The sequence below is a fragment of the Larus michahellis genome, chromosome 4 (genome assembly GCF_964199755.1).
Source record: "Larus michahellis chromosome 4, bLarMic1.1, whole genome shotgun sequence".
In the NCBI taxonomy this organism is placed as follows: Eukaryota; Metazoa; Chordata; class Aves; order Charadriiformes; family Laridae; genus Larus; species Larus michahellis.
The window spans coordinates 93,519,984-93,801,454 of NC_133899.1; the positions used below are offsets into that span (position 1 = coordinate 93,519,984).

Below are 281,471 nucleotides of genomic sequence, written 5' to 3' on the forward strand. Positions count from 1 at the left end.
GGCCAGGCGTTTGGTTGGAGCTGTGAGGAGACATCAAAGACTTCTGGGTCCCTGACTGCCTCGGGAACGATAGAAGTAAAGCTAAAGCAACCAGCGCCGTGCGTCTTCTCGGTGTTTGGTTGACAACTTCGTATTCGTAGGGATCTGCATCTATTCCCCACAGCAAACAGATCCGCTTTAGCAGCGACCTTCGGGCGTTCACTCGTGCCGGTGAAGCTCTGAGGATGTGAAGGGCATGACGGTTACAGCGCAGCAGCTGCCCGGGAGAGCTGTGTGCACCCCGGCTTCCCCTCTGCCACCAGTTCCCACTGGATCGTGACGGGACAGCACGGGGACGCTTTCCCCGGGGCGGGCGTCTCATCGGAAAGCGTGTGCCGTGTTAGTCTTTTAGGGTTTTTTTTCTTTTCTCCCTAAATGTCAGTGCTGGACTCTCGTTAGGGAAGCTGCCTGCAAAGGTGCTGATGAGTTCCCCTGCTGCGTCTTTTGTCAGTAACGCTCTTGTTTCGGAGAGTCCCCGTGCCCACCCCTCGGGTACCGGGTCTTGTGTTCGTATCCCTTGTTGTGGCTGGAGCCCTCTTTGCTCAGGGATCCCCACTATTTAATATTTTTAAGAATAGATTACAAAGTTTGGACTCATAAAAATAAGTATTTTGGGCAAGACAATTTAGTGGTAGAGAATGAGATTTAGAATATGCCACAGAAAAGATGAAAACATGGGAAGAATCTAAGATTGTGCCGAAATCTGCTGCTGTTCAGTGTCCGACCAGGCGCTATTGTTGTTTTAATTATTGTTGCGTTTGGTTTCTGTATGTAACAGCCTCATTAGAGAGACGTGGCTGATCCAACTACCACATCGCCTGCGCTCAGCAGGTGTCCCGCGGGAGGCAGGGACACGGGCAGGGCTCCGCAGCCGCATGGAGGAACCTCACGGATGCCTGAATTCTGTGGGAAGAAACAGCGCTGGACAGGCAGGAGGCGGCGCTTCTCCTCGTGAGTAACCGAGTGCTGGTGCGACTGCGAGCCCTCGTGCTGCTGGAGGGATGCTCGGGATTCACTGTGTGTTGTGGGAAACCTCTGCAGGAACGTTCGTTTGAGTGCCTTTATCCTACTTTACCCCACTCGGGGCCAGGGTTGTCCCGGGTGGGCTTTCGCTGCGTGTCTCCATTTTTCAGTCTTTCCTCAGCGTGAGGATTGCGGTGGCTCCGGGGCTAATCCCATTTCTGACACCATCCCCAATCTCCGCCGCCAGCCCTGCTGTGGGCAGCCGGGGGCTAATGAACACGGGCCCCGCTTCGGAAGTGCCAACACTGCACCCTGGTTTGAGTCAAAATATTGAAGTGCTTCCTGGCTGCGGCTGTCCCTCGCTGTGATGTTTGTTATCTTTTTCTGAAGGCCCTCAAACCTCCCAGGGTGAGTCAGACATCAGGGATTGAGGCTGTTCTATAAACCAACAAAACTGATGGAACTGGAGTGATGCTTTATCACTTACTGAAAGAAAGCTTCAGTCCTAGAAGAGTGAAGGCGCCTGCTCTCAACAGGACGTGGCTGTCCTCTGCTGTACCCATGATGGAGCCCAGCCAGCCCTGGGGACCGAGTGCGGGCTGTGACACCCCGGCATTGCTTGGCCGGTTCTGCCGCAGCAGGAAGGCTTCACAGGGAGCCCCGGCTGTGCCAGGAGAGGTGATCAGAGCGAGTGGCGCGTGTTGCCGTGGGGCAGAGCCAGCTCCACATGCAAGACACGGTGCTGCTGTCCTGGCGTGTCCGTGAAGGACACTGTCTCTATGGAGTCCCTTTGCTGGTCCGGACTGAGCCCACAGGAGCGTGAACTCGCCAGCACAGCTCTGACTCCCACTGAGGGGCTGCTCCGACCGGTGCTTGGGAGGAGGAGGAGGAGGAGGAGGCGGCTGCTGTCAGGGAGACAAGACGACCTGTGACGGTGGGGACCGGGAGCGGGGTTTGGACTGTGAGTCATTTGCTTAGAACAAGAGAGTAGAGAGAGAGCAGAGAGTACAATGAGGAATGGAACGCTGCCGTGCGGAGGAGAATGCGTGTGAGAAGGAGACGATGTTTAAAACCCCACCTCAGCGCGTGTTTAGGAGCTGAAGAAGCTGAATCCGAGAACTGTGAGCACAGATGGCAGAAAACTCCGGGCACCTGATGTCTCTATTCACACGTGCGTACGTTAGCCAACCCTTGGGACTTGCTCCCATATCCACTAACTGCAATTACAAAAGAAGGTGACCCATTTTTTTTTAAGAAATGCAATGCTTTATATTTTTTTTTTTAGAAAATAAATAAGTCAAAAATAAGTCCATAGACAATTCCAGTACTATGTTAACACCGCGGGGAGGTACAGTCTCTTCTGGGATGTGTGACCAGGTTTGGAACAGCTTCTCTCCCACCTACTCGAGCTGGGCCGTGTCTGGGGTTTGGGTTGGTGTTTTCATTTTTTATAGCAGCACTTCATAATGCGTTTAGCAATGCAGTTTCCAGGTGTAACTGTTCTCGGGTAACAACCGCTGCACGCTGTAGGTTTGCCGAGACTGAGCTCACTTTTCCAGAAAAGACGGAAACCCGAAGACCAAGGTGAGGGGGGACTTTATGAAATCCCACTGCAGAGTGGCATGAAACATTCCGGGGAGAGGCCGTCTCTCCAGTCAGGAAGCCGTCTCTTCTAGTATGGTCTCAAATTAAGGGCAAAAGTTTCGATAACAAGAGGATGGAAGAAGCTCCTTTTTCAGACCGTGGTGTCCCTCATTTCTGGGCCATGGCGGGGTTTAAAGCCACTGTCCCCTCTGCGGCGCTGCAGGGTGGCACCAAGAGGCAGCTGAACGGCCAAATAACTAGAGTGAGGGTTCAGCGGCACAAGGGGCTCCAGGGGGCTGGTGCTCCGCTGCGGGTTGAGGTCTGGGAGGGTCCCATACCCCCCATTTCTCTTCAGCAGTGTTTGGGGTGGGGGTGGTTGTTGTTTCCTTGACCGATTTGGAAGATTTGACCTACAGTAATCTCGTCTCTAGGATAAGTGTTTGTGATAAAATAGTTGCAGTTCCCATTCCCTTTTGTAACCCTAATTATATTTTCTTTCACTTCTTTTAATTAACTCTTACTATTTACAAATGTAGGACTGGGGAGAGCTGACTTGTGGGGTGTGTGTCAGCACTGTCCCCCCCTCCCCCTGCCCGGGACATCTCCTGACCACCAGTGCCGAGTCCCTGGGACCTGGTGCGAGTGAACTGTGGCAGGACAAACTCCAATTCTTGGGCTAACGTTATTTCGGGACGCGGCATGAGGCAGACCAGGGTGTGGCTGCTCTGTACTGAATTATTGCTATTTCCTGCTTTTTTAGGATCCATAAGCAAAGCCTGTCTTAAGTGGTGGTAGGAAAAGAGTTGGACCATATGTTTCCGGTTCCTTCCTTCTGGAGGAGTGAAAACTTGCTGTGTCAAAGCTGTTCAGTGCACAAGGTCATAAAGCAGGGGAGAGAAAGCCTGCATGGAGGCGGGGGGGTGGTGGGGGGACAGTGATGCAAGTTCTGCATTCACAAAATAAGGCTTTGCTGTCCTACGAAGTGCAAGTGTGAAGACAGCTAAGAGGCACCTACCCCTTCTCTCTTGTGAGACGAGACCAGGCTATTGGGACGCTGGCCCTCCGCGTGTTTGGCTGGAAGGTTTTGTGCCTGAGAGGCCAGGCAGCAGTGTCGGGGCTGGGGCTGGAGGAGCCTGAGGGCCACTTGCCCTTCAAAGTCATATGGCCAGGCAGTTTTCATTAGAGCTTGGCCGTGGAATGAGGCTTATCTGTTACGGCACCAAAGCAGGGCGCTGCTCATACTCACAGGTGGACATACTTCATGAAGAAATGGGAAGTGACTGAAGCTATGAGGGCTGAGGTATGCCGTACTCCTGTGATGGGAAAGCAAACAGCAGGAGCAGCGTGTCGTCTTCCCCCAAAGGTCCAAAAGAACAAGGATATTTGAGCAGTTTGGTTTTCCCAGCAGCAAGGAACAGGTTCTGCAGATCACTGCTGAGCCCTCTGTTGTCATTAAGTGGGATGGCAGCTTGTAAAAGCAGCTCTAGAGAACAGCTTTCTGCTACTTGAATAGGTAATTCAATGTGGCTTCTTATGAGCCGTACTCCGCTTTCTGTGTAAGGGAATCTTACGGGCAATATAACTGTCTGGCTCTTTATTTGAGCAACAAAATTATTTTCAAACAGTTTAGAAATGTTGTTAACTGTTGTTATCCTAAACCCGTAATATGGAACTAATGTAGCTTCATGAGAAAAAGTTTCAGTGATGCTCTAAAAATGTCAAATTGCTGTAAATGAGAACTCTACAAGTGTATTTTGGTAGCTGGAACAAATGTTGAGGCTCCTCGACTCCCCATCATGTGCATTATAATTGCCCAAGGAGCCTGCTCAAGACTGGCAGGGTCTTCAGGAGATAGGGATCCAGAGCTGAGAACTTGCCTGAAGGCCTGTGAGAGTCAAAGTTAGAATTAGGACCGAGAATCAGCCCCCGGGAATAAGGGGAGGGTAGGAAGAAGCAAAGCTGCAGCGCTGGTAATGCCCATTCCCACAGAAGTCACCTGTGGATACCAACACACTGAAAACTGTCCTCGTCTGACTGGGTGGAGAATCCATTAAAAAGCCAGCACTGGTTGTGTAAGGAAGTGCCATGCTGACAAAAATGGCGTGAGGTGCTATCGAACTGACCTTTCCTCCTACAGACGGGGGCTGCATCCACATTAGCAGGTGGTGTTGCCAGCAGGAATGCTGCTTTAGAAGAGAACAGTTTCGCTGAGCACCTGCCACCCACACTTAGGTGGGTTCAGGAGGCTTCATTCTGGGCCAGTGCGCAGCTGGTAGGAGCGTATGAGGTGGGCTACTGGAGAGTGTCTCGCTGTTCAATTTTGTTCAGAGAGCTCTAGATCTGAGACCACTCTGATGTGAAGAGATGCATGCGATGAACGATGAGGGAACTTACTCTAAAAACTGAAGTCTGAATCCAGACGGAAATATTCATGTAGATGCTGCCGTGAGTGCCGACAAGTAGCTTGTCTTCAGCCACGGGCCCTTTCACGCTGCTTAAATACCTTAGTGCGAAGGCGGTGGAAAACAGAGAGAGCAAAGCACTCCCTGAAGGGTGATCTCCTCAGATGCCTTCCAATAGCTAGGATAACAGAATCGTAAATTGCTAAAGGATTTCAAGAGTTCCCCAGAGTGGAAAGGGATAGTAGTAGTTTGTCAAGCTGGTCTTTAACTTCTCCATAGACCTCCATAAAGCTTCTTGAAATGGAACAGTAGGTAAGGGAAGCATCTCATAGTATGCTTTCTTCAACCTCGACATCCGTTTCAGCTCCTGGGGGCTCAGGCAGGGCTGTTTCAAGCCTTGACGCCTCTGCCACTGGGGTCTTTTCTTCCAGTTGTTCTGCAGAGCCTTGTTCTCCCTCGGGAACACTCTGAACTGCTTCCTTCTGAGTCTCTGGCTCTCCAGGAAAGCCTGCTTTTGCGTAGTTCTTCACCAGCTCCTGCACCTCCATATTCAGGCTTCTCAATTTCTCCTCGTACTCTGCCAGTGCCTCCTGCTGGAGCTGCAAACAGAGACCTCACATCACTCTCTGACCGCTGAAGCTAAGCAGATGTTGGGCTGAGAATGGTATAAAAACCTGCTCTGAGAGAGACCAATATGATGGGATGTTAGCACTTCATAATTTTGGTCTCAACCCTATATTGAATGACTTATCTCCATCCCCCAGGCGATCTCTGGCTTCCCTGGAGATGAAAGCAGAGAGTATTGCTGATTTACATTATTCTGATTTGCACCACGGTTTGCTGAAGTGAGACTGCATGTTCACTGCACATCAGCCTTGAAAGAGCATGAGTGCGGCTTGTGTGTTTTGAGAGTCTGAGGAGCTCAGGGACGAGACTCATCTCCTCTAAAGACGCATTTCCATCACACTTTGAAGGGGGGGTTTTTGCATGACGAGCTGCACGCTGGTGCTGGCACAGGGAGTGTAGGAGTGCAGCACCTCTGACTTAGATCTGTGGAGGCTCCTGTAGAACCACCTTCTAAGTCATTCATTTTCTCAGCATCCCTCCTGCGGAGTGGGTGTCTGCAGTGTGTGTGGGGAGGATGAGTGTAGCATTAATTACAGACTGCGCCAGGAAGCCCGATGCCCTGGAGTGCTGTGGGTTTACTGTACTGGGACACAGCACTGACCCTGAGCTTCAGCTTTGCCTTTACCTGACTTTCTTTCTCCTTGATTGTTCTCAGATTATCTGCCTGCTTCTCTTCCAGTTTCTGCTGATACCTGGCTGTCTTCTCTGTCACCTATAAAAAGAACAAATTAAAAAAAAGAAAATTCCACTCATATTTAAGTTTTTACAAACAAATGCTTTAGCTTATAACAGCGAGACACAGGGTTATAGAGCGCATGTCACAGTGTCCTTGTCTGCTCAACAAGGGGTTGGATCCCTGAAGGGCCGAGGTGAGATCTTTAGGGTGTCCTCCCCTTCTGCAAAATTTTCCACATTATTAAACAGATGCGGCGTTACAATGCTCATTAGCTGCGCTTAAAAAAAAATAATCCCTTAATTAGAAATGCAAAATCTCCTGGAGAGACAAGGCCCTTATGGACCTGCGTTACTTCAGTAAGGGCAGTAGCTGTCTTCAGCTGCACTTTGGCGCTCTGCATTCCACACTCAGAGTCCTTGACGCAGCAGCCATTTAATGAGAGTTAAATGCCTCGGAGAAGTCGCGGTCTGAGAGACATGCTGATGGTGTACACGAGACACTCCTACTTTGCAGAAGGCAGAGATGCTGTGGCAGATTGTCACAGGAGGACTCACCAGTTTGATTGTTTGCACCACTTCCTGAATGTGAGAGTTATTAATTTCTTTCTTCAACCTTTAAAGAAAAGAAATGTATAAAACCCTATAATCCATCTGTTGTCTTTATATAAAGCTGTTTATCAATACCGCTACGTGCCGTACAGTCAGACAGGACTGCCCGTGCCCACACGCAGAGACAGGTGTGTTACATTCTCAGTGTCCTCCCACAGTGAGAGGTTGCTGTCATTTTAGGAAAGGCAAATAAAACACTAGTCAAATTTGACTGAGACATAAGCCAAATAATTGGCTGCAAAAATCTATTTTTTTCAGCTTAACAGACAGCAAAAGGACCTTGCTATGAGCTGGAAGCAAAGGAGGTAGCGCACCCTCTTCTCTACCCTTGAACACGTGAAGCTGCTACAAGCGATTGCTGCCGCGCGGTACCTGACCGCACAGGCTCAGCACCACAGCGTTAGGTTTCTAACAACGGGAAGGGGAAGGAAGGCTGCAGCCATTATATGCCAAAACACAAACTCTTCACTGAGAGGGCGGCTGAACCTGATTACAAAGAGATTCTAGAGAGGCTGGGGACGGCCTGCCTTCGATGCTACGGGGAGATAAATACCCAGCAAGGCAGGAGGGTAGGCAGGAAGGATTTGGAAGTGCTCTTAGGCTTCAGCAGAAGTGACTGGAAGGTGCGTCATCACGTCAGCAAGAAGCTCACATATCACATAAGAGCCAAAGAGACGGGTGCGTGGGAGGCTTGTCTTCAAGGGACAATTTCTCCATCTGTAATGCCCTCCCCCTGCATTTCCATACAAGCTCCTACTCCCTGCGGCAGGGCAGGGGGCATTTCTAAGGCACTGCTCCACTCGGGCTACTCAGGAGTCCAGTGCGTGGAACCGACCTTGCAGGCTGCCTCACACACACACAAATGAAGCCTACGGAGAAAGCTCCAGAAGCCACTGTCAGCAGAGACCGCAGGAGGAGGTTACCACTGCAGCTAGGGAGCAGGCGTTTGGCTTCACTCTGCATATGTTTGTGTACTGGGGGGCAGTGGAGAAAAAATGCTAAGGCAGGAGTGAGAACAGGCCAACACACCTTCCCTGGCACCTGCGGCTCTGCCACCACCTGCCTGGAGCAGGACAGCTAGCGTTCCGCACAGACAGAGCCCGGTGACATCCACCCCAGTACCTCTCCTGAGCAGCCTTGTCACTTGTGTTCCTCATCATGGTTTGGATTCGGTCCACTCTCTTTGCCTCCAGCTTCTTCTTAATGTCTTTAATATTGCTGTGGAGAGAAGAGTGCTGTGAGGGACAGGACTGGTTACAAACCCCAGGGACGCTTGCTCTCTGGAGCGCTCTACTGTCCAGAAAAGCAAAGTTTGAGTGATTGTGCAGCAGAAAGCCCTAAGTCTTAAGAATATTTTAAGTCCTGTAATGTTTTCTTTTTGAAAAAAAAAAAAAAAAAAAAAAAAAAGTGAGTCATAACAAAAGGACAGGAGAAAATAGATGTACACATGTTGTATTATTTAGTTGTATTGTATACCTACATTGGGTTCCTCTGGAGCAGCAGGAGACTTGCTGAAAGTACTTACACTGCTAAATGTAAAAGAAAAAAAGAAAGAAAGAAAAAAAAGGAACTACATGGCTTTATAGGAGAGCTAAAAAGCAGACCTGAAGCAAACAAAAAGGCACATATTTATGGGATATGACTTGCAAAGCAGAAAGCATAAACACTTACAAGGCATTTGATCAACCACTAGGAAAGATGAAAAGGACAAAACTCGCAAAACCTCAGCTCTGCGCGCCCCTGACTGAGGCGTACGTAGCCGTCAAACGCACCAACTGCAGGCCAGAGAACACGACAAGAGAGACAGAGGAAGGTGGTAGTGGCAGGGCATAAGAGCCTGCTGGCACACCATCAGTACTTCATCCTGGCCATCCAGGTACAAAACAATCACAACAGGGCAGCTGCTGAGGTGGCCATAAGACTGGCCATCGGCTTGTGGCCCATTGGTCTGGTGTCCTGCCTCCAACAGTGGAAGGACCAGATGCTTAAGAGCAGTGTAAGAAAGAACAAGGGTAAGTTTTCCCTGCTCCACCTTCCCAGTTTCCAGTCTATCCTCCAGCTTCTCTGTGTTCATCTCCCATGAATGGAGTTTAGCTCTACTTTTGGACTTCACAGGTCCTTGCCCTGAGAGGAAAAGAACTTAGTTGATCTGCTGTGTGACAGAAGTACTCCCTGGAACGTCTCTGGCTGCCCCACATCTCTCATGACAAACAGTAATCACTTCCCTATTCTTCTTCTCCATACCATTCATGATTTTACACACTTCTGTCACATCCCCCTCAATCATCTGTTCTCCAAGCTGCGTCTGTTTTATTTCTTTTTGTGCAGAAATTACTCCTCACTGCTGCCTACCCTTGCCACCCCCTTCTTGCTCTTTCAAAGCTCTTTGTTGGCGATGCCATACTGAAAAGGTGCCTGCACTATGGAGACAGAGCTAGTGGCATAATTGTGATTTTGAATCTTTTTTTTTTTCCATACAATTCCAAAAATTCTGTTTGCCACGTTAGGCACTGCGGAGCTGTGAACGAGGAGCTGTTTCAGAGAAGTACCGGCAGCAGCTGAAGGTCTCTTTCCTGAGTGACAATGGCTCATCCCTGGGTACAGTTGAGCTATGGGTGTTTTTTTCCATTGACATTATTTTGTATTTATCCATACCGAATTTAACTGCCATTTTACTGCCCGTTGCTCAAGCTTTAAATCTTTCTGGAGCTCCTCACAGCCAGCTGTAGATGTGACTGTACTAAATGGCAGCGTATTGCTAGCAAACCATTACCTGCTGCTCGACCTGTTTTTCTTAGTCTTGTCTGAATATGCCGCATAGCTGAGAGAAACAGAGACTCTGTCTTGGTGGAGGGCACGAAAAGAGGAAGTTTTGCCTGACTTAGCAACTAAAGCCTGAGCGAGGATTTAATGGGAAGGAGGAACGAGTCAGGATTTTAGCTCCAGGACAACGTTATTGCAAGAACAAATGGATCAATGTCTGGCTAGAAATTGGTGAATTGATTCTGCCAGTTTATTTAAGTACTGGAACCAAGATGCTCAATTTGCTTAGACTGAGCTGATCAGTCCCTGCAAGGGATTATGGGATGCACTGACAACAGCAGATAGAGATGACACCCAGTGACCAGCAGTCTTATTTCCTATCTTTCTGAACTAGTCAGTCAAGGCTACTTACTGCGGCTTGGACACTAGTCCCCTGTTTGGTGCCTCATGGCACAAACGCTGTTCTGGAGATCACAAGAGCTGTCTTCCCACCGCGGCCACTGTGTAACTGTGAGACCCTGTGTCACAGCGCACCAAAGTAAATGAAACGCTTCTCTTCCCCTGTATTCACTCACTGTCTGTACTACGGTGCTTTGAGATCCAGCAGAAAAGGCTACCCCAGAGAAGAGCTATGCATTAGTACTTCGTTATTCAAATACGAAGTTTACCTTTCCGATGAGTCCTTCAGTGCCTTCAGCTCAGCTGCCTGCTTCTCTCTGGCTAGCTCTGTTATCTTCATAACTTGCTGTTCAAGGGATGAAAAACAGGATCAAAACCAAGCAAACCAAGATGAGACGCAGCACACCATCTGTATCTAATAACCACCAGATCGAGCTTTATACCTCCCTGCACTGAATTCCAGGGGCCAGCTAATCCACGAGGCTTTGTGCAAACCTGTGCACCACAACAGCGAGCTCAGATGCGCACACAGATTGCACCATGCTCATGGACCAACTCCTCCAAGGCTCCAAAGGCCACTCTGTGAGCCACCACCCACCTCTACGTTATCGTTATGGACAGTTTCCTCTCTCTGTGCAGGAGGCAGCACCAGATTCCCTGTACTTGTGGGTAGGTGGGAAGCAGCAGTAGAGCTTACCTTTGAAACGACAGAGGCCAGCGAGAGGATGGGCCTTCTGTCTTGTGGAGACACTTCTGCTCTGTGGAAACTGCTGGCAGAGTATCGGCGCAGTGAGCCCTGCCTGCACCGCTGCCTGCTGAGGCACAGCCTGGAAGGAGAAACCCTGCCTGCTGGGCTATGTGCTCTGCAGGAAGAACTCAAGGTTTTTCTATCCTTTTTGTAGCCTTGCCCAGTAAATCTCACCGTCTTTGACAGAGTTGTGAGACAAGGATGTTTTATTGCTTTGGCTTCTGTCTCTGGTGCTCAGCGTGATTTCCAGGTAAGCTAGTTCTCAGAAGGCAGGGTTTTTTCCCCTAGGGTTGGCACAGGCCAGACCAGCTGGTCTTGTAGACAGCTTGCAAGGTGCTTGTCTAGTTCCAGTGCAGCAGTGAACCTAAGATTTAAGATCTGACGCAAACTCCTTTGGAAAATAATGACAGAAAAAGGCCTCCAAATCCTGGAATCCTCCCCCTTTCATTGGAACAGGTGGCATACGCCATATTTATCATCACCATCTTGTGGACTGCCCTTTGTCTCCAGGCGTTACTGTGTCTCTTGCTGGTGTTTGCTTAAGGTGGGGGGGTCTGAGGTGTGGGAGACACGGATGCACTGTCAGGACTCACAGGCGACACCCTACGCGGACACTTACTCTGACTTCTAAGTCAAACAGCAAAACACTTCCCGGGTTTCAAGAGGAGTGAGATCCAGCCCTGCTGTCGGTGCTGGGGGGTAGCCCTAGGACCTAGATCCCTTGCAAAGCTGTCCTTTTATTAGCCTGGATGCACTAATGGCTGCTCTGTTCCCACACATCATCTGTCCCGGCTGAATGACAGCGGCGAGTGTGGTTGGCCCTACAGCATGTCTTTAATGATGGCTGCCACTGGTGACCCTGCAGGGCTTCCACAAACCTGTGTGGCACCCTAGCTCTGACGGGAGGCATCAAGCAGGGAGTCGTGAGAAGCGTGGTACAGCCTCACGTCCCCACGCTCCTACAGAGCTGGCACCAGGCAGCACATGGAGCCAATAAATGCCACGTTAACCCCAAACTAAGTTATCGGAAGAGTTTAAGCAGATGGAGCCTGCTGTGCTCCAAAACAGTGCTTCTCCATTTTTTTCAAATTGTGACCTTTAAAAAAGTTTCTGCTGGATTTTTGTAGCTTCTAACAAATAAGCATCACTGTCCACATTCTCAATTCTCTTGCACGGACCTGACAATTGCTCTGAGGGGTGTTTTCTGCCTCGTGGCCACATTTCCAATGTCACAGTTTAGTGAAAAACTTGTTTTTTCAGGCTGTGCTTGCAGGGGCTCTCCTAGGCTCTATTTTCTGTTGCCACTTGCAGTCCTTACCTCTGTGGCGTGCTGCTCTTTCTTTCTTCGAATCCCATCGTGGTGTTCCTCCCCAAGTTGGATGAGGTCCATCTCCAGCCTCTCCCTCAGTTCCAAAACTCGGCTATCAATGCTTTCTGCCATTTCTACAGGATTTGCACGTGTACCAACGTCACCTGGTGTCAAACTCCTGCAGAACAGACACAGCAGCTGTGCTGCTTCGAGAGATGTCGCCACCATCCTGACCTTCCTACCCCCCGCAGTGGGAACACGCGACACCGTATGAGCCCGGGGAGATGTGGATGCCCACACCACCCTGCACCTCCTCCGGAGAAGGGGAGCCCGTGTTTCTCTTGGGGATCCCTCCGCTTTGGGTTGGGGAGGGGACCCGCAGGCCAGATCCTGCTGGAGACCCTGTGCTGTATTTACCTCTTCTTCTGGGTTTTCCTAGCATTCCTTTTCTTGCCTCCATAGCAGACAGACTCCGAAAAGAGTACCGAATATTTCTGCAGCAGCTCCTCCCTGCGTTTACTTCCTCTCCGCTCCAGCTCCCTCAGTTCCTTCTCCTGCCTCTTCAGCAGCTTCAGAAAGACCTTAATCTGCTGCAGTTCTGCGAGGCTGGCTGTCTGAGGCTCTAAAATAGAAAATAAAGAGAGGCTGTTTTCTCTCACCCAGCATTTCTCAACCTGCTGCGATGCCTTTTGGGGTCAGACAGGTTTTTTTCAGCACTGCCTTCATTCAGCTTTTCCTCCCTCTTCTCAGCATCACAGGCAGCTCAATTCACCACCTGGTGGATGCCTGGCACGGGCATGGCCAGAAGAATTGCTGCCTTGTGGTCCTTTGGCCAGAGGAACACACTGGTGGTGATGTGCCAGTCTGTCTGTCTTGTGCCTTGCACCCTTTTCCACAGTTTTAAGTATCCCAAAGATAGCACAATTGTTAAGCCAGTTGGTAGCAATAATTATAAGGGAAAAGGTTTGTTATTTCATTACCGATTTTGTTTTTCAAAACTGAGTTACAAGGACAGGTGCTTTCATCCCTTCCAGTTTTAATGCCTGGCATTTCTTCAATTGTGAGGAAGAAATGAAAGGTCTTTTGAGGCAAATGAAAATGAGAGGGGAAGGATGCTGTGAACTGCTGGGAGAACTTGTTATCTGGCAGCACAAGTCAGTCAGATGTGGTTATCTGTGGCAGAAAGGCCACAGGGGGTTATCTTCGCAGGGGAAGTCACTTTTTTTTTTTGGCTTGGAATGTGTAAAAATTAACAGATCGTGTGGGTGTGTCTGAAACACAGTGCTGTGCTGTGCAGGGCCAACTCCTTCTAAAAGGCTCCTACTGAGGAAACGTGAGGGTACAGCTTAAATGCAAGTCTAGACTCTCAAACCAGAGCCCACTGTGCTTCCATGGGATGAGATGCCTTTTATCAGAGCACGTATTTACAGTCATCACAGCTCTGTCCAGGGGAACATTTTTCTTCAGGAATAACTTTTAAAAACAAAACTTATTTGGCAACATACCCTGAGCGCAACAGGTTTACTCTTGTGCCTTCAGCTCGGTTTTGTGGCACGATTCGGCACATCGGTTATGATTTTTTTGTATTGATTTGTGTCACACTGCATTAAGACAGAGAAGCAGGTGATCAAGACATGATTACAGAGGGTGCCCACGTGCTGAGGTCTCCCTGTGGCCACATCACCTCTGCTTTAGTCAGGGCAAAGGAACCACCGAATCCGGCCAGAGCAGGACTCGTGTGACAGCTCCAGCTCCTACCCTGCCATGGAGTTGACTTGCTGCAGCGTTGCTGCAACCAGTGGCCTCAGAGGGCTAAAGCTGGAGCAGTCCAAAGCTCTTCTGACCTACCCGTGCAGATGACAGTGGCCCAGCTTGTGTAAGGCATGGACCAGGGCAACTTCAAGCTTTTCTCCTCGAGACCCGCTGTGAGCTCGATCCCAGCCTGAGAGCTCGCCACACACCATGGCAGTTGTCAAAATGGGCAAATGGTGCCACAGGCAGGGAGACTGTGTCCTGAGCCTGAAGATTCACATGGTTTGTCTTTAGTGCTGGCTACAACAGGCAGGGTTGGGTCAGGTCTTTTTTAATTTGCAAAACAGGCTTCATCTCTATCCCAGTCAGAAATCGGGCAGAGAGGGAACGTAAGATGACTGACAGGCCTCAGCCCATCTTACCTGCAATCTGCATCACTTCGATCACGTTTTCCTCCTTGGCGAGAGCTGCTGCTCCTGAAATCACAGAAGAGGATCCTGTTTATGTTCCACCCTGGATCTTTGGGTTGAAAACGGACAGCAGAGAGCTCATCAAGAACACAGGCTACATGAAGGGTGTTAGTGTGAATACAAAGGAATTAATTAAGCTGCTGAGATGCCTAAATGCTTGGGAACTTTGTTAACAGGCACAGCAGAAAGGGAACAGGATTCTCTGCCTTGCCAGAGAAAAAGGGCACTGGCTTTATATTAGCTGAATATTGCTAGTGATGATTTGGCACATGTAAACTTGTTTTGAATAGGTGGGAAGGATGTTCTGGTCTGAAATTTGAGAAAACTAATTGTTTTGATACCAACATATTTGAAAGGACACTAATCAGGTTGATACAGTTAATATGGAAGAAACCCTGATTAGCTGTCAATTACTTTACAACACAACAGAAGAGAATGAGGTAATCGAAGCGTGTGGCAGGGGAACATGCTCTTACCTTACCTGAGATCATGCTATCAGTTAGTTTGGATTAGAAGCATGTTCAAGGAATGCTCCTTCTGGCACTTTGACCAATACTACACCTTTAACATTTGTTGGCTATCTTGTTTTGTAAGGCCAAGAAAGTGCCAGTATGAAAGGAACAAACGTACTGTCAGAAAGATCGTTCTCTGCTAAAGCTTCTTTAAACCTAGTAATAAATGCTGACTTTGTCTTTTGATTTCTATCAAAGCAAATCCATTACTTTTTTTCAACTCATGTGAGTGGTCAGAGTTAAGTAGTTTTTGCCCTTGTTATGTTAACGGGTCCTCATTTAATCTAGTGGTCAAAACACAGGACTGTGCTCCATTCCCACTCCTGCAGAATGCCAGAGGTGGGATCTGCTCACTCTGAACTTGTAATGGGTCTTACAAAGAGTCTAGTGTTCATCTGAGCTGATGAATAAAATAACTACTAATCTTTAAAGCTCCCAAGTATTATACAACCAGACACTGGTGCAAGCACAGTTTCGTGAGATGCAGAGTTTTCAGGGGATCTAAACATACTTAAAATGTCAGAAATCAACAGTAATCTACAGAAAGAGGCCCTTGAAAAGGACAACAAAGAGGTGAAGAGCAGTGAGGTATTATGGGATAAAACCAAACGAGATCTTAAAACCTTTGTCTCACAGATATCCAGAATTACCATGTCTTTGCTCAAAATCAATATCCAATCTCCAATTTCACGCTTAAGGTGACAGACTACATCTGCCACAGGCCACTTCTCCCTTGGACAGTGGTTCCCTGTTAACGTAATTATCTCCCAGGGAACTCTGTGCTGAACCTGGAAAACTGAGGTGACCTATGAGAGTCCTCAGTTATGTGCAAGACAGCCCAGGGACCAGCAGCACTCGTTAGCCCTGCCTTGGAGGGGAAGGACGATGTTCACCCCAGTTGGGCCTTCAGCTTGTTTCCAGGTATTCTCAGAAGATACCCGAGATTACCTTTCTGTTGAGGAGTAAAAGAGTATGCACATCACACTCACCCCAGCCTGAGTCAGGGGATAACTACAACTTTTGCCATTAATGAGCAAAAAGCACCAGAATTTAAGCTGGTGACTTGGCCTGAGAGGTTCTGACCCCATTACCAAGGATCTTCAGCCTCCACCACTGTTTCTTTCAGACTTTTGAGTGTACAGGCTTTCTCTTCTACTTTTAGCTCAGCCCACATCCACAGCGTTACCTGCAGGCCCGTTAGAAAGAGGAGCGCTGAATTTCCTGGGGGAGTCTGGTATCCCGTTAGTTTCGGCAGATGGGAAGTTCCTTTGTGTGCCAGGCCTCTAAAACAACGATCAGAGGTAAAGCAAAGCTCTGTTATTTCAGGCTGAATCCATGCAACATGTTTTAGAGACAGTGACAGAACTTGGGAAAACTTACCTCCCCCGAGCCATCTTTCAGCTTAACCGATCTCTTGTCTTGCAGACTGAAGAACTTAATGGGGTTGGAGAGAGCAATAGTCAGATCTAGAAACAAAGAGGAGGTCTTTGCTCGGATTATCAAATAACGCATTGTACTCTGATTTTCCTTGCCTTCTGGTCTCCTTTCTGGCCTAGGTCAGGCAATTGTGGAGAAGGGATATTGTACATTCTCTGCTTCTAACTTCTCCCTGACAGCACCCAGGGAGGGGGCCGTCTGCACCTCAGTCCCTTTCTGAGGTGATGGCTCACAACTGGTGTTTAGCGCAGGTCTATGAAGCTGCAAAGAGCATACTGCTCCCAAAATCCAAAGCCAGGTTAAGACTTTCCTGACCCAGACAGCTCCCCGCTACAGTTCCAGTCCAATGCTGTATAAACTTGGTCTTTTTTACAAATATGTGTTAAAACCATCAATTTCACAGGATTTCCCCCACAAAGAAGGTTCATTTGGATTAACACAGGGGAAGAGACAGTAAACATGAGAAGTATTCACAGCTTCTGTGGCTGATGCTGTCACACGCTGCACGGCTTTGTTCATGATTGTTAAAAAGTTCTGTTTTTAACACCGCCAGTGGGGCTCCTTTCCCGACTCATCTCTCACTGTTTGGCCAACCCCTTTTTAAAGGCCGATCCCTGTATCTCAGTACCAGCAAGAACCTCCCTCTCTTCCAACAGGGAAGAGGAAAGCTCCTGTGCTCCCTAAAGCCCTATTCTCGTCAGCACCTGTTAGTTATCACCTCTTCACTCAAGGAAACCTCTCCCGGCTTATGAATAAAAGCAGTAAAATGACCGACCCATTCCAAACCGGAGACAGCCACATCTGCACTGCACATCTGGCACGTGCGCCTCGGCCCATACAGGGAACCCGTCACAGTTACAGCGCGAGCATCCGCTCCTCTGATGAACGTGAGGGTGACATGTGCTGGCACGTGCTCACGTCCCACCCTGACACGGAATGAAGGGTGCAGCAGGAAAGCACCCCCCCAGGCTGGAAAAATGCTTCTGGCTCACAGTTTGGACAAAGCCAGAGCACCCCCACGCGCATTCTGACACATAACTACCTGCCCAAGCATCGGGAACGTAGTCCTTTACTTCCAGGTACACAAAGAGAGAAGGCATGGTGAGGGGCATGTTGCTTTCACTGCGGAGACAAATGTGGTGGTAGCCTGAAAACAGAAAGCAGAAGAGGTAAGCTGGCAGAACCTCTGTCCCTTCTTCTCTGTGTGTTCCAACAGTAAAACAAAGTCTCTCCTTACAGGAGGGCATGGTGAACATGGTACGGAATTAAGGTAAGGCTGTAACGAGATGAATTTGCAGGCTCCACTGCCTCCAGGAATGGAGAACAAGTAGCAAAATACGCAGATGTTCGTATCTTCTTTACAGCTCCCAATGGGTAGGCCGCAAGAGCACAACAGCTGAAGGAATTTCCACAAAATTTACCTGAGTGCACTGCAATAACAGGAATGACACGATGACCGATGAACTTCCCGCCTTCCTCCCAAGCCACAATTTTGAGAGACGCCAACTCAGGCATCATGATCTAAGGAAAAAACAGAGTAAGGCACCCATGTCCTCACCTCTAACTCCTAACAGCATACTGGCTTCACCAAGTAGAACTTTACTCTCTCCTCCTTCCACCAAAACAATGCCGTCTCTCCAACGAATTCACTGCCAATTTCTGCATCTTGTAATGTAAGGCTACAGTTTATCACAGACATAAATGAATTCACAGAAACACCACAAAACACAGGCTTCTCAGAGGAGAGACTGCATGGGATCACAGGAGAGCACTTCACCTAAAGAAAAAACGGGGCAACAAACCCCCAGACCACAGCTTCCACGAAGCAATTCACCAGAGAAGGGAAGGAACTCGGGAGGATAATTTAGCAAACGTGGTAAATTTGCCATAAGGGCTCTTGCCTCCCTCCTCCGCCGTTTTCTTCTGCCATAAAATGAACTAAAAATTATTCTGCCAGAACTGTAGCCTGAAAAGTGTTTTCTGAAATGAGGATAATATTTATCGACCACATCACAACTGGGCTGAAAATATCTGCTATTTCAGTGTGCTTGACAGAGGTGAATTGTGTAACTTGTATTTTTTTGCTACTGCAGAAAGGCCAAACATTACTATCACCTTTGACTTAACTTCCCCGTACCCCGTAGCTGGATTAGTGACCACTGAATTCTTGTGGACAAACAGGGCAGTTTTCTGTATTCTGGCACACCTGGAAACCTCCCTCTGGTCGCATTACTTCTCCAGTTTGTGTTTCTCATTTACAATCGAACCACAGACATTCAGTTCCTTTCTGCTTCCTGGTGCTTGACATTTTCAAAGCTGATGAGTCAATTCAGTCCGAAGTGCACCACAAATGGGAGACTTGATGCCTGTTATTTCCAGAAACGTCCCCATCGACCCCTTGTCTGTTCAGGGAAATACTGATGGAGGGTTGTTTTGGATATTTTGTTTGGATATTATCTGAGAAAGCGACACCTAACGCCTTGTGTGTTTAAATCCGTGACTGAGATCTCCAGAAGGGAGTCCCTTCTGTTGTGCAGTGCTTGTGGCCAGCAGGATCATTAAGGATTCTCTGTCTAAATTACTATCAAATGTAATTACCTTTTCAAAAACAAAAGCCTCCTCTTTCCATACAGGGTTAATAGAATTGGCAGTGGAGGTCAGTTTGGTTCTGTATTTGCGTTTTGTGTCCCTTGGCAACCCAAACAGCTCTACTTCCACATATGTCTTCACACTGCGGTCTGAGAGGAACTGACCAGAGAGTATCTACAAACAAGGAGAATCGGAATTAGCAACTGCTGAAAAGAATAAAAGAGAAGAACCCATCCATACCTTCACCCCAAAGTCACTCTCCCACCCAAAACATCTCTTCTGCTGCAGCTTCCAATCCACAACAGGCTTTTATTTTACCTCCACCCATGTTCCTTCAGCACTTCCTCCAACCTCCTCCCTCCCCATCATTGCAGCCTTGGCTTCTTCTGTGTGGCAGATGCTAATTTTCCATTTTCATGCGATTATGATTAATTTAAAATAGCGAAAAGACTGGGAGTTGCCATGGTAACACTCTCCCACAGGACTCTCGGGGTTCATTTGCCACTAAGAACCCTACCGGATAATAAAGAGCGGGGACACAGATGCCAGTTATATACGTGGTGCCAGGAACTGGCTGTCAGGGGAGGAACAGCACCGTGGTTTGTACTTGCCGTGACAGACAGGGTACTTGCCACCACCACATCAATGCGGTCCACAGAGAAGGGGTCAAACTGCTTGTCCGGACGCCGCATGAATTCATGCTTGAGTAGGTAGCCACACTGGCCATTGAACTCAAACAGAGCCATGTTCTGCTGCATGGGGACATCTGAGATACAGAGGAACACAGTGAGAAAAATTTCTGTGGGACCTCATCAGGTGCCTGGTGTGCCACGAGTGAGCTGAAAGATGCTGTACTTTTACAGCCCCTGCGAGCCAAAGGCTCACAAAGCCATTTCAAAAACTAATTAAGCCTCTCAGCACCCTACAGGGAAAAATATTAAAGCAGCTGCTGTATGAAAGGTAAGCGGTTTGCTTACGATTGCACCATAACTCATGGGTAGAACTAAATTAAAAATTAGTTTAAGAAGTACCTGCCACTTTTGGGTGTGAAGTAAATAGTTGTCTGAACCCCTCTACTCCTTCCCCCTTTCATTTTGGGTCTCCTCGCAGTCCATCTTCTCCTCTGCCACTTCTCTTGAGAATGCTGCCTTGTGGTTTCTGACCCGTCTTCAGTATGATATCCTCTTCGTAACCCTTCTCTCACTCTCTCCCTTTTTAAGTTGCTTCACGTTTTCTCCTACTGATCCTACAGCTAGTCTCCTACGCTCTCTATACATAAGACATGGAGGAAGGAAGAGGGATAAAGAATAGCTTTCTCTGGAGACTTTTCTTTGTCTCCTTCTCATGCTAGATGTGCATCAAGGCAAGGCCCTTCTTCCCTGTTCAGGTCAAAATACTGGAAATAAACAGCAGAGCAGGCTAGTCCTGTAGCCAGATGGAGCTCTGCCCGCTGCCTCGCAGAAGAGGAAGCAGCTCAGGGGAAGTGGGAGTTTCTGATGCATTTGTGCATATTCTTTAGTCTGACATCACGTTACAGGACAGCCAGAGACAGTACCCAGACACTGGACGACAGCAAGGCCACCTGTGTGTGTACGCACTAGTGTGTAGGACCAGACACTGCGTGCCAGGCTTGTGCCGGGCCTAGAAAGGTGCTTTTGGTCTCTAGGAGATGGAGTCAAAGCCCATCACCACGCTGGGAGAAGCCACACAGAATAAACGCATTCAGGGAAGCGGCAGCGTTAGGAAATAGCAGCGAAAGAAGAGACAGTGAACATGAGCACACAGCCTCACCCACTCAGAAGCTGGAGGACAATGTGACACTCACCCATGGTCTGGAAGTTGAGTGCCACCATCTGACAGCCGACGTTCCAGAACATCTGGGGCAGGTAATTAGAGGAGTCCATCCGGGTGCCTTTGGGGTAAATCCGGCTCATCTGTCGCTTGTTATATCTACGGTTGCTCTATTGGAAACAAGTCTGGGGCACTCCTTGTGTACCCTGGGGCTACCTCATGTATTCAGATTATGAAAATTGTTTAAGCTCTCCTACCAAATGCTCAGAGCCTTCCAGACAAGAAGAAAGAGAGACCCTGGCAACAACAGGCTCCTTTCCCATACCCCTTCCACTTAAGGACAAGCATCTGGCAGCCTTGGCGTTCACTATAGCAGGATGCATCCTGTCAAGAATCTCTGTGAACAGCCTCCAAAGCCACCCTGGAAGATCCCAGGGAAGTGTCCCACCTGCACACTTTATATCTCTGATGAAGAGTTTAGCAGGTCCTGAAACCAGAAGCCAGTTGGATGTGTCTCGGCCTTACCCAAGCATCAGAATTAGCTCTCCTACTCCATACAACCAACTATACTGGACAAAGGCTGCCAAAAGGATACTCTACAAACTGCACGGGGAATTTGGTTAGTAGATCATAAGCCTTCAACTCCGTGAAGGAAGAGATGACATAACTCCGGTTCTTCTCTAGAAACAGAAGATAAGAAAGCATTTAAAAGAAAGGCATGGAATCATAGAACCGCCCAGGTTGGAAGGGACCTTTCAGATCATCGAGTCCAACCATCAGCCTAACTCTGATAAAAACCATCACTAAACCATATCTCTAAGCACCACGTCTACTCGTCTTTTAAATCCCTCCAGGGATGGTGCCACAACCACTGCCCTGGGCAGCCTGTTCCAATGCTTGATAACCCTTTCAGTGTAAAAATTTTTTTCTAATATCCATCCTAAACCTCCCCTGGCACAACTTGAGGCGTGTCCAGCCCCTATTCTGTGTGTGGGGCCTGATGGACCAGGGAAGCACTTGGCCTGTTTACTCCCACCTTCTACCAGGTACAATTTTCTATCAAGGCAATTTACCTTTCTCTGGTCCCTTGAAAAGGGACTGAAGAATAATACTCCACAAAAGGCAATTTATTTTTACCAGGGAGACAATGGTTGTGCACTACAGGACAGGAACTTCATGCAGTACAGACAGGATGGGCTCGCGAAGTTTAAATGGCAATAATTTTGCCCATCTCTTCCTCGATGTCAGTGACATTTAGAGAATAGCTCCCGCTTGGAGTTTTAGTTCCAAGTGAATCCAAATATTCAAAGTCTTGAACAAACATCTTTATTTTGTCAAGTTTACCCGTCTTCACTGCCCTGTTTTTTTCTTTTTCTTTTCTTTCTTTCATCAAACCAGCTCACTCAAAGCTAGGCCCAAATGTGGCAACTGTTTACAAGCACCTATTGCGTATAAAGAAACTGCGTGCATTTTCAGCGTTCGAGATGTGTCTCTGTCCAGTCACCGCAGAAGAGGAAGGCCAGTCACATATATGAAGAAAAGCTGGGCACGTCCCTTCCCTCAGAAGCAGCAAAGCATGCCCACAGAGACGTCACTGCCCTCTAGGCTGTTTCTTTTCCTCCTCACTCATATAACTGGGAGCAGTATCCGACATAGCCCTGTCTTCTCCTTACCAATTCCTTACTACAGGGAGGAGGACAGAAGGGAAGTGTCTGAGACCATGTGCATGTTGTGTGAGAGAGAGAACACAACAGAAAACGGGTGAAAGCAAGTCACAAAGGCAGGTGGAGAACAGCAGCACCCAAAAGTACTGCTCTCCTGGCTGAACAGAAATACTCGGGATTTTGAAAGGCCTGAGTTTGACTTACGGGCAGAGACTTCAAAGGAATCAAATTTGATCGGCTGTATGTAATTAACTAGGCTGGACATTTCCTCGTACGCTGTCACTTCCAAACCAGCAGTGCCCTGAGCAGAAAACAAAATCCAAGAGAAGACAGATGGAGAGACCTTTCCAAGAGATGAAACAAAACACACTTGGGCGTCACGATCAAAGAACTCTGGTGGCTGCCCCAGCCAGAGCACACCAGTTCCTTTGGCTTCCTGGTCGTACAATTACATTGTGGGCAGCGTAGTCAGGGGCACAGAGTTTCTAAGTAGCTTGGAAAAAACCTGAAATGAGGCATATGGAGAGGTATCAATATGTAAGAAGCCCAGGACCTCTTTTACCTCGCAGGGCATGCACCCTGGGGCAAACTGGAGACATTGTTTTCCCTTCTCTCTGAGCAATACTAGGCAGATGGAAATAGGAAATGGATTTTTTTTTTTATTCAAGGGAATGCAGATCTCCTCCTTCCCCCTTCAGCAGAAGCACTTCATGTTTTGCTAACTACTTTTATCAGACTAAGGCTAAGAATCACCAAACAGCTTGAAGGCAAGCAATTATCTCCAAATCATGCAGAATATCAAAGGCAGAGTCAGAAATAATCACTCTTCTGCCATATTCTCTATGCTAGCAACATCATTTCTCTTACTCAGTTTCTCCTGCAAAAATCGTGTTGCATGGGAAAAGGAAAGCCCCCGACTGGCCATAGCGCTGCATTTTGGGTTCATCTCTATTCAATGTGGTCAGGCCCCAGAGAAAACTGGAGGCCAGAAAAACCCCAGAAAAGGAACAGAAACAACAGTGACAGTACCTCATCTGACTGCATCTTTTTAATTTCCTCTTCATCCAGGTTTCCGAGATGTTCATCCTCGTCCTCTGGTTCCTCTTCAACCACATCACCTGCCCAGACTAACACACACAGCCCACATCAGCACTACGGATCAGTAGCACACTGAGACAAGACACTGCGGATTGCTAGCAATGGGGAGCTCTGCAAAACCTCACAATCAAGTCCTGCAGGACCAAGAAGTGGAAGAATCATACAATTTTATTAGCCAAATCCAAACAGGAACCAGCACACTCAAGAGACCAAATCATTCCTCCTGCAGGCTTCCCTCATACCCCAGGAGTGACAACCACAGCGCTGTTTTCCCCACCAAGATCACACACATTCATGGGAATAAATGGCCATTTCTAGGTGCTCTGTAGTGGCGCTCAGCTTGTCTTCAATGACTTTATGTGCTCCTACCATGACAGGGACTGAAAATTCACTGGTTCTACCACAGGCTCCCTGAGCCCAAGAGGTGACAGCCTCGAGACTGGAGGAGGGGAGGAAGGTGGGGCTTAAGGTTCTATAAACCTTCACGAACCTCACAGTGAAGAAATAGGCCATGGTGAATTTGTGGTTATCAGAGAGCTACAAGCAGTAAAAAATTATCCATCATCAAGCCAACAGCCGGTGTGTATCAATGAATTACCAACTCATGCAGCCACGTGACTTCGAGCAGGCTGAAGAGTCGACTGATGGGCAGGGCATACGCTGATTGTCTCTTCTGGTTGGAATGAAGCGTTTAAAAATATTCTGAAGATTTAATTTCTCTTCGAAGCTTATGCTGCTTCTTGAGATAACTGAATTAGTGACTAGTACTGGCTTGCCTCAAGCTAGTATTGGGTGATTTGGAAAGTCTCCAGGGGGCTAAACTTGCTCATCTAGCTATACTAGTCCCATTTCCCCTTCAGACATACCAGTATCTTCAGCATCCATTGGCATTGGCTGCTCAGTGATTTCTGGTTCCACATTCCTCCCTTTCTTCAAAGAGTTCTGCCTCTTCCCAGATACAGATTGTTTCTTTTTGTTCTTAATCAAGATTTTCCCTAAGAGATCCTTAGGACTTGGCAAAGGAACTCCGGGCTTCAGCTGCAACAGATAAACTTCATACTGAATTTTCATCACGAAGACAGAATACAAACACTCATCTCTCCTGTCCCTCCCAGTATCATTCCTCTGGCCATTTACTGGTACACGGACACATCTCTCACCCACTGTATTCTTTAATTTCCCCATCTGCCAGTGTACCCCACTATATCTATGTGATTTTTTCCTAAGTCTTCACCTTCAGTTTCAGGCCAGCATTTTGCACCTCTCAGCCCTCTCACGTTCTGCTGCCTGCACTTGCACGCTGTTCCCAGCCACCCATCCTGCACCTCAGCTAAAAAAACATCTACGTGGCCTGAAGGCATCCACACACCTCTGGCTTTCACATTCCACGTGTTTCTCTCCTTATCCCAGAGCCTCAGTCCTAGAGCAGCACTCGGGCCATATTTAAACACTCTGCCTGCAGCAGATTTGAGAGAAAGATCCCAGAGTAGGTGGCTCAAGACAAGGATGTGTGACTCAGACTGCTTCTCGACCTACACTCCCTGCACAGATAGCCACAGGCCTGTTAATAATTTAGCTAATACCCTGAACTGTTTCTCCTCGCCCCGGCCCTTGTTTCTCCCCATTGCCTGCACAAGGACATGGGTCTGGGCAGTGGGCAACTGCTGGTTTGCTCACTGTTTCCTTTCAGCTCTTCTTTTGATCTTGGTGCTTGAAAATGGGTGCTTGGGCTATGTGTCTCAGCTACCCCCTCCACCACGTAAACCAAGGAACTGCCTCACGCTTTGCAGAACACAGGCACCGCCTGTTATCTGCAAATCAGTGTCCGTTCACGAGGCAACTGAAGTAGCAATGTGCATGGGGATCACCGAAGATGTCATTGTGTCCCCAAAAATACACGCTTGTACAAATAAGCTGTTGACTAGGGACAAGCAGATCGGGAGCTTTACCCAGCTACTCTTGAGCACACAGCTGTGTGTGTCTCTGACCTGCCCACCTATGCCGGGAAGGGAGTGTTTCCAGGTTGGTAACAGGAATTGAGAAGCACTGGTAGGAAGAGCCTGAAATGCTACTAAGCCCTTCTTCCTGTTTTTTTCCAAAGTAAATGCTGGCAGACAGATTTGAAACAGTTCTGTGTACAAAAACACACTGACTCATCTTGGTACACCGGGTCCGACTTGGTTACCTAGGGCTCCGTTTCCAAAGTCACTCAGGTCACAGAAGGTTAAATAAGCGCAGAATCAGGGAAGTTCCCAGGAAAACCTCTGCGACTGGGAGGTCTTCCATCCACTGACTATGCTGCTCACCCCGATGAACCAGGTTTATTTGTCCATGGCATCATCTTCTCTTTCACTGTCCTTGTATCTGTTGTGGCATCTCCTGGCACCAGGAGTGACTGGTTTTTTCCAGAAAGACCTCTCCACTAGCCTCCTTCCCCAGCTTCCACTTACTGGGTATTTTTCCAGTGGCTCTGTCAGCAGCATATCTCCAAATATGGTTCGGCAGTACTCAGCCATCTTCGCCTGCTGCTTGGGCCTGATGAACAAAGAGATCAAGCAGGAGTGAACAGGAAAACAGATACCCAAATCCAGAGCTTAGCATGAACAATCATCTCGAGAGCAGTGTACTCTACCTAGAAAACCACCTCTTGCCTTCACTCAGACAGCTATGCAGATCTTGAATCACAGAATCACAGAATGGTTTGGGTTGGAAGGGACCTTAAAGATCATCTTGTTTCAACCCCCTGCCCTGGGCAGGGACACCTCCCACCAGCCCAGGTTGCTCCAAGCCCCGTCCAACCTGGCCTTGAACCCCTCCAGGGATGGGGCAGCCACAGCTTCTCTGGGCAACCTGGGCCAGGGGCTCACCCCCCTCACAGCAAAGAACTTCTGCCTCAGATCTCACCTAAGTCTCCCCTCTCTCAGTGTAAAACCCTTCCTCTTTGTCCTACTGCTACAAAGAGTCCCTCCCCATCCCTCCTGCAGGCCCCCTTCAGGTACTCGAAGGACTTGAAGTTCCTTCCCAGGCCGACTCCCATGTGTTCATACTCTGCCATCCCGAACTACAAGGCTGCACAAGTGTGGTCACTCTCACTCTGCAGCTTGTGGCTCATCTTTCAACTCTGACCCACCGTCAGTTGCTTCAGAAACCTCAACTGATGTTTCATTTCAGCTCAGGCTCCCACTGACAACCCAGCAGCCCTTGCCCGCACACTTTCTGCTCTGGACAACAGAGAACACAATTCTCCCACATCTGGTCCCCAATCCCCAGATACTCACGAGTCCACATGGTTCTCAAAGGACAGGATGACAGGGTAGAGAGATGTTTTAAAAGCACTTTCTGCAATGGCCTCAATGGCATCCTAAAGGAGAAGCGATGGTCAGAGAAAAGATCAGCACTCGTGAATAAGAGCCATGCAGCTGATCTCCCACTGAATGCGCCCCCAAGTTTCAGATCTCCAAAATGATCACTGTCAGGGGCTTCTCTTTAACGTAACTAATCTCCCAGTAAGAAATTACTTCTTTTCATATCTGCACAGATTGAAACGTGAGAAATGTCTTCTTTTCATATCTGCACAGATTTCTAGCTCCAGAGGATACAAAATGCAGCTAAACTCAATAGCTCGCATAAAAGAACAAAAAAACCCGCTGAAGATGTAAGAATATGAGGTTTTATTTTTCTTACTATTCTTCTATAGTTTAGTGTATATATAAATGAATGTGAAATCATCTAGCCGCCGAGGCAAGGCACTGCCACATGCACTTTGAACTGGCAGAAAAAGGTGTATGCAGCACCAGATTAAACTGCTTCAAACTCTATTTATACTTATCTCTGAGCCTGTCTGATTTTCTATCATTTCACCTGCTTATAAAATCCTTCTGTCTAGCAGCAGAGAAAACTGGAATCTTCAGGAACCAGCAGTGCTGACATTTCAAATGCAAATACCATGGAAACATTCTCAGCATTAATGATGTATGAAAAAATAATCATATTTTCCCCAAGCCCCCTGTTAAACTGCCACAAACTTTCCACTATTTTCTTTTCGGTGCTGCTAATCGACATGGCAAAGATGTGTCATTTGCTCCTTTGCAATGACAGTCCCCTGCTCGCCCCCAAATCCTGGTTCAGCCACGATCTCAGCACGGAGGGAGGCTGCCACAGCTGCTCCTCCACGGACCACTTGGACTTTCTATCGCAGAAACCTGCAAGGCTCAGAGGAGGGGAAGCTACAGAAAAAGCTACTAAAAGGCCACCCGCAATGGTAGAAAAGGGAGGGAGGTGTGGAGGGAAAGATCTACGTATTATGTAAAACTCAAACCTGGGCACAGGCTGCGTTAACACGTTATAATTTCCTTGAGGTGCAGTCACATGCTTTAGCAGAGCTCTGCAATTACAGCAGCTACAGCTGTCATTATTTCCCCCGTCTGTAGTGAGCTGCTGTGCAGAAAGCAGCAGTGGTACTACAGGATTTGGGAAATTACTGACACTGAATATGACAAGATCTCTGATCTTTCTTAAGGACTGGGGTTTTTTTCCCCCACATAAATATTTTAGTAATAGTGAAGCATGGGAACTGGGGAAAAGATATGGAATAAGAATAAATAGCTTTAAAAAGAATCTAAAGTGACTCTGCCTGTTGGCAGCAGCTGTGTAAAGGAGTGCAGAAAAAGTAAGTGTGATGCATTGATTTTGAACCTGCAAGCTGTTTGGAACTTCTGTGGTTAAATGCCCTGTATTTCCAAGGGAGAAGCAGGCTTTGCACTGTGTTTCTGGGAGCTGAATCCTCAGGGAAGCCATCTGCCCAGCATGCGAGAGGGCAGCTGCTCCACTGAACACATTCTACGCACTCATGTAATTAGGAAGTAATTGAAACCTGTTCCTCCAAAGCACCACCATGTGAGGCTGTAAGCCACAGAAACCTGCTGTAGACCACATAGAAGATAAACTCATTTCAATTATTTGTTTTCTAAAAGTCATCTTGTTTGTTTCTCTGATGTGCATCTACCCATAAATCCACCGTTCTCATGCAACCTTCTGTCCATACGTCCATCTTGCTACACAGCCCATCGCTTCTACCCCCGCATTTCCCGCATTCATTCATCTTCATCCGGCTAACAACCTCTCTTCTGGTCCTCCCACTCCAAAAACGTACACAAGCTCCAACCTATTGCATATTTGCTCATCTTTCATTCTATCTACACATTCATTCACTTGTCATCTTGCTGTCAATCTTTCCTCTCAAACATCTTTGCCCTCAGCCCATCCATTTGACAGTTCCCTCCGCCGGCCTCCTCCAACAGAGATCAGTCTAAAACCAAGCAGGGGAAAGCATGTATGGAGAAAACTCTTGCCATACCTTGAAGAGGATCTCAGTTGTCATAGTGAACCCGTGAGTGATGATCGGCTCCTCATCCGGGGGACGGCCCTTCCAGCAATCCAGCTCCACGCAGCGGCAGCCAGCCAGCAGCGTCTGGCGATACATTTCAGGAGACGAGATACCAGAAAACTGCCCAGCTGGAGGAGAGCAGAGGCTCGACATTAGCTATTCACGCGGGACAGTTTCTGCATAAACAGGAGCACCAGAACTCCCTGCCACCCCTGAGCAGGTGTACGTGGCAAACTGACAGGATGTTTTCGGTTACAGGGTGACATTTCTTCTTCTTACACAGCACTTAAGTGGCAAGCCCCTCAGAGTGCACTGCAGCCCCTGGCCCTCCAAACCTCAGGGCAGCTACATCTGCCCGACTGATTGCCAGCCTCACTCATCCCGCCGGTGGTGGCACGTACGTGTTGGCACGGAGGCAGACCCCGGAACTGCCCATACCTGTTAAATACGTGTTGTGTGATGAATTGATGAAGTAGTGTGAGAGCGGCTGGGTCATGTCCTGGTACAGCACCAATTTGTCCAGTGCTATCACGTTGTTCTCAGGGCCACAAAGAAACCAGACCATCCCCTCTGGAGACAACTGCCCTACACGGAAAACAAAGCTGTTAATAGTATCGAACAAACATGGTTCTGGCACCTCCTTGCCGGGGCATTGCAACACAGTGAGAATCAAGCCGATTGCTCCCCTGGGAACGTCAGGGTAGCAGAAGGTGCGAGATCCTCTGCTATTTTCATACTACCTCTATAGCAAGACTTTTGGGCTGAACAAGACTCACCTCTCTGGATGTTAATCCCGCTGGGCTCGTACTTCTCTATCAGGCTCTGCACCTGCTCAGGTTTGGCTGGTGGGAAAAGGATGTCGTTGAGGCGAGAGTCTCGCTGCTTCTTATTGATAAACTTTGCCAAGTGCTCCTTGGTCATGTAGGGCTTTGCTTTTAAATGGCTGAGGTGAGAGAATTACAGAGGAGCAGAGGTAAGGCCTATGTATTACCCAGACAACCTTTTCACAAGAGAGAGACTGGTGCTCCCTCAGGTTTAGCAATGGGTGTCCGCCTGCCTGGGCGCACAAATTTCTGTTTTGTCTACATTTCTTCCCGTAAGCGATGCTTCCCACTGTGGCCTTTCTTCTTCCTAACTAATTCAGTACTGTGGCGAGGTTGTGCCGAGGGGAGCTCAAAGCATATTTTGAGTCTCTGACTTGAACTCTAAAGGGACCTACATTTCAGAGCACACAATTGCTTGCCCTGTGAAATCAGGTCCATTTAAGAAGTCACAGATTTACCTACTTGGAAAAAAGGTCCCCTTCTGCTTGTGCGGATCTATGGTTTTCACACTGTACGTGGCCTTGTCTGAGGCCAGCCACAAGCAGTATCACACTAGCGTGATGTAGTGTTGAGCTGGAATCAGCCCTCCTGATGGTGACAGTTAAGTGTCCCTGCAGCACGGTGAGGCCTCAGCCTTTTTATTCAGGCTGTGAGAGAAAGCGTTAAGTGCACTGGCACCGTTTTGTGTTCTGGGTTCTTGCCCATCTAAGGCCTGAGATCAGACAAACCACACAGTGTAAAATCCCCTTGCCTCTCCTTTTTGCCTGTCTTTCGCCACAAGAGATCGAGTTCTCTGCTGTGGCTCGAGGGAAACTTACTGTGAGGTAAATATCTCATCAATCTCAGGCCGTGGGCACAGATTCATGAGGAAAGTCTTATACACGGTCTCAGGGAAGTCCTCTGGGTTGATGGCATCATTCTGAGAACGCAATGAAGACATGTCAGTATCCCAAACCCAGGACGGCTTTCACCCCTCCATTAGCACCCGCAGCCCAGCACTTGTTTGTGATGATGCAAGACAGCGGCTGGAACACCCGGCAAGGTGCTCAGGGAAGAAGAGATGGAGTGGAGAAGCACCATAATGCCCTATTTCAGAACGGACAGTTATTTAAACCGTCCCTTGGTGCCTCTCGTGTGACGGTATAGGCTAAAGGCTGATGCAGTGGTAGGAGCTGTCAGAGGCCTGGATTGTACTCTCTGGGTTGGGAGAAGCACCAAGATTAACCATCAGATCTGTTGCTTCTAAGAGCAGACAGTGAAACAGGCAGAAGGAAACGTGCTGCTTCTTGTGCCACGGTGCAAGTGATGGAGTCGCAAGCGTTACTGCAATACAAACAGCAAGAACCGATGCTAGCAGGCCTGCAGTTAAGGCATAGCTAGTGGTAAGGAAAAGGTTTCACAGCAACTAAGAGCAACTGGGCTGATGATTTTTTTTCATAGCAAAGAGCATCATAGTCAGGGCAGGCAAAAAGATTATTCTCAAACTAGCGAGACCTTTGGCTACCTAGCGAAACCCTTACCTTGCCCTTTGGAAGATGACAAGCGCTTAATGCTGCTTCCACCCTCTTCCTGTCTGCAGGAAACATCTGAAAAATACTGAGCAGACAGGGAAAAAAGAAATTACTGCAATGTAGCAGAAGTGAAGTCGGAAGGCCTGGGTTTGTGTGGCTGGGAGCTGCAGCCAGAGCGCAAGACACTCAAAAAGCACAGCAAAGGAGCCTGACAAGAAAACTGTAAACATGAACCAGAGAAGAAGGACAGTGTTTCTCCAAGGGAGTAACTGACGTACCGAGTCTTATAAACCTACAGTGGACTTTTTGACTGCTGCCTTAATACAGAAGTTCTGCATTTCTGCTATGGACTCTAAGAGTCCTGTCACTAACTTGCATCAGCTTACTCTTGAAATCCCTCTTCACTGTCCTTCCCCTGCCCCTCTTGCGATAGCAGTCTCGTGCCACGAATTCCCCAGGACGCTTCCCCCCACAAGACACTATCCCATGCGGTAGCTGGCATTAGCAAGGAATAACTTTGCTGTCAAGACAACATTCAAAAAAAGCAAACAAACATTGTGCGCATTTGCTGCTTTGAAAGAATTTTCTGGAACCAAAGGCTTTCCAGGAACTGAAGGAACAAACTCATTACACAGGCAAAGCAGCTGGTGTACTACATGGTGGAAGCACAAAAGCCTGCTGCTGCAGAAACCAAAGCTCCAGTTTAGAAAGCTGGGTACTGGTCTGCAGGGCAGAATTCACTGGGACAAGGCTTCAGCGTAAAGCAATCTCTTTGCTGCACTACGGAACAGTAACAATAACGCAACTCTCCCTACTTCCAGAATACCCCAGTCAGCAGCAGTGAGGTCTCCTCCGTGGATAAATTTAGATGGCAGCTCTATTAAGCTCCTGGCATCACAGGTGCTCACAGCCAAAAAGGGGAACAAAAAGTGCCAAATGTGTTGACAGGTGGAAAACTGTTCAGTGGGAGCTGCAGCGGATTTATGCAAACTCGGTGCATATTGGTTCCCAAGCTGCCCTTTGCAAGGCAAAAATTGCAGCACCCTTGTTATGATTCAAAAGGGATTTAAATGTCTAAAGAGAAAGCAGATGCTCAGTGGAATTTTCAGAAGAATTCAGACGTGGAGTTTTTAAAGCCTTACATATACCTGCACCTGGAGACGCTGAATAATTTTAGAAATCTGGCTCTTAATCTGGACTATTTAATGGTCTAATGCTTTGCACAGTAAAGCATTTTTAGCACTCTGCAAGAAAGGCAGGACAGAGCATTGAAAAGAGGTACAGCCTGTACCAGATATTTTTTCTAGCTTATTTCAGAAGAATAAGCTGTTTTCTCTCTGCAGTAATGCTACCTTGCTTGCATTTTAAAGATCAATTCAAAGTACTCTTCCCTAGTGTGAGTTATTCATTAAAGACCTATACATTTTTAAAAGCCCTTTGATGAATACGCTGGTTTCTGACAGAATGAAATTCTGCTGGTTGCTGGTTTAGAAAACAAACAACAAAAAATGTTTATTGTTGAATAATGATCAACCATCCAGGAGCCCATTTAGCCAGCACAGATTTAATCTAGAATCGTTCTGCAATATAACACGCAGTAGGTAGCGTATTTATTACAGGTGATTAGCGCTTGCCTCTTGCGATGCTGTAACACAGCACAAACCTAGAAGCAGAGTGGTTCAAAACCTCGCAGTGAACACCCACAAATGCACTGTCTGCAGGTCCTTATTCTTAAAACAAATGATGCACCCAAAAGGGAATTCAACAAGGCAGGGCAGCCTTTTGTCGCTCTGTGAGGTGGATGAATCAACACGGAGGAGTCAGAGGATGAGCCATGGAGGGATTTTACTAGGGAAGACACGGAGTGGCACAAAATCAATTCTAGACTCATGCCAAGCAGTGCAGGGGAGAAGTAACAGGCTGGTCTTTGCTTCAGCAAAGCGGCCTTGGCGTATTCTAGTGGCAGTGCTACCCTGATGCGCAAGGCCAACCCTGGGGACAGCGAAGGGCAAATCTCCACTGTTCTGTACTTGAACCAGCATTAACGTTGGCCCAGAGGTCTGCCCTCAAAGGCGTTTCCCTCTTATGCATATCCAGAGCAAAGACTAAGGGCAGCGGAATTACACCAGCGGAGAACGGCTGTAGCAGTCACATGTGAAGAAAGAAGCCAAGCGAAAGCAAGGGACCCCTACCTTCAGGCTACCTGGGGAGCCAAGTAAAGAGTTCTCCCAATACAGAACTCCTTATATGAAAGGCAAAAGGAGCCCTACACATCATCCACCTTTCAACTCAGGTTTGCAAAACGATCTGTCATCAGAATTTTACCAAAGTTGCTTAGTTTTGTTGTTTACTTCTCAGCAATAGCCAGGAAGCGAAATCCATGACTGTTTTATGGCAATTTCTTGCTGTAGATGAAGGCCACAAAAGGTCTCCTTTCCAGACCCAAATTATGTCCCAGGCCCTTCCTTGGGGGGAACCTAGGTGCAGCAGGAGTCCTCTCATGGCCTGAATCCAGAGGGAATGATCTCTACCTCTTAGGTGCAGAAAGAGTAGGCAGCTGAAGCCACTGGGCAACCATCCTCTTACCAGCTGCTCTGCCTTTAGTCTGACTGAGCACCCAATAAAACAAACACCCGTACTCACTTCCTGACAGGAATCTTTCCCTCTGCATTAAGCTGCATCTTCAGCTTCACCAGGCTGTGAAAAAAGACAAGATTATGAAAATGCACTTGTACAATCTTAGAGGTCCTACTAAGTAAGGAGAAAGAAAAAATATGCAGTTGGGAGTTAACTAAAATCAGGGCCCTCCAATCCATCATAACCTCAGACAGAACCTGTTCCTGTTTCTTTGTAAGGAGAAGCAGACAAATTATAAGAGCTTAGGTATCAGAAAGATTCCGCTGAAATGTAAGATACAGATAGAAGATAACAATATCTCCTATTATTTAGCGTTCCTCAGCGATCCCAGGCTGCCAACCGAACAATATTACAGAGCAAAGAAAACGAGGCAGCACTTTGTTGGGGTGAGTTCTGTGACTGCAGGGGCTCAGAATTGCAGTTTGTGTAATACCACATGTGTTTGACTCAAGCACTTCTGGGACAGTAGGTTGTCATGCAACATATGGCCTGACTACCAACGCCCTACCTGTGCCCTGGGGCTCCTGAGCTGACACAGGACTTGTTTTGGAGGCTGCTGAAGGCCCTGGAGCTAAGAACCTTTTTCTTTCTAGTATAGACAGAAAGGGCAGCACAGGAACGTTTAAGAGAACAACTTTTGTCAGAAATCACTTACATTTTCTCTAGGAAGGTGTACCGAGAAGCGTTGTATGTGAGGGGATTCCGAACAATGGCCATAATATCCTCAGCCCAGCTCTGTGAACACAAGGCAGAGGCGGCTGGGCATTATGGAACTGCACCAAGAAGTTCACAGCAACAAACATGGAAAGGGCACAGAACCATAGAATGGTTTGGGTTGGAAGGGACCTTAGAGATCATCTTGTTCCAACTCCCCTGCCCTGGGCAGGGACACCTCCCTCCAGCCCAGGTTGCTCCAAGTCCCGTCCAACCTGGCCTTGAACCCCTCCAGGGATGGGGCAGCCACAGCTTCTCTGGGCAACCTGGGCCAGGGGCTCACCACCCCCATAGTAAAAAATTTTCTTCCTTACATCCACTCTAATCTACCCTTTTTCAGTTTAAAAACGTTATCCCTTGTCCTGTCACTACAGGCCTCAGTAAAAAGGCCTGTCCTGATGCTTCTGGGCTCCAAATCCCACAACTGTGCCCTGAGCTTGCCTATATCATCTTCCTGCTGCCTATATACACTAGCAGCTAAAACTCTTCCATTGAGTCTTCTCAGCTGTCTGGTTACCCATACAAAGCACAGGAAGGACAAAAATGACATACCAAATTTTTTCCACTGGTCCTTCTCCATACAGGACAGAAATTTCTAGAGCTATGGAGGGACCACAGCTTACTGGGACACAAACCTGCTTGTTTATAACTGCCAGTAACATTGACAGGGTTCAGTTCCCTGTCTTCCCCTCTCCTTTCCTGCCCCCCTCCAAATTCCCCAATCCTTTGTGTTTCCCAGTGCTTCCTTGCCCTCAGGACTCAGTACCTTGCCAACGTTCTCCTTGTAGGACACAAAGTTATGGAAAGTGAGGTCCACCATGTCAGGGCCAGATACAATAGTCAGAGTCTTAAGCAGGAAGGTGCTGTGAGGGTAATCCAAGTTAAAAACCTCTCGGAGCTTCTGGCACTGCAAAAGAAACAACAGATGGGGATAAAGGGAGAATGAGGCAAACTGCACCTGAAAAAAACCAAACCCAATCCAAACATTGACCCAAATTCACAGCAAGCTTTCAAGGGTTGCAAAATTGTTTAATGTGATCTTCCTTCCCTTGGCTTTCCTTATTTTTCATCTTTATTCTGGAGCCTGCATTACCTGGAAACTCCATGGAACAAAACCTTGTGACTAACATCACTGCACAATCATGCCGGTTTGGTCTGAAAAAGTAAAAGCTGGAGACTGCTCTTCAAGAAATTCCTCCTGAGACTTCAGCCTGAACTCGCAGACAAGCAGGTGAGTATTTGGCCTGCTCATAGCAGAGGTGCATAACCAGGTTATTGCAGCCACCCGCTTGTCAAAACACACGGTAAAAAGGTCTGTTAAATTAGTGCGATACCTTTTGCTGTAACCAGCCTCCACCACAAGAAAGATGTTTGGGCCCCGGGTGGTCTGCCAGCTTCAGACCTGGTTACGGGAGGGATGGGCTCTCTGCCTCCAAATCCCATTTCCCGCTAGCTGTCAGTTGCTAGAAGTGGTTTTTTCCATAGCGATTGCAGTATCCTACAGCAATGGCTCACCAGAGATTTATTTTGTTAAGTATAAGGCTCATCTGATTAGTCATGCTTGGGTTTCATCACCATATGAAAGTATTTATAGAATCTCTTTAAATTATTTAGCATTTTTTACGTTCCTACATAAGGCATCACTAAGCCAAGGTACCCTGGAGTTGTACTGACAGTCGCTATTTATAATGAAAGGATAAAATTCCCACGTCCTGGAATAAAGCACAGCAATTCATTATCTACAGCACCGGCTAAATTCCTATCAAAGCAAACAGGGAGGCTGTCAGAGCACCTGCTCCCTCAGAAACTAAGGACAAAATTCACAGTCTGGGATTTTAGCAGAGCAGCTCAGACTCGGAAGTTTAACTGGAGCTGGAATCTGAGCTCTCGCTGTAGGCACAAACCTGCAGTTTGACACGCGGCAGAGTTACTGCGTTTCAACAAGTTAAAACACCGGTAACACCTTAACACAGTAGACATCACATTAGCTTCAGCAAAAGAGGTTTAAACGAAATTACTTTACCTTTGTTTTTGCTATAAACTTCTAGCACATACGAAGTGGGTGGCTGCAGTTCAGCTCGTGCTTAGCGACCTGTTAAGCTGCTACTAACTGGACAATGTCTGAATCCCTGCAAGCTGAAGAAAGCAAACTCCCCCCTCCTAGTCTTCCATGGACCTCAATTTAGCCCGAACCAACTAAAAAGCCCTACAGGCAACCAGCTGTTCGCATCCCATCGTGATTCCAACGGAAGCAATTCCATTTCCGCCCCAGAATTCTCTCTTTACTTTCGGACTGTAATAGCAGAAACTCCAGAACAGCTCAGCTTCAGGCATTCTTATGTGTCTGCACCACGTCACACGCTGAGCCGCGCATGTATTTTATAAGGAGCTCTGCAGATTTTTTCCCACTGCGTTTCTCCAAATTTCTGGATCATTTGCAATTTTAACACATCTGTAGCAAACAGGCACCTTTAGGAAAAACAGGATGGGCTGGATTATAACTCAAGATATCTGACTGCTGTCTCTTGCTTCATAAAAGCAACTCTCTGCGGGGGTAACTCTGAGACCTGTACAATCCTGGAGCATTTGGAGGGAAAGGAGGGTGAAAGCAATCAGCCACCCAGAAGATTTGCCTATTTTCTAATAGGCAATTTCTAAAATGCCTCATTTTTGCTTTGTGAGCAATTTTCTTTCGCAGAGGTGAGCAGCACCCACGTACCCCCACCTCCTTTCCCCGCTCATAGCAACTTCTGATAGAGTTTAACTTTTCATTACATGTGGCAAAGCGTTAGGATTTTAACTTTAGATTTAACTTCATCTTGCAAACGCACTGGCATTTGTTCAGCTTCCTTACCTCTAGTGTTGTAAATTATATGAAGCTAAGACAATAGAGAACTTGTGGTTTATGCTGAACTCATTTCCTGTATTTGTTACAGACCGGCTCCTCCCAGCCCTTCCTTCTCTACGAACTGGTGTCTCTCGGCTCTCCAGCAGCTGCTTCTCTTCACACTACAGCCCCAGCGGGCTCCATGCTGCATCAGAGCTTCTGCCTCTACCCACTGGGCTCCGCCGGGCAAACCTGGACCACACAGTGGTGGCAATGGCCTGGTATCTGATCGCCTTCTCAGAAGTTGCCGTTCACGGTTAGCCTTACGCTGTGCAGCTTTTTACATGCCATGCCCTTTTATCTGCATTCACTCATGACACCTCCTAACACCTCGGTGAAGTTGACAGCTCATTTTGCAAGAAGCCAACTGCAGCAGGAGAAAAAGGATTTTGTTAGGGATCTAAATTGGGTCATAATTTCCCAGCGACTGGTGTCCTGCCTGGCCGTAAGCAAGTCACTCGCTTACTCTGTGCTACCTACTGTAGAACCATAGAATGGTTTGGGGGGGAAGAGACCTTAAAGATCATCCAGTGCCACCCCCTGCCCTGGGCAGGGACACCTCCCACCAGCCCAGGTTGCTCCAAGCCCCGTCCAACCTGGCCTTGAACCCTTCTAGGGATGGGGCAGCCACAGCTTCTCTGGGCAACCTGGGCCAGGGGCTCACCACCCTCACAGCCAAGAATTTCTCCCTCTGATCTCACCCAAATCTCCCCTCTTGCAGTGGAAAACCCTTCCCCCTCGTCCCATGGCTCCCCTCCCTGATCCAGAGTCCCTCCCCAGCTTTCCTGGAGCCCCTTGAGGGCCTGGAAGGTCTCCCCGGAGCCTTCTCTTCTCCAGGCTGAACCCCCCCAGCTCTCTCAGCCTGTCCTCCCAGCAGAGGGGCTCCAGCCCTCCCAGCATCTCCGTGGGTGTTGGCACTGCACTGAATGAAGATGGTCAGAGAAGCCCAGAGACTGTGTCCAAGGAGCACAGAACCTGATGCCACGGCTCTATTATAACCTGTACTCCTCTGGCACCTTGTGCTGCAGTTTCACTACATAATTACTTAGTGTCACATTCCAGGTGGCCATAGAGAAAAAATAGGAATTACTACATGAAAAGCAGGACAACCAATTTAGCTATGCAAATCAGAGGAAGGGAAACATGCTTAGGAAATCGACTTAAAAAACCCAAACCGAAATCAACCCACTGGCAGAGCGGCTGAAATACAGATTCCACTTGCGTTCTACTTCCCGCCCTCCTGATTTCCCTAAAATCCTCGTCTGTACAAACCAGACTCATAGTCCAGAGCAAACCAAATTCTCATGCAAATATAAACAAAGAGCCAGGCCTAACGCAAGAGACCGAGACAGTCCCTTCTCTACTTGAAACGGGATACAGCTGAGTGATAGCCAGGATTCGCCACAGCTGCATGCACTCAACACTGACAATTTCTGTATCTTCACAAAACACGCTACATGATGCAGTGCTTGGGGTACTAGAAGACAGGACTTGACAATAAGTCTTCTCTTTCCGAGAAGAAAGGTCTTGTTTTGTTGTCAGAGAGGAAAGGGAACACCAAAGACTACTCAGATTGTCTCTGCAGGTAACGTTCGTGTCCTCGTTAGCAGCACCGCTCCAGTGTGGGATTCGGGAAGACCGATGGCTGTGAAGCGGGGCCGTCCTGTCACCGTCTGCACCACAGGGACAGCCTGTCTCTGCTCCCAGCATCTCAGCGAGATGAGGCAGAAAAAAAAAGATGCAGATGAAGCACTCTCAGCTCTCATTGCTGTCTTATCTAAAGGAAGCGGAAAATGCAGCAGCACACAGATTCTCATGGCACAAAATAACCCGCAGCGTTCTGGAATCGAGCAGGAACAGACTGCGAGGGAGAGATGCAGACTGTGCATCCTCAGTAACTTCTGTCCCTGTGGTCTAAGAGCTCACACTGCGGAAAGACGGAAGAGGCAGAAAAAGGGCCCTGCAGGGCAAAAAGCCGTTACTGAGATGTTACTATTTCCTTGCTCGGCCCCGTTGCGCTATTATAAACCCTTTGCAAGCCGTGGGCTTCTACCTGCTTTTCTCTTGCATGCACACGTATCAGTTTGTCTCCACACGGCTTCTTGTGATCACTCTTTTATTTGGAGGCCTGAATATCAGCAGGTTAGTTCCACCCTGTGCTCACACCCATTCCCGAATCCCCAGCACAGCGCCGAGAGGATGCTGAAGCCCCAGAGCTGCCACCTCCTGCCATGGTGCAGCAGCAGGACTGACCACCCACCGTGTGTTTATGGTCCCTGGCTCAGCCCTCTGCTCAGCGCTGAGCGCACTGTGAGCACTCCCTGCATTGGTGGTTCCCCATTCCTACTTTATCATCGCAAAATATGATGTGTGAAATACCTTGGTATAGTTTTCTCCCTTGTACACGTTCAGTTCAGAGTCTGCTTCTCCGGGTTCAATAACAACAAATGAGTATGGAGGATGAAACTGCTTTATAATCATGACAGTGAGAAAATGCAATTTCTGTTTTTACAAAAAATTATGCTTGTTTCAAAGCCAATGCCTGCTGGAATGTCTAAACAAAATGCAAGCTGAAGCCAACAGCCCAGCAGTCTGGCCTAAAACACCGTGTATTTTGGTCCTAATTATTACATCTTCTGTCACTGTTCTGGGGTCTTGGTGCATCAGAAAAAAACAAAATGGAACAGTCATTATCGTTCCTTGTTACTCAAAGGAAGACACAGAATTGCACTGCAAATAACATCCTGATCTGCTTCGGCATGCTGCTGAACTACATTCAATAGCGTTTTATCTTGTCTCGTTTATGTTCAAAGTCCCTGCTAATTCTTATCTTTATTACTCTTGAACATGTGCCAAAGTTCATTCTGCCCTGTCTCACAAAAAAAATTTCCATCAAGAAAAAAACACTGCAGAACACTGAGTAGCTCTCAAAGAAAATAAAGCAAAGAGGGAGAGAAGGGGAAACCTGCACATGCCCGGAGGCAGTCATGGGAGGACTCGGGGGCTGTGTGCGTGCTTACGTGTAATATGCCAGGAGGTGAGGGCTCAAGTGGGGCAGAAGAGAGAGGAGAGTCTTTCTCAACAAGAGCACGGCTGTCCCTCGCCTTCAGCCAGGTTCATTCCAGGAATTGTTTCCTTCTGGGGCAAATAGCACCCTCCTCTTTTGAAGGGGGCTCCTGCTGCTGCCAGCCCTTAGTGACTCGTCCCTTTTTCAAGGCCACGCTTACTGTGCTGGGCACTACAGGATGACTGTCACCTCCCTAAACGTTCCGCAGTGCCAGGAAGGGGATCCCACCAGTCCCTGCCCCCCAGCTTGCAGGGGCAATGCCGTGACCTGTACTGGGGAGGGAGCGCGTATGACAGCAGGTCTTCTCAGAAGTGGTTTTCTGCATGAGCTCTTTGGTGTTATTCTCCTTGGTGTGCACAGAGTGCTTACAAAGAAAAACCCCAAACCTCTTGCTTAGCAACCAAGGGAAAGTGTTACTGAAAGCAGGTAATTCCTGATATCCCCAGTGCAACCGCCCGCTGGCAGAGAGACTCATTTCCCCTACATTGGTCTGAAAAGCTCAGGGCATGTTCCACCCTCAGGCAGCCAGAAGAGCAGAGCACCTTGCAGGGGAAAGCACCGTCCTTGTAAATTCCTCCAGCCACAATTCCGTATGAAAACCAGACACAGGCTTTGCTTCCGAGAGACTGTGGCTGTGCCATGGCATCACTTGCAAGGACAGGGAGGGGGAAAGGATGCTTGATTTGTTATTGGTACTAGCCAAAGCTCTTCCAACACTTGCAATCTTGTTCTCCTCGTCTTACATACCATCCGTTAGCCCCTTCTCCTCCACTTGTAGCCAATGAAACGTAACCAATGTATTAGTTTCAGCAGTTATATCCCACAACCATTCTAAGCCATTATTTTGTAACAGGGGAGACAGGACCCTTTTTCATTCTTCTGCCCTTCACCTCTCGCAGGTCTTTGCTTTGCCACACCAGTTTTTCCATATTTATACCTTTTTGTAATGACGCACCAGACATAGCTGCCCTACGCGGAGGGTGTGGTGATTCACATTACAAAATCGTCACCGCTTTCTGCATTCCCTTGAGCATATTCTGTTCTCAGGAAAGCCAACTGAATACACAACTGAAGGCTTTAAGCAAGCCCTGCAGAAGCGTCGGGGATAGGACAGCCATGTGTAAATAAGAAATTCCCAGGACTGGTCTCTCCCAGCGTTTCAGTTCAATGGCCATTTCAGTGTCCGCACACGACCTCCCACCATACCATAAGAGAAAGGTGGACAAGGAGCCAGCCTAGGGCATTTTACTACACGTTGTCACAGAAATGCCAGAAAATTCCCTGAAATAAGAAGGAGACTTATAATAAATGCGTCTCTGAAATGCAGAATTCAAAAAGCACAGCAGAGGTTGTCATCAAGCGCATCACTTCTGCCTGTTGAGAATACTTAATAAATCACTTGATGCTTGACCTTTATTGGTAAAAAATGAGCCGTAGCCAATTCCTAGGACAGTAAAATACTCTCTGGCCTCTTACAATGGCTAGAATACAACAGCTACACCAGGTCAGAGCACAGATCCATCCAGATGCCTGGGGAAAAGTAGAAGAACAGGGCACACGCCATGATACTTCCCTGACACACTTCTGCAGCTTCCAGCAATTTATGATTCAGCAACTTCCTAAACCAGAGGCTTTATCTTGCACTTAATAACCCTCAAAGGGCATTTCCTTCTTGTCCTGGCTTTCAAAACTCACATACGTTTTCATGACTTGTGGAGGGAGGCATCCCCCAGCACAGCGACACGACACGCAAACCAGCAGCACCTCCTTCTGCTCGTGCAGAACCTGCCATCGGAAAATTCCACTGGGTGAGCAGCGCTCACGCTGGAAGAAACCCTGAGCAACCGCTTCGTGCTCACCTTCTCCATTCAACTCCCGATGTTACAGCACTCCACAATACTCCTCCACATCCCCCTCACCTTCTTTTCGGCCAGAGTACAGTCCCTGCCTACTCAGATGTTCCTCCTACAGCAGCCATTTCATTCTTCTATTAACCTTGCTCTTCTCTACCTTTTCCTTGAGTTCTTTATCTCATCTGAGATGAGGACACTAGAAACACACAGAAATATGGGTGCACTCGGGGTGTACACAGTGGCATGATTTCCTAATTCTTTCCTTATAATTCCTAACATACAACTTTTTTAAGAGCAAATACTACTGATCACCATGTTGATATTTTACCATACCCTCATGATCTTGTTTCTGAGTAGCAAGTCAACTCAGATCCTTTTATTACAGAAAGTTAGGATCTTTTCTTTTTTTTGTGTGCATTGCTATTTTTTATCTGTACTAAATTTTATCACTTATTAGATCATCCAGTCAATCATCAATTCAAGGTCTTTCTACAAACCAGCCCTCGTTTTATTACCCCAAAGAACTTGGTGCCATTGGCAAACTTTGCCTCTTGTGAACACACAGTACGTCATAGGCCCAAGCACTGATCTTTCGGGGAGTCTGCTGCTCCTCTCTTCTCCCAAGACACCTTCTTCTTCTCCTCCAGCAGTAATCTTTCCATGCAAAGTGTCCTCTCTTTTTCTCTTCTTTAAGAGCCTTTCCTTATTACGGGAATCACACGGGCTGCTTTCCAATTTTACTGAAAAGATTTAGAGCTAATTATTGGAACAGAACCACTGCTTCCCTCTCCCCTTTTGCTCTTTGCTATCCTGGTACTGCTCATGACTTTCCTCATTCTTTTCACAAACTTTTTTGCGCTTTCATTAAAAAATCTCTTTTAAAAGGCCATTTTAGTTTTTCTCTAGATACGGAATGTGGTCATCCCAAAAATGTACTGTGAATCACTCTTATTAAAACTGGGGTTGGCCTTTTTTCCAGAGCAATTTCTGGTTTGCGAGCAGGGGCTCATACAGAAAGATGCTGTTTGAGTAGAAATTCCCTCCATCCAGAAGCAACTCTGACACTGCACTTGTGCCAGCATGTTTCTCCCGGTAGTCTCCAATTAGTCTTCCTTAAATAATTACTGAAATCTAGGACATTTTTCTCCTGCCTGCCGCCACTAGAAGGATATCCACCTACAGCCTCAGTACTTACACCATCAATTTATAATCTATATCAAGAAAATAGTATCTCACACCTCTCCTTTAAGTGGGCCTTTTCCTTGGCGCGTTCTGTCTGGAGTGTAGCACCCAGCTCTACCAGCTCCAAATACTTTATTTTCTCAAATGAAAAAAAAACTTCCGAGAGCCTTTTTCAAACACTATTCCCACAAAGAAGTTGCAGACAGAGTTTTAGGCTTGTTGAAAACTCAAATATGTTTTAGTGAATTTCCAAGAAGAAACACAGTTTCTCAGAAGTAATTATGATTTTTAAGAATTGCGTACGATGGGTACTGTCCTTGAGCTCTGCTGTGCCTTTAGCACGCACCTCATTACATTCTTTTGAGAAACATCCGTCTCAGGGAGCTCTCACTAGACACTTCCAGGGCAGTATTAAGAAAACAGCCATACTGCTTATGCGAAGAGGCTGCTCAAGTCTTCTCAGTGTACATTGCAAAATCTTCCCCTTTTGCGTTAGTCTGAGAATCACCTACGTTACCACATGGAGCCATTCTCTTTACTCCTTTGTTTCCTTTTCACATTCTAGCTTTACTTCAATTTTCCACATATGGAAAAGGCAAGAAGAAAAGTTACAAACAAACAAAAAACAGATGCAGAAAAAAAGTCCTACCAAGGACAACTTTGCTGCAGGAAGCTTAAATTGTAACTGAAACCAAGAACAAAGTAGTAATCATGTGCTTCCCTTAGTCTGCCACCCTGCAAGGAGACAATTTAAAACTATTTGGAAAATAGAAAAAAAAGAGACACTAGTTTTTCCAAAAATACTTTTTCTTCCATTTAAAGGGAAAAGCCCCACCACACACTGCACTGGAGCCTCACTGTAACTACAGGTTTGTAGCTGCACAAAGCCGTCAAGCTGTAGCCTGACCCAGCCTGTGCGTCTCCGCACAAGAGAGCGGCTCTGGTGACTCAATACAGAAGCATCACACGTCTCCTGCAGGACTTCCCTTTGTAGCTGGGTGAATGTAGAGGCCAGGCCAAGGCTAAAGCTAGGCAGATGCACGGCAGGGCGGAGAACCCAGCCGCTGCGCACAACAGAGAACAGGCCTTTTGGAGGGCACTTAGATTCCTAGCTTTCTCGCATATTCTTTCCAACAAGCTCAAATACCATAGTCTGGACATGCCTTTTTTTTTTGGGTGCACAGAGGACGCCCGGGGAGCTCAGGGACAAGGGTAAAGTTGGCTGTTCTGTATTTTTGCGTAGTCGTGATGTAAGGAGACAGGGTCCCTCCACCTTCGTGTAAGAGAAAGCCAGGGTAAACTGCTTCAGCTTATGCCAAGCCCTAGGCAGCCTTGCCTTTCCCACATAAACACTGGCAGAAACGAAGCTATGCACTCACCTTGGGGATTTTGGCAAAGCGCCCTACTCGGGTATCTCGGATGCTGGTTATATCCAAAATTTCCATTTCCTACAACAGAATAAGGACAAGGAAGATGAAGGAAAGAAATCCACTGCAGAGCCCCCAGAAGCTGCAAGGCAGGTCTCTGCCAGTGCCCTTCCCTGGGGAAAAGCTCTCTCACCCGGCAGGGAAACACGGGCTGCTGCTCTCCCAAGCCGGCAGGGTGGCTAGTGTGGAGGCGGCAGGGGGCCTGCAGCACTGTCCCCTTGAGGGTGAGGCCAGGGGCTCGGTGTGGATTACCCCAGCAAGCGGCGTATGACATACATCCAGGTTTATATGGTGAAACTCTACCCCAGTTACAGCCCATGTGTTAATAAAACCCACTCGTGTTCTCAGCCTGCCTTTTGCCTCCGCGCGTTCGACGGGGAGCAGCTGCGCGGGAAGGCAGGCACGGCCACCGCACCCCAGGTCGCTCCCAGCAGATTGTCACCTGATCTGTTCTGAAGCAATTCCCATGGAGGACATTCCACAACCTTCCCTAGGCAGCCCATTCCATGTCCTCACTACTGGCTACTTGTCATGTTTATTTTGTTTGTTCTTTTAATATCCAACCTGAATTTCCTTCCTCTGTTACTAATTTGTCTTCTCACCACGGATCTGGAGAACAAATTATACTAGTTGTAGCAGATAATATTATTTTCCAGGACCACAATAAGGAACAATGTGGATACCATGTCTTCTGGCTGTATCCCCATTTATTGTCAAGTGGGATGGAAATTTTACGCCTAATCCCACTCCTTTCTGAATCCCTAGTGTAAAAGCAGTGCAGATTTTCTTCCTTGCTCTTCATGACAAGCATCTTAAGAGGAGCCGGCCAAAGATTAATAAGCCACATGAATTCAACAGACAAACTACTGACCATACCCCCCCACGCTCTGTATCAGCCCATCTCGTCCCCGGTTGCTGTGCATGTGCCAGCCCGCACATGACCTTTACAGGCCTGTCCCAGCTCCCTCTGACAGCCGGCATTTGCCCAACACCCTTCTGGCCAGCTCATACTGTCTGCAGCTTCCCTCCGAGAATAGGAAAGATGCCAGACAAGCACTTCTCCACGGATGTAATACAGGCTGTTGCTCCACTGTGGCTCTCAAATTTGCTTAGTTTATTTCAGGTGCAGATCAATGGCATTTTCTGGGAATATGAGACACCCTCCCAAGTCTGGGTTTCCTCATGTCAGCTCTGCTTCCTTACCCCAGTCCCTTTCCCAGGTAATTAAACCCCTCATGCCACTAACACAGTGAAATATCTCACTTTTGGTGGGTGACAACAGTTCCCCTTGCCCCATTTTGTGCACCTCCTCCAGTGCTACCGCTTCTTCCTGCTATCTGTCTGGAACTCTTACAGCAAAAGTTCTACCACCAGGAGCAGATCTTGAAAGGGGAATGAGAGTGAGGGAGATGGCTGAAAGGAGAGCACGTCTTCTAGAGGCTGACAGTCCCTGGCCTCACAACACTGTGTTCTCAGAGGATATGGCTGTGTGGCCTTTCCCCCATGGCACTGGGGCACAATCTTCTGAGAAGGCAGAGCTCACCAAAACACTACAGGTCTCTCGGCCAGGGCGCTGTGCGGGACTGTCTCTGTCTCTTTATCTCCCATGCCTCTTCAGCATGTAGGTCATGAGGAGGAAGTAGAGCTGAACCACAGCTCTGCTCTGGAAAGCAGAAGTAAAGCCCAGCCTTCCACCTCCAGTCAGCCAGATCTCTCCACCCCTTCTTGCTCATCAGCGAGGAACTGAACTCTCTTTCCTAAACTTGTTGCCCCTCTCTCCCCCACAGCAGCAAGCACCCTGTTGTTTACCTCCAGCAGCGTGCACACACCACCCAGGCCTGAGAGGAGCACAACTCACTCTCCAGACTTCATACAGTCTCTGCATCACTATGGTCACGACTTTTTTTTTTATTATTAAAATCTCTAAAACACCAACAAGTCAGTTAATTACAACAGAGGCTGCACATAAGGTACATGTTAGCTGAAGTTGCATACATTTAATTGCATACATCCAGCCACTTTCTTCCCAGCTGCACCACTGCACTGGTTGGGATGATCTTTTAGCATGCTGGGTAACAGGGGTATCAACGCTGTCGTTCTCTGTGAAGTCCTTTGAAGTACACCTAATGAACTTTGCAGGTATAAGACCGCCAGCATGACAAGCACAAAAAGGCCATGCTGATCTCTCTGGCATGCTTGCAGCTTCATTTCCTGCTCTTTTCTGGAACTCGGAGACAAATCTGCCATCGGATAAGTACAAGACTCCCAGGTCCTTTGTGCGTGGTTTCTTGCCAAGTGGAATGAGCGTGGTAGTGTGCTCCTGAGTGCAGAACTCAAGCACCTATGGTGTTTTAATCTTGCACAAACTCGAACTGGCTATTTGGAAACCAAGCTGTGAAGTCTTAGCATTTACCTTATTCTGATAGGTCCAGTATAAGTAAAAGCCTTTTGGATCCACTCGAAGAATCACAGGAGAGGCACTTGCTGTTTCCTGCCACACACAAAAAAAAAGAAGAAAGAAGGTCAGCACCTTACGTGACTTGGAGAACCCATCACGGGATGTAAGGTTCCCAGTTCAAATATAGACCCAGTGGGGTGAATCATCCTCTGTGATTTATGGAAATGAACCAGATGATTTTAGTTCATCTCCAGAGTAACAGTGTGAGGCTATGGAAGCTGATCTCTGCGGAAGCCTGGGTCTCACACCTAACACTTTGCATTTAGCTAGAACAACTTTCTCGGAGCTTCTATACAATGAATGAAGAGAATAAAGTACCTCTAGATACAACTGTTTGTTTCATTTGAACTGCCTTCCCTTCAAAACACCTACTTTGTTCTATGAGCTCCAGAAGGAGCCCAGACCAAGCAGAGACAGCATTCATCCACGGCAGCTACCATCTAGGTGTCTATACTCACGCTGGTTATCTGGGCTCTCTTCGTAGAGGGTGGGGCCTAGTCAGGAAGAGTTCAAGGAGGGGTCCACCAAATACAGCACAAGAGTCTGCTTTAGGTGGTGATTTTAAACTCTGTGGACTAGCTCTACACAGACTATAAAAAGAAGCAGCTATTTAAACACCCACACTACAGGTACAGTTAGATGAAATAATTTGGGGCTGATCCTGAACTCCACACAACAGGGGGCCCCTCCAGATCAGAACCAAGGCACATATTGCAACAGAGACACAGGCTGCTGTCAGGTTGTGTACTTCACCCCTGAATAGTTACACTGCTTCTGCATTGTCAGTTAAGGACAACTTCACAGAATTTTCACGACAACATCCATTCCCATCCCACATGCAAGCCTGTGCTAAGAGATGAATTAGTGTGAGCTCTTTGGAGTCAGAGATAAAGAACGTTTGGGTGGCTCTGCTTGGGCCCCAGCCCATTTGCTCGTTCAGTCTAGATGACTCCTCACCGCATTTGACCTTGGGTGCCACAGAAGATAGGATCGTAAGGCCTATCAGCCATTTCCAGGAAGGCTTCAAATTCATTCAGGAAGTTGATATACACAGCTACTGAGATGAAACCAGTAATGGAATCTGGAAGTTGTATTTGTCACTTGGCCTTGAGTTCTTCAGTCTGTTATTGAACTCATACTTCACTCCAGAGCGTATCTGTATTTCCAGGGACCTCCATTTCATAGAATCATAGAATTGTTTGGGTTGGAAGGGACCTTAAAGATCACCTAGTTCCAACCCCCCTGCCCTGGGCAGGGACACCTCCCACTAGATCAGGTTGCTCAGAGCCCCGTCCAGCCTGGCCTTAAGAACTTCCAGGGATGGGGCTTCCACCACCTCTCTGGGCAACCTGTGCCAGTGTCTCACCACCCTCATTTCCAGAGGAGGTTACTTCCTTACGGCAAACTGCCCATGCCACAGTGCATTGTATCTTCTCCTTGTACTCACGACTGTCTTTCTCACACTGTACTAGGGACAATGCTGATCTGCGCAGCATCATGCCCGTGTTCCCAGAGCTCTTGGTTAGCTCCCTCAACACAAGCCCCGAAGAGCAAAACAGGCACTGTAGTACTACTACTGAGCATTGTGCCATGTTTCTAGATTAACTTTATCACCTCTGAAGCAGCTTTCTTGAAATCTAGCTCAGCTGCAATAAGGACCGCTGACAGCTGGCCTCCTGATCAGGGACACTTTCCTGAGGGGTGGCTCCTTGCAGCAAATGCGATGGTGAATTCCACAGAAGATGGTCTGGCAGCCAAACTGGCTGCTGCTCACACTGTGGAGTTCAACTCTAGGGCAGAAAGCAAGTGTTGTCTGGTAAAATCCTGTAATACATAATCTTTCAAGGATAGAAAACGTAAGAGTCAGCATCGAGCCAAATCCATAGGCTTCTGCTCAGCTCAAGAGGTCAGCTGCTACATTGTGCCCCACCTGAGGTTTCAGAAGGGTTCCCAAGCCAGTTCTTGAAAGAAACCATCACCCATGCAGTAGGACTTAATCTCCCTAGTCTGTCCAGCAGCCCCAGCTTGTTGGGTGCTAAACAAAGCACAGCAGAATTGCACTTTACCCCAAGATGTGCCAGTGCAGCCTGTCACAGATCCTACCGCACTCCCCTCCAGAGAATACACTACAAATGCTGGACAAGGTGTAGGCACTACAGAAAAAGCATGGGTTTGCTTTACTTAAGAGACTGTTGGGTACAGTGAAGGGTACCATCCAGCCCCAAACCGTACAGTGATGTAAGGAGCCAATCTGATCTACCTTCATTCTTTTGCCTCAGATATTGTGGAAGGAGTTCAAAACTATTACCAACAGCATGGCCAGGTCAATTCAAAGAGCGAGACAAAAAAACCACAGGACCGTGACCTCTGAAGAGCTGCTTTTATCCTGACCCTCTGCTAGTAATGCTGCAGCCTGGAGCTCTTGCCATCATCCTTTGCAGCCTGCTCTAACTGTGGAGTGGGAAAGCACAATGAGATGGAGCAACATGACCAGAACAGCCCATTTGTGGAGAAGGCTTTCATTATTGTTGGAGGTCAAGTCTATAAACTACTTAGTAGTTAGAGGCAAACTTTTAGGAATGTTTACAAATCTGTAAACCTCAGGGACAGGGAAAAATCCACACAGGACTTGAGCTCCCTAACTCCTATGGTTGCAGCAGCAAATAAACACTTGGTGGGTCTGGAAGCCCAACTCGAGTCAGCTTGGATTTCAAGGGAACCTAATGATTCCAGGAATTCCCAGTGAAGTATTTAATAGCTTCCAGTTTTTGGGAAAATGGTCCCCATGCTTTTGCTGCACACAAGTGATCTACCTCCCTGGCACACGCTGCCTTGGGACTTAAAACTCTATTCCAGCTTTACGCCCACAAAAGTAAGCACTGATCCCTCCTGCATTGCTGCTGGAGGCTCCTTCTAACGCGTCTCATTTGCAATACCACATCAAATGCTTCCCCCAGATCTTGATGAATAATCATAACCTGGCCTGCCCCCCGTTTTATCGGCATTCATGCTGAATAGCAGACAATTCATACTCCAGACAAAATGGATGGGCAGCTGCTGTCCTCTTGCTCAGGTATGTGGGTATTAGGGGAAATACTTTTTTGTCATCTAAGGAACTGCGGAGGGGGACTACTGCATTCAAATTACCCTCTCCTCTTCTGCTCTTCCACGCTTTGTTTCCCTCACAATGAAAGACAAACAGAGACTGCAAACCAGGGGTCTTGAAGACACAAGAGGACACTGAGTTGGAGAGAGAAGCAGCTTTTTGCAGCACCCTGTGAGGCTCTGGCACTGTTAACACACCGGCCCCTCAGTGCTCGGCCGCTGCGCAGACCCACAAGCGGGCAGGCGTGGGAGGACATGGCTCACCCTCTGATCCACTCCAGGAACAGGGCCATAAGAGGAAGCAACTTGGAGCCTGATTTTTTCTCTATCTGCAAAGCACGGAGAGTCTGCTCAGCTCTGGAGTAAATCCTACTCATCACACTCCTCTGGACGTGTCCAAATGCAGCATGTGCCTCTCACCCCAAGGAAGCTCCCAGCAGCGACTGCCTTCCTGAGGGCCGGTTCACAGAGAGAAACAGGACCTGGGGTGCTGCACCAGAGCAGCTGTGACACAGACCCAGTGGCACACGCCATTTACTTCCAGCCTCCACAGTAACAAGAGGTGCAGAAGTCACCTCATCAACCCCTAACGATATGCCCTTTGTTTTTAGCCCTCAGTTCACGCTCCCTATCCAGACATCGCTGCTCTCAGGTACGACACACAGTGTCCCTTCCCCCCCACTGAATACGTGCTCCCAGCCTCCCCACAAACCCTGACCAAAACACAGTATCTGCCCTGCCACCACGCATACAATCTAGCAAAGCAAAAACCCCGGTACTCACATCATCCCATTTGATGAAGCGCTCACCCTTGGATAGATACTCCTTCACCTCCGGGGGCTGCAGGACAGGGGTAAGCATTGACATTCTGTCCCACAGATGTGCTCCTCAGCTACCAGAAGCAAGAGCAGCTGCACAGTTTGCTCCTCCTTGGCCCCCTCTCCTCTATCTCTGCCTCTCACATGGCAGGGCGCTCTGCCACTGCCACTGTTGGCATCAGAAAGCAAACAGCCTCTTATATCCCAGCCAATTTTAGGAGGGGCAGGGGCAGGCAGGCGAGGACCGATGAATCTGCATTGTAAATCAACAGCTCTCCAAGCAAGCACGAGCAGCTCAGCCCAAGGTCACCTAGAGGAAAGCTTGCGATGGGCTGAGATGCCCGCGTGGGCAGTCATGCACGCACGCACGCCGCCTCTCCAGGAGGGACCTACTCCTCTGAGTTGTACTTGTGAAGCGCACGGTTCGTAGCACTTCCGCAACTGAACTTCCTTAAATGTTGTCTTTGACAAAGTGCAGGCATTGCCAGCTGACACTCAAACTATTTCAGCAGATGTGGTTGCGGAACAGCTCAGGCTTCGGCTACAAGCAGACTGCCCCCTTCATGCGATGGGCCAAATGTCACAGAAAATAAACTTATTCCTTGCTCTGTACAGACTCCGCTTCTGGGGCCACTTGCTGCACTTTTTTCCTTTCTCTTATCGGTTCTTCTGAACGTCAAACCGAAAAGTGAGACAGGTCAGCAGAGCAGATGGAAACTGCACAGACAGATGAAATAAAACATTCACCAGAGTCCGTAGGAACTGCAATATTCTCCAGATTCACTTGGGTCTACTGCAGACGCTCTGGGAACACAGAATGAGAGATGTGTAAAGTGGGGATTATAATGATGAAGCTGCCAGGAAGTGACAGAAAGCAGAACAGAAGATTAATGGCAAACAGGGCAAAAACGAGTCCCTGCTCCTGACCTTGGAACGAAGAAATTACGTGTGGACAGTGGAGGAGAAAAGGAGCTCTGGTGGCAGATGTGCACTGGTGAACCAGGAGAGTGGCTTGTGAAAAGGACCGACACGGGCAAGGTTAATTTTAGTCAAACAGGCAGAGCCCCACAAATAATTAGAAGTGGAGATAACTGTGCCACTCTTCCCATAATAGGATTCCCAGCCACGTGCTGAGATTTCGTCCTTGTTGTCTCCTATGAAAGTCAAGGTGTGGCACTTGCCATTGCTCAAGAGGGACAAGGCACTGTCAGAAGTAGCACAGATTCTCCAAGAAGGGTGGACAAAGAGACTCCCACTGTGCAAAGGGAGCCAGCTGCATGGTTTTGTTCGTTCTTTCCCACCTCTGACTTACTCAGTTCGATAAGGCCAGCACTTCAAAGTAGACTGGGCAGCTGGGGGAAGGCTGACTGAAGGAATCCTAAGAGCATTCTCAAATGTCAGTGGCACGAGAGATTAAGTGGACCTGTAGCAAGTACTCTATTTGTAAAAAAACAAAGATGGCAGCAATTCTCAGAGAGACGCCTGCTGCAGAAACAGAGAACCCTGAACAAAGCCAACATCCCTTGTACATTTCTCTCAAGGGTTTATCTGCCTGAAAAACTGGGAATAAGAGAGTTTCTACATTTCCAGCTACAATCTGCATTTACTAACTTATTTTGCAAGGCACTGTACTTTACAAGAACTGGCTATCCAAGCTAAGGCTGTTGGCTCTATTTTATTAGGGCAGTGAACTGGGGTGGCTTACCCATAGCTGTGATTACTCAGTATCAGGGCTGAGACTAGGGACATGGGAATCAATCACCTCCAGCCTCATAACCAAGCCACACTCGTGGTATTAAGCTTCCTTTGCATGTGCAAAGTGACATGTTCTTCTCAGGCAGCCAGCTGACAGAGCAGTGGGGTACTCCAGGCCCAGCCAAGACAGCATCACCAGGACCCCCCCACCTCAGAGAATGCTGTTACTCCCAAGCAACAAAGCAGCAGATCCCAAAGGCTGAGCTAGACGCACTCAGGGACTTCAGCAACAGCCTGGCACTTGCCATAAATGCCAGTGAAACTCCAGGCACTGCTGGGTGGATTTTGTTCTGTGCTCTTCTTGTAAGCAGCTTAGGAACAGACCCTCAGGCCCAGGTACGCATAGAGAAAGCCCATGCGAGCACAGGAGGCTGCAGTGAGGAGTGAAAGTTTTCTCTGCTCTCACCTGATCCCTTCTGCAAGGCCAGAGCAGTTTCAGGGATGCTTAACTTTAACTTAGGGAGCAGCTGTGAAGAGGATAGAGCATCAGTCTTGCTCAGAAGTGCTGCAGCCCTCCTGCCCTCTGCAACACAGAAAGCAATAAAGGAAGCCTCCAAGATCCCAGCTGTGAAGCAGTGAAAGGTGGGATGCGTTTTGCCACCTGGTACAGCCAAGAGCATAGGGACTGCAGGAGAGATCAGGCAGTCACAGCTACTGGTTCTAGTGGCCCATCTGGTATTTACCACAGTTGTTACAGCTTCGTGAGCAATGTCTGCTTCTTGCCAGATCCAGGGCCTCACGGAAAGGCTGCATCTGTCCTGCATTCTCTCAGACCTGGATATTCAACAGCTTTCTCTGTCTCATCAACAAACATGAAGTAAGCAAGAATCCTACCACAGTTTTACTTGCTTGTGACTCAAGGTCAGCTTTCCCTAAGGGATAAAAGAATAAATCTAAAAAAAAAACCAAAACAAAAAAACCCCACCCAACAACAAACATGCAGAACAGCAACCAAGCTAGCGGCTGTCCTGTGAGGCTGCACGGTGCTGCACAACATCAGCGGCCAAGATCCCTGCTTGCATAAAGATGGTCACAAAAGCTGAAGCTCACTTCCTTTTGCATAACCCAACCTCCTTATCTTTCATTTCACACTCCTTGCTCTATGTGGGACCTTCTGTCCCTTGCATGAAGAGACGGCTGATGGAACAGCGATAGAATAAAGCAACTGTCCTGCCCTCTGCTGAAAGCTCTGATAGCGGAGCAGGCAGAAGCAGCAGCACTTCAGCAGCATTTATTCCAGCCACTCTTAATTTTCTTTCTCCTGCAGGGCCTGTCACCCAGTGTATACTCATCCTACATCCCCTCTGGTCAGGGCCCCCTGCCTCCTTTGCTTTCTTCCCTTACCTTCACCACCAAGCACCCCACCACCCACTACAAGACTGCTTATATGCAAAAATTTCCCTTTTTTTTCCTGCCCCTTTTTTTTTCCCTGAGGACTCTTCCCTATCTCCCTGTACTATCTATTCAGCAGTCTCTACCTCCCACAAAGTGCACGCAGAAGCAAGGTAGTCAGCATCACCCTTCAGAGATTTTACAAGATAGGGTCTGTAGACAGTGATTTAAGCCACGCTGTCTATTAAACCACCTTGACTGGATGGCTCCTGAGTTCTAGCAAATTACTTCGTAACCTCAACCCCAACCTATTCGTAGCACACACAAAATCTGTAAATCTCTCCCAGCATCGCTCCATTATGATGATACTTTGCAATGTGTAATACTGTCCTCTAGTGAACAGCTATGATATTGCACATGCAGCCTTCAGCATTGCCTTCAGACACCAGTAATAAATTCACGGCTAAGCAAAACTGAGTTCATCCGGCTGCTCCTTTTACTATTCTACCCTCTGAATCCTGGGAATCCTGAAAGGATTAATGGCACCATTAGGACCACAAAGGCCAGTATTTTCTCACCACCCCCGGAGAAGAGAACTGCTGAGTGTGTGTATACCGGGGCACATTTAGCATCCTACTTTGAGCCCAAACCACAAAGGCCAAGGATTCATGACAGCTCTCAGCTGACAGCATGACTCTTCAACTCCATCTGCAGAAGTCAGAGGGCAGTGGACTACAGCACAGAAAGACAACTGGCCACAGATGCCACAATACCATAAAAGCAGTGAGGTTTGGTATAAAAAAAAACAAAACAAAACAATCTGACCAACCACTGAGACATCATTAGGTCCATAATTAAGCGTCCACTGAGCAGGAATATGCATCAGGAGAATGTTGTGCTTACAGCACTTTGCTGGCTCTCTGCATATTTCCAAACCGCACAGCTGAGCGATGCAAGCAGGCTCTCACACTGTTTAAACACCCTATACATTACTGCAGTACAAAAATAACACTGCACAGGGATGACTGAACCATGCAATTCCTAATGGCTAGCAAAAGAATGAAAATTTCCAAGACAGGTCATTAAGAGAAGAGCAAGGAGGATAACAAGCAGCAGCACACCAGATAGAACGTGCCCATCTCCTGTTACCTTGCAGTAACACAACAGCAAGAACAGGAGAGTTCTACCAAATCCAGGGGTGAATCCATCTAATTGCCCCACTTTGTTTACCTGCAGTATAAAATACTGAATCGGAAATCAGGATTCTGGGGGAGGAAGCCCCATTTTGCTCTTGACCTTATCAACTTTTTCCTCCCAGTGTACCAGCCCCATTTATTTCACCTGCAAGCTGCTGCTTTCTGTGGATGTATTTCCTGTCTGCCACAGCAGACTCCCAATCCTGGCTGAGACCTCAGTATTACTGCAATAATTCTGCCATACTTACATCCCTGTTGCTTCTGCTTTTCACAGTCAGTCTATTAGAATAGAGTATTTCAGTTGGAAGGGACCAACACCAATCGTGCAGTCCAACTGCCTGACCAATTCAGGGCTGAACAAAAGTTAAAGCATGTTATTAAGGGCATTGCCTAAATGCCTCTTAAACACTGACAGGCTTCGTGCACCTACTACCTCTCCAGGAAGCCTGTTCCAGCTCTACAACGTGGATTTTACTCACTCAACTTCCCTTGGATAGGCATAATTTTTTCAATTTGTGAGAAGGTCAGATGCTAAGGCACATTTTTCAAGTGCAACCTCCTATGGAGGGTCCAAAGCAGCAAACCCAGCTGCCACAGTATCTGTGTCTGCCCAGTGAGTCAAGTCCAGAAGATCACAGTCCCCTTGAGCAGGTCACAGAGAACAGCAGCTCAGGGGGCTTTGCAGCTCAAGGTCAACTTCTTAAACTGACATACAATGGAGACAGTATCTGGGGCAAGACACAAACCTAACAGCTTTAAGAATGGGAGAAATTACATATTTTTAAGGTCAACATGCTCATTCTCAGTTGAGACAAACTATTATTCCTGAAACATCAGTCTTCACTGTGAAATAGAGAATGAGGAGTGATACACAACAGTTTCTGCTCAAAGCATTCAGGGTGTAGGGAAAACCAAGACCCACTGGGAAGAGGCACGTTTCTTGCCCCATCCAGACAAAAGCCCGACCAAGAACCTGGGTGCAGACTCAGGTACTGAGCACACTTTGACTCTTCCCTTCAGAGAGCTCCGAGGCAGCCAGGGTAAACTAGCAGATTAGTCCAGTCTTCAGGGCAGGATTGAACCCCTGTTTCCCTGAGAGCGGGCACGTTCACTGGTGTGGCTCCAGGAAGGTGAGAGCTCCTTGGCTGAGAAGCAAAGGATATCAGCTTAGTTCCAGCATCAAGCTAAGGCAGGCAATGTGGCCTTCAGCCCACAGATGGCTTTTTATCAGCACAAACACAAAGTTTTCTACATGGATTTAAGACAACTGTGTCCGTATGTGTAAGCCCCAACACACTGACTTCGAAAGGCAAAGCATCCTAATGAATCCCATTCCAGAGACGCTCATCCCAGACTGCCTCCTCATGCAGCACTGTTCAGAATCAGGGATGAAAAAACAATAAAATAATAGAAAAAAAAAGCAGCAGCTATAAACCTTCTTTGCAGTGCCCCTGCCAGCTGATTCCAAGTTAAAGCATTCTCAGGCTGCTACCCAAGAACCACTCTGCCCACTCAGCTAATGGAGCTGAATAGGTTCCAGCCATGGTCTTCCCTGGCCCACCCATAAACTTCTCCACATGCTAGACTAAAAATCTGCTAGTAATATCCAGCCTCAACCTTCCACTAGTGCCCTCCTCAATGCAAAGGCCTGTGCACATTATATTCCAAACTCTTCACCTCCCTGAGGTGAGATGCACTTGTGAAGCAATGACATATTCAAGTTTAGTCCTGCAGGAAAGAATTAATTTTCCATCACAGGCTGCAAAGGAAAAGCCAAGTAGGTTTGCAGGTAGGTCTACAGCCTCCCCTGTTTTAAGTAAATAGTACAAAATCAGAGACTCACAAGCTTTTCAGACTAAGGACCACTTTCAGCCCCCACAGGTTTCTCACTAACCTCCACCTAGATAATTGAAGATGTTGGAAAAAAACCAACCCAGAATCTCAAAAGGCACAATGGCTCCCCAGCCCCTGGAAGCCATCAAACAAAGCTGATTTACACCAGCTGATATACCCGGCAACTGTAAAGATGAAGCTAAAGGTGTCTGAAGCTAAAGCGGCAAGACCTCATCCAGGCAGCATCCTTTGTAATCACCTGTGGATGGGATGAGGGTTTTAGATCAGATCCTGATGAAATGATGAAACCCATTTTCATCCACTTTTGCAGAGAGTTTGCTCTCCTGACCCATCCCTGCTCCCCACGATACCACTGTGCACACAGACAGATCACAGGCTCATCCCAGTGCCATTAACTAATGAGCACATGAATTACACACACATCATGGCCATCGCTTCTTCTTCCATTGCTGCTCTCCAAGAGACTGCCTTATCAGGAACTGCCCTTTTTAACTTATTTACTGTTATTTGTGCTTTTTACATAGCTTTTCTAGCTCTGATGCATGCAATCAGTGCAGTATATTTTAAATCCTCTCCTGTCTTTCTAGAGGTCAAAATTAATCATTGAAAGTGATTTTTTTATTTCATCACATTATCAAACAGGGAACAAACAATGGCACCCACACAAAATGACTACAGATTTCTTGGAAAAGAGCTCTCTAGAAAACATTTAACACTGTGTGCAACTCCAGCCCTGCTTTCTTTGGAACAGTCAGATAAACATGGGAAGAGGAAAAAGCAGCAAATGGAATGGAAATCACTACCAGAGCACAAGGAAGGTCTCTTACTAGGTGATTTCTGTGGCATTCCTGATGTATGAGCGGCCAGAGGCAGCAGCACGTTCATGAACTACACTGACAAATACAAGGCTGGGTGTACTGGTGGGAACAGTGAAGGCTCAAGAAGGTGTATCAGGGGAGGCTTCTGTCTAATGAGACACGTTCACAAAAAGCAGCGCAGCTTCCCAGATACAAACACCAGCTCTGACACGTGCCACCTTGTTAGTACTGGGAGCATACGCAGCTGGGTTAGATGGCAGGTTTGGTTTCATTCTGCAGTTCACAATTCGTGGTCTTTAAGATCCCAGTAAACAAGCTGGAGTTGGTCCCCAGGCTTTCACAACCTCCGTAGTATTTTGCAGCCAACAATGATGCATGCACTGCTCTCCGCAGAAAACTGATGAATAATACTGTCACATAAGCAAAACCATTTGGACACCCCTGCTGGAAACGTATCCATCCAGATGAGCAGATGATTATCAAACCACTGGATCTGGAAGAAATATTTTCCTGAGTAGAATGGCCAGTGGCTTGTAAAACAAGATTTAAAGATTTATCTGAAGACAAGACAGCATTAATATGGAATCCCATTTCAGCTCATTATCAACAAACCTTCCCCCTTTTCACAGGTGTACAACACAGCATGACTGAATTTTCCACTGACATTTTCCATGCTTTCTGCTCCTGGAAGCATGAGAACAGCCTCTCCCCTAGGACTTTACAGCTCCATTCCCAGTCGCAGCCTGAACCAGGACAGCAGTGTGAAAGCAGTAGGATGTAACAAGTAAGAATCAGCTCCAACAGAACTGGGAGAGGTTTCAGGCTGCTATTGTAATTCAGTTAAATAACCCTCCCTTGCACAGGGTTATCAACATGAGTCCAGCACATTTTCCTCATTCAGCTACAAAGCCAAGCACACAGAAATGGGGAAAGTCAAAAAGTAACAGCCGCTTTAGATTTTTTTTCTGCAAGGAAAAACTACTGTGATATCAGGGAGCATTATCACATTCAAAGCTACATTATTTTAACTAGGGTGAAAACCCATGTTGACTTGACTTCATATATAACAGAATCTACCTGGATCTTTAAAGCAGCTAAAATTTCGCATTGCATTAGCGTAACTAGGCAAGGACCCAAGCTAAGTCAAGCTGACTTTCAAGAATGGACACGCTGTTTGGCCTAACCAAGAGCTTGGCTGCATTAAGAGCAGGCCCCAAAGACCATTGAGCAATCATGCACAGTGAATACTGCAAAAGCACCCTTCTCCATCCTGGGTAAAAAACCCCCAAACTATCCCAGATTAAAACAGCGGTAACCCAGGTTAAACCAGGATCACTTTAGCTTCAGGGCTGCATCATGAGATTGTGGGTAAGGCTTTCCAGGAAAATCCTGTTCCAGTGCTTGTAGGGGCAATCACAAGTTGGTGCAACTCTGCATAAAGTGTTGTCATTCTGCAAACATTGTAGGTTGTATTTTCAGACAACCTATGTCAGTGCTCTCCCACACACACGCCAACAAATACTATATATGTGTACCTCTGTGTGCATCAATTCACACATATTAATTCTCCACACATAAAGGTGGGTAAGTTCAGCTTCTTCAGACCATGAAGACCAGAGGCAAAGATGCTCAGATTACACGGCCATTAATCGTCGCTGTCCTATTGCTTGAAAAGTCGTGGTTATTTTCAAAATACAGCGCTCGGAACTGTGTTCAGATGTTAAGCGTGTGTGGGTGTGTGTACATGAACATTTCCTCCTTGCAAAACAAACAACGAAGCACTGACTTTTGACTCCAGATTCCTGCACAGAGACTGCGTTTAGAGTCACAACCAACGCAGACAGCACAGGTTCACACGCAAATAGAAACTTTCTTTTATTTTAAGAAACCCCAACCCTCACCCTCTTGGAGTCCTGTACTTAGTGAAATGAGCACAACTTTCCCCTTTTCAGATGCACTGAACTCTCTCAAGAGCTTCCCCACCAAGGAAACAGTCACTGTCCAAGGCTCTCCTGCAAGTGGGACATGCTCTTTATACTGTGCAGATGATTCACAGGATAACAAAACGGCTCAAAGTGAGCCTCACCAAGGTGATGATAGAAGGTTGAAGCTGCTGATGCACCCCTGCCCTGAGCTTTCTGCCCAAGGCCTCTATCCAGAGCAAAGCCAGACCTCCTGCTGTTATAGCTCACATTCAGCATCACTGCTACCATCTTCCCACCCACCCTGTAACCTCTGCAGATCACTTTCCAAGTCAGCGCAAGACAGTGGGTTGTGTAAACCTCACTTACCACAGCTAAATCAGAAGCTGAAGGAATTAAAAGAACATCCCCAGCCTTCCCCCATCTGTTATTGGATTAACAAGAGAGACAGCACCTTCCCGCAAAAGACAGAGGAGATATTGAAGTGTAAGAAGAAAATGCCAGAGAAGAACAGAATCCGATTCCTTGCAGGCTCCAAACAGGAGACTGGAATAACAGCAGGAACTAAGGTGTATTTCCTTTAGAAAGGCAGACAGCAGAGCATGAAGAGATTGTCCCCTGTCAAGAGCAGAGACCTTCTCTATGACAGAAAGCTTAAGCCTAGCAAAACATCTGATCAAGGACTTCAGCCGAGAGAGAGATGAATTTAAACATACCTATTCCATCCTTTAAACATTAGGCGTCAGGTAGAAAGATCTCATCCATCTCTCCCCTCCCCATCTCACAAACGTGACCAAAGAGACAGTATAAAGTTTAAAAAACAACATGGCCAATAAAAAAAAGTAACAAAACTTTATGAAGTCTATAATCTGCCTGTAGAAGTCACACTGCCAGAGGCAGATACCAAGAACAAAAACTAGGGCCAGAGTTCAGCCACGGGAGTGCATAGCATGATGGTAGTGAATGATGACTTCGGTTACAGAAGCTAAGCTAAGCGGAGTAACCAAACCGCACACCTCACAGAATAAGCCATCATGTGTACGGTGTCACATCAGATGGCCTCCTAATGACAGGGCACAGGAAGGAAAGGCAGAGTAGCTGCCTTAGCCGAATCAAAAGCATGGGGGCAATGGGACTGTGGGAAGCCATCCAGCCCAGCCCTTGTCCCAGGGCAGGATCAGCTGTGACATTTATCAGCTCTGACAGACGTTAGTTCAGAGTGTTTCAGGAAGCCTCCGTTAACAGCAGAGACTCAACCACTTCCCAGGCAGTCCAATCCAATGTTTCACTATTCTCAGAAGCAAGGTCTGTACAGAGGTAATATCTTAGGCCAATAATCTTCCCTTAATTAAGTCTTCTCTGTCCTGAAGCACTAGATACTATCCACTGACTCTGAACATGGGAAATCAATAATACAAGTTTATTTAGCTACATCCTTCAGGGGCCCTTGGAGAGCAAACAAACATCCCATTGCAACAGGTAGCAGCAGAATTCAAGCAATACTGTTCAGTTAGGTAGGTGGAACACCAAATCTTCACCAAGCTATCTCAGCACTTGGGTTTTCAACTAAACACAGGTGTAAGGCAGTAAGTAGCAGGCTCATAAGTAAACAAGTTTCCTAGCGGACCCTCGGGCAAGAGAAATAAATAATTGGAGAAGCTTATAGAACAATGGGATCCTGAAGCGTATGGCATTTGGACTGTCACAGGAGAAAGGCTCGATGTTCAAGGGCTATACAGCTCTCCTTCATTGGCAGGTCCAGTCCCAGGGCACATCACGTGCCCCTGACTGCATTTGTCTCAGGCAAGTGATCTCTTCTGTGTTCTTTAGGCAAAAATCCCAGCAAGAACTAATTTGCAAGCTTTGTCTAACGTCTGACACATTCACTGACTTCACAAGACCTCTGAGCTCTGCACCCCAGAGCTCTATTTCTGCACCACGGGAGCCTGCTCAACGCACAGCTTGGTATTCCTGCTAAAACCCAGAGGACAAAGAAAATACCATTATTGCAGCTCTGGCTTCCTGACTCTCATTTGCCTTTATGGGTGGTTGTTAGCAAGGAACTAGGTTTAGGAACAGAAGGCACACGCCTTCTGGCAGCTGCCTGCACTTGAACAAAAGGACCTGGAGAGCAACTCACACCCATTTATTTGTGCACAGTAAAAATTGGGAAGGCAGGAAAGAGCGTAACTCATGCTGAATTATCATGCCAATTTTCTAGCTGGAACTGCTTTAGTTGCTCCTAGAATCTACATTCAAATGATACGAGGTGCGGTGGTATCTCCACCACACCACACTCGCTACCTCTGCTGGGACCGCATCTACAACTCCACTGCATGTTCTTAGCCAATCCAGTCTGCCAAGACCTCCACTGATGGAAAAGGAGTGCTATTAACTCGGATTCATAAACAGAGATTTGGTGAGCAGAGGGAAAAAGAGCGCAGCAGCGAAAGAGCAGCAATCATTTGCACAGAGATTAAGAAGGATTGGTTTCTTCCCAGAGGGGAAAACTAATTTTGGGGACATCGGACTAAGATATGCAGTTATAACTGCTTTTTACTACACTGATTCCTCCCACCTCACTGTTACCTTTCGTGCATATTTCCTGTATCAACCTGCTGACTCTTTTAAACATCCCTTATCAAACTCAAAATAATATACCTTTGAATACCTAGCAACACCAGGGCTCTGGTTTTTGTCTGCCACCTTCTAGACACTACAACAGAGTTGAGTTAAGCAATAAAGTAGGATGCAGCATCTCCAAGGACAGACTTAAAATGCAGGAAGACAACATAGACTAGACAAGCATCAAGCAAAGACTGTCAGGGTCTCACTCAGCCCCAAAGGAACTGCCTGTACACATCAATCCTCTCCCCCAGAATTCCAGAACTGGAATTAAGAAAGAGCATAGGGTAAGGTCTTGTGACAGGTAGCAATTAATCATCCTTTCACCACAGGAAATGATAAATTGTATCAGTGGCAAGAACAGATATCACAGACAGCATAAGGGTTTGGAATGAACCAATTTCTGCACAGATGATTTAAGGAAGAACTGTGAGTGGACACAGACATGTCTGTGAGGCTCTGCCTCTGCCCGCCTTTGCATCATTCAATAGCGGGAAGACAAAGGCCAGCAAGAAGGTGAGTACAGACCAGCAGCTGCGAGGATAGATTAAAAAACAAGCTGAAAATCTAAGAAATTACGCTAGACACAAAAGGTCTAAACTCAATCTTAAAATACTCTGTATCACAGAAACCAAGAAGTCTCTGACCTCAAAATAAATAGCTCAGTGACACATGTAAAGCAGAGGAAAGGTGTGCTGAAGTCCTCATCAAGTTATAGAATTTTCCTTTTAAATGCAAAGAAAAGATGGAGCAGCAGATAGCTGCTGAATGAAATACATGAAGCAAGGGAAGAGGTGGAGCAAACCCATCATCAAGAGAAAACAGCCTGAAAATTAGTGGAAAATCCATTTTGTAGGAATTGCTATCAATCCAAACATACCACTTAAACATACACAGCCCAAGACAACTGGTGTACAGAATCTATAGGAGAACACCAAAAATGCATTTCTGTGACTCAGGAAAGCTTTGTCAGGAGGATGCCATCAGCTCATATGATTCAGGTGTATGAAATTCGACTTCAACCAGGGGAATGCAGTCAGGTGCAATAAATCAGGGCAGGAGAGATAAGGGGGCCTACAGAAAATCATAATATCCACTTGCAAATGTTTCCTAGACACATACAGGGTTACAGCAACATTTCATGAAAATTAGGTATTTCATGAGGATAGAGTATGTCATTAGCTGTAGAATCACAGAATCACTCGGGTTGGAAGGAAACTTTAAAAATCATCTAGTCCAATCCCCCTGCGATGGGCAATAAGCCCTCTCTACCCTGAGCAAGCAGTGAAATCACTGCTTCCCTTGCCAGTGCTGGCAAGGCAGCCACAGTGGGATCCACTCACTCCTGTATCTACGCTGCATAGCCATGATTTTTATTACTACAGATGAGATGTGTGCTGAGGCCAAAAGGCAGAGGATCTCTTCTGAAGGCAGCTGGCAGCACAATGTTACAGCCTTTACCCCTTCCATGCAGGCAAGAGAAGGATCTGGATACAGAACATCCCATGTCTGCATAGCTGCTACCTCAAAAAAGTTTAGTCTCCAAAATTCCTTTGCCCTTGTAAGAACAACCAGGCAGAGCCCTTAAGCACCTCCCACTGAGGGGCTTCACGGCCCCTTCCAGAGGCTCCCTTTGCTGCTGGACACTGGGAGCTCCCTGCTACAGCCAGCTGAGGGTGAGTGCGTACAGATCACCATGGCAGTGCTACCCTTACACATGCACACAGCAGCCCTGGAGCTTTTAGTCAACACAATCCACCACTTTTCCAAGAATTACAGTTATTTTCAAGTTACTCCATTTTATTCTCTAACATATTTTCTGCTCCAGTAGTCTTCCTCAGAGCCGCAAGCTCCATACTTCTTCCTGCAAAAACTCAGAGGTTCTTCCTTTCTCTCCCAACCCTCCGCATGTTTCCTGCTATTGAGTGTAAAAATAAAATGCTACTGTTAACTGAAAACTCAATCACTCACTTCCTCTGATGCTTTTCTGGGTGACAGTCATTTCTCCAGCTGCTGTTAGCCTCTCTCAGAACTGTGGTTCCTTGTTTACAAGAGGTTTTCTGCTGCAACACACCTGACTGGCCTAAGACTTGAGGGGAAAAAAGGAGTGATTGCAAAAGGAGCAACTAAGTCATCCTCAAAAGTAAACATCTTGCACCGTAAAGAAAAAAAAATAAAATGCTGATCCATATCCTAGAACAGCACTTCAGCTGTCTTCAGACTAAGTCAATATAATGCTTTTGTGAGGGACTAAAGAGAATAAGGTAAATTCAAACCCTAACAGCAATAACAGCTTCAGATAATCTCCATAAATTTGGGATCAGCTCAGTTTGAAGGGAACTAAACCAGCCTCTCCCCAGACACTGCTGCTCAGCCAAGGCACCCCTCAAGCTGCATGAGAGGTGCAGGCAGCACCACATCACAGACTGGCAGGGGTTGGAAGGGACCTCTGGAGATCATCCAGTCCAACCCCCCTGCCAAGGCAGGCTGGACAGGAACACATCCAGGTGGGTTTGGAATATCTCCAGGGCAGGAGACTCCCCCACCTCTCTGGGCAGCCTGTGCCAGGGCTCTGCCACCCTCACAGCAAAGAAGTTCCTCCTCGTGTTGAGATGGAGCTTCCTATGGTCAAGTTTGTGTCCATTACCCCTTTTCCTGTCACCAGGCACCACTGAGAAGAGTCCAGCCCTATCCCCTTGCCACCCACCCTTTACGTATTTGTAAGATCCCCTCTGAGTCTTCTCTTCTCCAGGCTGAAGAGCCCCAGGTCTCTCAGCCTTTCCTCAGCACAGAGATGCTCTAGTCCCCTGATCACCTTTGTAGCTAACCACTGGACTCTCTCCAGCAGTTCCCTGTCCTTCTTGAACTGGGGGGCCCAGAACTGGACCCAGTGCTCCAGATGTGGCTTCCCCAGGGCAGAGCAGAGGGGGAGGATGACCTCCCTCCACCTGCTGGCCACACTCTTTTTAACGCACATACCTGCGGGCAGGGAGGCCCGAGGAGCAGCTCCCACCGCGAAGAGAAAGCAAAGGGAAGGTTCCTGACCCCCTCCTATTGCACTAGGCCTCTGCCGGGAGCCTTCCTCGCGCTCACCCCTCCTCTGCTCACGGGGCCCTGAAGACGAGCCCTAATCTCGGCCCGGCTGGGTGGATGGATGGGGTACCGCCCGCCCTTCAGGCCCCGGGGGGAGGGATGGGGCGGTCCCACAGCAGGGGGCAGAGCCCCAGACCACCACCCTCCACCAGCCCGCTGAGGTAAAGAGGCTAGCACGCTGCCAGACCAGTGGCCGTGGGGCGAGCCGTCCGCCATCGCCCCCTCACAGACCCGCCACCCGCCTCGCTCTCCCTCACAGAGCCAACGGCCGCGCACGCGCAACGGCGCCACCCCACTCCCGATACGGGGAGGGGGAACATCGCCCCTTTAACCGGCGCCCTCCCCACACCCCCCGGGCGGCGTTGCCCCTTTAAGCCCCGCCCCTCGCCCCCGCCCGCGGTTGGCGGAGCGGCCGGAGCGGCGCGGGCGGCGGCACGAGGCGGCGGCATGTCCTGAGGCGGCGGGAGCCGGGCCGGGCCCAGCACGGCGGGGTCGGTGGAGCAGCGGGCCAAGGGCCGGGCCCCCATGAAGGAGAAGGAGGCGGGGGCGGAGCGGGGCAAGCCCGCCACATACACTGGGGACAAGAAGGCGCGCATGGCGGCCAAGACCAACAAGAAGTGGGTGCGCCTGGCCACTGTGCTGGCCTACGTCCTCTCCGTCTCGCTGGCCGCCATCGTCCTCGCCGTCTACTACAGCCTCATCTGGCAGCCGGTGCGCAGCGGCGGCGGCGGCTCCCCCGGGCCCGGCCCCGCCACCGCCACCCCGCCGCCCCACGCCGCCCCGCTGCCGGGCCCTGCGGCCGGACCCGCGCAGGAGCCGCCAACGGGCCCCGGGCCCGGCCTCGCCCGGACCGACCGCCCGGACGCGCCGCCGCCGCCCCCCGGGGCGCGGGGCAGCCCCTGAGGCCGCCGTCAGCTATCGCCCCCCCGCGCCGGAGGGAGGACGGGCCCGGCGGACCGCGGAGGGGAGGCCGGCAGCGGGGGGATGCCGCGGCCGGGCGCGGCGGAGGACCCGGCCGGCGGCGAGGCGGCCCCGGCGCGGCGGAGCCCCGAAGAGCTCGGGCTGCAGACTGACCGGGCCCGGGGGCCGGCGGGGGATGGAGACGTTTGTACTGGGTAGAACTGCGGTATCTTTAACGCCCCCCAACCCCCCACCTCGTGTTTCCTCGAAAAGGGAATTTTGTGGCTTCGTTCTTCTCCTCACCAGGGCTCGCTTCTCCCTTTGAACCTGCATTGAATTCCTGCGCTATTTATGCCCGTCTGTTACTTATAAAAGGATATCGGTGTCCAAAATTCCTCACTATTTACAGGATCAGCTGGGAACAATATGAATTTAGAGGCTGTAATCCATTGTTTAGGTAAAAACAGTTTTGTTTAACAATGAGCATAAACTTATTTAAAAACATGTGAAAGGTAAATTGACTTGTTTACTATATTAAAATATTTTCCCAATATGAAAGTCTCGGTAACGCAGTATGTTCTCTTTGGTGGTGGGAGGAGGACTTGAGGAGGAACTGGAAGGGTTCTCTGGGTAGCCAGAATGGTTTGCCCGCTGTCATGGGCAACTGTGGCATAATAACGTTGTTGATTCATTTGTCGTTGGTCTCCTTAGGTGAGGCTGGTGAAACCTCCGTGATTAACTCCCGTTAATCACGGCAGCTAAGCGCTGGCGATGGAAGAAGGTTTGATCTTCAGGGGGTAGGTCTGTGCCAGCCAGCTGGAGATGTGCCCTGGCCCTAGGCAGGCTCTCTTCCGTGCTCCATGTTTTCCTGCCCTGTAGGCTTCAGAAATGTTCTGCTCGGCTGTATCGCAGTCTCTAACGACTGTAGGATGTGAGCTGTCAAGTAGGAGACTGTAAGACCTCTGTCATTCTGAGCGGCTGCTTTTCAGATTGATGGTTTCGGTTGAACGCCTTAATTGTGAGGCTGCCGGGCTATTCCGCGTCCTCTGAAAGGATCCCAGGAGTTCAGATTTCCTCTGCTCTAATGTGGTGTACGTATTTCGGTTGTGCAAATCATGAAGATACTGTAAAATACAGCACTTGACTTTTTTAAAGTTGGGGGGGAAATTAGCTGTTTCATACCTAAATCAGTATGATTGCTTTGGAGAAATGCTTTGGTGTTGCGCTAAGGCTGTGTCAGCTGGGCATTCCTTTACAGCATCTGTTACAGGTAGAAATCAGGAGCAGCGGGTTTCCAGAGAGAAATTGGGCAAAAGGGGGGAGCGGTTTGGATGTGATTGTCCACCCTCCTTTTCCATTTTCTGGGGAGCCTGCGGGAAAGTCTGGATGTTGTTAATGCGCTAAAAAAGAAGGGTAGCTGGTGGGAAGGAAAAAAGATGATGCTTAGTCATTTTAGCCAAAAGCCTGAATGTGGCAGGTGGCAAAAGACCAATGCCACCTTTCTGCAGGGCAGGTAGAGGAGCTGCTGAAGGAGCTGAAAGCCCGGAGCTGCTGGAGCGGGCGGCTGCGCTGCCACCCTGTCACCTTCTGCTGCTTCTAAACTCTTGCTGTTTCTCCTCTGCAGTGGCAGGGCCGAGGGTGTCCTGGCAGCAGCGCCAGCTCGCAGCTCTGCCCAGGGGTTTGGCTGGGTTTAGCCCCGTGTGTGTCTGTTCTGTAGCGTTGGGTGATGGGGTTCCCGTGCCAGTTCTGGCTGCAGCATGCCGATACCTGCTCGTGGGGCTGCTGCACGCAGGCAGTAGCTCTGGGTCCTGGTGAGAAGGATGCTGTTTGCTCTCCTTGCAGCCTCTGGTTTTACGGGGAAAGGCTTTCTGCAGCTCTCTAAGGGAGGAACGAGTAAAAGAAAAACAGAACAGGCTCATTGTTTGGTGCCAGTTGAGTTTAGTCTGTGTCTTGGCTCCGGTGCTAAATGCAGAACCAGTTGGGAAGCATCTCTGGGAGGGAGCTTGTGTTTAACTTTTAAAACCTTTGAATATAAATAAAAGCTGGGTGGAATTACACAGACACTGGGATTTCTCTGATCCTGGCCTGCAGCTCAGAGCTGGTGACTGTAGTGGCTTTGAACAGTACGTCCGATGTATGCTGGATGTACACAGACTCCTGGCATTTTTCACTTTAAATACAATTGCTCTCAGAAGACTAATAGAGCGCGGCTGCGTGGAGCAGATGGAAGAGGAAGGGAATTGAATTAAATGGGCTGCATGGCCCTCTTCCAGCCTGCCATGTAACTGCGGAGAGATGCCTCGTATTCAGGAGCAGGAACAACTTAAAGCTCTTCACCTGGTTTGTGGTTTTGGTGGTAAAGGATCTTTGGGGCAGTGGCAGCGTTCAGATCCGCTTCATCAGAGGGAACAGACCCATCGCTGATGGTTGCCTCTCTTTCTGGTGCTAAAAATAGCTGATGAGCCAGTAGTGCGATGGTTGTGGCTGCCTTCATTCCTGTATGAAAGCGCAGGCTTGATGAGTTCCCAGACTCTGTTTTTGCATCTTCTCCTCTGCTGACAGATTGAGATATGAGTGAAACGCTTCTATTTCTGTACCTCTTACAACTGGCTTTGGAGCGTCCTGTCACCTCACCACTGTTGTACTGGGCCCACGGGGTGGGGAGAGCTCCGGCTTGTAAAGATGCAGATGGATCCCGGGCTGCTGCCCTAGGGACCAGGGAGCTTTTGTGATTTGAGCGGCCTTGTTTTCCAAAGCCCTTTTGGACCTGGATTCTTCAGATAAAATCTCTTCTACATCCTTTCCCTAGCCAGGAATCGCAGTCCTCTGGAGGAAAATATGTTCCCCATGAGATACTGCTGCTGCCAGCCTGCAGTGAGCCAGGCTCTGGGCTTGCTCCTCTCTTTGTGGCAGACTGTCCAAGAAATCAGTGACTACGTGCACTTCGCAAATATTTCTAGTAACAAAAATGTCTCGTCCTGCCTGGTTTCTAGGTGTAAGGTAACTTTTTAAAATTTAGGGTATTAGGGCTTTCTTGGAAAGTAGGTTGGCTGCTACAGATAACAGCTGGATAGTCACCTTGGACTGTGAGTTTTTGCATTATGTTGCCATCGTTGCACTGAGACAGTCATCTGCATCTGAAACATAATTTTTTTAGTGCCCTAAATTGGTGCGGTCACCACTCTTGGGTAAACCTGAGGCTTAAAAGGCAGAATATCTTGTTATCTGTGGTATTACTTCAGCACCAATTCAGTCTTTCCCTTCATTGCTCCTCCAAGAAAAACACAAATCAGTTCACTTAGTGTAATTGTATCAGGCGCGATAAGGCACAGGCTTTTGTGTTGCTTCCTAGATAGAAATCGCTGTAACCTCGTGATTTGTAATGTTAGTTCCTTGGACTCGCTGGTAAGGGCTATTCCCTTTGCGCAGATGCTGTCCTGCCTGTTGCAAACAGAACTGTGCCGTATTTCCAGCGTGTGCAGCTCTGTGTGAAAGGGAGTTGGCTGGAATTCGGTTTGGATGAAGGAGATAGTCGGACATGAGTGAAATGTTGGGTCTTAGGCCCTTTGCTTTAATCATACAAGGAAGTTAACGGGGGTCTCAAAACTTGGAAGTGTGGGATGCTCCTGTGCAGCGTGTTGGCTGTAAGAACATGGCTGGAACATGGACACCTGTGCTTCCATTTTTTTACTTCTGTTTTTTGATTAAACATGCTTGTAATTCCGTAATGCCAACTTTCCTTCAAGCTTTGAGTCTCTGTATCATTTAGGGCCTGAGTTCCAGATTTTTGTCAAGAGCCTTCAAAAAATTGTGTCATAGAGAACAGAAGTTGCCGTACATTTGTGCTTCAGGTGCAGCTTAGTTCTGAAACGCGGTGACAGAACGCGTCGTGGTCAAGAGGCAAGGGAGGTAAATACCACAGTAGCCTTGATTTTCCAGTTCCTAATCACAGTAATCACTTCAGAGGATGGAGAAAAGACCAGGTTGTGTTCTGCTCTTCCTTTCTGACTGAGAAGAGCCTCGTGAGGGAGGAATTGGACTTTGTGTGAGACAATTTCTGCTAATCCTGCCTTGTCCAGCTCTCAGCGGACCGTGGTGATCCTCCAGCACTGTGTAACGCTGCCTCAGGGAGATCCTTAGAGAAGGATTTGAACTGCAAGCTCTGTCAAATGGAAGCGCTCCCTAAAAGGAGGAGAAATAAGTGCAGAATTTTTAATGATGCCCAGTCAAAGGTGCATCTAGATCAGAGGGTGGCTTTTGAACCTTCTTCGTTCGTTCCTTGTGTGTAGGTGCCTCTGGGCTCACACCTATTTATGGCCATATAATACTTGCCCTCTGCTTGTACGCGCTGGTCTTGTCCCATTGAGCTCCCTTTGCTCAAGGAGAGTGTGTTCGGTGTAACTCGCGTGCTGAGGGACCAGAAGGAAGGGAAATAGCTGGAAAAAAAGTTACTGGAGCGTGTAATGTGCTCCAGCAGCTGCTCACATTTTCATCTTCTAAAAGCTACCTCTTCCCCACGCATGTTCTCTCGTGATTTCAGCTGAGGTAACGCATACATCTTCATCCCCGTATTTCTGACACGGAAGATGGTGTTATTTTTACTCCAGATCTTGGCTTAATTCATGAGTGCCGCTGAAAAGCAGTCTGGCGGTGTAGTTTTGGTAACAAAAATCAGCGGCTGCTTCTGGGCATCGGGGCTCTCCTTCAGAGGTCAAAACTGATCTCAGTGGCTGCTCTGGAAAGGGTTGTGCACAGGGGGGGTGTTACCGATGGCTGGCTGCGAATCCTGGGGGTGCTGGAGTGTGTGGAGAGGGGAACGGGGTAAGAAACAGTTGTACCTGAGCTGGAGCACAACGCGAAGGAGGTGAAGCTCGACTTCTGGTTATTCCACATGTGTTTGGAGGCAGTTTTGGGAGAGCATCCTATCTGGTCAGCTGTTGTGTGGCTGTGCTGCGCTGGTGTCATTGGGAAAAGGCTGGGGACTTGCCGATGCGTCAGCTTTGGCTGCCGGTACCCGCGGGGTCTGAGCCGGCCACGCTGCTAAAGGACAACCTTTCCCCGGGAAGGCAGCAGGCAGCGTGTGGAACCTCACAGCAGCACCCTGCTCCTGCTCGGGGCCTCTAATTGACTTAAAAAGCTTTCCACGTAACTTAGAAAGCACCAACTACTGTATTATGCTCTTTAAATACACAAATTTCTGACTAAATGCCAGTTTAGCTTCTGGCTCCTATGCCACTTGGAACCAATTTATCTGGAGGGGAACTGGTGTGGAAAATGGGTGACTTTCTGTTATTTCTAGTTCTAGATTCTCTGTAGGGGCTGTACTTGTGAGTAATCGCTGCGGGATGCTGCTGCTGTAGGTGTTCGGCTTGGTGAGACAGGAACAGAGAGCTGGAGCTTCTGTCAGGATTTTATGTTACTGCCTCCTGCAGTACCTGGCTTGGTAAAGCTTTGGAAACTGAAGTGTCTCCAGATTTATCCAGCTGTACTTTTTGTCCTTGGCTTGAGGTTTTTGAAAGCGATCTCTCTATACAAGAGCTGATTCACCAGTCTGAAATCAATTTCGATAGGAATTTTAGCTACAGAGTTGCCGTGTTGAAATTGATGGTAAATTTTGCCAACTAGACGAGCGTCCAGCGGCAAGCTGTTTGGTTTAAAGAAAAAGGTGTTCTGCCCGAGAGCGGCTGCTGCTTTCCCCTTGTCCGGAGGAGCCAGGGTAACTCCCACAACGTCCCTGCTGGGAGGAAACAGGTACCTGTGCAGGCAGGTGACTTTGCAAGCTGCCGTCACGTCTGCTTGCAAGAAAAGTGCTGTGGCAATGAGGCGGCTCTGATGCCCGTGAAAAAGTGAGCCTCGCGTTACGCTGCTGGCTGTCATCTTCTTGGAGCTAGCTGAGCTGGCCCTAAGCGCTTTCCTAAGGGCGAAACGATCTGAATTGGAGTTGCTGCTCTAAAAAGCAGAGATCACAGATTCAATTCAGAAAACTCTACATGTGGGGCTGAGAAACACTAAGAAACTGGAGCTTTTTCCTCATTACAACTTTTATTTCACATAAATAATCCCTCTGCATCAGATGTTTTAACTTTTCAGTCTTTTCTCTCGCTGTAAAGAAACAGCTAGCCACAGTTTTCTGAAAAATTGCAATCCAGGCACCAACCAAAGTGCATTCGAGGAAAGTGTTAATGAGCAGGAAAACAATTACACTTAGAACAGGCACTATCCGTACAGCCCCATCCCTGGAGCTCGGTACGGACTCAGTCCTTCCTAGGCAGCATTAAATGCAAAGTTACTTGGATTTACAGGAGAAAAAGGAGGGAACGGGGAGGGGGGGAAAGTGACTGTTTTCCTTTCAAAAAGAAGCCTGGAGTGGTAAGATATGGAAACAATTGCAGCTGGTTTTTTCACCTCTACAAGTGCGTGCTGGAGCGGGGCAGTGTAGAGGTTGGTGCCTGCCTGGCTGTGAGCCCGACGGCGCTGAGCTCCACTGGCGCGGGGTCCCCGACTGCGCCTCGCGTGGCAAGCCAGCGCCTGGGGTGTGCTGCTAATGACTCAGGCTGACGGGACCAAGATTGAGGTAAGTGACTTAGATGTAGAAAATAGAATAAATTTAAAAAATTAAACAATTGCAAGCAGGTTTTTGAGCCAGTCAGATAAGGAAAATCAGCCTTTAACAGTGATGGAGAATCTCCAGGACCTGGAGCAGTTTTACAATCTGGCTTTTATCTATCTGTTCTTTCATCTGTTGGATAAATCCAAATAAACCCGTCCTGGGCTTTGGTGGGGTGAAGAAGTTGCTACTGGTAAAACATGAAAGCGGCACACTCTGTTTCTTGACAATACCTCGTCTGAAGCCAGTAAACTCTCCTGAATGTGGCATGTAGAGGAAATTCCCAGGCTCATCCTTCATGAGATAGGTGCTATGGATCTAAGTTACATGGAAAACCAAAATGTTTATCTGTGCAAGTATTAGTTTATTAAAACAGCATACAGTATTTCAGTCCACACATGCCAGCCTTACCACCAAGGCAGTCTGCTGTTTTGGTTAGCAAATTCATCCTGCAACGAAATCCAATAAATCTCCACGCATCCGTGTCTGCATGTACGTTTACTCCTGCATCAAGTTTCAGAGCAGCGCTTCAAAGTGAGGGCGATACCCTCTCTGCTCTGTCATTCAGAATCAGAAATTACGTTGTGTTATTCCTCGTGCCTGCTTTCTGCCTTCTCCTTAATCGGGAGCCACATTTCAGCTCAGTCCTAGCTTGCTGTGAATCTCGTAGCTGCTTGGAAATCCACGCAGCTGGGATTCTTGCGCATTTATGCTTCTAAATGCTCATCCAGATCCTCGATTTGAAAGGTGTCTTTTAAGGCCAGGTCAGAATGTCTGCATGGCAGCCTCCAGGGGAACTGCTGCCCTTAGTCAAGCACAAGGCTATGAAAGGCACAACCAGGGAGGTGACAGCATTTGATAGGAAGCCTTAGACCTTCAGCTCCAATTTGGCTGGGTCCTGCTGCCAACTCCTTTGCGCAGCATGGGGGAGAAGGAAGATTATTGCGTTTGTGCTGTCCTCCTCCTTGCCCTGCTTGGCACACAGAGCTGCAAGTATCTCCAGTTACCGTAGCCTTGCGCAGCGGGCAGGGTGTTTTGTGGAGCTGCACAGACCTGCTCAACCCAGCAGCCACCTGCCTTAGCAAAAAGCAGTCTCCTGATGTGCTGATTCAGCCTCTGCTGCCTGTGCCCTTCTGCATCTACCAGGAGGAGGAAAGCAAGCTTTTAAAGGATGAAATACTGTGGTTGGTGTGTGCTTGTCAAAAGCACCCGCGCCCCACGGTGCAATTCAAAAATGCTCCACCCTCTTTGTGCCCCGCGACCCATGCAACTGCTGAACGTCTCTGCCAACGCATCAACCGCATACAAACCTCTAGCACAGGAGCTGCTCTGAACGCTGCTTTCCCATCCACCTACTGAACTACAACGTTAACACCTCTCGCCCTGTCTCCTAATGCTCCGCTTGCCCAACAGCGAGGGAGAGCTGCCGCAGCCCCTGCCAGCCTCTGGGGGAGGAAACGGGGGTGCCCGGAAACCAAAATCTTAACTTTAAACAGAATTAGTTATTAAATAAAATAAAGTGCATCCAGTAGACATTCAATTGGCTTGCCACACAGCTGCAATATAGGCAAAACAAATACAAAAGATAAGTGAGAGGAGTGTGTGTAGCCTTCCCTGTCCTTTGGCGTAGGGCTAGGGAAGGGTGATGCTGAACCTGGGAGGGGGGCGGGGATGGGGACCCCACGTGTTGTGAATGGGTGCTGAGAGCTGGTTTCATAGAAGGTCAAAGAGTGAGGTGAAGCTTGTGCTCCTCTTCTCTTCTCATCCACCACCTCCAGCACGTTATCCTGTGAAACAAGAGCAGAGACAGCAGCGGGGTTATCAGTCTTTAGGGACGTGCTGAGCAGTAAATTAAAAATGTCTGCTGAGTTTCAACCTGACCTTCCTGCACGGCTGGGGCTGCCTGGGGAGTCCCACCGAAGCGTAACCCAGATACCTGCCTGCCAGACCCCACGGGAGCAGCGGGGGTGCTCTGCAGCCCAGGGAACGAGCTGAATGTGAGTCTGGATGGAACACGCTCCCAGTCCTCCTCTGGGTTCGGTAAGGCTACTTCACTCTCTCCTTTTCCCTCAAGAACCATAAGCTCTGCGGGCTTTGGGGTGTGCTGGTACAGCACCTGGAGCAACAAGAGGAGGGGCTGGTTTGGGGCAGGGCTTTGTGTCCCTCTTGTGAAACCTGCCCTGGGGGTGCAGCACTTGTGTCCCCCAAGGGCACAAGGGTCTGTCAGCTTCCCTCCAGTCAAACACTGACCCCTGAGTGGAGCCTGCTACCCTGTACCTGCCCCACACCTACACACGTTGATTTGAATTGGGAAAGGCAGACTTTTTTTTTTTCCTGCGTTTGCCAGATGCTTGGATGCTGCTCAGAATTGCTGAGCTGGTGTTTTCCTGCATCCATGTTTAAATCCACAGATCTGCCTTTTGCTGATGGAGATTTCAGCACCGAAAGCTCACAAGACAGGGCGGGGGGGGGATATGAAAAGAAAACCAGATGAAATACCACGAAGGCGGGAGAGGCGAGAGTAAGCTAGGCTCGCGTGAAGAGGAAACCTCTAAAGGAATCAGTTAAGGACACAGCCACGGATATCTCATAAGGAACTGCACTGAAATCGTACCCGAGGTACTGAAATAATCGATGCTGTGTACAGCTGAGAGGAGATTCTAAGACTTGCTGGAGACATTTTCCATTGTCCCGCGTGTGCAGCGGGCGGGGGTGGCCGCATCCTGCTGCCACGGGGTGCTCAGTGCTGCAGCAGCACAATTCCGGGGTTCAGCGCTACCGTGAAGGCCGGGAAGCAGATTTTCAGCGTTGTGCGTGGTGGTCCAAATACTGTAAAATCTGGTTTGTGAGTCTGAACTGACTCGAGAGCTAGCTCTGTTTATTGTTAATCTATTTTATTATTAATGGTTTCAAAAGTCTCTTTGACAGCCCTGTGCTATTAGCGCTGGTAGACAATTCTCTTTCCTGTTTTCCAATATTATCCTTTCAATACAGACACCTCCTTTCTGTGCATGAGTGAGCCTTTACAGCCAAGGCACTGAGGGGCTTTAAAGTCGTTACTTCTCTCAGTAATTAGACACAGTGATTAGCATTTCTCTCATTTCACACTGGATCCTCTTTTCCGTTCATAACTCGAGGGGCGGTCGGAGGCGTACAAGGGCTGGGCTGGCTGTTGGGAGCCGGGGCACAGGGGCGAAGCGGCTGGGTGCTGGCTCTGCCCTGCGCAGCAGGGGCTGCAGTGCCACTCTGCCCTCCCTGTGTCACTGTCACTGCTGCAGGAGCTGCCCGTGAAACCTCGTGCCGTGGGGGTGGATGTGTGTGCAGTCCCTGGAGACTGCAGCTGAGTGTGCCTGATGAAGCCCGGCAGTCCGTCCCTTGCTCCTCCAGCCGAGGTTAGCGCCATCCATCCTCTGCTCGGGTTGGAAGATGCAATTTTGCTGGGTCTCTCCCGGGGCAGGTCCAGAGTTCCCTGAGACAATTTTGTTCTTAGCGGACCACTCGGGCAGTTTCATGAAACACCACGAGGCAAACTGGGACGTGAGGTGTAAGGACCAGCTGTTAGACATCATTACACCAGATTTTCTCACTTAGCTTTTTTAAAATGGACGTATATCTGCTGTTCCAACATACACTGTAAGGCCAGAAAAAAGACCAGCAAGATCATGAGACATCTTCTCCTGCCTAGCACAGGCCATTGGACACCCTTGAGTTAATTCCCATTTGAACTAGAACTTATCGATTTAAGGCCGGGGGGGGGAATCCTGTCTACATTTGCCACTGGTAGAAAAATTATCACTGCAACTCTTGATGAAAGGGTTAAAGACAGTCTTTGGTGGAGATTCTTGTTGGAGTGGTTAAGGTCTTGTCATTCTCTACAATCTCCCTCTTCCTTCTGAACAGCAGAGCTGGCAGAAGGGAAGAGGCCTGTGGGCCTGGCAGGACAGACCACAACGGGGTGTATTTATCTCTAACTCCTTTTCATCTGGGGTTTACGTTAAGAGGGTAACACAGGCGGCTGCGTTACGCTTCGGTAAGCAGCCCTAAGGAAGTATAGGTGCTTTGGTCTGTGACTCTCAGTGCATTAACAGCTTCAAATAGTTCCTTCTCTGCACAAGTCACCACCACAGACCAAAAAAGAGACAGAAGCTCCTGCAAAGTGCCAGAGAAATGCAGGAGTAAAGAGCCTGCATTTCCAGATGGGCTGTGTACGCTAGTTCTGCTGGGTGGCGGTGAAAGCATCTGTGCTGACAGTGGTCACCAACTTCCACAGAAGCATACACAGCTTCGTCATCAGACTCATCCTGCTGCTGCCACAAGCACCACGTCACCTAATCCCTGCCAGAGGCGTGCTGGTCAGGCCAGGCTCCAAGGGGACAAGTGTCCCTGCTTCAACCACGGCACGCTTCCAAGTCATCTCTCCTCTGACAGGTACTGACCTTTTTCCGGTTTTCCCATATTTATTCACGGGCCGCTTCGATACGTTGATTCTCGCACCAGCATTGTTTTCTGGACTGAATGTCTCTTCTCCTTCCCTGGTGTTTACTACTCCACTGTATTTATAGAGATTGCAACTCCATCGCCTTCTGCCTTCAGTTTCCTAGACTAAACAACCGTTCCCTGAACATCCCTGGAGTCCTTCCCTGGGGTTCTTCAGTCCGAGTACGTTTCTCTTCAACCATTCTCACATAATCCCTGTGTTTTCCCATGTTAACAGTATTTTCCCATGTCGTGCCATGGAAGAGGCTTCCCATAGCTACAGAGGCATGAAGGTAACTCTGTCGAGTGCTGTATTAAGCCCTACGATTCCCTAATTCTGCATGAGGACTAAACTCTCCGCTTCGGTGGTACGTGCTGCTGAGATGTGCTCTGGGAATCCGAAGTGCCCGTAGCACGCTGGTGGGCTCCAGAGGTGGTGTGGGCTGCAGGCAGGACCGGGCAGGCCAGTGCTATTAAAGTCAGGTCCTTGAGACCTCAGCCTGCCAATCCCTGGCCGTGTCCAAGACATCACAGAGGGGATCTTCTTGTCTCTTGAACCTTGGGGAAACCGGTATGTGCTTCGTAGCTCCGTAACTGCATTGAGAAGTGTTGGTTTCTGCTTGCACTGCTTCCCGCACCAACCTTTAGCACTGGTTTGCATCAGAAAGCCGACCTCTTCTGACCTCCTCCGTCCTGCGGCACACAGGCCCTGCCTGCCCCACTCCTGTTTACGTCAGCCAGAGCTGCAAGGTCAGATCCCTGGAGCTGCTCTGGAAATCTACCCCCAGCTGCATTTGCTCTAAAGATGTTAAGATTAATTTTCTCAGGAGAATTCAGGGAAAAGCTTCTGTGGTTTTTGTGTATCGTTTACTTCTCTGGGACTTGTTGGATGTTCTCCAGGGATTCCAGTCCTGCGCTTCGGGTAAATATTTATTCCTTGTTATTTGAAGCAAAGGATGAAAGCCCCACCACACTCCCTGCACAGCATCTCCAACTAGTTTGAAGGTGCTGGAGATTTTTAGTGCCATAAATAGACATTAGCGGTGGAAGCTGTGAAACCCGCATGGTGGCTGCTTGCTGCAAGGAGCTGCTGTTCTGCAGAAATGGACGGGCAGCATCTGCGGTGGGGAGTGGAGTCTGCACGTTAATGTGTGGGGGACATGGGCCCCCCAAAGCCCAGGAGCAGGGCAGGTGGAGAACACGTTGTTATCACTGATTACTGACGTTCACTGCCACTACAGGTATCTGCCATGCTTTGGGACCTGCGAGATCCATGGTCAGAGGGCAGGTCCCTGGCATCAGGTGATGTGACCTGGTACAGGATTTTCTGCTTGATGGAAATTCCACGATATAAACTTTTTAATGGAATGATATTTTTACATTCCTTCCGGGGTTGATAGGTTGTCTTTTGCAAAATCATACCATCTGTTTCAACGCTGATTTTCCAAAAATTGCACCGTATCAAAACTGAATCACCAGTATTTAAAAACATAACATTAAAATTTTCTGTTTTGAAAAGGTTTAACGAGGGCTCCAGTTTGGGTTTTATGAAATACGAAATGTGGAGGCAGACACATTTCTGGTACATGCATAGCATTTGTCAAATCTGTATTTTTTAAAAAAAACCACCACCCCTCATCTCACTGGGAAGTTACCTGCTGCCTCCCGGCAGGAAATTATTAACCAGTCTTGATAACCCACGACAGTGCACCCCTCCAGATGCTTCTCCTTACGGATGGTCATATCTCGTGTTGGGCCCGGTTACAATAATCATCTTCCTTTTTTGCCATGAACTCTCTGTCCCCCAAACCCGTAGTCATTCAGACTCTGTATAATTTGGTTTCTCGGCACAGACTTGGCTCATGTTTTCTGCCAGGTGCTTCAGGGCATTCCCCAGTATAATGGCCACTGGTTACATGGACACAGGGCACTGTAAAGGTTTCCTGCTGGCCTGGATTTACCAGACCAGAGCTGCTCAGTACCTCCTGGAGGCTTGTGTAACAACAACCCGGTCACCTTGCCACGTGAAGTCCTTCTGCAGAGAACTTGTGTTACCCTTGTGCACAGGCCACAGGGTGAGACACCCCCTCCTTCCTCCGCTGCAATGGGATAATCGTGGAACTGCGTCCGCCTGACCTCAGATCAATACAGTTAAGCACGGACGTCTGCAATGCAGCGTGAGCATCAGCTGTTACAAACTGTACGTGAGCCACCAGCCCGCGGCCTCAGCCTGGCTTACGGACCATTCACTCACTCTTCTTAAGGAGTCCACTCCAGCCGTGAGAGGAAGCAAAGAATTAAGGTGGTTTGGGCACCTGAATTGACGGTACTAGACACAGAAAGAATAAATAAACTTTTAATTTTGCATTCTAACAAGAAAGCGCAGCTCTTTGTTTAATGCTTGATCTTATTGCTCTTTCAGCTTTCTGAATGATGCTCTTTTCCTGGTTCTTGCTAAACCTAGCTCTGCCCGGTAATATCCGACTTCTATTAGATAGGCTGAAAAAGGCAGACTCATTCGCCTGCCACACGTGGTGACAGTCAGGAAGGGGCTCCAGCCGGCGCGGGGATGCTGCCCTCCAGGATGGCCACACCTACTACGTCCCTCTGTGGGCCACAGTCAATGCCTTTGCTGAACGCAGGGGTCCTGTGGGTTGCGTTTTGGGCAGTCCTTGCCCTGAAGCATCGTCTGGAGTCAGCCGCAGGCATCAGGCTCAGTAAGCCAAAAAAATGAATAGAAAACCCCACCACGGGTCCAAACACACCTCAAACGGGGGCAATCCTGAGGGATCTGGTTCTAAAGAATTGCTGTGAAATAACACTTTAGGGAGAATTACGTGAAAATAAAGTTGAGCTAAAACTAATCCATAGAGCACTAGGAAGCAGAAGCCAAGGGAGAAGGGAAGTGACTGTTAGCAGCCGGTGGTTATTTATGACTGCCATCTGTGTCATTATGCAGCCTGTCATGTTGATTTGGGAACTTCAAAGCAACAGCAGGAATAGACATGAGACCTTTTCGCTCCGAACGCACTGACAGCTTAACCGACATGAGCCAAATGAGCTTTTGCTTTTTCGGTTGTGGTTGTTGTTGTCGTTGGTATTTTGTTGCTCCTAGGAGCCCTGCTGTCAGGCCACGCAGCTGAACTGCTCTGGTTGTGCTGAGCTAGAGTAGAGACATCCAGGTCTTCTGGGTTTTTTTTGTCTGCCAGGGGATGTTCCTGACACGTTGGACACAGGGAGCAGGCAGTTAAAGACAGGTCCCTCTGTCTTCCTCTTGGCTCTTCTCCCCACTACAAATAAATCATGGCAGGATTTACTCTGTCTGCAAGTGATGTTGTTTGGGAAAGCCAGCCCCGACCGTGGCCTGTCACTGGTGCAAAGGGAGAGGTCAAATTGCTTTGTGGTGACTTCAGCAGACAGGAGGTGACAATGATGCCCTAGAACATCGTTAAAGACTAACAGCCAAGCAGCCCTCGTGCGCTCATTCCTGAAATGCTCCTGCAGTCAACAGAATGAAAAAAAAAGCTGGAGAAACCCATTGCTGAGACGGGGGACACAGAAACTGCGGCGCCGGCCCAGGGTGCGCTGTCAGCGAGAGTCAGAGGCTTCAGGGGAAAGCGCAAGAAACCTTCAGATGAAACAATCACAGACCAGGGTGCTCAGAGAGGATACGTCGCTGTGTCTTTGCTGTGAATTAGTGATTGGTGATTGTTCAAGGACTGAAAAGAATGAAAATGCTTTCTCTTGGCGTAAGGTTTGACGTAGCTGTGCCTATTCCTGTGATCCTAACACAGGTCAGCCCCACCACGTCTGGTTAAAGGCCGACCCTCCCCAGGTGACCTGCCACCCCAACCCTGCACGGGGCTCCCCTGGAATCTGGACCATCTCCTACATTACAGGAAGTATCAGAAAAGGAAACCATCTTGCTTTAATTTGTCTGCATCAAGAGGTGGTATCTGATGCTGAGTGTGTAGTTCAGGCACACCTGGAAATTCATCTTAAACTGTTTGGGAGAGGACAGTGGGGCAGGACCATGCTCTCTTGGCGGGGCATGATCAGGCCAAGGAAAATGGGCATTGCAGGTAGGAAGCAGACAGATGGGAAGGCAGGCAGGATGAAAAGGTAGGGGGTAACTGGGGCACCAGTTAACCCTTCATTTTTCCCCAGTATCACTACACTTGGTGTTTCCCAAGCAATAAACACCTTCATAGAGCAATAACAGTCTCAAGTTCCAGCTTAGCCAAGCAGATATGTGAGTGCTTAAGTGCAAACACCAGGTTAAGTCACCTCCTCTTCTCCAAGACATAAGACTATGGTTATAATTAAGCGTGCCTTAATGAATTCAGTGAGGAGCGATGGAGTGAAGAGCCACGCTGAAGTGGACTCAGCAAAAACCCATTGGAGTCTCCATTGCTGAGATGAAAATGGACTACTGTAATTTATTGTTTCCTCTTAGCAGGTGTCTAATTAATGACTACTTTTCTCACTCAGGATAACTTTAATTTCTTCATCCTCTACTTTGCAGGGGATTTTTGGTAGAATGGAGAGGCACGGCCTGGACAGTAAACTCCCGCTATGTGCATCCAGGTGTCTCTTAACATTTTCCTAAATGCTGTTGGAATTAATTTCCCGCACTTGAAGGAATTTTAGTTCAAACACAGAACCGGCTCCTGCTGGTTCTTGGTGTTTTGTCTTTTTTCAATAGCTGTAACGCTTGCGCTTCTCCATGCCTTTTGTATAGTATTGGATTATAGTGAAAGTCTTTCTGTTAGCAGCTTAACCACTTCATCCCTAAGCTCATTTGTGCCTCTGGGATGAATACTAAGCAGCGCTGCTGGGTCGGGGTCTGCAGAAAAGCCTGCTGGAATTGGGAAAGGCGCTTGGTGGGGCGCTCTGCCTGCCTAGCTTTGAGCAGCTAGCTGCCTGAAGCGCCTATTTATGGAGTATAGCTGCTGCCTCTCTACTTAAAGTATGGAGCCAGGAGTATCCTGAGGGCAATTCAGGTGTTAGGCAAGCAGGATTGCGTTCTGGAAGTCTCATCTCTCTCCTTTGAAGAGGAACAAAGCCCAGATCTTAAGTTAGGTGCTTCTGTCCTGGCCTGAGTTAGGTGGAGGGAACTGCAGCCTTACTGCCTAACCTGGTGGTAGGATCCCATCCTGACTTACTGGTCTGCTCTAGCGCCTGTGGGTGTGGTATCCTGATCTGGCTGTGACATTGCCTAGAAAATACATGTCTTGCAAAGGTAACTGCCAAAGAGCCCCTACGCTCTCTCTTTGCCCTTTCCTCCTAACTTCTACTTTATTTTTCTGCCTAGCACACTTTGTTCTATCTCCTGGCTTTTCTTGTTCTGCATTTGCCTTTCTGGAAGAGATTTCTTTGCTTGAGTAAAACCTGGAGCATTGCTACATACACAGACCTGTTCGTCCTCCTTTCTGTTTGGTTCATAGGCCTTTTCAACAGGAGCCACCTCACCCTTTGTATTTACACACTGCCTTGCACAGTAGTGTTACCACATGTATAATTCAAAGTGCAGCGTTCACAGACCTTGTACTGGGAAGAGAATCCTTCTTCAAACTATTGTCCACAAGGTGGGCCTCCATAGCTCTGCAAGTGTTTTGGGAAAGGGACTACACAGACCTCAAGTTATTCTAGTTGTGGTCACCCCAAAGACAGAAACAAATTCATTCTGCTATTCTTGCTGAGGTTATCCCTTCCCAGCAATAGTTTCAGTTTGTGTCCTAATTAATGCATGTCACCAACCAGACTCAGCAGTCCAGTTTTCTGTCCAAATTTTCCTGTCTGATTTTCCATTGTTTCCCCATGCACTCCAGGGCAGGTCATTGTGATGCACAGACTACCTGAGGGATCCATATCACTGTCAGTGAACACTTCTGGACAGTTATCTGGCACGATGCTGTTATGTACTATGGCTGAGAGCATTAACGGGGTAACAAAGACACCATGGGGAGGGGGGTCAGGAACTCACCTTCTGTCTCAGGCAAGCCCGTGCAATCTTTGCTAGTTGAGAGTGTCCCCACTGTCCTTGTTCTTGCAATCCTCAGGCTGGTCCCCTTCCCTGGACTGTGATTTTGCTGTGTCCTGCTCAGACACAACAGTCTCGTCAGAGTTGGCTTTCCCTGGGGGCAAAGGCTCTCCTCTGTGTTCGGTGCCTTCAGCATCTTCACCTCCTTTCAGCGCAAGTGTTTGCCCCTGAAGGGCAGTGTCTTGAGTCGCTTCCTCCCCTCCTTTTCTCACCAGCTGTCCTTGACCTGCATCCAGTCTGTCTCCCACTGCTGTGTCAAGCTTTCCGCCGTGGCCGTTTGAAGGCTCCTCAGTGGATTTCTGTTCTGAAGCTGTGTTTTTCTCTAAGCCATCTCCATCTAAATTCGCTCCCATGGGCAACGACAAGGTCTCCTCACTGCCACGCCTCGTGGCTTGCACGGTTCTTGGAAGGCTGCCCTGTGAAGCAGTGCTGTTAGTGCTCTCCTTCTCCTGGGACATGTCAGCAGAGCCAGGCTTCCCATTGGTATCTTCCCCATTGCCTTCCTTGCTTGGCTTGTGCCCTGGCTCTGAGTCACCTGTGTTGGCCACAGACGCCTCCGTGCTGAAGCCCTTCACTCCTCTCCGCTCCTCCTTCTGGCCATTGTGGGCAGACTGGACCTTTCCACTTTGTAGCCTTTGTGATGAGGAGGCCCCATGATCTTGGAGACTTGGCTGTTTCACCTTCTCCTCCAGCTCATCTGTGCAGTTCTCTTCCACCCCCTCCTCACCTCTGCTCTTCCGCTTGTCCTTACCAAGGCTCCTCTAAGAAAAGAAGGAGATATTTAGTTCAGCTTATTAAAATATTAGTATACGGTATTCCTTGACTATGATGGTTCCCAAAACTGGGGGGAAAATTATGGAATTCATTAAAGGAAGTAAAAGGGTGTAGGTGGAGACGAGACGTGTTCAGGGACCAGATTAAGTGGGGTTGTGCTGACAGAGGGTCAATGCAAGAAGTGAAGTTGCTGTCACATCATGCCATCTGGAGGGTGCTAAGGTGGGTACGCTTACCCCAACGTAGAGGTATTCCAGCTCTGCACTGGCTGAAAGCCTCCAACCGTCCTGATGGTGCGTGTTCAACTTGAACTCATGAACTCACCTGGCCATCAACGTCATCCTTCAGAAAAGACATGTCCTCGCCTTCTTTTGCATCCCATCTGTCAAGAAAAATATTTTCAGAATTTAGGCCTTCAAGTTCTCATATGGCAAAGTGACTCTCCCTGCCTGACGCCGGGGTAGGAATTTCTACTAGGGCCACACATTCCTTGTCTGAGCCCCTGGACCAGGCAACAAGAGATAAAGGCGACAGACATAACTGGTCCAGTTCCTTTTGGCACCTGCAAAGCACTCAGCCCATCCAGAGACACTCATCTGAGACCACTAAATCTTAATGAACCGGTTGTTATAATTCTAAATGTAATGAAAACATAAAATCCAATTGCCAGAACAGACATTTGTCATTAGACTAATAAGATATACAGTTTGCTTATGCTGATGTCTGCCCCAGTCTTGTCCTGCTTGCCCAAGTGTCCACAATGGCAGACATAGAGGCAGACAGTGAAGGATAAAATTGCTTTGAAGTGGTTTGGGAGACTGGAGACCTTGACATGTGCAAGCAGGCTGCAAGAATGGCCATAAGGATCAGCCTGAAGGTCCAGCTAGCCCAGGCTCTCTTCCCCTCTCAGCGTCACTAGCAGATGCTTAGGGTAGAGTTTGAAAAGAGGACAAATACGTTTAACACCTCCCCGGTACCCTCCCCCGTTTCCAGAAACGTGCAGCTCGGATTTCCTGAGCCTGAGATGGTATCTCTGTGTTGAGTCATGCTTAGTAGACAGTCTCTTCCAAGGATTTGTGTAAGTGCATTTTGACCCCATAATAAATTTGCAGCAGCTACAACATCCTGTGCCAGAGGGCCACAGACGAATTAAAGGCTGCATCACGAACTGCTTTCTCTTGCTTGTTTGAATTTCCTAGGGTGAATATAAATCTGAATTTGCCCGTGTAGTGCTACTGGGCAGGGAGGGGTCTTAGTAACCCTTACCTTCTCATATGTGTGCCTGGTGAATCATATCGCACGCTCCCCACCCCCCCCCAAACATTTTATACACACACACACACTTCTCCCTGCCCCATACTCTTAAAACACAACATATGCAAACGTGTGTGAGATGTAATTCTTCTCTCAGACTCTGCTGGGCTTACTGACCTCTTCGTTTGGTAAGTTTGTGTCAAAAAATAAAAAGGCACATTGACGTGACTGCAGAGTCAGGTGTTTCCAGAGGCAGATGCGTTAGAGTGATCCCACGTGCCCTTGTGAAAAACATGTGGGAATTGCCATCAGAGGCTGCTGATGATACAATCACACTAAGCTGCCTCACACTGTCTTTATCTAGCAAAGTCCTTAGAGCAGAAGTGAATTGCATTTCAAGCACCTCAAGGCGCTCTCAGAGTGTAGAGCTGGGTATGGTGCCCTTAATAAGGCAGAGGGTGAAGCAGCTTGGAGCAGTCCTGTAGGGCTTAGCGACAGACCCAGCACCCAAACCACAGCCAGCGAGGTCTCGTCCTGAACACAAGGTAGGTCCCTGCCACCGGCTGTGACAGCTCAAACCGCACAAGGGCCCATTTTCTTGGGAGCAGCCCCCGCCACTGGGGTTGTATTTTCAGGGGAGCCCTGCAAGAGCTCAGAAAGTCAGGCTGCATAGAAGGGTAGAGCTCATCATGCACAGTCAACCGTGTTAAATTTCAGCATGGGCTGCCCTCAAGATCGACTCCCCTCTGCGCTCCGCATTGATGCTCGTGGGACCAACGACTGTTCTTCCCAGACCGATATCTAAGCTGAGGAATGACTTGCTGACTGCAGGTTTCTGCCTCTCCCTGCTCTGTCTACTCTACCACTGCACGGCTCCTGCAGAGCCAGCCTACAACAGACCATCCCCCCAGGTCTAAAGATAGCCAAAAATAGCTAGGCAGCAATTCTGAAATATTCAGCATCTCCACCTGACATATTCCTCCTCCCCATCATTACCCCTAACGCCCCAGAGTGTGTTATTAATCACTAAGATGCAATGAAAATACACAGCTCATTCCCTAGCACGGCTAGTGCTATCCATCACAGATGTTCATCTGGGAACTTGGCTACAAATTCTTGGGTAAGCTGCTGCTGGAAGTCACTGCCAGATGCGCCAAGCAGGTCTTACCACTGTTGTTGAGTCGCTTGGACTTAAATGGGAGAGGAGTCTCTAAGTGATAAAGGGCAGATACAAGCGAAGGTAAGAAATACAAGAGGTAATGGGCACAAACTTGAGCATAGGAAGCTCCACCTGAACACGAGGAGGAACTTCTTTGCTGTGAGGGTGGCAGAGCCCTGGCACAGGCTGCCCAGAGAGGTGGGGGAGTCTCCGTCTCTGGAGACATCCCAAACCCGCCTGGACGCGATCCTGTGCCACCTGCTCTGGGTGACCCTGCTCTGGCAGGGGGGTTGCACTAGATGATCTCCAGAGGTTCCTTCCAACCCTATGATTCTGTGATTCCGTGAAATATTCAGCACCCCAAAGGCTCCCTGAGCTCAGGTTTGAAATGAGAGGAAAAGCTTCAGGAATGATTCTTCCCAAAGAGAAGCAGTGGGGCAAGGGATGCTCTTCCAGCTTCAGAGAAAAGATTACGTGACCAGAGAGTCACAGGATCCCTTCTAGATCAACAGAGGACACAGAAGATGCAATGAAGAGGAGATAAGAAAAATAAAAGTCCCTGAGGTGAGATGGATGGGCAGCAGGAGAGCTATTCTAAAGTGATTCTGGCAGGACGGAGCAATCGCATAGTGCTGAGGAAGGTGTCCACACTGCAGCAGACAAGTGTTTGGCTTCCTCATTTCTCCTGCTATTCCCAGGTCCACAGGTGAAGGTGAGGACTTCATGGCATGACTCCATATTCCAGCTACTCACAGCTAAACACACTAATGTTTAAGATACTACTTTGTAGTTTTAAATGAACCAGGATTTTCCATTCTAGTAGCTGATAAATATGAAGTACTGAAGCAAAGCAAACAAGAATGAAAAAAAAAAAAATCAGGACGCTTTCTAGCCCCATTTCTAATGGAGGATGTTCAGGGAGGAGTATGATATATTGTTTTGCTGTGAGATAAAATGAGAAAAAAATAAAAAGAACAAGAATAAAGAATGTCTCTGTGGAGACAATATTATATAAAATTTTATAGTTTCATCAGCAAGAGAATTTAGGCATCTAAATAGGTTTCTAGCACCAGCCATTTTGGAGCCTTAAGGCCTTTAAACGGGTATGAATAACATCCTGATGGTACCCGGCAGCCCTGGAGGAGTTAGATGCACTAGAAAGCCTCCAAGCCTCTGCGCTGCAGACACAAACATGTATTGGAAAACATACCTTCTCAGTTTGTTGCCAGGACAGGAAGAGGCTGTGGAAATCTATGACAAGCCAGGCATCCTCTCTGCAACGCATCCTCCCTGCAACGCATCCTCTACGCCTCCCAACAGAAGGTGCTAAACCTTGCTGTGTAATCTGGCTAGCTGACCTTGCCCTCTCCCCAGATAAAGAACGGATCCAGAAACCACTGTCACTTTGAACTGGTTGACATTGCCAGTGTGCTTCGACTCTGATATGGTTCAATCAGGCACGTCCGAGGCACAAGGGATCTTAAGTCTGCTGGATCCACTGCATAAATGTCCTGCTAATGGGGTGAGGTGAGAAAAGCAAGGGAATAATACTATGTTATTACAGCAGGTAAAAGTGCTGATACTCAGGTATAACCCTACTTGGTTTGAAACGATGCTAACTGTCCCAGCTGCTGGCAGAGAGGAGGCTGCCATCTGTGGCCTCTCCAAGCTCTGGAGCAGAAGAGGCACAGACCACTGCAGGCAGAGACTCCGAGGGCTGCTAATGAGGCGCAGCTCAATGAGATGTCGTCAAACAGCGCTCCAAGCTGGCCAGTCAGAAGCTCTGAGGCAGTCTGTACAAAACATTAAATCCCAGCCCAACATTATTTCTTTGAATTTCTGCCATAAGACAGCTAGCCAAGGCATTCCTTCTGGGCATGGCTCTGAGAGCTCGGCATAGAAGGAAAAAGAAACGTCTCAAGATCCTGTTATGATTTCTGGAAAGTAGTCAGCATCTGCCCGTCACAGTCACGCTTTGGGGCATAAGTCAAGCTTTGCCAAGGAGGAGGAGAGGAGATGGGCGTAGGGGGGTGGGCAGGCTCTCACCCCTTCCCCTGGGTCTGACCAGGGCAGAGACGGAGCCTGAGGCAGGACCTGAGCACTGGGGTTTGACCCATGGGCCGTGGTGAGGAGAGAGCAGACCATAGCGGGATCCATCCGTCCGCACTGCCTATAAAAGGGAAGCAACAAACTCTTTGTCCATTCCAAGAAGCCGCTCAAAATCAACACCGCTCTTGCATTTACAGTCTATTCCCAGCACACACTTAAGCAGCCATTTGCATCTAAATTAGCCAGCTAAGGTGTCCACAGAGAAGAAAAAATGACTGCATTGGGATTAAACTTTAGGATTAAACTTTAAGATTAAACTCTGGAAGCATGAGGGTTATCATGTCATCAGGTCCTTCTAACATCATCGTTATTTCCTGAAGTCTTTCCTTATGTTTTGCAGAGCCACACTTGCTCCTGAGCATAGTCGTTGAGGTCTGGGAGTTTGGTTTGCCCTGATGGGTTGGCATCTTCAGGCGGGGCAGAACAGTGTAATCACTGCATCTTTCATAGTTCTAAGCAGCAACATTCAGCCTGAAGCCTTCTAAGGTATTCATAGAAAGCAACAATATAAAGGAAATCTCTTGGCACACCCATCCCGCATATCCTCTGGGAACTGCTGTAATTCCCCGGTGCTGCAGTCAGCGGCTGGGGGGGACCGAACACGAGCACAGCTCATCAGCTTTTCTTTCCCAAGTACCTTTTATAGGGGATGGAGCTGAAGAATGGGAAGGGGTGGAATGTAACTTGCGAACAAAGCTAACTTGATTATTTGCATGCTGTTGAGCCCATTCTTCATCAATTTATCAGATTTAAATTTAATTTTAAATGTATGATTAACTAACGGGGCTCAGGAAGACAGAAGATAACCCATCTTTATGCTGTAAGTAGGTTCCCAGTCCACAGCTTAACTAGCTGAGAGTTACAGCTGCTCAGGTGCATTTCCTCAAAGCACAGCCACTGGAAACAAGAGCAACATTAAGAACTCTCCAGGCTTAATACAGTGCCAGGCCCTGCATATTAGACCTACTACTGTCCTGACAGCAGAATCCTGCACACGCAGCCCCTGCCCAACACTCTTCAGTTCAGCCAAGTAACAGCAAGCAGCAGCTGGCCTCCACCTACCTCATTTCTTCTGGGGAGTGCTGTGGGTACCCCTGTGAAGCACCTATCTGTTGATGCATCTCTTTAACTGTGTGGTCATAACTGACCTGTACGGTTGAAGAATGATAACATTAAAAGCTACTGGAATGGTTTTGTGTTCTGGGTAAATGAAGAGGCTTGGGGTATGTAATCAACTCTTCATCCTTTTGTTGCCCGCTAAAGGGCATGGCAGTGCTGTGAAGATGATTAGCGTTATTAAACTGTCAGTGTGGCTCCAGGAAACTGGAGACTGCACTGAAATTTAATTATGGAGAGCAGCAGGGGAGGGGGACCCCTGGGAGGATGTGGGCGAACCTGTAAAATGCACTTGGTTTTGCTGATATTCTGAAATTACTTCTGTGCAAATGACTATATTGCTGTGTGCTGCCCACAGCTGGCAGGAGCAGGCCAGTTCCCTCCTCACCTCTTTAAGAACAGTCGTTTAAGAAGAAAAGACATCTGTATCACAGTATCAATCCTAATTGCTATTTGTTCAGTTGGAACTACCTTTGGAGCCTGCTCCTCCATATCAGCAGTGCCTGGAAGTCAGGTAAGATGTGTTCAAAAGCTTGCTGGGGCATGTGCCAGTGCTACCCAAACCTGGTGAGACAGTAGCCCCGAGCCCCTGGGCTGTTCTGCAGAGAGCTGAGGCAGTGGCTCAGTACAGCGATGCTGCACCCCACAAGTACCACAAACCCCACTAAACGAAGTCCTGCCAGACACGGGCCCAGCCAATGTGAACCGCTCTGAAAACGTGCTGTTGGGGAACAATACTTCTTTTTGTCTGTCCCTTTTCACAATTGGGCAAGGAATGAGACCTGGACAGGTATATCACAGCCACTACTTCGCTGCCAGCCTCCTTACCTTCTGGCTCTTCCCGTCAGTCTGTCCTTCCCTTTGGCTCGGCTGCTCACAGCAGGTACTGCTTTCACACCAGGATCGCTCACATTCACTCCATGCTGTCCTCCACCTAGAAGACAGATTGGAAATGCCATGCAAGAGCAGGCAGAACCAGGTGACGGACCACTGAAGGGCCCAACATCCTTGTATCACTGCAAAGTACCTCTGGAGGAGGAAGCCTCTGAAGCTGTAATGCATACTGTACGTGTATTTTCTAAAGTAAAATACAAATTGAGAATTTAGGGGTGTTCCTTCTGCATTCTTTATTCCAAATTCCAATTGTAACTTTCAAACTTATTCCTTGGATACAATCTCCTTTGTGCTGTTCTTGGAAGACTTGTTCTTGTTCTCCCTTGCCGCACAGCACAGACTGTACCACACAGCTATGAGAGCGGCCATGTGGTATGTCCCCAAAAGGCACTCCAAATCTGCCAGAGTGCCTGGAGAGAACTCTCTCCATGAGGCCATATCAGAGGTGCTGATGTTTAGTGGGGGGATACAACCAAGTCACATGGTTTACTCACCTCTCCCGTCGGGAGGAAAGGACCTGTGCTGGAATTTCCTTGCGTTTCTTCCCCCTGAAAGGACAAAGCAAAGCATGCACAGAAGTAAGTGAGGTTCTGTAACGGACACGCAGCAGAAAGCCTGACGTTCAAATAGGGCATCACAAGGGAAAGCTTTGTTCTGCCAGTCCATCTCCTGAGAAACAGGAGTCGTGATGGACTTATGCTAGTAAAGAAGCCAGCATGTGCCACAGGGATCAGAGATGATGTGCTCTGGAATAGGATTGCCTCTCAAACCAGTGTTTGGGAAAGGAGGCAGTGCTGAGCCTCCGTATTGTGTCGTACAAGGTTACAGAAGCCACTGCTCTCCCTGGGAAGACCAAAAGCACTAGCACCCAGATGCTGAAATCCCATCCCCTGAGCACTCCGCAAAGCAGAGAGGGCTGAGACCCCAACACTGCGCTCAGAGGCGTTTGCCCAGGAAAGCACAGTTTCACAACTGACAGCCACGACAGCTGCTGTGGCACTGGGATTCGCACGATCAGCATTCACTAGCGTCAGGACAAAGTCTAGGTGTCCCTTGCCAACCTTTCTTATTGCTGGGATTATCCAAGGCTGGCTCCCCATCCTTAACAAAGTCCTCTTCAAACCTGCAGGTTAAAAACAGGCATTGTCAGACCTGATGATTCTCTCCAGTGTGCAAAAGCGTGGACGGGAGACCTCGAGACGACGCAGGCTCCAGCCTTCGGCCCTTCTGCACCTGCCCACTGGCAAATATGCGCAGGTTTATCAGCAGGCGCTGAAACTGCATGCACTAACCAGGAGAAATGAGGCTGTGAGGCAATTCTACCCCAAAGGAGAACCTCCAAAACCTTTACATCAGTACCCATATGTATATATATAATTCTATGAACATCCACAAAGCCTATAGATGCCTGTAGTGTAGGTGTACCATGCTCAGATGGAGCTTTCCAAGCTTCTAAACACAATCTGAAGCAGCTTCAGGACTTGTGATCTCAGATTAGACCCGTGGATCAGACTCGTTTGGTTGGTTTCTAATCCTGCTTGGTTTGTATTATGGCTTTTCTCTTAAAAATTGATATACAGGAGAACAGTAGGGCTCAGAGCTGTCTTGCCAGCAACACTCAGCACCCACTTAAGTCAATTCACCTCCAATTACTGGGGTCTCAGTGACTGAAAATCTATGTATTTGGTCCCACTCCTCAGCCAAAAGATTGTCCCATCTATCTGTCCTGTACAAATTCTTTTACCAGCAAACCTATGGAACATCCCCTAACACCACACCCTATCAAACCCTTATCCTGCTGCAGGTGCTACGTCATCCTCCAAGGCTTTCTAACTGGTGTGGCCCAGCTGAACAAGCACAGTCAGAGGGACAGTGTTTAAAGCAGGGAAGTGCCAGACCCCACTAAGAGCTCTCCCACATTGCTGTCCCTAGCATTTCCCCCATAGGTGGCCCTTTGAAGTGACCCCCTCACACCATAGTGCCTGAACAGGCTGAGTTTGAGGTGTGGAGGATTTAGGCATGTTGGCCTGTCCTGTGATGGAGAAGGAGAAACAAGCAGGGCAATGAGAAAACCCATGAACTAGCAACGCGAGTTTCTCCATCCGTGTTTCTAGAAGGGCAGCTGCACCCTCCTGCCATTGGATTTGTCCATGTGGAGATGGAGAGGACCCTCCAGATGTAGACTCAGAAGTGATTCACAATCCCCTCCCTCCCACAGTCCATGTCCTGGTGGGGCCGAAAGCAGGGAATCTTTGTCAGCACACAGTATCTCCTATCTCAGTAGGAGCCCTCATGTCAGAAAGGAAATATGAGAATCACTCCGATATCTGGTCCCACTGACAGACATGGTCAGGAGGAGAAAGAGACAGCAATGTGGATTTGGTCAGGGAGAGGCACATGACAGCGTGGGATCTGATCAGCAACAAACATCTGCACAAGACCTCATCACTGGCTTCAGACGGCCTGCTGCAGACAAACCACCCCAGGACTGTGCAGGACCTACATGTGCTCCGACTTCTCCACATCCCAAGCCCGTCGCCACTCGCCCTTCGCGTTCTTGTGACGTGCCAGTCGTTCCAGGTCAATCTGATCTCGCTCCCTCTTCCAGCGTATGTACTCCGAGCGTTCCCGTCCAGTCATGGGGAAACTCAGGTCCCCCGGGCCCTTCTGGACTGACTTCCCACCATCCTAGTGGAGGCAAAAGAGCTTCTTGTTAATAAAAATGTCTGAAACAGCTGCATTCGGTGTGCTTTGTACTGTCCAGAAATGCTCAGTAATAGTTGAAAACAACTTGGAGCAAGCTTAGCTTCTCTCTCTAAAGTGACGTGCACACAGAAGGGCTCTGCTTTACCCGTAGCCTAAATACACTGGTCCCAGGGTTGGGTGACTTTACAGAGAGGGAAACCGAGGCAGGAAGATGTTACACGGCTTGCTTGGAGCCACACCGTGAATCCATAGCCAAATCAGAACGAGCAACCATCCCCTCCCAGGGATATTCAGCAATGATCATGATTGATAATTTGTGGCAATGTGTTTCTGAAAAGTTGTTCCACTTCACCCAGACAACATGAAGAGGATTACATTTCAAAGGATTAAAATTGCTTCCACCTATATCCCTGGATTTTGCCATCTGGATATGTCCCTCTTGCCTTAATGAGATGGGGCTTCACTGCTGTTTCCCTAACCTAAACTGCAATGTTTCTTTGGTTCTTGGAGTGATATCTAACCTCCTGAGCCATGAAGCAGCTGCCATAAGATGTAGTTTTTCATTCTAGATATTCAGTACCCGATTACAAACTTTTGTAATGCCCCTGCAATGCTGTGTGCAAATGGCCACAGGATTGATTTGCCCAAGTTTACTTGCAGTCACTTTAACTGCAGGCAGAAATTAGACAGTGGCTTTCACCTGCTGTGTTCCTGCTCACCTGAAGGTTTTAAAACCAAACGTTGTCAATTTTTCCTGGAAGAGGCACTTTGCTAAGGTTTACCTGTGGCATATAGTTAGTTCCTGGAATGCTTGCAACATCTCCCAACAGAGTTTGAAAGGTAAAACTCTCACAGAAGATGCACCAGGCTGATGACTCCCCCCACCTGAGGACTTTGGGACACTTAAATCAAAGTTACGCCTATGAGATCCTTCACACTGACAGGCTCAAGAAGGAAGACAGCATTCTGTGACCACCAGACAGCCAGGGGAGCCCACAGTCACAGGGCAAGTGTCAGGTGCAGCATCCCTGTAGAGAAGGGGCTCTTCACCCTCATTGCTTTCAGCCTCTTGGTATATCACTCCTCCTCATGATAGGCTGATTAAGGGCTGCCACTGTTCAAAAATTCAAAGCTTAATGAAAAGATAGTTCAGAGCTGATGGAGCACGTGAAGAGAGAGAGGTGGGTAACCCAGCTGTCAGGTTAATGGACATGGTGGAAACAGGAGCCAACTGGCCATGGTGTGTTGTCAAGCAACACTGCGTAGCAAACAGCTTAGCGCAGCGCTGCGTCCTGGGGTGCTAATTACCAGCGGATAATTCATCACTTCATACACGTGCCCTTCCATGCCAGCAACCCTCACCCCTTCCCCAAACGGGAATTAACTCCTCAGCATTGCACTGCTGTTAAAAGCAGAGCAGCGGGGAAGGAGTGACTGAAAGCCCTGTTACCAAGGAGACCCACCTGCGTGGGCTGGAGATGGGGTGGCAGTAATTGCTCCTCCATTCCTTAGCTGGCAGGAGCTGGGGAACCTGAGACTGCATCCCCAAGCAGGGAGAGATGAGGTCCACAGAAAGGCAAGGCGCACCAGTGGAAAGCGAGGGCAAGCACTGGACCCTGGGTTGGGGCACAGGCCTGGAGATGCTCCCCACAGCTTCCAGCCCCATGGCAGGGCAAGGCAGAGAGGGTCCTGCCACGATGGATCCTGATGTGCCCATAGAGGAGAAGCTCGCAGGAGCTGAGCAGCGCACAGCTAGCGAGAGCAGGGCCCAGCCTCCAGAGCTGGAGGGGAAGGGAAGGGAAGCGCCCTGCACCACTACCTTGGCCCTTAGCAAAGGGGAAGCCAAAAGGGAGGGAAAGAGCGAGGCTAGTGCCCGTGCTCTCTCGTCGGTAGATGCAGAGGTGGCTGTGGGGCCCACAGAGCAGGGGGGAGGCTGGTCCCTCACCAGGGGCTCACCTCAGTTGCCGTATAGCTGTGGTTAGCTGGACCACGAGGCTATCGTGCTCCCCTTTTCTGCTCTGGGGGGCTCAGCTGGAATTAATGTTTAAGAGACCATCTGTGTCCTCCTAATGAATCATGTTGAGGTGGGGCTATTCAATTTGTGCTCCACTAATTAACAGCATCTGCAGGCTCAGGGGAGCCAGCGTGTCCTCCAGGGTTTGCATTAAACAGTCAGTGGGAAGGCCTGTGCTTTAATTTACCTCCATCCTACTCGGCTCCTGCTGAAGTGAGGAACTGTAGCTAATATGGCCTGAGCCTTTCAACCCACAAGTGTTTTTGGGAGAGAAAGCAGCTAGGGCTGTGCTGCAGCATGGGATGAGCACATGTCACCCTTCGTAACACCCCTGCTGCTGTGCCAGGGACTTCAGCGGCCACGACAAGGTGTGAAGGGCAGGTCTCCTGTCACCCCTTTCCTGCTGTACTTGAGGTGTGTTAGCTGCACAGCAAAGCTTTGGATGACGAGAGGGATGAACAGTGGGGACCACATCAGAGCACATTGCTGCTTCCTTCAGGACTGTGCAACTCTTACCGGTGGGGAGGCACATCCTACTGGTTTCCTCTTCCAAGACAAGAGTCCCCCACAAAGGGACATGGCGCCAAACTCACCTTCCGGTTGTGCTCGTTTTCTGGGCCCCTGTCACTGTCTGATCTCCTCTTCTCTGCTGTTCTCCTCTCCTCTGCCTGCAAGAGCACAGACACAGGAATTATTTCTAGGATTAAGCAAGGACTCCTGGCAGGGGAGTCAGTGCTTGACCCTGTCCCCATGAGGACGTGCAAGAACTGCCCTGAAAAGGTCAGCAAAAGAGGAAAGATTGGTTTGTGGGGCCTTGAATCAAACTGATGTGAAAAAAAAAAAAAGTCATAAAGTAAGGGATGTATGAGAAAAGCAAGAAAAAGGGATGTGTTCCCGCAGATGTCCTGTGTCCTCCTCCCAAGCTGGAGGCAGAGAGGTGTCCTGTATGGTCCCTTTTCTTCCCAAGGCAAAGTTTCAGGTACCTTTTCAGATTTGGGCCAAAGACTCAGCTCACGATTCACCTGTAGGAGAGCTGGGAGCCCATCTAAGACGCAACTAAAAGCCAGCATGGTAAAGTTGGGAGTGATTTTTGTCCATCAAACACAGTGCCCTTCTACTGGGGTCCATCCCTGCTTCCACGGGGTTTAGCCATGCTGCCACCAGATTGGCAAGCTCTGCTCTAGTGCTGGTATCCCCCTGCCCGGCAGGAAGTGAAAATTAACCCCTCTGACTTAATGAGCTACAGACACTAAACATGAGGCATGCCACGGCCAGGCATTTCTCTGCCCCTGCGTGGGACTGATGATACAGAAGCAGCCATGTCTGAGGCCAGGGCGGGATGACAGTGGGTCTTAGCAAAATAGTCTGCAGAGCATAAATATCTTTTAAGAAAGGCTTTCTGCCCTGGTTAGATAGCATTATTGCGGTGCTATCAGGAGAGCTGTGTGCCGTTGCATGTGCCGGGCAGATGTGGGCAGGGTACCAGCCTGCCCCCCACGCTTCCGAGCCCCTCAGGGCAGGGGTTGGTGCTTGCTCGGGGCTTGGACACTTGTCCCACTCCCACCCATAGCACATGGTTTGCAGCAGGGCAGCTGCCAAGTGGCACAGCATTTATCACAGCTGCCTCCCCCCTGTTTTCAAACCCTACATGGCAGCCCTGGGGCTGCCTCGCACAAACGCTGTCACGAGCGGTGAGGCCCTGGCGTGCTGCAGCCCAGCCGAGGCATCCCCAGACTCCCCTCCCTGCTGAACCGCTACAGCGCCAGGGAGAGTGTGGGGCTGAGATTATCACACTGCTGTTTTGCACCGCCAAGCAAAACTGAAATACAAAGAGGAAAGTCGCAGCACAAACTGCCAGGTCAGCCGTTCGAGAAAGTGTCAGTGCGGTGAGGTCCAACCCAGGCTGGGAACAGGGCTTTCATTCCAGGCATTTGCCAGCCCCAGGTTTAGCCCAGCATTACAAGGCTGGACGTGTGAAACTCGGGATGCCAGTCGATACCTGCCGGCTCTGCCTGGCCTCCTGAGGCAACCCACCCCGCTCCAGCCTGCTCCTGTGTACCCGGTGGGATGGCACAGGGAGCGAGCTGGGCTAAATCCGCACGTGCTAAATCTGAGGCAGGCGGGAAGTGTGACCATACAGGCAGTGCTCATGGACATTGCACTCAGAGCACAACAGCTTCACTGGCCTGACTGGTGTGATGCTGGTGTAGCTCCAGTACAGGTGGAAGCTCGTGTAAACAGATCCTTGGAAATAATGAGGAAGGAGGTAGCTATATTGTCCTACAATTTCTCAGCCAAGATTTGGGAAAAAATGCAGAGGGGCCTATGCTCAGAGGAGCCACCCCCCACCATATCCTGGCCTGTTGCAAAACTGGCCAGGATATGGTGAAAGACGATAGTGGGTATTTATTTCCAAAGGATGCTGTGAAAACTTATGTAACGAAAAATGCTCCCTCCAGGCTCAAAGTCAACTGTTCGTGTAGCCCCATTTGACGAATCTGGGTCCCTGCACCCCCAAATTGAGACCTTGCATCTATAGAGAGATTAAATCAGCAGAAACCTGGGAACTTTGCTTATTTGAGGAGGCTGGCTGGGGAGCAAGGTGCAGACGGATGTTAGCCTTTAAAGCAGCTGTAAAAGAAACACCATTTTAGAAAGAGTACAGCCGCTGCAGAAGAGCTGGAGCCCCTTCGTCCCAGGGGAAACCTTATGTGGGAAGAGAGATGGGAGAGAAGGAGCACTGATTGCCTCAGAAATGCCAGACAGCTCATAACTGATGGGGAAACTGAGGCAGGGAGCTGCACGGGTGTGCTTATTGTTTCATCTGCGTCTGCATATTTCTCCTGCAAGCTCATGCAAAGAATGATTCAGTCTGGACCCTTTACAATGCCTGATTGTGTCCCTGAAGACAGGAACCGGAAAGCCAGAGCATCCGCTCAGCCGGAGCACTGAGCCAGGGTGTGCGTAAGCTGCGGGGGGAGCAGTGTGCCTCTGCCTGCCCAGCACAGCTTGACTTCAGCCCTGCCTCTGCCACGCGAAGAGCGAGCCTGTACCCAGGGGATGTGCTGGGATGGCCCGGCTGAGGGACAGTGCTGCGGCCTGCGAGACGTGGGAAAAGACGCAGCTCCTGCGTGGCTGGAGACCTGCGATCCAGAGCCTGTCCTGTGTTGGGCACCAGCTCTTTGGGGCACACCACAAATCGCTCTGTCACAGGGACATTGTACAACTCTCCATCCTTTTACACGCCTCTCTCAAAGCCAGGCTGCCTTTTTCCTTAGTCTGCTTCTATTTTTGCTTCTCAAAGGGCACTGTGGAAAACAGAGAGGACCAAAAAAATCTGGTTCTCTCCTACCGGGAAATCAGGTCTGAACCGTGCAGTTAAGAAAACACAGAATCATAGAATCATCTAGGTTGGAAGCTTTGCTTTTGCACTGGCTCAGGCGCAGATTTTCGCAGCCGCTCCGTGCTGCCCCAGAGCTGCTGTCAGCCTGTTATGACACACCCAGGCCATGGGGAAGAGCAAAACATGTTTTTCTCCTCCTTCCTCCTCTCCGCCCCCAAAATTATGAAATATGACAATGACATTATCATCTCATAGTTTAACTGTTCCTGCACAGCAGGGGAAGAGATGTGAGGAGGGAGCAAAAACCTAAAGTAGACCGAGAAGATTAAGTTTCTTTATCCTGAGATTTATGCAAGGATTTCTCTACTTCTCTGGGGCCGGTGCAGGGGAGGGCAGAGCCTGCTCCTAACCAGGATACGGCCCTGGGATCCCAAATGCTTTCTGCTCTGGGTTTGTCTGACCTCCTGAGACACATATACTCAGCTAATGTTAATGTGCAATGGTGACGATGCTGATGCCGTTGTGCAGCCATGTTAAGCATTGTTTTATACTAACAGTTCTTCAAACAAAAAGCTTTGACGTCTCTGAACTACTTCATTGTCTTCTTGTTTTAAAAATAAGTACCAACAGATGTGTTAAATTAACCTTTTGGTACCCACTCCTCCAGTCACATGTTGGCACCAGAACCAGCATTTCTTCTGCAGGAGGAGATTTTTCTGAGAGCTTAGGGCTGGTTTTCCAGCGCTCAGATCCCCCACTGGGCAGGATTTTTGAAACTAGTACATGAGAGGATATTTTTTTCAAACCCTTTTGAAGAATCTGCCTACTAATTGTGCTGCCTGAAGGGAGCTAAAGATTTTTCACCCTTTCTGCGTATCTTCCCCTCCCATCTGCAATGTAAAAGCAAGTGTTTCTCCTGCCACAGGTTTGGATCCTCTCCCATGCAAGCACCGGAGTCAGACTCCTCTCCGTACGTCCCTGAACGCAGCTTTTGTTTCTCTTGATTACAAACAGTCATTTCTGATATACCATCCTGGGAAACTCTGTTAATAAAAGGACAATTTAAAAGCCCTGAAGCCCTATCAACTGTCCATTTAAAAGATGATTTGTAACCTGCTAATTAACCATTGTACTCTGCTGGTCCGGGGCTGCCAGCTTGCAGCTCTAATGCATTAATGATCCTGAAACATTGCCAGAGCATGGAGTGGCTTTTTAGGAAAACTGGTGCTAAACATTAGGCGTTACCCCCAGCCCTGCTTGCAGATTTAGGGGCAGCCAGGCAGGGATGGGAAGAAAGGTCCCAGACGTGGCACCTCCAAGCCAGCAGCGGCACCGAAGGCAGGAGGTTGCATCAGCAGAGCGACGTGCCCAGGCTAATTCATTCTGCAAGGAGACAGGATAATTTGGTCTCCCCAGCCTGGTCTGGTGCTAACAGAGAGTGACAGAGTCTTTCACCGGGTAGAAAAAAACAGGTTTCAAGATGGCAGGGTAATATAAGGCACTGGGGCTGTTTTGGAAAAGAAGATCACGAGAACAGCTTTTTTTTCCTTCCACTTCCTCTTTGGCAGCCTCTGCCACAGCTGCGATATGGTCTGGGACTGACAATGTGGTGCTAGCTGGAAGCACCAAGGGCAGCAAGAATGGAAGTCTCTTTTTTTTTTTTTATTGAATTTCATCATGAATAAAAATAGAGAAAAATGTGGGATGATGAGGATGCCCATTGAATGTTTTAATAGGATAAATCTGGCAAGCGCAGAGAGGAGGAGGCAAATTTGACAGTGGCCAGGCTACGGGATGTTACCGAAGGGGAGTGATGGATGCGATCCTCTCTCCTAGGCACCACGGGCCTCTGTGGGGAGAGAACACCAATAGCCCAGCACGAGCTGGGAACCAGCTGGGGCATGAGGCGAAAAACCCCAAAGGATGGACTGTGCAGGGGTAATAAGGGAGGCTGAAAGCTAATGCTCCAACTGGGGTCTCAGCTCAGGTCCTAACATGCAGCTACTCATATGATAACACTGATACCCCATCAGGCTCTCCTTTTAGTTATCAATTTGGGGATGAAAATGAAGTTTCTCTTTTGGATTATCAACTAATTAAAGGATAGAAAACAAAAAGTGGCAAGAAAATGCCAGTTTCCATGGCAGAAGATTAGCAGGGGTGCGCCACTGGAACATGCGCTGCTCAACATGCTCATAAATGGTCTGGAAAGGGAGCTGAATAGAGAGATGACAGTTCGCTGATGATACTAAATCATCCAGGGCAAAGAATGTAATTTGCCAGGAAAGGGCTGCAAAAGATCTCTTCACATTGAATGCCTGCATCATAAAATTACAGATGAAATTCAATATCAATAATACAAAATAACTCACATGGAGAAAAATGCCCCTTCTTATATACACACACAGTAATGAAGCCTGAACTACGATTAACACTCAGGAATGAAATTTTGGTGTTATTGTGACTAGTTCTCTGAAAATGTTAGCTCAATTATTTATAAAAAAAGCAAAGAAAATGCAAAGTTGTTAGGAGAAGAATAGAGAACAAGCCAGAAACATTGTTATGTCACTGAGTACATCCAGAAGAGCCCGCAGCTTGAATACCATGTACAGTTCTGGTCTTCTTGTATGAAAAGACTATAGTAAAAATAACAAAGGCACAAACAAGGGCAATGACAGTAATCAAAAATATAGAACTACTTCACCAGACGTGTCTCAATAGGGTCAGTCTCTTAAGCCTGCAGAAGAGATGCTGAAGGGGGATGTGAAACGGGTCAATAAAATCGTTTGTGCTTTGGGAAAGTGAGCAGGGGATGATCTGTGCATTGCTTCCTCTGACGCAGAAACATCAAGTGGAGTTATCAGGTAACAAGTCTGAAGAAAAAAAAGGAACGCGTGTTTCAAAACATGCATTGCAGCTCCTGGCTGGAGATGTTGTGGGGGATAAAGTTTAGATGGACTTAAAAAAAAAAAACCTATTAGAATTCAGGCAAGAAAAAGCCTGTCAAGGAGAAAGATGCTGTTCTTGGTGGAGGAGGCCCCTAACCTGGGGGTGGTGAGTGCAGGAGGGGAGGGGTGACTGCAGGCTCCCCTGGTCTTCTGCTCCTTCCCTGACGCTGTGCTGCTGGCTGCTGCTGCTGCAAACACTTGGTTAGTGCAAACACTGCTGCACAAACACTCCTGCCTGTGCCTGGCCCTCACTGGGCAGGTCCCAGCTCGTCTGCGGTGCTGGGGTGGCTTGGGGATGCAGAGCCCACCAGGGCAGGTTTCCCTGTTTACCAGCTGGTTCCCTGTTTACCGGCTTTGCTGAAGTGACGCAGTGCCGAGCCACTCGGCATTGCTCCCATGCTTGTGGCACCACGGCTAGGATGGCAGAGGCGTGCTATAACCCTGTTTATGTGGGGAGAACTGAAGCCCAGGGCTGCCAGGGTCTGTGGATGCTGTCATTCCAACAGTGCTGGTGGGATTCAGCCTCCATTTCCAAAATGAGTTGCTGTATTCAACACCCCTGCGACACACACTGAGTTCTGCAGGCTAAAATTGTTTACTACGGCATTTTATACATTTTGGTATTACTAACTCTGATCTTCTCTCTGCACTGCAGTCTTCCAGTGCCTCTTGGAGAATCGCTCCGAGGCACAGCACGTGAGACGGACTTGCCTGGTTTCAATTTTTCAAGCACTATCTCTACCAGTAAAAAGAAGCACTTGTTTAAAACACTAATCTTAATGCAGCTTAGGAACAGCTGAAACGACAGGGTGGGCCAGACCAAATCTCCCTTGACTCAACCAGCCCGAGCTGGCATGTTGTGTGAGATGCCAACGTGACCTGTCACTTCAGGCCCCATCTGCTTCTGTCACTGAGCCTGGGAAAAGGCTGACCAAATGTGAATGGAAGAAAGTAGCTTGCAGAGGTGACCGATAAATCCAACCATTTAACCCTCTTACAGCCCCATCCTTTGAGTCATGTTGTAAGATGCCTGCGTACTGAAAGCTGGATTTTGTCCTGGCTGTTGTAGCTGTTGCCCGAAGTTACACAATTAAAAGAGTAATATGAAGATATCACCATTAACTAGAGATGAACAGGACCTAATCAGTCTAGGGAAATCAGCAGGAACAAGGAAATCTCCTGAGCTCAGCTGGACTCTGAAACATATCCAGCTAGTAACAGGTATTGGAAACTAGAGTCTCAAACACTTTTTTATCTTTTTCAAAATTATAAGAGGAATCCAAAGAACAACAACAAATACTCCCATGAAAGCCCTTTTTTAAAATAAGCTCATTAACATGCTCTTCCGGCCCCTCCATTTCCCAGCCGTGGGAGGTGTGCTCCGTGGCAACCCCTGTGCAGGCTGGGCAAGCACGTGGTCCCGAAAGCACCCTGCCTTCCAGGGAGCAGCAAGCTCCCATTCTGCTCGCTCTGAGCTTCCAAGAGGCCAGGGGAGGTGTGCCTCAAAGCTCAGGACAGAAAACGGGGCAATTTTTCTGTGCCAGCAAGAAGCGTGATGCTATCACTAAATGGTCTTGCCAGCGATGTTAGTCCAGGACTGCTGTTGAGCCAGGCTACCTGTCCAGCCAGAAGACCAGGTGATCAAGCAAAACTAATCTTTCTTTCCAGTCTTAAGTAATGCTGAGGGCACATACTGCTCCTCGGTGGTGTTACTTGATAGCTAGAGTTATATGAAGCCTCTGTGGCTTTCCTCTCCTGACAGAGATCCTCCTCTTGTTCAGCCAAGGCATGAAGGCACCAAATGGCTCCGCACAATCCTTCTCCCTGTGGACGTCAGCACCAGCAGACTCTTGCCCAGCACCTAGCAGGCCTCCCTCGCAGCCTGCTGCTGCTAGAAGGCTGCCTGAGCTTCAGTCCGACCCTCTGCCAACCGAGCGACTGGGTTTGGATTAAGGAAAAAAAAACCCAAAACTGGAAGAGTAAATGAACTTTGGTATCTGAGGAGGAGCAGCACAGAGTTGTCCGCATTCCTGGGGATTATCAGGATTACCTTCTAGCCCAAGCTGTGTGAAGGAGACCGCTGTGGCTATGTACAACTGAGGAAAGGAGGGCTGACAGAGTTATGTGAGCTCCTTGCGCTGCTATGTGGAGGTAACTGCATTCACTGGCAATGAATTTAAATGAATGAGCTTAAATGAATGGCAGCACAGCGGGAGCTGAAAGTAGCAGGACCAAGACCCAAGACACCAACCTCCGCTGAGTCACCAAAATCCAATCTGCCAGGCATTAGGGACCTCACACCCTCTTTGCCAGCCTATGATTCAAAGCATCAGATCTTCAGTGCTTCATGTGAAAAGGCGTAGGCAGATACGACCTTAAGCTAGCACAGCTGTAGGCCTGCTCTCATACACACTCGGAATCTAACTGCTTTGGGGCCAATATGAGCAAGGCATCACCAAAACCACGTATGAGGACCCTCAGCCTCAGATTTCGTGTTCCATAATAAAAGCATACGAGGTATTACCTTTTCCAGGGCTGTCCATACACTTTTAAAACAGGGCTCAGGTTCTGAAGCCAAATTCTAGGCACTCCTCCTGCTGCTATCTCCTAGCGCAGTCCCAGCCTTGATGACCTCAGAGATAAGTATTTAAACAAGCCCAGCAAGAGCAGAAGCGGAGAGACTTGCCCTGCACATGACAGAATTATACTGACAGCCTCAAGGACAGCTACTGCACAGGCGTGGTCAGGTCAGTCTCATCCCACTGTATATCTAGGTGTGTTTTCATGACACCTAGACTGAAATGGGCAACATCTGCCACATGAACATTTGGCAAATGGATAGTTACTCAATCAGGCAGCCTATATGAGGTTTATGGCATTCAAAAAACTGCTTGGTAGCCATTCAAAAGCAGTGCATGGGCTTTCAGAGCCTAGGTGAACTCTGGGGAGGAGGAGAAGCTGAAGATGAACGTGGGCAGTTAGCAGCTGGTTGGCTCCTGTCCCAGAGAGGGTTCTTCACAGGTCTCCCAGCCTTCCTGGGTGTGTTTGGCAGATACACTAAGTGTTGTTTTCCTTCATAGTCTTTGGTGACCCTGTTTGCTGCAGGCATTCTTACTTATCTGTGCAAACTCTTAAATAGGAAAATATCACATGCCTCCGTGTGTGTAAAGAGGAAGGTATTTGCAAAGAAGTATTTGAAATATGTTTCAAAGATTAACAAAGTTCAGCCAGCTCACCCAGTAGGTTATGGCCAGGCACAGCAGGACTTGGGTTTAGAAGCAGATATTGCCCAGCTCTGTTAAGTCATGCAGTGTGTCAAGAGGACGCCACTCCTGACTCAAATCTGCTGTATGGCGCCAAAAAGAAGTTGGTAAAAGACAGGAGGTGGGATTCATGCCCTATATCTGGCAGTGCTTTCATTGATCCTTCCAAAACAGCATCTTATGGACCCAGTATGTTTAAGAGCCTGCTAGCTCTAGCTAGGATCACAGACAAGGGAAAGGACTGTAGCCTTTCCTCTTTCACAGTGATGGAAGCCCGAGTTTTACGGTGATCAGCTCCACACTATTAATATATAGTCTCTCCCAATGTCCTGTTGCTGGGCTAACTCCTAATCTGTCCCCATGGCCCTTCTCATGCCAGCAGAACTAGTGAATCCCACTGATACGTTGCATCCAGTCATTCACAATGCACTTACTTTTTCCTTGTTATCCATGGTGATGGCAATCTGCATCCTTCTACCCCGGCGGAAAGCCACCAAATGGTCTGTCTCTTCTTCAATCAGGTCTGGCACCCTGCTGGGGCCAGGGAAGCACTCGGTGCGTTTCTCACTGACGATCCGCTTGCCCTGCAAAGGACAGGATGAGTTAACGACACCTCCATTAGGCCTGTGCAGTGCCCTTCCTAGGACAGTGGCCACCTCCAAATTGCACAGGATTTTGGTCTGGCAGAACAGAAACACAAGCCAGATCGTCAGTTGTCTTGGTTTATAAAGCTGCCACCCTAGATGCTTTAAGGGATATGTAACATTACATAGGCATGTTTAACTGAGCACAACTTAGGTAGGGCGGGATTTACCCTGTTCAGATGCTTTGCAGCATGAGCACTGATTTACGTGCTAATTTAGACAGGCGAGCCATCTTGTATTCCAAACAACATGTCCCAATAAAATGTGAGGCTACACTGGAGCAGAAGTCTAGAGGGTGAAAGAGAAGGGAAACAGTGGTGTCCTCTCCAGCCTTGCCCACAAAGCAGTTACTACCCTGAAGTGTATTAACACTTGATAATTTATCATCTTCATCGTCATTGTACGTTCATCTTTCTGGAATGATTTATTCAGCAGTGGAATAGTTTAGAAAACTGATATATAAACTCCTTGAACAAGGGCAGTTTACCCCTCTCAGATATTATTTCCAGCTGTCTGTATCAGTTCATGACTTTACTGCGTGGATTTACATCTGGTTCTTATTCTGTTAATTATCTTTATTGCTGGCTGAGCTCCTGCCAGTGCCCTCAGCCATCACTTCCACAAAATGAGCACATCTTTTGTACAAAAATACGTACTTTTTCTCATTTAAAAGTATCATCTTTCAGTTCCATCATGTGCCTTTTTATTTTTGCCTTACAAGGATACGAGAGACATAATAAGTCATCTCCATCTTTATCTCTGATCTTTTTGTTTTCTCTTCATCTGTATGATTCCTCTGCTCTGCTTTACCAGGGATGAACAAACCTCAGACGCTTCCCTCTCTACAGGATGGTATATTTTCCTCTGTTTTTCTCCTTGGACTTCCACACGTACCGGAGTCTTGATTTCCAAGGAGCTCAAAATCTCCAAGTAAACTTCAGCGAAACTTGGGAACTCTTTGTTGCTATGAACTTGGTTTCAAAAACAAACAGCACACACTGACCTCTGATCTGTATGGACGTCTTGCAGGCATCGGTGAATTTGCCATGACATATGATATCAAGATGTCTTGCATTAGCTTCATCTTCACTTGGCTCTGCCAGAAGCGCAGATGTTAGCGTGGAGGGAGCCTTGCTGCAGACAGCCTCCGTCAGCAAGACCTTTTTTATCGCTTGTCCAGTCATCGAGCTTCCTAACACATGATAAATGTTTTAGGAGGCACTGGAGTATTTCCAGCATCAGACCTTCAGTCTCTTGTTTATTCTTCTTTCACATCTGTGTAATTTTGCTGTCTCAGCAGAGACAGTTCTTGAGTTAGTCTGATGGATGCGAGAGTGAGTCCCTGCACTGCCCTCGGTTCTGTCTGCCAGAGCTGTGGGACATGGTGGGAACCTCTCTCTACATTCCCTTGAGTATATACAGCTCTGGGCTTAGGTTTCAGCTGTAGCTCCTAACAAGTTTTCCTGCCCTTAGCAGGACCCTTGCTATTTCTGCTTTTCTTGAAATAAGTGAAGCCACATGTTGCGTTCAAAGCAAGGATCTGCTGCCAATCTGTTCAGTGCCATTCTAGTTCTTTCCCTGTTGTTCTCTATGCTTGTGTCAATGCAGCCTCCAACTTTGCTGCCGAGGACCAACATCTGTGAGCCATCCCCAGAGATGTCAAGATTTTTTTCCTGAGAGAGTAAAATCTGATAGTCAAGAGAACAGGCAATCATTTAAATATGGAGTACAACTGTCTTGGCATCTCCCATAGCCAGACTTTTAGGTGTACTTTTACCTGCCGCCAGGACATATGTCCTGGAAAAGCCTCCATACCTATAAACAGTAAGCTGCTTTAAAGGCTTCAGTCTATTTACCTGTCTTAAGAAGGATATGATTTTATCAGAGACCAGGCAGAGCCAGAAAGTTCAAAGCAGAATCTAAACTGCTCTGAAATCCTGCTTTTACTCCCCCTCCAGGAACAGGGCGTGCTACACTGTCCTTAATTACACACCCCACTGCAGTCACAATGTTACAAGCAATTGCATTACTGCAGATGAGTAAGCGACTGCCCTATTCCTAAAATAAAGTCAGAACTGGTTGAAGATGTGAAAGTCACTGGCAGCTTTGGTAGCAGTGACCAGAAGACAGTGGATTTCAGGGGTCTGAGAGCAGTAGGGAAGGCAAGCAGCAGACTAGAGACCGTGGGCTTCAGGAGAGCAGATGTTGACTCCTTCAGGGAACTGGGAGGCAGGATCCTGCATGAGGCTGTCATGAAGGGGAAGGGAGCCCAGGAGACCTGACTGATTTTCATGGAGAAGGCACAAGAACACAAGGACTTCCTGTTGTACAAGAAAATGAGCAGGTGTGGAAAGGGCCCAGGTTGCTGAGCAGGGAGCTCCTGGTTGAACCTAAATGCAAAAAGGGAGTGTGTGGGAGGTGGAAAGGGAGAGGCTCTCAAGTAAGATTACAGGAGCAGGACCTGGGCGTGCAGGGATGGAGTTAGGAAAGCCAAAGCTCACCTGGAGTTGAAACAAGTGAGAGATGTGAAGGTCAGTAAGAAGGATTTCTGTCCTTCTTAGCGGCAAAGAGAGCTGAAGAAAGCTGTTGGCCTGCTGCTGAATGGGGTGGGCAACTTAGCGACACAGGGCACGGAAAAGACTGGTTACCCTATGCCTTCTTTGCCTTGGTCTTTTACTGGCAGGGTCTGCTCTCTAGCTCCCAAATCCCTAACCTAGCGGCAGAGTCAGAGAAATGCTTCACTCCCTCAGCGTCCTGGAAGATTCAGTTATGGACCATTTAAATGAAGAAGGTGGGACTAGGTGGGCTGCATCCAAAGGTGCTGAGGGTGTAGGCTGATATCACTGTCAGGCTGCTTTCTACTGCTTAGCATCTTCTTCAGTGGTCTGGATAATGCGACAGACTGCACATTCATCAACTTCATGGGTGACACCAAGCTGATGTGCTGGAGGATGGTACTGTCATTCAGAGGGACCTTGACAAGGTGGAGGAGGGTCAACAAAAACAAATGACAAGTCCTGGGACAAAAGAATCCCTAAAACTCCCTGTATCACTGCAGGCAGGGGCTCAGCTGGCTGGGAGCAGCTCTGCAGAAGTATTTTGGGAGCCTGGTGGGCAGCAACTTGGCCATAAGTAAACGGTGGGGAAGGCTCGTTGCTCACGTGGTTCCATTAGCATGAGGAGGGACGTCAGGTTGAGGGACGTGATTATTTCCCTCTGTTTGGGACATCTTTGCAGTATTGTGTCCAGTTTCCCTTCGCTGTAAGGTGAGAGAGGTATAGACAAATTGGAAAGAGTCTAGTGGAGGGTAACCAAGCCTAGGACACACTTGTGCCCACGTCTGTAGCCTGCTTCAACTGTGAAGTAAAACTTATTTAGGTTTTACATCCGTGTATGTGCGTATATGCACACATGCATGGGTGCAGATGTAGGCAAGTAATGGATTTAATATGCAAGTATGAATTTAGTAATTTTGCGTAATTTCTGCAGCTCTGGCTTTTATACAACTAGAACTAGGTAGTACAGACCAGAATTCGGGATCAATCAGCCACAAAGCTCACAAGCATTTAGCTCATGGCTTTGAAGCAGTACCTGCTCCGGAGGGACTGAATCACATCGTGTCCAAAGGTAACATATTTCCATTGCCAGAACTATTAGCTAATACAAACACAGGATGTTTTAAAATGAAAAAAATATTCCAAATCCTGTTTATGTTCTATGATTAATATATTTTAGTCCAAAATTTCACTGAAACTGGAGACTGGAATTAGAATGGTCAGCATAGGATTCCTGCTTGCAGTCGAAGAAACCAATGTGGTTTTCCTTTATGTCAGTGCAAATCACTATTAACGGACATGAAGAAAAATGAACCTTGTGAATAGACTGTCTTGGTCTTGTATTGCAGACCACAGAGCTGGGCTGGATAATTTGAAGCTGTAAATCTCTCCTGCCATGCCCTCTGGGTTCATGGGGCAATGTCTGCGGCCACAAGAGTATCCTCTAGTCTCATTCCTGTTGGCAGTTATGCTGAGATGATTTAGTGGCTCAGAAATGCAGTATTAACGCGGTCATTTTAGGAAGTTACTGTGTATCGGCACTAACAGGCCATGCCAGTGCTCTTACCTTGTGATAAACACAGGAAAATACAGTTTTATTTAACTCTTCCATTAAAGACTATGTAAATAGACACCTTTTATACAGTAGCTTGCAAAGTTATGCTAACAGAATCATGTGTCTTCCAGATATATGAACAAACACTTCCTGTTGTGATGACAAGGTAGTGCAAACCAACATCTTGTCAGCCGCTCTGAAAACCTGAGCCTTCCTATTTAAACTTTCTCCCACAGCTAGAAAGGATGAAGTGATAAGCATCATTGTGTGTGCTTCACAGTTCCCCTTTATAAGGAAAACTAAACTCTTTCTTACGGCTGGAAGCACGGAAGAAAAGTGCTTAGCAGTTTTTTGAGGCGCCTTACACATCATGGGACTGTGACTTAACCGCAGAAATGTCAGCAGAGTCACAAGAGGGACAAATACAGCCTCCCTGTTTTGGAATTGGTGTACACAAGGCTGCACCTCTCCTTTCTCCCCCCACAGTAGCCTCTCCTCTTCTAAAATCCCATTCCTCACTTATACCTTTTGGGGAGGAGGGCTCTGTAAAGCCACATGGGCAATTGCCCAAAGCAATCTGTAAAGGAATTTTCTATGAAAGAATCTCTTTCTTTTCCCCAGCATCTACCTCCCTGGCAGCAACCCGCCAGCCGAGGAGGCTGCCCGCTGCCATCAAGGAACTCTGCAGCCCAAGCAAGGCACTGCTGTTTCCTCAACACGCAAACGGTCCCCACAAAGGACAGTGTTCTCCCACCATAAGAGCAAAGCTCTTGGGAATCATGGGAATGAGTCAAGTTAGACTCTCCTGTACAGGGTCCAGCCCTGCATGACTGTAGTATATTTGGGGAAGAACTGCGATCTGCTGACATCCTCTGAAGGCAGCTGGACACATTATACCATGCAGAATAGGCTCTTAACTGTCCTGTCTCCCTGCTCTATTTGTAGCATGATTCAGAGGCTGAAAATATGGTCTGGCTTTGCCTTGGAACCACCGAGTCGCTCAAGCCTGGTAGATACTTTGGTGCTGAAGCTGTACATTGCTTTGTTCTTCAATTATTATTATTCTGGATATTATTCCCAGGAAATACCTTTGCTCCGGGGATAATCCTGAGTTTCCTGGGACATTCAAGGTGCTAAATCTTCCCTCCTTTAAGCCCTGAGCAGGCATGTTCAGTAATCCTAGGTGGTACTGCTGAGGTTAGTTCATGAACTGGAGAGCTGGGCTTGCTCTGCCCTAAACAGAGCACCGATACAAGGTGTTTAGCATTCTAGTTAATTTTTTTTTTAATTAAGAAAGTAAGCCCAGTGATGGCTTAGCAAGGTAATAGCGAGTTATTAATCCATAACTTGTACTTCAAACAGTAATTCTAGTTTAAGTCAACAGCTGTTCCCTAGGGCTCTTCAGTGTTTAGGTGGCGATGGCCTGTCCTTTAGATAAGTAAAATGGTCACAAATAACTCTTGACAGGGAGGCCGAGCAGCGGGGGGTATGTTTGGAAGATGGCTTCAGCGCTTACTGTCTGAGAAGGTCCTTCGTGAGGACGGACATGGGCCCTAAGTGCAAGCGATAGCAAAGTCGCTACCTGGATACCTGAAAACCAATGCAAAGGACCTTGTCCCCAAATCTGTGAGCAGGACAGAAACCTCAAAGCGCACTACTAGATTTACAGGGAGGCAGCACCTTCCTTGAGCCATTAGATGTTAAAAGTCACAGCAGGAAGGCTGGCACGGTGGCAAAGCCATTAAACCCTGCAGTTTATTGAGCAGATGGCACGGCAGACTCAGAGGCTGATACAGGAAATAAGTATTTCGCAGAGCTGCGATAGCTAGACATGTACAGGCTGGGGGACCACCAGCTTTCCTAGGTAATACCTCTCTCCCTCCTTCCCTCCCTCCCTCGCTCCCCATATTGCTTCTGGCTAAGATGCGATGCCTGAAGGCACATTCTGCTTAATGTGCTGTCCTGGTTTGAGATAGAACAGAGTCAATTTTCTTATCAGCAATTTTGCTTTTCAGTTAAGTCTCTTCTAACTAACTGCCCTCTCTAAAATTAATGGCATATTTTTCCATGACACGTGCCGACTTGTGTCTTCTTTTGCTTGTTTCTTATTTTAAGAATATCAGTGATTTCCTAGATTTCTTGTCCCACATTGGAAAATCCTGGCCCTTGGTGGGCTAGTTCCCAAAGCAAGGGATGTCAGATGAGGAAAGCACCCATGCAGAGCCAACGGGAACAGAGAGCGGGGCCCAAACAGCTGGCAGTGCCTGGCAGAGCCACCTCTTCCCTGCCACAGGGCCTGTCCTGGCTCACTCTCTGCCTGCAGGAGATTGGAGACCGGCATTAGCTATTTAGCTGCAGTCAGACAAAACCGCGCTGCTTCCCTTGTAGTATTTCACTGAAAAACTGTAAACTGAGAAGTGCCCATCTTCTGCCTGAGGCATGCCCCAGATTGCAAAGGTAGCATTAAAAATGCCTGTCTGAGGAGTGTCGGGAAAAAGAACAGGGGGAACAAAGGAAAACCCTAGACTTCTGTCCAGTTTATGCAATTTGACAGTTGCCTTTCCTTTGGGGCTTCTCCCATTGCAGTGGTTTGTGGTATTTAGGACTGAATGTAAATGGTTTTCTGCACAGCCCAGCTACTCTGTTGCTTGAACCTTGCAACGGTCATAGGAAGGACGGTGATGGTCATTTAGTCATCCCAGTATCACGGAGCAAGTCTCTCCAGGGACACTTGGTGAATCCTTGCTCACTGGGAAGCTGAAGCAAATGATCTACCTTCTCTTTTAATCTTCAGTAGCACAGAGGATGCCTTAACAGGGCAGCAGCAACAAATAAGCTTGCACTTCATGTGATATCAAATACAATTTTGTCCAAAATCCTAATAATTTTTCCCTCTCACCCAGTACAGTCCCATGCTCTTCCTACTTATCCATTTTAAGAACTACATTTTAAGTAACTAAAGGAAGGTTCTGGATTGATGCCACTGAAACATTCACCAATAAATCCGTTTTCCTCTGTCATCAAGTCAGGCTGCTGGGTTCTGCTTTACACCAACACTTGGGAGACACTGGGGGTCTGCTAAGGCCTGTGAAAGGCGCTTAATGCAAGCAAAATCATATATATCATACAACAGGGGACTTATGGGGAGTTTCCACAGAGGTATGTGTTTCCAGCAGAAAAATCTCAGAGTTCTATTAATTGGCCATGCTGAAAAACCCTGGCACGGAGTTTAAGGCTGCAATGTGATGTAACTGCCAGTGCTTTGCGCTAATACAAATCCCCATCTAGAACTTGAATTCTGAGCTATAGATTATGGAAACGGCTCCAGGGGACACAGCCTGCCTGCGAGAGCCACTCACTCTGCAAACGTAATTGCTTCAAATATAAGCCCCGCGTGCAGAGCTATGTAGCCATGAGAAACGTTGGAGGAGACTCTCAAATGTCTCGTTGGTAAAGTTCAGTCCGTAATGAGCATGGTTAGATTTCTGTGTACCCTCTCCTCTAAGAAAAAACAGAATTTTTCCCCTTACATCAGGAGGTAGTTTGGTTGTGCTGGAATGAGATTTCATTGGAAGGGGATGTTCATGCTACTGGTAATCTGTCTGGAACAAAGGAAATGAGAAGCCTCAGTCCCCTTCTCCTGAAAAATCATTGTGAAAGGTGCATTATTTCCTAAATGATTCAGTTCCTTCAACATAACATATAATGACTTTATAACGGCACAGTGATTGTGGTCTCCTTCTTCGTGGAAAGAAAGGGTAACTAGGTCACAGAAAAACAGAAATGAAAAGGCATTCGAGGCACAAAATCAGAAAAATATTTCCAAGCTGCCTCAGAGGGAGAAACGTCTCTCTGCCTTTTGTTTACAGCCAAGGTTTTCAGCACTCCTACCCCAAAGCACCAGGGTAGCACGAAGGATGGGGTTTCGCTTCATTACCCTGGGGAATGTCTTTGCTTGGACCTCAGCTCAAAAAAGCCCACTCATTTTGTGGGCCAAGCACGTTGCTGTGCCTAAAAGGGGACCTGGGGGAGCACCATTTGCTGCCACCGTTTCCTTTTCCCAGTGCTGCTGCGATGGCGGCAGGGGCTGACCTCGTCCACCCCAGCGTCTCAGCGAGGCACAAGGGCCAGCTCAGGCTTTCTGTCTCCTTCCCATCAGCACGGTCAGCACAAAGGGGCTGTGCTCACCTGGGTGTTGTGTCTCCCACTGTCTCACTGCTGTCTCCTTAGTCTTAATCAATAAATAGGTAAGATTGCCACTTGTATTCTTTTGGAACACATTCAACAGCAAGAAATATCACCTGCAGCAATAATCTGCCTCCAGAGACTCGCTAACTGGAGAGATTCCCCGAGTTCCCATAGAGGTGCATCAGCGCATGCAGATACTACCTTTTTCCAAAGAAGGTGGCACTTCTGATCCTTGTTCCTATTTATCTCAGCGGTCAAACTCACAGACTCCAATGAGAACAAGATCAGTCCCCTGAGATATACTCCAAGGGAAGAAAAGAGGAGCGTGAAGCACGTACAGGCACGTACTTCCTTGGACATGCTGCCAATACTAACTGCCAAAGTTTTATCAAACCCTTCTTGGCAAATATCTCCTGACATGCTAAAGCTGCCATTAGGATCCTTTGATCATTTTATCTAGATGCACAGACTCCACAAGGCATGAGGTAGCACCCAGGAGGGGATGCTTTGGGATTTAAAAAATGAAGTAGCATTTCCAATTACTTTTGACATTTTGCACAATTTTTAATTAAGTCTGCAAATACTGTGTCACACTTTTGCTCATCACATTGGCAACTGCAACAGATACATGTCACACTGTTTTTTATTCTGTGCTTAGGACTTTCTGGAATACAGCAACAGGGAGAAATGATGCTGCTTTTACCACCAAACACTGCTGCCTCCCTGGGAATAGCTGGGGAGTAACGCAGCTAAATTTGTCCAAGCTTCCACTTATTTCCATCCCCTTTCCAGGCACAGCAACACAATTTAACAAACCCACTAGTGGCCCAGGAGGGCAATGAGGTGGCTGATCTCTCAGAAAGGGAACTGGCTATGCGTGGCTGGATGGAGCCGCTGGGAGGTTTAGCAAACCTGGGGGCTGGCTCCTGTGAATCAGACATGGGGAGGAAAGTGAGTGGCAACTCGAGATGAAGACCGACGCTGTGCTGAAGGATTGAAAGGCGGGAAGGGAACTATTCCCTTCGGAGATGAGACATCGGGGGACATGCTGAGCAGAAAGCGCAAGTGAGAGGCAGAACAGAAGCTCCTTTGTAAGTCAAGAGGCTGAAGTGTAAGAGGAAACCTCTTCCCTGCTCACCTTGGCTTTGTTGTCCATGGTGACAGCCAGCTGCATCCTCTTCCCCATCCTGAATGTGAACATATGATCTGCTTCCTCCTCCTCCTCCTCTTCCTCACTGCCAATGCCAAACCCAGGGCTCGTAGGACAGGGACTCACCCACTTCTCACTCACAATCCTTTTGTCCTGGAAAATGAATTACTTCCATTAGCAAATCCAAGCCCCTCGGCTCACCAATGCTGTTCCCTTCCCCAAACACACCTGCACGCGAGCAGGGAGGCCAGCTACAGAAAAGGCAGGCCTTGCCCCGAGGAAGCTTTTCTGTGCCCGGCGTGGTGCCGTGACATTCCTAGGGAACAAGGGGCTCGTTGTCTGCTCAGCAGCAAAACCCACAATTACAGCGGGTCTGGAAAATCCTTTGCACTTACAAATCTGACATTTCAGACTAAAATGCCAGAGTTATAGGAAACAAATGTCATCCTCATCTCTTTCTGCAGCACTCTGAGTTAGATCAGGAAAGCCTAAGTCCTGATGGAGATGGCCTTGGAAGCCAAGTGGATGGCTCCTGAGGGTGGTGCTCACCATCGAGAGGGCTGGGCTATCTTGTCCATAGTGTTCAGTCTGGGTAATTGCATCTTTCAGGTCCTGTATGAGAGAAAAACGTGTGCAACAGCGCACCTCTGGAGAAAAGCAAGGGCCGGGACATGGTGAGATGTGAACAATGCACTAGCCTGGATCTAACAACCCAGGAGTGCTGACTGCATGGAAGGAGGGTGGGCTGGCTCAGCAAGCTGCGCGCTTGCTCTGACAGAGGACTTCACCCAGGGAAGCAGGACCGGCTGGGTGGTTTACCAAGCCGCACACTGCCAGGAGGGGTGGGCAGGGCTTGTCAGACAGATTCGGTCCACTTAGGAGGGAAGCCTGGGACTTGCAGCATTTGCCCCAGTTGTGGGAAGCCTCAAAGCAAGCAAGGGCTACTCACAAAGCCTAAGGAGACCGTGATTTTGCTACAGGCATCCTCAGAGGCATTCCTGATGCCTCCAGTGACACACATGCACCAATAGGTTTTGCCTACCTGTTTGTTGCAATGTTCACACCTGCGACCCATCCAGGGCCAAGTGTGCCTGTTCACGCACTCATTTATTTGTCTGTTAATTCTGCATGTTTGGGTACAGGTGCCTGGGCATGGCTGGAAATTTATAAGTTAAAATCACCTTGAGCACACATCTCTGCAGTTTTTAAATCCTTTTTTGAGGGCTTAGGAGCAATGTCCCACACCTGAAAAAGCTTTGCTGTGGAGGCTATTCCTTTCAGAAATGTCACTTTGCTGAGGTAGGACTGGAGTGAGAGCTGACTGGGGTGAAGGAGAGGCAGCACTTACATTGTGAGCCTTGGTGATAGTAATAGTGAGTCCGTCTTGCTTGGGTCTCCTGGAGGTGACAGCCATTCCCTCCTGCTCAGCTCGCTTTTTGTCCTCTTCTATCTCCTGAAACACATACATATCATTATCATCAGCCGGTACCTGGATGCCTACAGATGTTGTCCATTTTCCTGTTTAGGATTTCTCCTAGATGGACCCACCTCTAACCCATGTGTTTCCACAGAAACATATTTCTAAGAGGGAGCAGACCAACTTGTGTTCCATCCACGTGCCCTGGAAGGGGTCACGGGCAGCTGTGACCTGCATTACCTGTCCCTGTGCCACCAGCACCTTAGTAAATGTCTTGTTGATTCAGAGTGTCCGCTGTGGTCCCAGCACATGCAATAGGAAGCAAGCACAGAGTACAGGGGTCCCTTTCTGACAGGCAGGGAAGATGATCAGTTTGACATTCATGAAAAATTGGGTACAGGACATGTGGAGAGGCTGGAAGACACACCAAGCCTGCAGAAAGGGAGGGCCGTGCACAGGAGCCATAGTCCCTGTGCCAGTCTGGCGCCAAGGCAGCATCTGTGGCCAAGAGAAGGTGGCTGAGGTCTGGCGATCTACTAGGCAGTTTATTCTAGAAGCCAAGTGGTGGTGGCAGGTGGGTAGCTTTTCATACAGGGATGAGAGTTCCTCTTCTCCAGCTGCTTGTGGCATTCAACCTTTCCCATAGCTTTCCACTATGTACCATTTTTTGCTGCCACCAGAAAAGGTCCAAAATGGCTTGTATGGTATCAAAGGAAATGTCTTCTATGCAAGACCCAGCCCAGAGCACCACTGAGTCTCTCAGTTCTGGATCCAAGACACAAAGTGCCCTCTGGATTTTCGTGTTTTCAGCATGGCTCTTTGTCAAACTCAAGACTGCCTATCCAGCTGGCAAATGTTAAAGAGCCCCTAAAGCCAAGTGGCCTTTGGCACAGGCAGGAGAATATCCCAGACAAGCTAAGGGGGACCCTTCTGCCAGGATTACCCTCAGGCTGTCCTAATCTGTGCTGCCGTATGCAGACATTCATGGAGAAGGGTAAACAAATCCACAGCGAGAGCTCCGGGTTACCATAATGTCACCCAAACCAGCTCATACAAGCCAGGCTGGCTACCTCCTGCAGGCCACGAGGGACACTTTCTTGGCCAAGGCAGGATCAAAAAAATGGGGTGTAGCTGGAGTACTTCCTCCCAATTCAGAGGGTAAGGCTGCAGTAATCAACAGGCTGCTAAAGACTTGATTTGTCTCCACAGAGGCAAAGGTGTGCTCCCCAGAAACACTGGGACTGGCCAGGGAGGAGCTTCAACCCACACCACTGCCCTGGCAGGGAAGATAAACCTATCAAATGTCTTGAGGATGCAACCTCCTATGCACCCAGGAGGATAAGCACAAGGCACTGGGAAGGACAGACGGGGAAATGAGGTGAAGGGGTGGGAAAAGTGTGATGCAGACAGAGGAAGACGGTAGGGCAAGAGGAGATGCTGCAGCAGCAAGGCAAGCATCAGTGAGCCTGCTTTCCAAGCAATTCAGGAGCCGCAGCTAGAGGCAGAGCTCTGCCCACTGTTCCAAATGCTTTCCGATGTTAATATGTTACCTGTATAACAAAGTCACACCGACACTGCTGGCCGTTTTCTTCACAGTGCGACTGAGGACTCCAAAACGGAGCTGGAGAAGGTCAGAACCTGCAGACTCACCTGGTATCTTCGTATAAGTGCTTCATTCTTTTTCCGCAAAGCCAAGATTTTCTTATCGAGTTCAACATCTTTCTGCTCCTTCTTCCTTAACACTGCATCATCCACAGCAGCATCCTGAAAACAGAAGGAGCAAAGATCTTCTCAGTCATCACATCAACAGGAGGAAACCTGCTTCTGTTTGGATGGGGTGGGAAGTGGAAGAGTTTTTCCCCACCATTTCTCCCCTTGGTCCTCCATTAAAAAGAATACTGTATCTTGTAAATTGACTTTTTCCTGACAGAACTGACCTTTTATTTTCTCACAATTTTTGTTCAGCAATGAGGTAGGTAGAGCAAAAAGCTGTTGTCCCACTTTGATGGCTGTTGGTAGGCTTCAGAGTTAACACACTGCTTAGCTGCATGCAGTAAGTGACACCTCTCTACTGTTAGTTCAGGTGTTCTCAGGCACATCATTTCCCCTCCATTTACATTCAGAGAGCACCTTGGTTACCACAGGGGATACCAAATTGGATTTTTAAAATTCTAGTGACAGCAGCGTCTAGGAAAAATTAATGCTGAGGATTATCAACTCACTGCAGCAACCTGATCCATATTGTCTAGACTCTGCCTGGTGTTTGCATGAAGAGCAAGGTGGCAAGGCTGAGATCTCCAAGGCACTATAGGTTTATTTTTAAACAGTGTTATTGTGCACTCCTTATCAGCATGGCATCTGCATGCTGCAGAGGTCTCATATTCCCTCTCCTCCACTCACACCGAGAGCTGGACAAGGCAAAGTGAGACCGGGGAGGGGAGGAAAGGAACCTCAAATCTCTGAGCAGGCATTGCACTCCTGGATATCTGTTTTGCCAGGATTACAACTCTAACCACCTGCAGGCTACTCCCAGCCTGACACCTTTGCCGTTTGGCCCTGTGCAGTAAATCTGCTGCAGGAGCACTGCAGCAAATCCAGCTGCCGTGCATGATGCACGTTGCCCGCAGCACCGGCAAAGTCTGGAGGAATCAAGAAGCAAATGGAATAAAACTGTTACCCATCTCGCTACAACTGGGTGTTGCTCCTGTGGGTGACCCTCAGGGTTGTGTCCCTGTGAAGTGGAAACAGCCAGCGCGTGGTCAAAGGCACATTGAGGGTCCCCAAGGGCTGGTGAAGAGGTCTGTGTGTGCCAACGTCCTCTGCGGACGCTGTGCTGCACGTGCCAATCCTGGCCTTGTCCTCGCCTTGGACCTGGCGAGGTCTCTGGGGCTGGTATCAGACCCTGCTCCAGGGCACCTCAGCCCCAGTCCCGGGGGCAGGAGAGGGACCTGTCCAGGGGAAGCTGCGCCCACCTCCAGCCCCAGCCCTGGAAGCCCTCCCAGTCCCTGCCTGGTGCTGACCTGACAGCCGCTACAAGCCTGGTCCTACAACCACCCCAGTTGCATGGATATACTGGGCATAACTGGTGAGATGTCGGCAGCGGGGAGGCGGCCCGGGGTGCCCTGTGAGGGCGGAGGCCATGGACCGCCCCCAGCCGGTCACAGCCAGTTCCAACCAGCTCCTACAGGGGCCTCCCGCCAAAATTCAGCCAATCAGGGGAGCCCGTGGGGCCTCTCAGCCAATCAGGGGGAGCCGTGGCACCCCAGAGCTCCCAGAGGGGCACAGGGCCTCGGCACCCTGCAGGGAGCAATGGCGTCTCTGTGGAAACCCAGTTCAGAGGAAAGGGGGAAAGGGGCCAGCGCAGGAGGAGGTCGAGAGGAGAAAGGCCCTGCTGGGAGGAAGAAGAGGAGAGAATCACAGAATGGTTTGGGTGGGAAGGGACCTTAAAGGTCATCTCATTCCACGCCCTGCCCTGGGGAGGGACACCTCCCACCAGCCCAGGTTGCTCCAAGCCCCGTCCAACCTGGCCTTGAACCCCTCCAGGGATGGGGCAGCCACAGCTTCTCTGGGCACCCTGGGCCAGGGGCTCACCACCCTCAGAGTGAAAAATTTCTTCCTCTTATCTCATCTAAACCGTCCCTCTTTCAGTGGAAAACCCTTCCCCCTCGTCCCATGGCTCCCCTCCCTGATCCAGAGTCCCTCCCCAGCTTTCCTGGAGCCCCTTGAGGGACTGGAAGGGGCTGGAAGGTCTCCCCGGAGCCTTCACTTCTCCAGGCTGAACCCCCCCAGCTCTCTCAGCCTGTCCCCACAGCAGAGGGGCTCCAGCCCTCCCAGCATCTCCGGGGCCTCCTCTGGCCCCGCTCCAACAGAGGTCCACCTGAGTGGGGACCCTTGAGGGGCTGCTGGCAGTCGGGGAGCCACCAGGGGTGAATCCCCCCACCGGCGCCCCGTGCTGAGGGGAACAGAGAACCAAAAAAACAGGGAGGGAGTGGTACCAGGAGGGAAGAAGAGTTGTTTTTCCTAAGGGTATGTTTGGGATTAGTTTTCTTTAAGATCAGAATCAGTCGTTAATAGATGGTTAATTGGGAAATAAAATTGCTTAAAATACTCTGAAGCAGTAAAGTGTTTTTGCTCACAATGCATGGGCAAAGCATGTTTTTTTCCCATCCCTGTTGGCTTCCTCTCAAATTCCTCATAAAATTCCTCATAAAGACACTAAGACCAACAGTTGGTTTCCCCATTTTCATGGGAGCGAACTGTCACCACACCCCTGTGAGCGAGCATTTCTGCTGCTGCCCTTCCCCATCTCCAGGGCAAAATCCCCAGAAGCATCCTCCATGGCATGCTCCGGAGCGTTCAAGATGGGAAGAGCTTCTGCACAGGCAGGAGGGTTTTTTCCTTCATTAATCATGACATAGCAGGTGTGACCTCCTTCAGGGAAGGCTACGTCAGGGGCCACAGCAGCTGGGGACACGGGATCTGGGTCTGACGCCCGTCGTGCCCTGGGTGCCGTCCTGCCGGCGCTGAGCCAGGCAGCTGGGCTCCCCAGGGCCCAGCCACCAGCGGTAGCCAAGGGGCTTGCAAAGCCCTTTCTCCTGGGAAGGGAGGATTTCTCCTGGAGACCTCGGCTGCCTTTTGCCTGGTCCTAAGGAGGTCACCAGAGGAAAAACTGGAGCAGTGGAGGGCCGGAGGAGGGGATGGACGAGTGCCATAGAACACAGCCCTTCTTAAACTGTGCAAACATGCAGTGAGAAGCCCAAGGCCTGAAGGCAAAGAGTAAAACCACAGATGCTATAGCCCAGGGGAGGGAAAGCCTTTGACTCTGCAACATGTTCCCAGCTACCTTTGTGAACTCTATCCAGCGACGTAGAGGGGCTCTGGCCTCCTGAAGATGTGCCAGTGCATCGCATGAGGCAGAATTAAGGCGCTGTGAACCTGACCCTTGATCTTTGTGGGTCACGTAGCATCTCACCAGGATGGGAATATCCTGCCCATTTGAAAGCAGAGGATTTTAGATGAGCTGTAGGAATTACCTCCTTAACATGGGAAGGTTTTCAGCTACCTGGGAGATGGGCACAAAGTAAGAATGTGGGCATGTTTGATCAGCTGGCCCTTCGGAAAATAATTCTAAGTAGCGCATGGGAATTCAGCCAGGGGTGAGCATCACGGCTCTCCCAAGAGTGTCACAGGCTTCCCGGGAACCAGGGCTGCAAATATCCCCTGTGTGCATGGCCAGTGCTCACCTTCAAGGGAAGGGATCCAGCTGCTGAATCACCGCACATCCCTGCAACGCTAGCTCTTCCTTTCAAGGGCTTTACGTGAAAAAACACCCCAAAGCTAACTACATTTCAGCTCTGATCAAGCAGATCTGTGCTTGATCTGCAAATAATAGGGACAGGGAGGGGGGCGAAGTCTGTGTATGATATGTTCTTTGGAGAAAAGGGACTAAAGGTTGAAAATGTGCTACCATCACAGAGGAGGTGTGCTGGATGTCAGAAACCAGAGAGGGGAAAGGCAGGAGAACCAGTTTGCGAAAGCAGACCTCAGATCCTGCACAAGCGCATCGCCACTCGTACCCCCGAGGAGGGGTATTTTATCAGTGCTGATTTAACAGCCCTCACCGAGGGCCGCTCTGCCAGGACACGGGCACCCATTTGTGTTCAGGTGCAACAACAGGGACATTCAAACCGCCTCCACGCATTCTCCTGCTGGACAATGGGATTTTGTCAAGGTCTGCGGGAGAATGAAACACGATTTTCCATTGCCATCAATCAACCGGGTACGCGACAGGTGAGTATATTGTATATGTGGGTGGATACACTTTCATGGCCATTTTGCAAGGCTGATTAAAGCTGAATTCAGTGTTTACCTGAACAGAAGCTATTCTGTGAGCACTAAATTGGCAGGTTCGCCGTTTGCTGAGTGCTGGGGTGTTGGCTGCTTGAGGGTGGGATCAAAGTGGTGCATGCCCTCAAACACACCCCTTTCATCTTCGCATTCCTTTGAAGGAGGACCGACAGAGCTGCCGGCTCAGAAGAATTTTAAAATTCCGGCAGAGACTGCATTTGTGCTCTTCTCTTTTCAGAGGCAAAAGATGGAAGAGACCTGTCAGACCGTTCTCCCTCTCCGCATGAGACTGCACATTTGTCAGCATTTTGTCTACATTGCAACACAGCTAGTGCTGGGGGGAGGGGGGTCCCTCCATTTCCAGCTGGAAACAAGTCACTAGAAGGAAAGTTTTGCTGGTATTCAGCACTTCTCCTCCCCGTTATTAATGAAGCCATTAATGTATTTCTCTCTGCGTGACCTGTTTCGGCAAGCGCTGGGGGTCTGCGGTTGATGGGTGCTCTCTTGCCCGCACAGCCGCGAGCCGCAGAGCCGCCCCGGTGCGCGCAGAAGCGCCCAGCGGCATTTCGAGTCCCCACACGAGCTTGCAGGGGCTCCCCCATTGTACGGTTAAGCCAAGTCAGCGTTTGGTCGTCAGCCCAGCCGATAACAGGGGGACGTGCCCTGTCCTCCGCTTCTGGAACGAATCCGCCGCCCCAGCCCATGCTGAAGCTGATGCTCAGGGTGAAAAGTGGCTGCACCGTGCCCTCCCCAGAGTCAAGCTCTTCCGGGGAGCCAAGGTGCCCGTATGTCACAGCGACGGGAGAGTTATAAATGGCTTTGGCAGAACAAACGTGTGATGGCTTTGAATCAGAAAGCAGCTGAGCCCGATGCCTCCTAGATAAGCACAGCAGAGCGACGAACCCGCAGAACAAGAGGACTCTTTCTATCAATCGCAAATAAAAATGTCACAATAGGAGAAATGGAAAGCAAGCGGCTTCGTGCTTCAATTAAATGACGACATCTCGTTCTGTCATACCCCCCACTCCTAAGTGGCACACACACTCGCTACGCAGCTCATCGGGGGCTGGAGGGACGCCTCGCTCCACACTGTCTCTGCACGCAGGGTTTTCCCGCATACTTCTCCGATTGCCTGCTTCTACAGCGAGAGACCTCGGAGGCAGCAGGGTTGGAAAAGCGAGAAAGACAGAAGCGGGGGGGAAGGGAAGAGGAGAGAGGAGCGGGGCCCTTAGCTAACACTCTTCTGCGTAAGCAAATGCATCCGCTCTTTTTAAGAAATATCCACTGGCTTGACAGCTGCGGCTGAAACCCTTGGGACAGGCAACATCAGCACTGCCTGGGTTTCTGTTTGTTACCTACCCCGGCCTCCCGCCCTCCCGGGAGGCACATTGTCCCGAGCCAGTCACTGCAACCTGCCCCGGCCATGGACATGCAAACCCCAGCACCCAAAATCCACCCCCCCCAGCACCCCCCACAATGCGGTACGGCTTGTTTGCTCCCAGTGCCTGCTGGCAGCCAGGCAAGAAAAAAAAACAACAAAGCGACAACCACGGAAAGGCCACCCTGAAGGAAGCGAGTGCACGTCCTTTCTTGGCCTTTTTGGGTGAGGGACCCCTCCACCCCGCGCCCCCCCCAGGCCCCACAAAGGCAGCACTCACAGCTCGGTGCATGTTGGACATCGGCGGCGAAGCCCGGCGGATTCCAGAGCAGAGCTAAAAGAGGAGAGCCATCAGACGGCCTTTCTCAGCACTGGTTGCACAGCATACAAGATCATGTTTTGATTACAAAAGCCTCGTCTGGGCTCCCAGCCAAGAGCACTGGCTGCCTAATATACCCAGCACAGACAGGGTTTTGAGTGCCTGTGTCCTCCTCTCCAATCTCACTCTCTTTTTAAAAGAAACACTCCCCCTTTTCCCCCCTCCTGACTCCTTTTAACTTCCTGATGCCACAAGCCCTCGTTCAAAGTGGGAAAAGCCGGGCGAACAATGAAAAATGGATCGGGCAAACAGCTTGACTTCACTTCACAGCCATTCATGGGGTCGTGTTATTTGTTATGCATGGCTAGTTGCACGCCTGGCGGGGGACCGGGAAAATATCTGGGGTCCTGAATGTCTTGTGAGTGCGAGTATGTGTATGAGTCTCCACAGGAAAACAAGTGCTGGATTTGCCTTTTTCTGTTTAATTTCAATATTCTCCAGAAATTATTTCCCCGCTTTTAAAATGTGCCTTTCTTTCAGGGAGGGAGCAGAAGTGACGCTGCGGGGTCGGCATTACCAGCCAGCACCATGACTAGCAGAGTCCATAGTCAAAGGAGAGGGCCCCCTGGTAAGTCCAAAAGCTGCCAAAATGACCCCCAGAAGAGTCAGAAATAGCCGGGGTTTGAGAAAACAGGCAGCATTCCTCTGCTGCACTCTCAGGTGGCCACACTTGAACCCTTATCTCAGCACCGTGTCCCGGCTGTGTGCTACGTCCTCCCTCAATGCAGACTGGCTGCTCCTCCAGCACCCTCTGAGGGACCCAGATCAGGCAAGAGGTGAACCAGTGATGGAAGCACATGGAGGAATATTTTGTTGCCCAAGGACTGATGCACACCCCGACCTTAATGAGGGTCCAGCTATGTTTGTATGTTAGAAAAACCAAGCAGGCCTGCTGCTGGTTCCCATCCCTTCTAAGACCTTTGAGCATCAACAACTCACAAAATCCAATAAATTCAAGCCCAAATCCAGCATGGTTCAAGGGAAACCTTCAAAAGACTCTGAAGAATTCTGAATTTGGCCCCTCCTCTGCATATAACTCTAACTATTGGCGATCAGGGCTAAGGCACTAAAGGAGCTGGAAGCATGGCTTAGTAAAAGCGCTTAGAAGGAAAGAATGATCCATATTAATTAGTGGCTACTCAAATGATGAAAGGAAATTGAAACCGTTTCCCAGGCAGCGCCTCTGGATTCAGGCTGAGGAAGGAAATGAAGACTCTGCTGTGGATGGGAAATTGGGAAAAAAACATACGAGCTTTGCTAGAGCCCAGGTGCTCGTCAAGGGGTTTTTGATGGACAAGCCTTTGCAGGAGGTGAGGAGTGGAGCCATGTGGAGCTTTTCCTTGCCCTGGAAACACAGGGGAGCTGGGAGGATGGTGCTGCCTTTGGTTTCCAAACTGACACAGTCCCTTGTGAGGGTGGAGTAATGGCCCATTTTTGGTTGGGCTGGTGGCCCCAAGGACAAGGTCAGCCCTAGGAGATGCTGCTGGGCTGAGTCAAGGAGTCAGTGTTCATGGAAACACTTTTTCCAGCAACAGTGTATTATCCTGTTTGTATGGTGTCCGTGTTCTTGGGCTCAAGGAGTCTGCAAACACCTGGGTCCAGGTTAAGACAGAGGCCCACACCATTATCCCAAATACCAGGCAGGTTCTCTGCACAATGCAGGGCAAACACCCCATGCAGCGGGGTCCATTGTGCTACCCATGGGCACAGCAGCTGAGTGATCATGTCCGTGTTGTCAAAGCATAAGCTAAGTGCTTGCAAGGAGTTTCTACTGACTTCATAGCTGTGGCATCCTAGGTCCTTGCTGTTATCAATGGTGTGGCCAAGCTCTTCCAGCAATGACAAGCTCTTCCAGCAACAAGCAGTGCCATGAGCAGGCATGAAGAGCCTCAAAATACCTTTGCCTTTGCTAGTGTCTCTGGAGAGCTGCAGTTCCTCCAGGGCAGCGTCGGCTACTCCACTGCCCTCAACACAAAGAGCTGACATTTTTCATCTTTCCTTTACTCTGTCTGAGTGGCATAAATGACAAGCATCTACTTCTGCATCATCATCTGAAACTGATGCTCAGTTAATGCTGCAGAAACCCAGGGGCAAAAGGACCTAGTCAAGGGAGCAGCATCTGCAGCTTCAGCAGGGGGGCAGAACAGGTTGGGCTGGGGACCTGTTTGTGCTCTTGGGACTCTCACAGGATGTAGGAAGCAGAATCTTATAAATATGCTGAGATTTATGGGGTTATATACGCGCACATATGTTCTCTTATACCTGCTGTCACGGCCAGAAAGGGTTGCAATAACACCAAGGCTGTCCTCAGCTTGAGGGCTTGCTCTGAACTGCCAAAACTCTGATTTCTCTTAAATCCTGAGATTAGCACTGCCTTCCCATGGGGTCAGTGCCTACCTCGGGGTAAGGGCAGTCCTCCAGGACCATCGTTGTGGCACCAGGGAGCACCGATACCCAGAGGTCTACCACTTGGGAAGGAGAGGAGCCAAAGATGGTCCCCAGTCTCCTGCTCCAGTGAGAAGGGCATGTTGGCTGCAAGACATTTTGAGGGTTCTGCAGGACCTCAGGACACACTGAATCCTTTTCACACGAGCACCCCCACCTCGGTGTCTGAAGCACATCAATATTGCTCTCTCAGGCAGTTGGTGGCATTTATTTCCCAGCATGCAGCAACTTGACCCAGTACTTCAGGGAGCGAGTGTATATTACATCCATGTGCCACAGGAAGGATGTTTGGAGAAACCAGCTTAATTACTCACCCAGGAATTTGTCCATCACCCCTAGAGTTAATCCCTTTATTCTTCTAAAATCACCAAAAGACCTTTAATAAGCAGGATGGCCTGATTCTGGGCTCTTTGTTGTGCTCTGGCTGCTGTGGACTGGCTTGTGCCACCTCTGAAGCCTACTCAGTGCAGAAGCCGTGGGGCGTACCCAGGGCAGACACCTCAGTTTGGCTCTGTGGCTTCTGGTTTATGGAAAGAGGATCTCTGAGCTCTTGCTAACTATTGGCAGCCCCCAAAGGAGCAGTCCCTGGAGTGGGCAGCAGCTTTTCTTCAGGAAAGCCTGAAAGCTGGAGGAATCAAGAGGACATAAGGGGATTTTTGCTGCATTTCCCTGCTGGGGCTGAGCTGCACCGAGGCTCGTCTGACCTCCCTTGAGCACAGCCTCCAGCTGCCTACTTGGAGCCCCTGCTCTCAGCTCAGGGCAAAGTTTGCTGGAGATTTTTCTGTGGCAAAGGAAGGAAATCAGGGCACTGGCCTGTCCCTTTTGTGCTCGTGACAGTGAAATAACCCCTTTCTCTAGCTGTGCCCTGCAAAGCCTCTCCCTGACCAGTTTCCACAGAGAATCATCTCTGACAGGAGTTCACAATCTCTCCGTTCCAGAGCAGCATTCAGCAGCTTGCAGAAAGTATTGCCCCACGTTTTAACAGCAAGAGCATGTGTTTCTTTTCTGTCCCTGCCTTACACAAAGGCAGAAGGAAAGAATCTGATCCCTCAATAAACCCAAACCTGACTGCCCTGAGAAGCATTCCTGGCATCCCTTCATCAGCCTTTCCACCAGCAGGAACCGCCTTGGCTTGAAACGCTCCTTCCTTTTCCTTTTGCACTCCGTGAAACTCCTCCAAAGCCACTCAGTCCCATGCTGCCACTTTTCCCAAGTGCACTTCACCCATCTTCATCTTGGCTCCTCTCCCTTTTTTGCATGGCCGCTATTTAGTCAACAGATGGCACTCGGTAACTGCTGGGAGAAGCTGGGAGCCAGCTGCCAAGAAGCCCACTGTAGAAGGAGCTTGAAGTCTGGCTGTTTGGGGAGGCTGCTTTCATATCGTGTATCAGGCCGGCCGGTAAGCCGCACGCCCGAGTTTCAGAGGTGCAATGACCTCACAGATCAGGCTGCCCGAGGCTCCTGAGCAGAACCAGCAACCCCTCTCCAGGCCTGTGGGATGGAGGGGAGGGATGGGAACACGCAGTGTACCAAAGAAGAGTTTCCCGGTGGCCTGGAGGCGTCTTTCGTATCAACCACAGAGCAAACTTCCCTGCAATAAGCAAACTCCTCCTTTGCCTCCCTTGCTTACCCCCAGCTCTGATCCTTCAGCCAGCTGCAATTGCAGGATAAAAAGGCATTTGAGGCGTTTCCCCCAGCCAGCCAGGAGAAAGGTCAGCATATTCCCTAGACTGGGAGGAGGGACCAGCCGGAAACTTTAAATAGGCTTTAGCTGGAGAGACTCATATGGATCAAAGGACTGCTGAGACATTAATTCTTAAATGTATCAATACACAATTAAAAGGAAAACCACCAAAGCTAGTTAAAGGATATAATGGCAGCTTGGTCCTGCATAAAACCAGTGAAGATCATAGCTGGCTGTCGGTACTAAGGGGCTGCCTTCCCATAGCGACACCAATCACAGCACCAGCACAGAAACCTCTCGGGATGTGCAGAGCAGCCCTGTTCCTGTTGGAGGACAAGTTTCTCCCCTCTTTTCCCCCTCCCTGCACATCATCCCAGCTTGCAGGTTCTTGCCCCAAGTCCCGTGGGTGAGATCTGTGCCGACCCGCGTTTCATGTCACCTTGAATAACTCATGATCTCATCACCTCACCTGACATTTTCCGCTCCTGAAAAACTTGTAATTCTAGCGTAGGGCCTCTGAAGCTGAGTGAACGATAAGAGGATCTGTCCTCTTAGTTCTTCCCGCTTCCAGACATGCACAGCAGGGCCAAGTGCGGGTTTGCTGACCCCATTTGCTACCCCAGCCTTCAGATGTAGGACACATGACCCAGCCTTGGAAAGGGTGCCAGGCTGTGGAAAGTGGCCGGGTCAGCCAGTCAGGCAGGTTCTTTTCATCTGTTATGGAAATGCAGTCCTTGGGGAAAGCACAGAGAGCTGCAGACAGCAACTGGTTCGCCCTGGGTGAAAGCTGTCATCAGCAGGGGACAAGGGAGGTTCCCCATTCCATGCCTTCAGCCCAGATCCAGGAGGACGTGGGCAGCCCAGTGGCCTGTAACTTGTAGTTCACAAGCTGCAAATGAGCACACCAAGAGCCAGCTGGCTCTTGACATGGTCATGTGCCCCTTGTGAACTACAAAAAGTCAAAATTATTCGACACAGGGCTGCTTTGGGGCTACACCAGTGGCAACGTGACCCACTTTCAGTCTGATGCAGGAAGAAAGAATTGGCGAACTCAGCGGCTGTTCTCCAGACCCAGGAGTGCCTCCCATCCCAACCAAGCTCAATTAAAACCTGACAAACCATTTCACTTGCCTTTGCCAGCAGAACTCAAAAGCAAACTCCAGAGACCAACCTTGGCTCCAGGGTCTAAGACGGACTGAAGACTCTTCATGGACTCCAACGGTGTCATGTCGCACCGATGCTGCATGGGTTCTGTGCGGGCTCAGCTCGCAGCTAGACAGGCTTTTCTCGTGCAGAGGGTTAAGGTGTGGAGCTGATTTGGAGGACAAGCCCAGGAAAAGTGCAAGGGCCAGCCTGCAAGAGGCACAGAGACGCCTGAGAAGGGAGGAGATGAAAAGGAGAGTCAAGGTGGCAATTAAATATTAAAGGACCAGTTCAACAATAATTAATACTTGAGCGGAGAGAAAGGTTGGAGGTGCATGAAGCGCTTGCAGACACTTGCTGCACTGTGCCTGGCTGGCTGAGTACCTCACTCAAGTGGCAGAAAACTCTTGAAATTGCAAATAATCCATGCTCCAGCAGGGTGGAAATCGTGATTCAAGAGGGTGAATTAAAACCCAGCTGGAGACACCGGTCCTTCTCCCAGCTATGGTCAGAATTTGAGCCACGTTGGCCTTATTTCAACCCTCGAACAAGCTGAGGAGGCTCAGCTTGTGATAAATTTATATCACATTTACCAAGGTCCAAAAGGAGACCACACATTTACTCCTGGGAGGTTTCCTAACTGGATACATCACATCATGCTCAGAAAATCCCCTGCAAAACACTTGGGGAACCATCATATGCACTTGCCCTGTTCTTCCTTTTCTCTGGGCATCCATTTCAGTTCTCTGCGCGCTCCCGGGCGAGGTGGCCCTCCCCTGGGACTGTGGACATTTTGTTGGTCCTTCTGACTTGGTCCCTGCAGCGTGGGTGAGCACATTGCTCAGGGCTGGGGGCACTGTGCAGCCCAAACACACAGGACTAGGGTAGGCTAAAATATAAGGGTTAGAATTGGGTTTGTGAAAAGGAAAAATTCCATTTCCTTTCTCCCTGGAATACTGCGTTTCCTTTAGTACCTTCAGATGGACCTGGTTAAACAACTCTTCTTTTGACCTGTTATTATTTAAACCTTTTGTTGAAAAAGGGTTGGAAAAAACATTTAAAGATGCCTTTTTCTGCAAGCATCAGCTGAAATATTCTGAGCATTTCTGGAGCTCAGTTTCTAACCAAAAAAAGCAGAAACATTTAAACAATTTGAGAGACGGAACCTTCTCCCCCCGCTCTCCTACTTGCTTTTATGCCAAAACAACTTCTTTTCATCCCCCCATGGCTCTGATCCTCCTGCAATGGGCCATTTTGGCCAATTTCCTCTCCAAAATGTCCACTGGATCATCCCTGGATGCCGCTGACTCATTGGCACTGATGCCGTCAGGACAGAAGGGCTCGGTTCTTGCGGAAGCCTGCAAGTCCTGTGGGGTTAAGATGGGACTGGCATGGGCAGGGAGCAGCACTTTGCAGCCAGCTCTGCTCGCTCGAGTTTTCCTCCCCTTGCAGGGGACCCTGCAAGAGCCAGACCAGCTGTAATCTTGCGGGATCTGGCTGTAAAGCTAGTATTTGTGGTATGAGTAGGGTTGGGGTTGTTATTATGAAGTAAAAAGGGCAAATTCACAGCTGAATACAGGCTGGGGGATTGGTTCATGGTTAATTCTGTGGTTGTGGTGGCCCTGGGCATGCGATGGGTTGGGTCTGGGCTGGTATCAGCTGCCGCCCGTGTTATACCAATGAAGGCTAAGGCAGCATGAAGTAGCTTACGGGAGGAAAGTTAACGGAAGCTCAGCTCTGATCAGCAATTAAAACAATGATCAGGAACGGGGCTGGCAGCTCAGCCCCGCAAGGATGGGATGCCTCGATCTGCCAGCCCTGCGCAGGCAGGAGGAGTTTCTCTGGCAGAGCCGAAGACCTTTTAGTGCCACCTTCAACAGCCAGGATTAAGGTTGTATTTCAGAGCAGTTCTTCTGTCCTTCATTATAGCCTTTCCTCTTCCCCACTGCAGCTTTGATCATCACCTTCACAACAGTCCAGAAACCTGCCAGAACGACCAACCTGATTTTCGGGAAACCATCCCTGCTAGCATTAGCTTTTATGGTTGGAATTTAAACTCGTCCTTGGCAAGACTGTAATATTCCTGTTTTGAAGCTGTTGTGGCAAAGCTTAGATTCATGAAGAAAAGAATGACACAATAAGCTTGTAAAAGAAAAAGCTCTTCCAATGTTAGAACTTCCTAGCTGGGACCCCTGCTATGCAGACCATTCGTCTGATTTTCTTTTCCTCGGCATGGACAGACTCAGACAGGCTGAGACTTTCTCTTGTCCTTAAATCTGCTGTCACTGCCCTACACACCCAAAAGAGGAAGCGGGGAGCACCAAGCCCTTGCCCTGACAGAAAGAGCAACACAGTCCTGTCCTCCCAGGGCTGGAGCAGGAACTCCCTGGAGCTCTCAGGCAAACTTCCTGACTGAAAAATTCGATTAGGAAGGCTGAGCGTCTCCTGGTAACCGATACCTCGGCCGTGTTTGCCGAGCGGTGATAACGCAGGTCGCGTCAGCCTGCAAAGCTACCGGACAAAACCACGGGAGCAGGCAGCACTGGTAACCCCCTGCGAGCAACGCCGCTAACGAAGCAAGAGAGGAGGGACGTGCAGGTGGGGAGGGAGAGCCAGAGCTGTGAGCGCCACGGAGCATCGCACGGCTCCTGTGGAGGACCCTCCGCCAAAACACGTTGCATGCAAACACTGTTGTCTGCTGACACCGAAGGGCTGTACGCAAAACAAGGGACATAAGGCTCCAAGGGGGTATCTACCTCCATCTAACAATACTTCAGGTAATTGGAGGGGGTTTTATAATATATTTTTTTCCCCATTGGGATAACGTCAGTTCAGAAAAAGATATTTTTTTCACATGAAAAGCCCTGTGTCAGCAAATCTCCTGTTTAAAAAAAAAGAAAAAAAAAAAAAGAGTATTCTGAAATCTCGGAGCTGTGGCCCTTTTTGTGTTTCCAAACAAAGCGCCCAGACCCACAGACAGCAGAAATGAGCTCATCTCTCACCTGTGTGTTCTCCGGCATTGATCAAAATCCCTCTTTTGTGCAAAGCTGCTCCACCGTACAGCTTAGAGGCCCAAGGTATCGCCAGCTAATGGTGCCCCCCGCTGTACTCCTTGTCACGTTCATTAACGACCTGTCCTTCTGCAATGAAAACTTGATGCCTGAGGCTCCCTGACCTGCAACGTGCAATATTCAGCAACAACCTGCCTGCATGGAGCCAGGAGCAGACACAATCTGAGAGAAGCAGGGTGTGCAGAGACGCAGTACCATGGCTTCCCTGATGGCTCAACCCCTTCCAGACAACCGGTCCCACACTTTTATTTATTCTTATTTTAAAAAGAGGGTGTTTTCCCCATTCAGCGCATTATCACGGCCAGACCTCCTTTCTCCAGAGCCACGGTATTTCAATGCTAGGCTTTAGTGCGCTGTGAGACACTTGGGTACAGTGTATTTTGCAGAATCAGGCTTGAAATGTGGGTCTCGTGAACTGCAGGAGCCTAGGAGAGGGGATGGCTGGTTTTGAAGTGTTTGACCTCATACGAGTATTTGGCCAAGTCCTGGCAGGACCACACCACACAGGCTGTTTGCAAAATCCTCAGTTCCACTAAAAGTCAGCCAGAAAGTGCTTTTCAAACCTTTTTGAAGCTAAAGAAGGTATTGTAACAGACACAGTTAGTCAAGGTATGTTGATATCTCCCAACGTCTCCTCTGGCCTTCCCCAGGCTGAGAACTTATGTCCCAATCCTCATAAGAAGAACACTTACTTGCAAAGGATCAGTCAGTCTGGGATATCTCAGGATGCTCAGAGGGAACTGGCTCACTCTCAGTCACGCTGGGAAATGGTGCGAACATATGGGCTGCTTCGGAGCAAATGTGGCTGTGCTCCCAGCACAAGGCACCGCAGAAAATGGCACAATATATCTACAGTCAGATTTTCCCTGCCAAGATGATGATGAATTGGGTCTCCATGGGCCTCCTGCCCCTTCAAACACACAGCAAACTCATCACATCTCTTATTTGCTTCAGTTTGCAATGTACTGGTGCCCAGAAACATAATTGCCGTATGCCTGGTACCTTCTCAGCCCACGGTATTGTGTCAACAGCCACTCAAAGGTCTCCAGCTCTGCAGGAACCTGGCAGTCACTCCGAGAAGCAGAGAGGGGCCCTGCAGGGACCTCTCCTCCCTGTGCTGCACGTGGGCCACGCTCCAGCACGCTCCCTGGGCGCTTGCGATGGACAGAAATAATAACTGGTCATTAAAATTGCCCTGTGAGCCTGATTCCCCAGTCCCTTTGAAATCTCGTATCTTCTATGTTGTGGAGGATGCTTCCCATCAGCACAGACAGTTTCGCGTAAATTTTGGAAGGCGGCAGCTCCTCCAAGCCCAGCCCAGGCCAGAGTGGTCACAAATGACTTTGAATAAATAGGCACTAAATATTATTTTGTCCGTAGTTATATTTCTCAGGTACATTTCTCAGAATTCACAGCATCTATGCATCGACAAGCCAGAAAAAAGCAATCATGGGCCAGTTCAGCTGACTCACGTAAACGGAGTTGCGAGGAGGAAGAAGACGGGCTCTGTTGAGTGCAAATGTCTGCGGGCTCTGTTGAGTGCAAATGTCTGCGGAGACATATGTCCTGCTGTGCGCAACGGCATTGCTCGTGCCGTGCTGCCGGCGCAGCAGAGCAGCAGCAGATCGGAGCGGCTCTATGAGGAGACCCGCCATGCACCCAGGCCTTTCTCTTCAGGCACCCAGCACCGACGTTTTTGGCGTAAGCCTCAGCCTAGATGTAAGTGGCTGTTCGGATAAACAGGTCTGACTCAGGTCTTGGCATTCAAACCGTGACTAAAGCACATTTCTATCTCTAAATTCAACCCTCCTGATGTTGCAGAAGGTGGGTAGCTACATTCACCTGTGAAATAAGCCCCGTGCAGTGAAGGTGAGTGGGCTCGATGTGCTAACGCAGCCCCAGCCCCGCCGTGGGCCTGTACTCTGGCTAAGGAAGCAATTTCACGGGCTGAGACAACAGGAGGTTTATGAAGCAGAAGAGGCCAGGACTGCTGCTGCTGTACCCATGGAAATCTTCCAGCACGGGAGGTGCCTGGCACGCTGTCGCTGGCTTTGAGGAATGAAAATACTCCTGCTATTTTATTGCTCCAGTGAGCAGTGACAGGCCAGGGTTGGAGCGTAGCTGGCTGCAGATCTGCGAGACGTTGCACATTGCTTGGAAACAGGCAGCCTGCTGCAAACCGAAGCAGCTGCACAGACATCTCCAGCTTTGCCTTCACCACGGTGTCCAAGGGCTTGGCTGTCCAGGCAACTCAGAACACGAGTGATTTTGCACTCGTTTTGCACTGTTCAAAACACCGTGGTGGTGTCACCATTGCAAGCAGTGAGCTTTGAGCGTGGTTTTCCTGAGACTCAGGGTAGCATTGTCTACAGCGGGAGAGGCAGGGATGCATCCCCTTCCAAAGAGACCGATCCAGAGCGCTCTGCCTCCATCCTGCTGACTCACCCGTCGTGCTTTGCCAGGCACTGGGAAGAAAATATTCCTCTGGTTGAAGGATGGTTTCAGCTTGAAGGAATTGTCTTGTGGGCATCATTTATGCTCCTAAAACAGTTTGGGAGCCCCATTTGCTCATCCTTCCTGCTCATTTTTGTTTTTTTTTTCTGTAAGGGGATGAAATCTTGGGACCAGCACGTTCTTCCCCTAGAATGGCACTGAGATTTCCTCCACCGGACTCAAACTGGCCAAGCACAGAGGCCACAGAGTGGCAATATTCTAAATGGCAACAGGCACTGGGGATGGATGGCACCAGCTTCTGGCCGACGGTGTGTGCTGATGGGCACAGGCAGCTCCTCCGCCGCTGCAGGGCAGGGGCAAGAGCCAAGCGGATTTTGAAGAAAGGGACTCCCGGCTTCCAGCAGTTCGGCCACCACACACCTCCCAGCACTGACTGCAGGGGGAGCGAGCCCACACAGCAGGTCCAGGCAAAGGCCTAGGAGGAGCTCCTGCTCCCTGCCAGCCCCCTCCTTGGATGCAGCCTGTTCGTATCAGTTGGCAGGAGGTCTGCAGGACTGGCTGTTTCGTTCTCTATGCTGGCACTGGCTGCTCGCAACGGCAGACACACACGGCAGAGCAGGGAAGCAGCAGAATGCGGGTGTCTGGCCAGAAAGGCAGGGGCTTCTTTTGGAGCATTTCCGTGCAACATGGCTGCGCCGGCTGGTGGAAATGCCGCAGCTGGGGGATAACCATGTGGTGTGTACGCTCTCGTGCTGCTTGTTGTGAATCGCTTCAATCGGGGAAGCAAAACCCTGAGGATTCGCCCTAACTGGAAGAAGCACCAGAGTGTAGGTAATATTTCCATCTCATTTGCCTGCCCCGGGTGCTTGGGGTGTCCACCAAACCACCAAAATGGCTATTTTAAAGCCCCAGGGCCCTAAGAGAACTGGTGCCAGGAGAGCACCGCTCGCCTGCCTTGCAGCTCATGTGACTGTCGGGTGATGGGAGCTCTGCTCGCGGCTGGGCAGCACCCTCGTGTGCGTCTCCAGTGCAGCAGCCCCCGGGTGACCGGCACGGTGACTGGCAGAAATATGATGGTCTGTGTTGTAGAGGAGCGAGATGACCGTCACAGCTCTCTCTAGTTTTAAAGTCCAGCCGTGAGGTTGTGCACAGCTCGGTGCTGTTTTCGTTAACAGGAGCCTCTTTGCATACGGGACCTGCCTTGGCACGGAGCGTTCGGAGTTCATCACAGACACACACGGGGGCTGAGCAAGAGGCATCTTCAGCTGCAATAAAAGCAGCTTCAGTTTTTATTCCCTTTGCCCTATTCTTATTTTTCTTCATTGGTCACTCCCATATTGAGCAACCCATTACGGCCCAGGTAAGGGGTCCTTTGGCTGTTACCAAGATGCTCTCAGGTTTTGCTCATGATTTGGCTTTCTTCTGCAGGCTGCTGCTGACGCTGGATCTCTCTTTCTGTCCTACTCCGAGGGAGCCAAATGTCAGAAAGGGACTAAGAATGACTGGCAGCCACGGGAAGAAGAGCACATGTAGCTCCAGGGGCAGGGATCATCTTTGCTCACGGTGCCATCCCAGCCATGCCAGACAGCGTAGTCTCTTTAACAAGCAGTTATATAGTTCAGAACCACAAAATAGCATGGCCTGTGCTTGCAAAGGGGCCAAACCCCGGAACATCTCCTGGGGCAGCAAGAGGGAGAACCAGATGCCAAAACCAGTGCCCAAGACTCAACAGCAGGTCGTAGGTCCACCTTGCTAAAAAGAGGTCAAGGCCTTATATTAATGAATCTATTTGCAGTGTACAGGAGGGATTCTGGAGGCTCAGGGGCCCGCAACGTCAGTCCTAGAGATACAGTTATCCCAGAGGGCGATGCTAGCACTGCATAAATAGCAAAAGCGGGCTATCAGGAGCTGATATCCCCTGATCCGCTGGGATGTGTCACTGCCTGTTCATGACGATCCAAAGAGGAATAGGAGCAAAAGCAGAAAGGGCAGAGCACAGGGGGGATTGTCTTGTGACAGTGTCAGTGGAGATGAACCAAAGTGATCCGAGCCAAGACAGCCGATGGCAAATGTTAGCAATCAGCCAAGAGACTGCCAAACGCTGCGAGCCGGGGACTGCCACGCTCCAGCAGCCGGCCCTGCCCAGGTGCTGCGTGGGCTGCGCCGAGCCACCGTGACTGGTGTGCGAAATGCTGAGCTCTGCTAACGGGAGCCAGGACATCGTGAATCGAGGTAAATTCTGCTTGGGGAAATGTTGATTTGCGGTGAAGGAAAACAAATTGTGCTGAAAGTAGCCGTGCTAAAATAGGGCACCGTGAAATGAGCCACGCTGAACTGTGACTGTTCGAAGTCTGTGCAAAGCAAATCCATTGGGAAATGCTCTTGGTCACGTCTGCCAGCCCACCAGATAAAAGCCTTATTCTGCCTTTGTGTACTTCTCTTATGACATGCCTGGCTTGTACTCCTAAAGCCTGGCTTGTACTCCTAAAGATAAAGGGAGCCTTGTTACTGACTTTGGTGGGAGAGGGAGGAACCTCCAAAGTGGGGGACTGTGCACACACAGCACGTGAAGTGTAGCGTTTGCTTCTGACCCCGACTTCTCTCGAGACAGAGAAGAGCTGCGGAAACAATGTCTTGTTTTTTGTTTGTGAAAGAAATGCAAGTGGATGGAGAGCAGGAGGGCTAGGAGAAGCAAGAAGCTATACAACATGAAGAAAAGAGGTGCTTCAAGTAAAAAACATATCAAAGCTCAAATGTAAAGGTTTTTTTCTCTTACCCCTTTCCCACGTCAAGCAGGAGAGGTAAGAAATCGGTCTTCAATTGCTAGAAATACCAATTAGTGTCAAAAATACCCAACTCTGCTCCCCGGGGTACTGTTAGGCAGTCCCCTTGGCAGCCTGCCGACCTCACCCTGCCTCCTGGGGAGACAACGGGTACGAGGTGGAGAGGAGATGCTTGCCCTGGCTCTCAGGAGCGGTGCAGAGGGGATGGGTGCCCTGGCTCTCGCAGGAGCAGTGCTTTCTGACCTTTTTCCATGTGTCAGTACCTAAGCCTTTTACTATAGCAGAGGTTTTGAGCCCCACTTGGGGAGCTCAAGCCCCAAGCCAGCAGGCTTTCTGCTCCTGGATACTTTTCATGAAAGGGGTAGTTGATGGATCCCCTAAGTTTCTCAGGGTCACCAGCAGAAAATTGCTCTCTCAGATGACAGAGGGGTTTTTTGCAGCAGAGCAGCTTCATAAACCTGCCTCCTCCCTCAGCCCCCCCTCACATCACCCCCAGTGCATCTTTGTCCCATTCACCTGCTCGCATATTTTCCCTCTCCTTTCCTTCTCTCCCCCTTTCTCTGCTCACCAGCTTTTTTCTCTTTTCCACACATATCCATTACTGTCTGTCAGCTTTTTTAGTATTCCTGACCCTTTTTTGCTATTTTTCTCTTTGCTTACACTTTTTTTTGGGTCATCTCTCTCTGTCCCTCTTGCTCACCCTCCTCCAGCTTCCTTCATGTCAGAGGGACACCGGGGACCAGCTGGGCCTGTCTGATGCTGGCAGGTCTCTGCTGGGGGTTGCCATGGCAAAGAGCCAGCTCCCGCACTGCCGAAGAGCGGAAAAAGCCAACATAAGGTGACGTTCCGACCAACCGCTCCAGCCCTGGCCAGTAACAGCAGCCCCACAGGGACGCGGCAGCCTCAGTGCCTGCCTCGCCCAGTGCTTTGCAGCTAGCTGGGAGCAGGAGCCCTGCTGTGGACCCTGGGTAAGGGCAATTAAAAAAAATTAATCCATGTGTCAAATACCTTGCAGGCCACAGAGGAAACCTGTCAAGTTGTGGAAGTGAGGAAGTGTGATCCCCCCACTTCACAGACAAGGAGTTCACACATCGGGCTGAGCCAAACTAAAAGCTGTAAGATGCGACTGTCTGTCAGAAGCAGTGGGATGTTTGCAATTCAGCCTATTCCCACCATCCTTTCAGCTCCCATGGCTTTATTATTATCATTACTGTTGCAAGTATTATTATTTAGCATCAGGAAGAAAGAAAAGGAAATAGCACCCATGTCCTTGTCATCACATTAATGCCAGCCAATCTTTTCAGCAGATACCAGGTTTCACTCTTTCCTCCTGGGCCACATAATACAAGCGATTCTGTAGCTGCTCCTCGCAGTGTATCTGATCCTACCAGGCAAGCAACATTTCTGCGGCTAAGGCTCAGAAAAGAGGGCTGGTCCCCAGGGTTGCGGGCAGCACCCTGTGACACAGCCCAGCAGGGATCATCGCACTGGGACACTGGCGCTGGCTGCAGCCTGTCCTCAGAAACTCCCTCTTGATGGATTGGGAGAGGCGTCAACCTATGATTGGAGAGAATCACCCATCCTGGCATTAGGAAAAGCTTTTTATTCTTTAAACTGTCTTGGGCATTTAAGACATTAAGGCAGGAAGGGCTTATTCTAAGCAGCTAGAGGATTAGTGGGAGTTATAGGATACTCTCTGGTCTAATACTCTCCCTTTTTCCTTCAGCTTTTCTGTAGCACGTGAAGCAAAACGGATGCCACTCTCATGAGAAAGAAGGTCACTGCCACAATGAGGAGTGAGTGCTACAGGCATGGCTAAAAGGAGGTCATAGCCATCACCATGGCCACACACGGGATGAGGAGAAGGGAGAAGGTCACTGCCACTCCCATGACCATACACAAGGTCATAAGAAAGGCCCAGGCCCTTCCTAGCACAAGTAGTGTCATGGTCATTGGCGTGGAAGGGGCTGCAGAAGGAGCAGCCGCCATGAGTCTTCCACAAGCTCTGTGGGAAGCTCTCCCTTGGCACATGGGGACATGAATGGCTACCACACAGCTCAGGACAACTTCATGGTATCAATAGCCAACGTTAGCAGGATCCTGCAGGGAGGGGAACGTGTCAGACCTCCTTGTGTTCTCCGTCCTTTCAACTCAGTTGTTTCAAAACTACCATCTATTTCAAAAAATTGCTTACGTATTTAATGCTGCTAAAATCCAGAGGGTGAACCCACACACTTCAAAATGCTGCCCTGCCCTGCCAGGTGGGTCTGCGAGCGCTCCCGGGAGCTTTCCCATCACGGGCCAAAGCAGGAGCACAACTGCTGAGATGAGGGCACTGCCACCCAAACAAGACCAGGGCTTTGAGCAACCTGCTGTAGTGGGAGGTGGCCCTGCCCATAGCAAGGGGCTGACACTAGATGGTCTTTAAGGTCCCTTCCAACTCAAATCATTCTATGATTCTGTGACTCTATGATTTGTGCACTGCCTCTGCCTGAGCCTACAGTCCCCCTCGCTGCATCCTCACCAAGCATCTTCCCTCAGGAACGGAGCACTGCTCGGGGAGAGGACGGGAAGGGGATTTTGGGGCCGGGGGAGGCGGTTTGCTCCCTCTCCAGGCTTGCCGAAGCCCCTGCTTCCTCCCCGCCATGCACCCCGGAGCTCCTGCCCCGCACGCCCTGCACCCTGCCCGGAGCGGGGCTGGCCCCGGGGGCGGAGGGAGGCGCCGGGCAGCCCGATGTCGGTGTTCCCCCCTCCCCCCCGCCGCGCTCCCGGGCGCAGCGGCAGCGCCGGGCCCGCGCTCGCCCCGCGGCTATTGGCCGCCCGCGCCGGGTCCGCCTCCGCCTCCGCGCCCGCGCAAGCGCCGCGCGGAGCCGCGCCGGGGCGCTGCCGCCGCCGCCGCCGCGCCCGGAGCGTTCAGCACCGCGGGCTGCGGACAGCGCCCCGCCGCCGCCGCCGGCCATGGAGGCCGCGCCGGGCTCGCCGCGCCGGGAGCAGCGGCCCGAGGGGACCCGCCGCGGCCGCCGCACCGCCTCGCCCAGGTACGACCGCGGGGGCCGCGACGGCGGGGCCGGGGGCGCGGGGGCTCCCCTCCCCTCGAGGGCTGTGCCCGGTGCGGCGGGGACGAGCCGGCGTCCCGGCGGGTGAGAGCTGCCGCACCGCCACCACCCCCGGCTGTGTGGGTGTGGAGGTGGCCGGTGCCACCAGGGCGTCGCCGGAGCTGGGCACAGCCCCCCGGCCCCACCGAGGTGTGTCCCGTCCTCCCAGCGGGAGAGCGGGCAGAGCCCCTGGCTGCCTGCCGAGCTGCCCACCCCTCGGTTGGGGCTGGGCGATGTGGATGCTGCCTGGGCTGGTCCAGGCACACCATGCAGAGCCCACTCTGTTGGGGACGATGGCCTGGCTCAGCCTCCCTGGCAGGTTTTTATCCTGCAACACGGTGAGCTCTCCCTTCTGCAGAGACGGGTGAGCTATTGTTGGTGAAGCTCAGCATGTTTTAGTCTTCTTTGCGCTAGGCTCGGGGCAAGCACGGTTTTCACTCCAAAGATCTCTTCCATAAACCCCTGCAGCCCTCAGCTGCTCCCCGCTGCGCCATATGCTCCCTTACCTGCTGTCTTAAGCCAGGTTGGCAGCTACAAGCATTGTCATTTTGTGGAAACGTCAACAAGCCCATAATCATGGGCAAGGAGCCATCCCCAAATTTGCAAGCACATTGCCATTTGTTAAGACTGGAGGCAGCAGATCTTCTGAGCTCTTCAGATTCTGTTTGGCCAGAGTGCACCCCGAGGTCAGCAGCACTCAAATTCCTTCTGAAAGCCAGAGAGTTTCGCTTCGGTGTGATACAGGATTTCCATGCTGAGACATCCCCACCTGCCTGGGGGAACCAACGGTGCAGTCTCTTTTCTTCAGACAGCTCTGAAGATCTCAGCCAGAGGCCAGTGTGCTTGTGGTGCTCAGTGCTCGCTGAGTGACTGCTACACGATCCGGCAGGGGTTTAAATCTCGGGCATTCAGTGGGGTCAGAGCTACGGCTGAAGCCCTGTTAGCTCTGCTTGCCTGAGTAATCCTTGCGCATTCAAACAGGGCTTTTGAAAGGAATGCTGTGGCCTGTAAGAGTTAAGTTACAGAGATGACTTAAGCCATCTGAAACAGGTGTATTTTGAATTTCACTCAGGCTGCTCACTCAGAAATTAAAATGTATGCAATAAAGTACAAGAAGATAGCTCTCTCACCCCTGAGCATGCGTAAACATAAATGCTTCTTTATGCAAGGCCCCTCATAGAGCCGCTAAAGGCTTAGCTCTCTAGTCCCCATCCTCTGGCCCCAGCTGATGCTCTTTATCATCAGTGCTCAATTCATCATCAGAAAAATACAGGTGTTTGAGAACACTGCCTGCCCTCTGGCCTTTTTCAGACTGGGATAGCAAGGTGTTGTTTTCCTTCCTCTTTTTGTTTCATTTGTTTATTTTTCTTCAAAACAAGGCTTAGCAAACATGATTTTGCCAGCGCATTTCACACGGCCGGTGTAGACAGAACAAAGTGCATCCAGTCCTGCTCTGGCACTGGAGACTGGGAGCGGATCTTCAGCCCTTTGGGGCTGGCGGGATCCCACCACACACACCTGCACCTCAGAGCAGTAGCTGCTGGGGGTAAAGGCAAGGCTCTTCAGACGAGTCAATGGGGAGGATTATAAAACTAAACTTTCCTTGGCAGACTACGTGGGAAGCAGTGTTTTGCAGTCTCATTAATTTTTCATGATGATTTAACCTACTCAGGAGTCTCATTAACAAAAAGATTGTAGGTCTTCTCAAGGATATGCACTATCCTGCTGCTAGACTGAAAAAGCAAAACAAATCACAGCTAGCCAGGAATCTTTCGGTGCAGGAGGGCTTCACCCAGCCTAAGGAGGAGATGAATTGCTCAGGAGGTGCCCGTTTCTCCCTGTCAGCCAGACAGGGGAGCGAGATAACGAGGCGAGAGCGAAACGCATTGAACCCTTCCCTAATCCGTGGGCAATGGCACTCTCGGCTCCTTAGGAAACACAAGCAAAGGAGCTCTTTATTCTCGAGAGCTCCACTGCTGTTTTGCTGGTGGTACGTTCAAAGAGAAAACCTCTATTTAAATTCCATTATAAAACCCCATTCTTAAAAAGTCATTTGCAGCTCTCAAAGAAAAAGCCATTAATCTAGATGGAAGCTGACCTGTAGCACATGGGTTTAATTCAGAAAGATTTTTTTTTTCATTTGGGAAAAGTTATACAGCTGATATGCAAGCAAAACCTTTCTAGAGTAAGAAAAAAAGGGCAAGAAAATAAAACCACTTTCTTTCTTTTTTATGAATGAAATTTTGCAGTGCGTAATCTCTAATTGAGCAAAGGTTCCTGGGGAAAAAGGGCTCTGGTTGTAGTCAAGACACAGACTCCTGCCCTTTCTCCTGCTTGTTTTTGTTTCCCCTTGAGATTCTTCTGTCAACAGGAGAAGTTGTGGTTTGACTCAGGCATCAGACAGCTCCATTCACTTGGTAGGTGTTTCCCATCTTTCATATGCAAAGTGCTGCTCTCCTGATCCTCTCCTTAGTATGCAGAGGGTGAGATATGCTTTCTATTAAAAAAAAGGAAGTGCTTATAGAAATACTCTTGGGATGAGGGTGGCATTAGGCAGACAATGAAGAAGCCATTCCTTCAAAACGCGGAATATTTTTGGTCCATTTCTGCTCTCTCAGAGACGCATGCGCTCTGCTGCTGTGTGGCTCCGAGGGAAGCAAGACCTGAGACATGCTACAGAGATGGAGTGGCTGAGGAGAGGGATGGTGACCACATGCTCTCATTTCCCTGCCCCGCAAACCTTCCTCCGCCCGAGCGCAGCTCCGTGTGCTGGCAGCGATGCCGTCCCCAGGGGGAAGGAGCTGGGGGCAGGCAGCCGACACGGCGTGGTTCCAGCAAACCCTCTGGCTGGGGCCGCGGTGCTGAGCTGATGGGGAGGTGGGCAGCTAAAGCCGTGTCCTGCTGACACCTTCTGCGGGGCAGAGTCTGAGCTTCACAGCGGGAGGCTGGTCTCTGGGGGGAGGGAGATAGCCCATGCATTGGGGGGGACTCACAGCGTTCAGCCCTTGGCTCCTGCCAGACTCTGCAGTGCCTGCCACTGCCCCGCGGCCCAGCAGAGGCGGAATGGCAGAAAGCTGTCACCTTAGAAATCTTGCCTGGTTTCTGGTGAGAAGAAGCTTCAGTCCTTTTGGTGGTTCCCCCACGTGGAGGACTGCCTGTGCCCTGGTACTTGTCTCAGAAACACACTGCTGCGCTCCAAGTGGCTCGAGTAGTTCCATAAATTGGATTATTATACTGTCTAGACATCTCAAAGGAAGAGATGGGGAAGCAAATAGCGTGAGAAATGCATCTCCTTGTCATGGGTAACAGGAGCAGTTAACTCCAGTCTACCCCTTGCCCTACAGCTCCTCTTTTCCCAGCATCTCTTTGGTTGCATCCAGCTGAGCTTGAAGAAGAAAATGGAGGCTGTCAGGCTGCCCCTGTTGGCTTTTCTGTGGCTGGGACACTTCTGTCCACTCAGTCCCAAAAATGTCAAGCATCTGACATGGTTCCAGACTGGGAAGGAACATTTAAAAAAAATGTTTTGCTTCCCCTGATGTTAATCTTTGCTAGTGTCAGCGTGGCAAGCGGAGCCCAGTGCGGTGCTCTGCCCACCTCTTCTGCCTGACAGTAAACAGGTGTCACAAACTCCCCCACAACCATTTTTCTAGCATAGTTCAGGGTCCTGCAGGCCCAGAAAAGTAACAGTGATGTGGCTGCAGGCAAACAAGGACCAGCCTCCATCTCTGGTGCAGACCTCAGCAGATCAAACGTTAAGCCTGCTAGCACTATGGCTAATTGGGAGTGTAGCAGTGAAGACTCGAATTCTGCAGAGCTGCCAGCAGTGATTATCCAAACCCATCATTATTTGTGAGCTCCAGGTTTCCCTGGAGATTTTGGATAACCAAGGTCACATCGTCGTGGAGTTGGAGAGAGGCGAGCACAAGGCAACTCATACCCGGAGGGCGACTGACAGAACTGTAATTGTCCAGTCTGAAAAGGAGATAATGAAGAAGAGTCACGAGTGAATGATTTGAACGAGCCCAAGTTATTCTAAAATATGAAGTCACTGAGCAGGCAGGGGTTTGAGTTAAGAGACAACGTGCGGGGGAAGGATGGAACTTGACAGTATTTCACAGCAAAGATGGTAAACAAGAAGAATGGGCTTTCAAGTGAAATATTAACATCAAATACATCAGCGTATGTGCTTAAAAACTGGAGGCAATCTGCGCTAGCCAAGAGTTTGTCATCTGCTTTCCCCACCAGGAGGTTTTGTAGCTGAGGGGTTTAATGGAGAAGGAATTCTTCACTGCCTGCTTCCTGCATCTCCCTGCCCATCGTCAAAGTGTGTTTTGTGAAAGTCTTTTTGTCCTGGCCGGTGTTAAATATTCACCATCAGCTGAGGCAGACGTGGCAGTAAAACCATCAGACTAATTTAGTTACAAAAAGCCTCTGGTCCCAATCCCCTATGCATATCCAGGCGTTTAAATGAAAAATAGTTTTGGTTTTGCTTTTTAAAAAAAAAAATATTGTACAGATGTGGGAATACCAAAAGCCCAAGCTGTCAGAGCAGCAGTGTCTCTGTGAATTATTATGCATTGTAGGAAACCATCACCTATTTAAGTGTTAGAAAACCACTTAAATTAGGAAATTTAGGAATTAGAAAAAACGAGGATCAAGGTAGAGGGAAAACAGTAACTTAGAGGTATCAAAAAGGGAGTGAGAAAAGGTCTAGACCTTGCCAAAGCATAACCCTACCACAATCCCGGCTCTGATGAAAATTCCCTGATAGTGCACAGCTACGAACCCCACAGAAGACGTCCCTGCACTTCAGTGACTGGACACGTGGGAAGAGTGAGAAGAATTACACGTTCAGCCTGAGAGAGGGGACAGAGGGACTCTGCAGGTCAGCACTCCCAACCAAACCCTGTGTGTTTGGGATGTGGTGAGTAGCACCCTCCAGTCAGGTTGGTTCTATAATTAGTACAGATGGGCAGTGACTAATTAAAGATGTCATTTTATATGTTGACTACCACAGACAGCAATCTTTCTTTCACCTGTCTGCAGCGCAGCTGCCCTGTGCTGCGCCAGCAGAGCTGAATCCCTCCCAGGGCAGGGGTGGCTCTGATGAGGCTGTAACCACTCCAGAGAAGACTTGAGATGACATCTCCTAAACAGCTTTGCTGGCATCTGATTCATAATCTCATGTATTGCATTCATAAACACCAGTGACAAATTTGTAGTCTTCTGTTGTAAACTATCTTTATATAGAGCTGTAACACAAATCACGTGCTTGAAAGGCTGGGTAATCCTGCCCCTAATCCATCTGTGCCAGGACAGCGAGGACTTCAGGCAGTGTGGTTGATATTATTCGTTTGATAAATTCTGTGGGTGAGTGGGATATCATCGTCACAATCTGTTCAGGAGCTCCTGCTCTGGCCAACAGCCCTCCCTCTTGCTACATTGGTCTAGGTCAAGTCTCACTGGTATTTTGGGTTGCAGAGCAGAGGCAACCCAGCACTGGAACTGCTGGGGACAACCTCTTCTCAGTGGGGTGTGCACACATCTGGCTGCTGGTTTTCTGGCACGTGCTTCATTGCAAACTTTGACTTATTTCCAGCCACTTTGAATATCTGTTGTCATAGGGAACGTTAACGGTTGTGCAGATTCTGTCCGACATTGCTCTCTTTGGGTGTACGGCCTCTTCCAAGGACGCAAAGAAGCTCACTTACACAGATATACATCAATTTGCCATTTCTTCTCTCCTTCCTTGGCCACTACCAAAAAATATTCAGCAAAGGAATTTGATGACCCAAAATAAAATCTCCCATGTAGTTCCCCCCTCCTGCACAGCCCGAGCGTCAGAAAATCTGCATTTGAACGTCAGTTATTGCTTCTGAAGTCAGTGTCATTGTAATGAGGACCCATGAAGGTGCCACCCGGGTCTGTAATGGTGCTGCAGCTGTCTTCTGGCTCAAAAGCTAAAATTAGCATTGATGGTGGCTAAGCAGTCAAGATTTCTTTGTTCCTAGTCCCTGGAATGGTACGCTGTGCAAGTAGAGCTGAGTGCGATGTCTGTGACGTGAGTCTCCACTGGTATAACCGCCACCACAAACATCACTCTGCTGTGATGATTTTAATGAAATAAGCCCATTTTGTACAATCACGAAATATAGTTTCTCAGTGTTGATAAACTCAATTGCTGTTGGAAAGTACACAGCACAAGCTGCCAAGGCCAATATGGCCCTCTTTCTGGAAAGAATACCAATTTTCAAGCATTACTGAGATAATAGCATTCTTCAATTCCCTTTTGTCATTGATATTATTATGCCATTTAACTTTGGGTGCAATTCCAGAGACTTGTGATTGCTAAAATTCCATCTTTTTCCGTGGCTATCTGAAAAAGAAATGAGAGGCACTCCGCAAATTTTCAAAAATATTCCCGTCTCAAACATTTTGCTTTCATTTTTTCCCACGTCGCATCAGGTGCCTCAGGCTAAAATTCATCTCACTGTAGTCTTGCTCCAGCACTCATAACTCTTTGATGACTTGAGACACTTTGTGATTCTAGCTGGCCTGAATCATTCATCATACTTAATCCTCAACTGCAGACGCTAGAGGAAGACATATAAGTCAGCTGTAGACACCATGGCACATGCCCTGAACAAGGACCAGAGACTACTGGTGTTTCCATACTGTGCTTTGTTTTCGAGCTCCAGATGGCGGGGTGCTGCTGAAACTCCCTGACGCCTTGGCCAGCTGCATCTCCTGAGACAGCAATTCCTAAGGCATTTTGGGGGTCAGTGTGACCTTGGTCTACTGTGTGTGAAGGTGGTTTTGGTGTCACGCAGACTAACCAGACTTCAAAGTATTATTCAAACTTGCCCCAAGCTAGCAAAACCTCTCAGGTTCCATAAATCAAGAACTGTAGGAACAGAATAATTTTTTTAATTCCTTGGAGAGAAGAGAGTGTATCCTGCAGAGACCTCATTGCTTGGGAATGGAAATCTGCAAATGTTTTGTCTCAGTAAATTGAGCAGTCAGAGGAAAGTCAAGCTTCAAAAGATCTTGAGAGATCCTAGCCCATCCCCTTCCTACACACCAAGACCAGTAACATCTGTTGCTGAGACCCTTGGGAGTTGTATGTCTAAAACGATCCTGAAGAGCCCAGTGGAATCTGCCGGACCTGGGAGCTGTCAGGGCATGTGCCAGGCTGGAGGCTGAAGCCCCTTTTACACCGCCACAGCCATCAGTTGTGTTCACGGAACAGTTCACTGTTCCGTTTTTTCAGTGCCGGGGATGATTCACTCTCCTACTTATCCCAAGGTGGAGCAGAGCCAGTCCTTCTGCAGCGCAATCAAAGTCATCTTCCCAAGAAGCGCAGATAATTGAGCGTCTTCTTCACATGCAGTCTCCTTTGGTGTCTGTTTCCCCAGATCTCTGTGTTTGCTCTGTGGTCCTGAGTCAGGACCCTGCCGTTATCACCAGCCAGCGTGTTCTGCTCCCTCCACAGTGAAATATCTTGGAGAATTGTTTGAGAGAATGTTACCCAATTTTTCAAACTTTTGGAGCTACACACCATCAGTTGGAGTGACTGAGTCATGGATGTCTTTATAAAAACCATAATCCAGCTCAGCCCTGAGAATGGCTCTTGGTACAGCAAATAGTGGGCAAAGTTTTACATCTTGTGTTATGTGGGAGGCCTCTGAGCGTCTCCAGTTTGCAGGATGCAATTTCCCTGCATGGCCTTTCTACTGCTTTGTTGTTTTACCATACCTTTATTTTCTTTCACAGAGAAAAACAAAATGCAGGACCTTGCCAGACCTGTCTCGCCATGCCAGAGATTGGGAACACCGAGCCCAGCTACAGTGGCACTTCCTGGGAAAGAATTTGCCCAGTCCATCACTGCCCCATTCCTGCATCCCCCAGGCTGGGGGGAGACCACCTGCCCTCCTCCAGCCACACGCTCGGGCCAGTCTCCACCCAGTCCAATGGCCAGGTGCCATCGAGCTCCCAGGACTCGCAGCAGCATCACCTGTATTACCCCTGCAACCAGCAGGAGCCCCGAGGCAGCTATGGCCTCCCCCCGCTCCCTGGGCACGGTGAGAGGCCCATGTTGTGTTCCCACCTTTCCAGCGGTGATCCCACGCCAGCTTCCCACCACGAGGCCTCAGAAACCCCCTGGAAACAGTGGTCCCCCGGGCAGCGACGGCCGGTGCAGCATCACGTTGTAACAGTCAGGTAAGAGGCAGGCGGAGAGCGGCTCAGGGGCTTTCAAAAAGCATCTCGTGAACTTTTGGGTGGGAAGCAGGAGGGGATGAGGAGGCTCTGAGTGAGGATGCACAAAACATGGTTTTCCTCTTCAGTTTGGGATGGCAGCTGCCCCACAATGCACGCAGGGATCCAGTCTGCTCTTGCCGGCCCTGTGGAGGGTGTACGGAGAGCTGCCATTCCCACCCCAGGAGAGGCAGGATTTGCTTCTCAAAGTGACTCGTTGGATAAAGCCAAGGTTGCTCCTAGATCATGCAGCTGTGATAATGCCCATCTTCTGTGATCTTTGTATTTTCTCCTTTTGCACTCCAAGACATCCAGCTGGCTAATCCTTTATCTTGGCAGAGTTTATTAGTGATAAGATCAGAGGTAATTTCTTTTTCTTCCCCCACTGAAGCTGCTGCCTGTGCTGTTAGGGAGAGGCAGCAGAGGGTAAGCACTGGCTACAGCTGAACAGTGAGAAATACAAAAGTGGGGACAATTATTTGGTTTTCCAGGTTGCGCAGCAACAAGGGTGTAAATTTTGTATTGTCCGTGACAGAATCGGGTAAACTCCACTTGCGTGGAGAGCTTGGGTGGTGGATGTTTCTCGGGCAGCGCTGTAAGGATGCGTAGGGATGGGCATCCCCAGCAGCCTGAGCTACAGCCTCTGCCCCTTCCAGCACCATCCGTCCTTGCTGCCTGTGCCTTTTGGAGCCCACTGTGGGCACCAAAGACCACGATCCCTTTGCTACTACAGCAGTAGCCACCAAAGTCCGACAAAAGGTGGCACAGGATTCCTTCCTTGCCTTTGCCCAGCGGTGCAGGGTTAGGTGCAAAAGCCCTTTATGGTCTCATTTTCTAGCCATTAACAGAGGATTTAATTTGCTTGTGTTTGCAGTGTGGAGCAATTGCAGCCAGAGGAATGGAGCCTGGATCCCTTTTAGCTCATATGCTATCAACAAAATTGTCAACTACAATCTCCGTAACAGGTTATTTAAGTAGGAAACGCAGCTGGATTGCAAATCCCTGGCAGAATGTGCAGCACTGGCAGACAGAAAAGTGATAACATAATAATGCTAGAATGGGGTTTTTAATCCAAGCAAATCTGCTTGAGAAGCTATTGTGAGAGAATTAGCACAGGATGGGCACTGTGCTGCCAGAGAGACCTCTCTTTAATAATCTGGTGAGGATTTTTCTTTGCTCCTCTCTCTCCCAAATCTACAGAGCATCAGCGTGATGAGGAAAACATGATAGAATTTGTTACGCATGCCGCTGAGAGTGACTCTTCCATGGGAAACTCTCCTCCGTTGCTTTTTCATTTGTTCCATTTATAACAACCTGCCAGGAAGGATACGCTGCCACAAGGTCACCAGTTGCCTGCCCGGGACAGAGCAGGGCCATCTGCCCCACGCAGATGTCCGAGGGCAGCAGCACCTTCTCCCAGTTTAAGCCAAGAGCAAAGGGAGGAGGCAGCACTTGCTGAGCTGAGCTTGGCATGGCTCTGGAGGGAGGAGGAAGCCAGGGCTGGGAGCAGTTTGCTGGAAGCTGCGTTGCATCCCAAGACCGTGGGGACATTTCAGTGGAAACAGAGAGCAGAATGAAAGGTGCCTCAGATATGGTGAGCCACTGAGGTGCAGCTTTTCTGTTGTCAGAGGAAAGCTTGCTCTTAGGGATTCATTAACAAACGTAACCTTGGATCCCTCTGGGGAAGTTCGTTCCTCAGAGCCCTACAGTTAGGAATGACAAATGCTCCTCTGTGAAGGAAACCCTGGTGAAATGTTTTCAGCAGCTCCACTGGGCTTCTGCTCCTCTAGACTGGACGAACACTGTCTTTGGAAGGGCCCGGGAAACAAATGAGAGCCACCTGTTTGGAAAATCCTTGCTGAGCTGAACAGGAAATAAAAACTATCTACAGGCATTGCTAGTCCAGCAGATGAAATTTAATAAAGAGGTATGCTCTTGTCAAGACACAATTTAAAAATTCAGTAGAAAAGTGCTTAAAACGGACAGATTTTCTTGGATAGAGCTGTGGTGTGATTTCTATGGGATTACATTGCTAATGTCCATTACCTTCCACGGGGTTTTCTTAGAGGGGCAAAACCGAGGAGTGACTACGTGTCTTCCCATCCTGTTTGGTTAAAATGCCAACGGGAGAGGGAAAGACTCTGTTACTCATTAGACTAACCCACACAGTGCCAGTACTCCTGCAGCAATGGCTCAGCTTGGTGCTCTACAGCCCCTGACAGGGTGACCTCGCTCATGAACAGCACTGTGTCTCGTAGGAAAATAATAAATGATCACACCTTTTTCTTTTTTCTGTCTGCAGACATGACAAAGCTTTCAGGATGCCAAAAAGGTATGTTTAATATCAAAAGCTTCCAGTCCTTCTACCCTATTATCATTGCTCTCCCACCCAGCTGTTACGAAAGGCAAGGTATTATTGCTGGTGATGTCCCTGGCCGGCACAGCTTCAGAGGCAAGGGCAGCGCTCCCCGCTCAGGGCTTCCCATCCGGGCGGAAAAATCTGCTTGCTTGTGAGATCAATTTAACCTGCATTAATGAATAGCAACACTGTCTTCAGAGCTGTTCTTGGGGCAGGTGCCTGGCTCTAGTCCATACAATAGCTTTTGAGATATATATAACAATTCTATATGCATGTGTGTATATCTATATCTATATCGATATAGGATTAATCCAGCTTGGCCCACCAGATGAACAATCAGAACGACAGCCCACCCATGACATAAGTTCACCTTTTAAAAAGACAGAGGATTTTTAATACATTTCTCAAAATTAAAATAATTTGATTGCTTTCAACTTCTGTTTAAAAGCTGATTTTTGTAAACTATTTTTTCTGGAAGGTTGGGGTATCTTCCATCATCAGACACTGCAGCTGATTATTTTTTCTTTTTTTTTTTGTTTTTCCCCTGGTAATTCGACGTGGAATCACCCAAAACAGCCTCCAGAAATTATGTACTCTAATGCGTGAAGGGCAATTTTTGTTCATTTTCATAGCAAAGACTTCATCTATGAAAACAAACTTGATAAAGCAGTCTTAAATTGAAAAAAAATACCAGGCCTGACCAAAAGTCATGTGGAAAGCTATTTGAAGGGCTTGTGATGATTTCTAATTACGAGGAATAGCTGCGTTATTTGACTGGGTGAAGCTGGAGGCAAGAGAAGCAAAAGAGCAGGCAAGCAGGAACATTACACCTTGAGGCTGATACGCACTGGCGCAGCCGCTCTAAAGCTCATAACTATTGCACTTCCCCATGAAGCTCAAATATTTGTCAACTATTTTTGAACAAAGAATTTCTTATATTTCAGAAATACATCAGAATACAGAAGAACTACCTAGAACCTGACAAAGCAGAGCAGGAACCCATTCCGGTATCTTATATCTCAACAGATATTTTTGAGGAAGACAAAAATCTTGAGGCAGTAAAACCTGCACTGGTAAAAAATCATGGGATAGTAACTCCGATAGATCATCCTATAGGAGACACAGTTTGTCCCAAAAGAAAACTAGACCTTGGATGGAAAATTTTAGGCCAGATCTTAAGAACAAAAGTAACTGGCAAGAGTTTTGGCCAGAGTAAGCTGGTTCTCTGGAAGGGTTTTGTTTGCATAGAAATGTCATTAAAAATAGGTGTGCCACCATTCCACACTGATACGTGTTCCAGGCACAGCCCTGGCCTCTGGGCTTGTATGTGTTCTCCAAACCCCGAAGGAAAACTGGTCTGCTGCATTCACAATGCTCGTGTTGTAGGTTCAGCATTTGGTTTTGAGGCTGATAGCAGGGTGAGATTCCCTCATCCTGTGGATGCTGAAGCCACCTGTCCACTCCCTGAATGCTGCTGTCAATCCTAACACCGGTCACACATCCGATCGGTGGTTTCCATTGTTTTTTACTGTGCAGATGTCCATTCATTTCCCAACAGTAAGGCAGACCCCTATATAATGAGTGAATTTAGACTAATGCCAACGGACTTGCTTTAGTTAGTGATCTTCAGAGGACCCTTCAGAATAGCCCAAGGACTCTCCAGGGTCCATAGGTCGAAAATCTACAGGCCAAACTGTTAGGCAGCCATTAGCTTACATTGCACGATGGGTAAAAAAAGGAAGAAGGTCTTTTTAAATGCAATCTTTTAAGTTAAATATTTAAAGCTTCATTTTGCCCTAGGATGCAAGAGTCTGGTTTTTATTATTTCTGATTGAAAAAGCAGGAAAATGTTCGGAGGCAAAATGTAATTACCCAAGTTAATTAGAATTGCCTGCAAGCATCCAGTTGGAGGTATAATATGTTCATTAATAGCTGTACTAGAGCCTCTAAGCTTTTCAATAAAGAAATGCTCAAACCAGAAAGCCCTAATTCTTTTACTTCCTTTTACCAACACTACAGTGGTTCAACAGCAGGTTTTGTGCTAACAGCAGAAGCGCCTTCACAGCTGCATTCTTCTCTCCTGTTGATTCCAGTTATTCTCAAATGATCGCGGAGTGGCCCATAGCCGTCCTGGTGCTGTGTTCAGTGACAGCTGTGGTTTGCACTTTAGCTGGCCTGCTTGTTGGAAATTTGCCCGACTTTTCAGAACCCTTAATGGTAAGTCCCTTCAGACAATACGTCAACATGAACGTAAGGAAAATCCACGGGCCAACCAGTGATATATTCTTTCTGCCATATGAAATGAGCCTATGCTGCCTTCCTTCTCTGCAGATAGAGGTGGCGAGGCAGGACAGTAAATCAAGAAGGACATTAAAGCCGCTAGCAAAAATGACCATGTTTATCAGTGATCTGCTGTCCTTAACCCACATCTTCACAACGTGCAACCAAAGCAGGATTCCTTCAGGATGAACACAATGTGCCAGAGTAATGCACAGCATTCGCTGTTTCTGTGACACCACAGGAAGAGCACAGCCTGTGCCAGCGGCAGCCACCTCTCAGCAGTGCTGTGGACTCGCACTACTGCCCTCACCCTGTATGGAGACACTGCCAGCACAAACTGGGATTGCTCCTTTTGCTCCCCTTCCACTGCTGGAAGGCTGGCGCTGCCCAAAAGCACCAGCTAGGCTGGGCGGAGGTTGGATGGAGGATCTGGCTTTGGCTCCTACAGCCTGTGTGGGAGGCTCTTGAAATGGAGAGGCTGCCCTGTTCCAAGCGTTGCTGCACAGGGTCCTGTTTTCCATGCAGAATCCCACATTTTCTAAAGTCATCCCTGTCTCTCGTTAATGGAAAAATCCTGAGAAAGAAAGAATAGACTAGAGTTTGTCCAGGAAGAGGAAAATTACTCCCATTTCTGTAAGTGACTATTTTACCTGAGGAGGAGGAGAAGAGCCTTATGAGATCAGGGAGAGAGAATTGTAGCCATCCTTGCCCAAAAAGGAAAGGAAAGGAGAAATATTTCTTTCTGTCAGCTCTGGGATGCAATATTTCCAGGGAAAATTCAATTTGTGTATCTCTCCAAGATGGAGTAATAATCTCATACAGTTTCTGTGTCAAGGAGAAGGATTAAGGAGAGCTAAGCTAAGCTAAAATGCAAGCTGATGACAAAACCCTTTTCTTTGGCTGCAGGGTTTCGAGCCACGAGATACTGACATTGGCAGAAAGCTCGTTGTGTGGAGGAACGTAGAGAGCCACACAGGCTACAAGAAGACCTTTTCCCTTTCTCCCTATGCTGAGAAGAAAAGGTATTTAAGTTTGGTTATGGGGGTGTGAGGAGGATGTTGGCTGTAAAGTTACAGATTCGATGTTCCAAGATACCTATGTGAATTACAACATATATGCTACGCTTAAAAGTGATCAAGGCACTGGAGAGTTTAAAGGCTGTTTGCCTGCAGCAGACTTGGGCTCCCTATTCTTGAAACCGGGAATTAGGCTCTAAACTCTTCATGCATTCATGTCACTGTTTACCTTTAAGAAACCGCAGAGGCGACTCAGCATGTCTACACAAGCGGATGCCGTTTCTCACTTAGTTTCATGCAGTCAACCCAATATTGAAAGCTGCCATCCAAGCAGTGCTCTCTCAAGACTATGACACCTTTTATTGCTGCAGCAGTGTTATGTGTGGCACCAGAGCCCTGTCAGTGAACATAACTCATAGCCAGATGATCTCTAGTCACACAAATAATCTGATCTCTTGCTAGCTATGATGACATTGGCATTAGCAGAGGACAGAAGGCTGCCCAGGGAGAACAAGAAGCGAGGACACGGAGAATGGTGGAACAAATCTACGGAGCGGATGGTTTCTTTTGTGGTCCCCCAGGTGAGTGAAATCTTGATGGGGTCATAAGTATTGCACACCCAGAACTCAACAGCTCACAGAATTGTCAAAGTGGTTTAGGACACAGGGAAATGTTCTAAAAGTGCTCTAAGAAAGCAGCGCATACAATACCACCCTGTGAAACCTGTGCCGCCTTTTGGAAAGTGATCTTCCAGCACTTCATAACTGAGTGATTAGAAGAAGCTTGTTCTGAAATTCTGGAGAAGAGTAGAGTTCTTTTTCCTTAACTTTCTGCCATGCTTCTTTTTCCCCTTTAGAAATATGCCTTAAAAGCACCAGTAAAAGGACTAATGTTTGCACAATTTACCCATATCAAAAGTGAATACTCTGAAAAAGTGACATACACCCCACTCCCTCTCTGTTCCCACTCCCTCTCTCTTTCCACTCCTTCCCTGTTCCTTCTTTTCTTCTTGAAAATGGAAGTGGCAGTAAAAGCTGGAGAGAAAAAAAGAGGAAAACTCCAAGACACCCAAAATTTGTCTCAGAATGGACTCTACTCAGTAGAATGCGATATTTCTACTCCCTTCCCTGCCTCTACTTCACCTCTGAAACTAGTCAAACACCAAACCCTCAGGTCCTTGGGAGTTTCTGGCTGAACTCGAGCCCCTCTCTTTGTACGAGGGGTGCAGAACCAGACGCCAACACTCACCAAAAGCCTGCTGACCGCAGAGAGAGTATTTTGAAAATGTCCCAACACTGCTCTCCTGCTGCTGACAGATGAGCGAGGAGCAGAGGTCAGATCACACACGGCAGACCGTACCACTCAGGACAAACTACTGTCTTTGTGCCCTGCGTCCCTTCAGGGAGTCCTCCATAGCAGTCGTATAGACAGCAACATATATGGGTTTTTTCCATGCACAGAGAGTCTACTCCAAACAGCCTGCCTGATTCATCTTCATTACCTAATCCTTTTTAAATTTTTTTTTCTTCCTCTTTATTTCAGAAAAGAGCTATTCCCAGCTGGTATTTATGTCCACGACTGCTGGGAGTTTATGGAACTTGCAAGCTATTCAGTCCATGTGTCAAATTGAACAAGACAAGGTTAGTAATGTCAGGAAGAACGTATATAGATGCTGACTCTTTTCTGGCTGCCGTAATCTTTAACCACTAGCTGAAACAAAGCCAGACAAAAAATAACGTAAGCTACAGAACAGGTTTCAGCCTAGAGGACTCCAAAGCATTTTACCTACTTAGCAATACACAGGTGATTCCACCTGTCACTAAAGTCCAGCTGCAAAGTTGCAGCTGCCATTAAACAAGAATAAACGAACACTGGAAAAGAGCTTGGTCCAGAAGCCAAAGGGGTCCATTAGAAGCTGCTGACAATTTTGGGCAGCAGAACCTAATTACCGAAATGGAGCTGTCATCTTGGAGACTGTGACAGCAAGTTTTGCAAGTGGCAAATTTAATTGGATTAGCTGTGCTTGCCATAGGATCCAAATTTTCAAATTGGAGGTTATAAAATATAAATAATGGGCAGGGTTTAATTTTTGCAAAAGGCTAGCATGTTTCAGTAACTGTAGCACTTGCAGTTCGTCACTGGGAGGATGGCAAGCCATGGCTTGTACACCCGGAGGGGAGGATTACTGCACAGAGCAAGGAGCACTATGGGGCTGCAAGATGAAGCGTGCAGAGAGGGTCTGACATGATGCTCCCTCCTCTGTTTTTCAGATACGCTCACATGTCCACTTTAGAGACCTCTGCCAACGTACTGAAGCCAACGAATGCTGCCCAAGCTGGTCTCTGGGGAACTACATTGCTGTCCTGTACAACAGGTCATCTTGTTTGGACATAACCCAAGGAGACATCTCCCATACCCTGGCCCTCCTTCGTGCCTGTGCTCCAGACTACCACAAAGGCATCCTCACTCCGTCTTGCATAGGCCCTGAGTCTGCGAGACAGAAACACTCTCAGTGTGCCAAAGTCCCAGAGAAATGTACCCGCTTCAATGCCATTTACCAGCTTCTTCACTTCTTGGTCGACAGAGACTTTCTTAGTCCCCAGACGATGGAGTACCAAGTGCCATCTCTCAAATACAGCCTGCTCTTTTTGCCTACAAGGAAAGGTGCATCTATGATGGGGATCTACTTAGACAATCTTGAATCCTGGGATCTGTTTGATAACTATACATCTATCACTGGAATGGACCTGGGCCTTAAACAGAAACTATTCCAGCACTATCTTTTACTGGATACTAAGTATCCAGTCCTGGCAATAATAGCTATTTTTCTAAGCATTTCTTTTTATTTACGCTCAGTCTTTATTACCTTGATGGTCCTGCTCGCTGTTGTCAGCTCTTTAATGATCTCCTACTTCTTGTACAAGGTGGCCTTCAGATTCACCTATTTCCCTTTTGTAAACCTGACAGCAGTCGTCATTCTCAGCAGCATTTGTGCCAACCACACCTTTGTCTTCTTCGACCTCTGGAACCTCAGCAAGAGCCAGAACCCTTCCGCTGGGCTTTCCCAGTGGGTGAGTCAAACCATGCACCATTTTGCGTATCTCATGCTGGCATCGTGCTTCACAATGGGTGCTGCCTTCTATGCCAGCTACATTAGCAATATAATAGCCATCCGCTGCTTTGCTATTTACATGGGCACCTCCGTGCTGGTGAATCTGGTATTCATGATGACTTGGCTCCCTTCTTCGGCTGTGCTGTACGAGCGCTACATAGCAACGACCTGCGTTTACAAGCCAGAAGATTACTGGAACAACACCGGCCACAAGAGAGTCGCTCTCTCCCTCCATTATGTTCTCAGGGGTCTCCAGAACACGCTGTCTGAAACCTCCAAGCTGCTATTTGAAAAGCTTCTGCCTTGTGGGGTCATCAAGTTTCGGTACATCTGGATCTGCTGGTTTGCTGCCTTAGCGATAGGAGGTGCTTACATTTCCTGTTCCAACCCAAAACTCAAGCTCCCGACTCTCGAGACATCATCTGTCCAGGTGTTTAGACTGAGCCACCCCTTTGAGAGGTACGATTCTGAGTACTGCCACCAGTTCATGTTTGAGAGGCTGGAGCATGGAGAAGGGCAGCGTATGCCTGTCACGATAGTCTGGGGCATTCTGCCCGTGGATAACGGGGACCATTTCAATCCAAAAAGCAATGGCACCCTGGTGTCAGACATCACCTTCACAATCCAAAACCCTGATGCCCAGAAGTGGCTCCTCGAATTCTGCCAAAAAGTGAAGAACAAAACTTTCTATTACCCCGATGCAGAGCAGAAATCTACTGTGTGCTTCATGGAGGAGTTCCTCAGGTGGATGGACAGTCGCCAGTGCTCCCAGAGAGACCACAGCTTCAACCTTTGCTGTAACCAGTTCTCCTTCCCTTATGGAAGCGAAGTCTTCCTACACTGCATCAAAATGATGCTCCTGGAACAAGGCCGGGAAGGGGCAGAAACGTACGATCTGGGCCTCAGGTTTGACGGGGAGGGAAATCTCGCTGCCTTAGTGCTGCAGTTTCAAACTATTTATCACTATAGCTTCAACTACAGCAAAGCCAAACAATTCTATGAGGAAATCAACCTCTGGGTAACAGAGGAAATGAAAACTGCCCCCGTGGGGCTTCAGAATGGATGGTTTACCAGTAAGCTAGAGCTATACAATCTCCAGCACAGTCTCAGCACAGAAACGATGGTGGTCATGGGGCTCTCCATAGCTATTTCCTTTGTGGTGCTGCTGCTCACTACCTGGAACGTTCTCCTTAGCGTTTTCTCTGTCACTGCCATTGCAGGCACTGTCCTGGTAACCGTTGGCCTTTTAGTCCTCTTGGAATGGCAGCTCAACGCAGTGGAGTCTCTCTTCATTTCAGCTGCAGTAGGTCTCTCCGTTGACTTTACCGTCAACTACTGCATCTCCTATCATCTGTGCCCCCACTCAGACCGCCTGAGCCGAGTGGCCTTTTCCCTCAAGCAGATGAGTTGTGCCACAGCCATGGCAGCTTCTGCTCTCTTCGCTGCAGGGGTCATTATGTTGCCTGCGACGGTCCTGGCATATAGGAAGTTGGGGATATTCATCATGATGATCAAGTGTATCAGCTGTGGGTTTGCCAGCTTCTTCTTCCAGTCACTGTGCTGCTTCTTCGGCCCAGAGAAGAACTGCGGGCAGATCCTTTGGCCTTGTGCCCACACCATGAAAGACTATTCCGATGACTCCGGGCTGAATGGAAGCTTTGCCTGTGGGGGGAGTGAGAAGCAAAACCGGTTGCGGAAGGTCCAGGAGTCCAACACTGCAAACGAGCAATATGAGCTCCAGCCCTTGTCCAGAAAACTCAGCGACAGTTTTGACAACAGCACTTCCACAAGCAAGCTGTCCAACCGGCCGTCAGTGCTCTCTGAAGACACGCAAGTTGAAGATAACAGATGCCCCAGGATAGGAATGACAGAGAGAGACAAAGAGAGACAGAATCTGCAGGAGACCCTTGGAGACCAGCAGGCTGACCTGTGCCAGTGTCCTGCCTTGCAAACTTCCTCTCCGTACAAGCACAGCAGCTCAGGAGCAGAAATTCACAGGGACAGACTCTGCCGAGATTGTCAATGTCGAAAATACGGCCCGAAAGCTTGGGATGGGGCTGGGCTGGGCCATATCCAGCCGGCTGGCATGCAAGAAGAAGGGCAGCTCAATAAATCACAGTGCTCTAGTGACACTGCCCAGCAGCAGTCGGATTATACCTCAGACAACAGCCATCTCCCTGCTGCTGACATCTACAAAATTCACAGATGCCTTTGTTCTCTTGGCAGCTCCTTCGACATGCTCAACATCTCCAGTGAGACGTCGATTAGTGATTTTGAGCAAGGCCTAAAGCTTGCTGAATCAGCCAGTTCTTGTCCTGATGTCTTAGAGCTGTCTGATTCGTACAGTCAAACAGAGAGAGGTTACTTGAACGGCAAGAGAGATACCCTGCGGCTGGACCTGAGGGAGACTGTCTTTGATATCTCTCCAGCTGCATCGCAGCAGAACAGCTCTTCATGGAAAAACCGATACGGATTAGGGAGCGAAGGTCCGGTTGTGTTACCGAACAGCCAACCAGACATGCCCGATGTTTGGATCAAACGATCTAGCGCACAAAGTTCTGGTTACAACAGCTGAAACTCTGCAGAAAACAAACTGTCCCGCTATGGAAAGGGGAAGTCGAAATCTCCCTGGAACTGTAAATATCCGTCTTTTCCTCCCACCTCTCCTAGAGCTGAGACTACTTCTTAGTATGTCAGCTGTGCAAATACCTGTGTTTTCACAGAACCAGCAAATCTGATACTAGTGAGAGGATGTGAGATCAATCTTGATGGAGTACAAACCCTTTGACTTTCCAGTGTCTGGTGCCACATTCACAGCTGTACTGCAAAACTTATTGAGTAAACCTGTTTTCTCATTTCCTACAACGTGATTAGATTTTGTTTTCTTGTCATGGTCACATAGGAGGGAAATAATGGGGATATTTAACAGATATTTAACAACAGAGAAAGAGAGCTCATGTAAAAAATAAAAATAAAAAATCTCAAACCCACAACTATTGAAAGTCTAGATATCAAGTGAAGAGTGTATTGTTAATAATAAAAGAAAGTAATTTTCTACTCAATCAGAAACTGCTTTATGTGAAGTCCAGGTTCATGGATCTCATAAAAATAGTTCAAATAAATACAAAAAAATCTTATCGAGACTTCTGAGTTGATACAGTCTCATACTGATCACGGAGGAGGCTGCAGAATCCAGCCCAAATCTATTTTCAGTAACAATTTCAGTCGGTTTTATCAGAAGAAATTCTAGTACTGCCAAAGATTTTCAGTGCGAGATTTCTCCTCTGAGAAAAGTGTCCCCGTCCCCTCAGTGACTCGAGTGCTTTTGTGTGTCGTCTTCATAGCTTGTTTCCACTCAAGGCATTCCCCACAAACATGTAACTTTTTAAAATTTGCGTATCTGGTGCATCTTGAATTTTACATTTTTTCTCTACCAGAAACAAACAGGAAAACAAGCACTTCCTTGCCTTTATCTGTTTAAAAAGAGAAAACGTTCTCTATACAAGTTGACATAAAATAAACACTTATGACAAACTTTCCTACATTTGAGTGATACTTCGTTTTCACCAGGAACACTGTGGTTCATTTTCTTCATCTTTTAAGCGCCTAATATATTTTCCAATATAACCAGCAAGAGGAAAATACACATCTTAAAAAGATTCGCCCCTTCTGACACCCACAAGTGGTTTTCGCAGCTCGCTGGGAGATGGGCCACAACTGCCTGATGTCTTTTAAAGCTAGTAAATGCTTGAATGCTTGAAATATGCAAGGTACTTCAGTTTTGCGTTTTCACAGTGCCGTTTTCATTCTGGGTGCTCAGGCGGGTGTTTCGGCCAACCGGGCCGTCCTCGGGCTGGGAGCCAGCACTGACAGAAATCCTCCCCACGCGGGAGCTGCCTCCACGACTCTTTGGAGGGATTTCTCACCCATTTTAAAAACCGGGTTGGAAAACGCTGCAACAGCATTTAATAAAGTAGGGAAACATTTTATACACGTGCACCCTTTCTCCTTGCAGGCTGGAAAGGCGATTTTAACCGCCTCAGGCGCCAGCGGCAGCACCAGCCCCCTGAGGGAACATCAGGGAGGGCCCGCGGCCCGCAGCGCCCCCCGCACCCAAAGGCCACAGAGGCCTTGAGGGCTCCAGGCCTCGAGTGCCCAAACCGCAGGGCGAGACGGCGGGAGGAAGGGAGGGTGGGACGACCCTCCCGGCCGACTGTCGGCTGCCCTGAGGGCGGCTGCGGGGAAAAAGCAACATCCCCCCAGCCCAGGGAGCGCGTCCGCCACCCCTGAGGGAAGGGGCGGGAAAGAGCGCGCGCTGCCGCCGGGCGCCCTCCGCGCCTGCGCGCCGCCGGGTTCTGCGCATGCGCGGCGCCGCCGGACCGTTTGACGGCGGGTTCGATTCAAACGGCGGCGGCGGGATATGGAGGGGGGAACTTCTCGCATTCCCGTCTACGGCTTGTCCTACCGTGCCGGGCCGCCCGCAGGTGCGTACTCGCCCCGGGACGGGGGGAAGAGGACTCCGCCCCGCCGTGGGGGAGCGGCGCGCTGGGATGCGGGTTAGGCCGGCGCGGAGCTCCAGTGCCGCCTTGGCCTGTGGTGGCCGTTGCAAAGTCTAATTACGGGCTTTATCCAACTATTTTGTCTCTAAGACTTCGACTAACGCTTTTTTGGCTAAGCGTGCACCCCGGGCAGTTGCCCGCTGAGGCACAATCTGGTGCGGGCCCAAGGGCCTGTATCTCCCCTCACTGAAGGTGGTGCCTGCTGAGGGTAAAGATATTTTATTTCAGAGGCTCTTACTTATAAAAGCTTTTTGGCACTACTTACAGCAGTTTGGAAATGTGACACACCCAGGCTTAACATTAAAAACGTGGGAGCTAGTCTATATCAGTGGGAACTCCCGTGTTACTGTAATATCAATGTGCTTATGGGTATGTCGTTTGAAAAATGCTTACCTTGGGGGGGAAAAAAGCCTCCTAAACCCACTGTGTGAACAAAGCTTTATATACTCAAACAGCTGTGCTTTAAAGCCGAACAAACTTTACATAGAAAGCTACTTCTCTATAGTGTTGTTTTATAAGCGTGAATTGAAATACAAAGTTCTCTTAACTGAGAGTTTGAAGGGGGCTGTGCTTGTTTTGCTTCCGGTACTGAACGCTTTGCCTGGAGCCCTGTGCCATGCTGTCTGCTTGATATTGAGACCTCCTTTATTATCCTGCCTGTTACCACTTTCAAACTTCCTCTCATTAGTACCAGCCTGGTAACTGTGTTTTAACACTGTCTGCCAACTGAGCTATCCGTGGCTGTTCTGGACCCTTAATCCTGGGTAAAGTTTGAAGACTGTGCTTAGTTGCTGCTACATTAAAGTCTCCGTTCCAGCCAGATATAATTGTGATTTACCTCAAATTGAAGGCATAAGAGATCCAGTAGTTCAGTGTATTATGGTGATATCTTGTAGACTCTAGTGTTCTCATTGTTGTCTTTTTCTTGCAGAAATGCAAACGGCTTTTCCTTCAAAGAAACAATGCGTCGGCAAAACACCAGATCTAGAGTTCAACAAAGATCCCAATTTTAACTTTAGCTCAAACATTCCAGCAGATGGTGTCTTCAAAGCTACAAACCAAGGGTAAACGAAAGTGAAATATTGATGGATTTGTTACTTGGCAAATGTCCTAAAGATGGCTTAGCACTCTGCAGTTTTTGTCAAACTGACAGACTTGGTAATCACAGAATGGTGGGGGTTGGAAGGGACCGCTGGAGGTAATCTAGTCCAACGCCCTGCCAGAGCAGGGGCACCCAGAGCAGGTTGGACAGAAATGTGTCCAGGTGGGTTTTGAATATCTCCAGAGACAGAGACTCCACCACCTCTCTGGGCAGCCTGTGCCAGTGCTCCTCTACCCTCAAATTAATCTGCAAGAATACAGTGATCTTTTTGTAATTGTATTTTACTTGTCTTTTAAGGTTGCCTAAATCTGCCAAGAAAGTGGAACCGCTTTCAAAAAAGACAGCTGCAAGAGGGTATGTTTCCTCAAATTTCTATTAGTTGCTGTCATGCAGTAATGTTCCCTCTTGGAAGGTTATGATGAGCTCTCACCCATCTACAGCCTTCTTGCCAAGCTTGCTGATTAAAGCTCTTGGTCAGAAACAAGAGCAAATGCTTCAAAAAAGAGCGCGTTTGTGGAAGTGTAAGAGAAGGTGTGTAACACTGATATTTTTGCCCCTGTATCTTTGATGTTTGACTCTACAGACCCCTCAACAGATACAAGCTAGAAGCAGAGCTGAAGACCAAGAATCAGCTGTTAGAAACAGCCAAACAGCAGCTACACTCCAGACTAACGGGAGCACAAGTAAGGAAAGGGGGAGGGAAATAAATAAATCATTGAATAATTCTTACGTTCTGATCCCTACAGGGTCAGATCAAAGGCTTTGTCTTGCTCATTTTCCTGTCTCCATCAGAAGTCAGTAGAGTTTGAGTGGGCTGGGTTTTCTCCTCTGAAACTCGTGTTGTCTGCTAGAACCTGGAAATCAGCAGAACTGCAGATGTATCTGGATGGATAATGCATCCAGATCACTGTTAATTAAGAGCTCTAATTCCATTTTAAACTCATTGTGGGAGAATATTTCAAGTTCACATCTATACACTCGCATGAAATTTTATTAAAACAGCCCAACATTGCCAGATGCTTCCTAGCTACATCAAGAGAAACTGTAAATAATCACTTGCCACTGATGATTTGAGGTTTATTAATTCTTTTTCTTCTGTAGCTCCTAACATATGGTAGATAAGCTATTCAATTTCCTTGTCCCTTTTGCCCAGTCTCTCCTAGCTTTATTAACCCATTGCATAGCGTGGTGTGAAAATGCATACAGTATTGAAGATGTGAGTTCGGGAATGTGTATGGTCTCATTTTAGTAATGAAGAACACTACTGGGATTTTGGTCACTGCTGTGCACTAAGTCGGAGGGGCAGTGACCTCATTCTCTTCTGAATATTTAACGTGGAGCTCAGTTCATATAAGCTAATGTTTCTTCCTGCGCTATTGTGTCATATTGTTGCCTAATCTTTTAGTGTCTTTGTATTCTTCTGCAAGTTTTTTCCCATCTGCTCAGCACTGGTGAGGCCAAATGTGGAGTATTGTGTCCAGTTCTGGGCTCCTGGTACAAGAGAGACGCGGACGTACTGGAGAGAGTCCAGCAAAGGGCCACTAAGATGATTAAGGGACTGGAGGAAAGGCTGAGAGTTGGGACTGTTCAGTGGATTCTGTTTCAAACAGATTTGACTTTGTTGAATCAAGTTTAGATTCAGAATTGGCACCTCATTGTTCACCTCCTCTTACAGATCACTCTAGGACACACTTGGCACAATTTCTGTCATGTGCAAGAGGCCCTACTGGTAACCTTCGGTTGTAAAAGCTCACTTTGTTTCCTAGTTGTCAGCCAGTTACTAATCTGCGAGGTGATTGTTCCTCTTATCTCACAGCTTGATTTCTTTAAGAGCCTTTGAGACCTCCTATGACGTGTTCAAAAAGCTTCTAACGCTATCAGCTGGATCACCCTAATCCACACGCTTATCGATTCTCTTGGAGAATCCCATTGAACTTGTGGGGTTGATCAGCTTACCCAATTGCCTGAACTGTGTAGGGGATAATGCTGCGGCTTAAAGATTCTAAGATGCCCTTTCCTCCCAGGTGTTTATATGCTCCTCAATACAACTTTTGAATTATTTATGTATATGAGAGGGAGCACAAGAAAAGAGATGCTGGGGTTGCCTAAAAGGAATTTATCTCTAGAATCAAATTTTTCTAGTAATTGCTGTGACATGTGGATGTGGTAAATGTATTAATCCTGTCCAGAAGCAAGAGAAAGGCTCTACAGCAGACTCATTTGCTGTGGTGGTAGAGACAGAAGGGCAAGGTCTGATTCCTGGTGCTAGTGGAGACTTGTTAAGCCATTAGCATCACACTTGGTATTACTAACGAGAAGAAAATCTCCTTGGAAACTTGATTCACTTACAACCTGTGTTAATGACAGGGCACTATCAAGGAGTTAAAGGAGGAAAATGAAGGCCTGATACAAGAAGTTGAGAAGCTGAAGAAATTCCAGGAGACTTGCATGGTGATTTTAGAAAGCAGAAACATTGATCCTGGTAAGGACTAAGCACTTCTTATACCATTCCGGTACTTGTTCTTCAGAACGCTCCCTCCCTTTTGTGACTGTTCGTAAGACATTTGGACTCTGCTTCCTCATTAAGGAAATATTGCTGTAACTCCAGGGGATTTTATTTTTTTCTATCTCAAGAGAAAAAACTACTTCCTGTAGTAGGCCCTGTTCTGGATAAACTTTGAAAATAGTTTATTCTTTCTTGCTATAGAAAGTTACTTTGAAAAGCTGTTCTTATAAGCAAAATTGTCTGTATATTAGAGTTTCACTAATGCATGTCATAAATTAGTTACAGGTAGCAACATTTTGGAGGAGGAAGAAAGGACACAAGAATGCCAGAAGCAGACAACGGTAAGAAAATTTTGAAATAGCGAAGGGGGTTAAATGGGCTTGGAGAAGTTTGTGTGCCACTGCCCTGGAAACAGCTGCTGAGACTTGCATTTGTTGGCATTATATTAAAGCGTTTTCCTTTTGGCTCTTCAGCTGTTAACCGAGAAGCTCATAGAAGAATTGAGGCTATTTAATCAAACAGCCACAAAGGAAAACGAAGAGCTTCAGGTAAGACTGTGACTTTGTTTCAGGCTCAATCAGGTAATGAGAACTTGGTGCAGGTAATGAGAACTTGGTGCTGAGTGAGATTCTGAAGGTTATTTTGCTCCTCCTGGCGTTGCTCTAGTCTCCAAACGAACCAGACGGTTTGTCTTTACGTGTGTTAAGGAAACTGTATGTGTTGCTCCTCTTCTAAATAGAGGGCTTAAAGCAAAGTTTATGGTGGGGCAACATTAATTCTCATCTCAGTCATTTCAAGTTGTATTGTGTACAATTGAACTTGAAACAAGGTAGAAGGTGAAAGTGATGTTAATGACTGACAGCTTTCAAGTTTGGCTGTATCAGTTCCAAAGTAAAGGTGGATATTGGTACTGGGAATGGAGCTGTCTCTGCTTAGACCAGCTCCTCTTGAGAGAGAGAGTGTTCCAGACTCTGTTGCAAGTGACCGTAAGCCCCCAGAGCAGAGATCCACAGATCAGCAGAGCACTGATCCACAGTCTGGCTGTCACACTGGAATTCAGGAGATTTCATCCAAATTGGAAAGTTGCAGACCAGCGACCCCGGGTAGTCTCTCTGGGAGCTAAGTATGCAAGCACAAGCAGCTTCAATAATATTGTCTGCGTAATGACCAAAAGAGTCATTAAATTACAGTTCTACAATCCTTGGTAAGAAGCTTAAGAGCTAATTAATGAAATTGCTATTATATAAGACTTCCTAAACTTTGGTCACAGATAAATTGCCATTTTCTTCAAGGAGCCAAGGTAGAAGACATCCCAGTCAGGCGAGACTAATCATAGTTTAGCAGACAAGACTCTACTAAAGAGTTCAAGTATTTTAGTTGGAGCTGCTTTTGGTACTTTGGTGTTGGTAAAATGCTGACTTCTCTACGCAGACAGCGATGGCCAAGTGGAAATCAGCAGAAGAAGGGAGCCAGCAGTCCCTGGAGAAGCATTCCTCCTTTCAAGGGGAAATTAAGGAATGTTCAGCAATACTTGATGAGTTGGAGCTGCTCCTGGCCATGTGAGGCACGAGGACAGACTGCATTGTCTCTCTTTTTGGATGTTTTACCCTTAGTTTGGTAGTCTCTACTTCACCAACCTCCTTCTTACGTTTGGTGGTCTGAAACCCCGAGCGGGTGATGGCTCTGGGGGACAGTGGATGGTGGGGACAGCGGCAGCAAGGGCTGACTGCCCATGTGCCGAACGCTCCCGCTGCTCCTCCCAGGTCTGCCGGGGCTGTGCCTGCCCTGTCTCGCCGCACCCGGCGCCGGTGAGGGCCCGTCTGGCCCGCTCCGTCCCCGCGTTGTGATTATTCCCGTTTTTAACCCATTAAACGTGTCGGAAGGAGGAGACGCGCCGTTACTGCCCTTGCCGCACCGCTGAGCAGCTCCCCGCCCCACCGGAGGGGCGGGTGGCGGGGCGGGCCGTTCCCCCGGGGCCGGGCCGCGCCTGCGCGCCGGTGCCGGCCCGGGGGCAGCCATGGCGGCGGCGGTGATCGGGCGGGCGGCGGCGGGCGCGGGGCTGCGCGGGGCGCGGCGGCGTCAAAGGCTGGGGCTGCTGCGGCGGGGCTGCGCCGGGCTGGCGGTGGATGACACGGTCAACGGGCTGAGCGACGAGCAGCGGCAGGTATGGGACGCCCCGGAGGCGGCCGCCGGGCGAGAGGGCGAAGGGGGAGAACGAGCCTGGGCCCGGACGGCGCGCCTTCGTGGGGGTGTGCCGGGGTGGCGGGCTGTGATTGGCCGCGGCCGGGGGGAGCTGGCCTATCGGCGGGCGCGCAGAGGGGGCGTGGCGCGGCCCCTCGCGGCGAGGGCGCGCCTCGGACACGTGTGCGCCAGGCCCGGGCGGGAGCGATCGCGGCGGGCCCGGCCGCGGGGCTCGGCCTGGCCTTTCATCGTCGGGGGAAGGCGTCTCCTCACCGTAAACACCGCACAGCGGAGCGCTGCGGAGAGGGAAATAAAAATTCTGCTGCGTTCCCGTCGGGCCTGTGTAATCAGAAATGTGGTCACCAATGAAACGAGTTAATTGAGACTCATCAAATCCTCTCAAAAGAAGTGTTGCAGCACTCCCAGCTTGTTCTCTTGCCCAATGGGGGTCTTAAAGATTTAGGATGGGTGAAAAGGACCTGGGGTTGCTGGTCAACAGCCGTCTGAATGTGAACCAGCAGTGTGCCCGGGTGGCCAAGAAGGCCAGCAGCATCCTGGCCTGTGTCAGTAATAGTGTGGCCAGCAGGACTGGGGCAGGGACCGTCCCCCTGTACTGGGCACTGATGGGGCCCCACCTCGAGTGCTGTGTCCAGTTTTGGGCCCCTCACCACAAAAAAAGGCATTGAGGGGCTGGAGTGTGTCCAGAGAAGGGCAACGGAGCCGGTGAGGGGTCTGGAGCAGGAGTCTTGTGAGGAGCGGCTGAGGGAGCTGGGGGTGTTCAGCCTGGAGAAAAGGGGGCTGAGGGGAGACCTTCTCGCTCTCTACAGCTCCCTGAAAGGAGCGGGTAGCCAGAACAGGTTGGTCTCTTCTCCCAAGGAACAGGCGATGGGACATGAGGAAATGGCCTCAAAGTTGCGCCAAGGGAGGTTTAGGATGGATATTAGGAACAATTTTTACACCGAAAGGGTCATTAAGCATTGGAACAGGCTGCCCAGGGAAGGGGTTGAGTCACCATCCCTCAAGGGGTTTAAAAGACGGGTAGATGTGGCACTTAGAGACATGGTTTAGTGGTGGACTCAATGATCTTAAAGTTCTTTTCCAACCTAAATGATTCTGTGGTAATAATTCTTAGCTTTGCTGTTTCCTCCTGTGTTTGACAGCAGCCGAGCGCTACCCATCGTAGCTCTTGTCCCCTGCTGCTCCAGACAGGCTCCTGCCGAGGAAACTCTTCTCCTTGGTGCTTCTCAGGTCAGGAGCTATAGCCATGCTTTCTAGCTAATTATGACAGCGCAGGCATATGGATGTACACAATAAACTTAGTCATTCTTGCTTTTTTCTTACTACAGAATTATACTTTACCAGGTTTGTGTTCATGGTTTATAGACGTATCAGCTTGAATTAACTCAGTATTTCTTTGTGCTTCTACATTCAGTGAAAGGAGGAAAATATTCTTGTAATTCAGATCCGGCTGGTGGAAAAACTAAAAAAGGTATCAGAAATAGATCTTTAGTAATGTTAGTTAAGCTGTGAGTTAAGAGCACTGTAACTCTTACAAACTGTCTTAGAGTACCAGTGATGCCTGTCTGAGTCTATCCCTCAGTCTCTAATTGATTAAAGTTTTTTTATTATTATTTTAAGCTGCTTTTTTCCCCCTTCTTTTAAGCTTTATGCTCAGGTTTACTTCTGTCAACTTTGACACGATGGAAACATATCTAAAGTGTTTGGTTTTTTTTAAGTTTTTAAATCTCTCACCAGGGGTAAGGTTGTTTGGTGGTACTGGAATGGGAGGTCTGGGTAGCCATGGGAACAACAGATCTTCTGAAGTGTAGACAAGAGGCTGCTTTGGTTGTGGGCTCGAGAGAAGGGCAGAGAAGCGTGGGCATATTTTGGTTTGTCGCTTCTGCCCCTTCTACAGGTTCTGGTTAAACAGCAGAGACTTTCACTCTCTAAGACTGTTCCTTCACCAGCTTTAATTTGTGGGAATAAAGAACCAAAAGGAAAAATGGGATTATTAAACTCTACCATAACATCTAGACAAAGTTGTTAAATCTTCGTATTAAAAACACTTAAGACAGTGTATATATTTTCTTAGTGTGCATATAGACTTCTGCAGAATACATGTATCTAAGTATTCAGATTTTAAAATTTAGAAAAGGCTTTTGAGACTTCTAACACTTGGATGAATGAACATACCTGACTATCAGAATTCCCCTCTATAGGAATAGTGGGATAGCTAAGGTAGTTCCAGTTTGATATACCAACACATTTTAATTAGCATGCATGCACGCTTATTACGGGCATCTGCATATAATTAAATGAAACTGTAGGCAGCTACTGGATGGGGATAATTCATCATAAGTTCTGCTCATCAGCTTTCTAAGTTCCCTGACCAAAACCATCCCCGGCAGCAGGCAGTAGTTCAGTAGCATTCTCTCATTTGGGGTACAGTTGGTAAGGTAAAATGCTGAGAGGAACTTAAGGACATCAGTATCTTCTCTTTAAGACGCTGAAGGACATTTCGTATGGTCTTTCAGCCGCTAACCTGGAACGTCGATTTCCTCATGGTCTCGTGTTTCTGGGTTTGGGATCCTGGAGACACCTGGCAGTGTCCAAGGGAAGCAGATGACAATATATTGATGAGATGTAACGTGTGTGTTTCTCCTCATCTCTTTCCCCAGCTTAGACAGACCATGACAAAGTTCTGTCAAGAGCATTTGGCTCCGAAGGCCCAACAGATTGACCAGGAAAACGAATTCAAAGGCATGCGGGCAAGTATTTCATGTGTGCGTTTGAAATAGATGGTAGCGAAAGCCTGTCTGTACTTTGATCTGTGCATTAGTCCAGACGAAGAATCCCAGTCTACACCACAGGAACATATGCATTAACTTTTCAAACTTGAAAGCCATTGAGAAACAGATTTTTATTTCCTGTTTTATCTTTTCTTAACAACTTTCAGCAACCTGGGGCAGAACTCAGCCAGCATGCAATTAAAAAAAAAAAATGGATTGATAATGGTTTTGTTTGGATTCTCATTGTGGCATTTCTGCTTGGCTCTGTTCAGACTCCTTCTCTGATATGTGCTTTGTATTCTCCTGGCAGAGACCATTCTTGGACATCTCAGTTCCCTCTCAAAGTTACTGTGAAAGTACTGTGTGCAAATGCTGAAATGTAGAGCTCTTTGACTGTTGAGCTGAAACTTGCCTGCCTAATAAAAACAACAAATTCTGTGCAACGGGATGGTTTGATTGATGAAAATGAGAGACCTAACTATTGGTTTTCATAAGCTCCACAAGACTTAAAAAGCTCAGAACATCTGCTAGGATTTCCCAGAGCTCTGATGTTGACATTTTCAGGGATATATGCACAGCTTTGAAGTTAAGTGTATAAATTTAGCCTGGCGCACCAGATGTCATCCAGAGCTATTCAGTAATACTTTCCGAAGTCTCTGGAGACTATTCACTGATAATTATCTTATTACTGGACACCGAGACTGTGTGACAAGCATTCCCCTGCGTGTCCCTCATGTGGTGGAGGAGAGGCTGAAGCAGCAGCAGAGAGCTGGCCCCGCCAGCGTTCGTGTGGTCCTCATTGGTGACATCCTCTGCTACTGCAGTATCTCATGGGTTCCCTCTTGCTCCGTGATGCCGTGATCCAGGCACAGCTGATGGGGTTGTCCCTGTGCCTCCAGTCACACAGCTGTCACTTGGGCAGTGGCATTGACAGGGTGACAAATCTGGGTAACGGGCGAAAGGAGGAGTCGGCGGTCAGGGAGAACAGCTTGTCCTCTGGCAGCTGAACTCCGTAGTGTATGTGTATGGATAGCTGAGTAGTGCCTGGATAGCTGAGTAGTGCCGTCCAGTCCCCACGTGTGCCTGCTGTCCTGGCAGTCTTGAAAACCTACAGGTTACCTACTTGGGTGGCCCGTGTGCATTCAGCTCCTTTAGCTTCACAAGCCCGAAGTGTTCACAAATTCTTTGTTGTGGACGCCCTTTATAACATTCCTAGTCCCGCCTGCGAGGTGGGCAGCACCTCCGTCTGCCCCAGCTGTAACATCCTCTCTCTTTAATCTCTCCCAAGGACGCTTCCTTGGCTTTATTTATTAGTTTCTGTTTTACTAGAAGAGTTTTAAAGTGCCAGCTAATAGCAACTCTTCTACGAGTTTCCAGGGTTTCAGTCATGGGCAGCTTGTGCTAACAGCTATTTGAGGCAACCACGGGCCCATCAGCTGCCAAAGCACAGTAACAAGGATGCATGAAATAAAAGACGAGCATAAATTTAAGTCATAAAGTCCTAAATAATCTTCAGCAAGAGATAGCACCTGAAAGCCCAGAAGTGCAGTTTTTGAAATTAATGGGAGGTTTTAATTTATAAAAAAATCTCCTTAAACAGGGTGGTGAGTTAAATCTTAGGACCTCTCCTTGCAGAATTAAACTTAGTGATTTTTCGCTGAATTCACCTGACTGCTCCCACGTGTAGCATAACTAACGTCCTAAGTCTGGCTGGGTTATTGGTCCGAAGGATGGAGCTGCTGCTGCAGGAGGAATAGGTGTCGGTGTATTTATCTCTGAGATGCCACAAGAATAAGGTAAATGGATGTGTCTGGTGAGCGACCTGGGAAGGCTTCTTACGCTGATACCCCGACTGCGGGTCTGGACTGACTGCTGCTTCTGTGTTTGTAGGAGTTTTGGAAGAAACTCGGGGAACTGGGAGTTCTGGGGATCACGGCTCCTGGTAAGTCTGTTCCCACCTTTTACCTTCCGCTGGGTGATCCTTCAAACAAAAGAGAGACTTCTTAAACTCCCGCTTTCCAGTTCATAACAAACTTCTCTGTGATGTGACATCCGTTTTGTCCAGAAGCTCCTACCTTCATGTCTTTTAAAAACTCTTTCACAACTTTTGTTATTCTTCACTGGCTCAGAATCTTTTTTTCCTTGTTAGACTTCTGGACAATTGCAAAATGCCTTTCACAGTTTAAAAGTGCTGTTCAGAAATGGTTTCTCCAGGTATAACATATGCAGCTCGACCGTGTTTGCGCTTCTCTAATATGAATTGTTTGCTGCAAGTTCTGAAGAATGAGAGCTACAGAAAAAAGTATCCTAGAACAAACAGCCATCTCTAATAGGAGAAGTTAAAGGGTATAAAACAAGGCTTTGAAAAGCTGTAATAACTAACGGAGAGCTGACCACATCCAACCGGTCAGAAAAAAATCAGGGTAAATCTTATTCAGCCTTGTCCAGGTTAGTTGAAAAGTGTTTTGATTAATGTTATAGATTACTGAGGCCGCTCTGGTCATGCTGAATGCACTAACGCAGTGTAATGAGGAGAAGCCCTCAGTGGAGAAAAGCAGCCAATGGGGCCTTTATTTCCCCATCGTAAAGTCTGTGTTTCTGGATGTGCGGGTGCAAAGCTTCTGCAGAAGCAAGCTGAATAGCAATGCCCTCAAATAATGCCTCTGCGTTTCTTTCAGTGGCGCTGAGTCTGCTTGAAAGAGTCTGTATTTCTGCTTTCTTTCTCTTTACTCTTCCCAATTTACTGCTGCTCCTGTTTCTTCTCACTCTTACCTTCTTTCTTCTTTGATGTTGTGCCTGAGGCTCACAGCAGTTTCCCACACTATAAATAAGCCGTCCCCTCACGAGTCCTGTCCTTTCTGATTTCCTCAAAGATTTACCTCTAAAACCCTCCTATGCCCAGAATTTTTTGCCTTATTTTTGATTGTATAGTTGTGTGCACTTTCTTTTTTGGCATTGGTTTTGTCGTAGGAGGTGGAGCCTGGGGTTTAAGGTAACGTGAAACCTTACGAGGGCATATGCTCAATTAAGTCGCATGTTTGGGCACCAGTGGATCAGGTCTATTAAGGGAGCGTTTTAAATAGCAGTGCTGTCTGCTTTCTTCTTAAAACTAAGGAAACTACGTTGGTTTGATGTAATTTTCCATTTATTTTATAAAGACCTAAGTTAAGAAATGCAAACACGTAGCTACCATGGAACAATAATATATATAAAGAGTAGTTTTGAAAGGGCAGCATCATCCCACATCACACTGTGGTTGTATTATATGTGAAGTTGTCTGGCAGGATTATTTTCTTGCCGTACAAAGCAATCACGGGCCAGCACCGCTTACAGCAGGCGGTTACCATCCGTGGGCACCAAACCCATCCGCTCTATAGGAATGGATAGAAAGCTCTCTTCTTCTGGCATATATGAGAAATTGTTAAACCCATCTTTTAGGATATTGATAGTAATCCCCTAAACTCTGGTTTGTGACAGAGAGGCAATTTCAGAGGCTAAAGAGCCCTGCAAGGACACGAGTTGGGACAAGTGACAGGGAGGAAAGGCTGCGTGTAACGCCGGTGGCCATCATGTTAATTTGATGAGTTAGGGGCAGTAGCCCTCTTCCAGCCCAGGTTGTGCATTCGGCTCTTTGGCCGCTCTGAGCATACGAAGATATCTGCCCTTACCGCCGCTGCTGCTCGCTCACAGCACTGGTGGTGATGAGGAGAAAGCGCTCCCGGGTGACGTCCCCGATGGCTCCGCAGTCCTTACGTCCTCCCGCTTCAGTTCTTCTCTTCGCAGTACAACCACTCGCTTCTGGCCTGTAGAACAAAGCTTTTACATCGGGATGCGCCTGTATTTGTGTGTATATAAGTCTGTGTGTAGGTATATATGTGTGTATAGTTACGTAGGCTGTCAGCTGCTCAAGGCCATTATGCATTTCTCAGCCTTCTCTCTCCCTGTTCTACCGCGTCCCTTTAATCTGTGCCACTGGTTTCAGACTCAGCTCAGCGTGCCCAGCTAGATTCCCAGTTACAATGATCGCACTGCTCACTCTCACTTCATGCTCTCTTGAAATCCACATTCTTGCCACTGGTGAATTACGGCAGTTACATTTATGGATCACTCTCGTTCCAAATCGGCCACCCATCAAAATGCTGCTCCCCTGCGCATTTGTGGGCTTGGAAAAGTCCCTAGTGCCCCACATCGTGAGCAGTTTGAGGATTCCTCACTTGTTTAGGGGTCCGTGTTATGACAAGCGTGCGTGTACTTTACAAACTTTGCCTGGGTTCCCTTGTCCTCTCACCTAATACAGGTCACCGCTTTGTGATTTAATCTTCGTGGTAATATTAAGGTTGCACTTAAGGATGGTTGACCAGAAGAACTTGCTATTTTGCAAACATCAGCAGCATGTTTTAGATGTGTCCTTATGTGTGTTATATGTATAAAACTGTGCCGTACAAGTAAATAATTGATTATGCTGAAGAAGTAGTGTCACTGTGCCTTTAAATTAAGAAAACTGAAATTCGGAGAGGATGGGGAAGGGCAGAGGTGCCCAGCTCAGGGACAGCGTCAGTCAAAACCAGAAGTTCTCTTGCAAGTGTCGGGGATCTCAGCCAAGACCGAGCCCGACCCTGGGGGGGGTGTGTGATGTGCTCCATGGTGGTTAACGTGAGGTTTCTCTTCTCCTTTCAGTGGAATATGGTGGATCTGCTTTGGGGTATCTGGACCACGTGCTGGTGATGGAGGAAATTTCTCGTGCGTCAGCAGCTGTCGGGCTCAGTTACGGCGCCCACTCAAACCTTTGTATCAACCAGCTGGTGCGAAACGGCAACGAAGCCCAGAAAAACAAGTACTTGCCCAAGGTGTGTGGCTGGAAGAGGGGAAACCGGAAAGCGAGTGGGTTTTGGCTGCGTGGAAGGATGAGTGTCTTTCACGGTGTGTAGCATTTTAAGCACTGGCCAGTATCAGTGACACAGCCTTTAGGAAATATTGTACTTGCCAAACTTGCCCTTCTCTAGCGTGTTAAATTTTGTCCTGTTAATCCATATTGACCTTGGCCTGAGCTGAGGTCAGCACAGTCCAGCTCTCTGGAGCTGTGTCCCTAAATGAGGCTTCGAGGTGATGCTGGGTGATATTCTTCCAACTTCCCAAAGCGTTTTGAGATTTCTGAATGAAAGTCGCCACTTTCCTGTTTTATATTCTCCGTGTCTCACTGCCCAAATGGTTGGTTTGTTTATGCTAATTAATTACATGTGAAACTTCTTCATTGTTTGGGGTATTAATGTTTGTGACTCTAAAGTGTGTTAAACAGATTTCAGTATTTAAATGCGTGGAAAAACTTAACTAGTACATTGAATCCCAGCTACTGAAATCATCAGTGAAATTATCAGCGCAAGGAACTTGATTTAAACCACATGCAAAGTACAGCATCGCTTCCTCAAGGCATTGTGCAGCCTGCTAATTAATGTGTAACCCTGAATTGTCCTCATTGCTGCTCAGGTGTATTTCAATGCCCTCATTTGCTTCCTTTCAATGAGATGTGCGATCACTTTAGTTCTCCTCTGGGTTCATGACAGAGTACTTAATGGTACTTAACCAGTTTTAAGCAGATCAGGGAGACTTCTGTAGAAATGCACTGATGGATTGGATTGGTGGAACACATTGAGTCTGTTTTAAAAAAAAAAAAAGAGATCAAAAGGAGGAGAAGACAGATAAAGTACACAGGGAGGGGAAAAAAAAGAGGCAAGGAGAAAAGGGCAGGATGAAAGGAACAGTGCAGAGGAAGCAAGGAAGCAACAGCTATGCCAGAGCCTGGTACGAGCAGGCGCGGAAGGAGGGTGTCCACCTGCTATCGCAGTGCGGGTGGGGGGACCAGGCTGTGAGAACATTGCGAAGAGCTTTGCAATCTCTTTTCATCCCCCTCATTGGCCTTTTGTGTACAACAACTCCTGTTTATGCAAAAGGGCAGTCGCAAAGCGCGGCACCGGGAGCGGGGGAAAGGCGTATGGCTGCCTGCGTGGTTCTTTCGGCACCTTGCTGGGGACGGTGTTTTATAAGCAGGGCTGTACTCGTGTAGCTCAGACACGAGTTGAGTTGAGTCATCCTTCTCATCCCACTGGGATTTGGTTCTGTTCCCTTGTCACAGCGGCACAAGGGAGCTCCCTGCCAGGGCTCTGCTGGGAGCTACGGCTCCCGGTGACAGTTCCTGCGTAGAACTGCTGCTGGGGAGACCCAGCGCGGGAGGAAAAAAGGGAGGCAGGCTAAGGAGGGGACAGGAACAATGCGACCATTCTTCCTCCCTTTCTCATATTTGTCTTTTCTTCCAGCTAATCAGTGGGGAGCACATTGGAGCCTTAGCAATGAGCGAACCCAATGCTGGATCTGACGTCGTGTCCATGAAGCTGAAGGCAGATAAGAAAGGTAAAGCCTGTCCTGTGCTGCCTGGGTAGACAGCTGGTGGAAATAACATCTCCTGTAAATTTAGACTAACCTCCCCAACACCACCGAGATACGGTGCTTAGTCTTGGGTATATGGGGCCACGTTTGCAGGTTTGTGCTGCTTCCCAGGAGGTTCAACGTGTGATATAGGCAGGTAGTGAAGGCACAAGGTGGATGGTTGAAGGTCCAAAAGTGGACTTCTGATTGTGGTGGTGGAGGTTGGTGGTATGACGGAGCCAGTGGTAGGTGCCTTAGTTTGTCAGGCATTTGTTAAACTGTCTTTGGACTCCAGAAATTAGTTTTCTTGAACTTGGGGAGGATTTGTGCATGCTGTGCGCGGGGGTCTTAAAGAGCATCCTTGGCAGCTTGTTTTGAAATAAATGGAGTGAGGATACAGGTGTTGCTCTGTTGTGAGCTAACAGATGGCAGCTCTTTGCTTCTAGGAGACTACTTTGTTTTGAATGGGAACAAATTTTGGATCACCAATGGGCCAGATGCAGACGTTCTCATTGTTTATGCCAAAACTGATGTTAATGCTGTTCCAGCCTCCCGAGGTATAACTGCATTCATTGTGGAGAGGGTAGGTTTGATAATTCTCTCATGCTTATTGTAGTGCGGTTTTTAAAGCTAACTCCTTCACCCTAAGTGGCGCATTTAGAAGCCAGCTGGTTTTCTTTCTGTAACTCACTCCCTTGCTCAAAGAAAAACTACTTTCTGCCTGAATTTTATAAAGATACGAGATTTGTGCACTGCCCCAGTGACATGCCCAGCTGGGCACTCCTGGGTTTTGGTATCCAGCCAGTCTTTAGGGTTAGAAATGTAGAGAGAACGGACAAGATTCTAATATAAAAGGCCTTGCTTGTTGCCAAAAATTATCGGAGATATTGGAGGCCTTGTAAATACATCCTACTATCCCATTATCTATCTTCGTCGGGTTTTTTTTAAGCCAAGACAGTAAAATAGCGCTATTAATTTCTTCCCCCCATTTTTTTGCACTGCCCCTTTGTGATCCTGATTTCACAGACGTCTAGTGATTTTATTTAGTCGGTCAGAATTGAGATTTGAAATGTATTTTTACTGTCCTGACTTTGCAGGGAATGCCAGGTTTCAGCACGGCCCAGAAGCTCGACAAGCTGGGAATGAGAGGGTCCAACACCTGCGAACTGATCTTTGAAGACTGCAAGATCCCCGGTGAGCTGGGTTCAAATCATGGCAGTAGGCATGTGGTGGTTTCCTGTCTTCTTCATCAGATAAATTGGATCACTAATTACGTTCGTGTTCAGACTGTGACCTGGAGGGCTTTGCAGATGGTTATCTGCTCCTTGGCAGCCTCGCAAGAGAGCTGGTGAAACTGGAAAAGCGCAGTCTGCTGGATGGCAGTGAAGGAGCACGGCCCTTACTGTGTCACTCCTCTTTCGCCCTGGTGGACCTAACTCTTAACCACGGCTTCTGCAAAGCCTCCGTGAGGCTTCCTCAGAAACACGTTTGTTTCCACTGGGGATCCCCATCTTGTATGTAGGAGACCTTATTTGCCTTGAATTTGTTTTTTTTTTTCCCCAAAATCGCTGGAGACTATCCAACAGACTTCTGGTTTGCCTGTAACATTTCTGAGTTCTTTTGGGGTCAGGGCCTGACAATGGACATCCTTTCCCCCATGAGTTAGTACAGCAGGGGCCCCTGTAATGGCCGTTTTTGTTACTCCGGTGGCTATTTGTGTTGATAGAAAAATTACGGCCTCTATTATAGCAAGTGGAGGAGGAGATGCCTTATCTGAGCTCATGAAAATCCTAATTGCTTATCTGCAGGGCAGGTCACTCTCCTGCTCCCCATACACCACCAAAAGCTGCTTTGCAGTAAGTGGGAGAGTTTGAGCTGAAATCTGACATTTCTAACTTTATTGGATCCCTCTGCTCTGAAATCAGAAAGGCCAGTGCCCCAGTCTTCAGATCATCTCCCGGGTAATCATCTGTACAGAACGGCGTGTTCTCATGGTAACGGGATTTCCATTTTCTGGTAACTCGGAGAAGCACATCACTGCCGTGTTGAAAGTTCACACACTTTGCACTCTGGCCATTAATGCTGCTTCTGCCTTGGAAGCTGAACCAGCTTGATGCCATTTCATGTGTCTGCAGGATCTTTCTCTCAGATCAAGATGTCCTCTAGCACTGCAATTCCATCACTTTAAAGTACGTGGGTTTCACTGTCAGCCACGCTCCACTGAGTGGCTGGGTTTTTTCTCAGAGCAAGTGTTGCCCACGGATCCATTCGGTCGTGTTGCGTTGGTGAAAGTTGGCTCGGAGCCCCAGTGTTTTACTTTTTGGCTGTGGTACGCAGCCAGCAGGTCTGCCCTCCCTGTGCAGTCAGCACACGTGTCCTTCAGCTCACCACAAACCTACCCATCCCTTTTCCTGGACGTACAGGAAAGTGTTCAGGCCATTCAGTCCTTTTTTAGCTGTGAAATGTCATTATTCATGAACAACTTTGTCACTTTATTATTACTGATGTTGGCGTTTGTGTTCTGCGCTTCAAAGTAATGTTTGCTGTTAGTATTTTTCTTCCTTGTCAGAGGGGATTTTGAGCATTTTCTCTGAAAGCCCAGCTTCGTTCTTCTTCCTCTTTCTGGTTCCAGCGTCATGATGATGGCCCTGCAGAGGCTGCGCTTCTCCATACGCTACATCAACGTGCTTTTCGATAAGCAGGAGACAGCGCAGTCCATGAGCTGCCACTGAAAAACAGATTATTTATTTCAGGATGTGTCTGCGTGTGTCCAAGCCCTGTCTCATTTTCACTTTGCGTATCGCACCTCTCAGATCTCCTGTGATCAAAGCCTGCAGTACATGTCAGCTCTCCTGGATGGCGTGATCAGTGGATAATCTCTGGCCATCTACAAAGCACAGTTGTTAGGCTTTAAGTTCTCTCCTGATTGTAAGAGTAGAGCCTTGCTGAGATGAGCCTTTTGTTCCTATTTCTTTTTTGATGCTTGTTAACATCAGCACGTGCTTTAGATTGTCCCAAAGTGAAACGGTTTCTTGGGGTTTTTTTCTCAGCCTATTATCCAATATGGCTATTTTCCCGTTCCGTTTTCACAGAAATAATACTTGTCTTTTTAAGACGTTCATTTCTAACAACTGCAATGTTCTGTTCGGCCCCCCCTCACAGAAGGAGGGGTAATGACTGTATTCTTCAATTTCGGAAGACTAATATACATCACTCCGGTGTGTGATAAGTGGTGAGCTTTGCCTGCTTGCCCGCGTAAGCTGTGGTTCCTGTGCTGGGAATGCTCAGGGAGGTCACCCCGGCACATCGGACCAGGCTTTGCATTCATTTCAAACTCACACTCAGACACCAGGCGGTGAGGCTGTCGGTTTGGCTTAGACACAAACTAATGGGATGGTGAAGGGGACTCCCGATTTGTCCTCCCAGGCTATTAAATCTCCTGTTCTTGTTGGTACAAATGCTGAGCTGGAAGATCTCTGGAGAGCACCTTACTCTTTAGAAAATCGGCAAGAGAAGAGCAGCGGTTGTAGATGCACTTTATAACCCTTTACTGCCTTTTCCTTTCTGGCTTTGCTTGGATTGAAAAGACGTTTCAGTGGTAGGGAGTATATGTACCGAAACTCAGCGCCTGTCTAGCTCATCCCCAACGTTTTGTCTCCAGCCGAAAGAGAAAGGTGGATGGGACTGAAAGTTTGAATCCTCTCCCCAGCGAGCACAGGCCCTCAGACAACAGCTTGTCTTGGTTTTGCACGTAAGTAAATCACCTCCCCTTGCTGATTGCAGCTGAAAACGTCTTGGGCACGCTGAGCAAAGGAGTCTACGTTCTGATGAGCGGATTGGACCTGGAGAGACTCGTGCTGTCTGGTGGGCCACTGGGGTAAGGGTTTGTCATCTCTCATGGCTTGTAAGGCCAGAAGGATCCTTCACGATCACCCAGACCAGGGGGTCTCCAACCAGGGCAGCAGCTCCCAGTGGGATCCATCTTGGATGGAGAACCATGATACTGAGACAACTTCTGAGGGAAGAGGAAGGGCTGGGAGGAAGAGGCTGGGTCAGAGTGGCAGGAAGGAAGGAAGCTGCAGAGGAGGCAGGAGCAGGGAGATCCTGCTGGGTTCTCCCTGGCTCTGTGGTAGCTGCTCTGGTGGACTCCTACCGGAGGGCACTCAGCCGGGCGCTCCCGCCAGCTACGGCTTGTCCACGGGTGCTCCACCTTTTCCTTTAGCTCTCCTCCCCTCTCCGCTCCTCGGGCAGTCGTCTTCCGTTTGAAAGCATCTACGTGGAACACCCTCTGAGGGGCGAGGGGTAGAAGCAGCGATGCCAGAAAGAAAGTTTGCTCATCTCTGCCTTCCAGCGTAGCACAGGCTGCAGCCCCCCCAGAGCGGGCTTTTGAAAATATCCGTCTTAACATAAAACATTTCCAGAGATGGAAAATCTGCCTTGGTCCCCGGTTGCTTCCTTGTGTGTCCCTGCAGTATGGGATACTCTGGGAATAACCAGCCCATTTGCGTTACCGATTCCTTAAAATCTAAAACACTATCCAGACTGACACATAGAGGGATCACTGGACTGGGTAAAGGGTTTGTTCTTCATTTATTCAGTCCTTAAGCTCCCCAGTAATTACTTTTACACTACAGTCCTTTTGTCTTCCCAAGTGGTGACTCTGTATTAATCCTCACGTGGAAAGACCATCTTCCACAAAGCAGAAGGAGGATTTTTCACCCTTCTCATTCGTGCCTACCCTTTTTTTATGGTACTAGTGCTACTAGCTATGGTGCTACTAGCTAGTGCTCCTTGAGTTTAGTGGTCTCTGGGGATGCAGCACAAACTGTCCTGGCCAGAGTTGTAAGAAAGCTCTTCGTCTCTCCGTCTCAGTCCCCAGAATTAAGAAAGTAAGACCTTACCACAAGATGTCCCAAATGAGCAATATGTAGAGCACTAGGGAGAAAGACTGAACCTTTGGATTCTATTCTTAGCATTCTTTGAGTGGAGCTATAGGGAGACAGCAGCAAGTCATTTTAGGTAGGACAACCCTTTTGCCTTGGATTGCACTTCCCAGGTTTAATTATTATTAATTAGTAGTTCTGTTGTTTTCCTTTTCATGCATATCCATGCTTTTCTTAGGCTCATGCAAGCTGTTCTTGACCACGCAATTCCATACCTACATGTAAGAGAAGCGTTTGGACAGAAAATTGGCCACTTCCAGGTGAGGAAGAAAAGGAATTAGAAATTTTTGTCATGCTTTTTTTCTTCAAAAATGTGAAGACCAGGAGCTCCGTTATGGGAGGTCTTTGCATGGAGGTTGGCTGGAGTTAGTGCTGGGGCTGCCTGCTGGAATGGTGTGGTGAGAAGGTGAAGGGATCTCTGAGCCCCTTTACCTGAGGCCATGGTTGGTGGGTGAGGGACTGTGGATAACATCTGGGAGTCTGTGACTCGACAGAACCTCCAGCTCCCTCACATATGTCTGCTGAATCCGCGTCTTCTCATTTGTCTAGTTTCTCTGGGATAGTTTGGGGACGCGGTGCTCATGCAGAAAATAATCATGGAATCATAGAACTGCCCAGGTTGGAAGGGACCTTTCAGATCGAGTCCAACCATCAACCCAATTCTGACAAAAGCCATCACTAAACCATATCTCTAAGCACTGTGTCTACCCAGCTTTTAAATCCCTCCAGGGATGGCGACTCCACCACTTCCCCGGGCAGCCTCTTCCAATGCTTGACAACCTTTTCAGTGTAAAAATTGTTCCCGATATCCATCCTAAACCTCCCCTGGCACAACTTGAGGCCGTCTCCTCTTGGCCCATCGCCTGTTCCTTGGGAGAAGAGACCGACCCGTTCTGGCTACCCGCTCCTTTCAGGGAGCTGTAGAGAGCGAGAAGGTCTCCCCTCAGCCTCCTCTTCTCCAGGCTGAACACCCCCAGCTCCCTCAGCCGCTCCTCACCAGACTCCTGCTCCAGACCCCTCACCAGCTCCTCTGCCCTTCTCTGGACACGCTCCAGCCCCTCAATGCCTTTTTTGTGGTGAGGGGCCCAAAACTGGACACAGCCCTCGAGAGGGGGCCTCCCCAGTGCCCAGTACAGGGGGACGGTCACTGCCCCAGTCCTGCTGGCCACACTGTTCCTGACACAGGCCAGGATGCTGGTGGCCACCTTGGCCACCCGGGCACACTGCTGGTTCCCATTCAGCCGCTGCCGACCAGCACCCCCAGGTCCTTTTCCCCCGGGCAGCTCTCCAGCCGCTCTGCCCCCAGCCTGGAGCGTCCATGGGGTTGGTGTGACCCAAGGGCAGGACCCAGCACTTGGCCTTGTTGAACCTCAAATCTTCCTCTCGCTCACGTTAATGTCTCTCTCTTCCGCGCCGTGCAGCTGATGCAGGGCAAAATGGCTGACATGTACACGCGGCTGATGGCCTGCCGGCAGTACGTCTACAACGTGGCCAAGGCTTGCGACCAGGGCCATTTCAATGCCAAGGTGAGCTGGCTGCTGCCATCTCTGCCCAGGGAGCTCCTTTCCCTTCCGTCCCTGATCCTGAGGGTGGAGTTTCTGTCCTGGGGGTTAAAACGACTCTCTCACAGCCCAAAGTGCTTTTTTTCCCCCAAAGAAAAAGAAAGCCGGGTTCCACAAAGCAACAGAGTTAGCAGCAGTAGGTGTTTACTGGAAGCCCAAAGGCACATCCTGGCTGTCGTAAGGGTCTGTAGCCTTGTTCCGAGGGGTGTCATCTCCCCGTTGTCATCTCCACACGGGCACTGTCACCACACCTGTCAGAGGGGACGGAGTGTTTCCAGAAGGAGCACAGAGCCCTGCATCCCAAATCAAATGACGTTGGTCTCCTGTGGGTGTGATGTGCGTTTGTGAGAGAACGCCTCCCCTGGGGCGCTCTTTTTTTTTCTTTCTTTTTTCCATTTTCCTTTTTTCCTTTTTCCTTTTTTCCTTTATTCTTGCTTTTTTCTTTTTTCCTTTTTTCCTTCCTTTCCTTCCTTTCCTTCCTTTTTCCTTCCTCTTTCCTTTTCTTCCTTTTTCTTTTTTCTTTTCTTCTTTCTCCTTCTTTCTCCTTCTTTCTCCTTCTTTCTTCTTCCTTTTTTCTTTCTTTCTCCTTTCTCCTTTTTTCTTTCTTTTTTCTTTTTTTTTCCTGTCGTCATGTGGCCTTTGCAGACCTGACACAGGTGTTCTGCAGTGGCAGAGACTGCTGCAGCTTCTTGCTCGCTGGGGAATAAATCCTTTGCCTTTGTGACCGAGTAGCCGAGGCTTGTGAGCAGGTGTCTGTAGAGTCATGGAAAGGTCAGAGGGAGTCAGGAGACGGGCAGGGGACACCTTTCCTGACTGTCATTGTGGCTCTCCTTTAGGACTGCGCTGGAGTGATCCTGTACGCGGCAGAGTGCGCTACCCAGGTGGCTCTGGATGGGATTCAGTGTCTGGGTGAGCCGCTGGCAGCGTTTGTTTCTTTGGGCGGGTGCTGGAGGGAGCCAGGGGCGGTGCAGGGGCAGTGCTTGTCCCGTCCCACCCTCAGCCCCCGAAATCAGGGAGGAGGAATGACTTGTGCCTTCTTTTCGATTGCAGGTGGGAACGGTTACATCAACGACTACCCGATGGGGCGCTTCCTGCGTGATGCCAAGCTCTATGAGATAGGGGCCGGCACCAGTGAAGTGCGCAGGCTTGTCATCGGCAGGGCCTTTAATGCCACTTTTAAGTAACATCCCCCAGTGGAGAGGCAGCACCCTGACCACCACGAGGCCTTTGACCATAGGGGCTGGAGCGCACAACTCTTTTTCTTCCTGCTTGTGATTCTGCAGTCGTCACTTGTGGACTCTTTGCCTGCTCTGTGAACAGATGCTGCCGGACTGGGCTTTGACAAAATGAATCAGATGGTAGCACGGAAGGAAAAGTGGGGTTTTCTCTTCTTGTGATCATCCTGATTCATCCTCTTCATAGGCCATCCTGATTCTCAGCGTCACAGGGCTGAGGTTCATCCAGGGGACATATTGCCATCGAAGCCGGCTCGTGGGCAGCCATTGCTGAGCACAGAAAGTCACCCCATACCCCCACCACCCAAAAAAAGGACAATGAGGGAACAATTTTGTTGTTAAAAAAAGCCAGCCTGAGTGCCATTATATAGCTGGCATTTAGCATATTACTAGCAGAAGGTGAAATTTCCCATTGTGACCTTGCAATGGGATTAATAACTTCCATTTTGGGAACTCAACGCCAGCCACATCATGGGGTCAGCTGTCATGAACTCTCAATCGTCATCGATGCCCAAGCAGTGTTTTAGGGGATGATCCCTAAAACCTCGTTAAAATACCGCATCTCTTTCTTTGCCTACTTCCTTTCCTGTTCCTGCTGCTTCTTGAGATCTTTCGGTGCAGCCCGGAGTCTTTGCTGCACTGATTGACTGCCTCCCGCTGCGTTATTCATCCCGAGGTGTCGCCATCCATCATCCTGGGAACAGTTCAACCGTCAGACCTGCATTGTGACAGCCAAGAATGGAGCAGGCAGGAGGAGGTTGACTTTTGGGGCTGGGGTTATTTGGTTGGTTTTTTTTCTGAAGGTTGTTCTTTTGGCAAAAGCACGTTCCTCACACTCCACCTTCGGCTGGCGCGAGAAGTCAGAGCGAGCGCAGCAGCGTTTGCGGGTGTTTTCAGTGCATATTGTATACAGCAAATTGACGTTTACCTAGCTTTATTAAAGAAAATTGCACAGTATACTGCCAGCCTTAAAGAGTGAATCACAAAGAAAAATGGGATGTTGTAAATATGACAGAATGATTAATTAAACAGTTGCCATGTAGGCAAACTCCCAGCAGTTTTAACAAAAAAAAGCTTAAGGCTTTCTGTATTTTTTTTGTTCATAGTTGACATCTGTCTATACTAGGTGACAGTAGACTAATATAGAATTCTAAAATGCCACAGATTGAAGAAAAAATTATCCTTCTTGGATGGTCAGGTAGGTCACCAAGTGTTTTTCTAAAAAAGTTATAAAACTTCACTTTGTCCAGAGCTAGAAACAGCTTCTAAAATCACATTGGCAGTGCCTTCTTCCTAAACGTCATGTTTTTTCAGCTGTGGTGGATGGATGTCACCCAAAGTGTCCCAGGGTTTAATTTTCAAGCTTGATCTCTGGATGGAGGTGGCAGAGAGTGGACAGAGGTGGCCCGTCAGGAATATCTTGTTGAGCTGCACCTGGAAGGGCTTTGGAAACGAGTGGTGAGGCACAAGTGAAGTGCACTTCACGTGTGAAACCCTGCCTGCGTTTCTGTACATTAATGTACGAATTTATTGATGTGACCAGACACTTCTGCTCTGTCACAGGATGATTACAGATGTCATCTTCTCCTGTAGGTGCAGGTCACAAACCCGCTGCAGTCGCTACACCCCAGCCTGTGTCCCGTCAAAGACCGAGGGTGGGTTTCAGATTTGCCTGGCGGATTTGGGGAGCAGATTCCCACCGTGATGAGGAAGGGCAGCCCTAGAGCCCTGCGTCCCACCCGGGGGTTTGCCAGCGGGCTGTGGTGGGGCAGGGATGCTGCAGGGATGCTGCAGAGCTCGGCTGCTCTTGGCAGTAGCTGCAGTCCCAGTAAAATGACCTGGATGAAGGGACAGAGCGCACCCTCAGCAAGTTTGCTGTTGGTACAAAGGTGGGGGGGTGGCTGACACCCTAGAAGGCCGTGCCGCCATCCGGCCAGACCTGGACAGGCTGGAGAGTTGGGTGGAGAGAAACCTTATGAAGTTCAACAAGGGCAAGCGTAGGGTGCACCTGGGGAGGAATAACCCCCCGCACCAGGACAGGTTGGGGGTGACCTGCTGGAGAGCAGCTCGGTGGGAAGAGACCTGGGAGTCCTCGGGGACAACGGGATGCCCATGAGCCAGCAATGGGCCCTTGTGGCCAAGAAGGCCAATGGCATCCTGGGGGGCATCAAGAAGAGTGTGGCCAGCAGGTGGAGGGAGGTCATCCTCCCCCTCTGCTCTGCCCTGGGGAGGGCACAGCTGGAGCGCTGTGTCCAGTTCTGGGCTCCCCGGGTCAAGAGGGACAGGGAACTGCTGGAGAGGGGACAGCAAAGGGCCACCAAGATGCTGAGGGGACTGGAGTATTGCTCTGCTGAGGAAAGGCTGAGAGCCCTGGGGCTGTTCAGCTGGAGAAGAGCAGGCTGAGAGGGGACCTCATCAATGCTCAGCAAGAGCTAAAAGGTGGGTGTCAGGAGGATGGGGCCAGGCTCTTCTCAGTGGTGCCCAGGGACAGGACAAGAGGTAACGGGCACAAACTTGACCATGGGAAGTTCCATCTGGACACGAGGAGGAACTTCTTTGCTGTGAGGGTGGCAGAGCCCTGGCACAGGCTGCCCAGAGAGGTGGGGGAGTCTCCGTCTCTGGAGACATTCAAACCCGCCTGGACGCGTTCCTGTGCCACCTGCTCTGGGTGACCCTGCTCTGGCAGGGGGCTGGAGGGGATGATCTCCAGAGGGCCCTGCCAACCCCCGCCAGTCTGGGATTCTGTGTGGTTCTGTGCAAGCAAACTGGCGAGTGGTGGGAGCACTGGCAGGGGTGGTGGGAGCACGGGCACAGCCTCTCCAACACCTATCAGAAACTCATATTTTACCTGTCTGTTCCTCAGCTCTTCAGCACGGGAATGAATCACTGCAATTTGCCTTGAAGACTCTCAAAAGAGCACAGGAACTGAATCACCGTGTTATGATCCATCGCTGGCCAGAAGAGCTTCTCTAACGAGTGTTAGAGCCGCGTCAGGATGTTGCGAGATTCAGATTGTTAAAAATAGGTTTTCTGAGGTGGAAGGGACCTGCAGATCTTTAAACCTGTCCTCTAATGTTGGAGAGGTCTATTTTTTAACACACATAATAAATAATGCCTTCACTTTCTAGGCTGATCAGCACCTGGGAGTTGAAGGTAAAATGGATCACTGCCTAACGCCTCACGGGACGGGGCGGAGGGGGAGATTCATACTTCTTAAGCCGGGTTGTGGCAACGAAACCTCCTGCACTTCCGCGGGCCGCCTGGGGAAAGGGCAGGCGTGCTTGGCGCTCGGCGGGTCTCTCTGCGGCGGGAGAAGAAGGGCTGGGGAGGGGGATAAGGGTTTTAATCTTTATACAATCCTAATAAAACAAGATCTGCTGGGTGGGCTGTGCTGGGGGGGGTGTTTCCCAGCGGAGGGTGGGTGCAGACCTTCTCTGGCGCCCACTGCAGCGTGCCCGGGCTGGCAGCGGCAAGGGCTCCCTCCCTCTCTCTTACCAATCGCAGCCTTTTCCCCTAACTCTCATTTTTTAAAAAAAAAACCTAGTGATACATCTGGGCTGTGCCTCGGGCCTCCTCTGGAGAGCAGCAGAGCTAACAGGGAAAGCCTGCAAGGGCGCCGTGCCTCTGGACGGCTCTGAACCCTGTCTGCTCTGAATTTGCGATGGAAATCCTCCCGGCCCGCTGAGCGCTGGGCTGATGGCAGCCCCGGACGTGCAGCATCAGCCCGGCCCGCCGGGTGCTTGCCCTGTTGGCCGCTGGCTGGCCACCAAGCAGGGAGAGACAGCGTGGGGAGCAGGGGGAATTAGTCATGAAGGCAAACACAAGGTTTATTTTAGCAGCGTGTATAAAACGTGGAGATTTTTCCAAGGGCTGCCAAGATGCTGAGGGGACGGGAACATCTCTCTGATGAAGAAAGGCTGAGGGATTTGGGTCTCTTCAGTCTGGAAAAAAGACGACTGAGGGGGGGCCTTATCAAGGCTTGTAAATACTGAAAGGGGGGTGTCAGGAGGATGGGGCCAGGCTCTTCTCAGTGGTGCCCAGGGACAGGACAAGGGGTGACGGGCACAAACTTGACCATGGGAAGTTCCACCTAAACATGAGGAGGAACTTCTTTGCTGTGAGGGTGGCAGAGCCCTGGCACAGGCTGCCCAGAGAGGTGGGGGAGTCTCCGTCTCTGGAGACATTCAAACCCGCCTGGAGGCGTTCCTGTGCCACCTGCTCTGGGTGACCCTGCTCTGGCAGGGGGCTGGAGGGGATGATCTCCAGAGGGCCCTTCCGACCCCCACCATTCTGTGATTCCATGATTTCTGAATGGGGCAGGTTCCTAAGGAAACATCTTGTAGCTTATTGGGAATCCAGGGGTGCTGCCTGTCCTGGTCCGGGCCCAAGGACCTGCTCCAGCAGAACCCGACAGCCGATGGGTTTGGAGGTACTCCCACCCTTGCTCTGTGTGTGCGCGGCTCCTGTCCTGCGGCAGCTGGGCAGGATTCACAGGATAGCGGATTATTGATTTCTGGAAAGGAGAAAAACCCGTGCTGGGGCTGCTGGCTCCTGGGGCACCCAGCTCGGGGGATCTCTCTCTCGCTGTGTGCGATCAGAGCTGCTCTGCGGCTTCTTCCCTGCGGTGGGACACCTGATGGAGGAACAGTGTAATCTCCTGAAGGCAGCAGAGCTCTGGCTTGGTTTGATCTCTTACAGGTGAATTTTGCGGCTGAAGGCGTTCTGCTGAGAAACAGCTACGCTTGGACCCGAGGATGTGCTAACCTCGGGATCTCAGCCAGCTGCTGCGGTGGGGTGGGTGTGCGAGGCCAAGGGTGCCACCACCAAGAGCGGGTTCTCGGGCCCTTTGGAGCACTGAGGGGGCAGGAGGGTCTGGGTCCTGCCCACCATCCTGCCACGGACACTGCAGCTCTGCTCTCTCCCAGCTCCTCAGCTGCAGAACCGGGCTGCGATAAATACCGACGGCATTTGCACGAGGAAACTTGCTCTGTGTCCTTGATCGATGCCCCTTTGCCCTGTGAGCCCTGTCTGGAGCTGGTTGCAGGAAAAGCCAGCTTGAGGTGGAAAAGCTGGGCTTGTGCTGGGCTGGGGCGCTGCAGAAATGTGTTTGATGCAGAAGCTCATGTCGAAAGGGACGTGGAAGCTGTAGCGGAGAAGATGGGCTGAGACATCTCCGGGGTCCTGCCTCCTGCTTCTCGGGGCAGATGGGACCATGCCTTCTCCAAGCAGTGCCCAAACCTGGCCTTTAAAGAGAGTGTTTGCGGGGATGCCCACAGCGGGAAGGCAGCATTTGCTTTATAAACATGCCAAGGACATTTATTTTAAGATATGCCCGCAAGGTAAAGAACTGCTGTGGAGGGGTTTGGCTGCAGTGAGACCAGCTGTGCTTTATATCGAAGATTATTTGCAAAGGGAGCTACGGCTGCGTCACGGGGCTGAACCCTGGGTAAAGAGGGTCTCACCCGTCTAGTCTGCGAGGCCAAACCACGCTGAGCCCTTCAGGGTGTGGGAGAGGGCCCTGCGTTTGTGCAGCATCCCCGGGCAGGGCAGTGGTGGTCCCCCTTCTCAACAGGGACCTTGGGGGTTGGTTTCCCCCCAGAAAACTCCTCCCGAGTCTCGCAGGTGCCCACCGGGGCTACCAGATGGGAAGGCAGGAACCATCATCCCCCCTTCAGGGCCAGCGGGGAGTGTGCGTGCTCGTGTCTCGGCGTGTGTGCTCATGTCTTCGCATGTGTGTGCTCCTGTCTCGGCGTGCGTATGGCAGAGGATGCGGTTTCTTGCCGGTGGGGCTGGTCCAGGGGAAGGGAAGCGTCGGTAACCTGTGGGGAGGATGCTGTTTCCCTCCTGCGCTGAGCTTTGCTGCGCAATTTCAGCACTGGGTGATGCAGAACGAAAGTGTCATTGAGTCTTGTTTTCGCTGTACGGAGCTGTGCTGGGGCCGAGCCCCGCGATGGTGCCCCAGCATCGTGCGGCGCAGTGCTCCATCCCCGCTGGCGAGCATCCCTCCTGCTCCTGCCTCCCCAGTGCAGCCCTGCATTCCAAAGCTCCGCTCGTCTGGGCTCCCGCTTGCCTGAGAGCCTTCCCCGGGGCTCCCGGCAGAGCTCCCTGTGGTTAAACGCCGGTGACGGAGCAGGGACCCGGAGCAGGGACCTGCTGCTGTGTCATCTCCCTGCTTCCCACACGTGGGTGAGCTGGGCTCTCTGCCAGGGCCGGGCTGAGGGCTCTGGCTGCCACCGCCACCGGCAGAGAGGGCACGATCCCGCGCGTCCTGCCCGTTGCGGGCAGCTGCCGGGGAGGGAGCAGCCCCCCCTGCGCCCCGGTGCCAGGCCACGCTCCCCTCTGCAGCGAGGCACCCGCTCTTCCCCAGCTCTGCCCGGCCAGCGAGATTAGAAAGAGATTTCTTTTCAACATTTAAAAGAATTCGCAACTGTGAAGGGGAGACAAAAACATTCTTGAGCCGAGGGGACAACATTGTGCGAGGGGGGCCCCGGGGGGGGGGAGCGGGGATTACTGTCGGGGAGCCCAAGGTCGCACCGCCTGCACCTGCTGTTTGCTGAAAGGCTGATGCTGAGCAACAAGCAGCTGATGCCGGGGCCCAGTTGTCAGCATGAATGGGGGGAAAAAAAAGGCTGTGATGGGCGCGCTCGCCAAAGGGAACGGCAGGCAGCCCGGCCGCCGGCAGCGGGGGGAGAGGAGCCGGCTCCCCTTTGGCACACGGGGGTCTGGGCAGCCCCAGGGTCGGGGATTCCTCATTTTGAAGGGATCCGGGAGAAACGGGGCGATCCTGAAGGGCAGGAGCTCTCCCCAAGCCACCCTGCTCGCGGTGAGCCGGGTGGGTGCAGCGCGTGCCCCCCCAGAGCGAGCCTTTGAGGCAGCGCTGGTGCAGGACACCCTGCCCTCCGCCACCGCCGCCTCCCGGGCAGCGCGGTCCTGCCCTGCGCCATCACACACGGCCTGGCAGCCCGCTCTGGAAGGGACAGGGGTGCCCTGCAGCAGCGGGACCAGAGAGCACCGCTCAGCACTGTCACCCAGGGGTGCCGAGGTGCCTTGGTGCCAGCTGGGATCGCTCTGGGCTGTAGGACGAGCACCAGGATGCGCCGCTCAGCACGGACCCCATCGGAGCATCGCCTTCGTCTGAGCAAATCTCGCACGGAGCGGGGCAGAGAGGGGATGGGGAGCTGCCGGAGGGCATTTCAGTGGGCTGATGGGCTCTGCACAGCACAGCCCCCTCCTGCACAGGGATGGCTGGTCTCAGAGCTGGGTCAGCCCGGCTGGGAGATTTTCCAGCCCTCCCCAGAGCTGCCCGCAGCCGCCTGCTTGTGCAGAGCGGGAGGTTTCCCGCAGCTGCCGAAGGGATGAAAATAGCTGGTGTGTCTGCAGGGCGAAGGGATCATCCTGGATCTGCGCTCTCCCCACCACGGGATGCCACCATCCCCTGCAGCAGCTGTGCTGGGGCATCGGGAAACCCACAGTCCGTGTCCTCCCCACGCCTTGAGCAGAGCAAGGAGCTTCTCCAGAGCGAGGACAAGCCCGTTGTTGGTCTGAAGACCTGACACCCCCTGGAAAGACCCCCCCGGGAAAGGAAAAAGCATCAGCTGGCTGGTGAGTCCGACCTAGAGAAGAAAAGCAGACGGTTATTTTTTCAGCCCAGCGGGGTCCCCGTTGGGATTCAACACCCGGGTGCTCACGCCGGCACGAGGAGACGTGGCTGCCCCAAGGGGCTGCCCCTGGCCCTGCCGCCGGGACCTGCCGGGAAACCCTCGGGGACGATTTCTTTTGCTGCATCCCTTCCTGCTAAGGGTAAAGATGTCCCTGCTCACTGCAGGGGGGTGGACTAGGTGACCTTTAAAGGTCCCTTCCAACCCAACACGTTCTATGATCCTATGCTTCCCCCTGTTGCGTGAAACGGGGCCAAGCGGTTTTGGCAGAAGATAAACCCCCTTGCGTTCTAACACTCCTCACCGAGGGGGGAGGCCAGGTGCGGCTAGGTTTAAATTCGGAGTGATGCCCAATCCAGCACTATCAGTCCAATGGTGTTTAATATGTATTAAACTACTACAATTTGGATACACTAACAGTGGGCTGCACCTTCAGTCTAGTCGTGCTCCTGAACTAACACGGCCTCTCTCAAGTTTTGGTCGCGTTCAGTGAGAAAGCGAAACGACCAGCTACTGAAACAGTGCAGTTTATTTAAACAACAGAAATACAGGTTCTTTAGGATTGCCGGTGATAAATACACTGTCTGCAAAGCACGTGCAAATAAGGATATTGTTAAGTATACAAATGCGCGACAAAATTATAAACGATACAGCCTGGCTATAAATGTAGGGTAGAGATTCTCTAGAGAAATTTCTAAGTCCCCGAGAAAGCGCTCGGTGTAATCGAAGTCTCACCCAAAGGCGTCCCTATGGCGGGGAAGAAAGGCTCAGCCTGTCGACTGATCCTGGAAATCAGCGGTGGAATTCTTCGCGATGGTGTCTTCCCTGACATCCCCTCTCTCTTGGGCTATTTTTATATTATTTTTTTATCTTCAAAGTGGAGTTTGAGTGACTTTAGTCATACGTACTTTTATTATGATTAATGTATTCAAGGAGGAGTGTTCACACCTCGGGGGCGGATAGCCTCCGGGATGGAGGTGTGTTTTGGTACATTGTGGTGAGCAAAGTTCGCACAAAAGGACAGCATTTCATCAACATTTGACGAAATGTTGCCTCGGGTAGCGTGTAGGCCGCTTATCAGTTCCGTAGTACCATCTCGTCCCCATATCTGCTGTTCGTCACAAGGGAAGGCCACGGAACAAGCGTGTTCCGTTCCATCCCTCGTGTAGTTTCGCAAACAACCTTGTACAGGGAATCACAGATGTGGCATTCTTCGTGTGCCAGCTGCGGCTGTGTTCTACCTCAGAAGCCTCTTGATTTTATGACTTTCCTTAATGTGTGAACAATGCTGTATTTTTGTATTCTTGGCCAATTTAGTAATTATTCCACACCCCCGGCACAGCCGAAGCTTGCGCCATTGGCCGGGGAGGTTTAAAACCAAAAACCCACCTGGGGCCAACCGAGCCGGGCAGCTGCTCCCTCCGTGCCGTGCAGGGCTCTGGCTGCCGAGCCTCGGAGGCTGCTGGTACCGCGGGCTGTCTGTCCGGCCGACCGGGGTGTCTCTGTCCTGCAGTGACGAGGCAGCTCTCGCCAGCGCTGCAGGACCAGCCTTCCTGCGGTTCCCCCGGGCCCCGCTTCCCCACGGTGCCGGCGTCACGCTGCCGGCTGAACGCCGTTCCCGGGGCTGCCGTTCCCGAGAGCTGGCGTTTCCAGCGCGGCTCCGCAGAGACCTGCCCGATGGGACCGGTGAGGGTCTGTGAAACCACAGCTCGGCTTCCAGACCTGCCAGAAACGCAGCCCGTGGGGTCGGGTCCTGCCCTGCTGACCCCCTCCAGCCGGGGTGCAGGGCAGCTTGTGGGGCTCCCGCAACCCCCGGCTTGTAAAACATCTTTGGGGTGGTTTTCCACAGCTTTGGGGTGGTCGCCCATGGCTGTGGGGGGGCTGTTTGCAGGCGGCAGAAAGTGGAGCAGCCCCGAGGCTGCTCTGCTCTACGTGACCACCCACAGCAGCCACCACCTGCCCGCGCTCGGCTTTGGGGACGTGCAGAGGTCGCCCCGTCAGCTTCCGACGGTCCTGACCATACCAGGGAGGTCTGTCGGGATGGGGAGATGATGGTAGGGACGTGCAAAGGGGATGACGGAGTTCTGCAGCTTTGCAAATGGGTTGGAGGGGTCAAACCCAACCCACAGCTGCCAACCTGTCCCCCAGCCTCCGAGAGCCTTGGGGTGGGGGGGTGCCACAAGCAGCCATCCCCCTGCAACGCCGTGGTGGGAGAGGGGAGAAATGGGGGGAGAAATGGCCTTTTCTTCATCAAACAGCCCTGACTTTTGTAAGCGCAGCTCGCTAAACCCCCCAGGGCTGGCTGAGAGGGGGGTTGAGGAGGGGGCACAGCCCCACGGCCACGGCGATCAGCCCCCAACCCCTTGGGCAGAGCCAAACCCCCCGGGCTGGGCGTCACGGAGCCACTGAGCCTTGCAGAGGAGCCGAGGGTGCGATCAACGAGTAAGCATGGCAGCGGTGCTCTTCCTCTTTGGTTCCGCAGGTCCTGCCCCTCTTCCTGCGGTTCCTTTCCGGATCCATGAGATCAAGAGGGAAAAACCCGGCTCATGAAGCAGCACGATGCTGAGCCGGGTCTCGCTGCTGGGGATCCAGCCCATCTGGGGACCGTCACCGGCGTCACCACCCCTCTGTGGGCCTGAAGAGGTGGGTCAGGCTTGGGCTGCCTCTGCCCCCAGCCCTGTTTCGATCTTCCCGGTGTCGGGGTGACATCAGGGCGATCCAGGGAATATTCACACGGGCGGAATTTGGACAAAGCCCCGGATGGAAGCGGGGCCGCTCACGGAGCGATGCTGCGCTCAGTCCCGAGCCGACAGCCCTGCCTGGCTCTGCGCGTGTGGAGCAGAAATGAGCGCAGCCGCTTTTTGATGTCATTTATTAACGCTGAGCACAGACAGGTCTCATCCTGGCGCTTTCCAAGGGTTCCGAGGAGTCCCAGAGCCCATTAATAGCAGGATTTTGCAAAGCGTCACCCCAGGAAGTGTCCCTAATCCTTATCCTCACACACATCCACCGCTGGGGACGTGCCGGCGGGACAGACGGATGTTTGCCCTTGCGCAGCCTCTCCTGTCCCCTCGGCCTCCCCCACATCGGAGCGTTCAGGATCTGCCTTTAGACTTGTGCAAGGGGAGAGGTTCGAGAGACAAACCCTGACCTGAACAGGAATCTGGAGCCTGTTTCTAGAGACAGGAGGGTGTTGTGGGTGCTTTCTTTCCTGGATCTTCCCGGGGACCCTCTCCTGCTCCCTGTGCGGCGCTGTCGGGGCTCGCTCCCCCTCGGGCAGCTCCGGTGCTGTGTCGCCACTGGGACGCGATGCCGACCCCTCCGCGGGGACGGCCGTGCCCCTGGGAGCAGCCACAATCACACGGGACCCCCTTCTCCCCCGAGGAGACGCAGGCGGAGGCACCCGCCCTCCACTGACTCAGCATGGTTGGAAAACCAGCCATCGCCAGCCGCAGAGAATTCCCCCTGCAGCTTCCCACCCGGCTGCTTTTCTTATTAAAAAAACCTCTTTCGTCTCCGTACATCTGTTTTCTTCACGGCAGCATTGCCCCGGAGCCGTAGGCAGGATCGAGCCCTTTTTGCCCGGTGTCCTTTGCGGGCACATCCAAACCCCAGCGCCCGTCATCGCCCCACACCCGTCCCCTCCTCCTCCTCACCCCCGCTCCCGCATGGAGGTGACCGTGCTCAGCGCCAGCACGGGCCTCTGCGCGATGCCCAGCTGCAGTCAGGAATCCTTCGGCTCCTGCTTTGCTTCATTTGGGTTTGCTCCCCGGGAGGGGGGAGGGTTGGAGGGAGGGTTTGCCAGGCTGCAGCTCTCCTCGCCAGCGAGCCGTAAGGCGGCAGCGACAAGATGCTGATGAAGACGCCCGTGCGCTACGGCAGAGCTTGTTTCAGAGCGGCAAAAAAAAAAAAGCCATTTTCTGGAAAGTGCAAAAAACGCCCGGAGTTCAGCCAGATCCCACCTCCGGGGTGTTATTCGCAAGGGCAGGGGGGACATCGAGCCCCCAGAATGGGGCGGCATGGAGGGACACGGTCACCCAGGAGCGCAGCATCCAAGCTCCTGCGATCCGAGGGACTCATTAACTCCATGGCAGCCGAGGGTTTGCCAAGCTAATCTGTTTAACCCTGCCTTCCCCATCGGAGGGGACCCAGCTGAGCTAAAAAGGCTGATTCACTCGCCCAGGGCCACCACAGTTGTCTGTCGCAGGGCGAAAATACCTGTGGGCTTCCGTGGCACGGTCATTTTTTTTAACGGTTAAAAAAAGCAGCTTGGTGCTGCTGGGTCTGGGTTTGGTGTCCAGCCATCAATTCTTCTTATGCATTTCTCTGTGAAATTAAAAATCTCTTTAGTGCGTAATACATTCTCCTCCACAGGTACTCGCACGTTGCAATCAAACCCCCTCCCAGTGCCCCCGTGGGTAACCCACACGGGTTGATGTCCGGAAGCGTCTCACGATGGAGCTTTTTCCCAGCATCAAAATAATTTCTGTGCTTTCCCTCGGCAGCTCCTGCTGCCCCAACATCCCCCCCGCGGCCCCGGCTCCCCAGGCACACGCTGCAAGGTCAGTCCTGGACCGCTGCGGGGGGACCGAGACCAGCATCAGCCCCGGTTTCGTCTCCTTCCCTGATCGAGGTGGGATAAAGAGGCAGAAAACCCGCGGAGCTGCCCCCCAAAGAAGGGCTGAGCGGGGATTGCATGTGGGCAAATTGTTGCTGTCATTAGACCAGTATCTTTAATTGCTGCGTCTCTTATTCTGCCTGTGCCCGAAGAGCTAATCCCGAGTGATTACAATGGACAATGTCATTTAAATCAATTATCTCTCCATTCAGAGCCATCCAGCCTCTCCTTCCTTCACTGTACATCCACGAGCCCCATAATTTATTCATCCTGGGCTGCACTTAAACATCTGCTCCGGTGCCATTTGGGTTTGGCAGAGCATTAGCTTTAAAATTTTATGAAACGTAGTGCAGGTGGCGAAATCGGGAATTCAGGATGATAACCGCGGCACAGAAGGGCTGGCAGGCAGGACTCAGCCAGGCTCCCCCGGGGCTCCCTCCGGCCCGGGAGGAGAGGCGCGAGGAAAGCTCCTGGGGATTTAATGCCCGTCGGGGGTGCAAATCCCATGTTTTTCTCCATTTTCCCATTTCTGAACCACAGGCTGGGGGGGGGTGGATCTCTGCGTTCTCGCCTGCACTGGTGGGGGTGCTTGAAGGGCTGGGCTGCTTTGGCACTGCTGCAGTGTGCCCCCCTCCTGGCAAGGGGGTTACTTTCAGCAGGCAAGCCGCCTGTGAAGAAGACCCCTTTTTCTATGGTTCTATGATTCTAAGACGCCTTTCTCTTTCTCCCCACCGAAACAGGACTAGCAGGCTTTTAACGCAATACTCCGTCCCAGCCCTGCTAATGGGAGGAAGGAAACCTGGAGCCACGTCACAGCAGCATCTCTAGCCCTGGAGGTGGGGATGCGGCTGCTGGAGCGATGCTGGGTACAGACCTCCCCGTGTGCAGGGAAAGCCCCATCTTCTCCAGCACCACGTCCCCCTTTGTCCCCATGAGTGCCTCCACCCCACCAAAGAATCACAGTGAACCTGGAAGCCTACGTGAGCATCGTCTCACCTGGCCCCCCCTCAGCTGATCGCTCCCGCTCACCAGCTTGTTTCCAGGCCACTAATGAAAATACTAAATAAGAACCAAACCTGTGTCCGAACACTGCGGGACCGTTTTCCTTTCTTTTCCCGGGTTATTTCCCGGCACAAGGAGGGATGCTCGTGGGCCGCCGGCACCATCTGCCCAGGTTTCCCCAGCCCGCATGGGGGATGCTGCGTGCCAGGACTGATGTGCTGCGGGTGTCGTAGATTTGGGGTGCTCTTGCTTGGCCAAAAGGTAAGGAGGTCTGCCCTGGTCCAAGACTAATGATTTTCTCTTAAAATAACAGAAAATCAGAGATTTATCTGCGTCCCCCAATTCCTGCTCTCACCGCAGAGCTATGACCCTCTTCCAAATACGTGTATCCCACGCAGCAGTTCCCTGCGTTTATAGCTAATGAACAGAGCTTTGGAAAGAAAATATTGCTTTAGTGATTCCTCTTTCATCTGTTAAACCCCCTTCCCACCGCCAGCGCGGAGCTCGGCTGGAAGGAGAGGAGCGGGAGGGGAGGGAAGGGGTTTTGCTGGGGGAAGAGGAGGTGGGAGGGGGTTTGGGACCTGCCCGCTGTGGCCCTGGGGCTGGGGACGTGGGACCTGCCCCTCTGGGGATGGGGACGTGGGATCTGCCCCTCTGGGGATGGGGACGTGGGACCTGCCCCTCTGGGGATGGGGACGTGGGACCTTCCCCTCTGGGGATGGGGATGTGGGATCTGCCCCTCTGGGGCTGGGGACATGGACCTGCCCCTCTGGGGCTGGGGATGCTGCTGCTGAAGGGCTTAAGGACCCGGCCATTTCTGACCCCTTGAGCATCCCGACCCGTGGTGGGGGAGAGAAGGGCAGCTCGACTCCTTCTCCTCTTCCCAAGTGTGAAGAGGAAGACCAAGGGGATTATAAAGCTCTCTGCTGTTCTTTGATGCCTGGAAAGCTCCTGGAGTACCGGGGGTTTTAAATCTATTTAAGCACCGGGAAGATAACAAGGTGATAAAAAGCAGCCAGCGTGGGTTTGTCAAGAAAAGATCACATCAAACCTCTCTAATTTCCCTCTCTGAGGAGGGAAGGGGCTGAGGGGATGAGGAAGAAGCCACGAATGGGACATATTCTGACTTTAGGAAGGCTTGAGACCTGGTCTCGCGTGACATTTTGGGAAGGAAATGAGGCGGTTTGGGCTGGCCACAGTCGCCCAGACCTTCCCTCCCGCACAGCAGGGTTGGAGGGGCCCTGCAGACAAGGAGGGTGCTTTGCAGGTGCTCCCATGGGGACGTGTCCTGGGAAAAGGCGATGGCTGATGTGTCCTGATTCCCGCTGGGACACAGCAAACCCTCCAGCCCTCTGGAAAAACCCAAACCTGGCCAAAGCAGCCGGCGCTGCCGACCAGGAGGATGCCCGTGTAACGCTGCTGCTCCCCAGCTCCGGCGCGGCTCGTCCCACGCCGGGCACAAGGCGGCACAAGGTGGCCTGGGACAGCCACTGGCTCCCTCCGTCCCTCTTGGCACTGGAGCGCGAGGATGCGGCATCGGTGCCGGGCGGACATCCAGGCATCCCCTGGAGAGCAACAGAGCTCCAGCCTCCACTGAGCTGCGCAGCATCTTCCCCCGTGACAGCGTCCCGTCTCGGTCCCCTGCCCTCAGTCCCCTTGTGTAGAGGGCGTTGTTTTAAAGAGAAGGACCAGGAAAGGACCCTTTCCCAAATCATAGAATCCTAGAATTCTAGAACTGCCCAGGTTGGAAGGGACCTTTCAGACCATCGGGTCCAACCACCAACCCAACACTGCCAAAAACCATCGCTACCCCACGTCCCTCCGCACCGCGTCTGCCCGGCTTTGAAATCCCTCCAGGGGTGGCGACCCCACCACTGCCCTGGGCAGCCTGATCCAATGCTCGACAACCCTTTCAATGAAGAATTTGTTCCCAATATCCATCCTAAACCTCCCCTGGCACAACTTGAGGCCATCTCCTCTTGTCCCATGGCCTGTTCCTTGGGAGAAGAGCCCGACCCCCCCTGGCTGCCCCCTCCTCTCAGGGGGTTGCAGAGAAATCCAGTGCGGGTGCAGCAGAAAGGATTTCCCCGGGCAGAGCAAAGCTCACTGCCGGGAGGAGGCACCGACTTCAGGCGGCCCTGGGCTGCGCAGGCTTTTATGTGCCGGAGAACGGCAGGATGAGGGTGGATACGGAGCCGGTCCGCGTGTCCAGACCCAAGGTTAGGGCGAGGGATAGGACTAAACACGTGCCGATGTGATTTTTCGGGTTATGGCTTGAAGCGCCCAGGAGAGGAGGGAGGAAGGAGCCGCCCCCGCTCCCCCCCAGCTCTGTGTGTGCCTTCCAGCACTCGACAAATATCCCACACCGTTAGCCAAAGGTGCCGGCCAGGCCGGCGAGCCCTGCAGCGGATTTTTAAAGGGTTTTTGTCTTTTTCTTTCTGGTGCTTGCTGAAAAGTTCTCACCTTGTGTTTGCCCCCCCCCCAGCCTGCAGCAGGGGCCGGCCGGGACCAAGAGCATCCCCATGGCCACGTCTGACGTTTCCAAGGGTTTTGGGCCTCGCTTTTATTGGGGTCTGCCAAGAAGACAAACAGGAGGGGGACAAAAAGGGCCGATCTCCGCTGTATTTCAGGGTGCTCCCCCAGAGCTCTGCAGCAAAATAAGAACCCAGAGAGTTGCCGGGACGGCTCGTGGTGCCCGGACGGGCTGTGCCCCCCAGACACCCTGCCAGCACCAGCTATTCAGCAAAAACGAGTATTTCTTTACATGTCTGCCACGGTATATCATTTGGAATCCATTCTTCTCCTGGTTGGAAAAGTCTCCTTCACCTGCCCCGGCAGCAGGAGTGAATCCGGGGGGGCAGCGGGAGGACGGCGAGTCCTTCCAGCCCCCGGGATAAACCTACGAACGCCGGGCAGAGCTGGAGAGACGGGCTGACCCCCCTGTCTGCCCAAGGTCGATAACCCTGGCATAACGCATTGCCAAACTCGGGAGAAAGTTTATAGCACAGACGTGGAAGTGATTTTCTTTGCTTGTGACTTGGTGACTTTCAATCACGTTTATCCCCCCAGGTTTGAACAAGTCCGCCGCCAGGACCAGCTTCGCTGCCCGTTTTATCGCTGAAAATCCATCTGGCTCCCCACTCCCCCATGCAAAACTGAATTTTACCCCCTAAGCGACACCTTTTAGCAACTTTTCCTCCGATGAACCCAGAAAGATGCTTCTATGGGATGGGGGCTGGCTGAGACCCAGCGTCCCGAGCAGCTCAGTGCCCCAATTCCCCCGGTTTTCGGGGATGAGGTGGGTCTGGCAGCAACTGCTGACCCTGGGAATGGAACGGAGGAGGAGTTACCAGCGCCGGGGCTCCCGGGTGGAGTCTGTGTGTTCTGCCTGGGGACAGGCTGTCCCCCCCCAGCCCCTCGCACCCAGGTGCGCCCTCAGCATCCCCGGGGGGTATTTTCAGGGGGATTTTTGTACTTCTGAAGTCTCCGCTGGATCCTGTTTAAGCGCAGGCTGGGCTCTGCCCGGGGGCTGAGCCCCTGTGCTGGGGGGGGGGTCAGCTGGGGACCGCGGGACGGGGCCTGCGATGGGAGGAGTGGGGAAGGCCGCGAGTGGGGCAAACCCAGCAGGAGAATTGCAGGTATCCAGGACCCCAACACACACATCTGGGCGCCTTCGGATACCCCCAGCTGAGCCGGGCTTGCCCGGGTCCCCATTCACGATTCAGAAACCGGGTGCCCCGCGAGGCCGGCGCCGTCACTTTTTGATGGAGTGATTTGTAACTTCCCCGGCTAATTGCCAGCGCGGTGTTCAATCCAGGGCAGTCTTCCCCCCGGAAAGCGTCTTCTCCCACCTGCGCTGGCAGGAGAGCGGCACTGCGGAACGGGGACACCGCGGCATTCCCATGGCAACAGCCGGGAGCCCGCAAAAGGAGAATTATGACTCTGTTCCCCCTCCCGGCGCGAGGAGAAGCCGGGCTTTACGGGATTAGGCAGATCCCAGCTCAAACATCCAGGGTAACACTGGGGGGAATAATGGATAGTAATAGCAGAATAAATGGCTTTTGATATAAGGCTCTGTCCAAACAGCGCGAACAGCCCTCCTCGTCTAAACTCGGTGGATGCTGACGAGGTGTCCATGAGGAGTACGGACCCTTTGGGGTTTTTTTTGAGCTTGTCAAACTGTGTGTCCACCCAAACCGGTGTTTGGCACAGCTTTGGCCACTCTGGTCAAGGCAATCGCACCAACCTGCATGATCCAACCCCAAACGCTTTGCTCATCGTGAGGACCCCGGTGCGAGGACCGTTTTGCCCGAAACAGAGGATTCGTGAGCAGGTTGCAGACTCTTCTTCCCACAGACTCTGGCACTAAGTCCACGTCTGATGGCTGAACTCACGCCTTGGCAGCAAGGCTGCTCACCCTGGGGAATGAACCCCCTCTTTAGGTTAATTTTGTTGATAAGCAACCGCCCCGACTGCTGAGAGCTCGCGGGTCACTGTCCCGGACAGTCAGCTCCGCTGGCCAGCCGAGGCCTCGCCAAAAACTTGCCTTCATGAATTGAAGTTCCCTTTGCTCCGGGTACATTCGTATCTCAGGAAGGCAGAAATCTTCACGCAGCGGGAATGCTTCCAACTGGTGGAGCACAGATCCTCACATGAGTGTCTAGTGAGGATATTGGGGTTAATAACTACTTTTGCAGGGGCTACAGCAGCCAGGACGCTGGTTTAAGCCTCCTGCCGAGCCCACGGCCGTGGCCACCCGCAGCCATGGGGCAGGACCTGCAGAAGGACCCACGTCCCCACGTCCTCTGCAGCAGCACCTCCCGCGTCCCGCACCCCCCGCATCCTGAAACCCCACATCCCGTGCCCCTGGCATCCCGCACATCCCGCACCCCCAGCATCCCACACCTCCCACTTCCTGCATCCCCTGCACCCTGAAACCCCACATCCCACACCCCTGGCATCCCACACCTCCCTCATCCCGCACCCCCTGCATCCTGAAACCCCACATCCCACACCCCTGGCATCCTGCACCTCCGGCATCCCGCACCCCCAGCATCCCACACCTCCCGCATCCCACACTTCCCACATCACGCACTCCCAGCATCATGCACCCCCTGCATCCCGCACTCCCCCATCCCAAAACCCCACATCCCACACCCCCCCACATCCCGCAACCTCACATCCCACAACCTCGCATCCCGCACCTCCCACATCCCGCATCCCCAGCATCACGCACCCCCCGCATCCCACAACCCGCATCCCACAACCCCGCATCCTGCACCCCCCGCACCCCACACCTCCCACATCCCGCACCCCTCGCATCCTGCAATCCCCGCATCCCGCACCCCATCCCATGGGGAGATGCTGCCATCAGACATGTCAAAAGGGCCTCAACATCGATGGCTGTAGCAGCTCCCCCCATTTCCCGGCTTCTCGAGGCGCTGCTCTTCCTCCCTGCTGCGGTGTCCCCGCGCTGGGACGTCCCCGCGCTCACCCCGCCGTGACAGCGTTTGCTTCCCCTGCCAGCCCCGGTCCCTCCTGTCACCATCGGGTGACACCTTCGCGACACTGGTGCCGACGCTTCCCCGGGAAATGTCACACACTTGTAACGAGCTGGGAAAATCCACTCAGCTCATCCCTCTGGCTTCTCCCCCCGCGGAATCGCCGAGCGAACCAGCCCTGTTTTCCCCCGACTTCCCGTTTTCCCCCCAGAAAAGGCCCTTTTTGCGCAGCTGTGCAGCGTGAGCATCGCCTGCGGCCCCGCCACGGCTCCTCCGGCCTCTGTGGCAGCGGCTGCCGCGTTTCCTCGGGCTGTTTGCGGGGAGCTGGGCGCTGCGGCGGCTTCTGCACAGCCCAACACTCTTCCCGAGGAAAAGGAGGCGGGAGAAGGAGGCTCCCCGGCTCCGCGCTTCACAGCTCGTTGACCCTGACAAGGTATTTAGTGACATTTGCTGCTCAGCACCGACACAGGGGACAAACCCACGCTGAAAAAAAAAAGCAAAGTAAAGGGCAAAAATGACCAGAGAGCAGAGCCACGGCGTGAAACTCCCCGTGGCCATCAGCCTGGGGCTGGCAGGGAGACGGGAGCTGTATTTCGGGCTCTCCAAAGCGGAGAATCCTTGGCCTTGCCTCCCATCATGGATGCCCCGTTCCCAGGCAGTAGAGCTGCAACGGTTTTTCTTTTCCCACAGGATCAAAACCCATCCTGACGCTGACGTGTGCTCCCGAGCCTGGGAGGAAATGCTGGATCGCCCCTTCCTTCTTTTCGTTCCTTTTTCTCTCTCCTGGTAATAAAACAACAATAAGGAAAGCTGTGGAAAGGGAAAATAAAGAGAAGTCCGGTGCCTTTCCAAAGGTTGGGTGCTCATCCCTGCTGGAATACGTGCGGCTGGGGGCTGGGTACGGAACCTCCAACCAAACCCCGTCCCCAGCCACCGCCGGCTCAGGAGAGCTTCATTCCTGCCTGGTGCCGCGCCAGGGCTGGGTCTTCTTGGGAGTTACGAGCACGGGGCAGCATCTCCACGGCTGCCCGAAAACCCACCCAGCCCCTCCGCTTCCCACATTCCCCGTTTTCCCCTCCTCTTTCATGCTCACTCTCCCCGCTCCGTCCCCCGGCTCAAATCCTCCTCCCCTGCCGCTGTTCTCCTCTGCTCCTCACATGAAGCCCCTTCCCCTCACTTTTACCTCTCCCCATGCTCATCCCCTGCCGCCCCCCTTCCCTCCCCTCGGGGCACGGGGCGCATCGTTTGCCCCAGCTAATTGCCAACCCCGACCCAAACGACTCTCCGCAGCACCACGGCAGCCCCAAATCCCCGAGCGCTGCCCGATTTACTTCCCACAGGAACCGCCGTCCCCGGACAAATCTTCCTCTGCTCCCGACTCTGCCTTTCCGAGTATTTGTTGATTCAAGCCAGCCCCTCAGGGATTCATTTTCTGTGCAGAATGCGAGGATTTAGCCATACAGCTGATGTTAATGCTAATAGGATTTGTACAGCTAAACTCCGAACCTCCCCGTAAAACTTACTGCCCCGTTGTTATCTGAACCCTTTTGCGGCTCACCGCGTACCTGACCTACGGCCACCGAAGGATGGAGGCGCAGACGCTCCCCAGCATCCGCATGAGCCTCAAAATGTGGGTGCTGAACCCTAATTCATCCCTGCCACCCATGGGACTAACCAGAGGTTAATAGATGATACGTCTGCATGTACTTTCCTTCTCCAGTGAGAAGTCAGTATTGTCTTAATGAGGCTTTTGGAGATTTGCCTGGTGGCCCCACCAAAAGCCCACGGGGGTGTTGCTCCTTCCTTGTGCTGCTCTGACCTCAAGCTACTGAAAATACGGAGCAAAAAACAACCCTCAGGGCCGAAAACATCTCCAAGTGGGACGCTGGGTGCTGGGCATCTTTGGGAGCTTGGGGACAAGATGAGAACAAAGCACCCAGCAACCACATTTTTTTCACATTGAAGAAATAAATGAACAAATGGTCACAGCTCAACCAAGCCTTTCCCACCCGGGGACTCAATGGGTGCTGCTGGGTGTCCAACAAGCCTGCGGTGGGTGTCCGCCCCAGCAGATGGGGTGGGTGGTTTCAGACGGCTACGGGCCAGGAGCCAACATTGCCCTGAGGAGTGGCGGGATAACTGCTTGGGATAACCGCTTGGGATAACCGGTCGGGATAACCGGTCGGGACAACTGGTGGGACCACGCGATGACAGCCAGGAAAACCCACCCGAGGTCTCCGTCGGGGCCGAGCACACGGAGCTGGCGGGTGCTGGTGGGCACAGAAAGGGAGAACCCCCCCGATGCGGCTGTGTGTCCCCCCCCGCAAGCCCGGGGCTGTCCTCCGGAGGCGGCCGCTTTCGGGTCCTGGCTCGGTTCCCCGAAGCCCGGCCCAAAGACGGACCCGGGAGGTTCCCACCCTCGGAAAACGGCGAAGAGATTTAGAAGAGAAACTTTTTTTCGGTCCGATACGTTGGGGTAACAGAAGCCCCCCCCGGATCCCCCTCCCCGGGAGGGAGCGCTGCCGCCGTCCCCCGCCCCCGGGCCGCCGATCGCCCCCGCCGGATCCGGTCCCGCCCCTTCCCCTCTTTGTCCCCGCTCTCCCCGCCCCGGGCCCCGACACCTCCCCCGGGCCCCGCCCGCGGCTGCACCGGGACCGCGGGATCCGGCCCCGCCGAGCATCCCCGCTCCGTGCCCCCCAGCATCCTCGCCCGGTGCCCCCCAGCATCCCCGCTCCGTGCCCCCCAGCATCCTCGCCCGGTGTCCCCCAGCATCCTCGCCCGGTGTCCCCAGCATCCCCGCTCCATGCCCCCCAGCATCCTCGCCCGGTGTCCCCCAGCATCCTCGCCCAGTGGCCCCAGCATCCTCGCCCAGTGCCCCCCAGCATCCTCGCCCAGTGGCCCCAGCATCCTCGCCCAGTGCCCCCCAGCATCCTCGCCCGGTGTCCCCAGCATCCCCGTTCCGTGCCCCCCAGCATCCTCGCCCAGTGCCCCCCAGCATTCCCACTCCGTGCCCCCCAGCATCCTCGCCCGGTGCCCCCCAGCATCCCCGCTCTGTGCCCCCCAGCATCCTCGCCCAGTGCCCCCCAGCATCCTCGCCCAGTGGCCCCAGCATCCTCGCCCCATCCCCCCCGGCACCTTCACCCCGTGCCCCCCAGCATCGCCGCCCTGTGCCCCCAGCATCCTCACCCCCTACCCCCCAAGAATCCTCACCCTGTCCCCCCCCCCAGCATCCTCACTGTGTCCCCCCCAGCATCCTCTCCCCATGCCCCCCAGCATCCTTGCCCTGTGCCCCCCAGGATCTCACCCCGAGTGCCATGCCCCCGTAGCAGTGGGGAGGGGGCAGAGAAGGGGGTGAGCCCCTGAGGGCAGAGGGGAGCAGGAGAGAGCCGGGGGGGGGGGCTTTTTTATTTCAACTCCTAGGTCGGAATTTGTTTTATTTACAGTGGTTACCTATATATACACAGCCCAAATGGCGTGTATCTAATATTATTGAAACCACGTGTATACGAACCCACACTTTTTGCACGTCACACTTGCCAGCTCGGCTCGGAGACCCGAAGCGAAGCCGGACCCGTCCGTCTGCGCTGCCAGACCTGCCCATTCCCACTCCATTCTGGTGACGAGCGGGTGCAGCAGAGCAGGGTCCCGCGCTGGCCCGGAGCCGCGCTGGCCTCGGGGGGAGCAGCTGATGTGTGGGGGCCAGTCACACACGCAGTACTGCAGTTGTGGGGAAACAGGACCCGCAACTCTGAACACATACAGCCAACGGATCTATCACGTTTTTTAAAGGCAAATATCACTTCAGCGTTGCGAATCACCCCGTATTTAAACTGCACATGCTTCATTCATGTTTTATTTTCACTTTATAGTGGGATTTTTTTCTTAAAAAGCCTTAGAGGTGGCATACAAAAGCTCTGCTTAGCGTTTTCCGTATTTGTTACACACAGAAACACTCCAGCAGTACTCTAACCTCATTGTTTCACTTTTTCTCTCTGTTTGAACAAAAAAAAGAGGGAGGAAAGCAAGTATCCCAGCTGATCCTGGACCTTCCCCAGGACACCTTGTGAGGATATCCCTCCTCGATGAGCTGCGCGAAAGACTCCTTTTTGCAGCGGTGCGTGAGGCAGGAGGTTACACGTATGTTAATCTCAACACCTGAAAGAGTTTCGAAACAAATGAGCACAGAAATCGCTCGCGCTTCCCGTTTCTGCGAGTCCTGGTGTGTGCAAAGGCAGGTGTAGTTTCTTACGGAAACACAAACATCTGGCAAAGCCCCTTACAAATTAAAAACAAAATTTCTGGTAGACTCCAGGCTGATGTTCGCTGCAGACCGGGGAGTGGCGGGCAGAGCCCCGGGAGCCCGAGTGCTCCTTCAGGACTTGCCTGGGCAGAGCCGAGTTTGCCCAATCTTGGCCTTTGTCAGTAGAATATTAAATATTGCACGTCCCGTTCCTCCGTAGCATGAAAGCAGACAAGCAGGGCCTGGGAAAATTCAGGGCAGAAGTTCCTCAATAAAGCAGAAATGTGCCCAGAATCGTGCTCGATCCATTCAGGCATGCTGGTGGGTACGCTCCAGGATTTCTCCCACCAAACCCCAGGGAGGTGGGAACCTCGGTGGCAGGAAACCGGGACAAATTCCCCAGAAGCAGCTTCACAAGCTCGAAACAGCAAGAGCTGCCGTACCCTGGGAGACGGAACAGTTTTCCAGCTAGAAAAAAACTAATACTGACGCCCTGCGGTGTCCGTTCCTGCGAGAGGTGTCCGTCCCGCCAAGGAGAACCCCTCACCCAGGCACGGGGGCCTGCCCCTGCCTGTGCCCCTGCGGGCACTCGCCGGTGCTTTGCTCCCACACGCGGCCCCCGGGACAATAAAAACTGCAATAAAATGGGATCTGGGTGGCTGACACCCCAGAAGGCCGTGCCACCATCCAGCCAGACCTGGACAGGTCGGAGATCTGGGCAAAGAGGAACCTTATCAAATTCAACCAGGGCAAGCGCAGGGTGCTGCACCTGGGGAGGAATAACCCCCCGCACCAGGACAGGTTGGGGGTGACCTGCTGGAGAGCAGCTCGGTGGGAAGAGACCTGGGAGTCCTGGGGGACAACGGGATGACCATGAGCCAGCAAAGGGCCCTTGTGGCCAAGAAGGCCAGTGGCATCCTGGGGGGCATCAAGAAGAGTGTGGCCAGCAGGTGGAGGGAGGTCATCGTCCCCCTCTGCTCTGCCCTGGGGAGGGCACATCTGGAGTGCTGTGTCCAGTTCTGGGCTCCCCGGGTCAAGAGGGACAGGGAACTGCTGGAGAGGGGACAGCAAAGGGCCACCAAGATGCTGAGGGGACTGGAACAGCTCTCTGATGAAGAAAGGCTGAGGGATTTGGGTCTCCTCAGTCTGGAAAAAAGACGACTGAGGGGGGACCTTATCAACGCTGATAAATACTTCAAGGGGGGGTGTCAGGAGGATGGGGCCAGGCTCTTCTCAGTGGTGCCCAGGGACAGGACAAGGGGTGACGGGCACAAACTTGACCATAGGAAGTTCCATCTCAACACGAGGAGGAACTTCTTTGCTGTGAGGGTGGCAGAGCCCTGGCACAGGCTGCCCAGAGAGGTGGGGGAGTCTCCGTCTCTGGAGACATTCAAACCCGCCTGGAGGCGTCCCTGTGCCCCCTGCTCTGGGTGACCCTGCTCTGGCAGGGGGCTGGAGGGGATGATCTCCAGAGGGCCCTTCCAACCCCTGCCAGTCTGGGATTCTGTGATCTGGCTTGGGGTGATGGGTTTCCAGTGGTAACCACATTTCAGCCCCTTTCAGCACTTCAGATGTAAAATCTTGCTCTCGGCAGCACCCACCGTCGCTTCAGAGGCTGCCAAAGCTGCTGCTGCTGCTGCTGCTTCACACCCCGTTTCATCGCTGAGCAAAGAGCCGGTGCCACGGTTTGCCCCGGGGTGCTGGCGTGGGGGTGGTATGGACCAGGGTCCGTCGGGGCTGGGCTCTGTGGGGCCTCTCCCCGCTCCCTTCACCCGCCCCACACCTCACAGGGGCGACCTGGCACCAAAAAGTCAGGGAAAAGCTTGGCCAGGTAACGGCAGCCTGGCATTTTGGGGGCTTTTGGGCTTCAGACACTCCAGGGAGGAACCTCCAAGCTCTGACACTAACTCCAGACCCCTGAAATGGTGTTTGTTGTCGCTGATTTTGTTCCCTCGTGGTATTTAGTGGTACTGGTACCGCTTCTCCACAAAGGTCCTTGTGCCCGGGATCGGGTGCGACCTCCCAGGGTCACTGGAAGTGGTGGGGGGTTTATTTATCTCATGCCAATGTACCCCCAGGTGCTTTTCAATGTGCCTTGAGCTCTAAAGCCTCAGGGGTGAGGTACCTCAAGAGCATCGTTAGAGAGAAAGTGCTTGAGGCAGGGGCACGGGGGTTGTGCTCCGAAAAGCCGGATACCGTGGAGTCCCGCATTAACGAGGTCTCAGTGGCCACAGGCTGTATTTGCTGAGTTTCCAACCACATCGCGGTTCGTCCGCTGAAATCAAACCCGTGTCCACCAACGTGAGCCAGGATGGGGGTCAGCTGCATCTGACATCTGTGCGGGTGCCCGAGGCCTGGCGCGGAGCGAAGAGCGGCGAGGAGAACCCAGAGTGGTAGGGGTTGGCAGGGACCTCTGGAGATCATCCAGTCCTACTTCACCACCCGTCCGGTAAGAAAGCCCTGCGCTCCCTATAAAACACTTTTGGGGCTGAATTGCTTTGTAAAGGCTGAGCCACCTTCAGTGGGAAAAGCCTGAAGCGTTAATCCATGAGTAAGAGCGATCCGGAGACAAACGCGTTCCCTGCCTGCTCAGCGGTCTAAAGCTCAGCGGAATCGGGAAGCTGGGGGGGAACGGTACCCCCGGGCTCCATCAAGGCACCAGCATTTCTGATGTCACAACCTGCAAAACCCCACAGTGGGTTTTCTTGATGCTTGAATAAACACCCCCAGTTTCAGGTTTTTGATGTATCTGGGGTTTTTATCACCTGCGTGCACGCCAACGGAGACGGACAGCATCAGCTCCGGCTTGGGGGGGGCGGAAATCCAGCTCTGTGCAGGCTCCAGCCGCGGGATATCCCACGCCAGAGAGTTTTTATAGCGGGTGGCCACCGAGCAGTGGTGGATGCAGAGTGACGGAAAACCAGGAACTGCTTCTAACTCCCAGGGAACCTCCTGCCCCCCCTGCCCCCAATGCACTCAAACGTGCAAAACCCGGCAGGCCCCCCTCACCTTTCTGCGGAGATTTAATAGAGGGAAATCTCAGGTGGACTGGATTTCATTATTTTCACAACATACGCTACAGACACCATTACCAAGTATTATCATAAATAATTCAAACGAAGCTACAAATGATAAAATAAACCAGCAAAGTCCATTTTGGGAAACATTACCTTCCTTTTCGCCTGCGTTTTCCTTTGCTTAAGGCGCTAATTCACAACTCCAGGCGTTTGCAGGGGGATTCACCGCAAACTGATGAGGTTCTGCACAACGGCACCTTTCAGTGAACCCGAAAATGCGGGTAACGGAAGGGCTTTTTCTGCAGAGGTCACCGAATTCCCGGCCAGCTCGTAATATTTGAGATGGTTTTTGTGGGTATCACTCTTGATGGTGATGCCCGTGCCAGGTTGGAGGACGTCTCCCGGACTGGTGCGAGTCGGAGCAGAAAAGCGGAGGAGGGATGATTCTCCTCGGCAGCTCGAACCACTCGGTTATTAAATCAAGTCTCGTGGCCGGGGGCTCACAGTGCTCCTGGGTGCCCGGAGCTCCTGCAGAAGTGTCCGTGGGGAGGGCAGGGATGCTCCTCACCCCCACAAAGTCACGCTGTTTTATTTTGACTCCGGAACCCATGATTTCGCCTTTGCCTGGGCCATGAGAGCAGCAGGGGGGTCAGTGCCGGGCTGGTACGGAGGTGTGCAGGGGGTTTAATTCCCAGTTGAGCCTCTGGTCCTGCTCTCCATCTGCTCCGGGGCTCTCTCACCTGCTCTAAGGACCCTCCGGGCCAAGGCAGCAGCATTAGCACCGTACGTGGATATTCAGCCGCTTGTGCAACACCTCCAGAAGCAGAGCAACATCATCTTGGTGCTGGATGAGAAGCTCAACATGAGTTGCCCATGTGCGCTGTCAGCCCAGAAACCCCCCCATCCTGGGCTGCATCCCCAGCAGCGTGGGCAGGGGGGCGAGGGGGGGATTCTGCCCCTCTGCTCCGCTCTGGGAGACCCCCCTGCAGTGCTGCCCCCAGCGCTGGGGCACCAACAGCAGAAGGACACGGAGCTGTTGGAGCGGGGCCAGAGGAGGCCCCGGAGCTGCTGGGAGGGCTGGAGCCCCTCTGCTGTGGGGACAGGCTGAGAGAGCTGGGGGGGTTCAGCCTGGAGAAGAGAAGGCTCCGGGGAGACCTTCCAGCCCCTTCCAGTCCCTCAAGGGGCTCCAGGAAAGCTGGGGAGGGACTCTGGATCAGGGAGGGGAGCCGTGGGACGAGGGGGAAGGGATTTCCACTGCAAGAGGGGAGATTGAGATGAGATCAGAGGAAGAAATTTTTCACTCTGAGGGTGGTGAGCCCCTGGCCCAGGTTGCCCAGAGAAGCTGTGGCTGCCCCATCCCTGGAGGGGTTCAAGGCCAGGTTGGACGGGGCTTGGAGCAACCTGGGCTGGTGGGAGGTGTCCCTGCCCAGGGCAGGGAGGGGGATGAGGTGATCTTTAAGGTCCCTTCCCACCCAAACCATTCCGTGATTCTAGGATCTTCTCTGTCTTAAGCCCAGGGAGCCAGAGCTGCAGGGGCCGGGGCGCAGAGGAGCAGCCGCAGTGGTTGACGAAGCTGCCACCCCTTTTCCTCCCCACTTTCCCCGCGGACATCACCTCCCGGCGGCCCAGCCAGCAAAACAGGTTGGGATAATGCAACCACCCCGGAGCGTGGAGGAGCAGACACAGGTCCCCCCTGCCGCAGGCAGCCACGCCAAGGAACATCCCCGGAACGTCCCCGTCACCTCTGTGTGGCTCCCGTCCACCTGGGGGACACAAAGAGAGGAGGGGTGAAGTTTTTACCGGTGGTGCAGCTGTTTCCTATGGAAATACAGATTGGTTTGAGCCCCTGCCTTCGGGATTTCTGGTTAGGTTTCCTGTATTAGCCTTGCGCAAGGAAAAAAGCCAGTGTTTGGGGCTGTAGACAGAGCGATGGCTTTGTCCCCACGGATGTACCCAAGCGGGCCGTGCCGAGTGCCGTGGGATGAGGGGACAGTGCCGGCCCCCGCAGGCAGCCGTGCCGGTGCTCGCAGCCCCCCCGAATCCCCAGCCTTCCGCAGATGGCCGTATAATCACCGTTTGCTTTCCCATCGTGTCTTTTTGGGACATGTGTTTTGCGTTCGGATTTCTCCAGCCTCCCTGTTTTTGTGAATCACACTTCATAAAATAATGGCTACCCGGGGAACGTAAGGCATAACGTTTTATTCTTCCCGCGCATATGAATTTTTCAGTGCCACGATGCAGCTCATAAAGCAGAGTCCTCGGGTTTAATCCTTATTTTGCAATATACGTAAGCACACACCTACATTCCCCTCTGTCCATGATAACACTTAGGGGTTTTTTTTAACTCTTACTCCTGTGATTTTCTGCTTTAATTTAATCCAGGTCTCACCTCCTGGCTGCGCTGGTCCTCACCGAGCTCATCTCAAGCAGAGGTCATTGTCCCTCCGTTTTTTCTCTCCATCACTAAATTTGGCTAATGGTGCTTATATATTCCTCACTAAAGCAATTTAAAGTCTTAAGATGAGGGGTGAAATAAGAAACGCAAGGCAGCAATCTCCCTTCTTCTGCAGCGCACGTGGGCTGAACTTCCCCGGCTCTGCTGCTCGGTAGACAACAGCACCTGGTACAAGGAGCATCAACTTTTCTGAAACTAAAATACAATATAAACTAAACCTTCATGGCAGTAACAAAGCTGAAACCCTGCAGATGATTCCCTGAGACAGAAATACAGTACTTTTTATTTGCCGTTTTTGCCAGGCGGGTAACGAGACGCTGCAGGATGCCTCTGTGCCGGCAGACCCCGCTCATCCAGCCCGAATCCCTCCTGGCTTCTTCCCATGGAAAAGGGGAAATATTTCACCCAAGTACGAAAGGAGCAAAAGCTGATGTTTAAAGAGAAATCTCAAAGGAAGCTGCCCGTGTAACCACAGCTGGTGTGCTGCGTACCTAAATACCCACGGCCAATTTGCTGCTTTGGTGTAACACAATTCCGCGTCAGTCAATGGAGCTCCACCAGGGAGTCTCCTGGCCTTCCCTAGTTGCTGGGTTAGCCCCGGCGGGGGGGAGAAAAGGAGGGGGACCACTAAAACCCACCTCTCTTTGGTGCCGGTGCAGCACAAGCCGTTTTTGGGCTGGGGCATCGGGTGGGATGGGATAACTCAGCTGACGGGGATTTGGGGATGTTTCCTTGGTGCTGACCCCCCACCATTCCAGGAGACACCTGGAAAAGGAGGGACGCACAGGGGATAGAGATGACGCACCGAAGTAAAGAGTTTTTAACCCAGCCCTGCCCGGGCAACGGGAGCCTTCCATCCCTTCGCAGGTGCGGCGGGTGCAGGTGAAGCTGTGGGGGCTGCGTGTCCCGGAGTGCGCTCCCTCCCCGCTGCTGCCAAAAAGGGGGGGCCAACAGCCCCTTGCCAGCACGGACCCCCGAGCCCCAACCTTCCTTTCTTTGTCCTTGAGCATTGCTGGAGGATTTTTTGTCCTCTTCTTAGGTTTTTGTGTCACTTTTTAAGGCTTGCCACAGTTGTTCCCGCAGGTCGGACGAGCCGCGAGCGCTCCTCCGGGGGTGCACAGCGCAAACACCCCTTTCCCAGCCCCGGCTGCTGGTCCGCAGGGGGATGCGGGGGCTCTTCCCCGGTCTCTCCGCAGTTACGCTCCTGAGGGACAAATCAAGCTTTTACTCCTGAAACTAAGAGTGAAGAAATGTAAGATCCTTTTCCCGCTGCTCCGTGGTGACATCCTCTTTTCGCCTCCTTCACCCCTCCGCGCCGGCCGGGCCGTGCGTGCCTCTCCCACCCCGGTCCCTGTTCAGATGAGGGGCGCAAGGAGGGAAAATCTGTCCCGTAATCTCTGCTGCTCCCCGGCCCGTGCTGGGGCTGCCCCAGCTCCTCCCGTGGCTGGGGGGCTTTACACCCCCTTTTCCCAGGGGGAACAACCTCAGCAAGTCGCTGCCGTAGCCCAAATAATGAGATGGGGAGCGCGGCCGCAGCAGATCCACCCCCCTGCTATCCAGGCTGTACGTAGCAGAGCAGCTCTGGATGTCATCCTTTTCCCAAAAAAACAGGCCAGAAGCTGGGGTAGGAAGATCTTGTGTTGGGGCTTTGGTGGTTTGTTCTTCCTAGTTAATGAGGGAAGAAAAAAACCCAAAGCCCATGTCTCGTCCGTGCCTCTGTGCTGACAGGCTGAAGAACAGCAGACGCGCAGCCATATTGTTCTGTAATCAGCAATTAGCTTTATTATTTTTTTTCTCCCCCCTCATCCCTTTGAGAAAGGGACAAGGAAAGGCCCCACTTCAGAATAAATTAGTTTCTCAGAAGGGAGGGAGCTCTGCAGATGGCTTTGTCGCGCTTTCCACCCTCGTAGAGCTCTGGAGCACACAGTCCCCCACCCTCAGCCTGCCCGTGCTCCAGATGTTCTCCTGTTCCCAACACCTGGATGAGGGGAGGTGGCCTCACCTCCACCTTCCCCAAAAAGCGGCTGATAAATGTCTGATATTTACGGTTAAGCTTCAGCATCAGTTTTGTCCAAGGCTTTGCCTCCCAAATGCTGTGAAGCTGTAGGTTTATCGCTGGGGTTGCCATATGGCTTCAGCCACCTCCAACATGGACCAGGCACGGCGGTGGGAATGGGTTGGTGGCTATTAATGAGCAACTAATTAAGATGGGGGGTTTGTTCATGTGCTCTGTTTCTTCATGAAGTGCAGGAGTTCAATGTGTGTGCGAGGAGGGGCATTTTACGCCTACGCTGCTATCCCATAAAAGGGTTTTGCAGGATTTTGGACCTGGCCAGGATGAAGGTCCCCATCCCCTGACTCAGCCTCTGGGGCAACTTCTGCTCCTCTGGGGAGACAAAACCTCCACCCCCAGCAGCAGTTTCATCCCTGCTATGGGCTGGCCCTTCCAGGGGGGGCTGTCTGACCCTCAGGTGAATGTTTTTTCTCCAAAGAGCCCCTTTGGAGAACGCGTTTGGTTTTTCTTGCAGCCTCCCGGCGCGTGGCTCCTGGCGGCGGGTTTTTGGCGGGCTGCTGTGGCAGCGCTCTGACGGGCTCTGGTCCTCATCCCCTGCGAAGCCAGCCCTCAGCATCCCTGCTGAGTTACCGCATCTCCGCGGTGAGCATCACAGCAGCAACAGACAGCTCCGGAAACTTCATCATTTCCAGCCTCCTCGTTTTCCTGCTCCAAATACGAGTCCCGTGTAGCCGGGCGAGCCCGAGGTGGTGGATTTCTGAAGTCACCAAAACGTAACCCGCGCCGGTGCCCAGCAGTGCTCTGTTACCCTCCTCCGGGCTCCCGGCAGAGGGGAGGGCTCTGCTAAAAATGGCATTTTGGGGGGCACTTTGGCAGCAATATGATCCAGGCAGGAAGAAGGAGACCACCCCCTGTGCCTCCAGAGTGGCTCCGGGTGATGCTCAGCTGCGTTAAACGGAGCCTGTGACAGTCCCACCCGAGGGGGCTTTGCCCCCAAAGGAACCAGTGAAACGGGTAATAATTAAGGAGAATTGCCAACCCCTAAGGCAAGTGATGGAGAGCAAGGGTGAGTGTGCAGCACCGAGCAGGCTCTCACGTGCTTTTTGCCACAAACCCACTTATTTTTTTTAAAAAAACAAGTATAGTCCTGCATGGGGCTGCATCTTTTACCCCACCGAGCGCAGGACGCAGTGAGCGAGGGACTAAGCGGAGGGTGTAACTGCACTGTGAAACACGGTCCGTCTCTTCAGTGGCATCCAGGTGTCCCTATTTTTCCACCTCTTCCGTCCTGCTGGGTACGTAAGGGGTGTGCTAACTTCTCGTTTGGTAACAGCCCCGTGGGGGTCTCACAAACACCTCCTTGCCTGAGCGGTTGCCCACTTGAACGCTGCCTAAAGAGCCGGGAAAGCTTAATCGTTTGGTCCGATGTTATATTCCAAGTCTGCTGAAGCAGGGGATCTGGCGCTGGGGAGGTGCAGATGCTGCTGCCCGTCGCCCTCACGGGCTTCCAGGGTTGTAGCTGTTGGGGTTATTTATTTCAGCTCTGTTCTTTTCTCCTGCGTCGCCCATGGTTGGTATTAGTTTCAGGCAGTTTATCCGTGTTTCACGCTGAGACGCGGCGCTCGCTGCTGGCGACTGCCCTGCCGGGCTCCCACCTTCTCGATGGGCCCCCTCTTCGCCCCGGGCACGCCAGGAACACCATGGTGGGCACCATTTATCCGCCCGGCTCATCTGCACCGATAAACCATCAGGTACGGTTTGACCAGGCAAGAAAAACGTGCGGATCCCTTCTCTTATGCGTGGTGCCCTGCTTGAAGCGGGCGCTGCCGAGCCTGGGTTGTCCCCGGTGTCACTCGGTCGTGGTGGAAGAGCTGCTGCTGCTTGGAGCTCACAAATCCCAATTGCGGAGAACGGCTGGATTTATCACTCCTACACGGAGGAAGGAAGAGAAACCTCACTTCAAACTTCAGCTACGAAGGAAACCACACGTTTTTGGAGTCAGTGTCTCCAAATAGCTGATTTTTCCCTCCATCTTCTCCCACGCGGCATCCAGCTCCTGCGAAGACCATACCGGTGGCGGATCCTGCTCCCGCTTGCGAGTCCTTGTGGGCCCAGGGCCACGGGAACAAGGCAGAGAAGGTGTTTCAGCCTCCCAGATTCCCCGCAGTTCAGCTGTATTTCGAGCAGACCCTTGGGGCTCGGGGGGGTTTAACTCATCGTCTGTATGTTTTTCTCTCCTGGTGCACCCTGGGTGCCTGTCCCATGAGCTAGTTGCTTGCTTCTCACAAGTTTCTTAAGTTTAAAAGAAATTGAACAAAAAAACCCATTCTGCAACAGGAGAGACTTCAGTGGTAGGGGACGGTGGTGCTGGCAAAGACCACTCACTGATTAAATAACTGTTGTATCTCCTGTAGGTTTTTAAATGCATTTTCAGGAGAAGATGGAGAGCTATAGGTGCTCTCCTGGTTGGGAACAAGAAGAAATCGCTGCCGCGTCTCAGGCCTGTTGGTGGAGCCCACGCAGACCACGTCCTGGTGGGGACACAACACACGTTGGTGGAGATGGGCTACGCGGGCAAGCTCTGGGGCACCTGATAATCCCCCGTTGGCCTTTTTCCCCCTCAAAGGAGCAGGGAATTTCACCGGGCTGCTCGGGGGAACCAGCCAAGGAGGGTTCTTGGCCTTTCGCGCACACCCGTCCTCGGCCGAGCAGCGCTCGGGGCATCACCCCCGGCGCCGTGTCCTCTGCTGGTGCCCGGTGCAGGTGGCGAGCACACCACCAAAAGTGCAAAGTTCTCCAGAAAGCACCGTGTCGAGCTATTCCTCCTGCCACAGGAGTTATTTTGGATAACGCACGGGCTGCAGACCAGCACCGCTCCGTTCTGACCCCCGTTCACCTCCATTCCACGGAGACGCTGATGTATTTCATCGTTAAATCGCGTGTGCAATAACCGCTAAGCCAACTTTTGCGCCATGTTAAACAGATCGCCCAGATCGTTTGAGGTTTCTGTTCGGTGGCTGTTGGGCTGCTCCGGGTCCTCCCCAGCCATCAGGGCCCGGCTGGAACCCGGGAATGCCGGGAGCGGAACGGGCTCTGCCTCCCGCTTCTCCCAACCCGACCTTCCGTTGCCCAAACCACCCTGTTCAACCCCCGTTTTCGCTTCTCCAGCCTTCTCCTCGCGAAAAGCGTGGGATAAAAGTTTCCGCACAGCTCCCGGCGCGACCGTCGGGTAAAGGCGATATTAAACGTAAAGCGTCATTAGTTTTATTAACGAAGCAGCTTCGTTACATCCCCAAACGTCCCACCTTTGGCATCTCCCACCCAAAGCCTCGCTCCTCTCCCCCGGGGCAGCTCCCGGCCGCCCGCCGACCCCCCGGCACCCCAAAACTTCCCGGGAGTTTGGCTGCCGGGGCTCGGTTTACCGGGGGATGGGGGGGGCACCCCCCGGTGGGAGACCCGCAGGCCCGTCCGCCGCCCGCGGGCCGCGCAGGCCGCCGGTGGCCGAGCGGGGGGGCGCTGGGAACGGCTGCGGGGTGCGAAGGCGTCCCGGGGCAGCGGGGGGTGGACGGGACACACCGACCCGCCGGTGTCCGCCGTTCCCCGCCGCGCTGCCGGGGGGCAGCGCCTCACGCTGCCGTCCCGTGAGGAAACCGTCCCCGTCGGGGGCTGCCCCGCCGCCCCCAGCTCCGGGGCGAAGCCGGGGGGGGGGGGGGGGGGCACCCCCGGGCCCATCCCGGTGCGGCGGGGCGGGGGGAACCGGGGATGGGGGGGGCCGGGGCGGTGAGGGGCGGCGGGGGGGGGGGGGGGGGGGGGCGGGTGCCGGGGGGGGGCAGTGAGGGGAGGGGGGGGTACAGAGGGGCGGGGTCGCGCGCGGCGATTGGCCGTTGGCGGCGGGCAGGAGGGGGCGCGATTGGCCGGCGCGGCGGAGAGAGCGGCGGAGCGGCGGGCGGCGATTGGCTGCGGACGAGGAAGTAGGAAGGAGGACGGAGGGGCTCGCGGCTTGCGGGGAGTTCGGCGGCGGCGGCGAGTGGCGCCTCCCTCCCCTCTCCGCCCCCCCTACCCCCCCCCCCCGCGGCCCCGGTGCCCGCCCGCCCCCGCCCGCTCCCGCCCGCTCCCGGCCTCAGCGCCGGCCGCGCCGGATCGCGACGCCCCGCGGCGAGGGCGGGCGGCGGCGGCGGGGGCGCCTCATCCCCATCCCGCTGCCGAGGAGGCGGCGCTGACGCAGCAGCGTGGAGCCCGGGACCCGGGCGCCCCGGCAGAGCTCCCGTCGCTGGATCTCTTCCCCCCACAACCGGGGCCTGCGGCAGCCCCGCGGCGCGGGAGCGCGCCCCGGTGAGTCTCCCCCCGACCACGACGTCGGACCGACCGCCCGGAGGAACCGGCGGCGGCGCCGCCTCGTCCCCTCCGCCCCCGGGAACTCCGGCGGGCCGGGAGCAGGTGCCGCCGCCCCGGGGCGGGAGCGGGGGGTGCGGGGCCACCGGGAACTTTCCTCGCCGGCGGGGGTGGGCGGCTCCGGGGGAGCCCTGGGAGGGAGGGGAGGGCACGGCGGGCGGCCGCGGCTCGGTCCCCGCGGGGAAGCGGCCTCGGCGGCAGGTGGGCCGGGCCGGGCCGCCCTCAGGTGCGGGCGGCCGTTGGGCGCGCGCGGCGGCCGTTAACTCGCCGAGTACCGGCGGTGCCAGGCCCAACCGAACCCCCCCCCGGGCCCGGCGGGGCCTCCCCCGGGGCGAGCCCCTCCGGCCCCCGCGGCTCGTCAGGACAAAGGCGGCGGGGCCGGCTGACAGGCGGTGCGGGGCGGCGGCGGGGGGGGGCCGGGCCTGCGGGCCGGGGAAGTTGCGGGGGCCGGAACCGGTGCGGGCTCGGGGGGGCGGGGGGTGGTGGTTTGTTGTTGCCCCCGTTGCGGGGGGGCTGCGCGGCGGGAAGGTGACGGGTGGTCCCGACATCGCCGGTTTTGAGGCGATTCCCGGGGAAAACGGGCGGGAGCGTGGGTCGGCGGAGCCGCTCTCCTCCGGCCCCCTCCCGGGGCACGGGGGAGGTTTGGGAGCCAAACCGGGCATAAGTTCGCCCAGGGCGGCCGTGGCGGTGGGTTGGTGGGTTGTGTTTTTTTGGAGGGGTCCCCCACCCCCCAGCGTGGTGATAAACCCCCTCGCTTGGATGGCCGTTAATTAACCGGGCGAGTTCGTCATCGTTGACTTTGTGGCCGTTGGCCGTGTGGTGTCGGCGACGCCGCGCAGGTCGCGGGCGGTGGATGGAGGTGAGCGCAGGTGGCTTCCAGCTGCTTTGGGGGACGTGGAGCAGTTTTAATTTTCATCGTGTTTTAACACCCCCCCCGGCCTCCTCCCGGCTGCACTTGCCGCCCGTTCCCCGCGGCCCTGGACATCTCTTTTCCTGTGGGTAGCTCCGGTGGCCCAGAGCTTGTTTCCTCTTCTCCTTTTGTGTAGCGGTGGCTCCTAATGGAGGCAGCTCCGCTGGCTCCCTCTTTTCCAGCTGCTTCTACGAGGCGCAGGAGCCAGCGCATGTGACTGGGCAGATCTCGGCAGCCGAGCGAGCTCTCTCCCGGCCGCCGCTCGACAGCCAGCCACCCAGGCGGGCATGCCGCGGGGACCCCCCCTCTGTCCAAAGAGCAGCCGTGAAAACTTGAAAAACACGAGGGTTTTGGATCTATTCTGTTTGCCCTCTCTCCCCCCCCTCCCCGCCTCCCGCCCCCTTTCCACGAGTGCTTATCTGAAAGAGGTTGTGGTTTGGTTTTGTGTTAAAGAATACAGCTGCCCCTCGTGCTCGCTCTCCATCTGAAGTCATCATTGTCAGGAGCAGGCGAACCTCAAAGCGAAAGGCTTTTCTGGGCTTTTGCTAGCCTGATTAATTGATCTGTCCATCAGTTTGCCACAATTAGAAAGCGCTCGCTCCAGACTGGCGGGCTCTGGGTGATCGTTGGTGCTGCAGGGGCAGGATCGTGCCCCGGGGTCTCAGGTTCTTCTTTTAAGGTTTCCAGTCCTTACGGTTGTGAGAGGTAGGGTGACACGAACTGTGTGATAGACTGATGCTTTTGAAATCTTAATGTGGTTTAAATACCAGCACGCAACTGATCGCTTTAACAGAAATATCCTGCTAACATATTCATCCCGAACCATCCTTCACGTTTGTCATGTTCTGGCTACCTGGATCCTTCTCCAGCTTCAGCTGGAACTGTCTAAATATTTGCTTGTGATAGGAAACTGTGTGTTAGTCTGATTTAACAGGGCATTTTGGATTTAAACATTGATTTCTGTTTGTTTTCCTAATGAATTCAGTCCAGCATTTTAAATGGAGCAGCAGCCTAGGCTTTCCAACTGCTGTTCTCCAGCAGAACAGAATTGCTGCCACGGGGAAGTGTAGCACCACTGATAGGTGTAAAATCAGCTGGAAACCCCCAAACCTGTGGGTGAAAATAATTCCCTCCACTTTGTGAGAGTGGATCCGTTCTGGATGCTCCATTTGCTGCGGGTCAATGGTGACAATTGCACAGGACAACATATTACTGCTCAGAAATGTAGCATTTGGGGGGGTTGGAAACAGGCACAACCTTGGTCCCGCAGCAGAAACGTTGTTATTTCAGAAGCCACTGAGGTTTCCTCATCCAACTGCGTAACTAGTCTAACGCTGGCATTCTGTCCGTCTTGCCAGTCGTCTGCGTCACCTTTCGGTCTCCCGTCTGACAGCCGTTTTACTTACTTGTTTTTTCTAACCTCTCTGGGCAGAATACGTAAGCTAATTTTGTTTGCTGTGATGGTGTTAATTGCTACTGTGTGATTTGGGGGCCGTACGGACCACGGGACGCATGTGCTGGTACAGTCTGTGGATATCCGATTTAGATAGCGCTTGGCGATTATTTTGGGGAAATACACCCTTCAGCAAATGCTTTTCTAATACTACTGCAGTGCTGAAAATAAACCCTTAGCAGCAAATCTATCCAAAGTAAACAATTGAAAAATAATTAAAAATCGTAGGCAAAGGCATGCTCGCCGTTTGGCATTAAGTTGGGATCACGAGAAAATGAATGAATGATGATATCCGGTGCTGCAAAAATAGGAAGGTATGCTCAGACGGGCAAATACTGCGTGTGAAAGGAGCCGTGTGGGGCTCTTTTTGCCCCGTCTAATACTCAGTTAACCGTGGCGATACACCCCGTGGAGGTAACGACAGGAACAGCCCCCGCTTCATGCCCAACCTGCCGAACTAATTAAGTCACAACTATCACATTGTTAATAATACATGAAACGGCAGTTGGTATAACTGGGAAATACAAAAACCGAAAAACAAACACCCCAAAGAAGTTATAAAATTAAAAATAGCTTCAAACAGAAGCTGGGCTGTCGCAGGCCGGGGGGGTCGGGTGGTCCCGGGGCCATTCTGAGCGCCTGGGCAGTGTTTGTTACTGCTGTTTGCAAACCGCATTTAAGGGGAAAAAGGGGGCGGCTTTGCAGGCATCATCCCGGGGGATTGTGCCCCTGCTTCCCCATGGGGCTGTAAGGGCAGGGGTTCTGCAGGGATGCTCATCCCTGTCCAGCGCAGCCAAATCCCTTCTCATTTGGACCAAAGGCATGGTTCTTAATGACAAAAAATATTAAAATTCATGGTCAGCCTGCGAGTCAGGACGAGTTATTTGTAACAAGACTATTACAGTTTAACCCTCTACGCTTTTGCACTTGCAACCCCCGTACTGGCAACCAATATTCTCTAAATGGGGAAAATGCACTTAAATGTGATGCTAGTGGTTTTATTTCTTAAGACCGAAAGCAATGTGATTGTATGGGACAATGTGATAGCCCTTTATCCAGTTACCGCCCAGACTTGGTGTTCTAGCATGAAACTTTATTATAAAAAAAGCAGAATAAAGTAGAGTCGCAGTGATATTTCATGTCAGAGTAAAAAGTCTTCCATTGGAAGAGCAGGAGAATGGGAATCTTTATCTTGATGTAAAGCGAAATGAGGGACTGATGGTATCATTAAAAAGTTAAACCAAAGGATGTCATTAAGAAGAATAAATGTAAGTCTGATTTAAAATTAATTAACTTTGCACCTGTTCTTTGTCCCCTGTCAATATTTGTGGCGTTGGAATTGAATTCATCTGTTCATGTTACTACTACTCCTGTGGTGTGTGTGAAAATCCGTAGGAAATAGGAGAGAGTATGGAGGGCTGGCAAGGTGTAAAAAGTGTGGTCAGCTGAGTGAAGTGAGCAACCTGGACCTCTTCTTAAAACCTCTGAATTACTGACGTTGCAGTAATATAATTTCCAAAGAATATTTCAAGTTAAGTCGTAGTGGAAGCCCCTCATGTAGGTGATGGCAGGGCTGTGCTCTGGTCCTGGCGGAATGTGCTTGAAAATGAAGGTAACTTGGCTGGAGAAGCGGTCGTTTTTCCCTTATTCAGATAATTGATACTCATTGAATTTCACGAAATCTTTCGTAGAGGGTGTGTGGTTATTAACTCCAGGTGAGTCAAAAATAAGACACTTCTGATTTGTCTTGGGGTTCTCTCTGGTGCGAGCCTGCTCGCTGCTTGGGCAGGTGTTAAACAGCCTCTCGGTGCCTTCAGGCCTTACGTCTACGCTTTTCACATGTCGCATGGCCAGGAATGCTGCTTTTATCACCTTTTTTTTTTTTTAATAAATCCTGATTTAAATTATAGGTGCATCTCCATTAATGGTGCTCGGTTGAATTATTGCTGAGGGCTGCTTTCGGTCCTCCGTTTTGCAATTCTCCTTCCTTTGCTGTTTAAATTTCCCAGCCTGTTCAGAGACTCGCAGTGCGGGCTCTCGCGAGGTGTTTGCCGTGACACATGCGGCGGCGCAGAGGGGTCTGGTGGCATCGGCAGGGTGTCACGTTGGGTACCGTGCTGGGGCGGCTCAGGGTGGGAGCCTGGGGATGTTCTCACCTTCCCAGAGGGGTGTCCTGCAGCCCCAGGGGGCTTTTCCCTGCTGGAATACGCTGCGCTCTGGGTGCTGTCCCCTGCGTCGGGGGTGGAAGCATTCCGCAAATGGCATGTGAAGCGGGTGGGCCACTGCATGGCTGATCTGGAGTGGGTTTGGCATTGAAGAGCCTGGGATTTACATTAAATCTGTCGAATTCAGGAATAAGACGATGTTTCGGTTCAGAGCTGCCGGTTGCTGTATTCCTTATGTCCCAGTTCTCTTGAACAAAGGTGTGACTAAACAAGAAAATTATGATTTTTATTTTTTTTTCTTCCTCTTTGTAAGCCACATCACAGGAGCGCTTGCTGGCACCCATTGTTCTTCAAGCAGTTTTTTGAAGGGCTTTCTCATGCTCAGCTTTGAAACTATACAGCTTGCCCAGCTCAGCAGGCTGGATTATTATTTTTTTTTTTTAATAAAAGATCTTGGCTTTTAGTGACTGCATGTGTATCAATATTTCAAATTATTTACGATGCTCTTAGCAATAGAAAAGAGGCATTTTCCTAGCATTGATTTGAATAAAACCGCTTTGCTGGCAGCTTATTTTTTTTGGTGTCTGAATTATCATCCTTTAAATAAAACTGTGGTGCTGGAGCAGCATCGAGCTCCGTGGACGTCGCTGAACTGTGCTGCTTCATACGTACACCATGCGTGGCCTTCTATTGTTCCTGCCTGTGGCCTGTGTAAAGCACTGAAAATAGCAAGCTTTAGCCTGCCTTCACGCCGTACAGCATTATCCGCTGCCGGTTGGCTTTGTTATGTCTTCGAGTGCCTGCGGAATACCTGGAACAGGCTGAAGGAAAGAAATTGGGAGTTCGAGGCATGCGGGGAAAGGATGGTTGAGTTGAGTTTGGGGGGGCGGGAGGGAGGGAGCCGGGGCTGCGGGGAGCGGCAGCGCGGGGCTGGCACAGCACCCCGTCCTCGCCGGGAACGCTTCACGCTAAAAAGCCTTTTAGGTAGACCCTGAAATGGAGGGGGGGGGCTCGAGGTTTTTTTGCGAGATGATGTTTTTTACATGATGGTTTGCTGCGAGTGATAGGGCGCTTGGCAGATTGAGCGCATTCTCGCTGATTTTAGGTTTGGGAATACCATAAAAAGGAAAAGGGTTTGGTGGGTGGCGGGGGGGAAGGGTGGAGAAGGGGCATCGAGGCATCCCCCTCTGCGGAGGAAGGATGGAGGGGCGCCGGGGGAATGCAGGTGGTGAGGAATAAGCAACAATAATCACATGTTGATAAACGTGGAAGATTTGAAAGGAGGAGGAAGGCACAGGCTTCTGAAGGAAACTAGTGGGCAGCAGGAGATTGTTAAAAAATTTTTAAAAAAAACAAAACAGATGCAAGGGAGGTGTTTGGTTTTGTTTCTTTGTTTGTCCAGCCGAGTCAAAATTGGCTCAAGAAAGCGAGGTTGGAGGTGGTTCAGGGTAAGGAGACACAGCAGATCTCTCCCAGGTGAGCAGGGCAGCAAAGGAAAAGGGTTTGGCAGCTGTAACCACGTGTAGGCAGAGAAGAAGAGATTTTCTTAAAATCCTGGCTGAACACGGGGTGGGACAGGTATGAAAATCCTGATGACTCGGACGGGTGAATCCCAAACTGGGAATTCCTTAGACTTCAGCAAACTGCATGAGTGACAGAAGCGAGCGAGGCGTTTTGGGGGTTTGTGCCCTGAACAATGGCTTAGTGACCCCAGCTCTCCCGCACACCCTCCTTACCCGGAGGTGGTGCGTACGATAACCAAGCACGTGCCGGGCAGAGCATGCAATGACTGCTGCCTGCCCCCCCTTTCCCTCGCCAGAGCCCTGTCCTCTTGTCTCTCTCCCTTTCTTAAATGCTGGATTTCATGAAAGATCTCTAGGAATGTAGTTATTTGGAATTTCTGCTGTCCTTCTTGCATTCTGGTTGCAAAGAAGTGAATCCTTTCAATTCAGTAATTCAGTTAAGAGAAGACAGTGTGGCTGGGAAAGCACTGTTTAGCCTGCAAAAAAAAAAAAAAAAAAAAAAAAGAAAAGCCATTTTCATTTCTTGCCATTTCCATTTCTTCCCATGTAGTGGAAGAAGAGACAGGGAATAATTCCCACTTCAGAATAAATTATCAGCTTTGCTGAAATTGCAGTCCTGACACCTCCGGGGCTATAGAGGTGCGATACAAAACGTGCCCGTCGTGGTGCTGGGGGGGAAGGGGGCTGCAGCTCTGCGTGGGGCTGCGGGTCAGCGCCGGTCGTTGGCCATAACTGCAGCCTAGCGCCGGAGGTTTTGGTGCGAGGAGCACAATTACAGTGCGGACAGTGCGTCGCTACCTGCGAAAGGCTCTTGGCTGCGCTCAGCGTATGTGTGATCTCCATCAGTTGTCCTGCCCGAAACCACTAATGAGCTTAAGGACACTTCTGTTTTCTTGGCACTTAACAAAAATTAAATCCTTCCCTCCAAACAAAAATGCTGTCGTGTGCTCAGCCCAATGCTTTCATGCAGGCACAATGGGTAATCGCTGACCTTGCCTGAGATGCCACCTTGGAGCTCATTACTGAATAATTAGGTGATCCTTAACCTTTCCACAAAGTTTGGGGAGCTCGGGGGGTGTTTTTTGTACTGATAACATGACATATCCCAAGGCTCGGCCTCGGATTTCAGGCACTGGGCTGTTCCAAACTCCATCTGTCCACTAAGTGAATATCAATCCAATTTAAGCTTGCATATGTTTCCAAGGAAACCATCAGAGGCAACGGTGAGATGTGGACCACGGAGGGGCAGGGAAGCAGGCGCAACAGCAGCATTTTTACTTTTCAGTACTTAACCGTGAGGAAAACTGAGTTATCTGTGATAACCCTATACAGAGCCGTGTTTAGAGTGCTTGAAGGTCAGATAGTTCCTCTTGGAGGAGTCCGTGTTGTGTGGAAATGAGACAGAGTCAATTTAAAAGTAAATAAAACAAAAAAGGAGAAAGTGGCTTCAGGTGCTGCCCCAAGGTCTCCTCATTCCAGCTCGTAGAGCTGTACACTTTCCTCTACAGACGGTGGTTTTGTGTAGTGGGTCCCAATTTTCTTTCCTTTCTGGCAGGCTGGAAAACTCATGCAGCCATATAAAAACCTGCCCAGCCACTCGGCCGAACAAAGCAAGCTGTAAATGCTTTCTCCCTGTTCTACCCAAAGGAGTCTTTATGTGTATATTTAGACCCCCCCAAAAATATAAATAGGAAGTGTTTAGGTAAATTAAAGATCAGTGTCCTGGACATGTTAAAAGAGTAACAAAGCGTCCTGGTGCTGCATGCTGGTGTGCGTATTGCTGCGCGGTTTTGGAGGGCAGCAGTAGTGATCTGCGTTGCCCGAGGAGCAGGAAAGCAGATGAATATTCGGATATTTGCTTCTGATCACTCAGACCAGCTGAAGGTGCTGCGGTGCCCCGAGGGCTCATCTTTTACCCGAGGCCTGAGAATTTCCAGGCACTTGGTTTCTGTTTGGAAGATATGAGGGTTTTTTCCCCCCATTTAGAGGAATTCGTCTTTAATTGAGAGTTTAAATTCTGCAGAAGGCAGAATTGCAGGTCTGCCTTGCTTTCCGAAGGGAAGTGTATTTCTGCTTGTTAATACAGCCGTTAAATAAAATGTTTATCTTGGTTATTGAAATGAGTAGCGAGGTTCTCACTTTGGAGCTCTAAAGCGGGATATTATCTGTCATTTTAGTTTAAAGAATGCTGCTAGCACGCTTGGGCTTAAAATGTTTTACTGTGACGAATAGCTGAAGCAGGAGCTGAAATTCTGGTATCTGGGGATATCCTGCGTGGGTATATTGTGTCCTTGTGCATTGTAACCGCAATATGAGGCAGGAACTCTGCAGCTCAGAGCTCTTTGCAGCTGTTGTCCAGCATCAGATCCTCTTTTTGGAGCAAATCTCCAGAGAAGGGGACTGCCAGCTTTGCACAGTGCTGGGAGTCGTCCTTGGGGCCGGGACTCGGCGGCAGCAGGGTGGTTCTGGCGGAGGGGGGCTGAGCAGTGCGTACCTCCTTATCGGCTGTTTGCCTTCCCCGCCTGGGCACGGCATGGGAAAGCAGAGCTGGCTGCGGCTTTCCCTATCTCCCAGCAGCTCCTGGAAACTCTCTGCCAGTCCTTCCGCCCTTCGACCGGTAGCTGCAAGCGTCTCCCGCTGCCACTTTGGCTCTGCTTCAGCTGGCAGGTCCTGCAGCTGCAGGCATCCCTCTCCCATCGCCTCTCCGGTCAGATTTACAACGGTCGAGCTTCACATTTTGTCCGCTTGTGCCCCAGCCCGCTGGAGTCCGCAGCTCTAAACGGTTTGCATCTTTCACCCTAGTACCCTTGTGCTGGTGACTCGGATGTGGTGTATGAGGGTCCTTTTCTCTTCCCCATCCATCTGCCTTATGTATTGAACATCTCAGTATTCAATCAATGTTCTCAAATCTTGTAGCTGACAATCAAGGGGTAATACTGATTATTTTTTTGTTTCTCCACTTGTCGGTGCTAGGAGTTCCTCAAAAGTTTTGCTCTTTTCTTCCCCGTTGCGAATATATTCTCTGTGAAGCCACAGCTGGAGGAAGCACGGGGAGTGTCTTCGAAGTATCAGAGCACTCGTTTGTGTAGAGCAGCTTGTGTAGCACTCATAGGGCTCTTGTCCCCAGTACTCAACGCTCTTGGATGGTTTGAAGCCATAGCCTGACTTCAGGGGACCTTCCTGAAAATCCATTTGGAGGCACCCATGACATTTCCACGAAACTAGGTTGAACTGTTTAAAAGCATTGTGGTTCCCAAGAGGAAGTCGTAACTATGCTGCTTTGCCAGAGATCTGATGATTTGCCTTCTGGAGTTCACACTGGCTTCATGGTGACCTGCACTGATGTGAAAATGGAAGTCATCAAAGGCTGGATGTTGCTGGGTTCCCCTTGAGATGAGACGGTGCCCCAGCTCCGGGAGCAGATGTCTAAACGGTGGCTCTTGTAGCCGCGAGTTTGCATGTGAGATGTCCAGGTATGAATAAAGCCAGAGTAACTGTAGGTGAGATTTGCATTGAAGCTGGAAGTCATCTAATGAAACTGTTCTAGTCTCAAAGCGAATTGTAGCTCTTGGTGCTCAGGAGTTTGCCTGCACCAGAAAATGCCTGTGCTCTGAGTGAGCCGGACCACTTCTGGGGTTCCTTGTAACGCGGGATGTGCAGTACACACAGCGTGCGTGGCACAGGGTTACCGCGGCGCTGCTTTGAGTTAACCACCCTCTTTCTGTGCTGCAGTCTTATGAGAGGTGCCGTTAGCCTGAACCTGCGCTGCTAGATGGATGTGGAAGTTGGGGAGCGATGCAATGCTGAACGTGCGTGGTCTTAAAAATCAGTGGTGAAAATGGCACTCGCGCTGCAGAGCGCCTTTGCTGGCTGTATGGCCCCGTGGGTGTGTTCCCGTGGCAGCAGAGGGTGTAGAGAAGGCACTTGGAGCGGCTGTAGTCAGCCCTGCTGTGGGGCAGGGGATGGGGTTGTACCAAAACCTTGCTGACAGATGTTCTTCTAGCGTTTTCTTTTTAACCTCAACTTCTTTAGGTGATCTCGTGCTTTTTCTAGTCCAGCAGGAAGGAAAGACATAGGAAAAGACTTCTAAATCTCCCTAAGCGCAGTTTAAGGCCTCTCCTTCTGCTCCCGTTCCCTAGAGAATGCTGTATCACCATCTTTTATGAACGTTTTCTCTCTGCTGTTTTTTCAATCGTGTGACTAAGCCCCTACGCCCTCTCCTTGCTGGTCCCCTCCAAGTCCGTCACTGCTCCCCAGCTCGTCCAGGATTGCACAGGGCAGGGAAGATGTGGGAAGCTGGAGCGCGCTCCCGTTGGGGCTCCTTCTGTGCTGGGCATGGTGGGGCTGACGGGCTCCTGGGCATCTGCCCCGGGAGGGCATTTAGCTTCCTCAGGGCAGCGGGAGGCTGTTGACTCATCCAGCTTGTGCTCCTTGACAAACCTCAGCTGCGTTCTGCAGAGAGCCCCCTCGCTGCCTGCCGCCCGCTTGGCCTTTGTGGGACTGACGATTCCTGCCTGCCCAGTGTGGAAGTTGTGTGTTTGTCCCTGTTGATGGGCTCTTTAAATTCTTTTTTAATCCTTCTCTGGTCCGTCAAGACCATAGGTGAACCCACCGCTTGTCTGCTGACTTGTTTGCTGTCCCATGTATCACCTGCAGGTGAGACTGACTTGTGAATAAAATACTGTGCGACTTGCTAATAAAATATTGAATAGTCTCAGGCCTGCCCTGGGGAACCTGCTGTGTCTGGTGCTGTGGTTCGTCACTGAGCCCTTTGCTTTGGGGAAGGCTGTGTTTGACTCTGTGCTGGTGGTTTCCTTCAGGCCACGTATCCCTCGCTGGCTCCCGCGGGTGTCCCGGGGAGCAGAACCCAGCGCGCTGCTCCCACAGCACTGGACATATTGAGTGGCAGAGACCAGGCAGGTTCAGTGGATGGTTCCCAAATATTTTTCCTTGCAGACAACTGTCATGAGCAGGGGCTGCTCGTGCGTCGCGCCTGGGGCATCCTTTCTGCAGCCCAGGGAGCAGAACCTCATGGGGCACCTTCTCCAGCCAAAACCCCTCATAAATTCAATCCAGAGCTCTTGGGGTCGAGCGTGTAACTTACTTATTGTTCTTAATCATTCCTGGTTGGGTTTTTTTAAGTCTGTTTTTCCTTCCAGCTGTGCAAGATGCAACAAAATCGAAGTCGTACTTTGGTGGGATGCAGCTTAAATGGCTCACCTTATTGAAAACGTCTTATTGTACCCATTGCTTTGAAAGCTAAGAGTGTTTAATCTCTCCCTTTGTGAATGGCCGAATAGTGTCACGCGTGTGTAGGTAGATAAATGGAAGTTAATGAGTAGATATAAAACAAATCACTCCCAGCGCAGGTCTGCAAATGGTGTCCAGTCTATTTAAAGGTGATATTTGTTGCCATGACCGATCAAACCTGGGGCGCAAGCAAATGTGTGTGTTTAAATACACCTCTAACTGTATGGGTGAAGGATGGAAGAGCTGGGCCAGCTTCTAATGGGAGTTAAATGGGCTCTCGTGGAAGCAGTGTTCCAGTGATTGGGCTTCTAGTAGTCGAAAGTGGCTGAATTGCCTGTGTTTGACTTGTGGCTTCTGTTATTTTAGTAGCACTTAACAGTTCTTGTATGGAGACATATAACAACATCCAACTGTCCAGCTTGGGAGTTTTCTCCCTTTGGATTTCTGATGGCAACCTCGTGCCGGCTGCTGGTCACCAGAAACGCTCTCCTAGCCCTGCTCAGGACCTTTGGCAATGCAGGTGTTGGGTCCCTCTGCTTTCCTGGGCTTAAATTCCCAGCATGAAGTTTGCGCAGGGGACAGGGATCCCTCGGCCGGGAGCGTGTGGCAGCCGCGGTGTTTGACCTGGCGAGTGGTCCTCGCGTGATGCTGAGGTCTCCCCAGCCCACCGCGTGTGCCTCGTGGCTCTGGAAAGAGCCAGTGCTGGGCACTTCAAGGTTTTAAGTGCTAATTGCTTAGTAATGAAAAGTGTAATCGCCAAGCAATTAACTTTGAGCACGTAGTGGCTGGTGGAGGCTCAGGCTGGTCTGATGAAGGCATTAATAACTTTAGGTCCCAGACGAAAATCTCCTCCGTTTCCTGTGCTTGGGGGCTGCCCACACGCTCCACATCCACCCCCCGAGTCTCTGCCTGCCTCCCGCCTTTCTGCCCGCTGCCTCGCCAGAGCGCGTGTTCCTGGGGGCTGATTCCCTTAATGCAGGGTCAGTTAATTGGCTGCTCTTCAAAAAACAAAACAACAGAAAACCCACCCTTGTCTGAATTCGCTCATACAGGTGGGCGAGGGTGTTACCACCGCCGTAGGAACGGAGAAGCTTGTTCTCCTTTGAGAAATGAGTAGGTCTTGCAGCACCATTCAGTTGTGCCAAACTTTTTTCTGAGTGACCTAATACATTAAACCAGTAAAGCTGTGAAATTTTAAGAGGAACTCTTTCACTTACCTTGTCCTCATTTGCAGATACTGTGCTCTTGCATTGAAAAGAGGGAGGAAAGGTTTTACAGTAGGTTTAGGTTTCGTTAGGCTTGGTCGTAACTGTGTCGCTAGAAGATGCGGGAATGTACACCTGGGTGTGTGGTGTTGATCGAGTCTGTATTTTGTGAAGGAGAAAAAATAATTTTATGTGTATTTTAAAGTATTTTGTAGTGTTATTTTCAGGTGAGCTAGCCTCTTGAGGAAACCTATGTGGACACCTGACAATTTTTAGGTACTGGGGTGGTAATGGGTGTCCTATGACTTTACTCTCTGCCCTGCTTGGAGCTCCAAGTTCATCTGCCCAATTTGATGAGAATATCTTAAGCTTCAGCCACATCTGAAGTTTTATTCCATGAGTTCAAATGCAGCAAAGTCGGCTCCGGATTTAAGCTTCCTTTAGCATTCAGTGCGGCGCTGCGGTTTGTAAGACAGAGGGAAGGAGAGCATGTGGTCACAGGGACTCCAGCGGGAATGTGAGAGTTGCGTAACGTCTTTCTTGGACTCCGGTTCTGGATTGGGGTTGGAGCTCTCAAATGGAAAACTGCTCGTGCATCGTTTTATGTCACCTGTGTCCTCAGCTGGGGAAGCGCTCGGAGGATGCTGGTGTTTCAAGTGATGGTTGGAAAGGGAGAATAAAGGAATAGAAAGTATTTTCTTCTGAAATGTCTGTTGCACTTTGAATGTGAAGAGGAATCAAAACTTACGATGAAATCAGAAATCCCAGAAAGGCGTTCTGCTTTACGGACAACTTGCTGTCTGTAGACCAAGCTGAGGTTGCAGTAATGTGATACTTCTTTTAAACCTGCATAGAAACAATAGGTATGTCCAACTGAAAGACAACACTGTCTTAACTGCTTATTCTCGAACTGAAAATGCATCCAGACTCCAGTCTGAAGAGGTAGTTCTGGTCAGCGTATTTCAGCTGGAGATGAGTCACGACACAAGAATCCTCGAAAATATTACATGAACTTGTTATTTAACATAGCCCTTTTTTGCCTGCCTGGGTTTAAAGCTTCTGTAAATTTAAGCTGAGGTTATAAACACGCGTGTCTGTTAAATTTTAAAATGCGGTCTGTGTTCTGCACTGCTCTCGGAGCTGGTAACCGATGGAGTCAGTACCTGGAGCCGCAAGGCCAAGGATTCGGCCGCTGAGGTGGGGCAGCGTGTTTCAGGCAGTTCTGAGGGATGCTCTCAGGTGAGGAAAAGATGATGAAGATTTGGAAGAAAACAAAACCTTCCTGAAGTTGCATTTTGTGTGAGATTTTAGGATGGTTAATTAAATGCTGTATTGAAGGAATGCCTTGCCCTTCCCTGAATTTCCTGCGTTGCTTTTTTCTCCCCTAAAGCAACTTTGGAGCTTGCCGAGTAGTAACATGTTGTCTTTGGATCTCAAGGGTGCCGTGCTGACAGTTTCCAGTTGAAAGAGCGGAGAGAGTGAATGGAGCCCTTTGTGGAGGCAGGCGTGCCGGGAGAGGGGCAGGGAAGTCGGGACGCAGAGATAGGGTGGCAGCGATGGCTTCGCGAGACAGAGAGGAGCTGGCAGGGATGCACCTGCCCGTGACATCCCCGGGGGCAGCACGGCTTTGCAGATGCGCGTGTAATACACGAAATCACGGCGCATCTTGAATTATTTAAACCCAGCAGCTTGGAGGAAGTTCCTAAAGCGACTGTGGAAGGGTGTGATTTTAATATATAGAAGAGCTTTAATATTTACTATAGAAAAACCTTGCACCTTGTTCTTCAAAGTAAAGCCTTGGAAATAATTTGCTATTCCGTTTTGTCCGCGCCAGGAATGGTGCCAGAGCTATCTGAGCAAAGTGACATATGATTGATATTTTACCAGACTCAGCCTTCTGCCGTGAAGGAATTTATTTTGCATTTTGCATATATGGAAAATCAGATGAGCAGGGCTGGGGTGTTTTGGGTTTTGGTTTTTGTTGGGTTTTTTTTTTAAACCTTGATTAACTTGATTGGCAAAGCTTGTGCTCCTTCTAAAAACATGACTGTCAAAGCTGTCCTGAAATATTTTTGACTTCGTTTCTCCAACTACTTATAAGCATCTTGCGGGGCGTTGTTAGCATATCTGTCACGTAGGCAGCTTTGTGTGGAACCTATTTAAAGTTCTAATAGGCAATTCTTTGCAAACGTGTGATATTTGATGTAGCGAGTGTTTTATGCGTAGTAGTAGTTGCTGCTGCTGTTCTCTGGGATATTTCAGAAGAATTGCAAAATGCATGTAAACTCTACCCTTCCTGTGTCTCGGGCGGTCCAGGCTGTGCGCCCCCCGTGCTCGCCTCGCCTGACCTCTGGATCTGCCTGTCTTCGTTAAAAGGGGACCTTAATGACTGATTCACTGGGGAGTGATATAGCAAAAGCCAAGCGTCAAAGCGTCTCCTAAGCGTGCGTGCTTTCATTCAAAGTTGTCAGCCTTGAGACAAGTTAAGCCTGATTTTCACCCCCACCTCCACGTACTCATCTCCTGCGCTTGCAAATGCCAGGGATTTCCTTTGCCTTACCCGGGCTTTCGTTGCGGCAGCGTGGTTGGGGCCGGCTGTCCGTGGTTCGGTCTTTTAATTTTATTTCCACGCCGGATTTGAGAGGTGAGAAGCTGCCGGTGGGCTCTGCGCTGCGGGAATCCTCCCAGTGTTCGCACTGGCAAAGACACCGTGTCTGTTCGGGGAGGAGGTTGGCTTTCTCTGTGTGTGCTGGTTTGCTTGTGTCTTTAATGACATGGTTGGGTATTATTTTTCCCTAGAGCCCTGAGCTGCTTAGTGCATAAACAGGTAGAGTTTAGAGAATAATATCCAATAACACTGGGCCTACTGGCCCCAAATTTTGGAGTGCCCGTGGGTTCCTGCTGCGAGAGCAGAGAGGCTCTCTTGTAGAAGCACGAGTGATGAATGCAGGATTAAAATGCTGCTCAGGACTTGCCGTATGCCCTGGCACCCTTAAGGCATCTATTAGCTCAAAGTTCCCTTCTTATCCTGGTGTATCCCTCTTTAACTTGTTGAAAGGCAAAAGAAACGTGTCCCTTCTGAGCGAGGGAAGATGGTTGTTTTGTCCCTCTGAGCAAACTAAGGGGGAGGGCAAAATCCTGCTCTCCGACTGCTTCCCGGTCTCGTGGTGAGTTTTGGGGAGGTGAGGGCAGCTTTGCTGCTGGATAAGCACAACTTTTGCGTCTCCTCTGGAGAGCAAGTGTGAACCCAGGGCTGTGCCGTTACCTCTGTAGCTTTAAGCTCGGGCTGGACCCATTTCCCAGGGCAGCGGGGCAAGGCTGGACACCACAGCAGAACCATCAGAGCGCCCCACGGACACGCAAAACACTGCTTTATGGTTGGGTCACAAGCAGAAGGTGTGTGGCCACCACTGGGGGTGGAAATCTGTAGTTCTTATAGGCCATAGGAAGTGGATTTTGCAAGTGTTGGTCGTGGCTCTACAAATAGATGTTCAGTGGAGGCTTCGCACTCAGAAACCTTGGGTTTACTTCAATACCAATGTGTACACAGACTGCGTCTGCAAGGCTTGATCTGGTTTTGGTGACTGATGTTTGAGTTGCTGAGGTCACATATTACTTCCCACATTTATTTTTTTTACCATAGCATTTACTTGAATATTCAACTTAAGTGGCAGCCTTTCACTGAAAACACAGCAATACGCTTCTTAGCATCAGTCATGGGGGAAGGAAAGCTGGCGCCTTTCCAAAAAGGAAGGTGCTTTTTCCAGATATTGCATCAGTCCCCCAAACAACGCACCTCGTCATGGGGTTTTTTGAGGAAACATCTTCCCCCTCTCCCCCAAACTTATACATTGGTTTTTTTTCCGCTGGTATGGAAAGAGCTGGCTTTTCTCAGCTAGGTATGTGTTGAATGAAGCAGTTTACTCCTAAGTGAAAAAACTTACTCGGCAAGTGAGGTTGGCTGACCAGTTCTTGACACAGTCTCTTCTCCGAAAGCACGTGCCTGCCTTTGCCGAAAGATGCCAAACCCTGAACTTAAACCTCCCTGTAGCTGGGGCTATCAGTGCAGCTGGGATTTCTTTTTTCTTTTTTTTTTACTTTTTTTTTTTTTTTCTTTCCCCCTGTGAGCGCTGCTCGCTGGGGCTGTAGAGAGTGTGAGAACAGCCTGAGAAATTTAATTTTGGCTTCCCTGCAAAGCACTTCAGAGCACTGCCACTAGGCAAGATCTGAAACCAGATAGTCACGGCTGGGACAAGCCCTCCCAAGAAATCAGCTGGGGAACTTCTCCACGGGGCGTTACCGGCTCTGGCTCGTGTTTCTGCAAGTGGTCACCCTGCAAGCAGGGACTGCGCCCCGGCGAGTCTTGCTCGCAGCTTGCCATGGCTTTCAGACAGGTAGAGCGCTTCTGTTTGTAAAGCATCGGATTATAATTGCAGTTGTGTGAGCACTGTAATTTATCACGGCCACACATGTTCTGCAACACTCCCAGCTATGTGGCTGGAGCACAGGCTTTCGCAACGAAGCTGTAATTACTGGTGTTGGACCAGGGAGTGGAGCAGAGTCCCACGCTGCTTCCAGAGGTCTCTGGTGACGGTGACAGAGTTGCCCCACATCCCTTTCTGCAAGCCTCCCCGAAGCTACGCAGACATGGGCTGCATCCTCCGGTATGGCGTTCACATGGTTTTCAGGAGGTGCTGGCAAATGGTTAGGGCTGTGTTGATGCGAGAGAGAAACAAGCCTTTTCTGCAGCCTAATGAGCTCTGTATAAACAGTTTTCTCTGGAGCGTGTGGATGATGGAGCTTCCGATGGGCCTCTGGAGAAAAATCAGGGCTGGACTCTGGGAAGACAAATTGCAGCCTGCAACAATTACAGTTTTTCTAAATGTTTGAGATTGAAACGATGCTTCCACTCGTGGGGATGGCGCAGCGTTTGTGTAATTCAGCCTGGGATACCTGACGCTTCTGTGATTTATCTGGTTTTCCAAGAACTCCTGGGAGGCTTCCTTCATGCAACGTGTTCCTTGTAGCACTGAGAATTATTCGGCTGTAAAAGCAGCAGGGAGAAAGGAGCCAATCCTCCAGGTACTTATAGTTATAGGGCTGCTGTTGTAGCATAAGCTGCGCCGGTTTAAATGGATATAACTTCTGCAAGTGGACAGGGGCTGACACTCGGCAGAATGATGCTGTTGCACGGAGAGGAAGATCCGTGTTGTCGTAACTCTTTGTACATTACTGAAGTGCCAAATGGATTAGGAGCTTTAAAAGCTTTAAATTTCCGTGCTTTTGGCATCGTCTCCTTGGAACAAGCGCAGCTCCGTAGTGAAGCCTTGGAAAGGAAATGGTGCTTGAACGGGTAGTCCCAGACTAGTTTCTTCTAATTTCACTTGCAATCAAGTGATGGAGAGGGAGAGACAGATGCTGCAGCTGCGTGATTACAGAAAATGCAGCTGTTAACACACTTGCTTATTTTCCTACTAATGAGGCGTCAACTCTCTTCTGATTTTGCTGTTTGGGTAGTGGTTTTATTCTAGCAGAAAATTGGACCGGTGTTGGTTTTTTTTTAATTTGTCTTTATTCCGATCTGGTTTGGGTTCGACAGCTGTGACGACAATTTGGAGAACTGGTCCGGTTTGAGGAAGGCGGCCGCGATTCCAACTACGCTTTAAAAGGCTTGGTGGGCTCTGGGTGCAGCTGCGTACACCAAGCTGCTTTGTGGAACTTGTTTCGTTTCCGATATTTACACCTAAATGTCTTCTTGCCATTGATCCAGCTCCTCGGCTGCAAGCAGTAAATGGGTAGTTCTGGTTTAAGTATCTTCACTTTCAGTTCTGCAGATTATCTCGTGACTTCTTGGAGACTCTGGGCACAGTTGGTTTTTCTTCTTTGCTTTGTGAAGCAATACAAAGGTGGAAAGAGGATGAAGAGCCCTGACACTCTCCCTGCCCGGCTGAAACACGTACAAGACGTGCTGTAAGTCGACTTGGCAGGACTCTGATTTTGAGGCACGATACACTTGGCTGTCAGATGGTTTAGTTTGGAGCAGCATTCAAAAGCTCCGCTCCTGTGTCATGCTGGGGTAGAAGAGGGATTGTCAGATCCCAGGAAAGGCAGCAGCCTCAGCCGCTCGCTGCTTCTTCCCAGGAAGGGAACGAGCAGCAGCATCCCCGTAGCAACCCATCCAGGCGGCACAGGACATTTGGTAGGCGTGGAAAAACTTGGTCGCCCAGCATCCTAACGATGACTTGTGTTCAGTACAGCGATCTCGTAAGACTATTTGGCGCCTGCTGCTGGGTGTGTGCTTGCCATGTGGCTGAATTGCTGATTTAGTATTTTTTTTCTTCGTGCCTATCACAATACCTCTCCAAAACTGGCAGCGGCATTGCTCGAGCAGCCTCCTAGCAAGGCCCGGGGTGGCTCTTTCTGCACCCGCGTGAGACAATTCATGGAGAACAGAAAAATGCGTGAAATTCTCCAGACTGAGAGTGACTTCTGTGGAGAGGTGAGAGAGTTTCTCCAAAAGAGATGTCGAGGAACAGATTTAAAACATTATACTTGCCTTCTGTGGGATATGGAGCCATCTTTTTCATTTCCTCCTAACTGGACACGATGGTTTGTAATAAATTCACATTGCATATGGCCCTGGAATAACAAGGTTCATTACGGATGCTAACCCTGATTGTTCTCACCTCCATTAGAGTATTATGTCAGAAAAAGGGCTTGGGAGGATAAACAAGGCCCCAGCTTCTACAGACCACTCTGCGGGTCACGGTGGTTGTTTTATCGTGGTGATACCATGGGGAAGTTCCCTGTGTGGAAACTGTACCTTTTTAACCGCACTTTGTAACTGATCCACTCAAAATTCGTTTATTTCTGCCAATAATATACTGATAATATTGAGCCAGCGCAGAGCAAATGGCATTCAGTTGTTTGAAGACAAACAGAATTCACCTGACTTTGGACTTGTGTGATCTGGAAGAATGACCTTCTCTCCGTCTCCAAGCTGAGCATGTCGGGGAGAAACTTGGCTGATTTTTGCCAAGGAATCCACAGTGGAAATTTTTAGAGAGTAATGCTGACTTCTGCATTTGCTTAAGCTACTTTGATTGTATTTCTGCATGTCGTCCTGTGTTTCTGCCACAAAGCTGGATTTCGGAGGGTTTACAGTCGTGTGGAAGTGTTGCTGGATGGTGCTGGTGTTTTCCTTGCTGGCACTTTAAGGATTTACTTGGCTATAATGCCAAAATGTGTGGGGCTGGCTTATTTTGTCTTTCCACAACTTCCCAGATATTTTAGTTCTTCATCTGTAGATAAGTACTTCGTAGTGTCAGAGCAGCAGAACTCGGGTGTGGGGGAGAGAACTCAAGAGACCAGATGCCAAGAAGGAGATCTATGCAGGCATAACCTCCCTTCATTAAAAAATAAGAAATAAAAAAACGCCAGCTGCCTGTGATTGCTTGATTACTATTGTGCCTAAGAACTTGTCGTGTCAAAGGGCTTATGCGACTGAGACTCTTAAAGCAGATTGCATTGAATCGTGGTGCTCTTCCCGCTTTAATGCGTTTTTGACTCGATATCTCTATTGTCATCTTTGCATGTTCAACTCGAGTGTTTCTCTTGACGTTGCCGGTTGCAGGCTGTCAGCGCTGCAAGCTGGGTTACGGTATTAGCTGTAAATGCGGGTACAACACAGCAAGACGTTGGTACCTGTTCCGCACTGGGAGATGGGTCTTGGCTCCGGCCTTTGGAGAGGGAGGGGGATTTCTCGCAGTTCTAGCAAATGTATGTTGAGAAGAAAAAAAAAAAGAGGGGAGGGTGGCAATCGGTTTTCATTTTGGGTATTGCTACTTAAAGCATTCCTATGCTTAGGTTCCAGAAAACATATTGTCTTTAAGCTATTGTTTGTCTTGGCGATCCTTGTGGGGTCAAAGAGGGCAGGCCCTCACTGTGCTGTTAATGGGACTCTACCGTTGGAAAAATCCCCTTCAATCTCTGCTGGACTTTTTCTAACTTTAGAGCAGACGTGGTGTGAACAAAGTCATGTCTACAGTACTGGGGTTTTGATTGATACTCTCACTCATTTGACTACTAACGGGCTCTAAAGCCCCAGCGAGTGAAGGGTGTGTGGTGAGGGGCCAGAAGGTCAGGCTGCTGCTTGTGGAAGCTTGAGGAGAGGGAGGTGACTGATGCTGGGTTTAAGAGAAGCCACGGCTGTTCAGTTTGGGTTTCTCACCTCTCTGCTCAGCATCTCTGCCGGAGGCTCAGTCTCTCGGTAGGGACAACAGAAAGTAGGAAACCACTGGTCCCTATAGCCTCCGCAGGGTATGGTTGTGTAGGATGCCTGGTCTACCGCTGCCAAACCCCACTCTGCCTGATTTATTTTTTAAATTACAGTCCTCTTGTGTGTGGTCAGTTTGACCTATTGTGCAAGAAGAATTCCAATCTGGGGGGAAACTGTCTGTCTGACTTGATAAGCATCCTTCTAATTTCCAGAACCTGTTTTTCTTATCAGAAAAAAGTGGATATTGGTAAATGTTTGCTCCCCACAGAGCACTCCATTTGGGCAGGAGCCATGGGAGATATCCTGTGTGTAACGGGGTGCAAGGGGTCAGTTACCCCAAAGCATGTTGGGAAGAGTCTGACATCCAGAAAAGCAATGTGCAAACCACAGTGGGTTTCAATTCCTAAGTTTCTTTTAATTAATGTGTATATAAGCAAGTCAGTTAAAACACATTGAGCTTATTTCAAATAGATAATCTAATTATCAGCTTGATTAAACCATATCAAATGAACGGTTCTTGTAATTCAGTAGCTTTGTTCTAATCACTGCAAAAGCGGTAGTAGCTTTAATTAAGAGCCTTAGAAGTGGCAGACCAGCGTCGATGGTGTCAATTGAGGAGCGTTCCAGCCAAATACCTGATTGCAGGGAAGATAAAACCGCTCCGAGGTTGATGCTAATATGAAGACCAACTCTTTGGTGCTAAAAAAGGGAATCTGGCTATTTCACAAATACCATTAAATGCAAGCGATTGTCCTTTTCTGCTGTTTCCGATGCTCAGATACAGACTTAATTAAATCTATTCCATTATCACCCAATTAGGCTGTCTTTTTTTAATGTTTATAGGTGAGTATGACCTACCCATATCCTTTCTTAGCATTAGACCTACGGCTGTTTACATGAATGTCCGCTCCTTCAGACTGCAAAATTGCTCAATTCCTCAAATCCCTGACGCAAGCCTGCTGCAGGTCACTTGCTGAGGTTGAAATGCAAGAGTATGGAGACGTGGTAACCCTTCTGCTAAAAATGGAACAGGACAACTGAAAATTAGATTTAGTTTGCTGGAGAACAGCAGGCTGAGGGGAGACCTTGCTCTCTACAACTCCCTGAGAGGAGGGGGTAGCCAGGGGGGGTCGGTCTCTCCTCCCACGGAACAGGCGATGGGACAAGAGGAAACGGCCTCAAGTTGCACCAGGGAGGCTTAGGATGAATATTAGGAAAAATTTTTACCCTGAAAGTGTTATTAAGCATTGGAAGAGGCTGCCCAGGGCAGTGGTGGGGTCGCCGTCCCTGGAGGGATTTCAAAGCCGGGCAGACGCGGTGCAGAGGGACGTGGGGTAGTGGTGGGTTTGTCAGCGTTGGGTTGGTGGTTGGACCCGATGGTCTGAAAGGTCCCTCCTAACCCAGGCGATTCTGTGATAACTCAGGGAGCCGACGTGTAGCTGACGGGGTCTCCGGCCGGTGCTGTGCCTCTCCTGTCGCTTGCTTACTAAATACTTGGAGGCCATTCAGTGGTAAGCCCCTACCCGTGGTGTGGGGCAAAAGCCCGGGATGTACTCCCTGCGTGAGGAGGCGAGCAGAAGCCTCTGCTCCGGGTGCTTTGGGGAAGGCAGTCGGCACTTGTCTCCATTCCCCCTGGGCCTGACGCTTCCTCCCCGCCTTTCCACGCAGACCCCTCGCTCGGAGGGAGCCATCCTCCTCCCAAGGCTGGCACGGCTTCTGCCTCTGCAGGAAGAATTCCCTCTGTCGGTAAATCAGAGGCTGACCGCTTCTGTCGTGCTTTACCTGGCCGGGAAGGTGCGGGGTGCTGGGGCTGCCGGCAGCTTCCCCGGGGTGCTGGGTGTTGGTTCGCTCAGCCCGGCCTTCAGCCAGGCGGTTCCTCTTCCGCCTGCAGATTCTTATCGCTTTCTTTTAGTAATTTGTGTTGGTTTTGAAGAGTGACTTGACATAGCATCTAGATGAAAAGTCGGGAATGACATACAGCTGAGTAATTCTTTTTTCTCCCGTGAACGTATTTTTAGGGCGCCTCTGCTGAACGTGATGATTTGGTTGTTTAATGTCCGCAACGTTTATAAAATATAACTGTAGGGAAAAACAGCAGCAAGTAGCCAGGTTCTAACCTGCATAGGGATTTGCATCTATTTAATTTATTAATGTTGGCAGATCTCTGCTTAATAGACCAAGTTTACCTTTCACATGAGTAGGTGGACTTTTTTGTTTTTCTTTTGTCTAATTGTTTCAGAAAATGACAATGAAGCAGCCTGCCTGTATCAACACGCAGGCAGTCAAATACCTGGGATTTATTGCTGCTGGATGCCCTGGACCAGCGTTCGGATCGGCTTTAGTAGATTTGATGAGAATTTGTAACGTGTTAGAAACAGCATGGCTGTAACGGGGACCGTACTTGGACCGGGAGCTGGGAGAAACAGCTTTCTGGCCGTACCCTGGTTTTCCCAGCTGCTGTGGCATTTGCCGTCGCCACCTTGCTTTTAATTACTATCGTGTTCTATGGCTTGATATTAAACCACATCTCATTGCATCCTGTCTCTTAATTGGCTTAACTGGCCATCGCCCAAAAAAACTCTACTGTGTATAGAAACGAGCTTCCCCAAATATTTCCTAATTGGCAGTTGGTGCTTTGCGAGGAGATGGGTCCCTCTCAGTGATATTAATAGATGTTTTCTGCTGTTTGTTCTCAGGATTGGACATTGATCCTATGACGCATGCCCGGAAGAAACAACTTTTCCTTCTGAAACACCCAGCTGGTTCTGCTGGCCAAGCGTCGTCACCAACAGGCAGCAGGAGGATGGACAGGACCGACGCGGAGTGCGGCGAGCAGAGGGACGGAGATGCCACCGAGGCTCCGAACTGTCCAAGTGGGTTTGTGGGGACAAACAAAAGCAAGAATTTGCATGAAGTGCGAAAGACGTACCCACTGCGGAGACGTCTGCTCCCCTCGGTGAACAAAAAGACCTGCAAAGTGCTCCTCACCAGGCTGGAGGATGTGGCCGGCTCTCTGTCCAAACAGACCCAGAGCTGTAAAAAAAAGGACCTTCCCAGCTGGATGGAGGGTTTGGGACCAGCTTTGTTCTCCTCTGAACAAGTTCAGCCTGTGGGAGCAGGGAAGAGTGATTCATCTGGGGAAAAGTGCACAATAACTTATCCAGGGACAGAGCAGGACCTTGATGCTGCTCCTTCAGAGCCCAGGAAACGCAGGCTGGCCTCGCTGAACGCAGAGGCCGTCAACAATCTGCTTTTTGAACGGGACGATGGCTTATTATCCGGCAGGCGTTTTCGGAGGGACTCTGTTAAAGCCGGTGGAGACTGTACCGTTAAGAGCTTGCATTGCAAAGCTGGGGACAACTGGCCCGCGCTGGAAAAAACAGCCGTGAAAACAGGTAAAGGCAAAAACCGGCACGAGCCCAGTCAGAAATGCAATAGCTGTGACCATTCACTGGATGAGGTCTTTGAGGATGGGACAAAGAGGGAGGACGGTGCCGTCTCCTACCATCCCACCCCAAAGAGACTGGCCAGCCTGAATGCCGTGGCCTTTCTGAAGCTGACCCATGAGAAAGACCAACCCCTGAAGCAGAGGAGTAAATCGGATGGAGAGGGCAAGTCCGAGAACCACTGTTCAAAATCTACGCTCAAATGGGCCAAAGCCGGTAGGAAGAACTGTGTCAAATCCAAGAAGGAGATGGCTAGCTTGAAAATGGAAGGTCAGCATGGCTGGCGAGGCCTCGCTGTAGGCGCCTTTGGGAAAGGAGAGCAGCGGGACTCCTCTAGGCTCTACGGGACAACAGAACCCGTCCCTTACGAGTCGCTGTCTAGCTCCTATGCTAGCACAGAGGGTTTCTACCACAGACTGCCTTTGCTCATGGGTGGACAAGCTTCCATGAAGCCGGAGTACGGAAGACCCGGAGAGAAATCCCCGACCCCCAAACAGGAATTTCATCAGCCTTCCTTTCCCGTGCAGCAGTTCCCTCCCCTGCCCGTGCCCGGGAATCACACGGATTGTGGATGTCTCTATGAATCCTCCGATCTGACTCCGTTGAATGGGTTTTATGTGTATTACGGCCAAAGTGGATACAGTGGCTACTCTCACTGCTCCGTTTACCCCAAGGAGGAGCTTTCGCAGTCTGCGACCTGCGAGGGGCTCTTGGTGTCGCCCGGCTCCTTGCCATCAGGTGCTCATTTCCAGCCACTCCACTGGTGTAACTCCCCGTACTGTTGCGGAGAAGGAACGGCCATTAACAGCTACAGCGTCTGCGGCGTGGTGCACGTGCCGGAGGGCAGGATCAGCAGCGTGCACGCCGGACGGAACAGCTACCCCTACAAAATGCCTTTTGCAGCAGGTAAGGTGCAAAGTGCGAGCAGATCTCGTTCGGCGTTCCTAGGAGAAGAGGGCTGGTTTGGCGCGGTGGCTAATGAAGGTATCTCGTTGCCAGGAGGCAAGTTCCCTCTGCGCGTGGTGCCTCGCAGCCCGACTGCGGCTGGAAAAGAATCTGCCTTTCACCTCCCCTTCCCCCATTTTTAGCCCTGAGGGTTTTTCCCGCTGAAAGCTCTTATTGGTGTGGAAAGCATAGAAATGGTGAAAGGATTTGGGCAGTGAGAAGGTGACTCATGACTTGTCATGCTGGAGCTAACCGCTTCGCTTTGATCTGGGTAAAATGAGTGGGTTTTAGTTCCTACGTGCTCTGCAAGGCTTCTCGCCATCCTGCTGTGCCGCCCCGAGCGGAGGGTTTGGAGCCCGTCGGGGTGAGGTGCTTCTCTGTTCCCAAAAGCTGGCTCTGGGACCGCAGCATCGGTGAGTCCGGCAAGTGGTGGGCCCGTCCTTGCTCTTAAACAACGCCTGAAAATGAGGCATTGAAATGAGCCCAGTGGCGGTGTGAGAGGCGATGGAGTTACTTGCCTGGCCCTCTTCCGTCCCCTCTCTGTTTTTCAGACTTTGTCCTCCGACGTGCTTTATCTCGGAGCTTTGCCTTTGCTATTGAAAAATATCTTTTGAAATATTTAAAAGTGGCTGTTGTGTGGGGGTTATCAGACACCAGTACTTTGTATAAAAGCCATCGTGCTAGACAGCGCTGCGGTCTGCAGACAGGGCGGTCTGTAGAGCAGGCTGCTTCGGCCGCCGGGAGTGTAAACACCAGGCTCCCGCGTAGCCACGTGCTCGAGTCAGGAGGAGACATGACTTACCCGCTTAAAACACATTTTCAGGTAGGTGGGTGAAGTTTTGGTTCAGCGCTCGGTTTGAGCCAGGCTTTATCGTCTTCTGCCGTAGGAAGCTGCTGAAACCCGGGAGCGTTTGGTTGAAGTGTAATTTCCGTTTTCCCTTAATATCCCCGCTGTCACGGTGCCGCTTCCTACGGCGGCAGCTAGACGGTGTTGGCTAGTGGCTTCGCTGCTCTGTTGGATGCTTGCAAGACAACTCGCTCGCTCAGCAGCGTGTTCTCGTCTGACAGCTTTCCCTGTACTGCCCCCGGGTCACGTCAGTCTACTTTGTTCCTGAAATTTTGCATGCTGGTGCCTCTAACTTTGCGCAACCAGGAGGGTGCAGGTGGTGCGAACAGTATTTTTTTGGAGTTCAGCCCTCCCTGCGAACGCGGCGGTTTCTCATGGTGCTGGCAGGGGCAGTGCTGGCTCCAGGGGCATGTATTTACTGGCCCCGTGTCACCCCGCTGCTGACATCTTTCTCGCTGTAGGTTTGTAAGTGGCAGGAGAATTTCCTTTCCTAGCACATTTTTGGGATGCGGTGCATTCTGGGTTAAAGCTGGCTGTAAGTATAAATGCTTCGCTGATTCTGATTTCCTTCCTGTGAGCAACTTTGTTCTTTAAAAGCCTACAACGTTGGAATAATTTAGACTTTGTTTTGTGGATTGAGGTGTATAAGGAGGTCTCCTAGAATATTAACAGGGACTTGCGCTTAGGAGTTGATTTTTATATATGAGCGTGCCTCTGAAATCTCCTCCTTCCCTGGAGTGGGTTATTTTGGTGAATTAAAGGAGTACTTTGGCTGCAAGCGAGCCTCCCATCTGAGAGCACTGGTACGAGGGGATCCAGCTAGTCGTGTCGCATACCTTGTGTTGTATCTGTCTTATTTGGTGTGTTTGAGATGTTCGTGTGGAAACACCGGTGTCTGTTTGGGACAAATCAAGGGGTGAGGCTGTGACCTGGGCGGTCGTGGTCTGCCATACATGGGGGAGAGGGGTTGCTTTCCCCGTCCCGTGGCTGGTTTGCAGGGTGGTGGGGATGGGACGGGATGGGCTGTGCAATGCTTTAGCCCCTGTGCGGGTGGGGGCTGGCCAGCAGTGTGTGTGTGTGAGCAGCCAAGGACCGCGTCCCGGGGTGCCGGCGTGGCCAGCTCTGCGCTGCTCGCCTGGAGTTCAGTAGATACTTTTGTGAAGCTTCATCCTGCTTTAGTTCCAGCTTGAAAATGCTTTTGTAAGCAAAATACTCAAGAGGTGATTCACTGCTCCGTGGGTCCCATGCCTGCCGGGGCCAGGCAGGAGACCTGAACATGCATCTGCTCGGGCATTGTCCACTCCGGGGGCATCTCCTGGGGCTGGCCTGAAGCCGCCTTCCTGGTCACCCCAAAAAGCGCGCTTTCGGATTGAGGGAACAGGGGTGCTTTGTATGTTGGGCCGGCAGCTTTCTCCCTGCTGACAGTGGGTAATTCAAACCCGACTTGCTCTTCTGTCGGACGCGTTGGCCTGGGTTGAGGGCTTGTTTTGTGATTCCTGGAGCGGAGGGAGGTGTCCTGGGATGCGTTTGAGAGGCAGCGTCAGCCAACTTAGGAACCTGTGGTTTAATGCGCCTGCTCTAGGGACATGGTTTTGCTGAAGGCAGCAGCGTGCATCATCTTACGTACTTCTGTTCCACGTTGTTTCCTCTTTCTGGAGTTAATTCAGAGAATCTTCTCAATTTTCCCTGATTAGTAGAATTTGGCTTTTTGAAAGAAGCTGGCTTCTTCTGCCAGCGTGGTTTAATCCTTCCCATCGTTTTGATAAGCCTTTTATTTCTTTTGTACATATTGACAGGCTGGAACTGCTTTGGACACTGGCCAGCCTTATGTGTGTTCCCGGCTGGCATTACTTTGGGGGATTTCAGATGGGTTTGTTGTAGTGCAGTGTCATCGGCAGCGACACGTTGGAGCATCGCAGGCTTAGAAATATCTTTGCTTTTAGAATCCAGTGACAGTGCAGAATGAAATTACAACGTGAAGAGCCTTTACTGCTATAATGCAATCAAGGGAATTTCGGGAGAAAGCAGTGGTGGTTTAGGACAGTCTTGATTGTGTAGTCGTCTTATACTTCAAATGAGATACGTGTCTCTCTTCTTCCCTTCTGCTAGAAGGCTGCAAGTCTCTGGACCAGCTGAACCTCACAATCCCTGTGGCAGGGCACCCCGCGTCACCTGCCCACCCGCTCTCAGGATGTCCTGTACCCAGCGTGCCACCGGCTGCAGAACCCGTTCCTCATCTGCAGACCCCCAACTCTGACCCTCAGACCATGGCCCGAGAATGTCCACAGAGCTCAAAGCCTCCCAGCGGCTCCAAATCTGGGCTCCGAAATACTCCGGGCTGTCTCCACGCCTCCGACAGCAAAGCGGCAGGAGGTCACTCCCATCCAAAGCAGCAGCGCATCAGCCGGCGGAGAGCTACCAACGGCTGGATACCCGTCGGCACAGCCTGCGAGAAGGCAGTCTACGTTGTGGTAGGTGTCTGTGGGTATTGCCGTACATGCACAAAAACCAGCACTCCGTTCGTGCAGCTTCAGGGATCATGAAGGCTCGCGAGCATTTTGGGCCTTGCTTCAAGGTGGAGATGGTCACTAGATGCCATCTAGAACCTCTTGGACAAGCAAATAGTGCCTTTTGGCGGGGCTTTGAGGCCAGGCTGCTCTTGGCTTTGTTTTTCTCGTGCACCCTGGTATTACCCCGCACAGCATGACGGGCTGTTTGGAAAGGAGGGAGAACCTGCTGCTCCTGTGCTAGCATCAGCTGAAATGCCACGATGATGAACACTTCTGGCTTTGGCATTTGCAGGGGTGGCACCTGCGCACGTGTGAGTCCATCCTACAGAGAGATAGTCCTCCAGCTTCTTCCTCCTCAGTTAGGGCAAACCTGTTTGAGAAAATGAGGGACATTTTAGCCTTGTTATAAGGGGTGGTTGTCTAAAGGTAGCTCTCATAAGGTGGCTCTTCTCACTGATGGTGTCTGTAGCCCAGCGGGATCTCCCAGAGAGCACAGAGGACTGAGACAGTGTCCTGGCTCCCAGATGGAATTTTTCTAGCACCCAGTATCCTCCTCCTTGTAGCTTCTCTGGTGGCATGGCCAGTCACTCCTTCAAGGATTTCACATCTGTGCGTTCCCATTTGTTGTGTTCAGGGACAGAGACTGGCTCCTGCAAGACGGGAGATTTCCTGCCAGAAAATTTAATTAACTCTGGTACGAAGTCCGCTTCAATTGAGAGAGGAGGCAGCATACTTGATGTTGCTAAAACAGAAGAGCTGTGGACTTGGAATCTGGGCCCACGTGCTGTCTGGAAAGGTGGGACAAGGCGTTGAGCTGCGTGCAGTAAATGTCAGCGGGAAGAGGAGCTGTGGGCCGAGCGGAGCCGCCTGCGCTGCTGCGGTGGTGTGAGCCCGAGCTGCTGCGAGCATCCTCTGGGACGGGGTTCGCAGCTTCAGCCCTCGGGGCTGTGTCCGGGTCCCGGGGCTGTGCGAGGATGGAGCCCGTGAAAGCCAGAGCCGGGCGTCTCGCGTCCGTCGCTCAGACTTCGACACGTGGAAGGGAGCAGCGCCCCGTTAATCTCCTTAAGTCCCGGCACCTGATGCTTCTGACTTTGCTTGGGCGATCTGGCAGGAGGTTAAACCCATCCTGCTCAGGCATTCGGAAGTGAGTTTTTGGAGCAAAACTAAAATAAAATACGAAACACCAGTTCACAGTCCAAAAAGTGATCGTTTTGTAATGTTAGAGGGTACAAAGGAAGTGATAGCAATGTCGTTAAGCTTTATGTCACGGCCTCCCTGCCCCTCCCTGCCCTGTTCATGTGAAATATTTCACGTTTTATTTGTTTTCTTGCAACGTGTGTATCGGAGAGATGCATAGCATTCAAAATATGCCTAGTTTTCCCTGCCTTTGAATATGAAGGAAATTCGTACCTAGAGGTAGGCAGATAAAATGGTGATTTTTTTTTTCTGAATTTTGGTGGTTTTTGCATGCAGAATAGGAGGAGAAATTGTTTTTTAATTTTAAATAAGGGTATTAATTTCAGAAATACATGCTTTTATGAGACTTGCTGTCCCACTGGTGAGTGGCGCCTTACTGCCAGCGCTACGTAGGAGAAATAGTTGTGTTTTGCTTAATTTAAAAATGATGGTCGTGTATGACCTGCGAGCACTCGGATGTTATTCCCCAATGAACTTTCTTTACCTATGAATGCCCTACCCATAAAAAAAATAACTTGTTTGACCTGATCTTTGTTATAAACCAACCTGGGTGGGAATAGAGATGCCACGAGTGGTTTTGTGCTGTATGACTTCTCTGGGAGGTCTGCTGGAGTGGGAGCCCTTGGCTCTGGGTGGGTTTAGGCAAGTTTTTAATTCGCAGCAGGACTAAAGGAGACTTGGACTGGGGCAGCAAACCGTAAACTAACTCTTTGCCTCTACATCCAGGTTGCTTTATCTTTTGTGTGTGTTCTGATGGTACAGAATGAACCAGAGCCGGCTGTTCGCAAGAGCTACCAGGCAGTGGAGAGAGATGGGGAGATCATCCGGGTACGAGACACTGTCCTCTTGAAATCAGGACCCCGGAAGAAATCTATGCCATACGTTGCAAAGATCTCGGCGCTGTGGGAAGACCCCAAAACAGGTACTGTGCCAAAAGAGTACCTCTTGCCTCTGTGCTTGGCAGATGAGGGTGAGCTGGAAGCGGGGAAGTGATGGATCTCGGGAGAGCTGCGAGCTTGTTAGGGTACTGCGCGGCTGCCAGAGCGGGTGATGAAGAGGAAGAGATTAGCTCCATGGCTTTCATTCAGATGGTTCCAGGAACTGAAATGCTCTTTAATCACTGGCCTGGGACTGGTAATCAAAATCTGTCTGGTCGTGAAAGCACATAGTATCTGCCAAGTGCCCGTCTTAGCAATGATCTCCTTTATTATTTCATTGCAACGCACATCTCGGGAGCTGCTGTTGACTCGGATGCTGTCTCCAACATCTGGGCTGGGGCTGGTGGGGAGCATGGGCTGGTCCGCAGCAGCTGGATGGGACCCGAGGGGAGGTGGTGACTGGAGAAGTGGGGGTTTGCTGTTAAGATCCTGTGTCTGACTAGCAATACCTGAGCCAAGGAAGCTGTGCCAAATGTTGTAAAGTACAGGTCATCCTTAACAATAAAATAAAAAAAAAAAAATTAAAAAGTTACATGTAAAAGCAGTGATTCATGTGTGGCAAGGCCCATCTCGGTCCTGTCATCCTGCGGCAGCAGTTCTGCGTTAAGCTGGGAGCTAACGCTGCGAGTGCCGAGCTTTGGGTGAGCATCTTTTCCAGCTTGCAGTCCTGATAGATACTTTTTTCAGAGGGAAACGTTTGGGTTTTGTATTTTTATTTTCTTGTGGTTGCAAACTGACCTCTTTGTGACGATGTAACACACGTAGAAGGGGGTGAAGGTGTAACGGAATAGCAACGTGACCGAATTCATACAGCTCCTTGCTGTAACAAAAGGACACCTAGTTCGGCATGAAATATTTATCACGGCACAGCTGCCTCTGCGGGAGCGCTATGGGAATGAAAGGGAGGAGGCAGGAGGAGGAAGCTGGGTATTAGTGGGAAAACACTCCGAGAAAACTGAGGCTTGACATATTTTAATAAATCTCCTTGCAGGGGAGCTGATGATGAGCCTCCTGTGGTATTACAGACCGGAGCACACTCAGGGCGGCCGCAATCCCAGTATGCACCAGGTGAGCCATCCCAGTGCTGAGCTCGGGTATCCCGCTGTGTCTGGATTTCTGCGGGAAGAGGGGATTTGCCCAAGTATCTCCCCGCGTTCCCAGGTGGCCTCAATTGCGGGGGGCTGAGGCTCAGCTTCGGTGGACCTGTCTCTTGGCTGCGACACAGCTGTTGCCAGATGTGCTGAGCGGTGGTGTCCTAGAGATGGGCTTTCTCCCAGTTTATCGTGTGCAGAAACGCTGGGCTGTAAGAGAAGCTGCCGCGTTCTTTACGTGGCCCCCTTTGTGAAGTTTTAATGTTTCTCCCTTTAATGTGAGAAAATCCTGCGCATTCAGTGAGAAGGTGTTTTGGCTGCTACCTTAGGAGTAAGGAAAAATGAGTTTATACTGAATCAAGATCAGACGTCTTTCCGAAAAGGGCATTTGAATTCACTCAGAGACACAGAGCTCCCCGCAAAAGCTCCTGCTGCAGTTCTGCAGGCCGTTGGAGTACCTATATCATGCGCTGCCTTTTTATCATAAATCCCTTAATCTTCTTCTTAACCCTCCAGAAACCTGTTTGTTTTGTGCAGAAACGTGGGTGCATCGTCCTCCCCCTTATAGATTTATGATGAGAATTAAAGACTGACTCGCGGATGTTATGCCAGTATAATAGAGTTCGCTTTCTAAAAGGAAAAACGTGTGAATCATTATGACTTCACGCCTTGCTCTGCTTTGCATGGGCTTGTGTTGGGTGACAGAACAAGCTGTTTTTAAACTGAGAATGGAGAATTTACCGCTGTTTTCAACCCACCAACATACATGGTGCCTTTTTCCTTTTTTTCCTTTTTTAAATTAAAGAGGAGGGAGGGGGTGAGAGCAGGAGTGGGGAACAGCCGGGGGACGGTACCTGCCTGACCTGCTGGCACAGGTGAGTTTCTAAACCAAAACGTGGTACGTTACAGTTTTCTGGTCCATAAAAGACTCGTGATTGTATCCAGTCGCATTTTAGAGCGGAGAGCGAGCACCACTAGTCTGGCCAGGAGGAATTAGGCCGGTTTTTCGCACACCTGCTAAATTACACAAGACTGCAAATGAGAGGGTGCCGTTTGGGCTGAGTAGCTGGGACGGGCTTGCCAAAGATGACTCAGATAGTTTTGATTTAAGGAGCAGAGCAGCACCCCCATGTGCAGAAGCAAGGGGTGGCATTTCCCGTTTCTCCGATTAAGCATGTCCCCAGACGGTGACCCTTTTGCCAGTCTTTCCTTCCAGCGTCCTTCCTCGGGGCTGCGAGCAGAAACAAAGCCTGCAGGTAACGCTTCCAGACTGGTGCGGAGCATCCTTATTCCCAGAGATCATCTTTGCTGATCTAACCACGCCTGACATTCTTTCAGGTGGCTCCGTCTGGGTTGCCCCATATCTAACCAATCCTGCCTGCCGCAGAGCCAAGCTTCCCAAATTACCCTGGGAAAAAAGGTTATTGCTACTTCCCTCACTAAACCAGCTGTTTTAATTGAATTGGGATGAGGAAAGGGTTGGAAAAGAAGGGAGTCCTTTAGCTTCGATACAGAGATGGATGAGAACGGCTGTGTGTCACAGGTAGTAGTAAGGACAGCGAAGCGCCATTCAACCTCCACTGAAACTCTTAGCTGTACAAAGGAATTGGAAGGGTTTCCAGCGGAGAAAGGGAGCATGAATGAGGAGCATCCCTAGGAGCGCGGAGGAATGTGCGGGTGGGGAGTGCTCCGACCTCCTGCCTGCAGGAGCGTTGTTCACTGGGGTTTCTGGTTGCGGCTCCTTCCATGTGGAGTCTGTGCACGGAGTCAGATCTTGGATATGCTGGGGCAAAGGTTTTTTTTCTTGCAGTGTTTTTTTTCTCTTTCTGAGAACTTTTTCTCTGCAGTACCTCCCCTGATGAACTCAGCCTTCCTCCCTCTTACCTGTCTCGTTGTCTTTCCCAGGCATGGCAATAGCACTTTCAAAACGCTGCTTTTATTTTTTCCAGTGCAGCGCTGCAAGCGCTTGTCTCCTGGGACACTTCTCAGCGGTGGCCACAAGCTCTCTGCCGTCCCCAGGAGGAGAGAGGAGGCTGAGTGCTGTACCTGGGGGTGGCCTCGCTGCTGAAGTGCTTCTGTAAGGCTGGCAGTATGTGTGGGACTTGGACAAAGTGTGCTGGGCAGTGTTAAACGATGGGAGAACTCTTCATGCTTTGCTCGCGCGTTGCTGGATAAAATTCTGGTGCGCACTCCCAGTCAGCCAGTCAGTCCCAAAACACCTGGAAGGTGGCTGGATTCTGTGAAATTTTGGCTCTGCTCTGAGCATGCTTTGATAGACTCCCCTCTAAGGTGATGGGGGAAGGTGTGGAGCTGGCCCTGCCTCCCTGGGGCTCCTGGTCAGCGGGGTGACCTCTTCCTTCCTTCTCTTGCAGAATGAGATCTTTGCATCCCGGCATCAGGACGAAAACAGTGTTGCCTGCATAGAGGAGAAATGCTACGTGCTGACCTTTGCAGAGTACTGCAGGTAGGTGGTGCTCTTAACTTGCTGCTGTTCCCGAGACCTTCGTCTGTCTCCAGCTCTTGTCACTCTTCCCCTTCCCAGCCATCACCCAGCAGAACCGTCCCAGCCCTACAGACTTGGGTCTAGCTGGAGCTGGATGAATGACTCGCTCTACGTACAAGTTTGGGACTGCAGCCTGTGGGCGCATCTTCTGCTCTACGTTCATTACATGTCTGTTTTGTGAAAAATATCTGCTTTAAGGGTCTCACAAATGTTTGTAGTTGTCTGACCTTGGTACCACAGCGTGTAGCCATCAGGGGAGGACAGTGCAGCAAAACCCATAACTCGGGGCTGAAAGCTAAGCAAGGCAGGAGATGGTGTATGTATCTGTCCCTGGGGGCCGCAGTGCCATAGGCAGCCAAAAAGCCTGCTTTTGTCAGCGTTTCTCCTAGCCACGGGTGTATGTGCTCGCAGATCTGGGTGTTTTGGCAGCAGCAGCGCTCAGAGCAGCAACCGAGGCTTTTACTGCTCCTGCTGATTGAACGGAAACTCTGTCAGTAAGAACTTCTGAGCATCCATATTCAAGGCTGCCGTCCTTTGATGGATGGATGCGCAGGGCAGAATGGAAATAGGGGTTGAAGGGACACCCAAATCCATAATGCAGAAGTGCTTTACATCTCTTCAGTTTTGCTGGCTGCATCTTATTGACGGTGCAGTCCTACCACGGAGGGGATATTTAAGCCCTATGCACTCTTCTTAGTCCTTCTGCTCCTAACCTAAGGCTCTGCTGTTTGAATTTCTAAAAACAAACACTGTTTTACAAACTTCTTATAAGCTGAATTTTCCTCTTTTTAAAACTCTTAAAAAACCAAAGAAAATCCACAAAAAAAAATCTGTAAGCTTTGGATCCAAGCAGCTCGTTTCCTTTCTAACAGCACAATCCTCTGTAATAGTTGTTGGCAGGAAGTTTTTCGTGCTGTTGTGGGTAAGGTCACCTTCAGAGGTGTTGTCTGAAGGCATCCTGAGTTCTTCGTTTGCCTAAGCAGCAGCGCCAAAGCAGTAGAAGCAACATGGGTTAATTACAGTCATCCTCTGTACTGTATGGCAACGGAGCTGGCGAGGGGTCTGGAGCAGGAGTCTGGTGAGGAGCGGCTGAGGGGGCTGGGGGTGTTCAGCCTGGAGAAGAGGAGGCTGAGGGGAGACCTTCTCGCTCTCTACAGCTCCCTGAGAGGAGCGGGTAGCCAGAACGGGTCGGGCTCTTCTCCCAAGGAACAGGCCATGGGACAAGAGGAGACGGCCTCAAGTTGTGCCAGGGGAGGTTTAGGATGGATATTGGGAACAATTTTTACAGTGAAGGGATCATTAAGCATTGGAAGAGGCTGCCCAGGGCAGTGGTGGGGTCACCATCCCTCAAGAGATTTAAAAGACATGTAGATGTGGCACTCAAAGACATGGTTTAGTGATGGTTTTTGTCAGTGTTGGGTTGATGGTTGGACTCGATGATCTGAAAGGTCCTTTCCAACCTGGGCAGCTCTATGATTCTATGATCCACCAGTAGAGAAACATAAACTGTTGTGCTGCTTCCTGCAGTTCAGGGTGGGATCAAAAGCAACAGTTACTTCATGTCCTTCTCTTGGGCAAAGCTCAGTTCTCCTCCCCACTCCTGCCCTTGCCCTTCCACCCCTCGGCCTCGGGCAGCCATGGCCACGGCTTCTGGCGAGGCAGTCTGTGACACGACCCGTGGATGAAACGAGCCAGTGTTAACGCTTCTAACGTAATTGCCTTGCAGATTTTGTGCCTTGGCAAAGCGTCGCGTCGAAGGGATCCCAGGCAGGAAGACCATTATGGTTCCTCCCTCGGAAGAGTACTCCACACCTCTGCACCGCAAGGTGCCCGAGGACACTGACCCCGAGCTGGTTTTTCTCTGTCGTCACGTCTACGACTTCAGACACGGGCGCATCTTGAAGAACCCGCAGTAGCACCGTTCTGCGGTCGGAGCGGAGTGGGGATGAGCGGCAGCGGAGAGCCGAGGGCAGGCTGGCGGGCCGGGACATCTCTGCGCTCTCGACGATTTACCTTGTGCTGCTTGCAGATGGGAGCGCCCAGCGCTCGTTCCTCGGACTGAAAAGCGTGCGCAGGAGTGGATCCCTGTGGAGGAAGGCAGCAGTTGAAAGCACAGCACTTCATTAAAAGCATAAATGAAAATATATACGTATAAAATAAATATATGTATATAGATATAGGTACTTGCATATGTAAATCTATATCTATATATGTATCTAGAGATGCATATATTGGGAGGGATTTGCAGGGGATAAAAGCCAGTAAACTGAATCCAGAGCCATCACTGGTGGGAATGGTGGAAAGGCGCAGGAGGGATGCGTCGGTGCATTGTATGAGTCAAGCTGTGACATTTTTGTGGGTTTTCGTGCCCGGACATGGAGCGTGAGGACAGACCAGTTCCTTGGAGAGCACAGGAGAGTCTCCTTTGTCCCGCAGGACAGACTGAGGATTCCCGCTGGGTGAGAGCTGCTTCAAAATACAGCCGTTGCTTTGGAAGCTGCCTGGATGCCGAGTGGCGTTGCGTCGTGCTTGAATAGGTTTTGCTCTGTCGGGGCAGAGGTGACCCCTCTTCTCCCTCATCTTCCTCTTCCCCTCACCTTGCCCTTCTCTGACTCACCGCCTGGACCGGGGCTTGGCAGCCAGGCTTGGAAACACACTCCGAGGCGGAGCAGAGAGGGAGCCGGCAGGACCATAGGCTTTACCCATCCCAGTGGGGTGTTCCGGAGAGCCTGGCATTGGCCACAGATGCCCTGACCCTGCCCCGAAGGGTCCCTGCCCCGTGGAGCACGGTGCCAGCAGCCGTGCGGCGCTCGGAAGCTGGGAGCACACAAAGTGGGCTCCACCTGCGAGAACCATGGTTTCTCTTCCCTTCCGAGTGTTGCGCTGCCTCTAATGGCTTAGGGGGCCGTATGGATAGAAGCGGGTTCACTCTTTCTTCCCAGTTTGTTCTCCTGTAACGCCGTTTACAGTCCCTGTTTAACCCCATACGTCTTCAGTGTGAAGAAGCTAGAGGCTGGAGGGTGAAATGGCAAACCCTTTCTTGAGTGTTTTAGGATTTTTTTTTTAAGATTTTAACCCCCCTTACGTGACCGTCCTGACCCTGGCGTACTGTTGAAGCCATCAGCAGTGCTGTCTCAGCGCTGCCTTGCAGCCTCCCCCCCTCCAAGCTCATCCCGGCGTCCGAGCGAGCTCACCAAAGTGGCGTTGTGGCTCCTGAAAGGAACTGAGCATCGGTCAAGGTTCGCATGGACAGATGCGACCCGAGTCCCACAGATACTGCCTCTTGCCTTACCTGTATAGATCCTAGATAGACGTTAGTTTATCTTCATGCAAACTGTTCGAGTTAATTCTAAAGCAAACCAAAGGCCAGCGCAACAGTCCGTTGAGTCACTCGCACCGAGCCGGGAGTCCGTTTCTAGATTGCACTAACGTAACGAAGGAGAATCAGCACCCTCTCGGCCCATGTTCCTGCTGCTGGAGTCGCTCGTTGAAACTGGGATCTGCATTTTACCCGTCTGTTGGGGCTTCTGAACTCGTGTTAAATGGTGGAAGTGTTCATACTGCTTTAACGTTGTCCTGTCAGTGGAAGTGGCACTACCCGTGCTCCCCGCCGGCGCCGTGGGACCGGAGGGCTTGCTGCTCGCTCCAGCGGCTGCCAACCCCAGCATCAGATCCGTTACGTGGAGATAGTTTGTTAACGCAGGAGTTCTCCAGAGATTTGCTCTACATACCAAAGAGGGGAACGTGTCTAGAAGACGATGACTCGAGAGGAGATGAGAAGATCCGGTACCCACCACAGTAGGTGAGCAGGGCACGTGTCTCCCTGCCGTTGGTGGACGATTCCTGCTTGGTGTTGCAGAGGATGCTGGAAGAGCCCTCTCTGTTCTTGCCTGAGTAGCCCGGGGGAAAACACCCTGCTCCGGGAGGTCTGGTCCTAGGTGTGCGAGCAAGAATTCGGGGGTGAAGCGTCTTCTCTCATTTATACCTCAAGATACTGTTAGTGTCAAAGTAATTGCTCAGATTTCTCCTTAACAATTAGCTTGGGCACTGGTGGTCTCTTGGAAGAACGCGGTTGGGCTGCTGATCCGGCAGCGCGGTGGCGGGATGGGAGTCGGGAGCGCTGCTGGGGCGCTCGGATGGAAGCGCCACAGGGAGTGCAAGGAGATGTTGGAGAAGGTGGTGTCGGATGCCCCTGGGGGAGGAGATTAAGCGGCCGCCCTCCGTAGCAGGGCAGGAGGATGCTGGGGACGCGGAGCTGCTCCTGCCCATCGCAGATGGGGATCGTGGAGGGGGACGGAGAGCCGCACCCTGGGGCCGTGGCGCAGGGTGGTGGCCTGGAAGGTGATGGGAAGCCCTCGGTGCACACGCTTGACTCGGTAGGGACTCCTTCGGCAGCCAGCCTGGAGCAGGCGAGCTGCCCGCGGCCACCTTCCTCAGCGAAAGTGCCACCAGACGGGGGATGCTTCAAAACCCACCCGCCCGGCAAACCCTGAGCGTCGCTGCAGTCGGGGAAGGGGTTGGAACCAGCCCCGGGAACCGCAGCAGCTCCCTGCAACTCCTTCTGAGCCCTCTCCCCCCGGCTCCCGCCTTCGTCCTGGCTCCTCTCCAGGTAGAAGAGAAAATGTCCCCCCTTGTCCTGGGCCCGGAACGGGCTTTGGCCCCCGTCTGGAGAGGACAAATCCTGACTCTTCTCGTGTTAGAATCTGCTTCAGGCCAAGAACATTCTTCGAGATTCACATGGTTGCTTATGCTGTTGTGCAAACAGCATGTAAATGAATTGAAATGTCTTATCCATAATGAAAATATTTCATGCTTTTTTAATCTATTAGATATGGAAATATTTTTTGAAACTGAAAATGCAGTCGGTAGAATTTAAATTGAAACGTAATACATGTAAAATATATTTTAGTTGATAATTTTGTAAAATGCACTTTTTTTGTGTCTCTTCCCTGGTTTCCCAGATCTGTATTTCAGTGTTTACAGATGGAATGAGAACATTCCCTATACCCTCCTTCTGTGAGAAAGATATATTAGAAGTAATTCTTAAAAAATAAATTTGAAAAATGGTATTGATTTAGAAAACAAAGCGGTGCTGCGCTGTTCTTGCTGTTCTTCTCTTCCTTGCCTGAACTCTGCGCTCGCAGCCGGCGGGGAGCAGGAGACAGAAGCGCTGGGAAGGTGCGGATGGGGGAGCCGAGGCGGGTGCTGGGGGGCCGGGGGTGGCCCGGAGGTGAGCTGCTGGGGGGGTTGCGGTGGAAATGGGGCGAGCGGAAGGAGGTTTGGAGCGGGGGTGACTGACTCTTTTCCCCAGCCTGCTCTTGCAGGAATGCTGAAGTCTGTGCTTTCAGGCAGGAAGGTGGCGGTGGCAGAGCCGCTCTCCGCAAGGCTTGGTGTATTGGCCTGTGCGTTAGGGATCCTGGAAGGACGTGGAAAAGCGTCTCACTTGGAGCGCTGGCTCTGGAGGAGCAAAGGAGTGTCCCGGCACCGAGTCCTGCGCACACTGAGGACGGGTGCGACAGCCCTGCGGTCTGCACGGCCATCCCCGACGGCCGGGAGGAGGAGACACGTGGGATAACCTGCCCGAAGTCCCGCAGCGAGGAGCGGGATCTGGGGCGCAGATGGAAATGCTGGTATTTCAACGCGGGCGCGAGCTGTCTGCAGGCGCTGAGCTCGGGGCGCTCACAGCGAGCGGCGGGGCCGGGGCTGCTGCCGTGTGCCAGGGCTGCGCACGAGGGCTGCGAGGGCTCTCGCACGCCCGTCCTCCTGGGAACGGCTTGTGCGGTCCCGCGTGGTGGCCCGCCTGTTCCCCACGCAGCCCCTGGACGTTGTCTCGCAGGCTCTGCGTTCTCCGTGAGCAAAAAGGCTTTTTCAAGGTTTCCTTTGTGGCGGTGGGTGAACGTGGGGACTCTCCGCGCTCTCTCTGTACGATAACACAACTCCGGTAAAGCTCCCCGCGTACCCGGGACTCTGGTCCGGCCGCGCTGGCTTGGCTGTGTTAGCTTTGTCCTTTGGCCGCCTTGTCTGTCCTCTGCAGCACTCGCTGGCCGTGGAGCGAGCTCTGCCTGTCTCCCCGCTTCCAGGAAAGGCTCCTCTGCGCCTTCCATGATTTCCAGTCCCCGCTGAGATGGTGTTTGTCTTCCTGGGGCTGTGGCCCCTCTTTGCTGTTGCCTGTGCTCGTCCCGGGGATGAGATTCTCCCCGGGAACAGGGGAATTCACCTCGAAACCGTGGCGGCCTCAGTGAGGGCTCGGTGTCCTTGCTGTCACCAGGCGGGGCCGAGCATCCACACCCGGGTGGGCGCCGAGGGCTGGGGAGCCGCCGGGGCTGGCCCTTGGAATTGGCTGTTTCTAGAAATAATGCCGTGTATTAATTAGAGCCGGACCCTTGCGCGCCTGGGGAGGGAGAGGATGAGTTCTGGGAACAAAGTGAGCAGGAAGAACAAGTAACGGCTGTTACCGGCGCTGAATTGGCTCCTAATTATAGGGAGGGGGGCGAGCGGCGAGCGTGGTTTGTGGGATGAATGCGGAGGGCTGGGAACGGCAACCGCATCCCCAGCGCGTGCCTCGGATCCCGCTGCAGCGTCTTCCACCGCCTTCTGCAGCACCTTCCGCTCCTGGGTGGCCTTCAATGGGGGGTTCTGAGCCTGTCCGACAGGGGAGCCACGACCCCGCTCCCAGCCGGCCGTCCTCGCCGTGCCCTCACCCCGCCAGCGCCACCGCCTGCCCTCGCTGAGCTCCTGGCTGGAATTCTTCATGGGATTAGGGCTTTTGCTAGAGGATTTCTGCTTTCTGCACCCATCGCGTTCAGCGAGGAGCCGCGTTACAGCACAGCCCCTCGCAGGGACCCGCGGGCAGCTGGGCACAAACCTGGAGGAGCGGATAAAAACCAGAGAATTCAGGTGGAAAAAGGAAACCGCCTTGATACTGAAGCGTATTAAGCTGGGAATTATCTTCCCAAAGGGAGTGAGGAGCTCGTCCTGTCACACTTAAATTTGCCAGCCGGCGTGGGGTCAGCAGGCGGGATATCCCTGACCCCACGGCCTTGGTGTTCTGCTGAAGAACCAATTGGAAATTTTCCAGTTGTATTTAACGTGACTGGGCGGCCCGGAGGGATCCGTGATGTGGGTGCTGGGAAGGGAGCGGGAACCTGCGCCCTGTGCGTGCCCCGCGCCCCTGGGCAGCGCCGGCGCTTCGCCGGGCAGGGACAGGCCCTCGAAGGGGTCAATTAACGAGAAAACTGAGAAAAAGCTTTTCTGTCCCAGCTCTTCCCGCGTGGCGAGCTGTCGTCAAAAGGATAAGCTGTGGCGGACTGAAAAGTTGGGATTAATGTCAGACAAAATTGGATTTACTGTTGAAATCTGCTACCCGAGGGAGCTGCGCTGGGCCGTATCCGGCTCTCCTGTGTCTGCTTCACCCAACTCCTGCTCCTGTACCGCGGCTGATGTTGCCAGGGACTTTCTGCTGCCACGTTGGCTGAGTCCCACCAGCCACGGGGTCGTCCCTGGAGGTGACGCCGTGCGTCGGCAGAGGTGGCCTCACCCGGCAGTGGAGCACTGAGGGGTACTGTCACCTGAACCCCGCACCGCCTTGGCCAGCGGAGAATCTCGTGGTGGCTCCGTGTCTGGGTTTGATGACCCGAGGGTGATCTAAGGTGCTGGCAGAGCCAGGCTGCTGCGTCGCGTCTCCCCTTGATTCCACACGCGGTGTCGGCGGTGGCAGAGCATTGCCGGCCTCGCGGGAACGGTGGGAAGGTGGCACTTGGTGTGCTGGGAAGGAGCCATCAGAGCTGCCAGCACCTCCAGAGGCTCTGGTAAGGTTTGGGCCCTGGGACAAGTGTGCTGATGGGTGGGAGATTTTGAAATCTTGATGAGGTTCAACAAGGCCAAGTGCTGGGTCCTGCCCTTGGGTCACACCAACCCCATGGACGCTCCAGGCTGGGGGCAGAGCGGCTGGAGAGCTGCCCGGGGGAAAAGGACCTGGGGGTGCTGGTTGGCAGCGGCTGAATGGGAACCAGCAGTGTGCCCAGGTGGCCAAGGTGGCCACCAGCACCCTGGCCTGTGTCGGGAACAGTGTGGCCAGCAGGACTGGGGCAGTGACCGTCCCCCTGTACTGGGCACTGGGGAGGCCCCCCCTCGAGGGCTGTGTCCAGTTTTGGGGCCCTCACCACAAAAAACGACCTTGAGGGGCTGGAGCGTGTCCAGAGAAGGGCAGAGGAGCTGGTGAGGGGTCTGGAGCAGGAGTCTGGTGAGGAGCGGCTGAGGGAGCTGGGGGTGTTCAGCCTGGAGAAGAGGAGGCTGAGGGGAGACCTTCTCGCTCTCTACAGCTCCCCGAGAGAAGCGGGTAGCCAGGGGGAGTCGGTCTCTTCTCCCAAGGAACAGGTGATGGGCCAAGAGGAGATGGCCTCAAGTTGCACCAGGGGAGGTTTAGGACGGATGTTGGGAACAATTTTGACACCAAAAGGGTTGTCGAGCATTGGAAGAGGCTGCCCAGGGCAGCGGTGGGGTCGCCATCCCTGGAGGGATTTCAAAGCCGGGCAGACGCGGTGCTTCGAGATATGGTTTAGTGGTGGGTTTGGCAGCGTTGGGTTGATGGTTGGACTCGATGGTCTGAAAGGTCCCTCCCAGCCTGGGCAGCTCTAGGATTCTATGAAAAGCACATCCTGAGCTTTGGGAATTCCATCCTTGGGGATGGTTCATCGGCATTGTCTCCGGGGTTCCCCGCAGCCTGGGGGATGCTGGTTGTGGCTCTTCACTCTGTGGCTCATGGCTTCACGTTGGCGTAGCCCCTTTTGGCAGGGAAGGTGCCAGCTGGGCTCCTGGCAAGTGCTGCCCCCCCGGGGCTCCCACTGCACTCCCCACCTCTCCCAGCCAAGCAGCGCCGCCGTGCCGCTCGGGGCGCGCTCCGCTTGTGGCTTCCCACCCGCAGCAAAAGCCACAAGCTCCTGGTTACGTTTAACCGCTGCTTTAATGCCGCTAATTATAATTGACTGTAATTGCACCAAAATCCATCCCAGCCAAGAGACGGCAGCAATTTGGACTGTCATATTAAGGTGACGGAGCGCTCAGTCACTCTCCCGGCTGGGTCCCTCGAAAGCGGCTGCTGACAAACGAGCTGTGCCGCAGCAGCCGCGCGTCTGCCAGGGCTCTGTCACGTCGCCGGTGGCGGGGCTGGCCCAGGTGCCACCCAGGGGGAAGGGACACATGTCCCCTCCTCAACCTGGCATCCCCTGGCACCCGAAGCGGGGGCGATTCCCCATCTTTACCGTGCCCTTCTCACCCCGTCGACAGAGGAAAAAGGCTTGGCCGACTGAGTTTGGGGGGTTTGGGGGAGAATAACGGACCCCGGGCTCTGAGCCCTGTGTGCTGGTGGGGGCTCTGCCCCCGCGAGGCCCATGCTGCTCCGGGTGCTCCCAAGACCCCGGCTCCGCTCGGCGCAGGCTCCACCTGACGGGAAACGGCCGCAGCCTCTCGGCGCCGCTTTCTGTGTTGCTCCCACGCTTGCTGATTCATTTGAAGCTGAATAAAAATGAGGTTGTTTTTAACGTCCGTCTTGGCTGCTGCTTCTGCCGGTTGCTGCATCCCTCTGCGGGGGAACGGAGACTGGAATGTGGTCCTTGCTGCGGCCTCGGGGTCCGGGAGCCGTGGAAAGCCACCCATCACCCTGCTCGGCTCCGTCTTTCCTGAAACACCAAGATGTGTGTGCCCGGAGGCCGTCTCCTGCCACAGAAGCCACCAGCAGAAAGGGAATTGCCACCCGGGACCGGGCGACACCACGCTGCTCCGGGCTCCTGCCAACCCCAGAAACTCACCCAACCCAGCCCTTTACACGTCACTTCTCCCTGTGACGCCACCAGGGTGTTTAACCGCGGGGCTGCGGGGCTGTTCTTCCCAACGCCAGCCTGAAGCGCGGGTCGAGACCTCGGCGGGGGCCCTCGCTTTCACCCCCCCGCGCAAAGCTGCGGCCAGTGGCAAGTCCCAGGGCTACCACGAGGGGCTGCCGGGCAACCTGGAAAAATTGAGGACGGTTCTCGAGAAAAAGGAGAACAACGAGCCCCAAATTAGGAATGGAGGAAAAATGCGGTTGGCATGGCCTGCCTCGCCGGGAGACGCGCGCCCACCATCCGTTCCCATCCCTACGTTCCGCAGGGGCCGGGACCCCCGCGAAAAGGAGCCCCGGGGCCGTGGGTCCCGGTGCTGCCCTCGGGGAGGCCGTTGACAAGGGCAAACGCCGTATGGGTGCTGGGGGGGGGCCGGTGCTCCCGAGGAGCCGGGGGGCAGCCAGTGCCTTTGTGTCGCTCGTTGCTATGGAAACGGTGGGGTTTCCGTCAGAGCCTCCAGTGAGAGCCATTAATCCATTTTTAAGAGGAAAGGATATTTAATAAAGGAAACAATTTAAACTGGATTTACAAGATACGCCGAATGGAGGCACCATTTATTCTGTGGCTTCGTATTTAATTTTAATATTTCTCTAAACCTCTCCAGAGTGTTCTGCAAAAACAAGCTGGAGTTGGAGCGGGTTCGACCGCCCGATAGTTCTTAAAAGCAAATCAATTTAACGATGCTGACAAAAGCCTGCATCTCGATGAGTATTTTTTCCGCTCTCCGTAGCGGCCGGAGCGCTGGAATACACGTATTAGAAAACAGACAAACAAGCTGTTCGCACGGAGAGGTGTTTTCGAAAGGATTTCGAGCAAAACCTGGGCAAAGCGGGACTGGGAGTGCCCGCCTTCGCAGTGCCTGTATCCCACAAACTTCGTTCTCTGGTAATTGTGCAAGATTTCGGAGGAGGTTTATGATGAGGCAAGAAAGGGAACGAGACGCTGCTTTGCAGGCAGTGGCCGGGTGCCGCCGTCCCAGCCACCCTTCCCCGGCATCTCCGTAAATCCCCGAGCGCCCGCATCCCCGGCAAAGGGCTGTTACGGGTCCCAGCCGCCTCTCGTCTAAAATTAATTCCGTCTTTTGGACGCCGGAGACGCGTGTCACCGACCCCAGCGCAGGTTTGTGATGGCCCAGAGCAAAGCCGACAAGAGCCCAGCCCCCGGGCAAACGCCGGAGGGACTCCGGGCAGTTTGTCAGGAGGAGTTTTCCTCGTTGCTCTGAGTTTTCCCTGTGCCTGTAGATAATATGGTTCATGATACAATAATTTCATCAACAATCCAGCTTTTTTTCCCAGCCGTGCTCGCCGCCATTCCCAGGCCGCTGCTGGAGCGAGGATGCGGCGCTGGTTCTCTGCCGGGAGGAGGGAGAATCCCGAAGGAAGGCTGGGATGGGGACGGCGGCAGCTGGCAGCGTTCAGCGCTTGAGAAGGCTGTGGAAATGCAGCAGGATTTCCCGCTGGGAAGCGGTCTGTGACTCTTCCCAGAGTGTCCCTGCTTCACGCGCTGGGAACGCCGTGGCGTCGAAAGCATGGAGCGCCCCGGGAAGGGCTGGCGGGAAGACTTCCCTCCTTCCTCCCCAGACGGTAAATTCCCCCCGTCCCTCAGTGCCACGGCTCAGGGCGCAAGAGCGAATTCTCTGCGTTTTCCCCCGTCCCTTGAATGTACCGATTTTTATTTCTTTTTTAATGCGCAGAGATCGAACCGCACAAGCCCGGCTGCGGGGGCGGTTTGTTGGAAGCGCTGAGCGTCTCTGGCAGGCCCCGAGCCCCGGTGTCAGAGCCCAGCGCGGTGCCCTCTGCGCCCGCCGGCCTGCCGGGAGCACCGGCTTGTGCTCTCAGATCTCCCCTTGCCCTTACTTCAGACCTTTCTTCCCTCTTTTTCCTCTTTTTTTCCTCGCAGCACACATATGACCCCCCCAGCAGGGGACGCAGCCGTCCTCTGCTCTCCATGGGGCCGAGGACATTAATTTCTGGAGGAGGGGACTCCACATTTAGCAATTAGTTGGTTTTCCTCCGTCGCAGGCCGGGGGATGTTTCTCCGTCGCCCAGCCCGGCCGCCTTCCCTGTGCATGCAGCGACCGGGGAGGGTTGAATTCGTACCACGTTGTATAATTACAGCCTATAAAAAGGGAATTATATGGCATATTAGTGCCATTTATTTTACCGCATCAGCTGTTTTCATGCAGGCAAAGGAGCCTGGTTGGGTTTTGTTCTCGCCTGCCCGCGAGACGAAAGCTGGGATACCCCGGGGGGATGGGTTTCCCTGTCTCAGGAACACCTGGAATCACTCCAACGCCCGGTGACAGGGACTCCGCGGCCGCCCGTGGGTCTGGGACCTGGGAACGCAGCAGGGCCGGCCCGCGCGCCCACCCCGTTCCTAGGGACTTCATCCCTAGGATTTACGGAATTTACGGTAATTTACAAGTAAACTTACAGAATTTACAAGTAACTACAAGATTTACTTATTTATTTTATTTCTCCTGATGTTTATTTTAATTTAGTTCTGTTGGGACAGACGTCAGGCTGGAATTGTTGCTCAAGTTGCTTCCAGTGGTTGATCTAATTAACAATGGCGCATGTTTCATATTCGCTCATTTTCCACGAGGGATGGAATTTGCTTATTCTTTTCTGTTTCCCTTTACTTACATCCTGAGCTTCCTCCCCAGTTTTCTGCTCCTCGGTGCCCATTTTCAAAACCACCTTTATGCTGATACATTTAAGGCTTGAAAACACCTTTCCAAACATGCTGTGTTTAGAGAAACGTCCAGATTAATCTTACGTGTTTATTCACTTAAGAACAACCCATACAGAAATCAACCTTTGTTGGCAGCATCTCATTTGGGACCTGGATTTTCCCACTGTCTCTTCTCGGGGCAGCGGTTCGTGTTTGACCCCACGGTGACAGCAGCGTGGCCCTTCCCGTCACCCCGAGGATGTCGCTGCGATGGCGGAGGGCCCGGGGCTGGCTCGGTCCCATGGGATCGGCTGTCGGGGCCGGATCTCTGTGGCCGAGCCGGGGAGCTGCGTTGCCAAGATCCAGCGGTGGCTGCCATCTGGTGCTGGTTTCCTTCCTCGCTTCCGCTGCCACCCTCCCGTCACCCCAAACCACCCCAAACGCACCCACCCCCTGTGAAATCCCGGGGCTCATTTTCCCAAGGGCGCTTCTGACCTCGCCGATGCTGAGCATCGTCCAGGCACTGATCAACCAGCAGCAGGAGGCTGCGGGGAGATTCCCTGTGGCCGGGAAGCAGGCGGAGAGTGGCTCGGTGCAGGCACAGTGTGCTCTCAGCCAGCTCCACTGCACGAGCAAGGACCTCCAGACCCTTCTGTGGCAGGTACCGACCCAGACCTGCCCCGGCCCGGCCCGCCCCAGGTGATCCGAGCACTCACGGGGTGCAACGGGAGAAAGGATGAGCTTATTTCCTAACCCAAACCCAACCTTTTCCCCTGTGTCAGAGAATCCCAGACTGGCAGGGGTCAGAAGGGCCCTCTGGAGATCACCCAGTCCAGCCCCCTGCCAGAGCAGGGTCACCCAGAGCAGGTGGCACAGGGACGCCTCCAGGCGGGTTTGAATGTCTCCAGAGACGGAGACTCCCCCACCTCTCTGGGCAGCCTGTGCCAGGGCTCTGCCACCCTCACAGCAAAGAAGTTCCTCCTCGTGTTCAGATGGAACTTCCTATGCTCAAGTTTGTGCCCGTTCCCCCTTGTCCTGTCCCTGGGCACCACTGAGGAGAGCCTGGCCCCATCCTCTTGCCCCACACCCTTTAGCTCTTGCTGAGCGTTGATGAGGTCCCCTCTCAGCCTGCTCTTCTCCAGCGGAACAGCCCCAGGGCTCAGCCCTTCCTCAGCAGAGCGATGCTCCAGTCCCTTGATCATCGTCCAAAGCCTGGCTCCCAAAGGAAACGCGTCCGAGGGGTGAGCAAGGTGCTGTTTGCCAGGTGTCCATATGAAAGGGTGTGGGGTGGGGGGTTAATTGGGGCGGATAGCCAAGGAGCAGAAGGGAATGTGCCTGTGACCTCGTGAGCTAACAGCCTGCAGAAACACCGCATTTAACGGACACAGGTCTCGGTGAAACAGGTGGGCTGGGGGCTCATGCGGGTTTTTCCCTTCATGTTTCATGCAGGTGAAACACGAAGGGAAAAACTCGCCTGCTCCCCGTCAGGCCACGGCTCCTCTCCCAGGGCTTGGATGGGGTGAGGAAGGCTTGGGGTGAGGAAGGCTTGGGGTGCGATTCCCTGGCTCCTCTGCCAGCCTGGGCTCCAGGCGGACGGCTCCGCTCCTCCGGGCAGCCCCCTCTGCTGCTGGACTGTCCTCTCCGGGACAAGCTCCTCTTCATTTCCAGCTGGAGCCGCTCTCTTTCGGCTCAGACCCACCATCTTCCAGCATCCATCCACCGCCAGGCTCCAACCTCCCCCGTGAACAAACTTCCTGGGGCAAAGCACGTAGCTTGCAGGCTGCTTACAGCTCCCGATGCGCGGAGATATACTGCAGCTCTAAACAGGGCTGAGTCAAACGGGGAATTATCACTCCCTTTCCACACACCATTTTTTTTTTTGCCTTGTGGCAATGATTTCTGGTGTCAGAGACAAGAAGCTGCAGGTTTTGGAGCACCGGAGCAGACTCAGTCCTTGTTCCGCTGCCTGTGAAATAAGTGGGTCACAAAAAGCATTAGTCGGACAAATTCAAGCAGCAAACGGCAAAAAAACTTGGTGGTGGCACGGGGAGCTGGTGCTGGCAAGGCCCCCAGGGCACGGTACAGCGACCTGGGCTCCGACTCCGGCTGTTTTGCCAGAAAGAAGTTTCTGTTTCTTATCCTGACGTTTGATTTTTGTTTTATTAAGGAATGTAAATAATTTCTTTCCGCTCAGAGACATCGGACCCAGAAAAGCATTAGGGGCCCTGTAGTATTGCCCGCCCTTGACAGATATTTCTGCCTCTTAGTTGAGGCTTGGGAGGAAGACTCGTAATGAAGGATTATTTCTAACCCTCTACAGGACTTGCATCAGTGAGAAGAACCTGTCCTCAAGAGATGATCAACCCTCCTGAAACTATTTTCCTACTGGAGACAGCACCTCGTCTGGCCCGCTTCTGCCGGGGGGCCAGTCCAGCCCCCTTGGCGATTTAGGACGTGGCACAGCAAAAGCCCTGCGGCAACTTCCATTTCCATGGACGGGTCCTGGCGCCGCAGCACCCCTGCCACACGGAGGAACCCGGTTACTGCTACTGCTGGCCCCGCGCTGAGCTTTCGGCGTTATTTAGGCATGCGAGGGGATAATGATGCAGGTGGTGACCCCCGGGAGGGACCTGCGGGACTCACAACTTCAAAACGGCCCCGCCAGAGCCGTTTGGGAGCCTCAGGCTGGTTGTAAAGAGTCGCAGACGTAGCCGGAATGAGTTAAGAGACTTTGAGACTCTCCCGCAACAAGGTTTCAGAGCTGCATGGGATTGAGCCTGTTGCAAACCGACAGTAAAACTGCAGCGGGCTACCAACACCGGTGTTTGTGTGGGAATCCAGTAGCCAGAGGTTGCCCAGTTCCGAAAGGGCTGAAGGGGATTAGAGGTTGGTCAGTGGGTTTGTGGCGGATAAAGGGTAGAAAAAGGAACTGTGGTTGTTACATGCTGTCCTGGCATCCCCGGGGATCCCGACGCGTCCCCTCCGCGCACCAGCGTCGGGAGCCGGGCAAAGCCCCACTGGGACCAGCCGTTGTGGCTCCCACTGGCCACGCGGGTACGTGGCGGTTTTCCTGCATGAAAGAACTCGAGCTCCCGAAATGGCTCAGTTCAAAAGCAATTCCATGGCCGTGCACAACGGAGCAGGGAAAGCCGGAACTGAGCGCAGAGTAAGGTCTGGCGAGTCCAGTCAGCTGCGTAGCAATTAACTTGCGGTTGCAAGAGCAGCAGATCCTTCAGCGCCGTGTTTGCCTTGAAAACACTGATTTTTGTTATGAGGGAGATAGAGTGAGCCTATCCTAACATTCTCCTCTGAATTATTTAGTTTTAAAAGACTTTTTTTTTTTTCTTACAGATAAGAAACTCTGCCTTACATAGTGAGCCGATTGTGAAATGGCTTCCATGCGTATCCGCTTGGTTAAGAGGCTTTATTACGCTAAATTACTGGATAATCTCCGGACACCCGGCCACAACATCAGATCTCTTCTTCCTTCACTTGTCTTACTTTTTGATCTGGAGCTGCTCGGGTCCGCCCAAGGGGGCTCGTTTCCCTACGGTAGGAGTCTCCGTCCCGTTGCTGGTCTGGGAAGTCAACACCAGTTCAAACTGGTGTTTGTTACAGAAACATCCTTTTTTTGCTAAGCTTGTCGAGGGCCCTCGTGCGTCCTTCCTTTGCGCGGTTTCTCAGACCAAAAGTGGTATCTGCTCAGACCCAAGTGGCCAGCAGAGCCTCGGCAGGGCACGTGGCACTGCTTGTGATGACAATCCGTGCCCAACCTCACTCCAGGCTGGAAGGACAGGGACGTCCCTCAGTCTTTCTATCCATCCCCTCCAGGAATTGGCACTTTCCCTTTGAGACCACCGGTTCCGATAGCCAAGGCTGAGTTCTGCAGCCTGCTTTGCACCTGAGTGTGCCCCGCGTAAATGACGCTGGGGGACCAGCCCACTGTAATGCATGTACTATTGTAATGCCTTTTATACTACTATTATACAATAATAGTGATGCATTTTAATGTTGGTTTTCTGCTTATCCGGGAGGAAAAGGCCCGGAGGATTATCCGCCACAGCTGGCAGCTACCTGGGGGCGCAGGGCTGCTGCTGCTGTGGTGCGCTTCAGGCAAAGGCAAATGCTGGGGTTTGAAAGCGTCTTGAAAAGTGCTGTGAGTTACAAAACCCTCCTGATGTACCTGTAAGGAGTAATTGTGGGGAAGAGGCTGGTGCCGCACCCCCAGGGAGATGAGGATTGATTGCACCCAGATCTGGCAACGCATCTCCCCAGGCAGGGCTGCGTGGGCTCGCCGTGTGCCATGGAGCTGCGTGCACCCGTGGGGTGCAATTTACTGTCACTTGGGGCTGGGGAAAGGGTCCCTGTTCTGCACCACTTATAGGGAGTTTGGGATTCCTACGGATGAAAGGCGCGCTTTAAGTGATTTACCCGTACGTGGCGAAGACAGCTGGGTTTGGTTCATCCGTGGGGCACGCTGCGACGCCTGCCTGTTTGCTGGGCGCCCGTGGGGCGGGTGGACTGAAAAGATTGTTCCGTGCAGAGTTACAAGGGACAAACGGCAACGTGCACCGCAGGCACTGTCCAAGCCACAGAGGCACGGATTTGTTCAGCTGCTGCGGATGTCTTGAAAGGTGGAAAAGCAATGGGACAGAATCTTAAATGTTACATTGAGTGAGTCGGTACACTTTATTTGACCACGTAGAAGGTGGTTTCTTGATGCAATGCCCTACTTGCTCGCCCAAGCTCCGGTGCTAACGTGGGTTTGCTGTGGCTAGTTAGGGCTGGGCGGGCAGAGGGTGCCTACCGCAGAAATACTTACCTGTGGCGGAGAAACAAGCATCGAAGTGTGTCCAGAGTGCACCAGCACCACAAGTCAGATGAAACAGTGCAGCTCAGGCCTCTTCCTTCCTCGTGACGATCGGCAAGACGCTGGCAGATGCTCTCATCACCAGCTCTTCTGCTTCCATGTGCATCTCCCGCGCCGTCCCTGTAACCGGGGCAGAGCCAGAATACAGATTTACTCAGCCAAAACAAGGGGGTTTGCCTTTAGCTGTTCGGAATAAAGTGACACAGGTGAATGGCAGGGTTTGAAAGCACCGTGAAAAAGGGCTGTGAATTATAAAAATCCTCCTCGTATGTACATAAGAAAAAACTAAACGCTTCCATCGTTTGCAGTTTGTAATATAAACGTGTAGGCAAACCACAGTAGCCTGAAGTTGGGTTTCCTCAGTGACAATTTATTTTCTAAATGTGCCCTTTCTGAAGAAAGGGGTCTGCCTGTGAAATGTATTCCCATAGTTTTGCGCACTCTGAACGTGGGGCTTCTTTTAACTGCTTTGAGAATCTAATTAGAATCATAGAATCATAGAATCATAGAATTGTTGAGGTTGGAAGGGACCTTTAAGATCATCGAGTCCAACCTTTAGCCTACCCTGACAAGAGCCACTTCTAAACCGTGTCCCTCAGTGCCACATCTACCCTTTTTTTAAACACCTCCAGAGATGGTGAATCCACCACCTCCCTGGGCAGCCTATTCCAATGTTTAATAACCCTTTCAGTGAAAAAATGTCTCCTAATATCTAATCTAAACCTCCCCTGACGTAACTTGAACCCGTTTCCCCTCGTCCTATCACTTGTCACCAGGGAGAAGAGGTCAGCCCCCATCTCTCTACAACCTCCTTTCAGGTAGCTGTAGAGGGTGATAAGGTCTCCCCTCAGCCTCCTCTTCTCCAGGCTAAACAACCCCAGCTCCCTCAGTCGTTCCTCATAAGGTTTGTCCTCCAGGCCCCTCACCAGCTTTGTAGCCCTTCTCTGGACACGCTCCAACACCTCAATGTCCCTCTTGTAGCGAGGGGCCCAAAACTGAACGCAGTACTCGAGGTGGGGCCTCACCAGTGCCCAGTACAGGGGGATGATCACTTCCCTAGTCCGGCTCACCACACTATTCCTGATACAGGCCAGGATGCTGTTGGCCTTCTTGGCCACCTGGGCACACTGCTGGCTCATATTCAGCCGGCTGTCAACCAACACTCCCAAGTCCTTTTCTGTCGAGCTGCTTTCAAGCCACTCTGCCCCAATCCTGTAGCGCTGCATGGGGTTGTTGTGACCCAAGTGCAGGACCCGGCATTTGGCCTTGTTGAACCTCATACCATTGGTCTCAGCCCATCGGTCCAGCCTGTCCAGATCCCTCTGCAGAGCCAACCTACCCTCAAGCAGATCAACACGCCCGCCCAGTTTAGTGTCATCTGCGAACTTACTGAGGGTGCATTCAATCCCTTCATCCAGATCATTGATAAAGATATTAAAGAGAACCGGCCCCAGCACCGAACCCTGGGGGACACCACTTGTGACCGGACACCAACTGGATTTAACTCCGTTTACCACCACTCTCTGGGCACGGCCATCCAGCCAGTTTTTTACCCAGCGAAGAGTACACCTGTCCAGGCCATGAGCAGCCAGTTTCTCCAGGAGAATGCTGTGGGAAACAGTGTCAAAAGCTTTGCAAAAATCCAAGTAGATAACATCCACAGCTTTTCCCTCATCCACTAAGTGGGTCACCTTATCATAGAAGGATATTAGGTTTGATAGGCATGACCTGCCCTTCACAAACCCATGCTGACTGGGCCTGATCACCCTGTTCTCCTGCCTGTGCCGTGTAATGGCACTGAGGAGGATCTGTTCCATGACCTTCCCAGGCACCGAGGTCAGACTGACTGGCCTGTAGTTCCCCGGATCCTCCTTCCGGCCCTTCTTGTGGATGGGTGTCACATTTGCCAACCTCCAGTCAGCTGGGACCTCCCCGGTTGTCCAGGACTGCTCATAAATGATACCAAGTGGCCTGGCGAGCACCTCCGCCAGCTCTTTCAATACCCTTGGGTGGATCCCATCCGGCCCCATAGATTTGTGCACCTCCAGGTGCTGAAGCAGGTCCCTCACCATTTCCCTTTGGATTAGAGGGGCTTCATTCTGCTCCCCATCCCTGTCTTCTAGTTCAGGGGTCTGGGTGCTCAGGGAACAACTGGTCCTACTGCTGAAGACTGAGGCAAAGACTTCATTAAGTACCTCAGCCTTTTCCTCATCCTTGGTCACTATGTTAATTAATTAACACCCAGAGCGAGCAATAGGCACGTTCAATATAACCGCAGTTGATTTTCTTCAGTGACACGGAGTTTAGCCTCGCAAACAAACAGAAGAGCCCCCGGAACCCTGTACTTGCCTGGCTGTGTTGTTTCTATAGAGACCTGTGCTACTCAGCCCGGTCCTTAAATCGGAGTTCCCTTCCAAACATAAGAGAAAAATAAACCCACTGATGTTGTGGGCAGTCTTCTGTTTCTAGCAGTCTAGAATATATTTTCAGAACCACTTTATAACCACTATGTAACTACTCTAGGCCTATAGATGCTAGGGGTGAACAGAAACAGAAGAGGACAAGCAGTGCCAGACTAACACGCCTTCTAAGGAACACAAATTTCCTTTGGCTGCTTTGGCACTAGCGTTAGTGCCTGTGCTGCAGTTTACTGTAATCAGAGTCTTTTTCTCGAAGACAAGGGCTTTCCGAGGAGGCCTGATTGTCGTCTCGGTGCTGTGGGTTATATACGTTGGTGCAGCTTCAGTTTACGCTGGTGTCAAGATCAAGACCAGATCCTTGGACATTCCCTCTGAAATCAGGGCAGGAATCTGGTAACGCTGCAGAGCGTGCAGATTTACAGCTGTGCTGCTGGTGGCAGGGTAGAATATACCATCTCTTCCTAGAGCTCATGCTGTATTTACATCAAAATAAACCCGTAAAATGCAAAATAATCTAGCTTCGGGCTCTCGCGCTGCACTACAAATGCTTTGTCTGCCTTGGCTGACAAAATGCTCTTGGCTCTTGATCAAAGAAAACTTAAGTGGAAGCTGTTTTTCTCTTGATGTTAAGAAAGCTTTTGACAGAGAGAGTCCCTGCACGACTAGTTCAGACGCACAAACCCCGTGGTTCGCTCTGAAAACGCAATGAAGAAAAACCCGCAGAAGAATGCCAGCATGAAATGATTTCTGCTCCCGAAAGTAAGTAGAAACGGCACCCTTACGGCTGGCCGAGACTACGGGCCATTCGGGCTGGCCCCAATGGCCCGCCGCTGGCTTCAGCTTCTGGCTACTTTGGCTGGCGGAAGCCTCAAGCCGTCAGAGGACATCAGCCGGAGCAATTTGGAGAAGGCGGCTTGGGGGAAACACCTATGAATTTTTGGAAATCTTGTCCTTTGGCTGTCGGGAGGTGGCACGGCCATCCTCGTCCTCGGCGCAGCTCTGGGCTCAGCTCTCCAGGTAACCTCCTCCTCTTGGCTGCCAAAACTGAGCAGCGATAACACGCGTGGCACAGCTACTAATTATGGCTAGTTTGGCCTAGTATTGCCAAAACCACTACAGCCATTGAATTAAAGCCTGTGTCGCCGCAGGTAGCCGCAGAAGGGCTAAATACGAGCTGGGACGCAACAGTGCTGCGAGCAGCACCCCGTAACTCGGAGCAAGCCGGAGGGTTTTATTTTAAATTACGTGTAAAATGTGTTTTGGGGAGAGGGGGGCGCGGGGCGTGCCTCGGCCGCAGGCTGTGCCCGCCTCACAGCGCCGCCGGCCCAACGACCCCCCGGGGCCGGGGCGCGGCCTGGACACCCGGCGGCCCGGGGCCGGCCGTCCCCTCATGGAGCCGCCCGAGGGGCCTCGACGCCGGGGCGAGGCGGGGGCCGCTCCCTCGCCCTCCCTTCCCCCGGCGGGGCGGGCCCGCCGCGAAATGGCCGCCGCCTCCCCCGGGCCGCGGCCCGCCCTCCGCGGCCGTCACTGCCGGCCGCCGCCCCGCCCCGCTCCCCTCACGGCGCCGGCGGCCGGGCAGGGGGAGCCGCCCGCCGAGCCCCCTCCGTCCCCGGCATGCGGCGAGGCGGCTGAGCCGCCCTCCCCCAGCGCTGCGAGGCCATGCTGCCCCGGCCCCCCTTCCCCGGGGAGGCGAGGCGGGCGGCCGCCGCGGGCCGCAGCCGGTCCCGGCCGCGGGGGGCCGGCGGCGGCACTGTGCTGCTGCCCTCCATGCTGATGTTCGGCGTGATCCTGGCCTCCAGCGGGCTGCTCCTCATGATCGAGAAGGGCATCCTGGCCGAGGTGAAGCCGCCGCCGCTGCAGCCGGTGGGGGGGGAGCGGTCCCGGCGGGGCGGTGGCGGCGGCCAGGAGGCTCCCGGCGAGCTGGAGGCCGAGGTGCTGCGGGACATCCGCAACCGCACCATCCGCGCCGTCTGCGGGCAGCCGGCCATGCCCCGCAACGTCTGGGAGCTGCCGGCCGGCCAGCGGCGCACCGTCCTCCGGCACCTCCTGGTCAGCGACAAGTACCGCTTCTTGTACTGCTACGTGCCCAAGGTGGCCTGCTCCAACTGGAAGCGCATCCTGAAGGTGCTGGACGGGGCGCTGGAGAGCGTGGACGTCAAGCTGAAGATGGACCACAAGAGCGACCTGGTGTTCCTGGGGGACATGAGGCCGGACGAGATCAGCTACCGCCTGAAGAACTACTACAAGTTCATCTTCGTGCGAAACCCCATGGAGCGGCTGCTGTCGGCCTACAGGAACAAATTCGGGGAGATCAAGGAGTACCAGCAGAAGTACGGGGTGGAGATCGTCAGGCGGTATCGGAAGAACAGGGGGAATTCGGCGGGAGACGACGTGACCTTCTCCGAGTTCCTGCAGTACCTGCTGGATGAGGAGGCGGAGCGGATGAACGAGCACTGGATGCCCATCTACAACCTGTGCCAGCCCTGCGCCGTCAGGTACGACTTCATCGGCTCCTACGAGCGGCTCAACGCCGACGCCAACCACGTCCTGGAGCGAGTCCGGTCGCCCTCCTTCGTCCGCTTCCCCGAGCGGCAGCCGTGGTACAAGCCCGTGACGGCAGAAACCCTCCACTACTACCTGTGCAACACCCAGCGCCGCCTGATCAAAGAGCTCCTGCCCAAATACATCCTGGATTTCTCCCTCTTTGCCTACCCCCTCCCCAACATCACCAGCGAGTTCTGCAGGCAATGAGTGGTGCCTGGCGGGATCTGGGGTGAATTCCGCCCGCGCCGCAGGGATTCAGGAGCCCAGCCATGGCCGCGAGGGACACGTTGGTGCAGGGCCTGTGAAACACGCTCCTCCGTGCATTATCGCCTAATTTTATACTTTTCAAACACTGTTTATATAAAATACTATATATTGCCTTTGCTACTTAGAATACTTTTTGTATTGTTCTGATTTTAACGTGTACATATGCCGCTGACTTGAGCACAGTAGCTTTTATATATCTATTTTCTTTAAATTCTTTTTTACGGCACGATACGACATAGAAAGCATCTGCAAGAATATTGAGAAATGGATATATTTTAAGTATTTTTTCCTCCTTTATTGTGTTTTGTACTAAGCAGTATGTGGTCGAATTGCAATCACAATATAGCGGTTGATGCACTAATAGCAATATACTGGTTGATGCGCTGAAAATTAGTGCTGTTAAAACTGGTCCTAGGTTAGGCAGGAGATAGTTTTTTGAGTATGGTGGAAGAAAAGGGCTTTTATAAACTAGGAACTATTTATCTGTTATTTTCTCAGCTGTAGATGGTGGTTAAATGAGGCTGGTCTTTCTTTCTGTGGCAGTAGTACCTCTGGGGTTTTTTTATTATTAATTATTATTATTATTATTTACCATTGAAATAAACTAGTGATAGGATAATAGTCACTTTTGTGCGATTTTAAGAATTTAAAGTACCAACTGTGTACCCAGCAGAGCGTATCGGATGCAATACCAAGCCATAATGATTTGCTCTTCTCTCTCTGAATTCAAGCAATACAGATTTCTGATGGGACCAAAACCCGTCCTGCTTCTGGGACAGAAAGTACCGAGAGCTGCCCGCGGGGTGCCGCCTCCCAGCCTCGCCGCGTCGCTGCGTGCCGCTGCCTGCAAACCGCCGGGAAAAATAGTTTGTCGGGCCGCGTTTGAAACAGGGGCGATTGGAGGATTAGTTCTCCTTCTTTTACAGATGCGCACGCCGTTTCTGTAGCTACTTGTATTTAATTATGACCGTTAAATTGTAAAAGTTCGGGAGATAACGTATGACGTTGTTCCTGGGACGCCGTGTCCTCGTTTATAATAAAGTTTTAATATGAATGAGGCTGTTGCTTAGTGCTTCTCCTGCCGTGTTAATGTTTATTTGTATTCTTGGAGAGGCGTTCTGCCCCTCGTGCTAAGCCACGGCGTGAAAGTATGATGAATAGGCGGTTCCTGCCTTGATTAATTTGTGTTTTAGGTGGCAGAGCAGCGGTAACAAGTGGAGAAAGAAACGCATCCGAGCCCAACAACGAGACGATTACGCGGCACGGGCAGTTGGATGAAAAGCAGCAGTCAGCGGCAAAATAGGCGCCTAATTGCTGTGGAGCTGATACAAAGCGGCGGGGATGGATTATAGGGGCTGCGGGAGCCGGTGCTTTCCCGGGATTAATCTCTCAAAAAGGCGGAAGGAAAATTAAGGTGTTTGCTGTAGGCTTTGTGAAATTGTGCGAGAGAAGGGCACGGTGCCACATCCCGGCAAACTCAAAGCGTCGGGATGAAAAATCCTGCCTCGGGCGTGACTTGGGTAACTCTGCAGATTTACTGCGTCTACAAACTCCCAGCGAAATCAGGGTCTCCCTCCGTTGAGGTCAGCGGCCGGGCACTGTCGGAGCCGAGTGGGTTTTACCTTTGCTCGGGGCTGGGCAGCAGAGCGGCGACCGGCGCCTTCCTGGGCTCCAGCTCGCGGCTGCGCCCTCGCCCCTCTGCCAAAAATGGGTGGGAACGCGGCTTTGCTCCTTCTGCCCGCTCCGAAACCTGCAGAATTCTGTCCGTCCACAGCAATTTTGGTGACAACACTGGACTGTTTGGTGCCCGTTGCCGGAAGAGCTGGAGATCTGTCTTCTCCAGGTAGAGGCCCCAGATACCAGCTGAAAATCTGATTTTATTTTGTAAAACAGATGCCGATGGTGGGGGGGTCTGAGTTTTAATTAAGCCTGGCCTTCAGGTCTCTCTAACGAGGAACAAGCTGGTTAGACGTTGCTATCTTTGCCTGCTGCTGTGAAGCTGAGGGAACGTTTCCTGCTTGGTTAGTGATTGAGTTTTTAATTAAATGCTTATTTCTCAGTAGTTAAAGGTTTGTGCCGCTTGTTTATCTGCTGCAGCTTCTGTTCTCTGTATTAAATTTTTTGTCTCTTGTCCCCTTAATCTAATATGCTGCATGCGGAAGAAGTTTGCTTTCCCTTGACTGCCTCTTACTTCTTTACTGGGTATCATTGGTCACCTTTTTCTCTTTAAATAAATTTTCTCTTTAAATGGCCTCCCACCTCCTTCCACCCCCCCGTAAGGAGGGGTTTAACACCGGCAAAACCTGGTAGTTTGGGCAGAAGCTTGTCCCATACCTGGCAAAAATGTGTATGGAGTGTGGAAAAGCGCCCCAAAAGCTGAAGCGGGGGGAGTCTGTCCTGTACCTCTACACCCCGTCTCTCTTACTCGATCGAGGTTTTGGACTGTCGGTGATTTCCTCATCTCTTTGCAGCAAATACGAAAACTCGGTTAGGTTTCCACTTGCGGTGCTTCATTTTACGTGTGGCCAATAACGCAATTTCCCGAGAAAGCTTTCGGCCAGATGGGGAGGGGGGAAAAAAAGGGAATGTCCCTCAGCAGCTGGGCTGTTTCTTTCTTTCCTCAGGTGTCCCGGGGTGTGGGGTAAATCAGGACCCAGTCCCCCGGCGGGGAGCCGGCGAGGGGGTCAGGGCTGCAGAGCGGGGAGGAGGGGGTTTCGTAGCGGCTCCAGTACAAACGCGGAGGAAACATAAAGTTATAAACCGGTTTGGTTTAACCGAACTGTCTAACGTTTCTGCTTTCTCATCTGGTCCAGTTCGGCACCTCCTTTTTCCGCTTTTCCACCTCTGCGCTCACAGTCACCCAGCAGAATGAAAAGGTGAGTTTGAATTATTATATTTTTATATATTATTATTTTATATATTTATATTTTACTAAGCCCCACCGCTGGACGGAGTGCCCCAAACTTGCCCCGGTGAACACCCTGAGGTTTTGGCGCTGGGGTTTGGTCACTGCGTTTCCCTCACTGGCTTTTTCCAGTTCCGCCTCCATCGGTCCCGCTCCCGGCACTGCCGCTCGCGTCTTTCCCCGGGGCACACCGGGATGTGCGGAGATGCTCCAGCAGTTTAATTCCACCTCGCTATCCAGAGAACTTCTGATTGCCGCCAAATTACCACGATGGTATTTTATTTTAATTCATCTTTAGTCCCTTCTTAGCCTGCTTACCTAAAAGCAAACGAAAAAAAGAAGTGTTTTACATGCCGGTGAATTTTGCTGTTTGTTTCCATGTGTTTATTCCTCCATCCCTGGTAAGTGCGGGACCTGCTGATCCATTTCCAGCACGGTTGAGAGGAGCATTTATTTTGCTGTGCCCTTCCATTGCTCGCAGCTCTTGTGGTTTTAGCGCGGTGTCGCAGAGAGGAACCGAAGCTCCGCGCTGGTCACCACCGGGAGCGGGGACCTGGCCATTTCTCCTTCCCACGTCCGCTGGCCCCGTGGGGTGGAGTGATGCTTTTTGCGCAGAGGCCCCGTTAGTCCCGCAGATGCTGAAACTCTCCTCTGCTGATGTTTTTCCGCCAGAGAAGAAATCAGCCCGTTTCCCCCCGTGGTCGGACCCGTCGCCCTCAGGTGAGCTGCGCGCCGTCACGCTGACTTTGTCCTAGTGCTTGGCTCCTAAGTGCAGGGAAACTTCCAAGGTGTTTCCCAGATGCTTTCATCACTTATTTAGGAGCTGCGGTGCTCAGAGAAGGTGCCGAATGAAGAGGCTGGCAGGGAAAAATGGGCAGGGAAAAGGTCCAGTTCCCCGAGCTCACGTTGGCACGTTCCTGCCTGGTGCTGCGGTTCGTTCGCAGGTAGAGCCACGCTCGGTCCCGGGCCGGAGTTGTGCCAAACTTCAGGCAGGAACCCATTTCTGTATTGTATTATATCATTATAGACACTCTGCGGAACACACAGATTTAACGGTGTGAGGTTTTGTGCTGGAGAGAGGGCAGGGGCATAAAACCCTTTTCCTCAGGGACATGATGATCCAGCAGCAGCAGACGACCATCCATCACCG

General features: G+C 50.7%; 8 protein-coding genes across 17 annotated transcripts; 6 read left to right on the forward strand and 2 right to left on the reverse strand.

Moving 5' to 3' along the window:
- Nucleotides 1-2,254: 2,254 nt before the first annotated feature.
- On the reverse strand, nt 2,255-65,837 carry PLCB2 (phospholipase C beta 2). Of its 9 annotated transcripts, none has more exons than XR_012586945.1 (32): nt 51,266-51,743; nt 47,333-47,410; nt 44,872-44,940; nt 35,270-35,410; nt 34,445-34,524; nt 33,796-33,849; nt 31,162-31,237; nt 30,460-30,560; nt 29,594-29,760; nt 29,256-29,402; nt 28,788-28,945; nt 26,710-26,792; nt 25,882-25,966; nt 24,298-24,469; nt 23,363-23,460; nt 22,538-22,634; nt 21,265-21,349; nt 20,704-20,828; nt 19,490-19,644; nt 18,888-19,052; nt 17,711-17,810; nt 17,332-17,436; nt 16,233-16,318; nt 16,039-16,135; nt 14,293-14,389; nt 12,536-12,740; nt 12,128-12,296; nt 10,331-10,407; nt 8,022-8,117; nt 6,846-6,903; nt 6,241-6,327; nt 2,255-5,587 (listed from the first exon to the last, which is right to left on the reverse strand). XR_012586945.1 is itself a non-coding variant. In XM_074586629.1 (32 exons), exons 3-32 carry the CDS (start codon nt 44,935-44,937, stop codon nt 5,315-5,317), a joined length of 3,462 nt encoding a protein of 1,153 aa, XP_074442730.1. In that variant the 5' UTR covers nt 44,938-44,940; nt 47,333-47,410; nt 65,782-65,837; the 3' UTR covers nt 2,255-5,314. The 9 variants fall into 9 exon arrangements, 6 of the variants coding, with proteins under 6 accessions (XP_074442730.1, XP_074442729.1, XP_074442731.1 ...); XM_074586629.1 differs by lacking the exon at nt 51,266-51,743 and adding an exon at nt 65,782-65,837 and having other exon boundaries at nt 14,293-14,346; XM_074586628.1 differs by having other exon boundaries at nt 14,293-14,346.
- A 441-nt stretch (nt 65,838-66,278) lies between these two features.
- Nucleotides 66,279-66,938, forward strand: INAFM2 (InaF motif containing 2). The gene has a single exon (XM_074586637.1). It carries the CDS (start codon nt 66,421-66,423, stop codon nt 66,796-66,798), a length of 378 nt encoding a protein of 125 aa, XP_074442738.1. The 5' UTR covers nt 66,279-66,420; the 3' UTR covers nt 66,799-66,938.
- A 5,884-nt stretch (nt 66,939-72,822) lies between these two features.
- CCDC9B (coiled-coil domain containing 9B) lies at nt 72,823-124,765 on the reverse strand. Of its 2 annotated transcripts, XM_074586638.1 has the most exons (14): nt 124,516-124,668; nt 118,661-118,774; nt 116,942-117,046; nt 116,143-116,205; nt 115,582-115,746; nt 105,936-106,085; nt 96,541-96,615; nt 93,731-93,915; nt 92,289-92,350; nt 91,722-91,775; nt 91,162-91,267; nt 85,020-85,077; nt 83,865-84,682; nt 72,823-75,189 (listed from the first exon to the last, which is right to left on the reverse strand). In XM_074586638.1, the coding sequence occupies exons 1-13, from the start codon at nt 124,534-124,536 to the stop codon at nt 83,897-83,899; spliced, it is 1,944 nt and encodes a 647-aa protein (XP_074442739.1). In that variant the 5' UTR covers nt 124,537-124,668; the 3' UTR covers nt 72,823-75,189; nt 83,865-83,896. The 2 variants fall into 2 exon arrangements, with proteins under 2 accessions (XP_074442739.1, XP_074442740.1); XM_074586639.1 differs by lacking the exon at nt 116,143-116,205 and having other exon boundaries at nt 124,516-124,765.
- Nucleotides 124,766-141,100: 16,335 nt separating this feature from the next.
- Nucleotides 141,101-161,849, forward strand: DISP2 (dispatched RND transporter family member 2). Its single transcript, XM_074586640.1, has 8 exons — nt 141,101-141,232; nt 149,063-149,509; nt 151,848-151,877; nt 153,998-154,121; nt 155,091-155,206; nt 155,663-155,781; nt 156,743-156,840; nt 157,471-161,849. The coding sequence occupies exons 1-8, from the start codon at nt 141,153-141,155 to the stop codon at nt 160,885-160,887; spliced, it is 4,431 nt and encodes a 1,476-aa protein (XP_074442741.1). The 5' UTR covers nt 141,101-141,152; the 3' UTR covers nt 160,888-161,849.
- Nucleotides 161,850-162,661: 812 nt separating this feature from the next.
- KNSTRN (kinetochore localized astrin (SPAG5) binding protein) lies at nt 162,662-168,366 on the forward strand. Its single transcript, XM_074586643.1, has 8 exons — nt 162,662-162,796; nt 163,803-163,935; nt 164,271-164,327; nt 164,557-164,656; nt 166,341-166,455; nt 166,759-166,820; nt 166,953-167,027; nt 167,911-168,366. Exons 1-8 carry the CDS (start codon nt 162,733-162,735, stop codon nt 168,040-168,042), a joined length of 738 nt encoding a protein of 245 aa, XP_074442744.1. The 5' UTR covers nt 162,662-162,732; the 3' UTR covers nt 168,043-168,366.
- A 102-nt stretch (nt 168,367-168,468) lies between these two features.
- On the forward strand, nt 168,469-186,566 carry IVD (isovaleryl-CoA dehydrogenase). The gene is made up of 12 exons (XM_074586642.1): nt 168,469-168,643; nt 171,339-171,428; nt 173,340-173,391; nt 176,127-176,296; nt 177,761-177,854; nt 178,316-178,452; nt 178,967-179,063; nt 181,653-181,746; nt 182,991-183,072; nt 184,234-184,338; nt 185,211-185,283; nt 185,425-186,566. Exons 1-12 carry the CDS (start codon nt 168,497-168,499, stop codon nt 185,556-185,558), a joined length of 1,275 nt encoding a protein of 424 aa, XP_074442743.1. The 5' UTR covers nt 168,469-168,496; the 3' UTR covers nt 185,559-186,566.
- A 33,752-nt stretch (nt 186,567-220,318) lies between these two features.
- On the forward strand, nt 220,319-256,892 carry BAHD1 (bromo adjacent homology domain containing 1). Its single transcript, XM_074586644.1, has 7 exons — nt 220,319-220,446; nt 243,987-245,642; nt 248,638-248,999; nt 250,998-251,157; nt 252,165-252,241; nt 254,637-254,728; nt 256,494-256,892. The coding sequence occupies exons 2-7, from the start codon at nt 244,004-244,006 to the stop codon at nt 256,681-256,683; spliced, it is 2,520 nt and encodes an 839-aa protein (XP_074442745.1). The 5' UTR covers nt 220,319-220,446; nt 243,987-244,003; the 3' UTR covers nt 256,684-256,892.
- Nucleotides 256,893-276,151: 19,259 nt separating this feature from the next.
- CHST14 (carbohydrate sulfotransferase 14) lies at nt 276,152-278,470 on the forward strand. Its single transcript, XM_074586645.1, has one exon. The coding sequence runs from the start codon at nt 276,265-276,267 to the stop codon at nt 277,354-277,356; it is 1,092 nt and encodes a 363-aa protein (XP_074442746.1). The 5' UTR covers nt 276,152-276,264; the 3' UTR covers nt 277,357-278,470.
- The last annotated feature ends 3,001 nt before the right edge of the window (nt 278,471-281,471 follow it).

Coding starts and splice junctions, on each gene's coding strand:
- PLCB2 (XM_074586628.1), bottom strand. CDS start 51,349: ATGTCAATGCTTACCCCTGTCCTGCAGCCCCCGGAGGTGAAGGAGTAT. Junction 29,403..29,593: donor CGGGATTAACATCCAGAGAG/GTGAGTCTTGTT, acceptor TTTTCCGTGTAG/GGCAGTTGTCTCCAGAGGGG. Junction 28,946..29,255: donor ACACAACACGTATTTAACAG/GTATGGGCAGTT, acceptor GCTCTCCTCCAG/CTGGGCAGTTTTCTGGTATC.
- KNSTRN (XM_074586643.1), top strand. CDS start 162,733: ATGGAGGGGGGAACTTCTCGCATTCCCGTCTACGGCTTGTCCTACCGT. Junction 163,936..164,270: donor TTCAAAGCTACAAACCAAGG/GTAAACGAAAGT, acceptor TTGTCTTTTAAG/GTTGCCTAAATCTGCCAAGA. Junction 166,821..166,952: donor AATGCCAGAAGCAGACAACG/GTAAGAAAATTT, acceptor TTGGCTCTTCAG/CTGTTAACCGAGAAGCTCAT.
- CCDC9B (XM_074586638.1), bottom strand. CDS start 124,536: ATGTCCAACATGCACCGAGCT. Junction 96,616..105,935: donor CCATGGATAACAAGGAAAAA/GTAAGTGCATTG, acceptor GTGCTCTTGCAG/GCAGAGGAGAGGAGAACAGC. Junction 84,683..85,019: donor AGGATGACGTTGATGGCCAG/GTGAGTTCATGA, acceptor TTCTTTTCTTAG/AGGAGCCTTGGTAAGGACAA.
- BAHD1 (XM_074586644.1), top strand. CDS start 244,004: ATGACGCATGCCCGGAAGAAACAACTTTTCCTTCTGAAACACCCAGCT. Junction 249,000..250,997: donor AGAAGGCAGTCTACGTTGTG/GTAGGTGTCTGT, acceptor CTGATGGTACAG/AATGAACCAGAGCCGGCTGT. Junction 254,729..256,493: donor ACCTTTGCAGAGTACTGCAG/GTAGGTGGTGCT, acceptor ATTGCCTTGCAG/ATTTTGTGCCTTGGCAAAGC.
- DISP2 (XM_074586640.1), top strand. CDS start 141,153: ATGGAGGCCGCGCCGGGCTCGCCGCGCCGGGAGCAGCGGCCCGAGGGG. Junction 149,510..151,847: donor CATCACGTTGTAACAGTCAG/GTAAGAGGCAGG, acceptor TTCTGTCTGCAG/ACATGACAAAGCTTTCAGGA. Junction 155,782..156,742: donor TTTCTTTTGTGGTCCCCCAG/GTGAGTGAAATC, acceptor TCTTTATTTCAG/AAAAGAGCTATTCCCAGCTG.
- IVD (XM_074586642.1), top strand. CDS start 168,497: ATGGCGGCGGCGGTGATCGGGCGGGCGGCGGCGGGCGCGGGGCTGCGC. Junction 176,297..177,760: donor AAAACAAGTACTTGCCCAAG/GTGTGTGGCTGG, acceptor CTTTTCTTCCAG/CTAATCAGTGGGGAGCACAT. Junction 179,064..181,652: donor TGAAGACTGCAAGATCCCCG/GTGAGCTGGGTT, acceptor TGCTGATTGCAG/CTGAAAACGTCTTGGGCACG.
- INAFM2 (XM_074586637.1), top strand. CDS start 66,421: ATGAAGGAGAAGGAGGCGGGGGCGGAGCGGGGCAAGCCCGCCACATAC.
- CHST14 (XM_074586645.1), top strand. CDS start 276,265: ATGCTGCCCCGGCCCCCCTTCCCCGGGGAGGCGAGGCGGGCGGCCGCC.